Below are 202,705 nucleotides of genomic sequence, written 5' to 3'. Positions count from 1 at the left end.
TATGTCTAATTAATTAATTGTTAATTATGTCTAATTAATCCACATTACAACAACATAAAATACTAAGATCAGGAGCCCCTTCACCCCAAATATAATTTGCCTTCGGTCCACCATAGACCTACCTGTAGGTTATATTGAACAGGTATACAGATGAGTAAACAGGTTCAGAAAGGTGCAACTGCTTGCACAAGTGGAATAGCGTCAGATCTAGAATCAGAAACCAGAAATCTGAGTCCTGCTGGACAGGAGTACTGCATCCTGTATTCCTTTGCTAAATTCAAACTTGCCTGATCACCACACTTACCTGGAGCCTAGAATGTGTTTTTAAAAGTGCAGACTCCCAGGGTCCATTAGGAAACACTGAATCAGAATTTCCGGGGATCGGGCACCTGGGATTAGCTTATGTAACCAGCATGTCCATTCCTATCAGCAAGCAAGTTTGGGAGACTTTGTGAGTAGAGTTCGTGGACCTTACAACACTTTCCAAATTGTCTTCCATCAAATCTTTTTTTTTTGAGACAGAGTCTCACTCTGTCGCTCCGGCTGGTGTGCAGTGGCACAATCTCGGCTCACTGCAACCACTGCCTCCCAGGTTCAAGAGATTCTCCTGCCTCAGCCTCCCAAGTAGCTGGGACTACAGGCATGCACCACCATGCCTGGCTTTTTTTTTTTTTTTTTTTTAGTAGAGACAGGGTTTCACCATGTTGGCCAGGCTGGTCTCGAACTCCTAACCTCAGGTGCTCTGCCTGCCTCTACCTCCCAAAGTGCTGGGATTACAGGCATGAGCCCCCGCGCCCGGCTCCATCAAATCTTAACTATACGTTCTCGCAATAAGACCTTAAAGTGGATATTATTTCCCTTTTTACAGACAAAGAAGTAGATTCCATAAAAGTTAAATAATTTGCCTAAGGCTGCTTAGCTAGTAAGGGTGGAGAAAGTTCATAGTTGTGGACTTAGAAGTCAGTGTCCCTCAAATTTTAATGGAATCAGAATTCTCTGGGCTTACAAATGCATAGTTGGAAGTCCAGAGGTTAGGGGCTTTGGTGTAGTATGAAAAACAGCTCGAGGATAATACAAAGAATATCATTTACTTGTATATGCCCACTCTGCCATTCCTAATAATGTCTTCAACCTGAAACAGTCTTACCTCATACTTAAGACACTAGTGGTCCCAGAATGGGATGTGTGGATGGTTACATCCAACAGGGCAATCTCCATAGCCAAAAAAGAGGTTATCTTGTCGGGTCTTTTTTGCCCCTCCCCCATCTTGCTCTGTTGCACAATCTGAAGTGCAGTGGCACGGTCTCGGCTCACTGCAACCTCCACCTCCCGGATTCAAGCGATTCGCCTGCCTCAGCCTCCCAAGTAACTGGGACTACAGGCATGCGCCACCACACCCAGCTAATTTTTGTATTTTTAGTAGAGATGGGGTTTCACCATGTTAGTCAGGTTGGTCTTGAACCTGACCTCATGATCCGCCCGCCTCAGCCTCCCAAAGTGCTGGGATTATACGGGTGAGCCATGGTGCCCGGCCTGCTTTATTTTTTATTTTTTTAAGGCAAGGAAACTTATTCTAGAACCCCTCACAGCAGACTTTCTTTCACTCCTTTTGACCATACTTATATCACTTTCCCAGCATAAAAGGAAAGCGACTTCAAAGCTGGTGGAGGTGGGAGGAGGATGACCTACAACTCACCTGTAATATATGGCTGTTGGATGGAGGGTGGGTACTGAACAAAATAGGCATTCTCTCAGTGAGGAGGAAGCTGCAGGGAGGGTTGTTGGGTGGGCACACAATAGCATCTAGATTGCTGTGATGATGATGTGTCTGAAACAGCTTTGTAAACTGACACATGCAATGAAAATGTCAGGCATATGATAATTACTTAGCTCCAGGCCCCAAGCTCTATATTAAGGTAGATTTAATACTTGGAGGACACCCTTGCATTTCCCATTACTTCTTCCCCTCACTATTATAATTACCTATATCTGTAGGAAATATCAGTTTGACCACACTTGGCATGTAGCTGGAATGAATGGAAGCAATCAAACATTGGGGGCTTGCCAGGAAATGCAGAGAATCAAAGAGGGTGGGGTACCAGACATTGTTTGGACTTATTGGTTGAATTATTCTGAATTAAAGTGATCATAAAACTCTTCAGTTTTCCTGCCAAGAAAGTTGAGAACTGCAGGGAGCAGCTAGGTAGCAGGCAGGGACAGGAACATAGTTGAGAATTCCTGCCAAAAATGTCACCTGGGTAAGCAAAGTCCTGGGCTGTGACAGACACAGAATGTATAGATAATCAAGAAGTCAAGAAGCTGTAGTGAGCCAGGCATGATGGCTCATGCCTGTAATCTTAGCAATCTAGGAGGCCAAGGCAGGAGGATCACTTGAACCTCAGAGTTTGAGACCCTATCTCTATAAAAAATTTAAAAATTAGCCAGGCATGATGGTGGTGTGTGCCTGTAGTCCCAGCTACTCAGGAGGCTGGGGTGGGAGGATTGCTTAAACCCAAGAGATCAAGGCTGCAGTGAGCCATATTTGTGCTACTGCACTCCAGCCTGGGTGACAGAGACCCTGTCTCAAAAAAAATAAATAAAAAGAAAGGCTGGGCACGGTGGCTCATGCCTGTAATCCCAGCACTTTGGGAGGCTGAGGAGGGTGTATCACCTGAGATCGGGAGTTTGAGACCAGCCTGACCAACATGGAGAAACCCCGTCTCTACTAAAAATACAAAATTAGCCGGGCGTGGTGTCGCATGCCTGTAATCCCAGCTACTCAGGAGGCTGAGGCAGGAGAATTGCATGAACCCGGGACGGGGAGGTTGCAGTGAGCTGAGATTGTGCCATTGCACTCCAGCCTGGGCAACAAGATCGAAACTCTGTCTCAAAAAAAAAAAAGCTATAGTGGATTAATCAGGAAAGTTAAGACTGAGCGAGAAGAAGCAACAATTAAAATTTCTCTTGGGAAGATGAGTTGTGCTGACAATGCATTTAACAGATTCATGGAAGTAAATTATAGTGCTGCAAAAAGCATGAAAACTATGTTAATAGTTGACTAAATGAATAACGATATGTGGTCTATAACCAATCATAAGTAAAGCATGTCTGGGAGGTGATTTTTTTTTTTTTCTGAGACAGGGTCTCACTCTGTCACCCAGGCTGGCATGCAGTGGTACGCTGTCAGCTCACTGCAGCCTCAAGCTCCCTGGGCCCAGGAGATGCTCTCACCTCAGTGTCCCGAGTAACTGGGACTACAGGTGTGTGCCACCATTCACGGCTAATTTTTGTATTTTTTGTAGAGTCAGGGTTTTACCACATTGCTCAGGCTGGTCTCAAACTCGTGAACTCAGGCAATCCACCCACCTCAGCTTCCCAAAGTGCTGGGATCGCCCAGGCTGGAGTGCAAAGGCTTGATCTCAGCTCACTGCAACCTCCACCTCCCGGATTCAAGCCATTCTCCTGGCTCAGCCTCCCTAGTAGCTGGGATTATAGGCGCCTGCCACCACATCCGGCTAATTTTTTGTATTTTTAGTAGAGATGGGGTTTCACTATGTTGGCCAGGCTGGGCTCGAACTCCTGACCTCATGATCTGCCTGCCTCGGCCTCCCAAAGTGCTGGGATTACAGGCATGAGCCACCGCACCTGGCCAATTTTTATTCTCTTCTTAAATCTATTTCCCAAAGTTTCTACAGCAAATATTACTCATGCATATTTTTAATGTTATTTTAGAAGTTCAGATAATTTTGTACTTTTCTGTAGGATTGTACATGTTAATTTATTGAACATATTTAATAAGCATCTGCTATGTGCCAGACACTGTTTTAGGTGCAGGGGATGTCATATAAATAAGACAGTGGTCCAGGCAAAAACTTTGGACTAGGGAGATAACAGTGGAGGGAGAAGAGGTCAGATTTGATATACATTTTATGGGTAGAGTCAATAAAACTTGTTAAGGGATTAGATATCGGGGATTAAAAAACAAGGAGGAATCCAGATGACTCCTAGATTTTTTGATTCAAAACTGGTTAGGTGGTATTATATGCTAAGAATAGACAGACTGAAGGAGAAACAAGCTTTTGTGGGTAGGGGAAGGGTAGGAGAGGATGAAAATGAAGTAGTCTGTTTTTGACTTTAGTTTGAATAACCTGCTAGACATCCAAGTGGTTATGTCAGATAGGCAGTTTTATGTGCAGACCTGAAGCTTGGGTCAGATCTAGTGGTATAAATTTAGAATTCATTAGCGTATAGATGGTATTTAAAGCTATTGGACTGGGTGAGATCACCAAAGAAGAGTTGAGGTCAGTCCTGTCAAATAGAACTTTCTACAATGATGTAAGTGTTTTGTATCCATGTTGTATACTATCCACATGTACCTTCTAAGCAATTGAAATATGGCTAGTGTGATTGAGGAAATGAGTTTTATTTCATTTAAATTATTTTAAATTTATTTTAAATTTAAATAGACACATGTGGCTAGTGGCTACTGTATTGGACAGTGCAGGATAGAGAAGAGTCTGGAGTCACTGACATTCAGAGGTCTAGTAGAGGAAATTGAGCCAGCAAAGAAGATGGAAAAGAAAAGGGGTGATAAGAGGAAAATTAGCAAAGAATGGTGTCCCCAAAAACCAAGAAAGGAAAATAATTGAAGAATGAGAGTGCAGTCAGCTATGTCACATGCTGTTGATAGGTGGGATCAGACATCTTGGGAACAGGTTAGTCACTGGAGATCTAAATAAGGTAGTGAGGGAAGGCAGATGAAAATGAGAAGAAAGAATGGGACATGAAAAAGAAAAAAAAAAACAGTCTCCAGTTATTGCAAGTTTTTCTTGGAGGGGAATGGATAAATTGGATGGGAGATGGAGGAGCATTTGGAATTGAGGAACCTTGTTTTTTAAGATGGGAGTTAATTGACATATTGATGTTAAAAAGAGCCGGTAGAGGAAAATTGGTGCAGGAGGGAAAAAGAATGAGCACAGGAACAAGTATCTTTAAAAGATGGAATGGTTTGGAACCTGCAGCACAAGTGGGGAGGTTGGACCTTGATAGGAGGAACGACCCTCATTGCATCATAACAGAATGGAAAACAGGGATGAATGCAGATATAGGGATGTTTGTAGAATTTGTGGTGAGTCAATGAGAATGTGGAGAGTGTACAGTGTGGGAAGCTTGAAGAAAGACAAGGTATGAAATAATCATCTTAAAGAGTAATTGACACACTCACCAGGACCAGTGTAGGATTTCTGGGCAGATTATAATGCCCATTTGAGGCTTGTGATAGCAAATGTAATGAGAAACCAGTCAGCATAATTTTATGTATTTTCCCCCCAGTGGAAAAGGCAGATAGTTGGTGCTATGGTTTGACTGTGTCCTCCAAAAAGCATGTGTTTGAAATTTAACCTCCAGTGGAACTTTGTTGGGCGGTGGGGCCTAATGGGAGGTGTTTAGTTCACGAGGGCTCCACCCTTATGAATAGAATAGTGCCATTATGAAAGGGCTTGATGCTGCAATTTCCATCTCTTGCTCTCTTTGTGTTCTTTTGCCCTTCTGCCTTCTGCCATAGAATGATGCAGTAAAAAGGCCATCACCAGATGCCAGCCTTGGATTTTGTACTTCCCAGCCTCCAGAACCATGAGGAATAAATTTCTGTTCATTATAAATTACCCAGTCTCAGTTATTCTGTTATAGTAGCACAAAACATACCAAGACAGTTGACTAGAGTCGGAGCATTGATGGGTAAATACAAAGGAGAGAGAAGACGCTCTTCAAGGGAGTGAGGTCTGTGGAATTTCATGTAATCCTAGTGGAAAATGAAGACAAGAGGGTGGGGGTGGGGGAGTGGATGAATAGTAGCATGGTAGTAAGATCTGTGGATCGGAGGCCCCCAGAAGATTGAAAAATTGCAATGAAAGAACTAGAGTAAGTGAACTGTAGACATAAGAGATGGTGGTCAGAGAGTGGAATGTTTGAAGTGAATGTTGTGTTATTACCGGTAGCAGTATTTAGAGTATCATTGGGAATGGATGAAAAATATCACTGGATCCTGAAATCACTGAGGGGTAGAGAGGAAAATAATTAGCTAGGTGCTCATGTGTTCAAAGAGTAAAAAATTGGAGAGTGGTAGCAATTAAAAAGATCATTCGGTATGAGCTGGATATCTTCCATCTGTCTCTCCAGATTCATTCTCCATGCTTTCCCACTTCACTCAGTTCCATGTTAGCTGAGACTTAGGGACTGAATCAACAGGTTTCCTTGCCCTCTGATTCTTGTTGAGATTGGCCAGTGAGGACTTTCAGCAGAAGATCTGATGGAGGGAAGGCTGTGTCCCTGAACTGAAGGTCTCTGCTATTTTCGATATGGCCTTTTCTATACATATATTTTCTTCAGGGTCCCCGCATTTCCTTTCTTTGTTCCTTCAGATCTAGGGGGTGGTACCAGCTCCACTGTTACTAGCCCTAGGTTACTCCACCATCCCTTGTGCTTTCCCTACCACATTCACACCTTTGTAAATAACCCCTTTATAACTCATCCTCAGATTAACCTGATACAAGTGTGCCATCTGTATGCTATTGGGGATACAGATACTGACTGATTCAAGGTGATACAACTACATGGCAAGAACTTTAAAGGAACCGGAGTTTTGAAAGAAGGAGGAGAATGGTGTGGAAGCAACAATAGAGAGAAAGAGGGATGCCCTCCCCAACTCCTGTGGGAGTGAGAAACAAAAGGCTTCTATTTGAGAGACATACTGGGGAAGTGTGAGAGAGCAAGCCTTCAGCTTAAGAAGGGAAGTGAAGAAGACATTCAAAGAGAAGCTTAAGATAGAGGGAAAATTTGCAGGTTATATGTCAGGATGCCCAAAAGGTGCTGTGAAAGGCTTTGAAGGGTGGTGTGGAACAGAGGTTGGGTCAGATTGGGGGAACCATAGAGATAGGAATTAGAATGATAATGGATGATCTGAGAGGCTTCTGAGGATTTAAGTAAATAGGAATGTAGGCAGGCTTTCAATTCATTTTAGTTCAGTTCATATCTATTAAATGCTGCACACTAAGCTAGGCACTGGGTGTACAGTGGTAAGGTAATAACAGTTAACACCCAAGCAGTGACTTAACAATGAGCCTGACTGTATAAACTGCATGCCTCTTGACAGGGCCTCCTGGAGAAAAGTCATTCAACCAGTTCTTTTATGGGCTGCCTGGGAGTGTGGGCTGCTAGGGATCCTGGCAGCTAGGTCCCTTCCCACCAGAGTTCAACCATCGTCAATCTTAATAAGGGTAGAAAAGTATAGATAAAAAAGAATGAAGCTTTTATGCAACAACCAGGGACACCACTTTGGTCAGCATCATGCCTGTCCATGACAAGGTAGGATAAAGCTGGACGGGATTTCTTAGTCTGGGTCAGAGACAGAACTGGGAACATGTGACCACCAGGAGTGATGGTTATACACTTTACTGTTAAAGATCATCTAGAAGATTGGGCAGGATGGGTGATAAAAATTGTCCCAGTACAACCCAAATAATCTTAGTTATAGTCAAGATTTTTTTTTCCTTTTTAAATATACTAATATATATTTGAGTCACAACCTTTTCCTGGATGAAGCCACTACCTAGGACTCTTTGAATGCTAGCCCTTGAAGGCTAAGGCAACTATTTAATACTTACCATAATGGGCATTCATTGTGTATTTATTATATGCCAGGTACTCCAAACATGGATTAGCTAATTAGACACTTCTGATACCCATTTGACAAATGAGGACATTGAGGTACAGAGAGATCATATCATTTGCTCTGGGTTACAAAGCCAGGAATTGGTAGAGTCAGGGTTTAATCATAGTCAATCTGACTCTATAGCCCACACTTGTATCTTCTCCATTATCATTAAAACTATTTATTGCAGGCTGGGTGCACTGGCTCATGTCTATAATCCCAGCACTTTGTGAGGCCGAGGCGGGCATCACTTGAGGCCAGGAGTTCAAGACCAGCTGGCCAACATAGTGAAACCCTGTCTTTACTAAAAATACAAAAATTAGCTGGGCGTGGTACTGCATGCCTGTAGTCCCAGCTACTAGGGTGGCTGAAGCATGAGAATCACTTGAACCTGGGAGGCAGAGGTTGCAGTGATCAGAGATGGCACCACTGCCCTCCAGCCTGGGTGACAGAGTAAGACTCTGTCTTAAAAAACAAAACAAAACAAAACAAAAACAACAACAACAACAAAAACAAAAACAGCTGGGCGTGGTGGCTTACGGCTGTAATCCCAGCACTTTGGGAGGCCGAGGCGGGTGGATCACGAGGTCAGGAGATCAAGACTATCCTGGCTAACACGGTGAAACCCCGTCTCTACTAAAAATACAAAAAATTAGCTGGGCGTGGTGGCGGGTGCCTGCAGTCCCAGCTACTCAGGAGGCTGAGACAGGAGAGTGGCGTGAACCCAGGAGGCGGAGGTTGCAGTGAGCCGAGATTGCGCCACTGCACTCCATCCTGGGCCACAGAGTGAGACTCCGTCTCAAAAAAAAATAATAAAAGAATGAAAGAAAAAAAATTTTATATTTATACCGGCTACTGTGCTATATATTAAATAAAACAAGACAGAAATATTATTTACTATGTCTAATTTTTCATTTATACAATTAAATAGAAGGAAAATGATTTTTTAAGTGGTTTTTTTAACATTTCTGTCAAGGATTGCTTTTCCTTTTTCTTGCTTTTTCTCCAGGTACATTCAAAAAGGATTCTCTCTCGATAGACAGATAGATAGATAGATAGATAGATAGATAGATAGATAGATAGATAGATAGATAGACTCAAGCCTTGTTTAAGATGAATTTAGTGAAATTACTAAGACACCACAATTGTATTCTTTCTCTTTTTCACTTTGTTGATTTATCCCAGATACATCTTCAGACATGTTTATAAATCCCTTGCCCTAACTTTGTACACCCCAAATGCCCCATCAGTTCCAAATTTAACAAAACATGAAAATATTATTTAAAAGTACATTCCCAGACTATCATGGGAAGCATCATTCATACCACATTATAATGTTTATTAATGACACCCACAATAATAGCAGCTTCTTTAATTTTCAAAGTGACCGTTTTTTCTGTTTTTGACCTATAAGTAAAGTAAAGGCAATTATGTTTCTGCACTATAAACATTGCTTGTTTTTGAAATCTACTAAATTAATTTTCTCCTCAGCAAGTCCTCCCTCCCCACAAAGCCTGTGTCTGGCATCCTCATTACGTTTTTATTTTCTCCTTCATTGTGTACATTGCCCTTTTTTCTCAAATTATTTTGTGCTGCCACAGAGCTTTTTGTTTTTGATAGAAACACACAAATTGTGTCTCTTCAATTTTTATGTATTCATTATTCCTTAACTTTATATGAAGAAAAAGCATGGCAAACCTACTGTGAAAATCATATGGATAATAACACATGCTGCCTACCATTTAGTAAGCATGTATGTACTTTCTCAACCACCTCTCACAACCATCCTATGGTCTTAAGTACTATTATTATCCCCATTTTGTAGGTGAGGAAATGGAGGTTTTACCATGTTAAATGAACACTGCTGGTGATTTGACTTAACTTCCTGTGGGTGTACCGTGGCCATCTAGTGACTTCAGGAATATAGTGATGTTGCTTAAGGGAATGTATTTAACAACACATATTTTACAGTAAGAAGGAGGAGACAGCAAAATGAAAATTACGGATATGCTACTTAAAGGTTAATATTATTTTCTCTTGGAAGTTTTGTGCAAATAACCAATAACACTTTACAACAGTAGAGAGACAGCTCTAGCTATGCCTCTTAACCTGGTTTCTTTTCAGCATTTCCATGATTTATTTAATATCCTGTTCATCTTTCGTCAACATTAGGCTGATGAATCTTCATGAATACCTTCTCAATTTGTTAACAAAACAGGTTTGTTAATTTACTGACAGACTTTTTTGATATAAATCCCAAGTGACTTAGCTATTTCGCAAGCCTAAGATTCCCGTCTCCTCTAAACCATCACTCCAGTGGGCTCTTTACTGCTTATATTTGTTTGGGATAAGTTGAAATATAACCTAAATGAACCTGAGAAAGTCTTCACACTTTGTAATACTGGATTAATATTTGCATATGGAACTGTGGAATAACTGTGTCTTAACTTAGAAATGTAGAAGAATCTCTAATTTCCCTTTCTGAAAAGATGCTAATAATCGAAACAAACCCTTTTATGGTCAGTTTCCTACATCATTTATCCTTTCCTGAATCTTGAACCACTGACTCTGTCTCACTGGGTCTTTACCCTTAGCCTATAAAACTAGCTCAAGTCTTTCCCATTAAAAAATAAAAGCAAAAATCAATCAAACCCTTCCTCAATCAGTCTGGCTCAGCAAAACTCCTTTAAACTGCCAGACAGTCCAGCCACATTAAAATGGCACTCCAGTCTTTAAACCACACCTTTTATCTCTTTGCCAGAGTGCCTTTCCACTCCCATTCTATTTTTACGCAGTTGGACTATGTCTTGGAACTGAAGCCTTCTACTGAGCACAGAGCAAAGTTATATTTCAGATGTTGAGAGGTGATCATTCTGAACATGCAGTCAGGCAGCCTATTCTTGGTGAATTATATGGATGTTCCTGTCAGCATATGGAGGAAGCATGGCCCTCCCAATGACTCAGAAGTCATATATTGACACAGACTTGCCCTAGAATGACACTGTCCTGTGCATGCTGGGTACCTCTACAACATACTGACCCAAAGAGTGTCTGAGAGCTTGGTTGAAAACTAACAGGAACAGATCTTTTCTCTGATAAAGCTTGCAAATAAATGGGGCATATTAGGTTTGTCCTATCTTGGCCAACCTTCCCTGTCAGCTACCACTAGGTGGCTCTCCACTGATCTTTCTAAAAGGGTTGAGGAACCACTCAAGAGGGAGGATCTTCCAGACTTAGGCCTCACAAGGAGAACCATTCTCTTTACTCCCCTGATGCCTTCTCTCCTTGAATTTCTTTCTTCCAAACCTCATTCTGGTGGCCTTGTCTACCTCCTTCAGAAATATTCAAGCACTTCCCACCAAAAGATGTAGACATTTCATCTCGGTTTATTCTTCTATATCACAATGCCTAAGACTTCATCTGAGTGAGTACATCAGTAACTGGGGGTTTCAGAGGACTGTGAGCTCAAGCCCCATGAATAAGGTTGACGGTGAATCTGCCAATGGTGGTTGAATTCTCCTACCAATGTGAGAAGTGAGCTATGTCACTTAGAATGTAAGCACTCGCTGTATTCAATTTCCTCAGAGACAACAAAATCTAATCCTTTCTCTGTGAAATAATATTTTTTTCTTAAAGGAATTTTGGCTTTATTATATAAGAACAAGAGATTCCTGCTTTCTCTACCACTTTGAAGAATTAGAGCCAACTTTAGAATTTGTTGACTCTGAGTCTCTTCTTGCGGAAGTTTAGAATGGAAGGTGGGGGAGGGGGCGGTTGAATATTTGAGTTTAGTCTGCCAAACAAAGGTGCCTGAAGTTTATAAGATTTACTGTTGCTGATTCATATGCTTCTTCAGATGTATTCGTTTATTGACCCCTTCCACCTCAGTTGATGTTCTGAAAGGGTAGGGCTTTGCTCAAACTCCAGCTGTGGCTAAGGTGTTTTCTGGTCCTTCTTCATCTCTACACCCAATGTGGACCCCTGACTCTCCAGGGAACAAGCTGTCTATCTCATGCAACAGTGGCAGTTACTGACTGTGAGAGTGGAGATAGAGGGTACTATCTCTGGAGGCCCCAAGGTCTCATTATTCTAAGTTTTAACCAACACATTCAAGAGAAGTTCTGAACTTTGAGAACACTTTTCCAACCTAAGATACAGAGCACTCTGTTTTTCCAGCTGTTCAAGATGCACTTCTTTTCTTTTCTTTTCTTTTTTGAGACGGTTCTTCTTCTCTCTTACCCAGGTTGGAGAGCAGTAGCATGATTATAGCTTACTGCAGCCTTGAACTCCTGGGCTCAAGTGGTCCTCCCACCTCAGCCCTCTGAGTAGCTATGACTACATGTGCATGCCAACATGCTTTGCTAATATTTTATATTATTTTATTTTATTTTCTTGTAGAGACATGGTCTCACCATGTTGCCCAGCCTGGCTAATCTTTAAAAAAAATTTTTTTGTAGAGACGTGGTCTCACCATGTTGCCCAGCCTGGCTAATCTTTAAAAAAATTTTTTTTGTAGAGACAGGGTCTCACCATGTTGCCCAGGCTGGTCTCAAACTCCTGGCCTCAAGAGATCCTCCCACCTCAGCCTCCCAAAGGTCTGGATTACAGGCATGAGCCACTGTGCCCAGCCAAGATGTGCACTATATGTATGCTGGGCAGTAGAAGAACTGTGGACAACCCTGGGCAGTAGAAGAACTGTGGACAACCCTGGGCAGTAGAAGAACTGTGGACAACCCTAGTCTTTTGGACTCTGTTGGGGCTTAGAAAACAATTCCCTGGAATATGGTACTTTGGCATGCCTAGTACCTTGAATTAAAGAAAATTGAAAGGCTTCGGAAATAAGACTCAGAACCAAGGTCTCTCTCTGACCTTTCCCTGCCCTTTGTCTCTGGGATCCTCTTTCTTTCTGAAGCACAGGGAGGGACTCTGTCTCTGGAATTTCCTTATCTGACTAGTGAAGTTTCTTTACAAAAGAAATGCAATTATCTTAAGACCCCCTCCCTAGGAATTTTATCAAATAACCAGGAAAGAGGCTGGGCGCCGTGGCTCACGCCTGTAATCCCAGCACTTTGGGAGGCCGAGGCGGGTGGATCATCTGAGTTCGGGAGTTCTAGACCAGCCTGACCAACATGGAGAAACCCTGTGCCTACTAAAAATACAAAATTAGCCAGGCGTGGTGGTGCATGCCTGTATTCCCAGGTACTTGGGAGGTTGAGACAGGAGAATCGCTTGAACCCAGGAGGTGGAGGTGTTGGTGAGCCAAGATTGCACCAATGCACTCCAGCCTGGGCAACAAAGAGTGAAACTCCATCTCAAAAAAAAAAAAAAAAATTAAAAATTAAAAAATAACCGGGAAAGATTACCACTGGATAAAAAAAGAGACTGGGAATCTTTGCCATGCTCAGACAGACTTTTCATTTATTCTTCTGAGGGCAGCTCCAAGAGATTTTCTGGCAGAATTTATCTGTATAAGACAACCTTTGTTCACAGTGAAGTTCTGCCCCTTACCTTGTGGCCACCTCTTCCAGAGTTCAGAGGAACTTTATTCCAGGCCATTGTTTTTTGACCTCATTCATTTCCCCTACACGCCCGCTCCCCATCTCCTCTTCCCCTAGGAAGAAGAGTATATAAGCATCTGGACTTCATTGAGTTATTGGGTAACCACATTCCTGTGATTTCCCCCACCTCCAGCCCCCAGCTGGTTAAATAAACTGTATATGCCTTTTTCTCCTATTAATCTGCCTGTTGTCAGTTCAGTTTTCAGCAAACCTTCAGAGGGCAAAGAAGAATTCCCTCTTTGACCTTACAACCTACTACTGCTACCCCAGCTCAGCCCCCTGAGAGTGGTACTCATGCAAATGGAATTAGTCATTGCTAGTTGTCATCTTAACTGTCGGTTTCTTTCTGTGAAAGCCAGTGTTCTTAAAAAAGACCAGGCTACACTTGCTGTCTCATTTTTCCTTGTTCATTTTCATTTCCCAATTCACTGAAATGTAACTTCTACCATAATTATTCTCTAATAACATCTGTATTTTCAAGTCCAAAGAATATTGCCTTTTTAAAAAATATATTATTTTATTATTTTTTTCTTTCCACAATAAGACATCTGAAAGCAAGAATATTTCCTTTTCTTATCTTTCTTGTCTTCTCTTAGCCAACTGAAAAAAACCTTTTTTATGAAATTATTTTCTTCTGTTGACTTTTTTCTTTTAGACAAACATGTTGACATTGACATAATATACCGTTTTCTCTGATTCTCCTCATACCACTATTGTTCTATCTTTATATTCTTCTTAGGTCTTTCTTTTTCTATCTACTTTCCTAAAAATTACAAAAACAAAACAAAACTGTTGGCCGAGCACAGTAGCTCACACCTGTAATCCCAACACTTTGGGAGGCAGAGACAGGAGGATTGCTGAAGGCCAGGAGTTTGAGACCAGTCTGGGCAACATAGTGAGATCCCATCTCTACAATAAAATTTTCAAAAAATTATAGCTAGGCATGGTGGCACATCCCTGTAGTCCTAGCTACTCAAGAGGCTGAGGTGGGAGGATCACTTGAGCCCAAGAGTTCGAGGCTGCAGTGAGCTATGGTGGTTCCACTGTACTCTAGCCTGGGTGAGAGAGGCACACCCTGTCTCTTAAAAAAATAAATAAATAAAACTTTTATTTATAAAATATATTCAGAAAAGTACTTGAAATCATAAAATGGAAACTTGGATACCCACCAGCTAGATTTTGCCGTAGGTTTTTTTCAGGCTCTCACTTTCTTTTCCTCTAAGAAACTTATTTATCCCCTTTTGGTCTTTGGATTTCTAAGGATTCTTAGCTATGGGTATCTTTCCTTTTTACTTTTTGTGGCACATTAATAATTGTCCCCAGAAAACTGTTCTCCCCTTCTTGCTGGTCACGTGTTCACTCAGCTGGCAACTACATTTCTTATCCTCCTCTGCAGTGAGGAGTGGTTTTGTCAGTAAGTGCTTGCCAATTAAATATAACTAGGAGCAATGAATACAACTTTTGCCTTACTTTGTTAAAGGAAGATGGCTTGCCTTGGACTGCTTTCTTTCTCCTTCATGGACGTGTCTGTGACCAGCTGTGATGATGAAGATGGGGAAGACATCCTAGAAGAGGGTGGAACAACAAGATGGAAGGAACCCGGATCCTCTATGACCTGAATTTTGGAAAGGCAAACCTAGAACAGAGCTGCTCTTTTAGTCTAGGCCTGGCTGTTAGGTGAGAGGAAGAGAAGCATCTGTTTTCTTTATGTCACTGGATTCTGGGATCTCTTAGCCTTTACTCTAACTAATACAGAAATTGATACTTGGAAATGGAAAACCTCTAAAATCCGAAAACATAGTACTGCCTAACAGTCAGAAAATTGGCAGTGAGGAAACAGACCTCTCAGGCTGGGAAACTGTTGATCCTTGTTAGGATGTGATAAAAAATTTGGTAAAAACGTTACCTATTTAACTTGGAAGGCTGATCATGTTCCTTCTGTAGTTGAATTCTAGGGGAAGCATTTGGAAGGGACCAGAATATAGATGTATAATGGTTTCTCTTTGCTGCATTTAGCAAGGTTTTTCAAGAAAGCAATGAGCTCACATAAGAAATGATGGGTTTGCAAGCAGGATGGAAGAAAGTAAAGAATGTACACTCTATGGCCACACCACCCTGAATGCGCCTGATCTTGTCTGGTTGTGGAAGAATTTACAGAATATTGGGGCCTCCCAGTATTGGAAAGTTCAATTATTTCTATAGTCCAAATGGGATATTGGAATGTTGTTCAGAGACTTTCTCCAAGTCCTCCCATTAAGATTCTTCAGCCAAAGAAAGAGATCTAGCCTTGCAGCAAAGATCAGATTAAGGGAGTTGCCCTCACTTATTTTTTAAGATTATCTTAAAATAGCCACCATTAAAACAATGAAAAGATGAATGAGTAGATGATAGGAACTAGTGTATAAGCAAATTTAAGAGGTAGATTGAAAAAATAACTTGCATTGTAGTTCCTGGTGAAGCAGGAAATTTTCCCTGACTGCTTCATGAGTAGGACCTGGAGTGTGGGCACTGGGGCTAGCCAGCCACGTCTCCACTAGCACGGGTAAACTCCACTCACTTGAACCCATTATGCTCAGCCCCTCATGGGAGGGAGCATGCAGGTGAGCAGGTGTAGGAGCTGGGGTGAGTGCTTTTGGGTGCCAGCAGGAGCAAAACTCTGTGCAGTCCCCGTGGCAGTGTCTAATGGGGAGTACCTGTGACCCCTGAAACCCCAGAGGGTGTGTGTTACAGTACACTTTTAGCTGTGCTGTCCGTGGACAGCTTAAGTGTTAAACAGCTCAGTGGGCCCTCTGCCGTTTTGCATGAGGCAGTTGCTCTACACCAGCAAGGGCAGAGGGTCAGTGTGACAGACTTTGGAGTGATGCCTCTTGTTTGGCATTCAGGAAAAATCAGATTGCATGAACGAATTGAAGGGTGGTGAATGCAGAGAATTTTATTGCCAATGAAAGTGGCTCTCAGAGGGAAGGGGAGCTGGAAAAGGGATGGAATCGGAAGGTGATCTTCCCCTGGAGTCCAGCCATCCCCTGTCAGACTCCTCTCCAAAGCCACACCATCAAGCTGTCCCTTTGAAGTCAAGCTGCTTCTCTCTGACATCCAGCTGCTTCTCCTTTTCTCTTCTCTCTGCTGGTGGAGCCTGGGGTTTTTATGGGTACAGGATGGGGGTGGGGCAGGCCATGGGTAGTTTTTGAAAAGGCAACATTTGAGTGGGAAAACAGGAATGCATGTTCCCTCTTTGGGCCATGGTTCCAGGCTTGGAGGTGGGACCCTCACCAGGGACCTGCCCTCTTCTGCCCAGAATTTCCCTGCCTCCTGTCCCTATCACTGGCACATGTAACGGACAGGTGACAAACGGCATAGAAGCCTACAACTCCCCACACGGTTTCATTTTTCATGATTTCCAAAAATATTAAATGAAAAGTTACAGAAATAGACAATTCATAAGTTTTTAATTGTACACTCTTATAACTAGCATGATGAAATCTTATGCTATCCCAGCCATCCCTCCTGGAAGGTGAATCCTGCCTTTGTACAGCATGTCCATGCTGTATATGCTACCCAACTATTTGTCATTTAGTAGCCCTCCCAGTTATGATCCACTGTTGTGGTATGGCAGTGCTTGTGTTCAAGTAACCCTTATTTTACTTAATAATAGCCCCAAAGCACAAGATTAGTGATGCTGGCTATTCAGATATCACAGAGAAGCCATAAAGTGCTTCCTTTTAATAAAAAGGCAAAATTTCTCAATTTAATAAGGAAAGAAAAAAATTGTGTGCTGAGACTATTAAGAAAGATTACAGTAAGAACGAATCTTCTGTCCATGAGATTGTGAAGAAGGAAAAAAATTCATGTTAGTTTTGTTGTGGCACCTCAAATTGCAAAAGTTACAGCCACAGTGTGTGATTAGTGTCTTGTTATAATGAAAAAGGCACTAAATTTGTTGGTGGCAGACATCTAAACATGTTCTGATTGATGGCAATGGGGTTCAGTACCATTGCGGTTTCAGGCATCCACTGTCTTGAGACATATCCTCTGCCAATAAGGGGGGACTACTGTACTACATTTTTGTTTGTTTTTGAGATGGAGTCTTGCACTGTCTCCCAAGCTAGAGTGCAATGGCGCTACTGAGAGGTGACAGCGTGCTGGCAAGTCCTCACAGCCCTCGCTCGCTCTCGGCGCCTGGTCTGCCTGGGCTCCTACTTTGGCGGCACTTGAGGAGCCTTTCAGCCTACCACTGCACTGTGGGAGCCTTTTTCTGGGCTGGCCAAGGCCAGAGCCGGCTCTTTCAGCTTGCAGGGAGGTGTGGAGGGAGACGCGCGAGCGGGAACCGGGGCTGCGCGCGGCGCCTGCGGGCCAGCTGGAGTTCCGGGTGGGCGTAGGCTTGGCGGGCCCCGCACTCGGAGCAGCCGGCAGGCCCTGCCGGTCCGGGCAATGAAGGGCTTAGCACCTGGGCCAGCGGCTGCGGAGGGTGTACTGGGTCTCCTAGCAGTGCCAGCCCGCTGGCGCTGCGCTCGATTTCTCACCAGGCCTTAGCTGCCTTCCTGCGGGGCAGGGCTTGGGACCTGCAGCCTGCCATGCCTGAGCCTCCTACCTCCTCCGTGGGCTTCTGTGCGGCCTGTGCCTCCCGGATGAGCGCCGCCTCTTGCTCCAGGGCGCCTAGTCCTATCGACCACCTAAGGGCTGAGGAGTGCAGGTGCAGGGCGCGGGACTGGCAGGCAGCTCCACCTGCAGCCTGGGTGCAGGGTCTACTAGGTGAAGCCAGCTGGGCTCCTGAGTCTAGTGGAGACGTGGAGAACCTTTATGTCTAGCTCAGAGATTGTAAATACACCAATTAGCACCCTGTGTCTAGCTCAGGGTCTGTGAATACACCAATCGACACTCTGTATCTAGCTACTCTGGTGGGGCCTTGGAGAACATTTATGTCTAGCTCAGGGATTGTAAATACACCAGTCGTCACTCTGTATCTAGCTCAAGGTTTGTAAACACACCAGTCAGCCCCTTGTGTGTAGCTCAGGGTTTGTGAATGCACCAATCGACACTCTGTATCTGGCTACTCTGGTAAGGCCTTGGAGAGAACCTTTGTGTGGACACTCTGTATCTAGTTAATCTAGTGGAGACGTGGAGAACCTTTATGTCTAGCTCAGGGATTGTAAATACACCAGTCAGCACCCTGTGTCTAGCTCAAGGTTTGTGAATGCACCAATCAACACTTTGTATCTAGCTACTCTGGTGGGGACTTGGAGAACCTTTGTGTCCACACTCTGTATCTAGCTAATCTAGTAAGGACGGAAAGAACCTTTGTGTCTAGCTCAGGGATTGTAAACGCACCAATCAGCGCCTTGTCAAAACAGACCACTGGGCTCTACCAATCAGCAGGATGTGGGTGAGGCCAGATAAGAGAATAAAAGCAGGCTGCCCGAGCCAGCAGTGGCAACCCGCTCGGGTCCCCTTCCACACTGTGGAAGCTTTGTTCTTTCACTCTTTGCAATAAATCTTGCTACTGCTTGCTCTTTAGGTCCATATTGCTTTTATGAGCTGTAACACTCACCGCGAAGGTCTGCAGCTTCACTCCTGAAGCCAGCAGGACCACGAACCTACCAGAAGGAAGAAACGCTGAACACATCCGAACATCAGAAGGAACAAACTCCAGACGCGCCACCTTAAGAGCTGTAACACTCACCATGAAGGTCCACGGCTTCATTCTTGAAGTCAGTAAGACCAAGAACCCACCAATTCCAGACACAATACCTTGGCTCACTGCAACTTCTGTCTCCTGGGTTCAAGTGAGTCTTGTGCCTCAGCCTCCTGAGTAGCTGGGATTACAGATGAGTGCCACCATGCCCAGCTACTTTTTGTATTTTTAGTAGAGACAGGGTTTCCCCATGTTGGACAGGCTGGTCTTGAACTCCTGACCTCAGGTGATCTGCCCACCTCGGCCTCCCAGAGTGCTGGGATTACAGGTGTGAGTCATCACACCTGGCCTTGTACTAAGTTTTTGAAGAAATTCTATTGCTAAAGAAACCACAAATCTGACTTGGAAATGACAGTCATTGTTCATATCCTAAGGCAGTCTCTAGGAAAACATATTCTCCAACATCCACTTCAATTTTTAACCTGAAGAATAATGCACAAGGAAGAACCTCCCAGAGGGTGAACCCAGGGGCCCAGATGAGGTTAATCAAGGAATTTCTTTCATGGCCAGTGGAGAGATTTCTGCTTGGAAAGAAAACAAACAAACAAGAAATTAAGGACTACTGATTGTATCAGGTTTCCATTCTTTTATTTTTCAAATGGAAGTTTTTATTGTGGTTAATTCTGTTTCTGTTCTAACCTTGCATATTGGGTGGAAAGTGGGGATTGAGTATCTTTCTTTTATGTTATGGGTCATCGGACTGTAAGTAGTCATATCTGGATGTATCAGAGCAGGCTGTACTTCCCCCACAGGTACTGACCTTGAGCTGGCTGCAGAAAGTGGATAGGACCACAGGTAGAGAGGGAGATTGAGCTGTATGTGAAGAAGAGTCCACTCAGATGTTTGGGTGTCCCAAGGGATTGACTATATCTCTTTGTTATCCTTCACCTTCATGTAATGCAGTCTTTTTGGGAGTACTGATCTGTTTATTCAGAAACCTATTACCTGCATATTGACAATTCCGAAATTCATATGTCCAACCAGGATTCTCTTCCATGTTCTAGACACATATATGTTATCCAAATACTGGATTCCTTTGCATGAATTTACCACAGGAGAGACTTCAACTATAACATTTCCCAAACTGAAATTATTTCCTTTTACCTTAACTACATATCTCTTCTGTGGTAGATTGCAATAAATAGTCATAATCTTGTCCCATCCCTTTATATATGACCCTGTGCAATGTGACTTTCTGTTTTTCTCATTAAGAGGTGGACTCCAGACCTCTACTTCATTGTGTCCGGGTTGGCCTATGACTTGTTTTGACCAAAAAAATGGATCAAAAATAATGATATGGGAATTTTGAGCCTGGACCTTAAGAAACCTTGCTGTCAGTCTCTTGGAAAGTTCCTGTCATCATGTGAAGAAACTTGGGCTAAGCACCTCCCTTTTTTCTGATGCAAGGTCTTACTCTGTCACCCAGGTTGGAGTGCATTGGTGCTGTCATGGCTCACTGCAGCCTCAACCTCTGTGGCTCAAGCAGTCCTCCCACCTCAGCCTCCCAAGTAGCTGGGACTACAAGTGCATGCCCTCACATCTGGCTAATTACATTTTTTTTTTTTTTGGTAGAGATGGAGTCTCATTGTTTCCCAGGCTGGTCTTTAACTTCTGAGCTCAAGTGATCCTCCTACCTTGGCCTCCCAAGGTGTTGGGATTACACCATGCCTGGCTGGCTAGCCTCTTTGAGGATAAGAGTCTACATAGAGAAAGATGCCCAGCTGACATCCAGCACCAACTTGCGAGGCCCAGTGAGATCTCTTGTACCATAATTATTAATAATTTTTAAACGGCAACAACAGAGTGATAAACCCTTTTAAGTGAGTGCTGTATGCCACTGCACAGGTTAAACATCTGTGAACTGGTCTTGATCACCAGAGAGTTTATCTGGACCATGAAGACCCCACCAACCTTCCAGGTGACTGTCACCACATGAGTGAGCTCAGGTGAAACCAGCAGAAGAACCTCCCAGCTAAATCCAGCCCAAATACTGACCCACAGAATTGTTAACCGATAAATGATTGTTGTTTTAAGCCACTAAGTTTTGTGATCATATGTTAGGCAGCAATAAATAACTAAAACATACTTACTCCCTTATCGCCTATCCTGGATAATTAAAGCCTGAATAATTTAACTTCACCCGTCGTATGAGGCCTGAGGAATTCTTCAGGCTTTCTACTTACTTGTGCATCCATGAGTATGAGTTGCGGAGTCAGACTACACGAGTTTAAATTCTAGCTCCTCTTCTAATGTGACCTTGAACACATTATTTGTGCCTGTATTTCTTCATCTGTAAAATGAAGATAACCTTATCTTTCTTATTAGGATCTGTGAAGGTTAAATGACATAACAAATGAACAGCACTTAGCACGGTGGCTATGCTTAATAAATGTCATGATTGCCTTGGATCCAATCATACTGTATATAAGATTCAGAATGAAACTTGCAGGAGTACTACAGAAGACTGCTGGGGTCACACAGGAACAGTTTTCAAGGAGGTCAAAAACAGACATGGTCCTAGAGAAACTACAAATTAGTGTAAAGTGACAAACTTGTGCTCTGGAGTCAGACTTTCTACCTTTATATATCAGCTCTGCCACTTGTTCTGTTGCTTGGCACATTACTTAACCTCTTTAGGGTTTGTTTTTTTTGTTTTTTTTTGAGACAGAGTCGCTCTGTCACTGAGGCCGGAGTGCAGTGGCATGATCTCGGCTCACTGCAACTTCCACCTCCTGGGTTCAAGTGATTCTCCTGCCTCAGCCTCCCAAGTAGCTGGGATTACAGGTGCCTGCCACCAAGCCCAGCTAATCTTTTGTATTTTTAGTAGAGACAGGGTTTCACTGTGTTAGTCAGGATGGTTTCAATCTCCTGACCTCATGATCCGCCCGCCTCGGCCTCCCAAAGTGCTGGGATTACAGGCGTGAGCCACCGTGCCAGCACCTCTTTAGGTCTTAATTATGTATACTGTAAAATGAGAATAATAAAAAGAAATCCCTCATAGTATTATTGTGAGAATTAAGTAAGGACTAAATGATTAAGTCATATAGGCTTGCCACATGGAATATTCACACCACATGGTATTTGAAAAGTGAGTATTGGTCAGAAAGGCAAACCAAAATTGCTTTAAGAGAAAAATTACAACATATAAAAGTACACTGTATACAAGACTGCAAACAAGATATGAGGTAAGCGATCAGGAGCCAAAGGGAAGATAAACAAATTAAGTTTAGAGAGGAAGGCAGATGTGAAACCATTCAAGACTTTAGTCATTGCATCAGAAAGTATCGGAGTTGTGTTTCCTCAATCTCTCTGCAAGCTGCAGCAGCAAAGCAGAAGGTACACTAACAGCAGGCTTTGGATTGTAGGTAACAGTTCAAGCAATCCAAGGTTATTCTCTACCAATTAGCCATTCAAGTTTTAAGTACAGGAGTGACATTTTGAAAGAGTACCTTGACAACAACTGGAGAACAGAAAGAGCAGGACAGAAGGTCCACTGCCTGTTTTTGTAAATAAAGGTTTATTGGAACATAACCTTTGTATTGAACCATTTATGTATTGGCTATTGCTGTTTTCCGGCCTTAAGTGTAGAGTTGAGCAACTGTGACCATCTGGCCCACAAAGCCTGACCTATTTACTGTATGATTCTTTAAGAAGTTATTTGCTGATCCCAGGGAGACTGTTGCAGTAATCTGGGATAAGACAAGGGTGGATAGCTTTGGGGAAGGGATAGTAAGAACTTTGGAAAGGCAAACCTATAGATTGTGCCAAAATAGTCAATGTCTCTGAGGAAATCATGACCCAGATATCAGTTGGGATCATCCGTTTTGTTTTTAAACTAGATAATATTGACTCAAGCCCCTATTACACAACTCTTATATTATATAGTATTTCATGAAGTATCCTGCCAATTTTCCAGACATGTGATTTCAGCACTACCTCTGGCCCCCACTAATGGGTTCAGTTGATGGACTATTTCACTGGACTCTAGGTGTGCTTTCTGCTTTCTGCTCCTTTTTGATGTAGCAGTGCAACTTGGCCCCATCCTGTGGTTTCTTCATTTACCTCACCAGGACCTCCCCTCGCACCGTGTGTGCGTCTTGCAGAGGGATGGGAATTTAGGGGTAGTGGAAAGCCTACTGGAAATTTGGAAGAAATGAGGTGAGTTAAAGAAATACAAGTAACTTAGAATATTACACATTTTAAAAAAGTATTTTAGGCATACCATGAAGTTACTCTGCCATCCCTTTCTTTTCACTCTTTCTCATCTCTTCTGTCTTGTCCCCAACTCCTTCCACATCCCCAAGTTAATTTCTTTTTCTTCCCCTTAAAAATGTTTTTTTTCTTGATACATAATAGATGTATATATTTTCAGGGTACATGTGATAATTTAATACCTTTATATACTTTGTAAATATCAAATCAATGTAATTAGGATATCCATCACCTTAAATATTTGCCTTTATGCTAAAAATTCAAATTATTCTCTTACAGCTATTTTAGAATATACAATAGGTTATTGTAAACTCTAGTGACACTACTGATTCCAAATTAATTTCTGATATAGAACAGTCCCTCTTGTTATTCCTATCTCTTATTAACCCAAGTTCTCAAGGCACACCATCTATATATAATGACTCAAGATGTTTTCCTCTGAGAAGAATTCTACTGCCAGCTATGAGAGAAATGGATAAACTTCACTCTAGTAGCAAGGTTTCCTGGACCACAATGAGATGCTGGTTTGGATCAAAAAACGTGTAATCCAACTCATCCAGCTGGAGGAGCCAGGAAAGAAGGTAGTCAAAGATGGGAGTAATGAAGTAGGGAAACCCAGATCACTTCCACAGGAGTAGTGTAAGTACCTAAGAGGTGTGTGTGAGGTTGTAAATGAGAGAGGAGGCCAGGAATCAGGAACTCATTTACAGAGGAAATCAACCAAAGGAACTGTATTGTAGACTCTTGCCCCCTTTTGAAAGGAGATGGTGTCGTAACTTTTATATATGTTCCACTTAATAGAGTATTAGACACACCGTAGGGACACAAGAAATAGCTGATAAATGGAACTCTTAACTTCATGCCATTCCTGAAATCTAGTTCTCTTTGTGCTCCTGGGGCTTTGCTGTATTGATATAGATCAATTTACTGCTCCTGAACAAATCAAGCAGCATTAGTTTTATTTCTAAACAACCTAAGCAAAAGAGCATCAGTAAGTGTATTTCATATATTCTTCCTTCAAATAGATGGAAACTAGCTCTCAATATATTTGTATCATAACAACATTAATAACAAAAACAATGTTACCACCATCATTTATTGAATGCTGACTAGATCCGATATACAGTATCAGATCTATATAGCACAATGATCTGTGTACTCTCATTTAGGCCTCATAATAGCCCTTTATTATATTCGTTTTACAGATGAGAAGATTCTGGCTCAAAGAGGTTCTCTTTCCTAAGGTCATAATAACTGGTGGTTTTTCTGACTTCAATACTCTTGATCTCAATAACACTAGTCCTCGCTGCCTCATAACTGGTTGCCCTGCCCCATTTCTAAACCTTTGTTCTCCTTATTCTCTTGCTTAAAATCCTTCATTGTTTCCTCATCTCCTCCAGGGCAGTCTATGTAATTCGGTGTGGCATAGTTTATTTTTCGTCATCCTTGACCACTTTAGTGGCCTTAGCTTCTCCTGCTGTTTCCATAAATGCGTATTGAGTTCCAAACATCTGTGGTTCCTGGGGACATGCCCAGCTCCTCTGTGCTTCCGTGGTTTTGCATGTTCTCTCTCACTCTGTGGTATTCTTCCTCCCCATCTGCCTGGGCTTCAAAACCAGAGACCCAAGTTCTAATAAATCTCTTTTTCGAGATCTCCTAATCTCTCTGGATTTTGATTCTCCTGTTAGAAAAACTGAGATGATCTTTCCTCAGTCTGGAAACAGGTTATCTGTAATGAATTGTGGTCTTGCGTCTCAGTGGCTGTATCATCTTGGGAAAGTTGCTAGGCTTCTCTAAGCCTCAGGTTTTTTCTAGAACAGGATAGGCTGGGTGCGGTGGCTCACACCTGTAATCCCAGCACTTTGGGGGGCCGAGGCGGGTGGATCACCTGAGGTCGGGAGTTCGAGACCAGCCTGACCAACACGGAGAAACCCGGTCTCTCCAAATACAAATTAGCGGGGTGTGGTGGTGCATGCCTGTAATCCCAGCTGCTCGGGACGCTGAGGCAGGAGAATCACTTGAAGTGGAGGTTGTGGTGAGCCGAGATCGTGCCATTGCACTCCAGCCTGGGCAACAAGAGTAAAACTCTGTCTCAAAAAAAAAAAAAAAAAAAAAAAAGAACAGGGTAATGATGTTTCTTTAGAATAGTGCCTGACACATAGTAAGTATTATCTTATCATCACTATTTGGTCAGGCATGGTGGCTCACGCCTATAATTCCAGCACTTTGGGAGGGTGAGGGGGGCAAATCACTTGAGTCCAGAAGTTCAAGACCAGCCTGGGTGACATGGTGAAACCCCCTCTCTACTCAGTTAGAAATGAATCATTATTATACGGATCTTGCACAAACTAAATAAGAACAACATGATCTAGGATAATAGTTATTACCACATTGTGCTTCCTTAGTGATTACCTGCTCACCTTTTAAGATTCAGCTCAAATTCACATTTATAATGCCTTTCTGTATGCACTCTGTACACTCTACATATGGTTAGTCATTTTGTCAATTGTGCTAAAAAACTCTATTTTTATTTATTATATCATGTGTAGTTATTTGTTTAAGTCCTCATTTCCTCTGCTAGTCTGGACTCCTTGAGGACAGGAACTATTTTATTATTCATCCAAACCTAGCATAAGTAGGTATTCAATATACTTTGATTGATTGATTGCATATATATACATTCATTAATAAACAAGAATGATCCTCAAGGAACTTATAGTTACCACAACAACGATGATGATGACAACAATGATGTAATGTTTATTGAGTATAATTTGCTCTACACTGTCCTAAATTCTTGGTACTCATTAACTCATTCGATTCTCACCAACTCTATTAGGTATTATCCCCATGAAAGTTTTTTTTTTAATTATAAAATCTTATTATCACTGTTTGGTCAGGTACGGTGGCTCATGCCTATAATCCCAGCACTTTGGGAGGCTGAGGCAGGCAAATCACTTGAGTCCAGGAGTTCAAGACCAGCCTGGGTGACATGGTGAAACCCCCCTCTACAAAAACACAAAAAATACAAAAATTAGCTGGGCATGGTGGCGCCGGCCATGGTCCCCACTACTTGGGAGGCTGAGGTGGGAGGATCGCTTGAGCCTAGGAGGTAGAGACCTGGACAACAGAGTGAGACCCCATCTCAAAAAAACATGTATATGCATATATATACATATAGAATAAAGAAATTCACAAACATAAATCTTATTGTCACTATTTTACAGATAAAATAACAGGCTCAGAGAAGTTAACTAACACACTCAAAGTCATATAGCTAGGAAAAGGTGTACAAAAAATTTATGTTTCAATAGAAAATCCTGCATTGCTGGCTGGGTGCGGTGGCTCACACCTGTAATCCCAGCACTTTGGGAGGCTGAGGCGGGCAGATCACCTGAGGTCAGGAGTGCGAGACTAGCCTGGCCAACATGGTAAAACCTCGTCTCTACTAAAAATACAAAAATTAGCTGGGCATGATGGTGCATGCCTGTAATCCCAGCTACTCCAGAGGCTAAGCATGAGAATCACTTGAACCCAGGAGGCAGAGGTTGCAGTAAGCTGAGATTGCGCCACTGCACACCAGCCTGGGCAACAGAGTGAGACCCTGTCTCAAAAAATAATAATAATAATAAAAAAGAAAAAGAAAATTCTACATTGCTTAGAGGACACCTTCCAGATCATCTGATTCCTGCCTTTAATTGTCTTTGAGCCATTTTACAACTCAGTATAAATATGTCTTTTTCAGATTTGCTTAAAAACAGGTTGTAACATCTGCCTGGTTCCCTCACTGGATTAGTTAAATAAAATCTTTGACATTATTTCCTTTTCTATCTGTATCAGTCATGATTTTAGCTTTTTCTGAAAATTATCTTTTAAGAAGGATATAACTGGGAATGCAACCCCAATTCTGACTTCAAGGCCCATTTATGCAACTCAAAGGTCTCCAACTTTTTTGTTTGTTTGTTTTTGAGACAGAGTCTTGCTGTGCTGCCCAGGCTAGAGTGCAGTGGCACAACCTCGGCTCACTGCAACCTCTGCCTCCTGGGTTCAAGTGATTCTCCTGCCTCAGCCTCTCAAGTAGCTGGGATTACAGGCGCCCGCCACTGTGCCTGGCTAATTTTTGTATTTTTAGTAGAGATGGGGGTTTCACCATCTTGGCCAGGCTGGTCTTGAACTTCTGACCTCGTGATCCACCCGCCTGAGCCTCCCAAAGTGCTGAGATTATAGGCGTGAGCCACTGTGCCTGGCCTAGGTCTCCAACTTTACTGTGCACTTTACTGGGGAGCTTCTTTTTATTTTTGTTTTATTTATTTAGAGAAAGGGTCTTGCTCTGTTACCCACGCTAGAGTACAGTGGCGTGATCATAGCTCACTGCAGTCTGAAACTCACTGCAGTCTCAGTCTCCCAAGTATCTGGGACTACAGGTGCTTGTCATTGTGCCTGACTAATTAAAATGTGTGTGTGTGTGTGTGTGTGTATTTTGTAGAGATGGAGTCTTGCTATGTTACTCAGGCTGGTCTCAAACTCCTGACCTTAAGAGATCCTCCCACCTCGGCCTCCCAAGGTGTTGGGAGCCACAGTGCCCAGCCAGGAGCTTCTTTTTAAAGTGCAGAGCTCTGTGTTCTACCTCAATAAACTCTGATTTAGAAGGTTTTTTGTTTTGTTTTTGTCTTTTTAACATGACTCCAGTTATTCTGTTGCAGGTGGTCTGAAAAACACTGCTTTGAACAACTCTATGATACTGCTTTCCTGGTAGGAGAAATAAAGTACCTGTACAAAGCAAGCTATAAATTTGCTCAAACTCTCAAAGGACAAAAGAGGGAGAGAGAAATTCTCAGCCTTAACTAGGAAAGTTTTGATAAGAAAAGATGGGAGGAAAAGACACTGTGTGTGTTGGGGGCAACATGAGCAAAGGTAGAGATGCAGGAAAATGGAGAATGACTAGTAGTTGGATTTGGCGAGAATGAGTAAAGAGTGTGAACAGTAAAAATGGAAATGTAGGTTTGAGCTCAAATGGTGAACATTAACACATTTCGTTAATAGGCAATAAAGAGTAACAGAACGATTTTGATTTGAGGTGAAAAGAAGATAACCAACAGCAGGTCAGAAGAATTCTGAAGAGGCATGAAGTTGCGGAGAGAGAGAGACAACTTATGAATGACAAGAAAAGAAAAGATATGAGATCACAAGGATTTGAAGACTCTTCTATAACCAATGAATATTTATTGAGGGTCTATTTTGTGTGAAACATGTGGTACTGAGCAATGGGAGAAGAGGGAAAGCAAATTATTAACTTGGTATGTTGCCAGGGACACATAAGAGGAAAAGGGTGGTATACAGGTCTAAATTTGGTGAGTGAGAGTAAGGGTAGAGGAAGTAAGTAAATGAAAAATATGTAGGGAGTCCAACTGACAGAATTTGCTGTGTACTTGGATAGAGAGAGCTGAGCAAGAGGGAGGAGTCTAGGAAAACTGAAGTCTCTAGATTGGGTGATTAGAAGCATGATGACTTCATGAACTCAGAGAAAGAAGAGTATGGAAAGGAGGAGGGATCATGAGTTATATATTTTATTGCATTTGAAGAACCTGGGAAAACATAGTAGAATCTTGGGAATACAGGTCGGACGCTCAAGAATGAGTTTTAGATGGCATACGTGGAATTGATACCAGATACACCTTACTGGATTGGGGGAACGGGGAGGACAGGGTTAAGCCAAAGCTAAGATGGACTTCAAGGTAGGTAAGAACCCGGAGTGGGCAGAAGTGAACTGAGCAAAAGGTTAATTGCAAAATTTAGAGCTAAGAATCAAAGCAGAAAAGACCGTTATGTTCTCAGGTTCAAGGAATTATCAAAACTTTGAGATGAAAAGCTCAAGGGCTAGGGGAATGCAGCAAGAGCTAATTGAGAAATGAGAGCAAAAGCAGTGGATAAAGCACTATATATATATATTTGCAGAACTTCCCTTAGCAAGAGTAGTGTACTTGTTTGGAAGAACTACTTTAAAAAAAAATTTTTTTTTTTTGAGACTGAGTCTTGCTTCATTGCCCAGGCTGGAGTGCAGTGGCACGATCTTGGCTCACTGCAACCTCTGCCTCCCAGGTTCAAGTGATTCTCCTGCCTCAGCCTCCCGAGTAGCTGAGATTACAGGCATGCGTCACCATGCCTGTCTAATTTTTATATTTTTAGTAGAGACAGGGTTTCACCACGTTGGCCGGGCTGGTCTTGAGCTGCTGACCTCAGGTGATGCACCCGCCTCAGCCACCCAAAGTGCTGGGATTACAGACGTGAGCCACTGAACCTGGCCAGAAGAACTACTTTAGGTAGGCAGTGAAACTCCATTGGATTTAATCAACAGAAAATGTTTCTTCAACTCCTATGTAGGAAAGAAGAGAGATTGGAAGATAGAGCTGGTAGAAGTTCTACTCAACTTCTCAGGAACCCCCTACTCTTATGTTAAGTTGGGGAGAATCATGAAATGTTTAGAGATAATTTCCTGTAGAAACTAGAGGAAGGGCTGAATTCTGGTTCAGAGAGATGAAGGAATAAGAAGGATGTCAGTGAGTTATTTTTATATTGACATTCTTATAGAATGATTGGGCTTTACTGTTGTAATGGTACAAGCCAAAGAAGACTAAAATTATTAAAACCACATCTAAATTATTTAGGAGACATGATTTTGAACTTCAGCTCTGTTTGTTCATCCCATCCCCTACAAATCAATATCACAAGTGTTGAAATTCGACAGTGGTGTATTTAGCTATTGGTTATGGTTTTTTATTTCCCAAGAATGTCTTGTACGACTAGCAATCAGAATTTACACAATTGTTTTCAAAGTTTCCCATGATACCCTTACAATGTGCATTATTTGTTAAACGAATTAATAATTTGGATTAAGACAAAGTGAACTGAAATCAAGTTCATTTCACCTCTATGTTGATACATTAAGAGGATGACTTTCTCTTTCTGTACTAATAGAACACTGTGTGCCTAAAACGGTGTTAAAAAGCCAAATGCTGATAGATTTTAAAATATCTGGTAGGGGATTTTATCAACAAACCAGAGGGCTTTGTAGGAGCCATAAAAGGGGAGGCAAAGCAGCCCTTTACATCACTTGGCTGTATTTTATTAACTTTAGGTAATTGCTTAGGATAAAGAAGGAGGAGAAACACATCATTCTCTCTAGAATGTAGATTATCAGGTAAGGCTCTCCCTCAGCCACAGAACTTTGAGCTTCCTAAGCGAGTTCCTTGACAAGCTGAGAACAGTGGGAACACTTAGATAGCACCCACCTTGCAGGGTGCAATGTAAGTTGCAAAGGTGTACAGATGCTCCTTTACTTAGGATGGTGTTGTGTACTGATAAACCCATCATCAATGGAAAATACACTAAGTCAAAAATGCGTTTAACAGGCCAGGCGCGGTGGCTCATGCCTGTAATCCCAGCACTTTGGGAGGCCGAGGCGGGCGGATCACGAGGTCAGGAGATCGAGACCATTCTGGCTAACATGATGAAACCCCATCTCTACTAAAAATACAAAAAATTAGCCAGGTGAGGTGGCAGGCACCTGTAGTCCCAGTTACTCGGGAGGCTGAGGCAGGAGAATGGCATGAACCCCGGGGGGCGGAGCCTGCAGTGAGCTGAGATCGCGCCACTGTACTCCAGCCTGGGCGACAGCGAGACTCCATCTCAAAAAAAAAAAAAAGCGTTTAACATGCCTATTCTACTGAACATCATAGCTTAGCCCAGCCCACTTTAAATGTGCTCAGAACATTTTCAGCATGACTCACACCAGAAATCCCAGCTGGGAAGCTGAGGTGGGTGAATTGCTTGAGCCCAGAAGTTCGAGACCAGCCTGGCCAACATGGCGAAACCCCATCTCTACAAAAAATTAGCTGGGCATGGTGGGGTGCACCTGTAGTCCCAGCTACTTGGGAGGTTGAGGCAGGCGTGGATTGATTGATCCCAGATGGTCAAGGCTGCCGTGAGCTCTGATCACACCACTGCACTCCAGCCTGGGTGGCAGAGTGAGACTCTGACCCAATAACAATAAAAAAAAATAATACTTTCAGTACAGTATTCAATAAAGTATACAAGATATTCAATACTTTATTATAAAATAGGATTTGTGTTAGATGATTTCGCCCAGCATCAGGAGAGAGTATAATTGTACCACATATCACCAGCCTGGGAAAAGATCGACTTGACAATGCAGTGAAATGCATTCAGTAGAAGAATCTTGAAGGAATGCATTTCACTGCATTGTAAAGTCGAAAAATTGTTAAGCTGGACTATTGTAAGTCAGGGACTATCTGCATAAGACAGATTTATTGAAAATAAATTCCCTAAAATATCCTTTTCCCTAAAACTAGATTGTCTTCAGGTAATTGATAATCCAGGTGTATTTAGTGATTTCACTCTCAGAACAGTTGTGAGACTTAGAATTGTACTTTGGACTTTAATGTACCGTAATCTTGCCTCCTCCATGGGTGGTGGGTTTTGATAATTAGTCACTTGTCCAGAAAATCTGGATTTTGGGTGAATATATTACTTCATTTGTTTCTGAATTCAGAAAATATTTATTATTTTTTATTGGTGGCAGCAATAGAGACTAATTAGAAAGGACCAGTGCATGGCCGGGCGTGGTGGCTCACGCCTGTAATCCCAGCACTTTGGGAGGCCGAGGCGGGCGGATCACGAGGTCAGGAGATCGAGACCATCCTGGCTAACACAGTGAAACCCCGTCTCTACTGAAAATACAAAAAATTAGCCAGACGTGGTGGCGGGCGCCTGTAGTCCCAGCTACTCGCGAGGCTGAGACAGGAGAATGGCGTGAACCCATGAGGCGGAGCTTGCAGTGAGCCGAGATTGTGCCACTGCACTCCAGAGAGAGACTCCGTCGCAAAAAAAAAAAAAAAAAAGAAAGAAAGGACGAATGCAGAAAGAAGACTACTGCAAAGAGGACTAGTTTGGAGGCAGTTGTTCTAATGCAGACACTGAATGCTTCTGTGGGACGAGGAAGAAGTCAATGATGACTCCCAGGTCTTCCTGATGGCTTAGTGGATCTTGTAGCCATGTGGAGAGATAGAGAATCACTGTAGATAATATTCCATTTGAGAATTTGTTATTGAGAAAGGGTCAAATTCTGAAGACCTCAATTTCTATCTATAAATGTTAAGAGGTAAAGTGAGTTTCTTACCTGTAACAAAAGCAATTTCAATGCTAAAAAATCCTGACATTTACTTCAACTTCATTTCAATTAGATATGTTTGTGAAGTTATCTTGTATTTTCTACTTACCACAGAGAATTTTAAAATCTGAGACTTTAAACATAATTTTCCTTATTGAAAATAAATCCCCATAAAATATCCTTTCCCCTAATATTAGATTGTTTTCTTTTTAAAATCAAAAAAGGGCCAGGTGTGGTGGCTCGCACCTGTAATCCTACCACTTTGGGAAGCCAAGGCGGGTGGACTGCTTGAGCTCAGGAGTCCGAGACCAGCCTGGGCAACATGGTGAAATTCTGTCTCTACCAAAAATTGGCTGGGCGTAGTAGTGCATGCCTGTGGTCCAAGCTACTCGGGCGGCTGAGGTGGGAGGATTGCTTGAACGTGGGATGTGGAAGTTGCAGGGAGCCGAGATGGCACCGCTACGCGCCAACCTGAGTGACAGAGTGTGACCCATCTCAAAACAAACAAACAGACAAAACAACAACAACAAAACCAAATAAAAAATTCTTAATATATTGCAAAGTATAAAAAAATATTTTGAAAAGGGATGGCAATGGGTAAATTTTCAAAACCGTTACTTGCTGGAGGACAAAAAATGCTTTTTAATTAAAATGCACAGCATGCAGGTCAAGATTAAGTGGGAGATCTGAATGCAGCATATACATTTTCCATAAAAATAATAACTGTCATTTTCGATGCTTCTGACTTCTCATATAGAATGTGTAAAACAGGGACTTCAGTTAGTGATCCACATGATTCATATGTATGGGTTGAGCTGCTTATAGTAACACCATTGCAGGAATGATAGTTGTAATAACATTAGGTAAATTTTTTGGGAGATAAGAAATTTGTAAGGGAGATAATATGTTTGCATATTTAACAACAGTCATAAAAATTGCTCTTTTAGTCCGGGCGCGGTGGCTCACGCCTGTAATCCCAGCACTTTGGGAGGCCAAGGCGTGTGGATCATGAGGTCAGGAGATCGAGACCATTCTGGCTAACACAGTGAAACCCTGTCTCTACTAAAAATACAAAATATTAGGTGGGCGTGGTGGCACGCGCCCGTAGTCCCAGCTACTCCGGAGGCTGAGGCAGGAGAATGGCGTGAACCCAGGAGGCGGAGCTTACAGTGAGCTGAGATTGCGCCACTGCACTTCAGCCTGGGCGATAGAGCAAGACCTGTCTTAAACAAACAAACAAACAAAATTTGCTCTTTTAATTTTTAACTATTTTTAGGGTAGTTTTTTGTCTCTATGAAGTGGTTGGTTTATATCACTACAAAAATATGATTCTTTTGGAATTGAATATTTTAGCAGGGGATGGCAGTAGAGCAGGGGCTCTTTATACTAAGGAATATTTCTAAATTCTAAAGTTGTATTTAGCTATAAGGTCTATGAAAACTACTTATGAATAGTTTATCAACTTTATTTAAAAAAATCGTACATAGGAACAGGATAGGGAACATGTTAGTTCTGATTTTAATCATATTGATGTATGGGTTCTTCATGTTTCAAAACAGTAAGCAGGAATTTTTATATGCTGATAAACAGTGATACTCTAGTATTATCCAAGCAACATCTATTAACATGGCATTTTAGATCTAGAATTAAACAAAAAAAGATATAGCTTTGTAAATTTCCCTCTTTTTCAAAAATGATGGTGGGGAGACCAATCTGAAGAGGCTGTAGTGAGAGATGAATGCTCCAAAGTCAGAGAGTAGTGAGGAAGTAGAATAACAATATGTTTATGGGATGAGGTTGGTTTTAATTTGCATATAGTTTTACAAATGAAGACCATTTATAATGTGTAAAGGTCCTTTATTTTTCTTTTTCTGTGATATCTGTTCATGTTTTCTAATTTTCTCTCGAGTGTCTAGTCTTTTTCTTCTTTGATATATATGCTTCTTATATATTTATCTGTGATTTGAATATCAGATATTTTTTCCAGTTTGTAATTTGTGTCTCATCCTTGCTTATGCTATTATTGTTATTTTTGCCAGGTAGTAGTTTCTGATTTTTTAATTAGTTAGATTTATTAATCTTTTATGGCTTTTAGATTTTGAGTCACAGTTAGGCCTTCCCATTCCTTTTTACGAATTCCAAGGTAAGGAGAGAATTCATCCATATTTTCTTGGAATGCATTTTTTTGTTTTTGTTTCTGTTTTGCTCTGTCATCCACGTGGGAGTGCAGTGGTGCAATCATGGCTCACTCTGGTTTTGACCTTCTGGGCTCAGCCATCTTCCCACCTCATTTTTTGATTTTTTCTAGAGAGGAGGTCTCATTATGTTGCCCAGGCTGGTATCAAACTCCTGGGCTTAAGCAATCCTCCCGTCTTGGCCTCCCAAAATGCTGGCATTATAGGTGTGAGCCACCATCCCTGGCCTTTGTAATACATTTGTATATTCATATTCTGCATTTAAGTCTTTGGCCCATTTGGAATATTTACTAGCACACAGAATGAGACATAGATTTAACTTTATTTTTTCCAGGTGCTATCCATTTATTCAAGTGTCCATCTTACCCCACTGACTTGAGACGCTGCTTATTTGGGTGTATTTCTGGGCTTTCTATTTAATTCCATTAGCCTATCTATTCCAATGGAAATCCCAAAGTATTAATTATTGAGATTCTGTAGTATTTTTTAATATATAGAAGGTTATTCCTTTCTCACTGATCTTTTAAAAATTGTTCTTCTGGTAAACTTGTTTGTTTACTTTCCCATGTGGACTTTGGAATCATTTTGTCCTATTCCAGAAAATTGCCAATTAGTGTTTTCATTGATAGTGTAATATATTTAAAAATTAGGGGCACGTGCAGTGGCTCACACCTGTGATCCCAGGACTTTGAGAGGCTGAGGTGGGCAGATAGCTTGAGCTTAGGAGTTTGAGACCAGCCTGGGCAACAAGGCAAAAACCCCGTCTCTGCAAAAAATACAAAAATTAGCCAGACCTGGTGGGTGTGCCTACAGTCCCAGCTATCCAGGAGGCTGAGGTGGGAAGACTGTTTGGGCCCAGGAGGTTGATGCTACAGGGAGGGAGATCTCATTTGAGCCAAAATTGTGCCACTGCCCTCCAGCCTAGGCGACAGAGTGAAACCCTGCCTTTAAATAAATAAATAAATAAAATTAAAACTTAGAGAGCATTTACATACATTGACTTTTTCTCTCCAAAAACCTGGTCTGAGTTTCATTTGTTCAAATCTACTCTTGTGTCCTGCAGGAGTGTTTTAATGTTTTTCGCATGGAAGTTTTGCATTTTTTTTTTTTTTTGAGATGGAATCTCGCTCTGTCGCCCAGGCTGGAGTTCAGTGGTGTGATCTCTGCTTACTGCAACCTCCACCTCCTGGGTTCAAGGGATTCTCCCACCTCAGCCTCCCAAGTAGCTGGGACTACAGGCATGTGCAACCATACCTAGCTAATTTTTTGTATTTTTAGTAGAGATGGGGTTTCACCATGTTGGCCAGGCTGGTCTTGAACTCCTGACCTCAAGTAATTCACCTGCCTCAGCCTCCCAAAGTGCTGGTATTACAGGCGTGAGTCACCGTGCCCAGCCAGTTTTGCATATTTTTTATTAATTACCCCTACACACTTTTCGTTGCAATTATGTGGGTCTTTTTCTTTTTTTATTTTGTAAGAGTATTGTTTATCTGTGTGTTTGTACTACATACACATAATGTGTGTATGCATATATATATATATATACACAAACAATTTTGGTAAATTAATTTTTTTCCTGCTCCCACACTTAAATTTTTTATTATTTATATATTTTTTAGTTGATATTTTAGGTGTACATATACATGTGAGGATATACATATGTATACCAAAAAATCAACTGAAAAAAATGTATATTTAAAAAATATATATATTTCACTTGATTTATAGGTATATAATCATATAATATAGAAATGACAATTTTACACTTTTTTTTCAATAGTTATATCTTTACTTTCTGTCTTTCTTCTAGTTCCTTTGACTGATACTTTCAGCACCACATTAATTAGTAGGGGAAGAACGAGCAACCCTTTTGTCCTGTTGACCTGAGCAGGAATCCTCCAAATTTCCCTATTAAATTTGAAGCTGGGTTTGAATTTTAAAATTAATTTCTAGTACGACATTACTACTTTGCTTTATATGAGAAATGGAAAATTTCATCCAACAATAAAATCCCTAAATGTCCAACAATAAGGGATTGGTTAAATCATTATGTTAAATTCATTGAATGTAACAGAGCACTTACAAAATATATAGTTTTAATCTTTTTGTCATTGAAATAAAACCCAAAGTATATGCAAGTATGCATGGAAAAATATCGAGGAGGATATTCAATAAATGGATTTAGGCCAGGTGCGGTGGGTGGCTTACGCCTGTAATCCCAGCACTTTGGGAGGCCAAGATGGGCAGATTACTTGAGTCCAGGAGTTCAAGACCAACCTGCACAACATGGCAACACTCTGTCTCTACAAAAAATTTTAAAAAGTAGCCAGGTGTGATGGCGCATGCCTGTAGTGCATGCCTCCTACAGGTGGAGGTTGCAGTGAGCTGAGATTGCCCCATGCACTCTAGCCTGGGCAACACAGTAAGACTCTGTCTCAAAAGAAAAGTTAAAAAAAAAAAAAAAGGATCTAAAAGTTATAAGCATATAAACTGGTAATTGATAACATAAATTTCAACTAATTTATAAAATCTAAAAATATCCATAACATTTTAGCATAATTTAAAAATGTTAGAGATTTATGAAAAATTGGCCAGGTGTGGTGGCTCATTCCTGTAATCCCAGTGCTTTGGGAGGCCAAAGCAGGAGGATTGCTTGAGGCAAGGTGTTTGAGACCAGCCTAGGCAACAGAGCAAGACTCTATCTCCACATAAAATAAAAAAAAAATTATCTGGGTGTGGTAGTGTGCTACTCAGGAGGCTGAGGTGGGAGGACTGTTTGACCCTGCAGCTCAAGATTACGGTGAGCTATGCTCACACCACTGCACTCCAGCCTGGGAGACAGACAGATTGTGTCTCTTAAAACAAAACAAAACAAAACAAAAAAAAGAAAAGGAAAGAAAGGAAAGAAATTTACAAAATAAGAACTGTGTTCTTTGTTCTGGATCCCTTTCTGTTATCAATTTTTTTCATAATGAAAAAATAAGCCTCTCCTGTTTAATTATGGAATGACCAGAGGTGTTTATCATGTATTCTTTGCAAAATGACATGAAAATGATAGTGTAGAAAGATGTTTACAAGATATAAGCCACAAGGAAAAAGGGAATAGGAGAAAAGTCTACAACAGATAAGAGATTTCAATAAACTGTAAAAGCCAGAAATTGGACAGAGAAGTGATAACTGGCTTGGCAAAATGGAAGAGAGGCTAACCTCAGTGCTTGGAGGAAACTTAGCACTTGATGGTGCAGAGTACTGTGGAAGGCAGGGGCAGGGCACAGGCTGAAAAAGGAAGATTGCTGTATAATGGTTTACTAGGCTTTTGGACCCCTGGGTCCCTTCTCCACCTCATTCAGGCAGCCTGCACTCATGCCCTCCACCCTAACACTACCCCTATCAATGCAATCCCTCTATGAGGTTAGAAGTTTCTTCTCTGGAGAAAGGAGTTTATCCTTTGGTGAAGAGTTCTCATAAACAAAAAGTCTAACCAGAGAGTGGGAAAGAGCCCTTGGAAATAACAAATGTGTTTGAAATAGAAACTTTGGTGGAAGATAAGGTTAAGGAATTATTTTGGTCAAGGATGTCTCAATCTTGGCACAGTTGCCATCTGGTGCTGGAAATTCTTTGTGTGGAAGTTTGCTCTGTGTATTGTATGATGGTTAGCAGCATCCGTGGCTTCTACTTACTAAATGCCAGACTATCCCCCTCTTTCCTGTGGCGACAACCAAGAATATCTCCAGACCTTGCCACGTGTCTCCTGGGGCAGCGGAATCAACCTTCTCCTCCTTCTGCCCTGTTTGAGAACCTCTATCTCAGACAATAGGTAAGAAAGACACAGAGATGATCAATAGGATAAAAGGACAATACATTTAGAGAATAATATAGATGTTCCAATAACCTGCTAACAAGAATTCACAAAAAGAATAGAGAAAATGGAAGGGAGGAAAACAGCAAATAAATAAAAGAAAAAATTTGCAAATGAGATCAAAAAGACCACTTGGTATCCAGCACAACTACTGAAAAAAGACCTATTTGTAAGGTGCATCAATATGACATTTCAGACTACTAGGGAAAATGGAAGATTCTAGAAAGAAAAATAGGTCAGATACAGAGGAGTGGGAACTAGAAAGGCATTAGACATTTCAATGGCAACACTGGAAAAATGCTTTCAAAATACTGACAGAAAATGATTTTCAATCCATCTAAATTATCAGTCAGGAATAAGAGTAGAATGAAGACATTTTCAGACATGTAAGTACTCTAAAAATTTACCGTCTATGTACCTCTTCTGAGTAAGCTACTGGAGTCTGTGATCTGGCAAAATAAAAGAGTAAACTGAAAGTTGTGTGTTTGGGCATTGGAAGATATTATTGATGGGCATTTCATAGATATGTTGAAACATTTGTATCTAAAATTTAGGTTAGATACATTTTTATTTTATTTATTTATTTATTCTTGTAGAGACGTAGTCTTACTAGGTTGCCCTGGCTGGTCTTAAACTCCTGACCTCAAGCAATCCTCCTGCCTTGGCCTCCCAAAGTGTTGGAATTACAGTTGTGAGCCACTGCATCCAACCTTAGCTACATTTCTTTTTCTTTCTTTCTTTTTTTTTTTTTTTTGAGACGGAGTCTTGCTCTGTCGCCCAGGCTGGAGTGCAGTGGCACGATCTCAGCTCACTGCAACCTCTGCCTCCTGGGTTCAAGCGATTCTCCTGTCTCAGCCTCCCGAGTAGCTGGGATTACATGCGTGCGCCACTACGCCTGTCTACTTTTTGTATTTTTAGTAGATACGGGGTTTCGCCATGTTGGCCAGGCTGGTCTCAACCTCCTAACCTCAGGTGATCTGCCAGCCTAGGCCTCCCAAAGTGCTGGAATTACAGGCATGAACCACCGCACCTGGCCCCTAATTGTTGATTTGAGTGAACATTGTAATATGGTTATGTTGCAAGGAAGCATGAGGGCAAAGTTGTTGTGGTGGTGGGTAAAAGAGCTAAATCCTCCAATACCATAAGATGTCAATAAAGAATGTGTAAAACTGAAAATCAAGAAATTCTGTTACAAGGTTATCATTTAGGAGATGAAGAACATGGTAGGGTTGTGTGGAATGTAGGGTGAAGACAGGTGGGGAGAAGCAGGGCAGGGGGCTGATGGCACTCATTGATGTTTTTTGTTATAAGCCTTTAAGAATTATTTGATTTTTCACTTATGTGTGTTACTTTCACTAAAAATAAAAATGCAAACAAAACAATACACATACATTGTAGAAAAGATATCACATATAATAAAATGCGCAAAAAGAACATAAAAATTTGTCCAGAATCTCATCCATCCAGAAAACTGAGTGTGCCTGTAGTCTCAGCTATTTAAGAGGCTAAATGGGGAGGATTGTTTCTATATTTTACGGGCTGCCTGCATAGATGCCTGGGAGTTAGAGGCTGTCATGTGATGTGGTATCTGTGACTGGCCACTGTACTCCTGTACCCCAGCATGGGCAGCATAGCAGAAGGGTCTTAAAAAAAAAAAGTCTCACCCACCCAGAGATAACTACTGGTAATATCTTGAAATAGTTTCATCTGAAAACAAACGAAAGTACTTTTAAAAAAACCTTTTGGTTTGTTTGTTTGTTTAGAGACAGGGTCTCACTCTGTTACCCAGGCTGGAGTGCAGTGGTGCAATATCAGCTCACTGAAGCCTCCAACTCCTGGTCTCAAGCAATCCTCCTGCCTCAGTCTCCCAAAGCACTTGGGATTATAGACATAAGCCAGTGTGCCTGGTGAAAGTATTTTTAAACACTTATAAAACTTTACAAACACTCTTAATACACTGAAACTACCAACACATGAAAAAGGAGTGCTTGGGGTTATTCATTTTTTAGTAACTCAACCTTTCTGATCAAAATGTTTGGCGTCATTTAGTTTGTACCTTCACTAACAGAGCAGAGTGGAGAATTAAGGCAACTTCTCAAAATATTTTTGCTTTAACTATAATATTTAGAAAAAAACAGCTTTTGGTCTTAGTTTTTCAAACAATTGGTTCTATTCAGAAGATTAAGAATTGTGGAAAATAAATTCATCAGGAAAACTTACTTCATTTAAAACAGTTTTTGGCTGGGCATGGTAGCCTGTAATCCCAGCACTTTGGGAAGTCGAGGTGGGTGGATCACTTGAGGTCAGCAGTTCGGGACCAGCCTAGCCAACATGGTGAAACTGCATCTCTACTAGAAATACAAAAATTAGCCAAGCATGGTGGTGCGTGCCTGTAATCCCAGCTATTCGGGAGGCTGAAGCACGAGATCTGAAACTGGAAGGCGGAGGTTGCAGTGAGCCGAGATGGCACCACTGCACTCCAGCCTGGGCAACAGAGCAAGACCCTGTCTCAAAGAAAAAAAAAGAGTTTTTGTATTTGTTTCCCATTTCAAGTGTGGATAAATACTTTCATTTCTCTGATCTGTTTGCTTGAACTGTTTCAGTCAATAACAATATAAAAAGTGCAATTCAGTCTTTATACATCCCATTTAAAATGCAGAAAAACTTCATATGGTAAATACAGAATTCTAAGAAAGTATCCTTGGAAAGGGAATATTGGTGAAACAATTAATAATAAAGATTTAATGAACTGGAGATATATGTGTATGTATATATATATACACATATATATAAAATATGTTTGTTTTTGAGACAGAGTTTCGCTCTTGTTGCCCAGGATGGAGTGCTATGGTGCGATCTCAGCTCACCACAACCTCTGCCTCTCGGGTTCAAGCGATTTTCCTACCTCAGCCTCTCGAGTAGCTGAGATTATAGGCAAGCACCACCATGCCTGGCTAATTTTTTATATTTTTAGTAGAGACGGGGTTTCTCCATGTTGGTCAGGCTGGTCTCGAACTCCCCAACCTCAGGTGATCTGCCCGCCTCAGCCTCCCAAAGTGCTGGGATTACAGGCGTGAGCCACTGCACCCAGCCATGAACTGTATATTTTTAAAGAGATTAAGCTACTCTGAATTTTTCAGGAAAAAATACAGTTGATGTATTCTTCTACCTCCTAAGGTCACTGAGTTTTAATTAGCTTAAAACTTGCAACATTCAACTACTATTTACTGAATTCCTCTCATAGCTCAGGCCTTGTCCTTGATATCTTAACTTACATGTTCTGTACAATCTCAAAAACAATCTTACAGATTTCATGATGCATTTGTAGAGGCCTAATATGAAGGAATATAGTGGGACATAGAGTATAGCGGATTTCTGTGGGTTTACCTGGCCTTGGTTACTGCTGTTGGTGTTAGAGAATTATGCATATCAAAGATAATGATGATGCATTTATCAGGAAAGAACAGAGCTACTATCGGCCACCAGAGACTAGCATGGGAGAGTTTCTGTAGGAGGTAGTGTTGATACAGAGTCTTGAGAGGACACTGTGAAATTGGTATTTTCTGGGCTGACTTCACAGATGTTCACATATAACCATCCTGCCCACAGAGAGTTATGAAATAGCTATGTGAGTGCACAAGGTAGCTATTGCACAAACCAAAGTTGTCAGGTACTGCACATATTGTGAAGGAACTATGATGGGACACCGTGTGGTTCAAAGAGCACTGGTGCCCTGGTACGTCCTGAGAATCTTGGGGAGAAAAAGGGGAACACGCATTTGGGGGCCTGAAGGATCTTTCTCTCTGCTTGACTGCAGGGCAGGTTTCTGTCCCTCCCTGTTCCGTGGTATAGATTTTGTCTTTTCCACATCAGTCCAGGTCTTCAGAGTCACTATGAATTATTATTCCCATTTTATGGATGAAGAAATTGAGCCTTAGTGAGGTTCAGTTAGCTGAAGACACGCAACTCTAACAAACTGACAGAATTCCAGGTTCTGATTTAAATTCTATTGCCCTCTCTTGAAAATAAACATGGACAGCTTATATGAGCTTTTGTGTATATATTTTCTGGTCTAAATCTGCGGCAGATATGTGTGTCTTTCAGTGCATGTATATAGTAGATCAAATATGTTAGCTTTATTGACATTTCTTAGAAATAAATATCCTGTTATCAATGATAGTGTTTACAAATTATTTATTTAGAACTTACCTCTTTTCAAGAAAAGGCCTTGTGATTGCTTTCTGCGAATTATAATGCATGAATATACCTCTTTATTATTTTGTTTTGTTTCAGACAATTATCTCTGGTTGATTCAGATCACTTGGAGGCTTTTGAGGCTGTATATAACAGGTGAGAACATCTATTTAATGTCAAACTTTATCTACTAGGCAACTTGGAATTCTCAGCCAGCACCAAATATTCAAATCCAACTTCCACACCCCGACAACAGAGGGGTTCCGGGTGTAGGTGGAGTGCTGGTGCACCCATGAGGGTGTTTTTCAGGAATTCCGGAGGTGGTGCTGGAGAGAACACGCTTCTTCTTCACGCGCCCCCTACCAGTTTGGTATGCACCTGCAGCCCCAAAGAAGAACTGGCGGGACTCGAGTGTGGCCGTGTCAGACGTGGCAAGAAAAACCAGCAGTTGCCTTTTCATCTCTTTTCTGATGATCTAACCATGAAGTCCCCAGTATTTGAGCATTTAAGGCAGAATGTAAATTCATCATTTAAGAAGATTTTTTGTTATGTGGCTAGCCCAGGTACTGACCGCTGCGGGGGCGGGCTCACACAGTTCCCCCCGTGGCAAGTTTTGTGACTTGCTTTGGAAAACCCGGGAACTGCACCCTCTGCCCTTGGCAAGGTGTGAGCTTCCAGGATCTCTCCGCTGCGACTTCGGGTGTTAGGGTTTTTGGGCTCTTTCCGAGACCCAAGTTCCAGCACAAGAAGGTCTGCTCTGCGGCCGGCCTCGGGGCCCCGCCCACTTTGGCCAGGGTCGGAGCCGCCCGGAGCGGGAGCAGGAGCCCGAGCGGCCGCGGCCCCTTTAAGGAGCCGCTCTGCGGTAACCCGAGCCCGCAGTCCGGGCGGGCGCGACGGCCGCGGCGGTAGCTGGAGCCTCCGCGACTGCACCTCCAAGCGGCCCGGAACCCGCGGCTTCCCTGGCTCCCGCGAGCATCTCACCGGGCGGCACTGGCCAGCGCCAGCCCTCGGGCCGGCCCGGATGACCAAACGCCTGTAGACACCCGCCGCCCTCTCCCGGCTCGGCGCAGCCGCCGCCCGCGCGCGACTCGCCCCGGGACCCGGCACAGGTGACGCTGTTTGGAGGGGGGGTTGGGGAGGAAGGCGGGCTTGCCTCTCCCCGCGGCTCCCCCGCGCCGGCCGCCAAGCGCAGCCCGCGGAGAGGGGCGCCGCGGCTTCCCGCCCCTGGCCTAGCGCGGCCGAGGGCTCCTGCGCCTGGAGGCTGGGTGGGCGTCCGGCGCGCGGAAGGCGGCCCGGGGTTTCCGGGCGGGCTCCGGCAGGTGTGTGCGGCAGGCTCAGCATCGTCCCCGCCCGGCGGGCCACGGCGTCGCTCCGGGAGCAGATGGTGTCCCGGGGCTCGCGGCCCCCGCGCCGCCCGGGCACCACGCATTCCTCTCGCGTTTCTCGGGCTGCACGATTCGGGCTGCCCTGTCTGCCTGGCGGTGCCTTTCGGGTCTGAGCTTAAAGCGGGTGGGTGCAAACCTTTGGGCATCGAGGGAGAGCTTTCTTGTTAGAGCCCACACACAATCAGGCGCATCAAGTGGGTAAGTCCCCCTCCCCCGCCGCCACCTTCTGAAACAAGTAGCTCTTATTTACCCTTGCAGTTCTCAAGTGGGTCCCATTTTTAGCCACCGAGTGCTGAAAAGTCTAGTGGGAAGGGACCAGGCGGAGAGTCGGAGGGAGAAATTGGTTTCTATTTCCATCTCTACCACTGTAACCCCTAAGTGCCTCGGTTTACCCAGCCATGAAGTGGGATTCGTAATGCCAGCAGTTTCCTACCCCTCCAAGACGGCAGAAAAACCTCTGTGAAAACACTTTGAGTCTAAGTTCATTTAAGAGTCACTGTTGCTGGTCTGTATATTTTTAATTGTACACACATTTGAGTGTTAATGTGGTGCACACTTTTATATGAAATTATGAAATTTACTTTAAAGACTGATCTTGGATAATGTTTAATCCAAATACCAGTTTGGAGAAGATGGAAAAGTTTGTGTGGACGTTAGGAATTGATGTGTGAAATAGGAAAAAAGATTTAATAAAATCTTTACGCAGTCATAAATGGAGTTGAGAAAAATGGACCTTGGATTGTGGTGTTTTAAGTGAGTTACTCCCATGCCAGCACATGGTGTGGATTGAAATGTAGCTTCATCTTTGTGTAGCCGATTAAGGTAATAAGTTAGAGAATCCCAGCTCCCTTTTAAGTGTGCTATATATGAGGAATTTTTATCCTTGCTTATCTTTTCCTTAAATTGGGTGAAACGAAATTAGAAAAGTTTATTCCCGCCATGTTAGAAAATATGAAAGAATGGGTGAAGAACCATGGATTTTAGTTTATTTGCCACGCCCCTCCTGTGCCGTCTGATAATCCAGAGAATATTTTGAGGGTGCTTCTATTTTTTTCTACGCCTGCAACTCCTTTTGTCCCATTACCTCCCTCTGGAGTTTGAATCTTTACTGTCCTCATCCTTAAGATGAATTTTATCTGTTTAGGCTGGATGCCTCTGACCCAGCTGCCCAATCAGTCATTATTTATTTACAGTATTAGATTTCCATTTATATTCATTTCACTCTAAGCCTTCTTTACCCTGGTGGAAAGAATAATGGGTCTTTGCTGCTAATGCTTTATACTTGGAGGTGACTAAGAATGGCATGCTCAAGGTGCTGAGACTAATGCAAACCCTAGGGAAGCTAGGTCTTCACTGGAGTCTTCTGAATAGGTCCTGGAGTACAGATGCAAGAGTTGGCCTGTCTTTTCCTTGATTTTCTGAAATCTCCACTGGGTAAATTCATCTGATTGCCAAGGGAAGTCTTGTGAGCAGGGAGCTATCAGAAATCTGTGTTAGACTGATTAAGAGCCTTCCCTGCAAAAGAGTGGGGAGAAAGAAGTAGTGGCTTTGTAGGTGTTGGAGAGTCCTCCCTGTAACCAGATAACTAGTAAAGTAAAGGATCCCTAGATTCCCAATTGAGAAATGGGAAAGGATTGGGTTTCAAAAGGGAAGTGGCACAGCTTCTAGGCAGGTTTGGGAATGTACCTGAGGTTTGATGGGCCCTTCTCCCTCTTTCTCTTTGAGAGTGTTTCTGGCTCCTCAGAGTCAAGCACAGCTGTCTTAACAGTTTTCAGACCTGTTTACTCTCCTCCTTGGGAGGCCCAGCGTTCATGTTCCTCTCTCAAAGCTGGCCTTACATGTTTTAGAGGAAAACGGGCAGTTTAGTTTGTAAGAAACTCTTTAGACCTCGGTGTCTCTCCCCACCCTTCTTTCCAAATTAGTCCCACGTCCTACAGATGAAGGATTCGTTTAGGCTTCCATATCTCAAACTGGGATACTCAGTTTGGCTGAGAAGAGTAAACTGAACAGTCTACACTAAGATATGAAAAGCTAGCTTTTCTGTTGAGGAAGATAATGAATTAATTGTCTGGGTGAGAATTGTGGGCATTTGGACAAAGGAGGGCCAGACTGGGGGTGGAGTTGTGCTGGACAACTTGTGCCCTCGTCCTTGAGAGAGGAAAGGATACCACCAAACTAGTGCAGTCACCTTGTTGTGCTTTTTCTTCTTCCATTTGCCTTGAGAGAAGAAGAAGATAGCAGTATGGAGGTGGAGTCACCATCTGTTCTCAAGGATGGGAAACAGACTTTAACTGAACATTAGGAATGAGCTGTATTCACCTGGCATTGGTATCAGGCGCTGGATGGATTACACCAGAGAATACATTACATCAGGAAAGTAAGGCTAATTTTGTAAGAAAGTCTAGGTATTTCCAGAGTGACTTTGGTGGTATTTTTTCTTGTTGAGGATGAAAGGTTGCACACAAAGAAATGGAGGCCTACTGCTCTGAGGCTTGTTATTCCTGGTGAGACAGTTGGATGTGGTGCAAGCAGATCCCAGACCTGATCAGGCAGGATAAGGCAGGAATAGCAAAAGGTGTTTCTTTGTTCAGAACATTGGTCTGTTCACGGAGAAGGCAATCCTGTGGATATATAAGAAGGAGCTTCTGAACCGGTGTAAAAGGCCAAAGCTTTTGAAAACAGCCAACGAAGAAGACACGTGGAAGGCTGTTGAGAGCTTGAGCCAGCACGGGAGGAAGGGAATCCCGGACAATGGGACCAATATCATGGGTGGAGTTTGACTAGGTGGACAAAGGCTTCTCTAAAGCAGTGTTTCAAACATTTTCAGACTACAACAGTACAAAATGCATTTTTACACTGAGACCCAGGGCATAGCAAGTATATGTGTATGTGAAACTAGTTTCTATTTCTATTGTATTTCTGTTTCTAGTCTGTGTTCTTAAAAACTCATAACGTGTTAGTGGATCACAGTCCACTGTATGGAAACCACTTGTTCAATGGGTAGAAAAACAGGGTGCAGTGCAGCAGACTGGGCGGGGGGGTGGATTGGAGATACTGGAGGAGGTGTGGGGAGCATAGAATTGATTGAGCACTACCTGGACCCCTGTCGGTGGGAGAGAAGGAAGTGTAGAGACTCATCTTGTGTCTGATAGGTGCAGAACTCACATAGATGAAATGATGGAACAGATGCAGAAGAGGGGACTTTCCACTAGTTCTACTCACTTCAAAGCAAAATGATTGGCTTTAAGGAAGAGGAAATGTGCAAGGAGTGAACTTGGATATGTAAGCAGATTTCTTTAGAGCAGTAAGATTTTCCTCTGTAGGCTTAATGAGGAGGCAAAAGGACCCAGAACAAATTGGCTGATGAATTTAGGTCATGTCCACTTTCATGGCTGGATAGGGAGCAGAGGGGCTTGTAGTGCGGGGAGGGTGAGTAGGAGGCTCACACCTCCCCTTACAGTTTTGAGAAGTTTGAGCAGAAGCAGCGGATGGAATGTGTTTTGAAACCCCATTTGCTGATCAAACTCGTTAGGAAGTTGGCTGCTTGCCTCACAGAGAATTTGAAAAGTATTCTTTTTTTGTTTTTGAGACAGGGTCTCGCTTTGTCAATCAGGCTGGAGTGTAGTGGCACGGTCTTGGTTCACTGCAACTTCTGCCTCCCGGCTTCAAGTGATTCTCCTGCCTCACCCTCCCAAGTAGCTGGGATTACAGGCACCCGCCACCACCCCGGGCTAATTTTGTGTTTTTGGTGGAGACAGGGTTTCACCATGTTGGCCAGGCTGGTCTCAACTCCTGGCCTCAAGTGATCCGCCCAACTCAGCCTCCCAAAATGTTGGGATTACAGGCGTGAGCCACCGTGCTCAGCCTGAAAAGTATTCTTATCACATTTTATAAAAGGGCTAGACTGTCAGGACTTCCTTAGAAGTATAGATCTGTGATCAAATTCCAATCATCATTTATAGCCTTTGGGGGTCGGTCATCTAAACAGCTTCTTGGAGAAACTGATGAGGCAACCAGCAATTGTGAGTTAATTCCGGTATTTGCCCTGGAGTTAATCAAGGGCAGAGTCTATCTGTTGGCTTTTGATTTCCTTTTCATGACTATCAACATCTGGCTACAACACTGAACACTCCTAGCAGCAAGAAAAGCCTGGAGGAAAAGTACACAGGTGGCTGGCGCGGTGGCTGACGCCTATAATCCCAGCATGGAGGTGGGCAGATCACCTGAGGTGAAGAGTTTGAGACCAGTCTGGCCCACCCACATGGTGAAACCCCGTCTCTACTGAAAAAAATACAAAAATTAGCCAGACATGGTGGCATGTGCCTGTAGTCCCAGCTATTCGGGAGGCTGAGGCCAGAGAATCGCTTGAACCTGGGCGCAGAGGTTGTAGTGAGCCGAGATTGTGCCACTGCACTCCAACCTGGGCAATAGAGTGGGACTCTGTCTAAAACAAAACAAACAAAACAAAGGTACACAGGTATCAGAGTTCACCCCAGCAGCTGCTTAGTGACTGCTTGCTTTTATCATTGATATTCCGACCTAGTTGGAGCCTGCCCTTGACCTGACCTTGCCTTATCAGATTTTCTTACCTTAGTTGATGTTTTCAGTGTTTGACTTCACCCTTCCTCAGCTGTCTGGTATTTATCTAATGCTTTCAACTCTGGTTTCTCTGTTATCTCTGACAACTCTCCCCCCATCCCCCACCAACTGCCTTGTGGTGTCCACCTGACTCCATGGAGCTCAATTCTGGGTCCTGGCTTGTGCCATGTTACTATTCATTGAATTCTGCCATGGCAAACCGTAGGAAAAACTGCACATTGATGAGTTTATGCATTTATTAATTTAACTTTAAAATTTTGGGGACCTGGAGAAACTTTCTTGGTCAAATTAATGTTAATTAGTTTTCTCCAAATAGGCTTAAAAAATCTTTGAAAATTAAACTTCTCTCTATATTTGTATTTAGTGGAATGGGAGGAAGAAGGAATTTCCATTTGATGAAAAATTTTGAAAAATTTAAAAGTTCTTTTTATAAAGTGTTACTTTAGGGAAATGTTTTTTTTGTTTGTTTGTTTTTTTTTTAAAAAAAAAAAGAGAAATAGGGTCTCACTGTGTTTCCCCAGGCTGGTCTTGAACTCCCGGGCTTAAGTGATTCTCCTGCCTTGGTATCCCAAAGTGCTGGGATTACAGGCCTGAGCCACTGCGCCTAATCCGGGACATGATTCTTAAAACTAGTCTTGCTCAATTAACATGTTTTGCTCCATTACATGTAAAACTATTGAGACAGTTAGGAATTTAATTAAATGCTTTATAATTTGTTACGTGTAAGGACTTATAAAGACTACAGCTTTGTTTAGAATGAGGTTTCCTTCCCTTTTCATATTTTTTAAACCTGTGTGAGTGCTCCCAAACAGATCAATTTCTTACACACCCTATGGAAAAGTGGAGGAATCCAGGGCAACATGAGGATGAAAGGGTGAGGCCAAGAGGAAGGCTTGATCACCTGGAGCCAGAAGAAGGAACCAAACCTTTAAGACATATTTAGCATTTTGAAGATGTGAGAACACTTTATAGCCACAGGCCTCTAAATGTTTAGTGTTTTTTTTTTAATTGCAAAAGTAAAACTAGCTCATTACAAAAAAATTATAAACAATCAATATTTAAGAGAATGAAAATTCACCTCTGCTTCCTCTTCCAGCTCCCACCCTGGCTAGTGTCACTCCTAAACACACCTAGTTATCAGTTTTGGGGGTAAGGCCCTCCAGACGTTTTCTCTACAAATGGCAAAATGTGCCCAGAGTTATTTAGTTATGAAAAATTTATTATTTTGCAGCTTGCTTCTTTTATCACCTTTTTCATTTAAATGTCAATAACATGTGATAGTATACATATAACCATATTTCTATTGGTGGACCTTGAAATTACTTCTGATAATGTTTTGATAAACACTCTTGTAAATATTGTATATCTTTTCAAACTTGTGCGAATTTTTGTGGGTAAAAGACCAATTCATTGGTATACTGCTTATTTTATAATTCAGGTAACACAGTGTTATCAACATTTACATCTTCTGCTATGCAATTCCCCAAATATTCACTCAGCAGTGAAAGCGCAGCGGTAGATGTTATGGGGATTTCAAGGTGGGGCAATGCATCCTCCTTACCTACAAGAGTTCACTGTCTGATAGGGGGATTAGGCATGCACACTGACTATAGTATCTTTAGTTTTATTTATATTCCCCTTTGTTTCAAACAGGATTTGGAATTTTTTACAAAGATTCATATGATATGACAAGATAAAGTATATTTAGTATAAAGAAGGAAAAGAAGATGGAAGTATAAGTGAGGCTGGTTAGTGTATTTTGAAGTCCTATTCTTTCCTTACTAAAAGTTCTGGCTATAAGCTTTCCAGCAGCAAAGAGAAGAGGCAAATGATCTATAACAAGCTTCAGGGTGCCCAGAAGAAAAACCAAATTAGAGAAGCACACCTATTCGTGATTCCAGGAGGTGAGAAAAAATTTCTTCTTTGGGTTTTCATTAAGAAAACACTATATTTGCAATGGCCAGCATCCTGAACAACCTTCCCAGTATCTTACAGTAAAACCTAGTGACTTTGCCTTACGATGCCACCTCATATCATGTTGCTCAGTGCTAGCCAGGGGTATCATGCCATGGCACTGCTCAGTGAAAGATCAATAGGGTGAGGTGTAGGTTCATGGGTTTAATCCAGAAATAGCTTTAAGAAGACCTAAAGGGACACATGAGCAATGAAAAATAGCAATGTGATCTTGTTTCTGGATAATTTTTCCACAAAGTAGTATAGAATATACAATTTTAGTGGATTGCTATGAGTAAAACCTACAGAATACTAGGCCTGTAACTTTTGAAATCAGAAATGAGGAAGTTTTAGATGGCATTAACTTAATAGAACTATAGCAATGGCTGGGCAAAATATTTTTCTAAAAAAAACAAAACAACAAACACCACCACCCTGTACTTGGTCCACACAACAAGGATGGTACTTAATCAATCCCATAAATTAGAAAGGATTAGAGCCATCACGCTAAGAAGTCTTGATAGCATCTTCAAGATTAAACTTGTTAATAGGTTATACAGTGTGAGAATGTCACCAGGGTTTAGAGGTCTACCAGGTGGGTCAGCTTGACCCTGTTTCATAAAGCCAGGAAGAATTCACTTCCCATGAGTTATCTGGATCTGAACTTCCATGACCACATTCACCAAATTCTTGCCTTGGGAATGTTGCCCTAAAACAATTCTTCATTATCAAGTCTGTGGGCCAAACTTAGGTTTTTTTATGTCACTTAACTACACCTGAATTTAAACATGAGGTTGAGGCTACCTGAAGTTTGTGATGTGATGAAGGCACATCTGATTCGTTTTGCACATCACCTTACTAAGCTGTGAAGTAGTTCAAGGAAACATGTCACCATATCTAGATTTTTTGACTATCTGGCAGTATCGAACCTGAATCAGGTAGATAAGTATCATGTTTATTGGGAAACAGTGCAGTTGGGACCAGTTTTAGGCAATGGCAATCTTATGGGAAGAGCTTAGAAAAGAAACCACTGTCAAAGTAGCTCGAGTAGAATTTTTATTTTTTAAGACTAGTCAAGAGGAGGGAAAGAGTAGACTAAGGAGTTCCATTTGTAACTGTGAACAATCAATGGAGACAACTCACTACCTTCAGACTAGCCCTCGGGTAGAGTGGACCTTAGGTAACAAGATAAAAGGCCACCTAGAGAATTTAGAAACTCCTTGGCTGTCTTCTCATTTTGGCCACCAAATTATCCAGTCAGATCATAGGCATAAACAAGCTGCAGGGCCCTTAGGCCAAGGGTTAAATCAAGAGGGAAATGATCACATTCCTTCAAATATACAATATAATATTCCTGTATAATTTGGCATGATTGGAGAAATATTAAATAGGTGTAACATTTCTTGGTTAAGAAAGGGCTGGTATCCTGGCCATGGTGGCTCAGACCTGCAATCCCAGCACTTTGGGAGGCTGAGGCAGGAGGGTCACTTGAGTTCAGTAGTTTGAGAGCAGCCTGGACAACATAATGAGACCCAATCTCTATTAAAAAAAAAAAAAAAGGAAAAGAGGCCAGGTGCAGTGGCTCATGCCTCTAATCCTAGCACTTTGAGAGTCCGAGGCAGGAGGATCACTTGTGTTAAGTAGTTTGAGACCAGCCTGGACAACATAGCGAGACCCCATCACTATTTAAAAAAAAAAAAAAAAAGGCCAAGCGCAGTGGCTCATGCCTCTAATCCGAGCACTTTGGGAGGCCGAGGTGGGTGGATCACTTGAGGTCAGGAGTTCAAGACCAGCCTGGCCAACATGGCAAAACCCCATCTCCACCAAAAAATACAAAAATTAGCCAGGCATGGTGGTGCATGCCTGTAGTTCCAGCTGCTTGGGAGGCTGAGGCAGGAGAGTTGCTTGAACTCGGGAGGCAGAGGTTGCAGTGAGCCGAGATCGCTCCACTGCACTCTAGCCTAGGTGACAGAATGAGACTCTGTCTCAGAAAAAAAAAAAAAAAAAAAAAAAAAGACTGGTAATATCAAGAACTATTCTTTATTGAGTGGTCTTTTAATCTGTTGCCAAATAAACCATCCCTAGACCCTAGTAGCTTGAAACAGTGATTTATTATTTCCTGTGATTCTGGGGGTTGGCTAGGTAGTTACTGTGTTGGTTACAGGTTCACTCAAGTGGGTGCCTTCAACTAGAGGGTTAGCTGGGCTGAAGGATCCAAGATGGTTTGCCAGCATGGCTGGTAGTTGATACTAAGTGTTGGCTGTCAGCTGGGCAACCTCAGTTTTCTCATTGTGGCCTCTATCTACCATCCTCTGGTAGACTAGACAGGCTCCTGAGATGTGATGGTCTTAGGGCAATTTTCCGAGATAGTGTTTTTTAAGTCCTACCTAGGCTCTAGAACCCTCAAAGCCTCTCTTCTGTTGTATTCTCTTTGTCAGCAGTTGGCAAGGCCAGCCCAGGTTCACAGGGCAGAGACATAGACTCCACCTCAGGACTGGGGGACTGGAGTGGCAGTGTCATTGTTGCAAAGGAATTTATGGCCACTAAATGGTTTACCACAGGTGACTACATGTACCAGGAACTGTGCTTGGTGCATTTAACAGACTATCTCACTTAAGCCACATAACTGTCTTGCCATTAGACATTCTCATCCCCATTTTAAAGAACCTGCAGGTCACAGAGGTTGTGTTGTTCTTGCCTAAGTCTACTTGATAAGTATTGGAACTAGGCTTTGATTCTAGGTATCTCTCTAGCTGAGCGGAATTCATCTTAAGAACCCAACAAGTGGGAGAAATAAGCTAACTTGTTCTTCAGCCCCTCTAACTCATTTAATACCACTTCATTTCCTGTGGGGAACAGGCACAAGAAGAAAAAAAGAAGGCAGCAGGCAAAGCCCTACCTTAGCCACTTCCCTTATCCTAAGGACTTTCCAGGGTAATGAGATCCATGATTTGGAGGTGAGAAGAACTTCCCTGACTCCATGGGTTCTGACTTCCTAGGTAGCTTGGCGGGTGACTGAGTGATCCCTTTAAAAAAAGAACAAAATATATTTGGGGAAAATCATGCTTTGTCCAGGTTTTCCTTGAGTTCACAGAGTTGGCAAAAAGCCAAGAGATGTTCCAAGCCAAGAGCTCCTTTTGTGATCCCTCCAGGAAGGGAAGAGCAGTGATATGGAAATAAGTACATTAGATGCCAGGTGGAAAAGGCAGTCTGTAGAACCTCTCTCTTTTTTCCCAAGAGTCTCCACAGACAGTAGAGAGCCACCTGGTCTCTGCTTCAGCTTCAGGGACTCTTCCTAGCATAGACTTCTTCCAAGGCTGGAGTCCAGTGTTTTGTTTGAAATGTTGATTTCCTTGAAGGTGGGCTCTCAAGTTGTATAAACTTCAAAACCTTTACTTTTTATTTGTGCCAGCTACTATATTAATTTGACCTCCCAATTGCTATTGTCTCCTGGCTGAAGGCATTCTGATTTATCCAAAATCCAATGGCTGTAATTGTAACTCATAGGTTTAAAAACAAATACTTCTTTATAAAAGTTTTAAGTGAGCCTGTAGTCCCAGATACTAGGGAGGCTGAGGCAAGAGAATTGCTTGAACCTGGCAAATGGAGCTTGTAGTGAGCCGAGATGGTGCCACTTTCCTCTAGCCTGGGTGAAAGAGCAACACTGTATCTCCAAAAAAAAAGTTTTCAGTGGAGTGAGATGCTAGGGAGCAACACTTGTCACGTAAATCACATGTGTACTCTGAGGCATAAGGCCTAGAAAATGACCTGAATTTCCTAAGGGTAGAATTCTTCAATAAGTTCGGAGTTGAGAAGCAGAGGAGCTGAAGGGAGAGATGGAGAAGGCCTTTTTCTTTTTGGCTTCATTCTGCTTGTTAAGCATTGTAAAAACAAACCCCAAGTAAAGGAATAAATGTAAATGAAATAAAAAATTTAAAATAAGACAAAAGATAAAAAGTTGATGCAAAATAGATGAATTATATCAGATTTAATTTAAAGTTAAAAGCTAGAACATGTAAATGTAAGCTAGGAAAATAGGAATAAAAGTTTTGTTAAAATCCAGTTAAAATTACTGTACCTATAATGGAAGGGAGAACTAGTTAGGTGTTGTGGATACCAGTGGGAGAAATGATTTCTTGGAAGAGCAGGAATTTTCAGGGAGGGGTTAAAGAGGTGGGATAGCCTCCTACACTTGCTGTGTCAGAATATCTTGGTGTAGGGACTTTAGGTTGTGTGAAAAATCTATATCAACAGAACTCTTTTGCTTTCACAAAACAAACTGTAGAAAGACTACAAAGTCTCTACTTGTAGGAATAAGCAGAATTGTATGTGTGTGTGTGGTGGGGGTGGCAGGGGAGCCTGGGATATGAACATTTTAAAGGCACTTAATTGGATCAGAGAAAGATTCCTCGAAGGTATTTAGTATAGGATGTACAAGGAAAGATAGGATTATGACAGGTAAAGAAAAGTCTTAGATTAAAGAAATGTGTAGCAGAGTTGTGACTCAACTGTCAGAGCGGTTTTCTAAGCTTTGGTAGCAAGGTGGGGCCACCTCCAGCCTTTGAGTATGGATACTTAGTTTAGAGAACAGGGGTTAGCCTCCTTCCTAATCTAATGTACTGTGGTTGTAATTATTATATACAATTATGAGAAAAATAAAGGTGTATTAGAAATGTGTGAAAAGTTAAGCTTAAATATTTTGTCCTTTGTTATAATCAAAACAATCTGTAATCCAAAAAGATTGTTTCAAGGAGGTGTCAGTTGCCAGGGTCTGTAGCAGGCAGAATTGATCAGTTTCTCTTTAACTTGAACTCTGTTATGTACTCTTGGAGGAGTCAGGGCTGAAGAAATAGGAAATAGAGAATAAAAATATAAAGGATACCCTTTTTCAGAGTTCAGTATTTTAGTCGACAGAGAGGAACCATAGAGAAATCTCTTCTATAGTCATGAGCAATGCTTTGTTAAACCTTAAGTAATATCATTTGTCTTTGAAAGGAAGAGTAACAGGCCAGGCGCGGTGGCTCACGCCTGTAATTCCAGCACTTTGGGAGGCCAAGGCCAGTGGATCACCTGAGGTCAGGAGTTCGAGACCAACCTGACCAACATGGTGAAACCCTGCCTCTACTAAAAATACAAAAATCAGCCGGGTGTGATGGTGGGCGCCTGTAATCCCAGCTACTCAGGAGGCTGAGACACGAGAATAGCTTGAACCTGGGAGGCAGAGGTTGCAGTGAACCGAGATCGTGCCATTGCACTCCAGCCTGGGCAACAGAGTGAGATTCTGTCTCAAGAAAGGGAGTGTAACTTAATTATATGAACATAGGGCTTCTTCACCTTCCCTAGCTTGGTCTTCTTTTCCTCCCATTTGGTTCAATTTAAAAAGCAGTACCATGAGTATTAGAGAATTTATAGAAATTGGGTTGACTTTTATGCAAGCTGGCTTCCTGTAGACTTTTGCACTCATGATAATGGTTCTTCAACTTGATGCTCAGAAAAGAAAAAGAGGTGGAACATTTTCTTCATCTTATCCTCCTAAGTCTTTTTCCCTATATGTCTCTTCACATACAATTAAACAACAAAAAGCAAAAACTATAACTGCAGTTAGCTGAGAGCTTTATATACATTCTTGTAGATGCTTAACAATTTTTACATGATTGAAAAGTCAAAAGTGAGTAGTTGACATTCTTTTTCTTTATTTTATTTATTTAATTTATTTTTTTTTGAGACGGAATCTTGCTCTGTTGCCAGGCTGGAGTTCAGTGGTTCTATCTCGGCTCACTGCAACCTACGCCTCCTGGGTTCAAGCGATTCTCCTGTCTCAGCCTTCCGAGCAGCTGGGACTACAGGCACGTGCCTCCATACCCAGCTAATTTTTTGTATTTTTGGTAGAGACGGGGTTTTACCATATTGGCCAGGCTGGTTTCGAACTCCTGATGTTGTGATCCACCGGCCTCGGCCTCCCAAAGTGCTGAGATTACAGGCGTTAGCCACCGTGCCCGGCCCGACAGTTATTCTTTACTAAGATTTCAGTGTCTTTGGTCATTTTTTGACATTTTATCAATGTTGAGATACATAATTACAGTGTACCACCTATATGAAAATGCAAACAAAACTCAGAATGGGTGTAGGATGGTATGCCTTTTTTGGCCAGGGTTTTTTATTTGTTTCTTTGGCTTGGTAAATAGCTCATCTTCTGCAGTGATGTGCTTATTTACAAATGACTTAGAGTTTGCAGGTAGAGACTTTTACATCCTAGAGTGTTAGGACTACTGGTAGTGGTAAATAAGTCAACAAATAGTACTTCTGCAGTTGATAAGAATGTTAAAGTACAATTACATGTTATACATGAAACTTCTGAATGTATATCATGTTAAAAGGAGTTTACAGTAGATAAATATACTCCATTTATAACAGTACTTTTTGCTGTTGGACATATTTGGAGGTGAGAATACTTTTGAAGTCAGTATACTTTCATGCTGTAATACTATGGTTGTCAGTTCAGAAAATTCCTTTTCTAGTATTGTGATTACCGTGGTAAAACAGGAATCTATAACACTAGCAGAATGGAAAGCACATGTAAGAATATGTCTGTTATTATAACTGTTTTATTTAACATATTTAGTGAGCATAAATTACATGGAAGACATTGTGTTGTGCATGGAGATTTAATGTTGAGGGGAAAAATGCCGTATTTCCCACCCTTATGCGGCGTACATTCCACTGTGAGAAGGAAATGTCTGTTTAAGTCGCAGCTGTAAAGGAGAGGGACATGCAGCATGAGGGCAGGTAATGGGGGAATTAATCTGTTGACAGAGCTCAGAGAAGACAGCTGAAGAAGCATGGATGTGAACTTGGGAGTGGAGGGTTATGGATGGGAGTTAGGGAATAGGATGTGCACAGGCGTTGTGGAAGAAGGGAACATGGCATCTTTAAGGAAGAGAAAGAAGGCCATGTTAGCTGGAATGCAGTAAGTGAGGGCAGGTGCCAACTGAGGCTGGAGAAGGTGGAGTCCTTCTCATAAGAGCATTGAAAAACAAATTAAGGTTTTAAGATGAGGGTAGGTAAGGAAGTGACATGATCAGAGATGGCTTTTAGAAAAGATTCTCCTGGAGCCCTCCAGTTTGGAGACAGTCCAGAAATGTGATGATAGTAGCTTGAGAAGAAAATGCATCTTTTTGATAGTTATTTAAGAAGTATAATCTATTGGACTTGGGGGTAGATTGAATATGGTGGCAGAGTTGGAAGGTGCAGTAAGCAGGTTATCAAGGGTGACTCCTGGGTTTCTGGCTGTCAGATCTGAATGTATGGTGCAATAGGTTGACTATGGTTTGTCGCCATCAAAACTCATGTTGAAATTTGATCCACAGTGTATTGATGTTGGGAGGTGGGGCCTAGTGAGAGGTGTTAGAATCCTGGGGGCAGATCCCTCATGAGTGGCTTGGTGCCATTCTTATAGTAGTGAGTTCTCATTTTGGCAAGAGTGGATTGGTTCCTTTGAGAGTGGGTTATTATAAAGCCAGGATGCCACCCGGGTTTTGTCTCTTCACACATACCTGCTTCCCCCTTTGACCTTCTCCACTATATTATGACTTAGTACAAAAGTTTCTGCCAGAAGCCAGGGCCATGCCCTTGAACTTCTCAACTTGCAGAATTGTGAGCTAAATAAACCTATTTTTCCTTTATAAATTATACAGTCCCGGACGGGCGTGGTGGCTCACACCTGTAATCCCAGCACTTTGGGAGGCCAAGGTGGGTGGATCACTAGAGGCCAGGAGTTCGAGACCAGCCCGACCAACATAGTGAAACCCTGTCTCTACCAAAAATACAAAAAAATTAGCTGGGCGTGGTAGCACACTTCTGTAATCCCAGCTATCCTGGAGGCTGAGGCACGAGAATCGCTTGAACCCAGGTGGTGGAGGTTGCAGTGAGCCGAGATTGCACCATTGCACTCCAGCCTGGGTGACAGAGTGAGACTCCATCTCAAATAAAAAAAAAATATGCAGTCTCAGATGTTCTGTTACAGCAACACAAAACCGACTCAGATATTTGGTGATAACCATTCACTGAGATGAAGAACCTAGCTGAGGACCAAGTGTAGGGGTCAGGTTATGAGCTTGGTTTGAGAAGCCTTTGAGACACTGTGTAGTAATATCAAGTAGCAGTAGGCTATATACATTAGCTCAGAGGAGAGATCTAGGATGAATATTTAGACTTTAGATTTTTCTACATCTGAGTGGTAACTGAAGCCACAGGTGTAGGTGAAATCACATAGGAAACAAGTAGATAGAAGATGGTCTGGAGTCTTAAAGAACTCTGTTATTTAGTAGCTGGGCAGAGGAAGTGTGGTGTTATGGAAGTACAGGAAGAATGCATTTCAAGGAGAAAATGGTCAGCATCTGATGTTGCGGAGAGGTCAGATAACATGAAAGCTGCACATAGAGTCATTGTTAACCTTAGCAACAGCTATTCCAGGAGAGTGATGCGGATGGGGACAACAGTGGGGTGTGGTGAAGTGTCAGATGAGAAATGATGACAGAATACAGGCAAATATTTCTAGAACTTTGTCTGTAAAGGAGTGGAGAGAGAGAGAGCGCAAGTGTAAAAATTCAAGCAAGAGAGAGAAACTTTATGGAAAAAGAGGATTGAAGAAGAGGTTGTAAATCTGTTGATATTTGTTTTTGCTGAGAACGGGAGCCTGTTTAAGAGCCAATAGACCCCGGTGTGTGATGTTCCCCTTCCTGTATCCGTGTGGGGTTGGGGGAGGGGGGAGGGATAGCATTAGGAGATATACCTAATGTTAAATGACGAGTTAATGGGTGCAGCACACCAACATGGCACATGTATACATATGTAACAAACCCGCACATTGTGCACATGTACCCTAAAACTTAAAAGTATAATTAAAAAAAAAAAGCCAATAGAAAGAGCCATTTGAGAGGGAGAGAGTAAAGGATAATGTGGAGCAAAAGATTCCCAAGAAGGCCAGAAAGGATGGATCTAAAGTACACAAGTTAGAGAGGTTGACCTTAGATGGGAAGACAGATAGTTACAGATGGAGGTAGTTTGTATAGTCGGTAGTGTGGGATATTGAATGTTTTCATACGTTGGCTTCTACTTTTTTGTGAAGTAGGATGGGGGTCATCTGCTGAGAATGGGGTAGATGGATGGTATTTTGAAAAGAATAGGGACAATTTGGGAATTTTATTGTGGACTCTGAGAGGGTTGGTTGGAGTGGCAAATGGTTGGAGTGTAGGCCAGTGTTGAGGGCTGTCTGATCCCTCTGTAATTCTCACACACTGGCTTCAACCTTCTCATGTGTGACTTTCTGCAACAGAGCTCTGATTGTTCTGGACTCATTGCTGAGTAAATAGTTGGGCATATCCAGGATTAGGATTTTGTCAACCCTTGGCAACGGAAAGGGAATTTGGGTGTTAGAGTGCTGTGGAAATGATGGACTTTGGGATGTAAGCTGATTAAAGAGGGATGTAGAAGCAGAATAGGGCTTGCTGAGAGGTCAGTGGACTGATAATGTTGTAATACTGCACAGCTTGAAGGAAAGAAGGCCCTGGTCAACAAAGGGAATACTTGAAGTGTTATTTTCGAGGCAGAAAACGATGCATAGGGGACAATAAAGTTTCATGGATGGGTAAGGTGGCATGGAAGACATGCCATTCCAGGTGAAGATAATGGACTGGGTCGTCTAGGAGATGCGGAGCCAACAAATGGGCAGGAATATGGCAGGGCTTGACGACATCAGTGAGCCAGGGCTAATGTCTTTGAGTCAGCAGAAGTGATTGGGAGATTAGAATATAACAGTGAGGAAAGGAGGAGGGTGGTGTAACTGAATGGCAGGACCCTAAAAAGGATATGGGTGTCTGCAGTGGGCAGGGGAATGGAGAAATAAGGCCTGAAGGGGCAGAGGTGCCAAGGCCGTCTCCTGACTCCAGAGTGTGAGAGGCTGGGCAGCTGCTACTTGAGAGGGTTGCAGGAGAAGAGGGGTGTCTTCAGCATAGTCAGAGGAGAGGCCAAGGATATGACACTACTTTCTGGGTGTAGAGCAGCAGTTCCAAGGGACCTAGAGGAAGGTTGTGGGAGGTGGAGAGGGTGATGGGCTGGAAAGGAACTTTGAAGCAAAACAGCGGTACTCAAGTGGTAGAGGATAGATCTCTGCAGTGGACACTGCCTACATTTTAAGTGTTGCCTGATGAAAACAGGCATGAGTTAGGTGTCTAGACCTGGTGGCTGTAGGATGGTTTTATTTTCCTTGACTAGAGTGACAACAGGCCCAGAGATTGTATGTCCTGTGTGCTGCTGGAGGTGGATGGTGGTAGAAGCAGAGACTAGGTGCATACCATATGCTGAGTACTGTTCTAAGTGCCCAAGAAACATTATATCATTTATTTCCTATTACAACCATGCCAGGCTAGTACTGTTGATATTTCTGTCTTACAGATGAGGAAACTGAGGTTCTGTTAAGGCAAGTTTAGTAATTTTTCTAAGGCTCCGCAGCTAGCAAGTGGTAGAACTGAGACTCAAAATCAAGACTTTGTGCCTGTGTACTTCCCATGATGGTATATCTACTTAACGTTTCCTTCCCTGTGAAATTATTATTTTTAACATATCTGATAGAATGTTGAGAAGTTAATGTAATAGGAATTGTCTTTCTGAATACCAAAATTAAGTTCAATTTTAGACCCCAAATCTTGTATGCTGAGTCCTCTGAAAGTTAGACTAGGGCCCCTGCCTTCTGCAGACAACCCTCCCAGCTGTTCTTTTACCACTTCCTTGATAGACACTTGGACACTTCTAAAGGGCTAGAGGGTGGTTAAGTTAAACTGCCCACTTGTGTCATTTTGAGTAATGCAGAATAAGTTCCTGCTCTCATTTTTTTGTATACTTTTTTTTTTTTTTTTTGAGACAGAGTCTTCCTCTGTCGCCCAGGCTGGAGTGCAGTGGCATGATCTCGGCTTATTGCAACCTCTGTCTTTCAGGTTCAGGTGATTCTTGTGCCTTAGCCCCCCAAGTAGCTGGGACAACAGCCGCATACCACCATGCCCGGCTAATTTTTGTATTTTTAGTAGAGACGGGATTTCACCATGTTGGCTAGGCTGGTCTTGAACTCCTGACCTCAAGTGATCCACCCACCTTGGCCTCCGAAAGTGCTGAGATTACAGGTGTGAGCTACCATGCCCAGCCACAACACTTCTTTAAATGTTCAAGGAATGCTCTCAAGTTCATTTTGTTTTGTTTTTGAGACAGGGTCTCATTCTGTCACCCAGGCTGGAATGCAGTAATGTGATCTCCGCCTCCTGGGCTCAAGTGATTCTCCCACCTCAGCCTCCCGGTAGCTGGGATTACAGGCGTGCACCACCACACCTGGTTAATTTTTGTATTTTTTTTTTGTAGAGGTAGGGTTTCACCATGTTGCAAAAGGCTGGTCTTGAACTTTTGGTCTCAGGTGATCCACTGGCCTTGACCTCCCAAAGTGCTGGGATTACAGGCATGACCCACTGAGCCCGGCCTGCTCTCAAGTTTTGAAGTTTTTTTTTTTTTTTTTTTTTTTTTTAAGAAATCTTGTTCCCAAGCTAACATTACTCAGCCTCTTGGCTCTTTATGACATGATAAGATTACCATCTTTACACCACTCTAAAGGTACTTTGGTATGTAATTAATTGGGAGTATATGGGACTGGTGCTTGATCAAAAGATGCACTTCCACTCTTTCTGAGTATAAATGAGCCTGAAATTTGTTTTTTTTGTGTGTGTTTAGTATCGTCGTTATACTGTTGTCTTTCATTGATTTGTGTCACTTACAATGCTAAGGTCTTGTGTGTATGGCCATTATGCCAAGTCCTATACTTTGGTATTGCCTTTAAAAATTTTATTATATTTTGCCTTTATGATTGGGATTCATTATTTCGTCTAATCAAGATAATTTCAAGACCTGATTGTGTTTACTTAATGTATTAGCTGTCTTTCCCACCTCTGTGTTATATGCAGCTTAAGTAAACATACAAATATTTACAAAAAATATTTGCTAAAACAGGACCAAAAAAGAGAAAATCGTATAAAATATCAGGAGATATTTCTCAATTCTACTTTGGATCATTAATTTACATGCTGCTTCTAGTTTTCAGCTAGCTCTTGGGCTCACTAACTTTGTTAATCTAGCCACTTTTTTTGGTATTTTTCATAAGGCTATCATGAGAAACTTTCAGAACTTTGCTGGAATCAAGGTATCCTTCACTTGGTATTCTCCAATCTACCAGGATTTGTTGGTCAGTTATTTGTGGAGGTAAGGTATAGGAAGGAATCAAGGATGACTGAGCTGTTCCAGGTTGGAAGATGGGGCAGTGTTGTGGATGTCCATGTCATTCATTGAGGTATGGCACCACAGAGAAGCGCTGGTTGGGATTAAGTTCAACTTGGGCCAAGTAGAACCTGCGGGGCCTCTGGATGCACAAATGGAGCCCATCCAGAGGGTGGCTGACCATTCAGGGCTGGTGCATGGCGGGTGGTGAAATCTAGTTGCACACAGTATAAGCAGTGTTGAAGGTGCAGGGTGCATAGCCAGGCAGAACCTATAGTATGCAGAGAAGAGGTGCAGGTAGTGGGGGTTGGGGGGAGGTAGTAAACATTGCCAGGTTAAAGGTGTTTATGCCTGATCGCCTTCATTTTCTTGGCCAAATGGGAAGAAACCTCATCTATTTTAAGAGGGAGAACTAGAGATTTGAGAGCAGTGAATATTTGGAATCAATGTAGGAAATAGGAAAGGGAGCTTGCCAGGGATGGGAAAAGGAATGCTAAGCATAATTGGGGCATTCTTCCCAGCTTCCCCCTTCTTTGCTGCCCTTAAAGACAAACACACAGACCCATCCCCTTCTTTTTAGGGATTTTTACTGCAAAACACTCCAGCAGTGGTTCTCACTGGGGGATTATATCAGAAAATGAAGGAGAGGGGTTATGTATGTGCATGGAAGTGGCACTGGTATTTGATATATTCTCTAAGGAATCCCTGTATTTGCAAAGGAATCACAAATGGGGGAAATGAGTGCGTGATCGTGTTTTGGTGGGGAGGGGCTGGTAATCCTAACCTCACTTACTAGAACTGAGTCTGTTTTTTTCTAAAGTCAATTTCCTTTAAAATTGCCCCTTCTTCCCCTCATCCCCTCTTCCTTCTTCCTCTCTGTTCTTCGTTCCCTCCTCGTCTTCTTTTCTCTTTCCCTCCCTCCCTCCCTTTCTTCCTTCTCTTTCTTTCTGAAACAGGGTCTTGCATGGTCACCCAGGCTGGAGTGCCCTGGTACACAATCATAACTCACTGTAGCCTCCATCTCCTGGGCTCAAGTGATCCTCCCATCTCTGCCTCCTGAGTAGTGGGGACTACAGGAATGTGCTACCACACTCAGCTAATGTTTCTATTTTTTGTAGAGACGGGGTCTTGTTAATGTTGTCCAGGCTGGTCTTGAACTCCTGGCCTGAAGAAGTCCTCCTACCTGGGCCTCCCAAAGTGCTGGAATTACAGGCATGAGCCCGGCTGAGAACTGAGTCTTTTGGGCTCCAGCCTCAAAGCATCTTATTGAGATTTTAATAGAAGAGAAGATGTCCTCTTGGTTTACTTTTGGATACCTCCTCACTGTTCTGTGTTACCTCTCCTGGGTATTTATTCCTTGGAAAGCAGGGAGCATTCCCTTAGCACCCTACACTTACCACTTTGTGTGATGAGGATCAATTTCTTTGTATCCCTACTGGCTGTAAGCATGTCTCCCTATTTTGTATTCCAGCACAGTGCCTGGCTTATGGTGGACCAGAGACAGATGGATGGACTGTTTTTTGATGTGAAGACTGAATTAGCCCTGGCAGTGCTGTTTCCCAGGGCCCTGTCTCTGGGAGTCCTCCTGCTGGAAGGGAAGGGCTCTCATAGCTGATAGTTAAGACATGTACAGTCATGCATTGCTTAACAATGGGGATATATTCTAAGAAATGTGTCCTTAACACAATTTTATCATTGTGTGAACATCATAGAGTGCACTTAACACAAACCTAGATGGAATAGCCTACCACAACACCTAGGCTATATGACATAACCTGTTGCTCCTAGGCTACAAACCTGTACAGCATTTACTGTACTGAATACTGTAGACAGATGCTATACAATGCCAAGTATTTGTGTATCTAAACATAGAAAAGGTACAGTTAAAAACTGTAGTATAAAAGATTAAAAATTGGACTAGGCACAGTGGCTGATACCTGTAATCCCAGTGGTTTGGGAGGCTGAGGTGGGAGGATCACTTGAGGCCAGGACTTTGAGACCATCCTGGGCAACATAGTAAGACCCAGTCTCTACAAAAAAAAAAAAAAAAAAAAAAAAAGAGCTGGATGTGGTGGCTATGTGGGAGGCTGAGGCGGGAGGATCACTTGAGCCTAGAAGTTTGAGGTTATGGTGAGCTCTTATTGTGCCACTGCACTCCAGCCTGGATGACAGAGTGAGAACCTGTGTCAAAAAAAAAAAAAAAAAAAAAAAAAGATAAAAAATGTTACACCACCTCTGTGGAGCAATTACTGTGAATGGAGCTTGCAGGACTAGAAGTTGCTCTAGGTGAATCAGTGAGTGAGTGAATGTGGAGGGCTAAGACATTACTGAACACTACTGTAGGCTTTATAAACACTGTACACTTAGGCTACACTAAATTGATTTTAAAAATTTCTTTCTTCAATAAATTAACCTTAGCTTAGTTTCTTTTTTATTTTATAAACTTTTTGATTTAAACCTTTGATTTTTTTTTTTTTTTTTTTTTTTTTTGAGACAGTTTCACTCTTGTCACCTAGGCTGGAGTGCAGTGGCGTGATCTTGGCTTACTCCAGTCTCCGTCTCCCAGGTTCAAGTGATTCTCCTGCCTCAGCCTCCCGAGTTGTTGAGACTACAGGCGCGTGCCACCATGCCCGGCTAATTTTTTGTATATTTAGTAGAGACGGGGTTTCACCATGTTGACCAGGCTGGTCTTGATCACCTGACCTCAGGTGATCCACCAGCCTCGGCCTGCCAAAGTGCTGGGATTACAGGCGTGAGCCACTGCACCCAGCCTTTGATTCTTTTTAATAACACTTATCTGAAAACAAACCCATTGTATGGCTGTAGAAAAAGATTTTCTTTATATCCTTATTTTATAAGCTTTCTTCTGTTTTTACAATTATGTTATTATTATTTTATTACTTTTTTTGTTAAAAACTAAGACTCAGACACACACATTAGCCTAGGTCTGTCAGAACCATCAATATCACTGTCGTCCACCTCCACATCTTGTCCCACTGGAAGGTCTTCAGGGGTCATAACACACATGGAGCTGTCATCTCCTATGAGAACAATGCCTTCTTCTGGACTGCCTCCTGAAGGACTTTCCTGAGGCTGTTTTACAGTTAATTGTGTGTGTGTTTTTTTAATAAATAGAAGGAATACACTGTAAAATCATGATAAAAAGTATAGTGTAGTAAATGCATAAGCCAGTAACATAGTCATTTATTATCATTGTCAACTATTATGTACTGCACATAATTGTATGTGCTAAACTTTTATATGACCGTCAGTGCAGTAGGTTTATTTACACCAGCATCACCCCAAACACACGAGTAATGTGTTGCGCTGCGGTGTTATGATGGCTACAGCGTCTCTAGGTGATAGGAATTTTCAGCTCCATTATAATCTTATGAGACCATCATTGTATATGTGGTCTGTCATTGACTGAAAGATCGTTATGCAGTGCATGACTGTACTTCAGACCTTTTCATGTTTTTCCCTACCAAGAAATCAATGTCAATTAAAGTTTATGTAAACCATCTTGAATGAAAAGTATAAACATTATTTCATTCAACAGGTCTCTGGAAAAGTTTCTTTGATGTTCACAATTCCTGTGAATCAAGATGGACTAATTATATTGTAGAGTTCATGTCTAGACGCTCTTGTAAATTGCTACAGAAGTATTTCCCTTATCTGTTTCAGCTGCTCTTTGCTAGGCCAAATAGTATCCCAGCCTTCTGCCGGCTACTAGCTACCTGTAGAGGTATATGAAGTAGGTCTGCTTTTCCAGTTTTACTGTATATTCCTGTACTTAATAATCACCAAACTCTCACAGGCCCTTAATATGTGTTAGTAATGAGCATCCTTTGGTTTTATCATTTTTTACCATTTTTCTTGCCTGATTCATGCATTAAAGTGAATGAACGGGGTAGCTGCTTCCTACCAGAAGCCTTGGTTTTCTGGGGAAATTTGTGAAGATCTCTAGATTAGTTCTTGATTTGGCATGACTGATTAAGCAAGCAGCTGTTTACTAAGAGGCAAAGCTGAGAGTAGAACAATTTAATTGGCTTCTATCTGTTGAGCTTTTAATGGAAGTCACAGCTTGAATATATGGAGCTCTTTATTTAGTTTTAAATGAAACATTTTTCCAAAGGGAGACTCTCAACATATATCCCAAAGTCTTACCTGATAATAATTCTGTTCAAAATATAATATTCATCCAGTATAACAAAGACTTAAAAACTCGATTTTTGGGGGACGGTGGGATGATACATTTTTTAATCGTGAATTGTTTGAGTGCTTTTAAATACATTAGTTAAATGAACAATTCATAAAATGGATAAGGTATGATATGTTTTATGACACCTTTTAACATTCATGAAATAAATGCTTTGTATACATTGAATTTTAACAAACTAAAAGAGCAGCCCATGCCCACCTTCTGCTCTAGGATCAGCAGAGAGCATACGAAAGTCTTCAGGGGAAACCTCTTCACATTTAAGATTAGATTCTCCATTCTCTTCTGATTACTCATTATATTTTTTTTCCAATTTTGTGTCCATCTGGCCTCCAGATACCTATTTGCTTTAATCTTAGAAAAGCATTATTCTCCTTACATCCCACTTAGCAAATTATGGTGATACTTAATTTATGTACAAAACTTTTATGTATTGTTTGGTTAATATTAAACCTAGGCTAAAAAACCACAAATTAAAATTTTAATACCCAATAAACATATGTTGAATTAAAAAGTAAAAGAGCAGTAAAGTTAATGGAGTCTCATAGAGAAGAATTGTAATATCAATATTTTTACCAAGTACACACCCCCCCCCCCCCACACACACGCACACAAAGAATGAGGAAAGAATTCATTATAGACATATGAATTCTGACGGAAGGGGCCCTGTGGGAGACTGATTCTTATTACGATATCCTGGTCGGAAGGGAATGAAGTGGGGTTATTGCTAGTGCAGTCAATGACTTGGCTTTTCTGTGGTGAATTGACTTCAGTAGGTGACTTTCTTTCTTTGCATTAGGCAGCTGGAAATGTGTATTGATTTATTTCCTTTTCATTTGAGAATCAGCTTTATCAAAGATGGAGCCATAGAAATGCTGTATTTGCTGGATATGAGCAAATGCTTTAGTGCCTTTTTTTTGCTCTGAATGCTCCTAAGATTTTTAGGAGCCAAATAAAGTTCAGCTCAATGAGATAGAAAACACACTTTGAGTGTGCATATATGCATAGTACTATTCTTTCTGCTAACTCGATTGTTAAGACCTGAAGCTCTTTTATAAATATCTTCTTTTTTTTTTTTTTTTTTTTTAAGGGATAAAAAGCCCTGCAGGCCTTTCGCTCCAAGAATGTGTGTGATTGAAGAGCATGTTTTAAAAGTTAAATTCTCATTTGTGCAGTGACAGTGTTAGCGGTGGAGGGTGTTCAGGTTCTTGGCATTTTGAACAAAGAATTAGACAAAATGCACAAACAAAGCAAGGAAGGAATGAAGCAACAAAAGTAGCGATTTATTAAAAATGAAAGTACACTCCACAGGGTGGGAGTGGGTCCTACCATAGGTGCTCAAGAGCCCGGTTATAGAATTTTCTAGGGCCTAAATACCTGCTACAGGTTTCCCATTGGCCACTTGTTGTACACCCCATGCAAATGAAGTAATGGCCCACAGTCTAGGCCGGGTGTGGTGCCTCACGCCTGTAATCCCAACACTTTAGGAGGCTGAGGTGGGCGGATCACGAGGTCAGGAGTTCAAGACCAGTCTGGCCAACATGGTGAAACCCCGTCTCTACTAAAAATACAAAAATTAGCCGAGTGTAGTGGTGCGTGCTTGTAATCCCAGCCACTCGGGATGCTGAGGCAGCAGAATTGCTTGAACCCGGGAGGCGGAGGTTGCAGTGAGCTGAGATCTATCGCACCACTGCACTCTAGCCTGGGGGACACAGCAAGACTATCTGGAGGTGGGGTTGGGGGCGTGGCGGGGGGAGGGGAAGTTACACTTCTATGCAAAGGAAGACTTGGCTGGCAGTCAGTCAGATTGGTTGGGGAAAGCAACCAATCAGAGGCTGAAACGAAGTTATAAAGTTATACTCCTATGTAAACGTCTGATTGGTTGTGGAAAGCAACCAATCAGAGGTACTTTCAGTTTTCCATTTGCCACTCAGAAAAGTGAGGGAGGGGTTTTCAAAGGGAGTAACCTCCAGTTATTTTGTTACTTAGGTGTGTAAAGTTGGGCTTTTCTGTTTGATTTAGTTCTAGGAAGTCAGTATGAATCGACCTTAGGTTCCCTGCCTCCAGACCCTATTGTCTTGCCTCAACAGTGCAATGGCTCTTTTCTAAGACTGTGTTCTTAAGATTTTAATTTTGTTTTAAATGTTGTTTGTCCTGCTGCAAAATTAGTTTTTTAATTATGGATTTTTTTTTGTTTTGCTATTACAGGCAGTGTTAGTTCTATGATTTTTGGCTTGATTGTTCCTTAGAAATTATGCAACCAACTCTTTCATATCATAGATGAGAAATTGAGGGATAAAGAAATCAAGTGATTTGTCCTAAATTTAATTGAAATATTATTATTAGAATACTTTTTACTTATAGTACTTGAAATTCCCTGTTAATGTTAAGACTTAGATAATTTTGAATATCGTGATGTTAAAATTATAAATGACACCTCTAATATTGAGATCTTTAAGATAAAACAGACATAAGATACATGACAAATAGATGGTAAAGGTGAAGAAATATACAAAAGGTAAAAAATTCCTATAGTTTCTTTATATTCTCACATTTGTTCTAAATTTTAAAAATTACTAAAATTACAAGACATATTTCTTAAAATAAAAACATTACTCTAGGTTTATTATGAGATAACAATTTATAGCTGTCATTTATCTTAACAGGTTGAAGAAATATGGAGATCAACACAAAACTGTTCATCAGTGTTACCTGTACCAGCTTTTTCACCTTTCAGCTTCTTTTCTACTTTGTAAGTTACTGGTTTTCAGCAAAAGTTTCTCCAGGTTTCAATAGTCTCAGCTTCAAAAAGAAGATTGAATGGAACTCAAGGTAAAGCATATGAAAATGTAATTGATGAAAAGAAACTAGTTTATGAGATAAAATTATTTAAAATATTTCAAAAAAGTATTCCATTTAGGATCTAATGTAAGGCCAAATTTTTATTTGATCTTAGGAATAAAAGGAAAAACAAGTAGATGATCTCATGCAAAAAAAAGTTTAAGAATTCATATATTGAAAGATGTTAGGAGAAATTTACTTAAGTTTCTGAGGAAGTATGTGAAGATGAAGTAGACTCCAGCTGATTGTGGATGAATACTAGTACTTTCGTGTTCTTCTTTGAAATATTTATAACAAACATATTCTTTGGAAACGAAGATGGAAGAAAAAATTAGTTGTACTTTTGAGTAGCTTATACCATACAGCATTGGCCAACTTAGCCAGACCTGGGGCAGTTAAACTGTACACACCAGGGAACAAAGCGTACAGTCAGTGCATATGAATCTTTTAATGAACTTTGCATTATAATTTAGAGCCCTCCAGCATTTATTATTTTGTTATATAATTTTAAAATAAAAATTTCTTTTTAGTTTTTTTCTTTTAAACAGAAAAGTAAATGGAGAAAGAATTAGACATCTATTGATATAGAAATCTGCTGGAGTTTTATTTTTTATTTTTATTTTATTTGTTTATTTATTTTTTTGAGACAGAGTCTCGTTTTGTCGCCCAGGCTGGAGTGCAGTGGTGCAATCTTGGCTCGCTGCAACCTCTGCCTCCCGGGTTGCAGTGATTCTCCTGCCTCAGCTTCCTGAGTAGCTGGGATTACAGGCATGCGCCACCATGCCAAGCTAATTTTTGTGTTTTTAGTAGAGACGGGGTTTCACTATGTTGGCCAGGCTGGTCTCGAACTCCTGACCTCAGGTGATCCACCCACCTTGCCCTCCCAAAGTGCTGGGATTACAGGTGTGAGCCACTGCATCCTGCCAGAGTTTTAAAAAGTTGGTTGCAATTTTTTTGTGTGTGTACAACTTATTAATCTCTGAAGATTTCAAACACAAAATGGCTCTGATGACTTCTTCACGTGCTTTAGAGCATTTTATGTCCCCAAACATTGCTGTGCATTTGTAAACCTCAGTGAGTCAGAGCAGCCATGGCCATATTTTTTGTTGTTGCTATTTAGTTGAAGTTAATACTAACCATAAAATGGATTCAGCAAGTCTCTAAAGTTTGCTATAATTATCTTTCATTGAAATTTCCTTTTAAAATTGAAGAAATTCTATCAGTGTCTGAGTATTTATTTGAGAATGGTTATATTTGATTTGAAATTCCCTTACTTTGAACCAAATTGTTTTGCAGGGATCTACTTTTATGATTCAGACTGTGAATTTAATAAGACTCTAGTTGTTTTTTTTTTGCACTTTACAGTGATGTATCGGGTTCATACATGTCAAAGTTCTTTTCACCCAAAAAGCAAGAATTATTTCTCCACATATTTTCAAAAAATAAGCAGTATGATTATTTTGTCTGAAGACTAGCACAAAAATATTGTTCAAATGCGTTATACTAGAGATACCATTACTTTAAAAAATCTTTTCTAACATATGAAGATAGATGGAATGGTAGGAAAGAGAAGGGGGTACATACATTCTCTGATTAAATGTTGAACTATTTTCATTTCCTCTTTCCTGTAGTTAGGATAGGTAAAGGCATTTGAATGTTAGGTAGCTGCAAGTCAGAGAAATAGGGAAGGGTACAGAGAGATGGAAGCCAAGATGAAAATGAAATGAAATTGAAAAATATTTTGCATTATCTAGTCTTATCACTGCCATTCTATGACACAGGAAATACCATTTGGGAAACTGAGTTTCTATTTGAAAAAGTCTGGGATTATATACAATTCATTTAGGTATTCAGTGGTGTTTTCTCTTTCTCTCAAGTTTGCTCCTGCTTCTCACTCCAGCTTTTTTTACAAAGGACTTAAGCTGTGAGGTGGAGAGTGCAAAGTAGGAAAAGGAGGCTGTATTTTGAGTAAAATATGTATAAATGTCTTAAAATTCAGCCTCCAGTTTGAAACATACAGGTAAACACACATAATTCTTTCTTGTGATCAGGAAAGAGTCTCTAAACAATGAGTGGTCTGAGCCATCTAGTACAAAAAGAAATGGAGGAAAAAAAATAACTGGAAATGCCCACTTGAGAAACAGCAGTTTAATTAAAAGTGAGAAATTGTTGTACTGAATTGTTACTTTTTCTGAAAACGTATATACTTACAGGTGTTATATCTTATAATGTAAAAAAATTTTCTTAATTACTTATATTCACTTTCTTACCTATCACATCGAAAGTCTTATTGTGTTGAAATACTACTAATTTTTAAATGTTTCTCTAAAATTTAGCTCTTTTTGACTGAGCTATATAATTTCTGTTGGCAATATTTACACTACTTGTGATTAGTAACTTAAAATTGCTATTCTAAAATGGTCATTAATCATTTCCTTAGAGTGCTATCCCTTTATATGCACAAACATTTCTTTTCCACCCTCTTTGAAAAAAAATTGAAATTTTTTTTCAATATCTAGGGTAATATCTTGGAATTTCTTTTTAGATACTAAGGAATCTAAATTTTCCTTTGCTAGGAATCTGATTTTAAATAATAAAATGTAAAATTTTTATTAACAGAAGTTTCTGAAACTATAGTATAGACTTTTAATACAGAATAGTGTATGAGTGAGGGCAGGGTATTTGTTTTTCCTCTTCATTACAGAGGGAGATATTTGATTGGACCAAGTAATATTTAACTTTTCTGTACTGAATCATACACCATTTCCATCAGCTGAGGGCTTAGAATGCTTTCCATTTACCACATAACATCTCAAAAGAGAAGTGAATCTGAGGCCTGAGTGTCAGAAATAAAAAGTTAGGTTTTTCAAAAGGGAGCTTTCTGACTATGGTTACCAAACAGTAAAACAAGTTTGTAAGAGAGATTATATATTTTTTAATTTTATATAATTTTTGAATAGCAATAGAGAGTGGGCTGTATGACCATTTAGAGGGAGTATTTTATTTTATATCAAGGAATTTAATTTTTTTTTTTTTGAGACAGAGTCTTGCTCTGTTGCCCAGGCTGGAGTACAGTGGTGCAATCTCCGCTCACTGAAACCTTTGCCTCCCAGGTTCAAGTGATTCTTGTGCCTCAGCCTCCTGAGTAGCTGGGATTATAGGCATGTACCACCATACCCAGCTAATTTTTGTATTTTTGGTAGAGACGGAATTTCACCATGTTGACCAGGCTGGTCTCAAACTCCTGACCTCAGGTGACCCGCCCACCTTGGCCTCCCAAAGTGCTGGGATTACAGGTGTGAGCCACCATGCCTGGCCAAGGAATTTACATTTTTATCCTGTGCTCAAGGTGTTCTTGGCATGAAAATTATAGACTTGTAAACCAGATAAATTGGATTAATTATTCACATTTCAAAATGATTCTTAGGTATTATAAATGATACTTGGTCAATGCCTTTAAATTAGCGAGAATCTTTGCTTATTTAAAATATGGCCTGATTTAGCATGATACGTCTATTTTGTAACACACTATTAGGTCAAGTATATTGGTTTCTGAAGTTACAATGAAATTTTCTGATACCAAACCTAATATTAGTTGATATATTTTACTTTTAAAGATTTGGGATTATATTATAGAGAAAAATTTATTGCACACCAGTAATTTTTAGAGAGAAAATTTTGCTGTACCTCTCATTTTTTATCCTAATGAAAAGAAAGGAAGTTTCATTGCTTGTGAACTTCTCAATAAAGATGTGAGAAATCTGAAATTGTTGGGTAAAAAAACTTTATTGTATGGATAAATACACAGTATCCTAAGTATAGTTCTTTAAGTAACATAGAGGTTGGGAATTAGTCACATCATTAAATTTATTAACAAGGTATATTCATAGAAACTTATGGTTTTTATGTTAAACTTATTCCTTCTATAAAAGAAAACTTGACCTGGATCTTGAGAACATTGTGTTTTCACTTGGGTGTTTCTTTTAAAAACAAATTTTCCGTATAAATTTATGGTCCTCAATTTTTCTATTTAGAAATGTTTTCATAATAATGATAAAGAGGGACTAATAATAGCTACCCTTGCTTTCTTACAAATTTGTTACAAGAATCAAGTGCAATAGTGCATGTCAACGTACTTTAAAAACTGAAGCCTCCCAATAATAAATCTTCATATCATGATACATTCGAATTGTTTTAAGGATATGGAGTTTGTTAAAGCCAGTAGATCTGGAAGTCATTTCCAGCTGATTGGAGCAGGAAACTTATCCTGCATTGATGCTGTTGGGGCTGGAGCTTGGAGCCAAGGGTAGTGGCCTTGCCAGTTGCCATCTGTCTGCACAAAAGTCTGTCAGCTGCATCATCATGTATGCATCTATCTGTCTTAGAACTTTTAACCAATACGTGATTCACCAGTTCTCTAGCAGGAAATTGTAGGCCTTGGTATCTTCCTCCTTCTTTATTCCAAAGTAAAGCTGTGGCCTTTGGATTTCTAAATGGCAAGAAATGGCAATTTTGCATTATACTCTCCATTATACTCCACCCCTGTATATAAATGCTTCCAGGTATAACTTGTTCAGAATGTTCTGTGTCTTGTCAGAATTAAATTTTATTGCAAAGAATCTAAAATCTTTGTGTGTATTTTGTTTAATTTCAGGGTAGTATCCACATGCCATTCTTTGGTGGTTGGTATTTTTGGCCTGTACATTTTCTTATTCGATGAGGCTACTAAAGCTGATCCACTTTGGTAAGCTGTTTCTTTTTCTAAGATTGCCAATTTCATTTATGTTTTGATATTAATTATTTATAAGAACATCACTTACTTTGAAACAGAAAACGTATTGATGGTATATGCCTTATTAAAATGCTTGTGCTCAGACATTCCAGCAAAGTGCATTTAAATGATTTATTTTAGATTTGAACACAAATGAAGGCCATTTTGCCTTAGTGTAGCAATTGTTATCCCAAACGAGGAGAATATGATGATAATTTAAACATTTTTACTGTGTTAATGAGTAAAGCCAAGTTATTGTAGTCACAGTTCTGAAGAAAAATAAATCATTATTGAGATAGGGTGGTCAACTTGGATAATATCTAATTAAGACTTTTTTGTCTCCAATTTATGTTTGACTCATTTGATATCAAAGAGATGAGAGTTACAGATGGCCATGTGATGGGAATTTAGTATCACAGGATTTGAAGCACTAATGCACTAATAATAACTGTGTTCAGCAGTAATAGGATAACATGTAAGATGGTCCTTTTAGAAAAATTTAAATGTCATTCCAATGGCAGAAATTTTGCAAACTGTTTCCTGGTGTTAATATGAGAAGGCTTAGTTCAGCTTAGTTTGAGAGAGCAGACATGTTTGAAGAAGCACTGCACTGAGATGAGGTAGTTGTGGGCTCCGGGGGATGTAGGGCAATTTAGCCTCTTCTTTTGACCACCACCATTTGACTGCAAGGACGTTTTTCTATTCATAAATATAAAATTATTCCCATAAGAATAATATCAGTATTGATACATTTTCATTGGGATGCTGTTTTTCAAAGAGAATTAATTTAGTGAATTTAATTCCATGACTAGGTTTTTAAATAGTCTACCTACAAAATTTCTAGCTTTTAAAAAATTTTCATTTTCATTTTACTAACATGACCATCAGCAAAATAAAACCAGTTCTTTTGGGAAGTAAATTTCATAACAAACATTTGATTCATTGTTCAAGTTTTGCCTTATCAAACTTTAGCATAATTTTTGATAGTTTTGTATTTTATGTCATGATTTACTCCAGGTCAAATTTTCCTGGTTATATTTACAGATCAAAATTTGTAAAGAAGGCACAACTTGTGCTAAATCTTTCTATTAAATATTTGTAGTTCACCTATTTTAGATAGTGTTACTTTCACTAGTAGTTCACTTTGTAACTATCTTACTATGTAAGATAACAGCAGTAGTTATCTTACTGCTAACACCAGTACCACATAATGTGTCACAGTTGGGCTAAACTGTCATTGCGTGTTTGCAATTTTATTTGAAGATGGCAGCTTACCAGTTGAGAATCTATAGAAAGCAATTTCATTATATTTAAATCTCTATAGAAAAAAGAAGTAGCGGTTATCTATAATCTATATACTTTAAAAAGGAACCTTTTTTTTTTTTCAGGGGTGGTCCATCACTTGCAAACGTGAATATTGCTATTGCTTCAGGCTACCTCATTTCTGGTATGTGAGATGTTGTTTTATTGTCTAATTCTTTGTAAACTACTCACGGATTTATACAAAGAATACAGAGTCTATGCTTTTGGTTTATTTGAGAGATAGCATTTAGGAAGCATACAGAGGAAAAAAATACCTCCCATGATGTTAGAACATGAAATGTCTTTTCATGAAATGGTTTTCTGTTTCTCACTGAAGATCAGAGTTACAGAGTGATGCCTCAAACAACTGAGGCCTGGACATTTTTTATCAGCAAGGGTATGGTCCCTCTTTGTCCTAATGAGGCTCTTAAGTGTAATGACTGTGAAACTAACGAAGTTTAACTTTCAGGGTCCCTCACTTGCAAGAGTTCTTGAAATGTGTTCCAGTAGTCATGGTTTTGTGTTGTTTTTGTAAAATTTGCAGAAGTAAGCTTTTTTCTTTGTTTTTCTTTTTAATAGTTATAGTTTTTGGTGGCTTCACTATTTTGAATTAGTATTTAATTGCATTCCTTTTTATTTTTAAAATATTTTTTGTACAATTTGTTTTATAAATGGGTTGGTCATTTTGTACCTTCCCTATGACCATCTTATCTCTGTTTGAATTATTGTAGTGACAAAAATCAGTCACTTAAGCTTATTTAAAATTATTTCTATTCAATAATATTTTTTGTTTATTTTAACTCTGGAAACAAGTTATTCATTTATGCTTTCAACAAATATTATATTACATATGATTAGGTTGGTACAAAAGTAATTGCAGTTTTTGTGATTAAAAATAATGGCAAAAATCGCAGTTACTTTTGCACCAACCTATATGCCAGGCCTTGTGCTAGATTCTGAGGGTATAAAGATGCTCACAACCTGGCCCTTGTCTTAGAGGAGCCACAGGAGACTGGATGAGACAGGCATATAGGAGCAGAGATTTTATGGTAAAGTAGATAATCAGACTAACTGAGGGATGAACAAAGTGCTGTGGGCTCAGAGTGGACAGTGATGAGTTGGCAGGAGAAAGAGTTCAATACATTTGAAAAACAGTGCAACTTTCTTCTTATGTAATACCTTACTCACTTTTCTTTCTTACAGATTTGTCCATTATAATTTTGTATTGGAAAGTAATTGGTGACAAATTTTTTATAATGCATCATTGTGCGTCCCTGTATGCATACTACCTTGTACTGGTGAGTTCCAGGATTTTCTGTAGCCTAACTAGCAGACAAGATCGGGAATAGTGATGTAAAGGTGAACATAAATCTAAACATACAATTCTTAGTTTTTAAAGACCATCTCCAGATGGATTCAGGGATTGCTTTTGTGATATGCTATCTTGTGTATTAACTAAAATAATACCTTTATGTGTGTCTGTGTTAGTGTGTCTGTTTGTATTCATAGATTTTGGGACAGGCAAATGACCCTAATTCTTTGAATTTCCATTTAAAATCTTCAGGATTGTGTAGCTATATATATTTGTCTGTATTTCTAGATGCATTTATGATTTAACAGCAAAGAGTATGAGCCAGCGAAAATATTTCTTTTCTGTTTAATTCCATGTGCAATTACATATACATAATTACATTTAAGTAGGTTGGAGCAGTGGAGAAATCTTGCTCAGACTTTATCAGAATTCGAAGACCAAGGTTAATAGAGGATTCTTCCAACAGATCTCAGGCAGTAAAGCATATTAAATTATATATCTAAAATTTCTACATATACATATGTAAACTAGCAACTTTATATTCCTTGTATGTTTGTTAGGTTTCTCTAGAATCAATTGTTTTTCAACATAAATATACCAACAAGCTCAAGGTAGATATTGCAACTGCAATTTTTTTTCCTAAAGATGGTTGCTTTTTTGATATGTCTATGTTCTATTGTTATAGTTTAAAATTTGTTTTTTAAAGTGAATCTATTCATAGGGAAACAAAATAGGAAAAATTAGATGAAATGATGAATGTTAACAGATGCTATAATGATCCTATGTTATTTACCAATCTTATAGTAGTTACTCATTGACTATAAGAAGATTTTTTTCTATGCAGTGAATTCCCAGATCATTTTGTGCATTTTGTTATTCCAAGTAAAGCTAACAAAAATAATAATAATTATAATTTTGGGGGGGTAAATGATCATGAAATTCTTATCACTTATGCAATAATGAGAACTTGTGTTTGGAAAGCACTTTGACGTAATACGTATGTAACCATTTAAGCTATTTGCAGTAAGCTTTTTTTTCTTAAATGATTTTGTTATTAGAACAAAGTAAAACTTAAAGTGACGAATAGAAGCAAGTTCCCTATAGGTTTAAAATGTATCTACTGAAGAAATAGTTGAAAAGTAAGATTCTTTGGAATTTAAGGTATTATAGGTTATATAATGTCTTGATTGCTATTTTTGTATCTTTCTATTATATTTACTGACATTTTAAAATTCTCTGGCAGAGTAATTTAGAGCTTAATGAATCCTCTTCTGTCTATATAGAGAGGTACAAATCCTACAGCCTTTTTTCCTGATACTCATCTTTCACCCCTGGAGCAGGATACTAATTATCAAGGAAAACCTGACAAGCTGATCTCTTATTCTAAGAGAAATGAACACATTTATGCTTTAATCCCCAATTTTTAAGGACAAACTACCATCCTTTGTACACCCTTTCTGACTACTTTGATAGCCTTCATTTTTTTGTGTATGTGTTCCTTGTGAATCACCTTCTATCTCCAATTAAACCATGCCTTTAGATAATGAGTTAGAATATATTTGGAAAACATTTAAACTTGAAAATCATTCAATATGCATCAATTTCCAAGCCCACCGTATTATTATTATTATTAGTAGTAGTAGTAGTAGTAGTAGTAGTATTTCTTTTCTTTTTTTTTTGAGATGGAGTCTTGCTCTGTTGCCAGGCTGGAGTGCAGTGGTGTGATCCTGGCTGGGCAGAAGGGATAATGGGGAATTACTGTTAATGGTACAGAGTTTCCATCTGGGAATATGGAAAGTTCTGGAGATGGATGGTGGTGATGTTGTATAACAAAATGAATGTACTTAATGCCACTGAATTGTACACTTAAAAGTTGTCAGAAGGGTAAATTTTATGTCATATATATTTTACCATAATAAAAAAGTTAAAGCAAGCTTATGAGATAACTGAAACAAAGTTAGGAAGGAGAACTAATAACATATTGGACAATGTTATTACATTTTTAGAAAGGCTTCATCCTGGAACTATAAACTGAAAACAAATGGGTAGAACTTAATAGATAAATGTTAAGTTTTGCATTTAGGTTCAACAATGCATAAGGATAAAGAATGACCTGGAGGTGGTAGATGACTGCATCTCAGTTATGCCAGTTTATCTGCTAAAACAGAAAGCTTTTTCAAATTTAGGTTCTATTAGAGGAGGCATGGTATCCAATTCACGCGTAGTTTGCCTGGTCAGACCACATCCAAGACCATCATCATCTGAAGTCCCTAAACTTGCATGTATCTGGAAGAGAGCTGCTAGTTAACTGTAGAGAGGAGATATTAGATTAGGTAGCTATTGTCTTATAACAAACAATTGAAGGACCTGGAGATGTCAGCCTAGAAAAGCTAAGAACTAGAAGGACATGATGGCCTTGAAATGTCCCTGGAAATGTCCCTGGAAAGGACTACTAAGTGGAAGGGGGAGTAGACTTATTCTGGATTGATTCTGATGTTGGGACTAGGACCAATGGGGTGGTAAAGAGAGGTAGGGGAGATTTCTATTTTATAGAAGAAAGACATCCTCAGTGATTGGAAGATTATCACAATGGAAAGGCCTTTTAAAGTGGCTATTCTACCATAAGATAGCTTTAATCAGATAGATATAAAAGTAGATACAATCAGCAGAAGCTTTAGGTAGGAGCTTGCACTAAATAATCTTTAAGGTTCTATTCTAATTCTGAGATTCTGTGATGCACCTGTTTTGTTGAAATGATTTGATTTAGTTCTAATGCAAGAGAACTAGACAATGGGGGAATTAACAATAAGCTAAGTTATGTCACCAAGTTCTTAAGTAACCCTAGGAGGAAGAGGTGAAAGCAGCTGGCCTGCCAATCCATTCACTTCCTTGGGGGACAGGAGGGGAGAAAAAGAAGGCACATGGCCCAGTCTAATCTCCTTGTCAACAGGACTTAGGATAAATAGAGTACTGATGTTTGTTAGGAAGAAGAAACATTAACTCTGAAATGCCCTTAGCAGGGTGTCCCTGGGTAAGGATTACCTATAGTAAAGAGAACCCAGTATCTATAAGGCACAGCTCATTGGAGAAGGTCATGTAGACACACAGCAAGGAAAGAAAGAACTGGGTTGCCAGTGGCCCTTGATGTCCCAGACCTCTCTCTGCTTCATTTGAATTATTTGATGGTCTCTATCTTTGTAACATTTAGTAGAGCTTAATGCTAGGTAGGAACACTGTTTCACATGAGTCTGATTTGTCAGTCCAATCCTGTGTGTTAGCTCAAACCTTCATCTCTGTCTTATAAGCAAATAATCAAAAACCTTGAATGATTACAATTAAGCAAATAGTTATTAAACATAGTAATAGATTTTGTTTCCAAACCTCAATTCTAGGTTGATGGTACCCTGAAACGGTTTCCATTAATAGGTAATAGACTGACCCAGAGTCTCAAGCACAATTGAAATGTGCTTGAGACTCTGGGTCAGTCTATTACCTGTTAAAAAATGCCCCATCATTGCCACTATAGAACACAGTCACGTTTTTACACTGGATTCCAATTTGGGATGCCCAGAACTTATTTCCTACCAACATATAGTCGTAGTGTAGTGTAGTGTAGTGCAGTGCAGTGCAGTGCAGTGCAGTGTAGTGTAGTGTAGTATAGTAGGGAAAGGGTGCCCATTTCTGTCCAGGCCTTTGGTGATAGAACAGTCAGTATTTAGTGCCATACTAGCAGTAGTAGGTGCATAATTTAGTTCTCTTCCCCCCCTACCTTCTAAACCTCTGGTCTTAGCCACTCTTAGCTGGTAGAAAAATTTCCCATAGTAAGAAAATCCAGACTTCCATAATCACTTGCTAAAAGGAGAATTTTCTTTTAAGCTGTGGAAGGGATCAGAAAAATCCTGTTTTGTTTCCCCTCACAGTCATGCAGAGGCCATGGCAAATGTAGATTTTACTCTATGCAAAGCTCCTTAAAGGTAGATGACAGAGTGGAGACACCACACTAACCATAAATAACTTGTGAGTTTTGCCATAATTTACCAACAATAAAGTGTCAGAATTTGTAATTATTTAAAAATATTATAGAAAGATTTAATCCTATCCCTTTAATAGCATCTATCTCATTTGTATTTTAGTAGGTTTTCTTGAATAGGAGAGGAAAGGATAAAGTAACAAGGAATTATGCATAATCTGAATCTTATCTAATGGCCACCTATGCTGATGGATGTATGTGTCACATGTGATGCTACCTGTCATGGGTGTATTGGATTAAATGGGCCCAGAGTCATTGCTATATTGACGGGTACAGGATCAGAAAATATAGACTCAAGATTACTGAAGCATAGTTCTACACCCCAGTGTGACTCACAGAGGTTTTTTTTTTTTTTTTTTTTTAAGATTTTTTTATTTTTCTTTTTTTCCTACTGGCAGGATCAACCAGGTATTACAGAGATTTTGAGCTAAGGAGGGTGGGGGATAGGGGATAACAATAGGATAGAATGAGTGGTTTCAATTAGGGATGTAAGATTTAAATATAAGATACTGTTTAAAAATTAAAATGTCATCCAGGGATCAATCAGTAATACCATAGTAATTTAAGGAATGGAAAGATCATTGTGTTAATTTCTGTTAATTTTTTTTCTGAATATAGATGTTTGTAAAAAAAATTGAGTTTGTAGAAATATTGGGCTTAGTAAGTATAATGTTTTCTAGGTCTGATTCTCCAGAGATAACTACTGATAGTACTTGATGTATATTCTTGCAGTTTATGTAAGTTTTACATAAATGTTCATATGTATATTTATGCCTTTCTGAATTTTCTAAGAGAGCTTTTGAGATAGATGGGATTTAAACCCAGCCTTCAAAAATATGCATATTTAGGTTGGAAAAAAAAGTAGGGAAGGCTTCCTAGGTCGGAAAACATTTTGAGGAAGGTCGCTGAGGAGATGTCAGATCTTCATGGGTGATATTGAGGACTTGGGGTGTCAGGGTATGGGATTTGTGTAGACATGGGTGATGGTTGTACATATGGATGAGTAAGATAGGGCCAGCTGATAGGTGGAGTGAAAATTCAGACTCACCAGCCCTGCATTTTTGCTTTTCACAGAATAGCTGTAGGATCTTTAGCCAGAAAATAACTTGATACAATTGGCATGTTAGAAAAATAAAGCTGATGATGATATGCAGAAAAAAATCTGACTGGGGGAGAGGATATCTTTTAGGAGGTGCTTGAAGTAATATAGGTGACAGATTACAAAGAAGCTAATTTTGATGGTTATAGCGGTGGTTTTATTAATGAGGAAGAAACAAATCTGAGTCATTTTGCAGTGAGTAGAGCACAGTATCTAATTTGGATTTCAGAGAAGGAAGGGAAAGAAAAGACCAAAATGATCCAGAGCACTAGAGGAAGATGACACCATGGAAGGAAATGGGAGAAGCAGTTTGGAGAGATACTTTGAGATGTTAAGAGGTTTTTGGAGATGCATGGCTATCCCAGGGGAAGGTGGCCCATATGCCAGTAGAAATGAAGGCTTGTGTAAAGGGCAGTGCAGTCAGGGTCAGGGACCAGAAGAAGGAAGATCAGGCAAAGGATAACTCAGAAGGTAGAAAGAGAACCATAAAAGAATGCATTTGGAAATCAGTGGTTTCCAAAAGCAGTATTGGAAGCAATATTCCCTAAAAGCAATATTGTAAATAAAAAACTGAGATAAATAATGTTTTAGCAGAGGCCATTTAAAAAAGCTATTTTAGGTAACTCATTTTTATTTGAGGATTAGGAAACACTGACAAGCAAAAAGAAAAAATGATGCCCCAATCTCACAACCTATATAACTATATTATTTACTTACTTAACATTTACATTTAGGAATGTACTTTTTTCCTATATGCATATGTGTACATGCATATGTCAAAAACAGAATTTCTTATATAAATATATAATATATATATTATAAAAATGTGATCAAAACTAAAATTTGAATTTTCATTTTACATATTGAAGTGGTTCTGGCAATCTTGGGTCAGAAAGCAAGGAACCTATCAAAGACTAATGGGACTGTGTCAGAAGGACACAAGATCCAATATGAAGACTCTTCTGTTGGCTTAAAATGTGACATTTTCATCATCAATTAGAATAATGACTGTGGTTGATTGAAATCCATTGACTCGTGAGTTCTTAATTATATTTTTAAAAAATGAAAGGAGAAAGCAAGCCAGTTGGGCAGTCTTGCTTGACGTCTCATGTGGGTGCTGTTAAATGGCAGTTGAGGCTGGAATTATCTAAAGGCTCATTGGTAGGAGTTCAGTGGGAGAGTATCTATATGTGGTCCTTCTGTGTAGCTTGGGCTTCTCACAGCCCATAATTGTGTTCTGAAGAATATTTCAAGAATAATTGTTCCAAGAGACCCAAGGAGGAAGCCGCAAGCCTTCTTAGGACCTGGCTTCAGAAGACTTACTACATAGGTAATTCCAGTATATTCTATTTATCAAGTGAGTTGCTAAGGGCAGTTCAGATTTAAGAGGTGGGAAATAAGACCATCTCTTGATATGAGGAACATTTTGCACATACAGGGAGGGAAGGAATTGATGTGGCCCTGTTCAGACACTATCCATATCTTGATTTGTCAATGTTGGGTAATAATGTTAGATAGTATTTTCTTGCTGTGATGGACAAGAATTTAATGTTCATACCTCTATTTGCCTTCCCTTCTTCCTCCCAATGTAGTTAGGGAATGCTAGTTGTCACTCAGTTTCTTTTAAAACTTTAAGTATTCTTATTTCTGGTCCTATAGCACCCCTTGGTACTTAATTTTTTCTTTTTTTTTTTTTTGAGACAGAGTCTCATTCTGTTGCCCAGGCTGGAGTGCAGTGGCACTGTCAGGGCTCACTGCAGCCTTGATCTCCCAGGGCCAAGCGATCTGCCTGCCTCAGCCTCCTGAGTAGCTGAGACATTCGCCACTATATCTGGATAATTTTTAAAAATTTTCTATAGAGATGGGGTCAGCCTGTGTTGCCCAGGCTGGTCTCAAACTGCTGGGCTCAAGTGATCCTCCTGCCTCAGCCTCCCAAAGTGCTAGGATTACAGGCATGGTTCACCACCATCCCTGGCCTCTTGATACTTTATTTATTTATTTATTTATTTATTATACTTTAAGTTCTAGGGTACATGTGCACAACATGCAGGTTTGTTACATATGTATACATGGGTCATGTTATTGTGCTGCACCCATTAACTCGTCATTTACATTAGGTATATCTCCTAATGCTATCCATCCCCCCTCCCCCCACCCCATGACAGGCCCCGGTGTGTGCTGTTCCCCATCCTGTGTCCAAGTGTTCTTATTGGTCACTTCCCACCTATGAGTGAGAACATGCGGTGTTTGGTTCTCTGTCCTTGTGATAGTTTGCTCAGAATGATGGTTTCCAGCTTCATCCATGTCCCTACAAAAGACATGAACTCATTCTTTTTTGTGGCTGCATAGTATTCCATGGTGTATATGTGCCACATTTTCTTAATCCGGTCTATCATTGATGGACATTTGGGTTGGTTCCAAGTCTTTGCTATTGTGAATAATGCCACAGTAAACATACGTGTGCATGTGTCTTTATAGCAGCATGAATTATAATCCTTTGGGTTTTGACCCAGTAATGGGATGGCTGGGTCAAGTGGTATTTCTACTTCTAGATCCTTGAGGAATTGCCACACTGTCTTCCACAATGGTTGAACTAGTTTACACTCCCACCAACAGTGTAAAAGTGTTTCTATTTCTCCATATCCTCTCCAGCACCTGTTGTTTCCTAACTTTTTAATGATCAGCATTCTAACTGGTGTGAGATGGTATCTCTTTGTGATTTTGATTTGCATTTCTCTGATGGCCAGTGATGATGAGCATTTTTTCACGTGTCTGTTGGCTGCATAGATGTCTTCTTTTCAGAGGTGTCTGTTCATATCCTTTGCCCACTTTTTGATTGGGTTGTTTGATTTTTTCTTGTAAATTTGTTTAAGTTCTTTGTAGATTCTGGATATTAGCCCTTTGTCAGATGGGTAGATTGCAAAAATTTTCTCCCGTTCTGTAGGTTGCATGTTCACTCTGATGGAGTTTCTTTTGCTGTGCAGAAGCTCTTGAGTTTAATTAGATCCCATTTGTCACTTTTGGCTTTTGTTGCCATTGTTTTTGGTGTTTTTATCATGAAGTCTTTGCCCATGCCTGTGTCCTGAATGGTATTGCCTAGGTTTTCTTCTAGGGTTTTTATGGTTTTAGGTCTAACATTTAAGTCTTTAATCCATCTTGAATTAATTTTTGTTTAAGGTGTAAGGAAGGGATCCAGTTTCGGCTTTCTACATGTGGCTAGCCAGTTTTCCCAGCACCATTTATTAAATAGGGAATCCTTTCCCCATTTCTTGTTTTTGTCAGGTTTGTCAAAGATCAGGTGGTTGTAGATGTGTGGTGTTATTTCTGAGGCCTCTGTTCTGTTCCATTGGTCTACATCTCTGTTTTGGTACCAGTACCATGCTGTTTTGGTACAGTAGCCTTGTAGTATAGTTTGAAGTCAGGTAGCGTGATGCCTCCAGCTTTGTTCTTTTGGCTTAGGATTGTCTTGGCAATGGGGGCTCTTTTTTGGTTCCATATGAACTTTAAAGTAGTTTTTTCCAATTCTGTGAAGAAAGTCATTGGTAGCTTGATGGGGATGGCATTGAATCTATAAATTACCTTGGGCAGTATGGCCATTTTCACGATACTGATTCTTCCTATCCATGAGCATGGAATGTTCTTCCATTTGTTTGTGTCCTCTTTTATTTCCTTGAGCAGTGGTTTGTAGTTCTCCTTGAAGAGGTCCTTCACATCCCTTGTAAGTTGGATTCCTAGGTATTTTATTCTCTTTGAAGCAATAGTGAATGGGAGTTCACTCATGATTTGGCTCTCTGTTTGTCTGTCATTGGTGTATAGGGATACTTGTGATTTTTGCACATTGATTTTATATCCTGAGACTTTGCTGAAGTTGCTTATCAGCTTAAGGAGATTTTGGGCTGAGACAAGGGGGTTTTCTAGATATACAATCATGTCATCTGCAAATAGGGACAATTTGACTTCCTCTTTTCCTAATTGAATATGCTTTATTTCTTTCTCTTGACTGATTGCCCTGGCCAGAACTTCCAATACTATGTTGAATAGGAGTGGTGAGAGAAGGCATCCCTGTCTTGTGCCAGTTTTCAAAGGGAATGCTTCCAGTTTTTGCCCATTCGGTATGATATTGGCTGTGGGTTTGTCACAGTTTTTATTATTTTGAGATACATCCCATCAATACCTAGTTTATTGAGAGTTTTTTGCGTGAAGGCTGTTGAATTTTGTCGAAGGCCTTTTCTGCGTCTATTGAGATAATCATGTGGTTTTCATCTTTGGTTCTGTTTATATGATGGATTATATTTATTGATTTATGTATGTTGAACCAGCCTTGCATCCCACTGATGAAGCCAACTTGATCATGGTGGATGAGCTTCTCGATGTGCTGCTGGATTTGGTTTGCCAGTATTTTATTGAGGATTTTTGCATCAATGTTCATGAAGGATAGTGGTCTAAATTTCTCTTTTTTTGTTGTGTGTCTGCCAGGCTTTGGTATCAGGATGATGCTGGCCTCATAAAATGAGTTAGAGAGGCTTCCCTCTTTTTCTATTGATTGGAATAGTTTCAGAAGGAATGGTACTAGCTCCTCTTTGTACCTCTGGTAGAATTCAGCTGTGGATCCGTCTGGTCCTGGACTTTTTTTGGTTGGCAGGCTATTAATTATTGCCTCAATTTCAGAGCCTGTTATTGGTCTATTCAGGGATTCATCTTCTTCCTGGTTTAGTCTTGGGAGGGTGTATGTGTCCAGGAATTTATCCATTTCTTCTAGATTTTCTAGTTTATTTGTGTAGAGGTGTTTCTAGTATTCTCTGATGGTAGTTTGTATTTCTGTGGGATCAGTAGTGATATCCCCTTTATCATTTTTTATTGCATCTATTGGATTCTTCTCTCTTTTCTTCTTTATTAGTCTTGCTAGCAGTCTATCAATTTTCTTGGTCTTTTCAAAAAACCAGCTCTTGGATTCATTGATTTTTTGAAGGGTTTTTGTATCTCTATCTCCTTCAGTTCTGCTCTGATCTTAGTTATTTCTTGCCTTCTGCTAGCTTTTGAATGTGTTTGCTCTTGCTTCTCTAGTTCTTTTAATTGTGATGTTAGGGTGTCAATTTTAGATCTTTCCTGCTTTCTCTTGTGGGCATTTAGTGCTATAAATTTCCCTCTATACCCTGCTTTAAATGTGTCCCAGAGATTCTGGTATGTTGTGTCTTTGTTCTCATTGGTTTCAAAGAACATCTTTATTTCTGCCTTCATTTCATTATGTACCCAGTAGTCATTCAGGAGCAGGTTGTTCGGTTTGTATGTAGTTGAGCGGTTTTGAGTGAGTTTCTTAATCCTGAGTTCTAGTTTGATTGCACTGTGGTCTGAGAGACAGTTTGTTATCATTTCTGTTCTTTTACATTTGCTGAGGAGTGCTTTACTTCCAACTGTGTGGTCAATTTTGGAATAGTGCGATGTGGTGCTGAGAAGAATGTATATTCTGTTGATTTGGGGTGGAGAGTTCTGTAGATGTCTATTAGGTCTGCTTGGTGCAGAGCTGAGTTCAATTCCTGGATATCCTTGTTAACTTTCTGTCTCGTTGATCTGTCTAATGTTGACAGTGGGGTGTTAAAAGTCTCCCATTATTATTGTGTGGGAGTCTAAGTCTCTTTGTAGGTCTCTAAGGCCTTGCTTTATGAATCTGGGTGCTCCTGTATTGGGTGCATATATATTTAGGATAGTTAGTTCTTCTTGTTGAATTGATTCCTTTACCATTATGTAATGTCCTTCTTTGTCTCTTTTGATCTTTGTTGGTTTAAAATCTGTTTTATCAGAGACTAGGATTGCAACCCCTGCTTTTTTTTTGCTTTCCATTTGCTTGGTAGATCTTCCTCCATTTCTTTATTTTGAGTGTATGTGTGTCTTTGCATGTGAGATGGATTTCCTGAATACAGCACACTGATGGGACTTGACTCTTTATCCAGTTTGCCAGTCTGTGTCTTTTAATTGGGTCATTTAGCACATGTACATTTAAGGTTAATATTGTTATGTGTGAATTTGATCCTGCCATTATGATGTTAGCTGGTTATTTTGCCTGCTAATTAATACAGTTTCTTCATAGCATCAATGGTCTTTACAATTTGGCATGTTTTTGCAGTGGTTTGTACTGGTTGTTCCTTTCCATGTTTAGTGCTTCCTTCAGGAGCTCTTGTAAGGCAGGCCTGGTGGTGACAGAATCTCTCAGCATTTGCTTGTCTGTAAAGGATTTTATTTCTCCTTCACTTATGAAGCTTAGTTTGGCTGGATATGAAATTCTGGGTTGAAAGTTCTTTACTTTAAGAATGTTGAATATTGGCCCCCACTCTCTTCTGGCTTGTAGAGTTTCTGCCGAGAGATCCGCTGTTAGTCTGATGGGCTTCCCTTTGAGGGTAACCCGACCTTTCTCTCTGGCTGCCCTTAACATTTTTTCCTTCATTTCAACTTTGATGAATCTGAAAATTATGTGTCTTGGAGTTGCTCTTCTCGAGGAGTATCTTTGTGGTGTTCTCTGTATTTCCTGAATTTGAATGTTGGCCTGCCTTGCTAGATTGGGGAAGTTCTCCTGGATAATATCCTGCAGAGTGTTTTCCAGCTTGGTTCCATTCTCCCTGTCACTTTCAGGTACACCAGTCAAATGTAGATTTGGTCTTTTCACATAATCTCATATTTCTTAGAGGCTTTGTTCATTTCTTTTTACTCTTTTTTCTCTAAACTCTTCTCACTTCATTTCATTCATTTGATCTACAATCACTGATACCCTTTCTTCCACTTGATCAAATCGGCTACTGAAGCTTCTTATGCATGTGTCATATACTTCTCGTGCCATCGTTTTCAGCTGCATTGGGTCACTTGAGGTCTTCTCTATGCTGTTTATTCTAGTTAGCCATTCGTCTAATCTTTTTTGAATGCTTTTAGCTTTTTTTGCGATGGGTTCGAACATCCTCCTTTAGCTCGGAGAAGTTTGTTATTACTGATTGTTTGAAGCCTTCTTCTCTCAACTTGTCAAAGTCATTCTCTGTCCAGCTTTGTTCTGTTGCTGGCGAGGAGCTGCGTTACTCTGGAGGAGAATAGGCGCTCTGATTTTTAGAATTTTCAGCTTTTCTGCTCTAGTTTCTCCCTATCTTTATTGTTTTATCTACCTTTGGTCTTTGATGATGGTGACATACAGATGGGGTTTTGGTGTGGATGTCCTTTCTGTTTGTTAGTTTTCCTTCTAACAGTCAGGACCCTCAACTGCAGGTCTGTTGGAGTTTGGAGGTCCACTCCAGACCTTGTTTGCCTGAGTATCACCAGTGGAGGCCGCAGAACAGCAAATATTGCAGAATGGCCAATGTTGCTGCCTGATCCTTCCTCTGGAAGCTTCGTCTCAGAGGGACACCCAGCCATATGAGGTGTCAGTCGGCCCCTACTGGGAGGTGCCTCCCAGTTAGGCTACTCAGGGGTCAGGGGTCCACTTGAGGAGGTAGTCTGTCTGTTCTCAGATCTCAAACTCTGTGCTGGGAGAACCACTACTGTCTTCAAAGCTGTCAGACAGGGATGTTTAATTCTGCAGAAGTTTCTGCTGCCTTTTGTTCAGCTATGCCCTGCCCCCAGAGGTGGAGTCTACAGAGGCAGGCAGGCCTCCTTGAGCTGTGGTGGGCTCCACCCAGTTCAAGCTTCCAGGCCGCTTTGTTTACCTACTCAAGCCTCAGCAATGGCGGACGCCCCTCCCCAGCCTTGCTGCCGCCTTGCAGTTTGATCTCAGAGTGCTGTGCTAGCAATGAGCAAGGCTCCATGGGCATGGGACCCTCCGAGCCAGGCGCGGGATATAATCTCCTGGTGTGCTGTTTGTTAAGGCTGTCGGAAAAGTGCAATATTAGGGTGGGAGTGTCCCAATTTTCCAGGTACCATCTGCCACGGCTTCCCTTGGCTAGGAAAGGGAATTCCTGACCCCTTGTGCTTCCTGGGTGAGGCGATGCCTCGCCCTGCTTCGGCTCATGCTCCGTGGGCTGCACCCAGCGTCTGACAAGCCCCAGTGAGATAAATGTGGTACCTCAGTTGGAAATGCAGAAGTCACCCGTCTTCTGCGTCGCTCACGCCGGGAGCTATAGACTGGAGCTGTTCCTTTTCGGCCATCTTGGAACCCCCGCCACCTCTTGATACTTTTAAAAATGAAGGTATTAGTGCCCCAATTTTTTCTTCTACTTCTCTAACTCCTACTTTGCTTCTCAGTTTTTATCACTTGTACTTTTGTATTGCTGAGAATTAAAAATATCTACTTTGTATTCTGTAATCATAGTAAGTTTTTCTTTGTAGTCAGTTGATCTACACACAGAAAATCGGTAAAATATTTATTATGATTGTATTAAAATAGTTGATTGCAGAACCCAGATTACATTTCCTGTGTAATTTTTTTGGAATTTCTAATTGCCTTCCTTTTTTCCCCCATCATTTGCCTTTACTACATATTTGAGTAGCTTCATATCCTCAAGGATACTACTCCATCTCTGCAACCATCTTTTCCCAGCTCTCACATACCTGCTCCAGGAGTTTGCTGTTCTGCTGCAGTCTGAACAGATTGCTGTCTGTGCTGCTGCCCAGTGGCCTGGGGCTCCCTGTCATTCCAATCTTGGGCTGAAGTCACTGTTTCCTCAATCCCATGTCTTTGACTTTCTTGTTTATTCACTCATTTTGCTGCAGCATATCCTCAAATGATACCTAAGAAAGCGAAGGAGGTAAACTCTGAGTCTGTTGCAAGTTCTGAAGATGTTTTTATTCTCAGACTATCTGGTGGTATCATTATCTCTATTGGTGGCATATGGATATGTAATAACATTTAACCAATGACCTATTGTTATGTGTTTCAGTGTCATAGGTAACTTTGAGTGAATATCCATATATCTTCCCATTTGTGCACATGAATAATTATTTTCAAAGAATAATTTTGTTGAGTGGAATTCTTGGGCAAATAGTATGTGTGTGTGTTTTTTTTTTTTTTTTCAGACAAAGTCTCGCTCTTGTCCCCCAGGGTGGAGTGCAATGGCTTGATCTTGGCTCACTGCAACCTCCACTTTCCGGGTTCAAGCGATTCTCCTGTCTCAGCCTCCCAAGTAGCTGGGATTACAGGCACCTGCCACCATGCCCGGCTAATTTTTGTATTTTTTAGTAGAGACGGGGTTTCACCATGTTGGCAGGCTGGTCTCGAACTCCTGACCTCAGGTGATCCACCCGCCTCCGCCTCCCAGAGTGCTAGGATTACAGGCATGAGCCACTGCGCCTGGCCTAGTATATGTATGTTTTAAGGATATTGATTCATTCTGCCAAAATTCTCTTCAGAGAACCATTGTGTAACTAGTTCTTTTCATCAAGAGGCTGCTTGGTTTCTGTTGTTTGTTTTATTTTTGTTTTGTGAAGACTGCAGTTAATAGGGATCAGGAACTCTGAAAAGGGTTGGCTAGAAGAGTCTTTACCTGAGCAATGTGGAAATGATACTGGGAAAGAAAATAAACATACACTGTCTGTAAATATCAGAAGGTTTATATGAAAAGGAGATTGGATTCAGTTAAGTTTTTTGGGTTGTGAGGATCAGAAGTAGGACAGGCAGGTGGAAATCTGAGATAGCAGTATAGTTTTGGGACTTTTGAATAGCAGTCCCAAGTTGCAGTGAGCTGCTTACACTCCTCACCATGGGGTAGTCCACCCTAAGCTGAGGGCAAACTGGAAGGGCTTTTGTGGGTGGGATTTAAAAATCTGTGGGTAATAGAAAGTAGGTAATTTTCAGAGGCCATTTCAACCATGCCACACTGCGGTATGATGAACATAAAGTCATCATGAACACAGTTAAGTTTGGGTTGGATGAAATATATTATAGTTGTGCAAAGTGAGATGAAAAGCTGACAAAAACCATAGGATCAATAAAACAGTTTAGTTTACCCTTAGAAGTATTAATTTTCCTTTTCATCCTGGATGCTTTTCTACAACAAGTAGAAAGTAACAACTACTTTTGGAGGGTGATTTGTTCATGTAAGGTTATCTTTTATAGTAAAATAGCAGTGTTCATTAGTAGTGCATCCAGTCCTTCCTGACTATAATGATCTGTCTAATCATCCATTCCTCCCCATCATCCAGGCCTGAACCTTAGACCTGTGTGGTCACCTTTGCATCAGTAACAAGGTGTGAATGATTGCACCTAGGCAGGAAGGAATAGGCCCTTTTAAGCCTTGTCTTTATAATAAGAAAATTTACCTTGTTCAGTTGTTTTTTTAGAGACAAAGTCTCACTCTGTCACCCACGCTGGAGTACAGTGGTGCAGTCATAGCTTGCTACGGCCTTAACTCCTGAGCTCAAGTGATCCTCCTGCCTCAGCCTCCTTAGTAGCTGGGACTATAGGCGCACGCCACCATGCCTGGCTAATTAAAAAAAAATTTTTTTTTGTAGACGTGGGGTCTTACTATGTTGACCAGGCTGGCCCAGAACTCCTGATCTCAAGCGATCCTCCTGCCTCAACCTCCTAAAGTGTTGGGATTATATGCGTGAGCCACTGTACCTAGTCCTTTTTCCTCTTTTGAGTGCCTTCTCTTTTGAGCGCCGCATACTGATGGCGATCAGTATTTTTCCTGATGGCCATCAGTATGCGTCTCATTTTATTCTCATGTCAGTCTTGCTATAAAGATGACATTGTGCCCATTTTACAAATGGAGAAACCGAAATTTAGATTAGCTTTGCCCAAAGTTGCCGCCAGAGCTAGGATTCAAATCCTGCCCTCCATACCACCGGCATATTGTCATTAACTGTCTCTGCCTCCCAAAACTTAATTGCTTTTAACTATCCCTGCCTCCCAAAATGTAATTGCTTAATTATAATAATGATTTGCTCAAATAGAGTAAGTTTTAAAAAGTTTGCCAGTAAATATTTCTGGAAATTCTGTCAGCATTGGGATACAGTGGTGGTATCTGTTGGGAAAAGCTGAGTGTTGGGAGAGAAGCTGAGGCAGGGCTTGCATGTCTGACATAATGTAAGAGAGTCTTGGAACATGTGCGGGGTCCAGGGTCTAAAACCCCTCGTGGTCTTTGGAACACCAAGCTCTGTGCCAAAGGGTGGAAGGCTACCCTGACGCACCATAATCTAAGCCCAGGACATAAAACCGCTCGTGGCTTGGATAGAATCCAGGGCTCGTGGCTCTGGAATGTGTCTAGACTTGCTGGCTCCTTGCTCCTTGCTCTCCCAGGATCGATTGTATCTTGAGTTAAAAGAACCTGCTCTCCATTATCTCAAGTAGCAGAGCATATGCTAAACCGTCACAGCTGTAAATCATGTGCTTAATGCAACGCTCCCTTTCGACCCCCACATTCTTACCACCCGTTTCTTTGTTTGATCACCAATAAATAGTCTGGGCTTCCAGAGTTCGGGGCCTTCGCAGCCTCCATACTTAGTGTTGGCCCACTGGACCCACTTTCTCTCGTAAATGGTCTTTTTTCATTTCTTTGCCTCCGCCATACTTCATCACCCTCACGACCTGGTGTTGGGTCCATCATGCCAGCAGTATCAAATGGCATTCTTAGACACTTCCATCTACCGTTAATTTTAAATCTCTCGTTTTATGTTTTGTAAAGTGATGAGGACAATGATGGTGGTAATGGCAGCCATACAGTCTTAACAACAGCCCTGTTTAAAAGTATTAACCCTTCGTTATAGATTTCTTGGAATAGGATCAGAGGAGTTTAGTAATAGGCAGAAGGTCACACGGCTAGTAAGGTCAGAGCTATAACCCTGGTTTGTCTTTCCTTTAGACTACATCCTATTGCTCCTTAGTTTGCTATTGTGCTCACTAACTGTCTGCTTGTAAATGTTTTCCTTCTGTTACAATGGCCCCACATTCCCCTACCTCTTCTACTTGCTTACCCACTTTTACCAGCCTTGCTTCACTAACTCTAAATGTATCAGTGTTTGGAGATTCAGACATTTTTATTTTCTCATAACAAATTTGATAACTTCTAATTCTGTTCCGCTGATATCTTTATGAGATTAAAATCTGGATGGTTTTCTCCTTTTCTTTTGGAATGAAATGTGAGTGTTTTTTTTTTTTTTTTTTTTTTTTTAAGAGACAGGGTCTCACTAATGTTGCCCTGGCTGGGCTCAAATGATCCTCCTGCCTCTGCTGGCATTATAGGCATGAGCCACCACGTCCAGCCAAAGGCTAATATTCTGATAATCCTCTCTCCCACTCAGAAATAGGCCTGAAGGACTCTTGGGATTTTGACTTTAGAGGTGACGTGCTTGTTTAACAGCACTGAGAAGGCATGGTTCAACTCAGGAAACATGGGCCAGGCACTGTGTAAGGCTTTATGGATATAATAGTGAATAAGGAACAGGAAATGTAGATATTTGCAAGGAGCTAAGTACTCTCACAGATAAGCAGAGAGATCTGCGGAGGCAATTGACTGGGAGTTCTCCCACCTAAGAGTTAAGGGGTCAGGAAAAACTTTTCTAGAGGAATGTAGCAGGTCCACCTTAAGAGCTGTGCAGTCTGGGGTGGGTGTTTGTAAACCTTTGCTCAGCATAGTTTCTGAGAAGTAGGGAGCTAGCTCCTTGGGGCTTATAGATCGCTGGCTATTTCTAGACTAGGAAAGCACTTCTCTCACTTTAATGTACCTTGGACTCACCTGGAGGGCCCGCAAAACACAGCTGCTGGTCCCACCGCTCATGGTTTCCCATTCAGTATGTCTTGGATGGGGCCCTGGAATATGCATATCTAGCAAGTTCCCAGGTCATGCTGATGCTGCTTATCTGGGAACTACACGAGAACCATTGGGCTAGAAATACTAGAACTAACCATTCTCTTTGGGAAGAGGAGAGAGGAATGAGGAGCCAAGATGTTATGCCCAACTCTTTTCAAATTCAAGAGACAGTTTCCTCAAAGCGTGGAAAATTTGCACTTTGGCCAAAGTTGTTTAGATGAACATAACATCAAATTTACCATTTTTACACTGATTCTTTTAATACTTAATGAAAATCATGAAGTCAGGTTTTATCTGATATTAATTTGGTATTTTGGTTAATACTTTTAATTCTTTACCAGTATGAAAGGAGTTGGAAAAAGTCATCTTTTAAACTCTCAAAAAAGGTCTTAAATATAGTATATTTCATGATTTTTTTATTTTTAAAGTTAATATTAACTAGAGAGAAATTTTTAGAATTTTTTTAAATTTTAAGAAACGGTTTCACTGTGTCACCTAGGCTGGTATGCAGTAGTGTGATCACAGCTCACAGCCACAACCTCAAACTTCTGGGTTCAGGTGATCTTCCTGCCTTAGCCTTCGGAGTAGCTGAGTCAGACTACAGGTGTGCACCATCGCGCCCAGCCTAAAATGGTTTTTAAAGTTTAATTAAGGCTCAGGCTGTTGCTGCTATAGTATTTTGATATTTTACGTGACTTTGGGGAGTCTGCTTTAAAATACTTCATAAGTTGTATAAAAATAAATTTTGGTATTTGATCTTATCTTTGGAAAAACTATTTATTTGAAGGATACAGTAAGAAATTTAGCAAGAATTTTGGCTGACCTTAGGAACACATTAACTCAACATTTTGCAGCAGTCTGGTCTGTCATGTTCTCTAAACATTGAACGTAGTTATGTAGAATGCCATAGACTTAGAACAACTAACGAGAATTGTTAGGAAAAATAGATCAGAAGAAAAATCACCTTTGACGGAAGAAAGTCAGTGTTGTGAATGAGAGAAATTATCCTTAAGGAATAAAAAGTTCACCTATAATTTTTTTAATGCTTCATGTTTATTACATACATGAATCTATCTTAGTGAGGGGTTATAATAATACAAATCATTCTTTTTTTTTTTTTTTTTTTGAGACAAGAGTCTCGCTCTGTCCCCCAGGCTGGAGTGCAGTGGCGCGATTTCGGCTCACTGCAAACTCCGCCTCCCAGGTTCACGCCATTCTCCTGCCTCAGCCTTCAGAGTAGCTGGGACTATAGGCGCCCGCCACCATGCCTGGCTAATTTTTTGTATTTTTAGTAGAGACAGTTTCACTGTATTAGCCAGGATGGTCTCGATCTCCTGACCTCGTGATCCGTCCGCTTTGGCCTCCCAAAGTACTGGGATTACAGGCGTGAGCCACCACGCCCAGCCATAATACAAATCTTTCCAAGATGTTTATGTCTGGTGTCTGGCTCAAGTAAGAATCTCATTAAAATAACTTTTTCCTTTCATTTTTTGTCCCCTCAAGAGTCATATTTTAGTTGTGTACTATTTTCAAAGTTGTCCTTTGCCCTAATTTGCTACAGAATTTAACTATAGAGGTAGCAAAAAAACAGAACATTTAGTTTCTCTTATTTTACTTTACTTATTATTTTAACTTCTTCTTAAATATTCCAAGCAATTCTTTTGAGAAAACTCACCTAAACTTTGAACAAGCCACCAAATTTTTTCATTAAAAAAGCACACAAAATACCTAAGGAGTTTGAAATGCAAATGGCAATTTGTTCCTTATTATCTTTAAAGTGGTTCTTTATGCTGAATAAATTAGAGGGCTCAGACATTTGTGCTTTTCTCATCCCTTTTTTTTAGCCGCAAATGTGATTTCAAATATGTATTAAAATGAATTATTTATTTGTTATTTTAAATTTTTGTATAGAGATGGTGTTTTGCTATGTTTGCCCAAGCTGGTCTCGAACCTCTTGCCTCGGCCTCCCAGTGTGCTGGGATTACTTTTGTGAGCCACCATGCCCAGCCCAAATGCATTTATAATAAAACAAAGATGAGAGTGGCCTGTTCAGAGATATCCTAGTCGTACCATTTTACCACTGAAAATCCTGCAGCCCGGGAAACCCCTTCCTGTGATACAAAAAAAAAAATCACGGCAGCTATGATTTGCAGTTCACAATAATGGATCATCCACTGATGCAACTTAAGTGTGTTGTAATTGTGAGCAGTAACAGTCTATCATTGACATTGCCCATTGGATTAACTGTTTTGATTTGTATTGACATAGTGTTAGTTTAACCTACCACACTGTGAATACTGTGACTGTATTTTCTGAGAGTTCAGATAATGAAAATGAGAACAGTTATGATATCAACACCGGAGTGTCCCAGACATCACTGAGAAGGAAAGTTATTATTGTATATGGAAATCTGTGTTATTTTATATATATTAGTATATAATGATATGTTATAGACAGAGGGAAAGACAAAATTTAATTAGGGAGATAAAACAGAACATATTGCACAATAGGCAGGAAAGAATTTGGGGTTGGGCGTTGTTACGGTTTGAATTGTGTGCCCTCCAAAATTCACAGGTTGAAGTCATAACTCCCAGTACCTTAGAATGTAACCTCATTTGGAAATAGGGTCATTGTAGATGTAGTTAGTTAAGATGAGTTTGTATTAAAATATGGTGGGCCCCTAATCCACTATGACTGATCTCCTTGTGAAGCGGGGAAATTTGGACAGACATGCACACAGGGATAATGCCACGTGGAGACTGGAGTTAGGCTGCCACAAGCCAAGGAACTGCAGGAAGCTGGCAGAGAGTCCTAGAACAGATTCTTCCCTAGTGCCTGCAGAGAGCTCATGACCCTGTTAACCCCTTGATCTTGGACTTCTAGCCTCTGTAACTGTGAGACAATACATTTCTGTTGCTTAAACCACCCAGTTTTTGGTACGTTGTTATGACAGCGCTAACAAACTAATTAATACAGGCTTGGTGAAGGAGATGTGCAAGCACCTAAGGAGACTGTGTCTCTCAAGTCTGGGATAAGACAGGCAAGCACATCTAAATTAATCTGCACTTCTTCCATCTTGTTTAAATAAAAGCATTTAGTATAACAGAAAACTAGTATAGAATAATAATTTCAAATAAATACCTATTCTTCCTATTTGTGTGTTAAAGTAATAAAACCTGTGCATAATTCTTTCTCCTACATTGTTATGTCTCTGGACTGATATGGCTGTGCCCTGGTTGACTCTCTGAAAAGTTGGTCACCCCCTGTGCATTCAGTGCTCCTCTTGCCTGCTGTTTCTGTGTCTTTGGCCATCCCTCCTTCCTTCTTCCTCATCACACATTCCAGTATTGCTAAGGATAATGAATTTGTGATTATAAAAAGTTTTAGATTAACCTTGTTAAAGGTAGTTCTTATAATCTAGCTTAGAATTTTGAATCCCTAAAGTAATTTTCATGAATAAATACTAAAAATCATCAAATAAAAAGTCCACCTATTTTTTTTTAATGCTTCATATTGTTCTCATTTGGAAGGCAGCATGGTATAGCCAGTAGAAAAATAGTTTCCAAACTTTTGTTTACATCTAATGTATTAGGGTGGGGAGGACTGTTTTCTTTGGCATGTAATCATAATTCTGGTTTAATTGGAAGTGCTGGAGTGACTCCATTTACTTAGTAGCAATTTTTAAAGTATATTAAGTAAAATTTTTAGAATGTATACTTTTGGTTTTCCTTCCAATGTTTACTAACTCTGCTAAACTTTTCATATTATTTAATTGGTAGAATGTACTAGGTATTATGTTTAAATTTAGAAAGGTCTCAAAGATCCTAAATTTAGCTCCAGGATCTTCTGATTCACAAATATATTTTTCAGAACAAACATGGTGGCATACGTTGTCATACTGGGCAAATACACCTGTACTCACAGGCTTGTGTATTGTTATTGAGGATAAGTGCTTTTTTTGAGATTTTTAAGGTGCTTCCACTTAGTAATGGATATAAAGTGAGTTACTATCAGGTGTTAAATTGTTATAAAACTCCTCATCTTATGAAATTCACAGTACTTTGTGATCATTCTTTTTTTTTTGAGACGAAGTCTCGCTCTGTCGCCCAGGCTGGAGTGCAGTGGTGCGATCTCGGCTCACTGCAAGCTCCGCCTCCCGGGTTCACGCCATTCTCCTGCCTCAGCCTTCCGAGTAGCTGGGGCTACAGGAGCGTGCCACGTGATCATTCTTTTCTACAGTAATTTGAAAATGCCATTACTAATGGTTATTTACAGAGTTCTCTTGTTTAACGTGACACAACTGCTTGAAGCCTATTTTCATTAAGTGGGCACTGTATACTTAAGTAAACATAAGTGTATAATTTACTGTTTTTTAAAAATACTGTAGAATTCCAAGGATCTTTCTATATTCTCATGAAGAAAATCAGTTTAACAGTAAAAGGTAGAAAACTTCTTGATCTGTTTTGGTATTGATTGTTATATTATGCTGAGAAGCTATTGGATATTTCTACGGTATTTGGGGATTTTTTTAAGAATGTTATCCTTGACATTGTGTTTTATGTTTATCATTCAGAAAAATGGAGTGCTGGCATACATTGGGAATTTTCGCCTGCTTGCAGAGCTTTCCAGCCCGTTTGTGAATCAGCGGTATGTTACTGATATCATTGATTATTTTAAAGTCGTGCTGTTTATTTTTAGTTTGGGCAAATCCTTTTCCCATGATCCTAAAGTTACTATATAAAAGATACGGATCTGTGATATGAATTGTCATCACCATCATACAAATGAGGAAAGTGAGCCTTGGAAAGGTTAGAGTAACTTACCCAAGTTTCCCTAGCTAGCAGGTGGTGGTGCTAGCTTTTAAACCCTGCTCTTTGCAGTACGATGGTGCTTTATGATGCCTGCTTCCAGCTCATTCTTCCACCCTCCATGTTGTACACTGCAAGACGAATGGTATTCACTGAATCTTAGAATTGAGGGGGGCTCTTTATGGAAAAGGACAAATATCACTGTGGCTCATTTTGAGTCTAGCTCATATTCCTGACACTAACTTCCTCCTGTCCCCAAATTCTTATATTGACATTATCTTAGTGCCTCATTGAAATACATAATCTTTTTATTTTTTAAATTTAAAAGGCTACTTTTGGCTGGGCTCAGGGGCTCACGTCTATAAATCCCAGCATTTTGGGATGTTGAGGCAGGAGGATTGCTTGAGGCCAGGAGTTTGAGACCAGCCTGGGTAACATTGTGAGATCCCATCCCTACAAAAAAAAAGAAAAGAAAATTAGCTGGGCACGATGGTGCTTGCCCATAGTTCTAGCTGTTTGGGAGGCTAAGGTGGAAGGATCGCATGAGTCCAAGAGTTTAAGCAGTGAGTCCAGTGAGCTGAGATCCAGCCTGGGCAAAACAGAGAAACCTTGTCTGTAAAAAATTTATTTTTTTTAAAAGACTACTTTTATTTTAAATACATACAATGTAAATAACTAAACTAACAATTTGTAATATTGATAGTCATCACTAGTGAATTATTATTATTTTTGAGATGGAGTCTCGCTTTGTTGCCCAGGCTAGAGTGCAATGGCACCATCTCTGCTCACTGCAGCCTCCACCTCCCAGGTTCAGGTGATTCTCCTGCCTCAGCCTCCCAAGTAGCAGAGATTACAGGTGCCCACCACCATGCCTGGCTAATTTTTGTATTTTTAGTAGAAACGAGATTTCGCCATGTTGGCCAGGCTGGTCTCAAACTCCTGACCTCAAGTGATCCACCCGCTTCGGCCTCCTGAAGTGCTGGGGTTACAGGCATGAGCCACTGTGCCTGGCCCATCTCAACCATTTTTAAGAATACAGTTCAGTTGTGTTAAGTATATTCACATTATTGTGCAACAGACCTTTAGAACTTTTTCATTTTGCAAAATTGAAACTCTACGCCCGTTAAACACTAATTCCCTCTCCTGCAAGCCCTAGACAACCACCTTTCTACTTTCTGTTTCTATGATTTTGACTAAATAATTCATATGAATGGAATCATACAGTGTTTATCCTTTTGTGCCTGGCTTATTTTGCTTACTATAATGTCCTTGAAATGTATCATGTTGTAGCATATGACAGGATTTTCTTCTTTTTAAAGGCTGCATAATATTCCTGTTGTATGTGTAACACATTTTCCTTATGCATTCATCCGTCCATGGACATTGAGTTTACTTGCACCCCTGGCTATTGTGAATAATGCTGAAATGGACATGGGGATACAAATATATTTTTGAGACCCTGTTTCAAATCCTTTTGGATATATTTCTAGAAGTGGGATTGCTGGATCATATGATGGTCCTTTTAATTTTTTGATGAACCTTCAGACAGTTTTCCATAATGCATACATCTTTTTACATTCCCACTAACAGTGCACAAGGGTTCTGATTTCTTCACATCCTCATCAACACTTGCTGTTTTCTGTTCTTCTGATAGTAGCCATTCTAATGGGTGGAGGTGGTATGTCATGTGTTTTTCTTTTTCTTTTTCTTTTCTTTTCTTTTCTTTTTTTTTTTTTTTTGATACAGGGTCTCACTCTGGTTCCCAGGCTGGAGTGCAGTGGCATGATCTTGGCTCACTGCAGTCTTGACCTCTCAGGCTCAAAGGATCCTCTCACCTCAGCTTTCTAAGTAACTGGGGCTATAGGCATGTGCCACCACACCTGGCTAATTTTTGTATTTTTTGTAGAGAAGGAGTTTCACCATGTTGCCCAGGCTGGTCTCCAACTCCTGGGCTCAAGCGATCCTCTGACTTTGGCCTCCCAAAATTCTGGGATTACAGGTTTGAGCCACCATGCCTGGCTGGTCATGCGGTTTTGATTTACATTTTACTTTGATTCATGGTGTGGAGCATCTTTTCACGCATTTGTTGGCCATTTGTATATCTTTAAAGAATTGCCTATTCAAGTTCTTTGCCAATTTTTTCCTTTTTTTTTTTTTATGCAGTTTTGCTCCGTCACCCAGTCTGGAGTGCAGTGGCGTGATCTTGGCTCACTGCAACCTCCACCTCCTGGGTTCCAGTGATTCTTGTGCCTCAGTCTCCTGAGTAGCTAGAATTACAGGCATACACCACCATGCCCAGCTAATTTTGTATTTTTAGTAGAAATGGGGTTTTGCCATGTTGGCTAGGCTGGTCTCGAACTCTTGACCCCAAGTAATCCTCCCACCTTGGCCTCCCAAAGTACTGGGATTACAGGCATGAGCCACTGAGCCCAGCCCTTTGCCCGTTTTTAAATTGGGTTATTTATTTTGTTGTAGTAGTTCCTTCTATATTCTGAATATTGATACTTTATCAAATACATGATTTGGAAATATTTTCATCTATTCCATAGGTTGCTTTTTCACTCTGCTGATTGTTTCCTTTGATGTGCAGAAGATTTTAGAGTTGATGAGGTCCCATTTGTCTGTTTTTTTGTTGCCTGTGCTTTTTGTATCATATCCAAAAAATCATTGCCAAGTCTAATATCCTGAAGCCTTCCCCCTATATTTCTTTCTAGGAGTTTTATAGTTTGGGCTTATGTGTAGGTCTTTAATTCATTTTGAATTAATTTTTATATATGGTATAGGGGTCCAACTTCATTCTTAGAATGTGGATATGTAGTTTTTCCAGCACATTTGTTCAAGAGACTATCTTTTCCGCATTGTGTAGTCTTGGTACCCTTGTCAAGTCATTTGGCCATACATGCAAGGGTTTAATTTCTACAGTAGCTTCTAACTGACTTCCTAATTCCAGATACACCCTCTCTCAGTCCTTTCCTCACAGTGTTACCAGAATCATCTTTCTTACATTCCACTTTCACTACCTTATTTTTTCACTAAAAGCTGCATCCTGTTTACACATCTCTCTCTGACTTCTGAAGTTCTCTGTGATGTGCTCCATATGCCTTCAGCCTCTTTTTTTAAATTATTCATTAGAATCAGTTTTGTATCCTTACCGTCTTATGTTCCTTTGGATTTTTCTCATATTTCTTCCTTTATTCATATCCTCCATTTTCTCCCCATCTTTGAAAAATTTACTTATCCTTCAAGTCTTAGTCAAAATCTAAAACCTGGGGAAGGCTTCTATGATTATATGTTGTCTTTTGTTATTTAGTACAGGGATAACACAGAAAGTTGGGAGTATTCCACATCAGAGACACATAAGTTAGAGTGCTTACCCTGAATGAAGCCTCATGAATAATTTCGAAGATACTGGCCATTGGAGGCACAAGCAAAGCAGGAAGACGTTCAGGATGATTGACAGGGCTCCCTAGGTCTGTGTGCCTAGGGTAGACTCTGGAACAAGATTACTCGTGAGGTCTCTTTTTAAAAATAATTTTATTTTTTATTAAAATTTTTGTTTAACCACCAGACCACCTGGGAACCTGTGAGGTCTCTAGGTGATGTGTGCAGTTCATATCATTTACATAGAAGGAGCTCTCTTGGTGATAAAACACCTCCAGTTAATCTTGAGTTACATAGCTTATGTGACATTCTCAAGGGGGTCAGATCTCATAAGTCCATTAATTCCTGGGTCATTTACCATAAGCAATCCTAGACTAAGTATGTTCTTCTAAAAGCATCCCATAGATGAAGGCTCTCTTGCTACAAATTTTATTAGTCTCAGTCTCTTTATCAAGAGGTTTGACATTAGTGTGTTTACCAGGTGATTAGTCTGGATCAACTGTCTTTTTTTCTTTTCTTCTTCTTTTTTTTTTTTTTTTGTTTTTTGGAGACAGAGTCTCACTCTGTCGTCCAGGCTAGAGTGCAGTGGCGTGATCTTGGCTCACTGCAACCTACACCTCCCGGGTTCAAGCAGTTCTCCTGCCTTGGCTTCCCGAGTAGCTGGGACTTCAGGCGCATGCCGCCACACCTGGCTAACTTTTTGTATTTTAGTACAGATGGAGTTTCACAGTGTTGCCCAGGCTGGTCTCGAACTCCTGAGCTCAGGCAATCTGCCCACCTCGGCCTCCCAAAGTGCTAGGATTACAGGTGTGAGCCACTGCACCCGGCCGCTTTTTAATTTTTATTATTTATTTGTTTTTGAGATGGAGTCTTACTCTGTCACCCCGGCTGGAGTACAGTGGTGTGATCTTGGCTCACTGCAACCCCAACCTCCCAGGTTCAAACGGTTCTCCTGCCTCAGCCTCCTGAGTAGCTGGGATTACAGGCATCCGCTGCCACCTCACCTGGCTAATTTTTGTATTTTTAGTAGAGATGGGGTTTGGCCATGTTGGCCAGGCTGGTCTCGAACTCCTGACCTCAGGTGATCCACCCACCTCGGCCTCCCAAAATGCTGGGATTACAGGCGTGAGCCACCATGCCCAGCCTTTTTTTTTTTTTTTTTTTTTTTGAGACATTCTCACTAATATTCTCCCTGCTTCTCTCTGGGTGAGTTATTTCCTCCCAAGGTGTCAGCTCTTAACTATTTACTCATCTTGGTGTAAGGGACTGTGCCTTAGTTTTGGAATCAGATAAACTCAAGTTGCAATGACCTTGGACAAGTTACTTAATATTCCTGTATTATAGTCATTTTATCTATGAAAAGAACATATTTAATATTACCTATTTCTTTGTATTATAGTCAAGTGTTTTATTCTCTTAGGTGGCACGTTGAATCAACATGTGTAAAGTAACACAACATATTTCCCTCTATACTCAGTGCACGGCCCAGCTGTCCACTTGGTTACTGCTGCTCAACATGGGTGAAGTGTTTTTGACTATTTCTCCCTCACTATATTTGGTCCAGCATTAGGTTCTACCATATCACCTCCTAATATTTGTCACCTTTACCACCTCTTCTCTGTCTCTACGTTCAGTGCCCTAGTTCACCATCTCTTGCTGGCTACCTTACCAGTTTCTAACTCTGTACTGTTTGGTAGAGTAACCACAAGCCATGTATGAATATTTACATTTAAATCATTTAAAGGAAATAAAATTAAAAATTCAATTCCTTAGTCTAACTTCTGGTATTTCTAGTGCTTTATGGCTCCATGTGGCCATACACGGAACCTACAGGTATGTGTGAGCAACACACCTTTTGTAGAACATTTTCATTATTGTGGAAAGTTCTTTTGGTCAGTGGGGCTCTAGGCCATGCTGGCAAACCATGCATGGCTCATGGGCCAGACCCGCTGCCTGTTTTTGTAAACAAAGTTATACTGGAGCACAGCCATGTTCACTTTTCTGCCATGATTGCTTTAATTCTACCATGGCAGAATTGCGTAGTTCTGACAGAGAACAGATGGCCTCCAACAGCTACTGCTTTAATGTTCACTGTCTGGCTCTTTATGGAAATAGTTTTCCAGCCCTTGTCACAGACCATCTCCTGTCTCCTATCCTGTTCCCCTTTCATCTCTCTTCTATATTATTATCTTTCACAATAAAGAAATATATGGCTTTGTAGGAGCATACGACATAGCTTAAGAAGAAAAAAATATGCAGCTTCCTTGGTTAAAACTTCTCAGTGGCTCTGGCTGCTTATAGGATAAAATATGAGCTCTCAGTGTGACACAGAAAGCTCTGCAAGAAGAGCTGTCTTATCTCCTTCTGACACATGGCCCCTCAAACTCTCATCTCACACCAGCTTGTCCATCTACTGGCAATGCCTCCTGTCCTCTTGTTATTTAGAACTCAACCCAGGGATAATTTCCATCACTAAAACCCATCTCTTTCCAGGCTGAGTTGGGTGCCTCTTACATATCCTTTCATAATAGCAACGTATGTGTATATTACTATACTTAATGTATTTTATTGCAAAGTTCTGTCTTTTTTATGTTTCCTATTTGTCTTTACATCTCATTAGATCAAGGGCCAAATTTTGTTAAACTTTGCATGGTCCAGTGTCCACACATTATCTGGCATGTAGTAGCCATTTGATTGCTTTTTGAATGATTGACTCCCAAGAGGTGATAAGTTAAGCTTTAGCTAATTCTATCTCTTGAATATGATTCTGATTATGAGATTTTGAAGCAGGATAAAGCTACCTTTGACACTAATAGGCACCTCCATTTGTTTTTGTTTGAAACTCTTTTAGAAAAATTATAAAATTAGAGATAGTCTAATTTTATAATTTTATAATAAAAAATTATACTGTACCTTTATCTAAAAGCTTTGAATCCTTCCTGTTAAGAAAATGAGAACTGGTGTTAGAATATGAATAAGAAATGGTATCATTGGGCAGTAAGGAGATTGTAACAAATTGAGCACAGCTTCTGTCAGAGTTTCCATAGTTTAGTTGTTTTCTTTTTTAATTTGAAGTATTTTTATTTTCTCTCCATTTTAGAGCTTTGTATATAAGAAGGCACATGGCATACATGTGCTGGGGTATAGAGTGAAAAAATACTGAAGTAGTTTAGACACCTGGGCTTCAGTGAAATTTCTGCTGCTGAGTTATGCCCACACGCAGGTTTCTTTTATATAAAGTAATTTAATGGTGCTAACTTCTTTCTTGCCTAAATGCTCTTAATTGTTTTTGAGGACATATTTTATGAATTGATATTGAAATTGAATACCTTGTAAAAGCTTTGCACCTGTGTTTCTTAATATGTTCATTCAATATTTATTAAATACCTCTTCAGTACCTAAATGTCCCATTCTGTGACTTCAAGGAGCTTTAGATATAGTGTCTGGCTTCATGTCTGTGTTTGAGAAAATAGTACCTAAAAATATAAAATACAATTTTTTCTTTTTTCTACTAAAAATACAAAAATTAGCTGGGCGTGGTGGCGCATGCCTGTAGTCCCAACTACTCGGGACGCTGAGGCAGTAGAATTACTTGGACCCGGTTGGTGGAGGTTGCAGTGAGCCGAGATCATGCTACTGTACTCCATCCTGGGTGATAGAGTGAGACTTTGTCTCAGAAAAAAACAAAAAATTATTACCTCATTGAATATTAACAGTAATATTCCATGTTAACACAATATTTGTGTGTGTATGAAAAATAACTGCATTGCCAAAACAAACAAAAAAAACAGTATGAACAGTGTCATTGTTTTACATTTTTGCAAATCTCTTTAATATCTGGAATGATAGAATTCAGCTGGATTCTCAGATTGGCTTCTGTTTTCAGTCTGTTGTGATATGTAGTGTTTGAAGCATATGAAAAATATCTGGCCTCTCAGAGTTAATTACGCAATAGAAAAAAAGTATTTTAGTGGCCTTTTCAAATACTAATAATTGTGGATATTCCTTAATACGTCATCAAAATATACCAAGAGGTAGTTTCTTAAAGGGTAAGTAAATGTGAAATCTGAAACCATATCAATGAACTTTTCATACTCTGCTATATTAAAATTCATTGGCCTTTCTTGGGCTTTAAAGTTTTTTAAAATTTGTTTGTTTATTTATTTATTTATTTATTTATGTATTTATTTGAGATGGAGTCTCGCATTGTCACCTGGGCTGGAGTGCAGTGGTGCGATCTTGGCTCACTGCAACCTCCGCCTCCCAGGTTCAAGCAATTCTCCTGCCTCAGCCTCCCTGAATAGCTGGGATTACAGGCACCTGCCACCACGCCCGGCTAATTTTTTGTATGTTTAGTAGAGATGGGGTTTCACTATGTTGGCCAGGCTGGTCTTGAACTCCTGACCTTGTGATCCACCCGCCTCGGCATCCCAAAGTGCTGGGATTACAGGCGTGAGCCACCGCACCTGGCAGGCCTTCAATCTTTTACATATGCATAATTTTGATTCATCATGTCTTGGTCATTGGGAAAATACTGGCTCATTGAGTTATGTAGGTCTTCTAAATGTTGAACATTTATTAGATGACATTTAAAATATCACTGCAGATCTCATTAGAAAAGTCTTTAAGTATTGAGAGGCTGTCAAGCTCACAGTTGCAGATACAAATTTTCCAATATTCTGATTTTCATTTGAAAGTTCAAATTTTGTTGTTGGCATCAAAACTGTCAGTTGCTTTTCTTTATGTGACAAGCCCACTTTTTTTTTATTTTTGAGAGAGTGCCTGCCAGATGGCTCAAGCAATCGTAGTTTATTGTGTTTTTTTTTCAAGTAAAAATGGCATTCTGTGGAAGAACCTGGTAGTTTAGCTTACAATTTAAACCACCACTTGAGGGTTTTTCCTCAAGAAAACCATTTTACTTTGTAGCAGAAATGCCTTATGTGTACTTCCCATTTTATCATACAGAATATTAAAAAGACACATACTCAGAAGTCATTTAATAAAAATAATAAATAATTCTTACTGCTTCATTAAGGGCATTTCTAACTGAAACTTTTTTCTGGTTTTGTTTTTAACTGCAAACAAGTGTGTGGTGGGAAAGGATACAGTGGCTACTAATACCATTTCTTTATTTGTGCTAAGATGCCAACAGTTTTATTTACTAGCACTTTACACTATCAGTATAGAAGTCAGCACAATGAAAAAGGCAAATAATGTTTTAATACTATTATTAAAATAATTGTATCTTGAAGACCTCCCATAAACCACATTTTAAGACCTATCATTGATTGATATTTGTCATGTAAGGCTTCACGGAGAACGTGGCATACACTTTTGAAATGTTTTAGGACTTTTTTTTTAAAGAAGTGGATAGAGAGGGAAGGGCCGTCATTCAAGAAGAAAAGAATCAGCATAGGATTTTGAAAAGTGAAATAAACATGCTATGGGAAAGAGAAAGTGTAGGATCAAAGAGTATGTCTTAGGAGTAGGGTGGATAGATGTAGAGGATGTTGAGTGTCTGGGAGAGCTGATTGAACTTGACCCAGTAGACAGTGAGATTATAGTGGAGAAAGACTTTCTGGAAAGAGCACTGAGTGGTTATAACTTTTGATATTTGTAGGATAGACTGTAACACTGGAGACAAAAGTTTGGGTTAGGTTACCCAGTTCTTAGTTGTGTGAATGGACAGTATAATTTTATTAGTTCAGAAAGTAAATAGGAGTCCATATTAAGCTGTGGGACTAGAGAGATGACAAAATAGAGATTTTGAAGAAATGAAATGAAATTGGCAATGAATGGATAAAAAATTAGAGAATATGGACAAGTTTAAGACAAATCCTATATTGGACCGAGAGAAATGTGCCCATCAAAAGTGACAGGGAATTAGGAAGACTCGGAGGGAAGGTGACAAATTTAGTGCAGAGATATTGGATAAGAGGACAAACAGAGCATCTGAGTGGAAATTTAGTGAGAGCTCGAGAGAGGAATGTTGGGATGATCAGAATAAGGTGATATTTTAACCTGTGAGAAAAGATATATTTAGAAGATTAGAGTTAAATGTTTAAGACTGGAAAATCAGCCAGGCGTGGTGGCTCACGCCTGTAATCCCAGCACTTTGGGAGGCCAAGGCGAGTGGATCACAAGGTCAGGAGGAGATCGAGACCATCCTGGCCAACATAGTGAAACCCCGTCTCTACTAAAAGTACAAAAAAAAATTAGCTGGGTGTGGTGGCGCATAGTCCCAGCTACTCAGGAGGCTGAGGCAGGAGAATCGCTTGAACCCTGGAGGCGGAGATTGCAGTGAGCCGAGATGGCACCACTGCACTCCAGCCTGGCGACAGAGCAAGACTCCGTCTCAAAAAACAACAACATAAAAAACAAAAACAAAAAAACAAAAAAACAAGATTGGAGAATCAGAGAAAGAAGAGTAGATATAATGAGGGAATAATTTAGGAGTAGTAGCGGAACCAAAATAATATGGAGCTGGAGGCAAACTTGTCTAAAATTCAGTTCTTAAATTCCTAACCTTCCAGGGTTAATATTTATTAAATACAAATGTTTACATGCCTGAAGAAATTACATTTGCAACTAAGATGTAAGTAGAGTCAGCTTACAGCCCAGTCCCTTCACAGAGTTCCAGAAACAGTACAGCATCCAAATCCTTATTGGAGTTTTTCCAGGGATGTCAACAAAGATCCAGTTTGTTACTCACAACAGCACTTCTTAAAATTCTCTTCATTCCTCTTGGACTCACAATATCTTGACCCCACAGCTTTCCTAAGGCTCTCTCAAACTTCTGACTCTCAACTCCTCTAAAACTCAACAAACCAGTGCCATTAAGGATCAATTATTTGTCCCTGTCCTCTTTTCTCACTTTTTTTTTCTGTGCCTGCAAATAGCCCTCCATCCTTTTTCCAAATGTGAATTAGAGCAAATAATTCCTAGTTTTTACACTTTTTCTAGTTTTTACACAATTTTTAGTGAGTACGATACCTCTACACAATTAACTCCCAGTAAACTTAATGGGAAGGTTCAAGTTCCTTTGGAAGGGTAGGAGGAGGAATAATTGCTAAATGACCAAAATTAGGATTTTCTCTCTGGAGTCAAGGGAGGATTGTATTAATAAATACATACAATTTGCTGTCTTTTATGCTTGTCTTAGTAATAACAGTAAATGGTGGGTAAAAGAAAGTGTTCTTCTTCTTCTTTCCTTCCTTCCCACATGCATGTTTTCCTCCCTTCCCCTCTTTCCTCTCAGATTCAGTACATACCTTCACAAACTGTTCGCCTTTATTTGCTAGAATGAAAGAATGTTCTAATTAGGTAAGAAGAGGTGGATTCCAACAAAGTAAGTGATCTTTCTGCTATGGAAGAGGGAGGTAAGGAGGACAGTTATGTAAATATTATTTCACCTTGAATTAATATTTGGGTTCTTTCCTTTGAAAGAAACTGGTTTAAAGACCAGGCACTGGTTAGATGGAAAAATTGGCAGAAGCTAACACTATGGTTATGAGGAAGCTATGGGTGACCAATTTCTTTTTTTTCTTTTTTTTTTTTTAATTATACTTTAAGTTTTAGGGTACATGTGCACATATTTAACTGACCAATTTCTTTTGTAGAGTTGCAGTCATATCGTCTTGGGTTTGGGAGTGTAGTAAGAATGTCTGTGAATATGTCTGACTCTCCTTTCAAAAAATTGGCAGAGAAGAGAACCAGTGGAGGGGAGGTTTTTGGATTAGCAGGAATTGAGCATGTTGGTAAAAGAAGAATCAATTTATAGAAGGGGAACTTGATAGAACAAGGGAAGGCAGGGTAGTTTATTGAATAAATCCTAGAAGGTGAGGATTCTTCTCTGAGTTGAAAGGTAAAGGTGCCTGAGAAGAAGTTTTGAGATCTTGGGGTCAGAGTGGAAGGAATTCATGGTTGATGGACTCTAATGCAGTTGACTCCTGAGCAACATGGGTTTGAACTGTATGAGTCCACTGACACATTGATTTTTTTCTTTTTTTTTTTTTTTTTTTTTTAACGAGCTCTAGAATTTATTTATTATTTTTGTTTGGATCCAGGAGACATTCAACCTCCTTTGCTTTTTGATTTCTTTATAAAAACAACACCAGGCAGACATATATCTTACAATGAGCTCATAGCACTATCTTCTTGTGTAAAAAACAGCATGCTCATGTTGCTTGTTTTTCTCAATCATTGTGACAATAAGTGGCATCTACTTTTCTGTTATATCACATATAGTCATCAGTATTTCATTTACAAAGGAAAATACTTCATTAATTCTTATGTTACCATTATTCAACCAGGATATGCCCTCAATATGATGCACAGATGGTTTCAGATGTCTGGATAATAAATTATCTCAGGTATTTTCTCTGAGAATTGTAGCAATGCTGGAGTCCCTAGCCATAAGGGTTTATTGCTGTTGCTGTTTCTGATTACCTTGTTTTTTGATTCTGATAAGCTGCATGCAGCTTTCACTTGCTTTCCCCATCACATCTCATTCAGTAGCCTATTGTATTAGACCCTCATAATCCCATTCTGGCCTGCCTCTCTTTCTTTTCTTCCTTTCTCCCTCCCTCCCTCCCTCCTTCGCTCCCTTCTTCCCTTCCTTCCTTCCTTCTTCCTTCCGTCTCTCTTTTATCTTTCTCTCTCTTTCTTCTCTTTCTCTCTCTTTGGTTCTCTCTCTTTCTTTCTTTCTCTCTCTGTCTTTCTTCTTTTGTTTTTCTTTCTTCTCTCTTCCTTCCTCATCTCCCTCTTTCTTCTCTTTCTCCTTCCTTCCTTTTTTCCCTCCCGCTCTTTCTTTCTTGTCATTCTCTCTCTGTTCTCTCTCTCTCTCTCTCTGCCTCTCTCTCTCTCTCTCCTCTGTTCAACCATTCTCCTCTGCTAAGCAACTGTAAGCAAACTTCCTAAAGCAAAACTAGAATTTTCTTCTGAGACATCAATTTGTCCTTTGCAAAAACTTTCTTCTCTGCCATACACAGAGTGATTTCTTGCAATGGATACAGTCCTCTGCAGCTTGACAAGGTCTTTCCTCAAGAGCCTTCACTTTCATGAAGTTCTTCCATTCTGCTTGAAAATCTTCTTGACTTTTGCCTTCTTGATATATAGAAGACAAATTTCTGACTTGGTAATCAAAAGTTCTTAAGGCAAATATGGTGGTAAAATTCTTTCTGTGGTAGACAATTCTATGTATTCATCTAATCCTTTGTCTGAGTACCACCTACCAACAATAGGGTAGGATTCAGCTATTTTTGTATGACGTGATCCCACCCTTAGTTGACCACTGATGATTGGACCAGGCACCAACACAAGATGGAGTAATCTGTTTAGAAGTTAGGTCTGGGCAGTGCGACTCAAGAAACTGATCATTAAGTACAGAGAGATTCAAGAGAACTAAATTAGTAGTATATTTCTGAGTTCCAGCATTAATTTCTATGTTAAGTAACATAGTGTTTTATCTTTCTTAAACATCAATGTTCTTGTCTATAAAATGAGGCTGAACTAGATGTTGCCAAAGGTCTCTTGCTTGAGTTTATATGAATCCATTTTTTGTTGTATTTTTTTGTTTTAGGTTATCTTTTCCAGAAATTATTTATTGAACCATTCTAGACACTCCTTCTCTCTGCTGCCATGGTACCTTGTACAAAGCTCTAGTATTGTAATTTTCTGTTTACAAGTGGAATGCCACCATTAACCTATGAGTTTACTGAGACTGAGGACTTTGGAGGTAGCACACAAAGGAATAGTATTTTTAAGTAAACAATTAATCACTTAATGGTTACATACACAGAAATATTGGGCTCTTAAACATAATTTATATCAAAATTACAGATAATTCTGCTTTGACCAGAGTTCTCTCTCTTCTCTGAAATATCTGCAACGTACAAGACTACAAGAACTTTACCAAAAGCAGATGTTGTAAAGTAAGATGAAGCCATCATTTGGACATGTGGAATGTCCAAAATTCTCTGTCACTTTTTGGCAGCTGGGACCATATATCTGCTTTGAGGTCTCGATTCAGAGACATGGACTCTTGTCAGCAGGAATGTATTATAAATAGTTTATTTAAATCTCAAGATCACAGAGAATATTCAAACTTGTATTTAGAGTTTAACATGGATAACTACCAGTTCTGTTATTCTATTTTTAACTCTGATAAGATTGGCAAATAGTGTGTATTAGATCATATTAAGCTTTATTTAATATTATGAAAACTATTTTATATGTTTCATGTGGATATCATATATTTTTGGATGGTAAACTATGTTAAATTTTGGTACATTATTATTAGTGTTTTCAAGTCATATTTGAAGCCATACTTTCAAATTCTAGCTGTGGCCAAAATAAACTAATAAAAGGCACAATATGATTTTACTAATTAAAAAATTTTTGCTTAAGTAGTTAAAACCGTGACTAAATGGTTGCCATGAATATAACTGTTTAAGCAAGATACCGTCAATTAATTCTTTACAATTACACTTGAAAAAATACCAGAATTCTGTAGATTATTTCCAGTTTTGCCTAGATACACACCAAAATTAATTTTTCACCATATAAATATTCTATTACAACCACTTCTAGAAAGCAAATAGAGTAATACTTCTAAGGATGCAGAAAATCCTGAAAATTACCATTAAATTCCTGTTTAAGTGATAAGTGGAAAATCCATCCAGTTAGATGAAGTTTCATCCCTCCTGGAGATATCCTATAATTGCACAATAGAGATATGGATGTTGAGAGGTTTGACAAATGATAAAACCTGGGAACAGACCCACGGACACACCTCAGTGAAAAAAAGGATTATCAAGACATTTTATGAGCTACGGGAAGACTTGAAGACATTTCAAAGTATTAGAGAGAGACAAGTTATTGAGAAAATAATCATTAATTTTCCCCCTTTTACCTTTTCTGTGTAACCCTGTTTCTTCTACTTCCCTGTCTTTCTTTTTTCCCTGTTTTCCCTTTCTACTTCTTAAACCATGCCCATTTTCATCACAGGAATGCTCGAGTTTAGAGGACTAAGGTGATCTTCTAAGCTCTGGGATTCCAAATTCCTCAAAATTAAAGTCCTTTTTTATACGACAATAAGTGGTGTCTATGCTGAACATTTGAAACAACTATCACATGTGATTCATTTGTCCTTCAGCTAAAATTCGTCTTATATGTGTCTAAAACAATGTATCCTAAAATGGAATGTTGCAAAGAAGACAATCCGTTTCCTGAATTGTTTCAGTCTTCAAATGTCTGCTTCAACTAAAGATGTTCAATGACATTGATTAGAAACATACAGAAGACTTTAGATAACATTATAAATCTAGATAAATATAAATAAGTGGCACAAAATACTTTTGATTTCTAACATAAATGTTTTGATTTATTGCATTTCATCATAGAATTTTGACTTAAACCTTAGAATCTGTGGGATCTTTGCAAAAGTACTTCATTTCTGAGCTACAAACTTGAAATCTAATGTTCCTTACTACCAAAAGAATCAATGTAGATGGGCTTCTCCAAATATATCTCTCTTGTCATTTCTATTCTACATTAGTACTCTTCATTGGGCTTCACCATTATGAAGATAAATTTCGAACTCTTTGTGTGACCTACCATGCCTTCTCTATTGTAGGACCTGGGAGCTTTTCTTTTTTATTTATTTATTTATTTATTTATTTTATTTTATTTTTTATTTTTTATTATTATTACTATTATTATTATTATACTTTAGGCTCTATGGTACATGTGCGCAACGTGCAGGTAAGTTACATATGTATACATGTGCCATGCTGGTGCGCTGCACCCACCAACTCGTCATCTAGCATTAGGTATATCTCCCAATGCTATCCCTCCCCCCTCCCCCCACCCCACAACAGTCCCTGAAGTCTGATGTTCCCCTTCCTGTGTCCATGTGTTTTCATTGTTCAGTTCCCACCTATGAGTGAGAATATGTGGTGTTTGGTTTTTTGTTCTTGCGATAGTTTACTGAGAATGATGATTTCCAATTTCATCCATGTCCCTACAAAGGACACGAACTCATCATTTTTTATGGCTGCATAGTATTCCATGGTGTATATGTGCCACATTTTCTTAATCCACTCTATCATTGTTGGACATTTGGGTTGGTTCCAAGTCTTTGCTATTGTGAATAATGCTGCAATAAACATACGTGTGCATGTGTCTTTATAGCAGCATGATTTATCGTCCTTTGGGTATATACCCAGTAATGGGATGGCTGGGTCAAATGGAATTTCTAGTTCTAGATCCCTGAGGAATCGTCACACTGACTTCCACAAGGGTTGAACTAGTTTACAGTCCCACCAACAGTGTAAAAGTGTTCCTATTTCTCCACATCCTGATTTTTTTCAATAAAATTTGCAGTAAGTGTGCCTGCCTTTCCTTCCAACTTCGTCACCTCTTCCACCTCTGCCACCCTTGTGACAGCAAGTCCAACTCCTCCTCTTACTCAAGGCTAGTTAACGTGAAGGCGACAAGAATGAAGACCTTTACAAAATCCACTTTCACTTAATAGTACATATATTTTCTTTTCTTTATAATTTTCTTTTCTCTAGAAAATAACATTTTTCTCTCGCTTACTTTATTGTAAGAATATAGTATATAATGCAAATAACATTATATAGTAATGTTTCTGTAACTATAGAAGATAGTTATAGAAGGTAAGGCTTCTGGTCAACAATCAGGTGTTTGGGCAAGTCAAAATTCAAGCAATTTTCAACTGTGTGGGGAGTCAGCACCCCTAACCCTGGCGTTGCTCAAGAATTAACTATATCTCAGTAAGAAACCAGATGCTCTGATGGGACTGAGAGACAAAAGTGAATGAGGAAGGGAATTGACTTGAATGGCAGGACAGGTTTGGAAGCAATTATATGGGAACTATGGAGTTAAATGAAAGGACCGTCGAGCCAGTTTGAGAATTCTGCTGAAGTTCAAATCTTTTAAAATTATATTTGTGCCATTTATCTTAACAAAGATTGGTGGGTAATGATATTTATTGAATTTACAGTATGGGGGAGTTGTTACTCTGTGTCATGGCAGCTTCATAGCACAAAAGAGGTACTATCATTTATCCCCATTTATAGAGATAGAACAAACATAGAGGTCAATAGCAGAGAGAGCTAAGACCACACAGTTGCTCCATGGCAGAACCAGGCTTTCAACCCAGGCGGCCTGACTGCAGAGCACCCTACCTACTCTTCACGTCATTCTGTATTGCCTAAGGAAAGCTGGCTTGATGAAACACTGGAGATCAGCAGAGTGGGTGAGATAGATGAAGTGGCGAGAGAACGGAGGGTGCTGATGTGTGTTCTGAAGTTAACTTGGAGTTTGGATTAAGTAGGAAAGGAAGTGAAAGCATAGAGGCTGATAGAGAGGGATTTGAGGATTTGAAGGTCAAAGAAGTAGTTTAGGTGAGATTGGGTAAAGAGAAATATGGAAGGCTTATGATTAGAGAGAATGGGTTCACTGAGGTATAATATTTCTTGAGTAATTCCAAGGCTGCCATGTAGTCAAAGAAATGAATGGCTGAAGGAGAAGGGAAGTCTCTGGAGAAGAGAAGGCTTGAGGATCAGAGACCTGGATTAGAATGTGGATGTCATTGCTTTAGTGATGTTTTTCCTATTTGCAGTATTATTTCATTAATTTAGCCATTGCTATCTAAATAGTCTTTCTTAATTGTCTTAGATAATTTAGCCCTTTTATCCTACATAAACTTATAAAATGTAATACATCTCTCATCCTATATAAATTATTTGATATTTTAATCACTCAATAAAATGTTTTCGAGCTTTTTAACTATTAATTTTTAGTTTCTTATGTTGAACAATTTTAGCTTAATCATGACTAATTCAGTTAAATTGAATATTAAGATACACAGATATGTTTTACTGCCTTTGCAATTTGATCTCTAAAATGATGTAAAATTAGGCAAGGCAGTTTTTTTAAGGAAGAAAAAGTGGAATAGAGCGAACGTTCACTGACTTTTTAAAAACCTTTTTATCTTTAGAATAGTTTTACATTTACAGAAAAATCAGAAGGCTGATACAGAGGGTCCCCGTGTACCCCACACCCAGCTTCCCCTATTGTTAGCATCATAGATCAGTGGGTGCAGTTGTTACAATTAGCGAGCCAGTGTTAATATGTTATTGTTAACTAAAGTCCATACTTTGTGTGGATTTCTTTCGTTTTTGCCCAGTGCCCCTTTTCTGTCCCAGGATCCCTTCCAGAATGCCACACTACATTTAGTTTCATGTCTGCTTAGGCTACTATTGGCTGTGATCGTCTCTCAGATGTCCCCTGTCTCTGGTGACCTTGACAGTTTTGAGGAGTACTGATCAGGTGTTTTGTAGACTGTCCCTCAATTTGGGTTTGTCTGATGTTTTTCTCATGATTACACTGGGGCTATGGGGTTTGGGGAGGAAGACCACCGGGGGACAGTACCGTTCTCATCACACATATTAGGACTGCACGCTGTGAATATGACTTAATCATTGTTGATGTTAAGCTTGTTCACCTGAGGTACTGTTTGTCCGGTTTCTCCATTTTAAAGTTATTCCTCACACCTGCCTTCCCCCTGCCCCTTCTACACTGTACACTTTGGAAAGAAGTCACTGTGTGTATTAGTTTGTTGGGGCTGCCATAAAAAATGCCACAGTCTGGGTGGCTTAAATAACAGAAATGTGTTTTTGCACAGTGCTGGAAGCTGGAAGTCCAAGATCAAGGTGCCCGCAGGGTTGGTTTCTGGTGAGGCGCCTCTCCTATTCTTGCAGAAGGCAGCTTCTCTCTGTGTCCTCACATGGCCTCTTCTCTGTGTGTGCTTGGAGGAAGAGAGGGAGAACTTTGGTCTCTCCCTTCTTTTAAGGGCACTGGTCCTAGTGGATTGGGGCCTGACCCTTGTTACTTTATTTAACCTTAATTGCCTTCTTAAAGGACCTATCTTGAAATATAGTCACTTTGGGGCTTTAGGGCTTCAACATAAGAATTTAGCTGGGCGCAGTGGCTCACGCCTGTAATCCCAGCACTTTGGGAGGCTGAGGCGGGTGGATCACAAGGTCAGGAGATCAAGACCATCCTGGCTAACACGGTGAAACCCCGTCTCTACTAAAAAATACAAAAAATTAGCCGGGTGTGGTGGCGGGCGCCTGTAGTCCCAGCTACTGGGGAGGCTGAGGCAGGAGAATGGCGTGATCCCGGGAGGCGGAGCTTGCAGTGAGCCGAGATCGCGCCACTGCACTCCAGCCTGGGCGACAGAGCGAGACTCTGTCTCAGGAAAAAAAAAAAGAAAAAGAATTTAGTGGGAAACAGTTCAATACATTACACTATACACAGCCCACACTTAAGGAGTAGGGGTTTATGCTTTACCTTATTGAAGGTATGATTTCTACATAAATTATTTGCAGTTATTCGGAACAGATTTGTTTCTTCTCCCCTATTCATTCATTCATTTATATCAATATTGATTTCTGGATGTTTATTTTATACTTTAGGTTATAATCCAATACAACATTATTTATTTTGTTGCTCAATTTGTGAGTTTTGGACCTGGAGAGCTCATTTGGTTGGTTTCTGTGTTCCTTTGACATAAAGAAACATCATTTTGTTTTTTGAGCACTTTCTTGCTCTCTGGCCCTAAATGATACTCTAACAGGTTCATATTGTATATTGTGTATTCTCTGTTCCCAGCCCTCAAATCAGGTATTTCTCAAGGAACCCTAGTTTCTTTCATTGGAGAGTGGTATTAGAAGCCAACATGTGGATGCCATGTATGCTCATTGTTACTGAGGCATCATTGTTTCTATGGGCTCCCAGCTGACAGAACCTGGAAATATGCTGACCTGTGTGTATACACCTATCTATAATTATTTCTGTATGTATGCATTTATAACTATATCAAGCTAAAATAGTTCACTGTTTCCAAATCTAATCCAGTATCTCATGGAAAAAATCTAGCCTCTTCTTGCTTGTCTGAAACCTTTCACTCCAACAATGAGAAACCTGGTTCCCACTATTTTTCATCAAACAAATCTATTTATTTGTTCAGTCCTGATATACATGTATAATGGTTTCAGAATTGTTAATCGTTTTTGCCGTGAACTAGAGTACATTGCCTGTATACAGTTTCTTTTGTCTTTGTCTTATAGTCTCCATCTTTGAAGTTACTTAGGTCAGCACCTCTTTCTACCTTACTCCTTTCAGGGATGTTATATCATGCATTTGTAACAGTTAAGATTCTTTTGTCACTGTTTGCATTGCATCCTGGCATCCCCCAACCTCCTAATTGATTGTTTAAAATTTTGCATACATCAGGTTCACTTTTTTGTGCACTTCTGTGGGTTTTGATAAGTGCATAATGTCATGTATCCACCACTATAGTATTATGCAGAACAGTTTCACCACCCTAAAATATCCCTTGTTTTGCCTACTCAATCCCCTTCCACTCTTTCCAAAACTCTGGTAACCACTGCTCTGTTTTCTGTCTTGATACTTTTGCTTTTTCTAGAATGTCTATAAATGGAATCATACAGTGTATAGGATTTTCAGACTGATTTCATTTACTTAGCACTTTAGATTCATTCTTGCTGTTACATTGATTGATAGTTTATTTTTATTGCTAAGTAGTATTTCACTGTATGGATGTACTACAATGTTTGTCCCTCTTGATGGCTTGTAGTTGTTGGCAGTTATGAATAAAGCTGGTGTAAACATGTATGCAGCTTTTGTGTGGACATACATTTTTTTAATCAGTTGGAAAAATACCTAGGAATGTGATTGCTGGTTTGTGTGCTATGAATATGTTTAGTTTTATGCCTGCTAAAGTGGTTGTACCATTTTGCATTCCTAGCAGCAATGAATGTGTGTTCCTCTTGTTCTACACCCTTGCCAGCAATTGTTATTGTCCATTTTTTGGGATTTTAGATATTTTAATAGGTGTGTATAGTATCTTGTTGCTAAAATTTGCACTTTCTTTTTTTTTTCTTTTTTTTGAGACGGGAGTCTCACTCTTGTTGCCTAGGCTGGAGTGCAATGGCACGATTTCGGCTCACTGCAACCTCTGCCTCCCAGGTTCAAGAGATTCTCCTGCCTCAGCCTCCCAAGTAGCTGGGATTACAAGAATGCTCCACCACACCCAGCTAATTTTGTATTTTTAGTAGATATGGGGTTTCGCCATTTTGGCCACATTGGTTTCTTTTCTTTTCTTTTCTTTTTTGAGATGGAGTCTCGCTCTGTCGCCCAGGCTGGAGTGCGGTGGTGTGATCTCGGCTCATTGCAACCTCCGCCTCCTGGGTTCAAGCAGTTCTCTGCCTCAGCCTCTGAGTAGCTGGGATTATAGGTGCCCGCCACCATGCCTGGCTAATTTTTGTATTTTTAGTAGAGACGGGGTTTCACTATCTTGGCCAGGCTGGTCTTGAACTCCTGACCTGATGATCCACGCTCCTCAGCCTCCCAAAGTGCTGGGATTACAGGGGTGAGCCACTGCACCCAGCTGGCCAGGCTGGTTTCAAACCCCTGACCTCAGGTGATCCACCCGCCTCAGCCTCCCAAAGTGCTGGGATTACAGGCGTGAGCCACTGCAATTTGCACTTTCTAATGACAGTAGTGAACATCTTTTTATATGCTTAGTTTTCATCTATATATAGTTTCTGATGAGGTGTTTGTTATGCTCTTTTACCAGTGTTTTAATTGGGTTGTTTTCTTATTGTTGACTTTTAAGAATTCTTTGTGTACTTTGTAAACATGTACTTTATCATACATGTATATTTTAAATATTTTTTCCTAGTGTGTGGTTGTCTTTAACAGTGTCTTTCACAGAGCAAGTTTTAATTTTAATGAAGTCCAACTTAACCAACTTTTTCTTCCATGGATGATGCTTTTGGTGTTGTATCTAAAATACCACCACCAAATGCAAGATCATGCAGGTTTTTTTCCTTTTTTCTTATGGAAGTTTTATAGTTTGGCATTTTACATTTAGGTCTGTGATCCATTTTGAGTTAATTTTTGTGTAAGGTGTGACATCTCTGCTTAATTTCATTTTTCTCGATGTTGATGTACAATTTTGCACACCTTGTTGAAAAGACTTTTTTTCTCCACTGAATTACCTTTATGCTTTTGTCAAAAATCAGTTGAGTATATTTGTGTGGGTCTGTTTCTGTGCTCTCTTTTCTCTTCCATTGGTTTATTGATTCTTTCACCAACACCATGCTGACTTGATTATCGTCGCTTTATAGTAAGTCTTAGAAATGGGTAGTGTGAGTCCTCCAACTTTGTTCTTTTTCAGCACTGCGTATGCTATTCTAGGCCCTTTGCTCCTCCTTCACTGAATTTTAAAATTTAAAAACTAAAATAAAAATGGTTAATCTCCAGAGATGCACTATAAATGTGATGTTTCTTTAATTCGTTTTTCAGGTGGTTCTTTGAAGCTCTGAAGTATCCCAAGTTTTCTAAAGCTATCGTTATCAATGGAATACTCATGACAGTAGTATTCTTCATCGTGCGGATTGCCTCAATGCTTCCTCATTATGGCTTCATGTATTCCGTGTATGGAACAGAACCCTACATAAGGCTTGGAGTTTTAATCCAGTTATCCTGGGTCATTAGTTGTGTTGTTTTGGATGTGATGAATGTCATGTGGATGATCAAAATTTCAAAAGGTTGCATCAAAGTCATCTCTCACATCAGACAAGAGAAAGCCAAAAATAGTCTTCAGAATGGAAAACTTGATTAAAGGAGTGCTACCGATAAGCAAACTTCATTACTACCCAGCATTATATCTGCTGATAGGATGAATTCTTGGCATGTTCTTGTGTATCTTTATTAATTATAATTGTTATTCAGGATTTCAGTGTCATTTTTTTTAACCTTAGAAAAGAGAAGGCCGGGTGTGGTGGCTCATGCCTGTAATCCCAGTACTTTGGGAGGCCAAGGTGGATGGGTCACTGAGGTCAGGAGTTCGAGACTAGCTTGGCCAACATGGTGAAACCCCATCTCTACTAAAAATACAAAAAAAGTAGCTGGGCGTGGTGGTTGGCGCCTGTAATCCCAGCTACTCGGGAGGCTGAGGCAGGAGAATCGCTTGAACCCGAGAGACAGAGGTTGCAGTGAGCCGATATTGTGCCACTGCACTCCAGCCTGGGCGACAGAGCCAGACTCTGTCTCAAAAAAAAAAAAAAAAAAAAGAAAAGAGAAACTAAAATTAAAATTTAGTTTTCATCCCAAGATGTCTTTTCTGCCTTTCTTTTGCCTTATTTACAAGCATGGATAAAAATCTTAAAGGTTTAAATAAAAATGATCAATATAATGGTGAATCTTTTGAGAAATCTCTTAACTGCATTGGTATTTTTTCTCTGTGAAAGATGACTATGATAATCTGGTACAAATGGTTTTATGTCACCAATTTTGCTGAAAGAATGGGAACTGCTTTTAAATCTGTAAATAGCTCTTAACATTTGTTGTATGCACTCTTTTCTTACTATGGCTGTCAACACTTGTGTAGGGTTTAATTTCTAAATTGTTGGCATGTTCTTTTTCTCAGGCTATTCAGAAGTAACATTTTTCATTTCAGACATGCAATCACCTATTAATGATGAAATATTTTACCACTTTGGGAATTTAATTAGTTTAGTCATGGAGAATACTTCCCACATTTTAAGATTTTTCAAATATCACTGTCTTATTTCTATTTTAGCATTTTATCAAATTATTGCTTTTTTATTTTATAGTAAGGCTTAAGACAGATTATAGACCTCCTTAAGAGATGAATTTCTTCTTCTAAAAATGCATGTTGATAGAGGACTATTTAGGCTAATCGGAGGAATCATTAAGAAAAAAAGTTTTAACACTATTTATCCCTATCTGCTTTCCTTGCACTTTTTTCTGTGAAAAATATTTTCTGTTTGCAAAATCTTCCCTGAGTTCTGAACCCAGCACCATCAGTACCAAAGTCTTATTCAATATGTATTTATTATGCTCCTGAAATAGGCCTCTTCTTGATGAGACCCAAACTATTACAAAAATATCAGTATTCATATTTTACTCACAATTCATACCCGTGCTTACTTAGTCGGCATTTTAGTGCTTTGAATTTCTATCTTAAAGCACAGAAAAAAAAAGGTAATTTAATCCAAGTATTCTGTCATCAAAATTATTGTCTGATTATATGAAGATAAATGACTGGCGACTCTGGTTGTGTGTGTATGTGTTTTGCTTTTACTTTAATTCTTGCAATCCAAATATAGAATTATATATTTATCTATTATTGCCTTTATTTATTCTTTAAGCACTTGAGTTTAATGATTATTCTTACCTGAGAAAGGAAGAAATTTAATTCTACCAGTGATGAATACTTGAAATTAATTGAACTCATACCAAAAGATGTAATCCAGTTTCTCAGTTTGAAGGAGAATGTTTGACTCACTTTCATTGTTCATGCTAGCTGAATATAATCAAGGCTTGATTTGATTTGCTTTTATTATTCAATGCAGATAGAGCCTGATAAGTTTTAGAACATTCAAAGAAGATTGAAATCTCAGTCAGTAACTAAATGATAAAATGAGATTGATTGGCTTACACTAGGTACGTTTATTTTTGAAAGAATTAATGTAAAATAATAGTTATTTTTAAAGCAGCTAATATTACACTGATAATTTGTTACTAAATTTAGTGCTGTCCACATCATAGGTGCTTAAATATGTACTGGTTAACTAGAGGGGGGTAGGAAAGCAAGCGATTTTATCTTGTTCTTACCTTTTTGCAGGAAAAGTGGCTTTAAAAAAATTTATATAATAAAACTATTTTGGAAATTCATTCTTTTAGAAAGAGACCTTGAGATAAGTATTTTTTGACTCTGGATATTTCTGTAGCTCTGAACACAGATTTTAAACCCACTATCAAAATGAAAACAATATAAAGCTATAATATTAGTGAGTCTCCATGTAGCAGTTTGTGTTTATAGTTACTGTTTCATGCTTAAAACTTCATTCTTACTTTCATTAATGTTACCCTTCGCTGGTATAGCCACTCACTAAATAAGTATATTTAAAACATCAAAATTTTGAACTAAAGTTTGTGATTCCCTTATTCAGCAATCCTTATCTTATGCTGGCTGCATGAGTTAATTCAACATCCAGATTAAATATCCTAAAGTAGGTTCTATATATTTCCTCATACAACAGACATGGAATGGAAATGCCACTAGAAACTGCCCTGCTACTTTAAGTCTGACCTTTGCAGGAGGTACACTTTGCTGTTCTATGATTGTATTCACCTACCTAAAATACAAATGAAGACAGAACATATCATTTACTGCACGATAAATTTTTCATTTATTAAATGAAAAACGTTTGCTAGACATTTTAAATATTAAGTATTTTGACTACACGGATTAATTTAAATGATTCAGGCATTCTGATATTTAACAACTCTATTAAAATATTTATAGAAAAATAAAAGCAAATTGATATAAATTTTTGAGCAATTCTATTTTTGTAGAAAAAAATGACAACCTGTAATTATAAAGATGTTTTTTGAATGTGTAGTATCCTAGAAAATAAAAGTTCTTGTGAAACTTAAAAAACGAATGAAAACCAACTAATAGCATGCAAGATCATAGATCCTGCATTAAATTTTTATTTGTGAAAATTGGAAAATTATGAGCTTTAACTTATAAAGTTTGCCTTCTTATGTCTAAAGTCTTTTAAAGGATTATTTGCATTTATGTAAAACTCGAAATGAAGTTATATATGAGTGCAAAGAAATTGACTTCTGCTCAAATATGTGTTGATACCCTACAGTAAGTTGAATTAAATTTTTATCCCAACTGTTTGATTTTGTTATTTCATGGACTAGCCTTATGTTAAGTGAAATAATATTTATGTTGTTACCACCCCTAAGAGTGACTCTGATATATTATGGATGACCCAGGACGGTCTTAAAGTTCTAGTTTTAAAAACTGCCTAGTTTGTAAGTATTTGAATCCAGTTCTTTTCTAAATTTTAATAATTGGACTCAAAATTTTTGCTACAGGGTCAACTTTTAAATTGTATATTTCCTCTGAGGCACACTGGGCATTTGGAGAATGGTTCTTCACTGGTGTAGAGAGCCAGGTTTACTGTTGGTTGCACCATCTGTTATCAGGCATGCAGAAACATTTTTCTTCTGGAGAAACAGAGGGGAAAGTGTTGTTACAGTGTACATGTTTCCTGTGTGTCGTTTTTAAGGGAAATAAACATGTTCCAAAAGATGCTGTTAAAATAAATATTTGAACACCTTTTTTGTTTCTAGGTTGCTCTTAATTCCAAACATTTAAATAAATGTGTATTTGAATGGCTTTAAGTGGTTTAGTCTATTAGCTGAAATGGAAAAGTTCATGTGTGGACATCATCAATAATATTTCATAAAGGTTTATGTATTTTTATGTGTTTGGATTCCATAAGAAGTTGAACTTAGATAATTTTATCAAGAGTAGCACAGTGTTTCTCAGGTGCGAGCCAGCATACAGCGAGACTCTTCATGTGTCTCTGGATGCACATATATCTTCCCAACCTTAAACACAGCTCATTGAAATACATTAAAGCTACTGAAAGTGAGTTCTGATGCAAAACACATGTGAGGTGTGTAGGAACAATGAAAAGCTAGAGGATCTGGAGTTAGAGGAGGCATTGAGAGTGCTTTTCCCTTAAACGCCGTGATAGTCGTCCCTCGATCTAGAAGTATTCTCTTTGAATCCTTCCATCTCTTTCTCCTGGTACGCCAGATGACTTCATCAGCATCTCCCTCTTTTATGTTAACACCTTTTGCTGTCAACTTTTGAGACCTCCCCATGTATCTATAAGCTTCCCAGTCTCTTATGGCAAATTTAAAAGTTTACAAATAGGTTCTCTCATTGAAAAAAAGCATTGTAGTAAAGTTTAAAGTGGAGCTCAGACAAATCATGACTTATTAAGAGACTACAGGAAGCCATTCAGCATTTAATAATACCTGTTTACAACATGAGGCAAAGCTAATAATGTTATGGTTTTATTAAGAGACATCTGTCATCTCTGTTTTTCTTAAACTGGTTTAACAGTCAGAGCTTTGTAATGTGTTTCAGCTCAAGATTTATTATAGGCTTGTAAATTATCTAAATGTTCTTTTTAGACCCCATGACAGGAGCACAGAGGAACTGAGATGACTCTGTGTTATGAGAGGGTGGGTGCTGGCTTGTGGCAAAATTATTTTAGAGTCCTGCTCTTTAGGGAAAACTTTGCTATGGTAATGTTTCTTTGAAAACAAATTTATCAGCAACTGCGTTACTTGGTGTTTTCCAAAGTACAACATCCAAGGACTTGAACCTTACCCCTTTCTAGGCCAGACTAGTCCAGCCTCTAGTTTTGATAATAATTCATACCTTTATTGGAATATATTTTGGATAGCAGCGAAGAATTGAAAGCAGCTCCTAAAAGATTGGTTTGTTTCCTTTGAAAATGTTTACACTTATTCACTCTAAGCAGTGGACCGTTTGGATATCAGGCCCTGTACATATAAGACCAAAACCAGAAATATTTCTAAATCTCAAAGATTTATAAGTACAGTACCTCTGGCTGAAAACTCGTTAAACATCCTCTGTATATTTTTTCTTTGTATCTTTATGTAATTCTTTCTGTAATTAAGTGTACATTAGGGTTATTTGCTACTTAACAAGCCTAAAGGTATAGCTGTATATAGAATGTGCTCTGTGTTTTTCTGTTTCCTGCTTGGTTTGTTTCTGGTATGACTATGTCTACTTTTTATTGAAGGAATTTTGTGTAGATAATACTCTCACTAACTTGTAAATAGGATAAGTTATGAGATTTTTTGGTATTAGAATTTGTAATAATAATGACTTTTAGATTTTATTTGAAAAAGCTACTTGGAAAGCAGTAAATAGAACTATAGTGATATATATAGATACATAGATATATACTTTTTTCTGAGAATGTATAATATATAATTGTCAAAGATTTTTGGAAGTCTTTCAAAATATACTTAATAACATTTTGAGAACATACCTTCTAATTTATTTCCATAAGGCTGACGAACTTTTATTTACAAAATGTAAGACTAGATAATGTATGAATCAGTGTTACTAGGACTTATCAGTACTTAAAATAGCAACTTAGCATTCTTTATTTTGTTTCCTGGTTGTTTTATTTGGAGGGATAATAAATGTCTAAGTTATTTCCATTAAAATTTTGAAATGTTTGTATATTTTATGTGTGCCATTTTAAAGTATATGCAAGTTCTAAGCAATAATCTGCATGTTATACAAGGTTGACATTTTGTCATGAAATTTTTAGTTAACATTTCAAGAATGATAAAATGAACACCCTGTAAATCACCCTTCTCCCCCTCCCCTCCATGAAAACCTTGGGATTTTCTTGTGCTAGAACACTACCACAATGTGGTGCAAAGCTTTGTATTTTGTGGAAAAAAACAATAAAATCACAATTATTTAGTGCAAAAGTTTGTCTGCAAGGTGTATACTTTAATAGTAATTAATGAATAGATTAATGATAAAATTATGTTCTGCAAATCAAATAATCTCTTCTAGCACCTTAATCCTAAAGGTAAATTTTTATTCCTCAGGATGCTTGTAGAGCTTGCTTATTTCCTAACCTCCCTTTCTCCCCACTGAGGTCACAGCTTGGTAGCAAACCAGCAGGAGTTGGCAACCATTTTAGTCATGCTCGTTAATGAAAGGAATGGTGCTGTCTAATCGATATGGTCTTTTAGATTACGTAAAACTTTGGCAGTTGTGTTTTTAATCTCCTTACCTTTGTCCCTAGGCCTCTCATGTGCTCTCTAGTGCTTTTTGCCGAATGTCTTGGCTGGAATTCCTACCTTCTCAAATTGCCCGTGGTCTTAAATCCTGCATCTTGGTCTGAGAATATCCAGTTGGTCAGGAAGCAGAGTACTAATTGAATAGAATACTGAAGAGGTTTGCCTATGGAGAGTACCATGAGTCATGCTTCAGAACATGCCTAAAATATTGTGTCCAGACTGGCAAAGGACACAGAATGAAAATAGCAGTCACAGCTGTCAGTGGAGATAGGCCACAGGTGATATTACAAGTATTCAGAGCTACTTGAAGCAAGTGTAAATGGGGTCTCTGCCACACCTCAGGCTGTTTCAGATACGATCCATGTTGTGTTCTTCTATCTAGTCTTTTTCTAAAAGTCTGCTTACTGCTTTCCCTCCCTTTTGATGGTCCTTCAGCATGCACAAAATAAGTGATTTGACAAATTTGTAACTGTTCCCTATGCTAGTAACTGGTCTTCTGACAGATGTTCCTAGATGCCCCCCCCAAAAATTGGACTCTTCATCTAAGGGTGGTGCACACCACCCTCTGCTTGAGTAGCTGTGCCCATTGTCATTTTTGGCACAGTGCTCCTAGATCCTCCCTGCCATTGCTGCATAGTCCCTTTCTCTTTTCATCTACCTCCAGCTAAATTCAAGTACCATATCTAGTCTTGTCATCTTACCAGATCATGGATTATATCAGCAGAAATTACCTGTGGAGAACTTTCAAAAGGGACTTGTACAGAAAAGGAAAGGCAATAGGGATGATAGGCTGGATGACTGGCTGTATTTCTGTTGAGGATAAAAGATGGAAAGGTGGATATTTGGAAAGAATGACACCAAGGAAAGAGGAAGGGACTTCAGAGAACAGAAAAAATAAGAAAATGTTATGTATATATATATATATATTGCATTTTGGGTGACAGGAACCTATCAGGGAAAAAATGAACATAGTAAAATTCCTATACATGGTATCAAGAGTATAAGAAGTTACAACTTTTCTCAGAGCCAGGCATGGTAGCACGTGCCTGTAGTCCCTGTTACTTGGGGAGGCTGAGGTGGGAGGACCACTTGAGCCCAGGAGTTTCAGTTCAGCCTGAGCTACATAGCAAGACCCTGTCTCTAAGGAAAAAAAGTTTTGTGACTTTTCTTTGTTGAATACGGACATATTCATTATATATGCTTCTCTATATGTATGTAGGTGGGTGTATATACATGTATAAAGTACACTGTTGTGGACAGAAAGGATGTATGAATGGATGAGGCACAAGAGGGTAGAATTTTGTTTGAATTGTCAATTAGAAAAGAGCAATTTGGAAAGAGTGAGGTGCCTAAAAGCCTACAGTAACCATGAAGAAGCATCCTAATCTGAGTCTTAGTTTTGTTATCTGTAAAATAATCTCTGATGTTCCTTCCAACTCTCCCATCCTATTAGTAAGAGCTTTAGTTTGAAACGAGGCAATCAGGAAGGAACAAGTGTAGCTTTGAAGGCTTAGTAATATGATTTAAATGACATTCAAGGAAGATTCTCATTGTCAAATTAGATGAATGAGAGTACAGAAGAGGTTTAGTGATGGAGAAACTGGCCAAGGACCTGCAATATAGTTAAGCCTGATGGCTGGCCTGGGACAAGGAAGATAAATAAAGGGGCTGACCTGATAAATATCAGAGAGAGAGGTGAAGGGATATAGAAAAACAACCTAACTCAGGAAACTCAGGAATAAGGCTGTGGAATGGAGAGGGGACAGATGCCACTGGGTTGTGATGTCAGAATGTGGGGAGCTGCAGTCATTTGCCATGAATGATAAAAGAGAAGGCATAGTAATTGGAAGAGTAATTGGTGGAGCCTGTGACAGACTTTTAACATAATGCCAGTGTTGTGCAGAGTTTCTCCCAGAGAGCATCTGGAAGAAAGAAAAAGCTCTGTCCAAGTACCACACTGTTGTGGTTTTCATGACTTTTCGGATTTCTGATGCAATGTCTTGCCTTGACCCCTTGTATCTGGATATTTCAGGTTCCTGACTGGTCACTGACTCATGGTTTCCTCACCACCCTTTCAGGTTGTTGACCTGAAACAATGACCCCATGATTCATTGTTCCCCATAGGGTCAGCTCAGCCCTGTCAAGTCAAGGAGCTTGAGAAAGGGTCTAGAGATGATAGTAAGAGGCCTAAAGAATAAGGCCCTTCTCTGAAGTCCACTAGCTAGAGGCTACTGTGGAGTGGGGAGACCCCAGCCTTGCAGTGGGATTGGTTCCCTGTGTGAGGTGGTCTTCGGATGGTGCAAGAAAGGGCAGAAGCTCAAAGAGTGGAGCAGAAGCAGCTGTGGATCCTGGAGCAGGGGTGGAGGCTGCAGGGACTGTTAGGCTCCCAGTTTCAGTTTATGAATTCAGAGGGGAAATGGAGAGGTACTTTGAAACATTCTCTCTTGGACAACCATGCCATTTTTTTTTTGTTTTTGTTTTTTGAGTCAGGGTCTCACTCCGTCTCCCAGGCTGGAGTGCACTGGCGCAGTCTCGGCTCACTGCAATCTCTGCTTCCTGGGTTCATGCGATTCTCCTGCCTCAGCCAACAAGTAGCTGGAACTACAGGTGCGTGCCACCACACCTGGCTAATTTTTGTTATTTTTAGTAGAGACGGGGCTTTGCCATGTTGGCCAGTCTGGTCTCGAACTCCTGCCCTCAAGTGATCTGCTGGCCTCGGCCTCCCAAAATGCTGGGATTACAGGCATGAGCCACTGCGCCTGGCCCCATGCAGTCTTTTAATTGGTCTTCAACTCCACACTCTCCCCTCCATCATACATGCTACCGATGGAGTCATCATTTAGAATACATCTGAAATTGTTGTCACAGTCCTGTTCAAAACTTCCAGTACTCCACTCCCAAGTCTAAAATCCTTAAGCCAGATCTAAGGTTCTCGATGATAGCTATAGCCCTACCCTATCTATTCAACCTCACGGTACCCCTGAAAATTCTCCCAGAAGGGTGCCACTGTTGCCCCCATGCTCATCCAGCTCCAGGCACTTGCGTTGGCTGTGATGTGGCCTAGAGGCCCTTTCTTTCTGATCTGCATTCTATTCATCCTTAAGACCATATAGTAAGGGAATTGGTTCTTATTTTTTTTCACTAAAAATGAAACAAAAATGTTCAGATAGAGTTGAGAGAAAAAAGCCTCATTACAACCTACAAAATGGGAGAAAATTTTCGCAACCTACTCATCTGACAAAGGGCTAATATCCAGAATCTACAATGAACTCCAACAAATTTACAAGAAAAAAACAAACAACCCCATCAAAAAGTGGGCGAAGGATATGAACAGACACTTCTCAAAAGAAGACATTTATGCAGCCAAAAAACACATGAAAAAATGCTCACCATCACTGGCCATCAGAGAAATGCAAATCAAAACCACAATGAGATACCATCTCACACCAGTTAGAATGGCAGTCATTAAAAAGTCAGGAAACAACAGGTGCTGGAGAGGATGTGGAGAAATAGGAACACTTTTACACTGTTGGTGGGACTGTAAACTAGTTCAACCCTTGTGGAAGTCAGTGTGGTGATTCCTCAGGGATCTAGAACTAGAAATTCCATTTGACCCAGCCATCCCATTACTGGGTATATACCCAAAGGACTATAAATCATGCTGCTATAAAGACACATGCACACATATGTTTATTGCAGCATTATTCACAATAGCAAAGACTTGGAACCAACCCAAATGTCCATCAATGATAGACTGGATTAAGAAAATGTGGCACATATACACCATGGAATACTACGCAGCCATAAAAAATGATGAGTTCATGTCCTTTGTAGGGACATGGATGAAACTGGAAATCATCATTCTCAGTAAACTATCGCAAGAACAAAAAACCAAACACCGTATATTCTCACTCATAGGTGGGAATTGAACAATGAGAACACATGGACACAGGAAGGGGAACATCACACTTTGGGGACTGTTGTGGGGTGGGGGGAGGGGGGAGGGATAGCATTGGGAGATATACCTAATGCTAGATGACTAGTTAATGGGTGCAGCGCACCAGCATGGCACATGTATACATATGTAACTTACCTGCACATTGCTCACATGTAACATAAAACCTAAAGTATAATAATAATAATAATAATAATAAAAAATAAATAAAGAAAGAAAAAAAAAGAAAAAAGCCTCATTAAATTATTTTAACATTTATCAAGTACTTGTTAAATTGTCACATGAATTCCTGGAACAACCAGGATAAATAAACTCATTCTTGATTGGCAACCTGGATCTCAGAACCTCCTGTCCTGTATAAGCGGGGCCACGGCCAAGCTGCTGTGTTTTCTCTTAACTGAGAGGTCAAAGAAATTAGTTCCTTCCACCCCCATTGAATGGGGCAACTAGTGGGTGCAGAGCCCACTACAGGCTTTAGAACAGACTTTGATATTTTGAATAACACCATAGAAAGTCTTTTCATCTGGGACTCTAGAAACCTGGATTCCAGTTCTGGCCCTATTACCTTCTAGTAAGCATTTTAGGCAAGTGCTTTCACCTTACTGGCTTTTGTTTTTTGATCTGGAAAGTGAGGAGTTGAACTGGTTGAATTAAAGGCCACTTTTCTTTCAAATTCCATCATTCAGTAATTATGGGCCAGGCACGGTGGCTCATGCCTGTAATCCCAGCACTTTGGGAGGCCGAGGTGGGCACATTGCCTGAGCTCAGGAGTTTGCGACCAGCCTGGGCAACAAGGTGAAACCCTGTCTCTACTAAAACACAAGAAATTAGCTGGGTGTGGCGGTGTGTACCTGTAATCCCAGCTACTCAGGAGGCTGAGGCAGGAGAATTGCTTGAACCCAGGAGGCAGAGGTTGCAGTGAGCCGAGATCACGCCACTTCATTCCAGCCTGGGCAACAGAGTGAGACTCCGTTTCAAACAACAACAACAAAGAAAACACGGTAATTAGAATCAAGTTTAGGGACGTGTAGCCCAGGGTATGGTAGAGTATGAGCAAATTCCTATCAGACAGCAATTCCAGAATACTAGTTTCAAGTGTGTAAGTTTTTGGAGGTGGTCTAAATTCCAATTTTGATTGTGACTGTATGCCCTTGAATGAGGCCACTTGTTTATGGCTCCATCTGCCTCACTTGTAAGAGGAGACAGTATCAGTTGCAATCAATGAACCTAGCCAAAAAGGCTAACTATAAATATTTGCTGAATGCTTCAACATTCTTAGGGGAAAAAGATAAAGTTTTAATGATGTACTTTCCCACTGTACTTGCAGCCAAGTTGAATTTTGTCATATTCTTCCTAGTGTTAACATTTAAAAGATGTAAATATTTTCATCATAGTATCCAAATATAGAACTCATTTTCTTTGTTTCCCACAATTAAATATAATCATCAGAAAGGAAAATAGATGATTAACAGAAATGTAAATGGTAGGTTATTTAGTCCCCTCTCACTAAAACCAATCTGAATCCTCTATCTTGAGAAGCCAGTCCATCACTAATGGGTCAGTTACCTTGATTGACTCAGTGTTAGGACTTGCTGTGAGATCAGGACTTGCTGTAAGATTTCTGTGTTCTTTGTGACTCTATATGTACACTGCTGGGATTATTTGGTGGGCTTTGTGGAGAGTCAAGGCCAGGATGAAATCAGATGGGGACATTATTATGACAATGTTTATTGTCTGTGACTTTGCTGGCATACTTGTTTCCTGCAACATTATTGGTCTTTAGCTGATTGGTGATAATTATCTATAGTAGATCCATTCCTGATTTTTACAGTTGACTCTCTGAGGTGGCAGTTCCCAACCTTTTTGGCACCAGGGACCAATTTCGTGGAAGACAATTTTTCCATGTGACAGGGTAGTAGGGAGGACAGTTTCAGGATGAAACTGTTCCACCTCAGATCATCAGGCATTAGTTAGATTCTCACAAGAAGCATGCAGCCTAGATCCCTCACATGCGCAGTTCACAGTAGGGTTTGCGCTCCCATGAGAATCTAATGCCCTGCTGATCTGACAGGAGGCGGAGCTCAAGTGGTAATGCTCATTAGCCCACTGCTCATCTCCTGTTGTGTGGTCCAGTTCCTAACAGGCCACAAACTTGGCCTGGTGTTTGGGAACCCGTTCTAAGGTACCATATCATGAAGGAAAGTAAGACGTCTGCATGCTGTAGGGAAATATATAGATGATTCCTTAGCTTTGTAATAAGCAAAACTAAATACTAATTAGGATTTATATTCTAAAGAATGGAGTGAGAAAATAGATGTAACAGTACTGTAATTTTTTTCTTTAAAAATTACTACTCTAAATGAAAACATATGACTTTGAACCATTATTTTTCTTTTTGTTCTTTTTTTTTTTTTTTTAAACGGAGTCTTACTCTGTCGCCCAGGCTGGAGTACAGTGGCGTGATCTTGGCTCCCTGAAACCTCCACCTCCCAGTTTCAAGTGATTCTCCTGCCTCAGCTTCCCGAGTAGCTGGGATTACAGGCGTCCACCACCGTGCTCGACTAATTTTTGTATTTTTGGTAGAGACGGGGTTTCACCATGTTGGCCAGGCTGGTGTTGAACTCCTGACCTCAGGTGATCCACCTGCGTTGGCCTCCCAAAGTGCTGGGATTACAGGCACGAGCAACCACACCTGGCCTGAACCATTATTTTTTTAAAAAGGAATCTAAGCTGTTTATTTAAAAAGTGAAGCCAGAAGTCTACATTCCATTGTCTACCCCTTTCATGACTTTCTAGCCATTAGCTTCAACTCCTAAATATCCTTACCCTAGATCAAACCAAATGTTTACATTTTCTATGCTTAACCTAGGTAACAGAGACCTGCTGGAACATTATTCAACTCTGTGTATTGGGGCCACCACAAATTCAAGATCTCGTTCACTTAAAAAAAAAAAAAATTAACACTCTAGGCACCATGCAAGGGAAACGGTATAAACGATGAACAAAACCGTCAGGGTCTTTGCCCACAGGGAGCTTACAGTCTGGAAGGGAATAGAAGTTGCAATTAACTGAATGTTTGTATCCCCCCCAAATTCATATATTGAAATTCTAACCTTCAAGGTAATGATATTAAGAGGCAGGGCTTTGGGGAGGTGATTAGGTCAGGAGGATGGAGTGTTCATGAATGGGATTAGTGCCCTTAGAAAAGAGACCTTAGAGATATCCCTCACCCCTCTGCCCTCTGAGGTTACAGTGAGAAGACAGCTGTCTGTGAACCAGGAAGTGAGTCCTCAGACAGCAGATTGGCTGGAGGTTTGATGTTGGACTTGTCAACCTCCAGAACTGCAAGAAATTTCTGTTACTTATTTCTATTATTTATGAGCACCCACTTGATGACAGTTTGTGATAGCAGCCCAAACGGACTAAGAAAGAGATAAGGAACAAGGGAAAGCAAATCAAGTGATGCTGTGTAGAGTGTGTCTTTCATCTTCAACTCCTAAGTCTGGCGTAGTGTTTCACATTTAGTAAGTCACCAGTCAGGAAGTCAATAAAAAAAATTGATTCAATAATAAAAAGTAAAAAGTAAATATTTATTCAGTATGCATTATGTACCAGGCTTTATTTTAGGCTCTGAATATTTATCAGTGAAGGAGGCAGACAAGGAAGACTTAGCTCTCTTAGAACTTAAATATTCTAGCAAAGAGAGATGGGCAGTAAAGAAGTCTGAAAAAAGAAACATAATACAATTCCAGATAATAATACGTAACATGAAATAAATAGAAGAAAATGGAAATTGGGGACATTTTAAACAGGTGACTTTGTGGAGATGGCACTTGTACTAAGATCAGGCAGGAGGCATCTGCAAGTATTGTGAAGGACAATCTGTGCAGAGGAAATAGCAAGTACAGAGTCCTGGAGGTGGGGAGAGTGGTGAGTTCAGTGAAAAGGAGGCAGTGTGACTGGAGCATGAAGGAGGAGGATGAGAGATGAAGATGTGGTCGGAGAGGAAGGAGGCATAAGATTATGCTGGGTCGTTAGGCCATTGTAAAGTGTTTGGCTTCTTACTGTGCCAAGAATAAGCATTCCAGGTTTTAAGCAGCCCAAGTGAGAAATGATGTGGGCCTAAATCTAGGGTTTCAAACATTTTGTTCCACAATCCACAGGAGGAAACATATTTTGTGTGGTGACTCCACACATAAACACATATACATAAGCAAAAATTAATGAGACAATACCCTTACCGTGAATGACGCCCTCTGAATTTTTCTGTTCTCTTTCACTGTAAAAGAAGAAATGCTGGTTGTCACCCACAAAACTGATTTGATAACTCAGCAATGAGTGGCAATTTACAGTTTGTAAAACCTTGGTTCAAACTGAAGTGGTGACAGTGGAGATGAAGAGAAATGGATGGATTCAGGATGTATTTTACAGGTAGAGTTGACAGTAGTTGTTGATGGACTGCTTACAGGAAAGTGAGGGAAAAGGCTCGATAAGTGATGATTTTGTATGATTTTGGCTTGAACAAATGGGAGAATGGTGGTCCTAAGATAGGGAAAACTAAGGAAGAAGCAGGTTTGAAGGGAGAGATGGAGGAGAAATCAAGAAATCTTTTCTAAACACTTTTTAAAAATATGATTATATATGTTATTCGTACAGATTTGTAATATTAATTGCTCAAATTACAAGCCAACTATAAAAAATCTTTTTATATAGACTCTAAATACATCTTAAATATTATTTTTATTTTCATCAAAGAGATACAACTTGCCTACTGAAATAAAAGAGAAAGAAATGTGATCCGTGGTCTTGCCACACAAATGTGACAGTGCTTAGTTGTTTAATGTCTTCTTAATGTAACTTTTTCTATGCATAATTCTTTAATCACTACCTAAGCATTTATAAAGGTAATTCATTAGGACTGGGATCATATAAACACTGTCCTATCCTAGTCTGTTTGTTTGGACTTCTATAACAAAATACCTTCTACTGAGTAGTTTATAAACCACAGAAATTTACTTATCCAGTTCTGGAGGTTGGGAAGTCCAAGATTAGGGCCTGGCAGATTCACTATCTGGTGAAGACCTGCTTCCAGGTTTCACATCCTGGTTTATTGAAGATGTCCTCTTATTGCATCCTCATATGGCAGAAGGGTTGAATGAGCCTCCTTGGGCCCATTTTATAAGAGCAGTAATCTTATTCATGAAGTCTTCTCTCTCATCACTTCCCAAAGGCCCTATTTCTTAATCCCATCCTACCAACCTTGTGGGGTAGGATTTCAACATATGAATTTTTATTGGGGACACTGACATTCAGACCATAGCAAGCAGTTTAGAGATGATCAGTGGATCTGGAGACAGTAACATTCATAATCATTGATGCTTAATAGGTAGCTTAATTTTTTAAATAATAAAGTGGTTTTAATGGGGAACCAAATAATTTAATCAAATGTTTTTCAAACTTTAAAAATCCATGCAAATTATAACATCAAAATTTTCAGCCAGTTTTGGATATGTGCCCATACTTGTACATATGAACACCATACACACTCCTTCAACATCCATCCTTATCCCCACTGAGAATCATGAATACATTTTTTTTTCATTTTTCAAATATATAAAAAATGATGAAATATGCCTGTCCAAACTACATGTCCCCTTTCTGGTCCCTTTCACGCCTCTTCTGATTCATCTTTTTACGACTTACTCCATGATCTCATTCCTTGATGACCAGTGATTTCATCAAGCCCAGTTGGCCTTTACCTTTACATACAGCGAAGCTTATTTCACAGTTCTGAGAAGAGTGTTAGAGACTGTGTCTGTACTAATCTGAAATCCACATAAACAGTTTCTTTTTATATTTCAATGCTTATTGGGCACTTTGTATGAAGTATTGTTGTAGGTTCTGTGTAAACAAATATGAGGGAGAACATGAGGCCTGCACTCAAGGAGTTTATAATCTAGACTTGTTGCCAAGCAACTTTAAAAAGATAACCTTTTTATTTTAGAGCAGTTTTAAAGTTACAGAAAAATTGTGAAGCTAGTACAGAGTGCCAGTATACTCCATATACCCTCAGTTTCTCCTTTGGTTAACATCTTAGGTTTGTTTGGTGTATAACATTATAGTCAGTTTAAATCATACAACTTACAGAATTTTGAATTCTGACCTTTTCACTTTACAATGTATCATAAGCATTGTTTCTATTTAAAATGAATATTAATGCTGGCCAGATACTCTAGATATTACCTTTGCCAGCCACCTCATTTTTCAGATGAGGAAACTGAGGCACAGAGAGCTCTTAAGTGTTTTGGTTAAAATCAGAATATGGAATAAAACTGTACTTGCAGGCAGCTGTCCCAGGTCCCTGAATGTCACATGCTGCTGCTTCTCATTTACCAGGGAGAAGATGTGAGGGTGTAGGGACTGCTACCTCTCCACTCAACCAACCAACATTTACTGGGTACACACTGAGGATCCGCGATTGTGCTGGTGGTGGGGAAACAGCACGGAGCCTGGCCAGTCCCTCTCCTCAAGGAGCTGGGGAAACAGCACGGAGCCTGGCCAGTCCCTCTCCTCAAGGAGCTGGGGAAACAGCACGGAGCCTGGCCAGTCCCTCTCCTCAAGGAGCTGGGGAAACAGCACGGAGCCTGGCCAGTCCCTTTCCTCAAGGAGCTGGGGAAACAGCATGGAGCCTGGCCAGTCCCTCTCCTCAAGGAGCTTACATTGTAAATGTCTGGGAGTTGAAATCACAGAATAAAAGGACATTGAGTTACCGTTTTACTTTGGTGAGGTGTCAAGGACAGAGTGTACTGGGGAATGGGAGCGGAATAACTTCAGAGGGTTGGAGTGGTGGGCTGAATAATGGCCCAAAGATGTCCATGTCCTAATCCCTGGAATCCGTGGATATGTTACTTTGCATGGCAAAAAGGACCTTGAAGATGTGATTAAGGATCTTCTTGATCTTGGACCATCAAGGCTGGCCCAGTGTAATCACAAGAGTCCTTATAAGGGAAAGAGGGAGGCAGGAGAGTCAGAAGAGATGTGACTGGAGATGCAGCTGGCAGTGTGATGGGATTGTTGGCTGGAGGCCAGGCCAGGGAACAAGAAATGTGCAGCCTCTACAACCTGGGAAAGGCAAGACACATATTCTCTGCGAGAGCTTCGAGAAGGAATGCAGCCCTGCCAATGCTTTGATTTTGGTCTGTAAGACCTGTTCTGGACCTCAGACCTCCAGAACGATGAGAGAACAAATTTGTGTTGTTTGAAGCCACTAAATTTGTGGTAATTTGTTACAGCAGAAATAGGAAACTAGTGAGCTGGCTCTGTAGAGACTACTTTTTATGAAAAGAAAGACATGCTATTTAGATATTGTAGTACAGAATGTTAGATTTAAAGGTTCATCTCTGCTCTAATCCAATAGCTTCATTTTTTTTAGTTGAAATTAATGATGAAAAAAGTATCTGCCAAACCTTTTCTTATTTAAACTGATTAGATTACTTTTGTTTTGAAACTATATATGTAGCAGCATGATTCATGATAGCCCCAAACTGGAAACAGCCCAAATGTCATCAATAATAGAGTAGAAAAAGAAATTGTTATATATTTCTTCAATATTACACAGAAAGGAGAATGTATGAACTACAGTTACATGCAGTAATGTTGATGAATTGCTTGAACTCATGTCATTGTTGCTGAAAAGAAGCTGGATACAAAAGAGTTAATACCCTATGATTCCATTTACATAAAGTTCAAAAATAGGCAAAACTAATCTACGATGTTAAAAGTTACCTTGGACAGGGGTGGGGGCTGAGTAAGGACTGGGAGAGGGCAGAACGGAGACCTTTGGGACACTGGCAATGTTGTATTTCTTGGTCTGTGCTGGATATATAGGTGAGTTCACTTTGTGAAAATTCATATTAATTGTACAAACTTGTGCATGTTATATGGTAATAAAAAAGGTGACTTAAAATAAAACTGTATGAATGTGTTTGATCCGAATGGTGGTTCTAACAATAGCTTGACCTAAAGAATATGAACTTTTAGAAGGAAAGCAATGAGCAAAATCCCCTGCTGGGTCCTTCCTGGATCCATTGCCCAAAAGGGGAGCCAACAATCCTCCGTGACTTTAGAATATTGAATATACAATTTTGGCCGAAAATCCATTTGAAACACTTGCTTTATGTGTCGACTTATTAACCTCTCTGCCTCTGGGACACATTATTTTTCAAGCTGGTGTTTAAAAATATTATTTAATTGTGGGTAAGTAATCTAGGTTGGAAAGGAAGTCTTTCCAAGTTAAGGATAAATAACAGTTGCCTAGTGATGATTCTGTGGAAGAACAAGGCTTTCTGGTGTGTTTGGAATTGTCTCTACTAAGGGCACTCTTTATTTTAAGCAGGCTTCAAGTGGAAAGCTAAGCCCAAAGCCTAACTAATGAGATCCTTCACACCAACTCTTATGGCAGGATAATTTGTACAAGGCAGATGAATTCATTTATAGAATGCTGAACAATTTATATATTAAAAAGTGCCTAGATTAAGTGATTTATATAATATGTATTTAAATAAAAATATTCAACAGTTTCAATGAAAAATAGAATTTTCTGTGACAAATATGTTTTATAAGCTGTGCAGTCCTCACATCATTTTTGATTTCCTGAAAGTAAAAATGTATAGATAATAGTTGAATAACTTGGAGAAATTCTTGCTCTTCAGCAAACATTAAGGAGAACTTCAATTAAATTTAAGTAAGTTCTCTACCCTTCCAGGCTTGTGCTCTTTGTTTACTGTGTTTTTGAGGCCACAGGCATGTGAGCACTACAAACATTAACTTATCTTTGCTAAGAAGGATAAGGGCCAACACAGTACTTAGAATTCCCAAAGTACTTATATCGACCAGATTATTTCCTCACAAGGTTCATTATCACATATAATTCTGACCTCTAGTTTTTCTTTAAGCTTACCTAAGGCTGAAAAAGTTTTGAAGGATTCTTAAAAATTTTTTTTACAACTTTAAGGGAGCTCAAATTATGAAGTTGGATATTAACTTGACACAGTTTGATTTTTGACAACTTATTTCCTACCAAACAAAATGGATTAAAGTTAGCGCTCAGCTCTGGTAGAGAATATTAAAAACAGCAACAGTGATAACAAACAACAGAAACCACCCTGAAAACATAAATAAAAGGAAAATAATATATAAACACTGCAGTGCTATCTGAGTAGCTAGTCAAGAGAAAATATGAATGCTCTTATCTTTAGGTCAAAGCTGACAGGATTTTTATATCAACTTAATTAAAGTAATAAAAAAGAATAATTTTATATGCTACTTTATCCATACTAGTACTTAGGTTACAAAATTGGTTGGGAGAAATTTTGGGACAATGATATATTAAAGAACAAATGAACAGAAAAGGAACATATCATGTACTACATAAAAATTTTAAAATTTAATTTTAAAATATTTTCTTGTTTATGAAGTCTTAGACTATTTATTAAAATCAGTACTTATTTACTAAAATAATAATACTTAAAATACTTATTTACAACTGTAATGTAAGAGTTTTTAAAATAAGATTGCCTCCTTTCTTCGCTCCTTACTTGTCCTTTCTCTCCATCAGTGATTAAGGTGCAGTGACAGACTTGCAGTGCTTCTCAGTGTGCATTGAGGATTTTATTCGATGTAGGTTCTCATTCAGTAGGTCTGTGGTTGATCCTGGAAATCTGTGTTTCTAATACACTGCCAGGGGATGCCAGTGCTGTTGGACCTTGGACTAGGATTTGAATAGCAAGGATTGGAAAGAAGATGTATTAGTCCATTCTCAAACTGCTATAAAGAACTACCTGAGACCAAGTAATTTATGAAGAAAAGAGGTTTGATTGACTCACAGTTCCACAGGCTGTACAGGAAGCATGGCTAGGAGGCCTCAGGTGACTTACAATCATGGCGGAAGGCAAAGGGGAAGCTGGCACATCTTACCATGGAGGATCAGGAGAGAGAGAGAGTGAGGGGCGAACTGCCACACACTTTTTTTTTTAAATTATACTTTAAGTTCTGGGGTACATGTGCACAATGTGCAGGTTTGTTACATAGGTATACATGTGCCATGTTGCTTTGCTGCACCCATCAACTCGTCATTTACATTAGGTATTTATCCCAATGCTATCCCTCTGCCAGCCCCCAACCCCTGGCAGGCCCCAGTGTGTGATGTTCCCCTCCCTGTGTCCATGTGTTCTCATTGTTCAACTCCCTCTTATGAGTGAGAACATGTGGTGTTTAGTTTTCTGTCCTGTGATAATTTGCTGAGAATGATGGTTTCCAGCTTCATCCATGTCCCTGCAAAGGACATGAACTCATCCTTTTTTTTAGGCTGCATAGTATTCCATGGTGTATATGTGCCACATTTTCTTAATCCAGTCTATTATTGATGGACATTTGTGTTGGTTCCAAGTCTTTGCTATTGTGAATAGTGCCACAGTAAACATACGTGTGCATGAGTCTTTATAGCAGCATGATTTATAATCCTTTGGGTATATACCCAGTAATGGGATTGCTGGGCCAAATGGCATTTCTAGTTCTAGATCCTTGAGGAATGACCACACTGTCTTCCACAATGGTTGAACTAATTTGCACTCCCAACAACGTGTAAAAGTGTTCCTATTTCTCCACATCCTCGCCAGCACCTGTTGTTTCCTGACTTTTAATGATCTCCATTCTAACTGGCATGAGATGATATCTCATGGTGGTTTGCATTTCTCTAATGACCAGTGATGATGAGCATTTTTTCATATGTCTGTTGGCTGCATAAATGTCTTCTTTTGAGAAGTGTCTGTTCCTATCTTTTGCCCACTTCTTGATGGGGTTGTTTGATCTTTTCTTGTAAATTTGTTTAAGTTCTTTGTAGATTCTGGATATTAGCCCTTTGTCAGATGGGTAGATTGCAAAAATTTTCTCCCATTCTGTAGGTTGTCTGTTCACTCTGCTGATAGTTTCTTTTGCTGTGCAAAAGCTCTTTAGTTTAATTAGATCCCATTTGTCTATTTTGGCTTTTGTTGCCATTGCTTTTAGTGTTTTAGTCATGAAGTCTTTGTCCATGCCTATGTCCTGAATGGTATTGCCTAGGTTTTCTTCTAGGGTTTTTATAATTTTGGGTCTTACATTTAAGTCTTTAATCCATCTTGAATTAATTTTTGTATAAGGTGTAAGGAAGGGATCCACTTTTCGCTTTCTACATGTGGCTAGCCAGTTTTCCCAGCACCATTTATTAAATAGAGAATCCTTTCCCCATTTCTTGTTTTTGTCAGGTTTGTCAAAGATCAGATGATTTTAGATGTGTGGTGTTATTTCTGAGGCCTTTGTTCTGTTCCATTGGTCTATATCTCTGTTTTGGTACCAGTACCATGCTGTTTTGGTTACTGTAGACTTGTAGTATAGTTTGATGTCAGGTAGCATGATGCCTCCAGCTTTGTTCTTTTGTTTTAGGATTGTCTTGGCTATGTGGGCTCTTTTTTGATTCCATATAAACTTTAAAGTAGTTTTTTCCAATTCTGTGAAGAAAGTCAGTGGTAGCTTGATGGGGATAGCTTTGAATCTATAAACTACTTTGGGTAGTATGGCATTATACTGTGACAATCACAATATTGATTCTTCCTATCCGTGAGCATGGAATGTTCTTCCATTTGTTTGTGTCCTCTTTTATTTCATTGAGTAGTGGTTTGTAGTTCTCCTTGAAGAGGTCCTTCACATCGCTTGTAAGTTGGATTCCTAGGTATTTTATTCTCTTTGTAGCAATTGTGAATGGAGTTCACTCATGATTTGGCTCTCTGTCTGTTATTGGTGTATAGGGATGCTTGTAATTTTTGCACATTGATTTGTATCCTGAGACTTTGCTGAAGTTGCTTATCAGCTTACGGAGATTTTGGGCTGGGACGATGGGGTTTTCTAAATATACAATCATGTCATCTGCAAATAGGGACAATTTGACTTCCTCTTTTCCTAATTGAATACCCTTTATTTCTTTCTCTTGCCTGATTGCCCTGGCCAGAACTTCCAATACTATGTTGAATAGGAGTGGTGAGAGAGGGCACCCTTGTCTTGTGCCAGTTTTCAAAGGGAATGCTTCCAGTTTTTGCCCATTCAGTATGACATTGGCTGTGGGTTTGTCATAAATAGCTCTTATTATTTTGAGATACATTCCATCAATACTTAGTTTATTGAGAGTTTTTAGCATGAAGCACTGCTGAATTTTGTCGAAGGTCTTTTCTGCATCTATTGAGATAATCATGTGGTTTTTGTCATTGGTTCTGTTTATGTGATGGATTACGTTTATTGATTTGCATATGTTGAACCAGGCTTGCATCCCAGGGATGAAGCCGATTTGATTGTGGTGGATAAGCTTTTTGATGTGCTGCTGGATTCAGTTTGCCAGTATTTTATTGAGGATTTTCACATCGATGTTCATCAGGGATATTGGCCTAAAATTCTCTTTTTTTGTTGTGTCTCTGCCAGGATTTGGTATCAGGATGATGCTGGCCTCATAAAATGAGTTAGAGAGGATTCCCTCTTTTTCTGTTGATTGGAATAGTTTCAGAAGGAATGGTACCAGCTACTCTTTGTACCTCTGGTAGAATTCGGCTGTGAATCTTTCTGGTCCTGGACTTTTTTTGGTTGGTAGGTTATTAATTATTGCCTTAATTTCAGAACCTGTTATTGGTGTATTCGGAGATTCGACTTCTTCCTGGTTTAGTCTTGGGAGGGTGTATGTGTCCAGGAATTTATCCATTTCTTCTAGATTTTCTAGTTTATTTGCATAGAGGTGTTTCTAGTATTCTCTGATGGTAGTTTGTATTTCTGTGGGATCAGTAGTGATATCCCCTTTATCATTTTTTATTGCATCTATTGGATTCTTCTCTCTTTTCTTCTTTATTAGTCTTGCTAGCAGTCTATCAATTTTGTTGATCTTTTCAGAAAACCAGCTCCTGGATTCATTGATTTTTTGAAGGTTTTTTTGTGTCTCTACTTCAGTTCTGCTCTGATCTTAGTTATTTCTTGCCTTCTGCTAGCTTTTGAAAGTGTTTGCTCTTGCTTCTCTAGTTCTTTTAATTGTGATGTTAGGGTGTCAATTTTAGATCTTTCCTGCTTTCTCTTGTGGGCATTTAGTGCTATAAATTTCCCTCTATACCCTGCTTTAAATGTGTCCCAGAGATTGTGGTATGTTGTGTCTTTGTTCTCATTGGTTTCAAAGAACATCTTTATTTCTGCCTTCATTTCATTATGTACCCAGTAGTCATTCAGGAGCAGGTTGTTCAGTTTGTATGTAGTTGAGCGGTTTTGAGTGAGTTTCTTAATCCTGAGTTCTAGTTTGATTGCACTGTGGTCTGAGAGACAGTTTGTTATCATTTCTGTTCTTTTACATTTGCTGAGGAGTGCTTTACTTCCAACTGTGTGGTCAATTTTGGAATAGTGCGATGTGGTGCTGAGAAGAATGTATATTCTGTTGATTTGGGGTGGAGAGTTCTGTAGATGTCTATTAGGTCTGCTTGGTGCAGAGCTGAGTTCAATTCCTGGATATCCTTGTTAACTTTCTGTCTCGTTGATCTGTCTAATGTTGACAGTGGGGTGTTAAAAGTCTCCCATTATTATTGTGTGGGAGTCTTAAGTCTCTTTGTAGGTCTCTAAGGACTTGCTTTATGAATCTGGGTGCTCCTGTATTGGGTGCATATATATTTAGGATAGTTAGTTCTTCGTGTTGAATTGATTCCTTTACCATTATGTAATGTCCTTCTTTGTCTCTTTTGATCTTTGTTGGTTTAAAGTCTGTTTTATCAGAGACTAGGATTGCAACCCCTGCTTTTTTTTGCTTTCCATTTGCTTGGTAGATCTTCCTCCATTTCTTTATTTTGAGTGTATGTGTGTCTTTGCATGTGAGATGGGTTTCCTGAATACAGCACACTGATGGGACTTGACTCTTTATCCAATTTGCCTGTCTGTCTTTTAATTTGGTCATTTAGCACATGTACATTTAAGGTTAATATTGTTATGTGTGAATTTGATCCTGCCATTATGATGTTAGCTGGTTATTTTGCCTGCTAATTAATACAGTTTCTTCATAGCATCAATGGTCTTTACAATTTGGCATGTTTTTGCAGTGGTTAGTACTGGTTGTTCCTTTCCATGTTTAGTGCTTCCTTCAGGAGCTCTTGTAAGGCAGGCCTGGTGGTGACAGAATCTCTCAGCATTTGCTTGTCTGTAAAGGATTTTATTTCTCCTTCACTTATGAAGCTTAGTTTGGCTGGATATGAAATTCTGGGTTGAATATTCTTTTCTTTAAGAATATTGAATATTGACCCCCACTCTGTTCTGGCTTGTAGGGTTTCTGCTGAGAAATCTGCTGTTAGTCTGATGGGCTTCCCTTTGTGGGTAACCCGACCTTTCTCTCTGGCTGCCCTTAACATTTTTTCCTTCATTTCCACCTCGGTGAATCTGATGATCCTGTGTCTTGGGGTTGCTCTTCTCAAGGAATATCTTTGTGGTGTTCTCTGTATTTCCTGAATTTGAATGTTGGCCTGCCTTGCTAGATTGGGGAAGTTCTCCTGGATAATATCCCAAAGAGTGTTTTCTAACTTGGTTCCATTCTCCCCATCACTTTCAGGTATACCAGTCAAACATAGACTTGTCTTTTCACACAGTCCCATATTTCTTGGAGACTTTGTTCGTTTATTTTCACTCTTTTTTCTCTAGTCTTGTCTTCTTGCTTTATTTCATTAATTTGATCTTCAATCACTGATATCCTTTCTTCCGCTTGATCAAATCGGCTATTGAAGCTTGTGTATGCTTCATGAACTTCTCGTGTTGTGTTTTTCAGCTCCATCAGGTCATTTATGTTCTTCTCTACACTGGTTATTCTAGTTAGCCATTCCTGTAATCTTTTTTCAAGGTTTTTATCTTCCTTGCGATGGCTTAGAACATGCTCCTTTAGCTCGGAGAAGTTTGTTATTACCGACCTTCTGAAGCTTACTTCTGTCAACTCATCAAACTCATTCTCCCTCCAGTTTTGTTCCCTTGCTGGCGAGGAGTTGTGATTCTTTGGAGGAGAACAGGCATTGTGGTTTTTGGAATTTTCAGCCTTTCTGCTCTGGTTTCTCCCCATGTTTGTGGTTTTATCTACCTTTGGTCTTTGATGTTGGTGACCTACGGATGGGGTTTTGGTGTGGATGTCCTTTTTGTTGATGCTGATGCTTCTTCTGTTTGTTAGTTTTCCTTCTAACAGTCAGGCCCGTCAGCTGCAGGTCTATTGGAGTTTGCTGGAGGTCCACTCCAGACCCTGTTTGCCTGGGTATCACCAGCGGAGGCTGCAGAACCACAAATATTGCAGAATGGCAAATGTTGCTGCCTGATCCTTCCTCTGGAAGCTTCATCTCAGAGGGGCACCCGCCAGATGCCAGCCAGAGCTCTACTGTATGAGGTGTCTGTCGGCCCCTACTGAGAGGTGTCTCCTAGTAAGGCTACCGGGGATCAGAGACCCACTTGAGGAGGCAGTCTATCTGTTATCAGAGCTTGAACACCATGCTGGGAGAACCACTGCTGTCTTCAGAGCTGTCAGTAAGGGACGTTTAAGTCTGGAGAAGCTGTGCCCACCACTGCCCCTTCCCCCAGGTGCTCTGTCCCAGGGGGATGGGGGTTTTATCTATAAGTCCCTGAGTGAGGCAGCTGCCTTTTTTTCAGATATGCCCTGCCCACAGAGGTGGAACCTAGAGAGGCAGTCTGCCTTGCTGAACTGCGGTGGGCTCCACCCAGTTCAAGCTTCCTGGCAGCTTTGTTTACACTGTGAGCATAAAAACTGCCTACTCACAACTCAGCAATGGCAGATGCCCCTCCCCCTGCCAAGTTCCAGCATCCCAGGTCGATCTCAGACTGCTGCACTAGCAGTGAGAATTTCAAGCCAATGAATCTTTGCTTGCTGGGCTCTGTGGGCATGGGGCCCACTGAGCCAGGCACTGGAGGGAATCTCCTGGTCTGCTGGTTGTGAAGACTGTGGGAAAAGTGCTGTATTTGGGCAGGAGTGTAGTGTTCCTCCCAGTACAGTCTCTCTCACGGCTTCCCTTGGCTAGGAAAGGGAAATCCCCTGACCCCTTGCACTTTGCAGGTGAGGTGACTCCCCGCCCTGCTTTGGCTTGCCCTCCGTGGGTTGCACCCACTGTCCAACCAGTCTCAATGAGATGAACCAGGTACCTCAGTTGGAAATGCAGAAATCACCCATCTTCTGTGTCAGTCTCACTGGGAGCTGCAGACCAGAGCTGTTCCTGTTTGGCTATCTTGGAAGAGTCCTCCTACCACAGAATTTTAAACATCAGATATTGTGAGAACTCACTATCATGAGAACGGCATGACGGAAATCTGCCCCCATGATCCAATTACCTCCCACCAGGTGCCTCCCCTGACACATGGGGATTATAATTCCAAATGAGATTTGGGTGGGGACATAGAGCCAAACCGTATCAGAAGAGTTCCTCCTCAAAGAGTTCATAGTCTACTTGCAGCCATTTCCACTCTCCACTTGAATTCAAAAAGTTTCAGTTATTTTTCAGATGACATGTGCAACCCAGATGCCAAGCTGGAGTTTCTCCCTTCTTTTAAGATCTAGACAGAATTGGATAGAAACACAACCCTAGTTTGATAGCCTATAAAAATCCAGACTTTCCCACAGTTTATTGAAAGAACCCAGAGGTAAAACTTGGTCTTTCTCTAATTTTCACAGAAAACCACCTGCACAGAGATGCTGTCTATATCTATTTGTAGACTTACTGTTGTAGGCGAAGATAAAGGAAGAGATGATGTAAACAGGGCAAACCCCTCTGAAAGGAACTGTGGGCTCTTGCTTCCACAGATTAGCTCAGGATCTTGATCTTCTCCCTGTCTGAAGTGTTGTATCCATCCTGCAGTACACACTGTAATTGCCATCCATAAGCTCGGGCTTCCCAAATGTGTGCAAGAGAGCAGCACCTGAGCTACATCTAATCAGATCCCTATTTGAACTCTCTTTGAAAACAAGTAAGGCAAAATCTTCCATCTGGAGAAATCTCTTGTTTAGTGTAAATGTTTAATGGGTAATCATATAAGTAACATTAAAAAACATGCTGAAATGATTAGACAGGATAATAGACAACATAAAGCAATGTTTAATTACTTGGTAAGTACTGGCTGTGTGCCAATGTACAGATCAACTATCAGGTGTGTGTGTGTGACTTCCTCCCATTCTTGACATTACTTAAAGTCACTTAATCACATAAGCAATAATATAAATGTGTTTAGTATTTTACTTATATATAGGACAAAAATTGCCAATGCTGTCTAGCCAAAGACCACCAGGAATATACTTGTTATTGAACAAGTTGGATCTATTACTCTGCCAGTAAGGAAGAAGGCATTCCATGGGGAACATCCTCTTATGCTGGCTGCCACTCACCCTACATTTGCATAACTTAGAAGTTTATTCATATAACCCTTCTGAACAAGAAGCTCAAGTTCTATCACCTTTTAAAAGGCAAAAATAAAAAATGGTGAAAGGTGAGTATCTTGCTATATTAGTAAACGAGAAGAAGAGATAAAAGGAGAACCAAGGAGACTGTGGTAAGGAAACTGGAAGTTTTAAAGTAGTGAGTGATCAGTACTTTCAGTCTTCTTCAGGTTAAGTAAGATGAAGACTGAGGAGAATCCACTGGATTTGGACTTTGAGTCACTGTTGGGTAGACACATGACTGCAATGGTTTGAAGAGTGAGTGAGAGGTGAAGTAGAGGCTGCACTTGGCCCTCAGTATCCATACACTATGCATCCATGTATTCAACCAACCTCAGATGGAAAATATTTAAAAAATTGTGCCTATATTGAACATGTATAGCTTTTTTTTCTTTCATCATACCCTAACCAATGCAGTATAACAACTATTTACAGAGCATTTACATTGTATTAGGCATTATAAGTAATCTAGAATGATTTAAAGTATATTGGAGGATGTGCATGGGTTATATGCAAATACTATGCCATTTTATATCAGGAATTTGAGCACCCTTGGAGTTTGGTATCACAGGAAGGTCTTGGAACCAGTCTTCCAGGGATAGGGAGGGACAGCTGTCCTTGTCTTGCAGGAACCTTGGCCGTGAAAGGATACTGTGAGGGGATACTGTGTGTGTGTGTGTGTGTGTTGGGGAGGTTTGAGGGAGGGTGGAGGGTGGGGAGTGACAATGTTGCAGGTAGGCTTCCTCAGAAGAAAGTGTGGCTTTGAGGATTTCCAGCCTCACTTTTATTATCTGTCTCTTTAGGAATTTTAAGTTAACCAAGGGACTGGTATATCATGATCAACCATTGAAATGCCAAAATGCTAAGTGAATTATTTTAAAAATAAACCCTTCATATCTCAAAACAATTTTAGATTTACAGAAAAGTTGCAGTCAGTACAGACAATTCTAATACACCTTGCACCCAACTTCTCCTCCTATTAACATTAATATGATACATTTGTTATAATGAATCAATATTTATACATTATTATTAACTAAAATCTATACTGTATTCAGATTTTCTTAGTTTTTACCTAATATCCTTTCCTTATTACAGGATCCCATCCAGGATACATAACATTTAGTTATGTTTAAAAAAAAAAAGTAACTGGGAAGCCATTAGGCTGAGAGGGATCTGTGTTCTGGGTTTCTATGTAAGCAAACCTTGAAACCCAACTCAGAGTAACTTTACTCATCAGAAACTGCCAACTAGAGACTTTAAGGATACTGTCTCACTTTAACCAGTCAAACATTTTCTTTGTTTTGCTTCTGTGAATACTTCATAAAAGCGTTCCCCTCATATCCCCTCTGTGGAGCCCAAACCACATGTGGTTTGGTGCTGCCTGATTCATGAATTGCTGACTGCTCAGATAAACTCTAAAAGTTTCATTTGCCAAAGTTTATCTTTTCATAGTCTCATCTTGACTGTGACAGTTTCTCTGATTTTTCGTTTTTGATGACCTTGATAGCTTGGAGGAGTACTGGTCAGGTACTTTGTAGAATGTACCTCAACTGGAATTTGTCTGACGGTTTTCTCACTATTAAACTGGGGTTGTGGGTTTAGGCGAGGAAGACCACAGAAGTAAAGTATCACTTTAATCCCCTCACATCAAGGGTACATACTGCCGACATTACTTATTGCTGTTGATGTTGACCTTGATCACATGGCCAACATAGTGTTTGTCAGGTTTCTCCACTGTGAAGTTACTCTCCCTTCCCCACTCTCCTTTTGTACCGTCCTCATGGATGGAAGTCACCATGTGAAGCCTGTACTCAAGGAGTGGGCAATTGTACTCCACCTCCTTGAGGGTGAGATTCTACATAAATTATTTGGAATTTTTATGCATCAGAGTTTTGTCTCGTCTCCCCAGGATAAATGGACTTTTAATCTTTAAAAAGACTGAATGACGGCCGGGTATGGTGGCTCACATCTGTAACCCCAGCACTTTGGGAGGCCGAGGTGGGTGGATCATGAGGTCAGGAGATTGAGACCATCCTGGCGAACACAGTGAAACCCCCTCTCTACTAACAATACAAAATGTTAGCTGGGCATGGTGGCACACACCTGTAGTCCCAGCTACTTGGGAGGCTGAGGCAGGAGAATCGCTTGAGCCTGGGAGGCGGAGGTTGCAGTGAGCCAAGATCATACCACTGCACTCCAGCCTGGGTGACAGAGCGAGACTCTATCTCAAAAAAAAAAAAAAAAAAGACTGAATGACTTCATGCCTTGCTTACTAAGATTAAACTCATAGGATAAATTTTATCCAGGAAGCTAGCTATTTGGTTCATTTTTTTCAATACAGATTAACATGCTGACGGTAGCAGAAGTTGAGAGCAGTGAAGAAGAGCCTCACGAAGATAATATTCAATGTGTCTTATTCACATATTTCTTTGCACAGTCATTAACATTTCCACAGGCGAAGTAAAAAGTCATATAGTGGAAACTACTTGTAACTGAGTGATTTGAATAACACAACGCTGAAGTACTGGATCAACATTTTTATTTTTTTATTTTTTTAATTTTTATTTTTTGAAACAGGGTCTTGCTCTGTCAGCCAAGCTGGAGTGCAGTGGTATGATTACAGTTCACTGTAGTCTCGACTTTCGGGGCTCAAGTCATTCTTGCACCTCAGCCTCTTGAATAGCTGAGACCACAGGTATATGTGTATTTTTAATTTTTTTTTTTTTTGTAGAGACAAGGTCTTGCTATGTTGCTTAGGCTGGTCTTGAACTCCTGGGGTCAAGTGATCCTCCTGTATCAGCCTCCCAAAATGCTGGAATTATAGGCATGAGCCACTGCACCTGACCTAATTGTCACTTTTATTTTCTGACTTCTGAGTAGGTAGTATAGCGTAAAAAATTAGAGAGTTTCTTGTCTGTATAATTAGCATTGGGAATGGAAGAGAAACCGCAGAAGAAAGCAAACTGGTTGTGCTGGTCAGCCATAGTTCACCTAAGTTCTACCACTTACTAGTTGTGTGACCTAGGGAAAATTACTTGACCTCTGTAAGCCTCAATTTTCTCACCCATAAATTGAGAAAAGTAATAATACCTATATAACATAATTTTGGGGGACTAAATGAGATAATATACTTTTAAGTGTATTTGTAAACTCTAAAGTTGCACTGGTTGCTCGAGCTGACACTCAATTGCTGGGGCTGACACTCAGCCAGCGTGCACTGCACTAGCCAGCAGAGATGTTTATACCTACTGTTTGTTAGACTGGCCAGGCCTCAAGCTGCATTCGCTGTTAAATATTGTGAATATCACCACTGCTAGCGACTGGGGAGCCATACTGAGTCAGCTTCCTCCTGGCAGTCACAGCCATTTATGTACTGTTGGAACTAGCACCATAGCTGGGCCTCACTACATGTGGATGATTAAGATTCCCTGATGTCTGGGGATACGAGTGTGGGCAGCCAAAGATTTACCTTGATGGATTTTGAAACAAACTTTCCTCTTGCAGAAGGCGTACTGGCTATCCTTGGGTCAGCATGTAATGTTGGTGTATTCCTTCACAGAGTATGCACAGACAGGCAGACAGACATTCCTGTATTCATTCTGTGGACGCCCATCTGCTGGTGCAAACAATTAAAACAGTGGACATAATTAGTATTTAGTAAATATAGTTTTGTTCCTTTCCTTGCTTTCCCTTTCTTAAAATGTTACCCAAAGTAATGAACACATGACGGAAATCATACCCCTGAATAATTGCTTAAGTATAAGTAGGTTAGGCATCAATACAAAGCTATCAAAAATTCCAAGCCATATTTATTACTGACTTTGGAGATGGTTTTTTCAGTGAATCATATGACACCATTAAATATAAAAATATATTGAGTCGCATCCCCTCAAATACATTATAACTTTAATGCTCTTTATTGAATCAATTCTACTTTTGTTGGAAAAAAATGATTTGTGCTTTTGAGAGAAATAATAATATAATAATTTCCAAATTGCATCCTATGCTTTGTTTTTCCAAGTCAATATTTTGGCTAAGGAGTTTAGTTTTTGATTTGTAAAATTGTATCAACTGGCTAAGATTGAGTACACAAACTTTTTTTGTAATTGCAAGTTACTTATTAAGGTGGGCTTTTAAAAGGTCATTATTTTGGTGACAAAAGCAATCACCCATTTGATTTTGGTAATAAAAGTTAAAATCAAGCTAGGTGCCATGGCTCACACCTGTAATCCCAGCACTTTGGGAGGCTGAGGCAGGTGGATCACTTGAGGCCAGGAATACGAGGCCAGCCTGGCCAACATGGCGAAACCCTGTCTCTACAAAAAACACAAAAATTAGTTGGGCATCTTGGTGTACTCCTGTAATCCCAGCTACTCAGGTGGCTGAGAGATGAGACTCGCTTGAACCCGGAAGTCTAAGGTTGCAGTGAGCCTAGATTGTGCCACTGCACTCCAGCCTGGGCAACAGAACAAGACTCTGTCTCAAAAAAGAAAAAAATAAACAAAATCAATAGTCCATAAGGAAAAACAAGAACATTTCCGTTTCCTTCTCATTGTCTAGCTTTGAAGACCTGACTTCAACTGCAGGGAGAATGGAACTCTCTGTACCATTTCAGAACTTAGTGATTTTTCCTTTCCCCAGTCACAAGTCTTATAGTATAAAAACTACCATGAGGTAGTTCCTGGAGATAAGGTTTATAATATCACTTTATTCTTTTATTTCACCCATAGGTATTTCATAGTTCTTAGAAATTCTCACTACTGAGCAAGATGATATTGTCTTCACTTAACTTTGTTAAGCGTATCACTTGATAATACTGAATCTGAATTCTATTAAGAAGAAAATACATATGATCAAAGAAGCTGGGAGTGAAATGGGCCATGAAATCCACTGGATATACTCACATGTAACCCATGCAATGTCTGGATGACTTTAATCTGTGCAAGAGGAAAGAATTTTAAAAACCAGAAAGGTTCTCAGAAATCATCATGTAATTTGCATCTTTTTACAGTGGAGGAAACTGAGTTTCATCAAAGTTAAGCAACTTGCACTAAAACAGAGCTGCTCAGGAAAACTGAGCTGACTCATGGTCTAAGTTCTTTGTGCTTATTTTACTGCTTCTTACCCAGTGCTGATCAGGGCATAGTTTAATCCTACAGAGAATCAGATGCTTCCAGAGCCACAGTCTTGTAACTGAAACAGCCAGCTTCATTCATTGCACTTTTAAAGAAGTGAGACAGCAGGGCTCAAATCTGGCTGTTAGAGGTGTGTGAAAAGTAATATTTTATTATTACTAGTAAAATGTATAAATGTATTAAAACTGTGAATGATTACAATGGTATGCTTTTGGTTGCAAGGAATAAAATCCCAAATAGAACTAGCTAAGGCAAAAAAAGAGGATGCTTTGATATTAGGATTCTAATAAAGAGCATAATTGAAGAAAGAGCTGCACCACCAAATCAAGGATAAAGCTGGCTTTGAGAACAACCTAAACAGTGACTGAATGTTGCTGGGATTCTCATTCTCTCTGTCTCTTTCTAGCTCTCAGCACCTTCTTTAAGCTTTTACTTTGAATTCCTAGGGATGTTGGGAGTGGGGTGAGGGTAGTTACTGTACAGAAATTGAGAGCTTTTGGCGGGGGGGTCACTCAAAACTAGGTTCAAATTCTGCTTTGCAATTTTACCTTGGACATGTTATTTGATGTCTCTGAAGGAATAAAAGTTCAATAATAACTGCCTTTCAGGGTTTTTGGGAAGAATAACATGCAATAATGTACATAATACAATTAGCATAACTGTTGGCCTATAGTAGCTACTCAATAAATGGTAGTTATTGTTATACATTTAAGATATTATTTGATTATAGGTCTTTCGTCCCTACTTTTCCACCATAACCCTGGCTGAAAAGCCAACAGACACAAAGCCAACTGACAAAGATCAGTTTTCATAGAACCTAAGATGCCATCAATTGTGAGATGGACCACTATTTTATGTAGTTCTACAAAAGAAAATAGCTGCCAATTATACTCTGGGTTATTTACCATTTGAAATTTTTATTTTATACTTCTTGAAAAAGCTCTTTTAGATTTAATTAGATGTATATGATCAAATATCACTATTATTCATACATAGAAAGGAACATATCAGTCAAAACTTGGCTAAAGTATTCCCAAAACTTGTTAACATTCTATGTCTGTGAACCACATTTCAACTCTGAGGCATTGGTGTCTGTATTCTTCCATATGTATTATCCTTTGTTTCTTTGACAGCATTGGTGAAACTGCATTTCTTAAGAAACAAACAAACAAACAAACAATCCCCCCCAAAACTCCACCATACCTCCAGGACTTCTCTCCAAGATGTTAATAGTCACTCTGCCATTCTATAAGATTTCATGATCTCAGAAATCAAGTCATCAAGGAAATGACAAAATAATGCATGTACAAGCCATCTTATCTGCTGCCTGGCTAATGCCAAGGCGAGATGCCATTGATGGTATGGAGCTTCTTGATTTCAGAGATGTTAAAATATATATAAAAAATGCATCTAAAAAGTGATATACAGTCTGGGCATGGTGGCTAACACCTGTAATCCCAGCACTTTGGGATGCTGAGGCAGAAGGATCATTTGAGGCCAGGAGTTTGAGAACAGCCTGGACACCACAGCAAGACCCTGTTTCTACAAATAATAATAATAAAATCAAAAGTGATATATAAAGAATACTAGACTGCCCATATCACTACAGGTACCTCACTTTGTCAAAAATAAATATAATTATAAAATTATTTGAAATAGTGAGTTTGTTTAATGCATTAAAAATTATTTGAATAATGGCTGGCTGCAGTGGCTCATGTCTCTAATCCCAGCACTTTGGAAGGCTGATGTGAGTGGATCACTTGAGGTCAGGAGTTCAAGACCAGCCTGGGCAACATGGTGAAACCCTGTCTCTACTAAAAATACAAAAAATTAGCCAGGCGTGGTGGCTCATGCCTGTAGTCCCAGCTACTCAGGAGGCTAAGGCAAGAGAATCGCTTGAACCCAGGAGGTGGAGGTTGCAGTGAGCTGAGATCGCGCCACTGCACTCCAGCCTTGTGACAGCAAGACTTGGTATAAAAAAAAAAAAAAAAAAAAAAAATTTGAGTAACTACTCAGTCTGTGTAAAATGAGGTATATTTGAATCAATCATTTTTTTTCCTTTTGGTTAGTATTAACAGACAATTGTAGGCAGAGCTTTTAGGCTAAAAACAATTTTCCCTAAGTGAAGATTTGGTTTTCTTCAGTTCCATTAGCATTTCATTCACAGAGACAGATTGGTGCCATTTGAAGACACTTGAAACCTGTATTTTTTCTTGCCAAGATTTGTTGTTATAACATAAAAATCAAGCAGTAGCAAAGCTTACATATTTTTTTTTTTTTTTTTTTTTTTTTTTTTGAGACGGAGTCTCGCTCTGTCGCCCAGGCTGGAGTGCAGTGGCACAATCTCGGCTCACTGCAAGCCCTGCCTCCTGGGTTCAGGCCATTCTCCTGCCTCAGCCTCCCGAGTAGCTGGGACTACAGGCGCCCGCCACCACGCCCGGCTAATTTTTTGTATTTTTAGTAGAGACGGGGTTTCACTGTGTTAGCCAGGATGGTCTCGATCTCCTGACCTCGTGATCCACCCGCCTCTGCCTCCCAAAGTGCTGGGATTACAGGCGTGAGCCACCGCGCCTGGCTGCTTACATATTTTTTAAAAGAATAAATTCCCTTCAATTTTTAAGCTGAGAGCATATTCAGCTCAAATTCAGAAAAAAACAGGAATCTTATGAAAATATTATGAACTTGCTTACCTTTCTATTTTCCCCCAATACTTCTAAAAATTGAGATTTACATAAAATAAAATGCACAGCTCTTAAAGATACAGTTAAATGGCTTAAACTCATGTAACTACTACCCCAATTAAGAAACAGAGCATTTTAATCAACAATAAAAAGTTCCCTTGGGTCCCTTTCCAGTGAATCCCCTGCCCCCTTCAACATAATCTGGTCTGTTATTTTAAGCCATGGTCAACAACATATTGAAGCATCAGAAAAATAAAAGGAGAAGCATCAGAAAAATAAAAAAAGAAAAAGAAACTTCTTAAGACATCATGACTTACAGACTAAGATATCTAACTGCCTCTTCTTAATTTTAATTACTGTGGTTATATTGTTATACATCACTTGCCTTGAGTGACTTAGTTATTTTAAAAATAATTAGTAGTAACTTGTATAGTAACAGAACATTATACCCTACTCACTTATTCAGGTGGAAATAGGATAGATTTCTAGCTAGCCTGGATCAGGTACCATGGGGTATCTCATTACAGTTTGGGACATAAACACTATATAGATTTAGCTACCACATGACTTCCAGACTCAACCCAGTAATGTCAAAACTTTATATTGCATAGTAGCTTTAAATTACTTTAAAAGCCATTTTTATTTGCGCATAATACAATCAAGTGAGGTGGTAACTGTGAGCAACTATTAGTCAAATGTGAAAAGTTACTGTAAAGGTGATATGCACTCCTCTTTTCAGCTCCCTATATGAAGCTGTGGGGCTTCGTTAGGATTAATCCATTGTTGTATTGGCCCATTTGTATTTTCTTCACTACTCTCAATGTGAATCAAGTAAAGACATCAGTATTAATCTGCCTGCTTAACACTGATGTGTGTCAACATGTTCAAGGTATGATAAAATCTGGTAGAAATAAGAGTGGAGGTAATAAGAAAAGTGAACCATAACCTATTTACTTATACGCTATAACCATGCATTAATTCATTCTTGACTCATTCCACAAATATTGAATGCCTTTTATATGCCAGGCCCTGTGCTAAGAGTTGGAGATACAACCAAAGATGACATAGAAATGCACCCTCATCTCATGAAAATCTAATCTACTGGGATTATAGACATATAAGCAAATACAGTTCCCTATGATAAGTGATGGGGAAGTATAGGATGAGTGGGATTCAGACCTGAAGAAGGAATAAGAGTTCACCAGGGGGAGAAGTAAGGAATTATCTTAGGAAAAAGGGGAAAGAGGCAATGACAAAGTATGTGGTAATATGATCCCAAGAGTAGAAGCTCTGGCTGTGTTTCATCTGGAAGTATAATGTTCATTTTGAAACTAATGAAGCTATCAGTGAAAAAATTTCTGGCTAATGTTTTGAACAGCAATGAGAATCACGTAAATATACAAGGATTTTACCTAAAACAACAAATGACAAAGTATTATAGCCTAGCCTTTTATTCTTAGATAGCTTTTATATCACTAAGGCAGAGAGACAGAAACACACACACAGAGACAGAGAGAGAGAGAGAAAGAGAGGCAGTCAGACAGAAACAAAAGCCAGTGTGGTATTAGCAGGTGGCAATTGTGCTACAAGGGAGATTTTTTCTATTGACTTTTTTTCCCCACTAAAAACAGAAGGAAATAATGTTAAAAAGTGAAAAACAACAGGGAAATGCAGAAACATTCCCACAAAGGGGTTATTGTTTTGATCCAGATTGTGTTAGAAACACGAGCAAAAGAGTACTTCTTTGTTTCATTGCCAGGAAGTACATCACCGTCATTGTGAAATTCTTGAGATTCAGACCGGCAATCATCTACTCCCCTGATTTCAACAGGCTGCAGATGACCACATGTATTATTTTTTTATTTTTTTTTGAGACGGAGTCTCGCTCTGCCGCCCCAGGCTGGAGTGCAGTGTCGCGATCTCGGCTCACTGCAAGCTCCGCCTCCTGGGTTCACGCCATTCTCCTGCCTCAGCCTCCCAAGTAGCTGGGACTACAGGCGCCCACCACCACGCCTGGCTAATTTTTTTGTGTTTTTTTAGTAGAGACGGGGTTTCCCCGTGTTAGCCAGGATGGTCTTGGTCTCCTGACCTCGTGATCCTCCCATCTCGGCCTCCCAAAGTGCTGGGATTACAGGCGTGAGCCATTGCGCCCGGCCATGTATGATCTTTTAAGACCTGTCTCTCCCACTATACTACAACTTCTAAGAGATTCCTGTTGCAAACCAGTTTCCCTGGGACCTGGTGCAATACTTACTATATTGGCACATAGTAAGGTGCTCAATAAATGCTCGTTGAAGAATAAAGGCAGAGATCTACCTTTCCAGCCACATTTCCTTAGGCTTTCTTCCTCGCCCGCTTACCCTATGATAGGGAACCTCTATCACAATGACCAAACCAGGCATCCTAGGCCTTCTCCAATGGTTTTTTACTTCTTTGGCAGGACCTTCATCACTTCATCCCAGGAAATGCTGGTGCCCCTCTGGGATTAGATTCCAAGTGCCTGGAGGGCAGTGACTATGTCTCATTCACTCACAAAAACGCCTGAAATTTTACAAAATGACTAGCATATAGTAGGTGCTTGATAAGTCTAAGTTATTTTATCAAGAATTTATGAACTTTATGATGAGTTTATTTGTATCAATAAATATGTATTGAATTCCTAATTTGCCAGGCACTGTTTTAGGTGTGGAAGATACAGAGGTGAACAAGCATGATAAGGCCCCTGGAAGCTTACTGGAAGTTTAAATTCTAGTGGAGACAAACTAGATCCCTATCTTTCACCATATACAAAAATCAATTCAAAATAGATTAAAGACTTAAATTTAAGACCAGAAACTATGAAACTACTAGAAGCAAATATACGGGAAATGCATCAGGACATTGGTCTAGGCAAAGATTTTTTGGGTAAGACCTCAAAAGCAGAGGCAACATAAACAATAGACAAATGGGATTACATCAAACTAAAAAGCTTCTGCACAGCAAAGGAAGCAATCAAGAGAGTGAAGAGGCAACCTACAGAATGGGAAAAGAAATATTTGCAAGCTATCCATCTGACCCAAACTCATCTTAATGAGTACAGGGCCTCTCAGATTAAAACCAACATTTTCAAGCTCCCTTTTAACTGGCAGCAGTCATGGGGACTGAGTCCTAGCCAATGAAATTGGACTGAATCCCATTCTTCTGACTGGTGGCTGGAGCTCCAAAAGCCACCCTGAACCACAGCATGATCATAGGAATCAAGTCTGTGCAGAGCAGAGCCACAAAATAGATGGAACTTGTATCCTGACATTGGGGAGCACCAAAGCTCTGTCTACCTCCAGACTTGAACGTTTAAGAGAAAACCAGTTGTATCTTGTTAAAGCCACTGCACTGTTAGGCTTTGTGCTTTTTTTCACCTGAACTAATCCTAAATCATACATCTGTTAAACACATCACTTTAGAACCTGTCATCTTCTGTCTCTTAATATCATCCACCAACTCTATTCACTCTATTTGGCCCCAGTTTTCCTTTTTCTTCCCTATTTTCCTGCTTTATTTTTGTCCTTTTTCCCTTAATTGAGCATTATGCAAAACTCAAATATCCTGATGTATTGTCTACTGAACACATTTTAAAAATTAACATTTATTAAAAAGAATATGAAATACACAAATGTAGAGGGAAAGAAATACTGAATCTTCATGTACCCATCACTCCACCCCACCAATCATTAACCTATGATCAGCTTCCGCCCCACTCACACTATAGCCTCTTCCCCACTCCTGTATTATTTTGAATCAAATTTCAGACCTCATATTGTTATTGAATCAAGTTTCAGACTTCTTTATTTAAGAAGCAGGCAAGTCAATCTTTTTTACTTTTTCCTGACATAAAGACAAATTCCTAACTCATGACTTCTTTTGCCTCATAAAAATCAGCCTTTTCTTTCCCTATTTCTCCTCCTTTTCCCCCTTCCCCTCTTCCTCCTACCTCTTTTTTTTTCTCTTTCTCTTTCCTTTCCTACCTTCTTCTCCCCTTCCACTGTAATTTTTAAAAAGGAAATCCAGGTCTAATTTTCCCAGTTTTACCTGTGGTTCCTTGATATACATCTATCTTTCCATTTTCAATCATTTTTGCTAAAATGGCAGAGTTTACTCATGGATAGTCCCTTTATGAGTTTGGAGAAAAGGATATTTAAGTCACACAATCCTCAACCCTCTTTTAGATAATAAAAACTGGCTACACTAGTAATACAGTGGGAAAATATAATGAATAAGAAGAATCCATTTATAGTAGTCACCAAAATTAAATATTGGATACTATTTTAACTAGAAAAACTCAAAAGCCCCAATGATACCAGTGACTTGTTTTTATAACATTGAGAAGGCATTGAGCTTTTATATTGGTGGATTTGGGCCATATGGATGGGTTCCCATAAAGCAAGCTGGAACTGTCTTGATACCATTCATGCACAGAAATCAAGCATGGCAGAGTGCAGCCAATATTTTGGAGGGAGTGCAGATTACTTGGACATGATGGAGGCAGATCTTTCCACACAAGGGTATAATCACAGAGCCAGTGGCAAATTCTCATAGATTTTATTTGCTTTTATCATTATGAAAAATAAATTTAAGATCTGTATACTGTAACAAAACAAAACAACTATGACTGGTTAACATCCCAGATTTTGTGTACTTTTGGAGAGCTGTGTTCCTGAGCATTTCCAAATTATTTCTCCCCTGGGAAATTGTGGGAGGTATATGCTACTCCTACTCTGTTACTTTAACCTACATCATAATATTGAACTTTATACCACTAAGGAAATGTGATAATTCTTGTATGCTCAGCTTGGTGAAAGAATTTGTAATTGTTTCATATTGTGTTTACTTGTCTAGACCAAAGGCTGTAGTCACTGGAAACATGGACTTGTTTTCATCTCTAACTCTCCACCTCTCCACACTCAGCCTGCAGAGCCCGGCCAACAATCAGTGAGTGTCTAAGAACATTTTGTGAAATGAGTATGCGAATGCAGAAACTCTTTAGACAGAACCAGTAGCACAGTTTCTTGGAGTTCAGATTTATTTAGGAAGTTGGCATTTAAGTCCTCTTTTGGTTGTTTTGGTGGTTCATGAAAGTACTTTTACCTTTCTCAGTTTTGATTTGATATTTTTTCTTATCACACTCCACTCCAGTATTAGAATCCTTACCTTTTTTCGACATAACACTTAACTCTCCTAATACTCTTGAAATTGTGCATTCTCATTTCTATGCTCATGTGAGTTTTGACTTAATATTTCAAACTTAAGAGTTGAGTAAGTCTACATACTACTCATGAGAAAGTGAGTAGAACTGTTTCCCCCCAAAATGAAAAGAACTATCTTCTGGGTTATTGGTTTTAACTGAAGGTGAAAGGTTTTAAACCTTTTCCCCTTATGGTCTTGGGGAAGCAACTATTTAGAAAATTTGCTTGTAAAAATAATACTTGTAAAAATAATAATTGTTCTAGCAAATTATACACCTTTGTGTATGCAAGGGTGAGAAGGGAGAGATAGAGATGGAGGTAGACAATGCTCTAACTGTAGACATTCATCCTACATTTAAATATTTTGAATTTTCAGTAGTCTGTGAATACGAGGAAACTTATTACATTAAGGTAGACTTTAGAGATCTGACATGTAGCTGATATTTTCACAGTGCGAGAAATATCAAGCTGACATTATGCAGTCTCTGAGATGATTATTTCCAAATGTCAGAGTGCAGAAACTTATTCATGGGACTTCAGTGCCTTAGGATAGTGTCAATTTAAAAGACATTCACATTGACTTCTTTTTTATTTAAACATGCTAAATGAGGTATGAAAAGCAGGTTAAGAAGTCAACTGAGAAAGGAAGAGCAAAGAAGAAACCTATTGACAAGAAAATTTTAAATAATAGATTGATGTACTCTTTAATCAATTTTCACGGACCTCTTGCTGACAGTGGGCTTCAGCAACTGCCTCCTAATCCTTCCTACAGCTGTAATTTTGCTCTTCATGTTATTTCACTCATCTCACTTATAGTGAATTTGGAAAATTAAAAATAAGTAAAAACTATTTGAATATTTTATAGATTTTTTTTTTTTTTGCTCTTGAGACAGAGTCTCACTTGGTCGCCTAGGCTGGAGTGGTGCAAAGGCGCGATCTCGGCTCACTGCAACCTCTGCCTCCCTGGTTCAAGTGATTCTCCTGCCTCAGCCTCCTGAGTAGCTGGGATGATAGGTGCTTGCCACCACGCCTAGCTAAATTTTGTATTTTTAGTAGAGACAGCGTTTCACCATGTTGGTCAGACTGGTCCCGAACTCCTGACCTCAGGTGATCCACCAGCCTCGTCCTCCCAAAGTGCTGGGATTACAGGCATGAGCCACTGAGCCCAGCCTATTTTATAGATTATTTTCAATAAATAAGTCAAAAACCAAATTGTTTGACTTTTATTAGTAACACTGGATTTCGAATTAAAATAACTTAGTAATATTTTAAATTAAAAATGTATTCTTTTGTTCAATCTCTTTAGCAGTTAATTATGAACCTACTGAACTGCTGGAACGTCTGTTATTTTGGAAACAAAGGAGTTTTTTTTTTTTCTTTAAGCCAATTGGCCATATCAGAGATAACTGAGTTTAAATAAGCCTTCATCTTCCCAATTATGTGCTCCTAATTACTCGGGGTCACTGAAATCCCATGGCATCTTCTGAAAAGCATTTTCCCTGCAGTCCATGTTGTTAGGTTTCCTTTCTGTTCCGGGAAGCCAGTATGTTTTCCTTTATCAGATTCCTGTTTTACCAACAGCAGGAATGGTAATGGTGAATGGATGCAGGGTTTTAAAATCAGCCAATTTTGTTCTGACTTCTGTAGGTCAGTGACTGGAGTCACTGCGTAACAAGCTAAATTCCCAGATTTATCTCATGAAATATGATTTCTCATACAAACAAAAGTTGTGAGAACTCCATGAGCAAGACCAGCTGCTTTTGGGGGCTGCCAAATTTTAAACTGTTATTTGAAAAGCAAAAAGACCAGGCAAACATCCGAGAGACAGACCTAACTGCAGATAAGTATTGTAATCTTGTTCACTATAATCAAAACAGAATGGATTGCTTATTCTGTTACCCTATTGGTATTGCTCACATTTTAAAATTTAGGTGCTGGGCTCAAGAATGATAATTTTATTATTAAGCTTCAAGAGTCACATTGTATTGTATGCATCGAATATCACGTAATCGAAAACACTGAAAAGCTAGCGTTTACACTCTTGGATCATACCCGCAACGGCCAAGGATTCCCACTGGCCGCTAGCAGCAGGGCTGTCTCCTGTGAAGGCAGGAGACAAACGAGGAGCGTTATGACACTTTGCTCCCAGGACTTTGGCGCACAGTTCCCATGAGTCCAGGTCCGTCCAGTCAACATCCTGAAGCCAGGACTGGCAGGTCCTGACCCTCCCTTTTTGCACCCGTAAGGGGAAGGGCCCGGGAATCTGGACCTTGTCTAGAGTCCCGGCGCCAGTACCAGTTCGGAGGGTATCCTGGAGGTTGTTACTAACCCGGGCCTCCCAGGGTTGCTAACAGCTCCACGGGGGCGAAGAATTTTATTTTGTTAACTGTGGTTATCTCCAACACTCAGTTCAAACCTAAGCCGGGCAAAGTCTCACCTTGTCTCCCGGTCACTTCCCTGCTTGTTTGTTTCTTCCTAACTCCCAAGTGTCTTTCGCCCAGTTCATCCCCACCTCAGCAGCCCAAGGCTCGGCGGGGACGGTCGGGGTTCGAAGCCTGCAGCTAAACTTAGAGGGTTTCAGGCTTTGCTGGGAGGCCTCCCTGTGCTCAGAAGAGCCGGGGGTAAGCTGGGCGGTCGCCTTGGGTGCAGACAGAGGCGCGGGGCCTCGGCCTCCAAGAAAATCCCCAAACCGAGAGGCTGAGCTTCGCGTCTGTAGTTACTGAGCAGGAGCTTCTGGGCGGAACTTCTAAGGGCCCCGCCCGCCCAGTCTACCCTGGCCGTCGCCCCGACTCGCCTCGCCCACATCCCGTTTCGTTCCGCCCCAGCTCCGTCTCGTCCCGCCCCCGTCCCGCCCGGCTGCGGAGGCGCGGGGCGCCCCCGGGTGGCCGCGGGCAGTGCTGCTCCTGGCCGGTGGAGGCGGCGGCGGCAGCGGAAGGGGAAGCGCTGAGGCGGCGGGGCCCACAGCCATGGCGGAGCCCGTGCAAGAGGAGCTCTCGGCCCTGGCCGCGATTTTCTGCGGGCCCCACGAGTGGGAGGTGCTGAGCCGCTCAGGTGACTACCCCCGCGCGGGAGGGACAGGGCGCCCTCAGGGGCCACCCGCGTTCGCTTTGCGTCTTCTCCCCACCGCGGAGCCTGGGCACCCCGCCTGGGCCCACGTATGGGGACCGGGTTAGTTGAATGATGGAATGACACGCCCCGGAGGCCGGAGTGGTGTCGCAGCGGGCGGGAGTGTGAGGCGACCCCAGAAACACTAAGAGAGCGGCGCGGCCCACTGGGGCCTCTGCCGCCCGTCCCGCTACTGGAGCCAGGGGCCCCTGCGTGCGCGTCCCCAGGCCCTCCCCTAGCCTTCCACCCCTCAGATCTCACCCTATAAAGAAGCCTGTGCTGACGCCCCCTCGTTGTTCTGTGTCCTTCCTAAGCACTATGCCCTGGGCACCCCGAGAGCACTCCCCGGTTTTAACTCTACACGGGTATTTGTACGTCTGAAGTTGCAGGAGGGCAGGGTCTGTTTGGTAATAACTCCAGGCACCTGGAACAGTGCCGGCCAGGCACATGGTAGGTAGTTGGTAAATGTTTGTTAACTGAACTTTTTAATTTATCCAGTGCTCAGCCTCAACTTTATTTGCATTCTATTTCCAAGTTGATTGCTTTTCTGATACTTTTTTTTTTTTTTAGGTGGAGTCTCGCTCTGTTGCCCTGGCTGGAGTGCAGTGGATCCATCTCGACTCACTACAGCCTGCGCCTCCCGAGTAGCTGGGATCACAGGCGCGTGCCACCATGCCTGGCTGATTTTTATTCATTTTATTTTATTTATTTTTAATTTTTTTAAGACGGAGTCTCACTTCGTCGCCTAGGCTGGAGTGCAGTGGCGCGATCTCGGCTCACTGCAACCTCCGCCTCTGGGGTTCACGCCATTCTCCTGCCTCAGCCTCCCGAGTAGCTGGGACTACAGGCGCCCGCCACCACGCCTGGCTAATTTTTTATATATTTTTTTTAGTAGAGACCGGGTTTCACCTTGTTAGCCAGGATGGTCTCGATCTCCTGACCTCGTGGTCCGCCCGCCTCGGCCTCCGAAAGTGTTGGGATTACAGGCGTGAGCCACTGCGCCCGGCCTATTTTTTTTTTTTTTTTTTTGAGACAGAGTCTCGTTCTGTCCCCCAGGCTGGAGTGCAGTGTCGCGATTTCGGCTCACTGCAAGCTCCGCCTCCTGGGTTCACACCATTCTCCTGCCTCAGCCTCTCGAGTAGCTGGCACTACAGGCGCCTGCCACCATGACTGGCTAATTTTTTGTATTTTTAGTAGAGACGGGGTTTCACCATGTTGGCCAGGCTGGTCTCAATGTCCTGACCTCGTGATCCGCGCGTCTCGGCCTCCCAAGGTGCTGGGATTACAGGCGTGAGCCAAGGTGCCTGGCCTTCTGATACTTTTTTTTAAACAAGCTCTTGAGGGCTTTATTAGTCATTTAGCCCACATTTATTGAATCCCTGCTGCCTGCAGACTTTGTCAGGGTTTCAGAGACACCGCTACCCATGGCCTCTAGGAGCTTACAGTGTAGAGAGGTTCTTTTGACTATTTTTTGATGGTAGGTGAAACTTACTGTCCCTGTATGTGGCTTCTATTGAGTTAAAAAAACAAAAAACAAAACACTGCCATGTATGAGAAAGTGATTCAGTTTTCACTTAGCTTTCAGATACATTATGTACATGTTTGGGGCATGAGATTTATCGTTCTAATGTTATATTGTAGCTACCATTAAAATTGGCTTTCTGACCATAAATTGGTTAACCTTTAAGAAGGTAGTCTAGGCCTGGCGCAGTGGCTCACGCCTGTAATCCCAGCACTTTGGGAGGCCGAGGCGGGTGGATCACCTGAGGTCAAGAGTTCGAGACCAGCTTGGCCAACATGGCGAAACCCCATCTCTACTAAAAATACAAAAATTAGCTGGGCATGGTGGCACGTGCCTGTAATCCTTGCTACTTGGGAGGCTGAGGCAGGAGAATCACTTGAACCTGGGAGGCGGAGGTTGCAGTGAGCCAAGATCTCACCATTGCACTGCAGCCTGGGTGACAAGAATGAAACTCTGTCTCAGAAAAAAAAAAAAAAAGTCTAAAAATGGGCTGGATGTTGTGAGAAAACCATTTAAGATTAAGATCCTTCATGATATCCATCGGGTGTGTTATTCACTGAAGGACAGGGACTGACTTCCATTTATTCCTTCTTGCATTCATCCACTCATTGGGCACTGTTATGTTCCAGGCACTATGCACCTATTAGTGTAATGGAGTTGCTTTCTTTTTAGTGCCCAGCCTGACTTGTATCTTTTGAAACAATTGTTTAAAATCCATATGAAGGGATTTACTCACTTTTAGTGTTTTCTTATCATCCCTCTTCTGATTGGATAATTCTTCACCATCTCCCTCTCTGTCTTCACTGTTCTCTTTATTGATAATTACTTCTGCCTGAGGCAGCTATTTGAATAGATCATCAGATTTCCTAAATTCCTTTATTATGGCTCAGTTGGGAATATCCTGGAAAAATGAACCTGCAGTTTCCCATCACACCTTAAAGAACTGGTAATGGTCTGGGTCATTAGTACACAGCTGAGCATAAAACACTGCTGAAGGGTCAGAGAAAACCCAAAAATGTAAGCATAGAAAGAAAACAGTTTCTTAATCTTGAGAACACTGTGGACCCTTTATCTGCTGTTAAATTGAGCATGACTTTCAAGCCATGCCTCCTAATTAATTTAATTCAGTGTTCTGGCATCAATAAGTAATTGAATTATAAAAGAATTCAGTGTAGCAACTTAGGACATTTTGTTGCTGAGAGGTAGAATAATTCAGTGATTGAAATGGGGATGTTTGATGTTCACAACTGGGAATTAAGGGTAAGGTAAGGCCTTTTTTTTTTTTTTTCCCCATGATTTTTGTAACATCTTTTTACAAAGTAAGGACTTCTTTAACAGACAACAGTAAACATGCAGCAGACTGCTGGCTACCACTCACCGTCACTGTCAGTTTGGGTTGGAGGATACACACTTGATACCAGAACACACTAAACACCAGTTCTTTTCTGGCCTCCCCCAAATAAGGTTCTCCCTTTTGCCGCTGGAATCAGGAGAATGTTGCAGAGGAATTGCATTCCTGGTAACAAGATAACCCAGCAAGACTCAGACTGCTAACCCAAGGATCAACTATTAAGGCCGTAAGATTGAAGAAGCTAAATAATTGGATTCCATTTAGCTGGATTAATTTTATGCTGAGAATTTCAGGGGATTTTATCTGCCTTTTGATCTCTTTACAATGGTTATAGTAAGCTTCTAGTAAGAGGCATAACCATCTTAGGGGTGCAAATTAAGTAAGTCCCTACACTCCCATCTACAAGGGAGGGCTGTGGATAGACCACATTAGGGATATTCTGTTTTTTGTATGCATTGTAGTCAGTCCAGGTGCCAGATTTGATGGGGTGACCTGCCATGTACGTGATACTTTAAATGCATCTTACTTGATGAGGGGTACTATTGGTCTTACTTCACAGAGAAGATAACTGATACTCAGACTGGTTAAATAACCACCAGGCTCCAGGTGTATGGGCCTTTGCACTGCATCATGCTCCTTAATAGAGAGATGGGGCTGTTGCACCAGGAAAATAGTTCTTGGAAAGCAAGGAAATACTTGTCCAGAGAGAGCGATAATAAGCACCCAGAGAAAAGACATGAGTGTGAGCCAACTTATGTTCAGAACAATCCCAAAGGGGAGTGTTTGTGCATGTATGTGTGGATCTATGAGAGGCGTGAGACTGGTATTGCATCACCATTTTCCTGATGAGGAAATTGAGTGACACAGATTATGTGGCCATAGTCAATGTTCATTATATGTGGGAGTTGTGCTTCTGGAAAGAATCTTACAGATAAAAAAGTTGTAAGATGGGAGAACCCAATATCATGTAATAGGTTTTCACGGAAGCTGCAGAGTGAATTTTTGTATTTTATCAACACTAATGTTCAAATTAGTTTGGGCCCTCTTATAAAATGAATCATGACTGTCACACATTGACTCCTCTAAATCTGCTCAGCTCTGTTTTCTGCTGATTGTCAGTATTGAGCTGACTTCTATAAAACCGATGAGATTGTTACTTTTAGCTTCATTTTTTTTAGTTTTTTTTTCTTCTGAAGCTACATTGAAACTTGTGTAAAAATCCAACTGAAGCATAAAACAAGCACTGGTGTATGCTTGCCTGGGAGCTGCCTGGGAGCAAGAGGAGACAGTCTTGTCTTACCAAGTATGAGAGGGTGCTGGAGGTTTCTTTGTGGTTTTCTTCAAAGTTGTATGTTGAGGATATATAACAATTGCAAAGAAAAAAAAAATACAAGTGTAGGGAAGGTCAGATGTATATGGTATGTAAATAATTTCTTAATGGGCTCTTAGTGAATCCTGAAGAACCCATTCTCTTAAATTTTACCTTTTTTTAAAAGTGTCTTCTGTTATTTGACTGCATTTATAGAGTTTCTGTTGTGTGTTGTATTTTATTAAGTAGAATGAAACCTTAAAAATAGCATTAGTGTGAATTTGGAGTTCTAAAAGTTTAGTTTCTCTAGTTTGAATTTCTGTTTGGAATGTGGTTAGGAGCTTACTTTCGGATGTTTGTAAGGAAGCATAAGGTTTGAAACCTATTTCAGTTTGTGTTTTAGGTATGAAAATGATACACTTACTATAAGACAGAATGATTTGGTTAGAAACAACAAGTAGTCAATTTGTATCAACTTTAACCAGAGGGCAAGACCTACCTCTTTTGGTAGGGTCTTTAGAATACATGAAAACAGCCTTGGACTTATGGAGATTTTAGTTTTCTGGGGCAAGCCTTAAGTTTTCTAGGGCATAGATGTTTGTTGAGAATGATCAGTTTGTGAATTAAGCTTATTAACTAAGGTTTTGGGGGGCTAAGGAGGGGCAGAGATTAGTATTAGATTTAGAGCATAATTATTTTTCTGCTAATCACTGTTTGTAAGCTGTTAATAACCTTAAAGCAGATAGGAGCAACTTTGTTTTCTTTTTTATTATGGCAAAAAAAGAAAACAAAAAATCAGACTTACAGTGCATGTGTTAGATGAAAAATTCTGAGGCAGAAAGGAGCCAGTTTAATTGCTTGTACAATGTCAAGCAGATGAGAAATGGAAGAGTACAATACATACTTCTAGAGTTTTTGGGAGAAAATGAGTTTTTAAAAGTATGTGATTTTATTGCCACATTAAATACCAGAAGAATGGAGTATGTTATTGGGCTTTTCAGTTTCTTGTAGAGATGACAGTATCATTTTGTATAATCTTATTTTGCAGCTACAGTGTATGTGTGGGTGGGCAGGGGGATTTACCAAGACCAATTAGGAAGAATGCTGATCTTTTCCAATTCTTAAAAGAACTAAGGCAGTTTTCTTCCGAACATGTAACTAGTATGAGGGTCACAGTTTTCTAAGGTGAAAGTCAGGAGTTTCACCCATTGCTATTCTGTTTGCTGACTAGGACCAGAAAATAACACAGAGAAAAATGAAAACTGGTAAGGACTGACATGGCTGGCTCAATAGCTTTTCAAGACTTTTCCCCTGGACTACCAACATGTTTCTTTCATGTGGTTCCCTGCACTAGAGAGGACCCGGTAGGTGTTTATATGGCACAGGTTGGAGAACACTGTGGGTCTCAGGGTTTTGATCAGAAGGGGATTCTTCAAAGTTTGCAGCATAGCATCTTGCTTTCAGTGTGGATACATTGCCTTCTTTTGTAATAAAATCTGCCTCCTCCTCATAAGGACCCTTGTGATTACATTCAGGGCTCACCTGGGTAATCCAGGATAGTACCCCCCTCTCGAAATCCTTAACTTAATCATGTCTGCAGAGGCGCTCTTGTCATGTGAGGGAGCGTATTCACAGCTTCTGGGGAACAGAATGTACACATCTTTGGGCCCATTATTTACCACAGGTACTGGGGGTTTCTGCACCTGTGAGATCCATGATTACAAGCTACTAGCACAATTCCAAGAGCTGTATGACTGTAAAATTGAAAAGTTTTTTGTATTCCCCCATTTTGGTTGTTGTTTAAAAAGAAAATCAAGATATTTCAGTGCTGGAAAAAATGTTAATTTAGTTTAACCACAATAATTCTGGGCATGAAAATACCATAAAATAAGTTTGAAATACCATGGAAGTCATTAGGTGGGACTTAGGGAGGAACTGTGGAACTGGACAAAATTTTAGTAGACAGAAAGTTAAGGGCCTTCTTGGAGATAATGGGAGCAAGAGGCAGAGATGGGACACCCAAGACTGAGGACATGATATAAAATGGGTAGTTGAAGCAAAGAGTGAGGAGAGAGGAAGTCAGAGTGGTAGGCTGGCCCTAGGCGTTGCATGGAGGAATTTGTAATTCATTTCAGTCTGGGAGAGTGGTATTGGGATAATTTGGTGTGGGGAGAGGCAGGTGGCGAGGAGACCACTATTGGAGAAGCCAGAGAAAGGCCTGAATTAGGAGGGTGGAAGGGAGAGAAATATTGGAGGACTTGTGGGATTTGGCAGTTGAATGCTAAGTATGAAAGAAGGAGGGGAAAAAAAGAGTTGAAGGCAGCTTTAAGATTTTATGCCTAGGCTAGGTGTGGTGGCTTACACCTGTAATCCCAGCACTTTGGGAGGCCGAGGCAGGTGGATCACCTGAGGTCAAGAGTTTGAGACCAGCCTGGCCAACATGGTAAAACCCCGTCTCTACTAAAAACACAAAAATGAGCCAGGTGTGGTGGCAGGCGCCTGTAATCCCAGCTACTCGGGAGGCTGAGGCAGGCGAATTGCATGAACCCAGGAGGCAGAGGTTGCAGTGAGCCGAGATCACACCACTGCACTCCAGCCTGGGTAACAGAGCGAGACTCTGTCTCAAAAAGAAAAAAAATGCCTAGGTAACTGGAGGAAGAAAGTTTGTGGAATTATGCTTTACAGAATGCCTGCCATTTAGGGGTTTAGGAAAAGTAGAAAAAACAGTGCAGCGATGAGCAGGGATATAGGAAAAGAACCAGGACACTGTGGTGTCTGGGAGGTAAGGGAAGAGAGAATTTTGAGATTGGTTCGGCAGGTTCAGATGCTATAGAAGGGTAGGACTGGATAAAGGCCACAGAATGTGGCTATGTCAGGGGTGCCCAAAGCACCCTCACACTCAGTGATTTGCCAGAAGCACTTAGAGGACCCAGAAAAACTTATATTCATGGGTGTAGTTTATTGCAGCGTAAGAATACAGACTAAAATCAGCAAAGAAAAGAGTTGCATGGAATGAAGTCCAGGAGAAATTGGGAGCAAGTATCCAGGTGTCTCCTCCAGTAGAGTCACACAGACATGCTTAATTTTCTTAGCAATCATGTGTGACAACATGTGACATGTGTTCCCAACCAGGACACCTCATTTGAACCTCCTTGTCAGAATTTTAATTGGGAGTCAATCTTGTCAGCATGTAATACCTGTGTGAGTCATTTCAGCTACTCAGACTCCAGTCTCTAGAGCAAGAAGATTCACCATAAATCACATTGTTAGCCTAAATCATTTAATCAGACACTGTGTGGTCCAACACTTCAGGCATACAAAAATTAAAAAAATAAATAAAAAATAAAACCCACACTCTTTTTTTTTTTGAGATGGAGTCTCACTCTGTCACCCAGGCTGGAGTGCAGTGATGGCGATCTCAGCTCACTGCAAGCTCCACCTCCTGATAAAACCCACACTCTTAACAGGCAGAATGTTACTAGGACTCTTAGTTCAGCTCTCAGGAGCCAGCCATGGGCCAGTCCTGAAGACAGGCTGTTCGTGGAAATGTGCAGAATTTGAGCACCCCACTCCTCCTGAGTTTTCTCTTTCTTGCACAGTGGCAATTAGGTCATTGGTAATGTTTGAGAAAGGAGCTTCAGAGAGAAGGTATGTCGGAAGCCACAGTACAAGTAGTTGTGGAGAGAGTGGCTTGTGGGAAAATGGATGAGAGAATTATATTTTAAGAAGACTGCAGATGAAAGGATAGAGAATGATAGGTCAGTAGCTTAAGGGAATTAGTAGCATTGAATTTTTTTTTTAAGCAAGGAGAAGATAAATATTTTCTTAGTGGAGGAGAGGAATAATTAGAGGGAGGGATAGAAAATGCAAGCACTGCCCAGGTGTGGTGGCACACCACCTGTAATCCGAGCACTTTGGGAGGCCAATACGGGAGGATTGCTTGAGGCCAGGAGTTCAATACCAGCCTGGGCAACATAGCAAGGCCCCCATCTCTACAAAAAATAATAATAATAATTAGCTAGGCATGATGGTACATGCCTGTAATCTCAGCTACTCAGGAGGCTGAGGTGGGAGGACTGTTTGAGCCCAGGAGGTCAACACTGCAGGGAGCCATGATCATCCTACTGCACTCTAGCATGGGTGACAGAGTGAGACTCAATCTCAAAAAGCAAACAAAAACAAAAAGCAAGCACAAGACCAGTGATAGGGTTTCCTGTGGAAGGGAGGAAGACACTTCTTTCTCAGATAAAACAGTGAAAAAGAGCAAGATGATTAAAAAAAAAAGTATAATCAAGTGGCCCAGCAGTTCCTAGGCAGCAATGACAACTGCAGTTCCTTGGTCACTAACACACTTCCATGGATTCAGCCAGTAAGGAGACAGTGAACCCAGATGGATTTGGACAGTTACTGCTTAATGCACAGCAGGCAGCATTAGCTTCATGTTCACATTGATTCTCCTTGTCCCCCAAGTTCAGTGGGGGTGATGTGGAGGTAGGCTGAGGTGCATACTATGCACTCAGTGGGTCTCTGTTATAGCTGAGGGGCAGTGAGCTTAGGAACCCTCCGGTCTTATGAGGGGGCTGCTAGTGATCCTGCTCAATCTTTGTCCTGAAGGAATATGTTACCTTATATTGCATAGGAAACAAATCTGCCCTCTGACCTGGAGGGAGAAACTCTAGCTTCCAAGGCTGTCAGTTATGCAAATGTCCTTGAACAAAGATATTGATGCCCTTTGCTCAGAAGGCATTCAGAAATGCCAGATTGTGGGCATCTGACCCGCAGACACTGACCTAGTGATGGATGAGAGACGTACACTGACATAGACATTTTGCTTGTCAGTGCGGCTAAGGGGGTTCTGCTCCTGAATCTGCAGTGTAGGCCACAATAAGCTGGCGAAGTTCACATTTATTTAGTACAGATTAAATGACAAAGGTCATGAGTAAACACCACTAGAAGGTAATTAACATTGCCACCCCCCCTACCCCCCGCCAGGGGAGAGCAGTCGTGCACCCACAGATAATCAAAGGTTGGTCTTAGGACCACATGAGTAAACAAGCTATTTAGGTAAGCTCTCCCACATTCCCTTGTTATTTGCTCTTTTGCTATCAACTCAAGGTAAAGAGGATTAGGCTGCTTTCAGCCAAATCTTTTACTGAAGCTATGCACCACCACCCCGCAGCCTTCCAAGAAGGTTTGTGACTATTTCCTATAACTATCTTTACAATTTTTCCTCTACAGTTTTTCCCACCACCCTGACTGAACTCCCACACCAGATCCCTGGATAATTATCTACCAACACAGACATTTATGTTTATATAAATTGTATGTACATGTATATGTACGCATATTTATGAATAAAGAAATGTTTAGGTGTAGAAGAGAAGTCAAGGAAGATCACTTGGGATATATCCCTGCTCTCGTGTTCTGAAACACTGGATTGAGTCAATATGATGGGATCTGTGTCTTACCTGTCATTTTCCCTCAGAGACTAGTACAGTGCCTTGAACTTAGTAGGTGTTCAGTGAATGCTTGTTGAATGATGAATGATTGAAGATCTTTAAAAGTTCTCCTCCTCCTTGAAGAGAGAATGTCAACTCCCTAGATGATTATTAGAAAGTTTATTCAGCCTAAATGGTCGTTTGTTGTCTGCAGTTCTATTTGTAATGTCTGTTTTACATATTGAAATGTACTGTTTTAACATAGGCAGCCTACTTTAACAATCAAGTATTTTTTTTAAAAGGGTAAGTAGTTAGTCCGGGTGCGGTGGCTCATGTCTGTAATCCCAGCACTTTGGGAGGCCAAGGCGGGCGGTTCACCCGAGGTCAGGAGTTTGAGACCAGCCTGGCTAACATGGAGAAACTCTGTCTCTACTAAAAATACAAAAATAGCTGGGCATGGTGGCATATGACTGTAATCCCAGCTACTCGGGAGGCTGAGGCAGGAGAATTGCTTGAACCCAGGAGGTGGAGGTTGCAGTGAGCCGAGATCATGCCACTGCACTCCAGCCTGGGCGACAGAGTGAGATTGTGTCTCAAAAAAAAAAAAGAATAAGTAACTAGATAGAGGAAGAAGTGTTTTGAGAAACATGATGAGTTTTGGAGGAATGTACAAAGTTAGATTTGGAAAATTTTTCTTATGAAATACACATATAAATTGTATCATTTTAATATGGTCTTTGTAATGGTTAACTGTCTGTGTTTCCAGATGATGTCCTAAAATAGTCGTTCCTTGCAGCTGGTACTGAAGAGTGTATGAAAGAAAAACTCTGTAACAGATGTGTCTGGTCCTGTATGAATCAATGTCTGTAGAAATGGCTTTTATATATGTGGAATCAGAAGGCTGGGAAACAATTTTAATGTTCTGTTAGGTTCTTTAAAATGGGGATACATTCAGGTCTCAGTTGTTGAGGCTGTTGAGCAGCAATCCAGGTATGAAAATGGGAAAGATTTGACTGCTTCTCTCATGCAGAGGAATAAAGCAAAGGCACGTGCAGAGGGAAGTAGGAGTGGAGAGAGGCAAGTTAGCTTCAGAGAGATTTATTTGCACCCAGTTCTGTTCTACTCACCCTGACGTTTTATCATCTTTTTGAAAAGTGGCATGAAGTGGTATGGAACACATCAGAGGGTGAAGCCGAGCAAATCTGAAAGAGAGCAGAGGATTTCATATGATATCCTATGTGTGCTTTCCCCTTCCTTCTTAGGAGCTGGAAGAGGCAGAATTGATGTCCACTCAATTTCAGTTCATCTTGCCACCTTCGTATTACACTGATACTAATATATTTGAAATAAGAAGAGAACATTCCAGGCAGTTACTGTGTCACATGCAGTCATCAGTTTCTCTGCGACCCTACAACCACAGGGGATTCCATTGTTTGCTTTGACTTGGACTTCTCATAAAATGACTTTCGTTGGATTGAGTGTATAATTTTTAAATTAATTACTGATTTTGTATATATGTGGTATTGTATCTTTGAAAGCTCATATGAGTTTATTAGGGATTTTCAGAATTATCAACTAAGTCTGGCTAGAAAAAAAATTATCTGATGAAAAACCTTTCTGGTAACTTAATAAAAATGGGGTGATAGCAAGTGTAAATGCCAGTTAAGTCCTGGGTGCTGGTGTGTGTGAATACATGAATACATGTGTATGGTTGAAGGAAATAATTTGTAAATCATAGCTTTCCTAGTATTACGTGTCCCTTCATAAAATAGCTCAGAGTTTTCTCATGAAAAATAAATTGACATTTGAGACAAAAGTTTGAACTTGCTAGTGTTCCATTCAAATTGAGTAATGTACAGCTAATGATTATTTTTGGATGCCTTCCAGAGACAGATGGGACCGTGTTCAGAATTCACACAAAAGCTGAAGGATTTATGGATGCGGATATACCTCTGGAATTGGTGTTCCATTTGCCAGTCAATTATCCTTCATGTCTACCTGGTATCTCGATTAACTCTGAACAGTTGACCAGGGCCCAGTGTGTGACCGTGAAAGAGAAGTTACTTGAGCAAGCAGAGAGCCTTTTGTCGGAGCCTATGGTTCATGAGCTGGTTCTCTGGATTCAGCAGAATCTCAGGCATATCCTCAACCAACCAGAAACTGGCAGTGGCTATGAAAAGTGTACTTTTTCAACAAGCACGACTGTGGATGATGGATTGTGGATAACTCTTTTGCATTTAGATCACATGAGAGCAAAGACTAAATATGTCAAAACTGTGGAGAAGTGGGCTTCAGATTTAAGGCTGACAGGAAGACTGATGTTCATGGGTAAAATAATACTGATTTTACTACAGGGAGACAGAAACAACCTCAAGGTGCCAAAAAGTTAAATGTTGAGTATGAATCTGGCTATTTTCTGCTTAAAATGGTGTGTCTTTAAGTGTGTTTTATAACAATGGGATAGATTAATTATTAAGATGTTTCTGCTTTCATTATTACCATCTTAATGGATCTTCCTTTTCTTTTTAAAGAATGTCTGACTGCTAATTACAAGTACAAACTTGCAAAGCTTGAAGAATAAGATTACATTTTAAAAATCATGTCACTTAATAAAGTGACAGGTTATTTTAAAAGCTCTGTGGCACATGAGTGTTTGTTTCTGTAATTAGCTATGAGCTTGAATTTTATAAATGTGCACTAAAAGTTTGTGCATATTAATATTTCTTCCTATAGTTAGGCACAGCAAGGTGTGTATTTGTGGATAGTCTGCAAGATTTGTAACTTTCTGGCTGTTAAAAATACATTCTGACACTTTAATTTGGTATCTATAATACCTGGAAAGAGGAGCTTGTCTGTTATAACCGAGATTTCATGTTAGTAGAAGTAGAATCATTAGGGCTGTCAACTTGTCACCTCCTACCTAACTTGCTTTCCACCTGACTTGTCTCAGCAGTTGCTTTCAAAATCATCATCCTCTTCAGATTTTTCAAGTTCTTATTCTAAACTCATCTGACCTGTTTTAGGTGGGACAAGATGAGGAAAACTGTTTTTTATATTTTAAATATTAGAAGAGCTACAAATCACTTAATAGGTTTTATACTTTCAGATAGGTTAGGTCACGAATAATTACATTTGAATTTATTTAGGACAAATTTAGTGTGAACAGCCTATAATCTTAAAGATTTGTAGAATAATGACTTAGTTTTTTCATGATGGGCTCTTACCACAAAACTGCTTTGGCATTTGGTTAACCAGACTCGTGCTGGGTTAAAGTATATAGATATAACAGTAATTCAGATTTAATGCATATCTTGGATTGGGACTGACTGAGGAACCTCTTGTTTTAAAGTGATTTGTAGTATATCTATAACGTTTGATCCTTTTGGGTAAAATAGTAGCTGACAAAAAATAAATATAAATTAATTTTCATGCTCATCTTTACCTAAAAGGCTGAGATTTCTCTTTAAGCCAGCTCAGGAATATTAGGCTAAACACAGCTGTTTTGCAGATGTTCTTACTCAGATTGAAACATCAATTAATTAACAAGTATTTATTCATATTTCCTAGAACCCTGCTAATGTAGAGAAATAATACTTTTTTAGGAGATCTTTTATCAGCTCTCTCTAAAATGTCATTTTATATAAATTTTTCTCATATTTTTATAAGATTGTATACTAGGATTGAGGATGTATAGGTACATATTTATAGATGCTATCAATTTGGAATGGTAAGTGCTGTGTGCCTGGTAATGTCATTTAGCTGCTGAATTTGTAATAGTAAGAACAGTGGCTTGTGCTCTTAAGTGTGCCATGGCGCTATATCCAGGTACTCCTCTAGTGCTTTGCATGTATTATCTCATTTAATCAGTACAACTTCCCTATGAGGTAGATCCTGCTATTAATTCCATTTTTGGAGAAGGCAACTGAGCCACAGAGGATTTAAGTAACCAGCCCAGAGTAAGAACTAGTAGTCAGTTCAATCCAGATTTAAACTTGAGGAGTTGGATTATATTGTTCTTTACTCCTGTATCCACCACTACATTATTCTGCCAAGTATGTTAAAACAAGTATATAAAAATTCTTACTGCTTGATTTAAAAAGGGGGTATTTAAGCATGAAAATAAGCCTACAGGTTTATGGCTCCTTTAAAACTGGGACTTTGAGATTCAGAGTAAGATATGTATTTAATGTACTGATTTATTATTTAGGAGTACTTGATTCTTCAGAAAACCTCCAAAGTAGATGTGGACTCAAGTGGAAAGAAATGCAAAGAGAAAATGATTAGTGTACTGTTTGAAACAAAAGTACAGACAGAACACAAAAGGTATAATTTAGTACTATTGCAGATGGAAAAGCAACTGAATCGATAATTATACTCTGACAAATCTAGGCATATTCATGAGTTTCTCTTGTATAATGCAGGTTTCTGGCATTTGAAGTCAAAGAGTATTCAGCGTTGGATGAATTACAAAAGGAATTTGAAACTGCAGGACTTAAGAAGCTTTTCTCCGAATTTGTACTTGCTCTGGTAAAATGAAATGGAAGACAGGAATCTTTTAGTAAAATAGCAGTGTTTTTTGTTGTTTTTGCATTGGATTTGGGGAGTGGTTAACTGAAATAGTCACCAGGGAGCAATTTTAAAGTTTCTCTGAAGCAAAATGATAGGCATCATTCTAACTTCAGGAACAAAAGCCAGTTCTGTTTTATGAAATATTAAACATGAAGAAAACTTGTATATTCTAATGTTTGCCAGGAAAGTCTAGGTTCAGTAGATGAGACATTATTTAAAAGATAAATTTAAAAAGATGGTAAATGAACACTTGTTTTTATAGGCAATATTTGTTTGGAACTATGTAATTTTCTGGCTAATTTTCTTGTAATTAAATGATTTTTTTAAAAAAAGATTTGTTTTCATGTTTACTTTTCTTATATTTATATTTTTAGCATTTGATCGCCATTTTCCCCCATCCAGCTTATGTCTAATGTTTTAATAAATGTTAAGGAAAATATAACACTGATTTTTTTTAATGGAATTGCATAAATTGTTTAAATGCAAAGTTCTGTAGAACAAGATTTATAGTTGCTTTTTGAGGGTGTTCTAGAATAGCATGATACTTGCTAGCCTTAGGACTAGAGATTTGATTCCAATTAAAATTCTTATTTGAAAAATTGAACTTCTTGTTTTATAAGAGGAGAAATGTTCATACAGAATGAACCTGGCTTGCAAGATGGAGGAAATTATATAAAAATACTATTTTTTATTTCTTATGAAATCTGTCAAAACATGGTGAAACGTATTTATCATGACCTAATGAGAGAAGAAGCTGTAAGATAAAACTTGTATTAAAATCTGTAATAAAAATGTAAGTAGACATTTGTATCTCAGAAAGGATATTTGTACACATGAAGCCACTTGGGCTGCTAAAATAAGGGGCTGATTCATGGAAGAAAGGCCAAGTGAATCCCTTTGGCTGCCACCTATGAAGTATAGTGATATCATTATATAATTATAACTGATGGGGGAGGGAAGTGAGGAGAATGTGGCATGCTGAGCAGTGTTTCCTGACAGTAATGCTCTGTGATGATGTCAGTTCAATCTGATTGTCTTATTTTCAGGTACCTTTGTAATTTAATTATACCTATCTGTTGATTATTTTATGGGGTTTCTTTAATGAGGAGATGTTCAGTTTACTCTCATTCTAGTGTGTTGATTTTTTTTTTTTTGTTTTTTGGAGAACTGGTAAATGTAGTTAGATTGTTCTATGGCAAGAGCACGTATAGCAAGGAGAAGCTACCCTTCTGGTATGCAGAACTGAGAAAATAGGCTTGAAAATTTGGGACTGCTCATTATTACCCCTTCATTTGATTTACTGTAGTTTCAGTGAAAATTAAAATAATGAAAAAGAATAGAGTTGAGAATATTGGCCATATGGTTGAGATGGATTGAGGGGATCATGATATAATAATATTTTACCTTGACTCTTCTCTGCAAAAATATATTCCTGCTTATGCTTTCTGGTGCCCTTTTAGCCTTTCATCTTCAAATCTGACTCTTTACAGAAGAGCTTGAATCAGATCAACTTGAATGTTTGCTGTAATGACTTTTTCCAACGTAATGATATTTTTATCTGCTAAAATTATTTTTAAAACATATTGGTTATTATTACTTTCTTAGATGTTTACATCTAAGTCTTTCACAGATACATACACATCAGAATAGAAAACTAAACCTTGACAGAGTTAGCGATTTATGTAAATGTAATTTGACCTCTGGATAAAATAAAATTTTAAATTATATACCAAAAAGCTATGAGTCTCTTTCGTATTTCTTTAGTATTAGAGGAAGAGACTCTTAATTATTTGCATTTATATTTTTGCCTCAAACTCTGCTGCTTTCTTTTCAACTTGAGATACTTATGAAAAGATAATTAAGACTTCTGCTTCAGTGATGGTGGACCAGCTTTTCACTGAAGAAAACTAAAAATATAAAACACATCCTCTTAAAAGAATCAAAGTAAATAAGACAGTGAAAATTGCTGGGCTAAATCTTGGAGGGGAGAGGAATCCAGAGAAGTAAACCCAGCACTTAGGGCTATTTTTTCCTATGGGTACATTTGCCACCCTGCAATAGTTAGCTGAAGGGCCGAGTTCATTTTTGTCAGCTTGAAGATGTAGGGAGTAAATTTGGGGTCTGGAGGATAAAGTAGGTGGGGCCAAGAGCTAGGACCCCCAAAGGACTACACTGTGTTAATAAAGGTGAACTGTACATAAACCAATTGTCCTAGACTATAGGTAAGGTTTGAGAATTCTGGTGGGTCCAGAAAATCTTAAATCTTCAACTTGGATGATTCTAATACTCTCAAAGCCTCCAAATCTTCTTTGAAGAAAGCTAACATCCTCCTAAGGCCTCAAATTATATCTATGAATAATTTTAAAATTCAATATCTCACAAATGATCAGAGGTAACTGGATGCATGAAGAGACAAGATAGAAACAGCAGAAAAAACGCGATAGAAATCGGCTGGTTGTGGTGGTTCACATCTGTAATCCCAGGAACTTGGGAGGCTGAGGTGTGTAGATTGCTTGAGCTCAGGAGTTCGAAACCAGCTTGCATAATGTGATGAAACACGTCTCTACAAAAAATGCATAAACTATTAGCTGGGTGTGGTGGCATGCACCTGTAATCCCAGCTACTCGGGAGGCTGAGGTGGGAGGATTGCTTGAGCTGGGGAGGTTGAGGTTGCAGTGAGCTGAGCTGAGATCGTGCCACTGCACTCCAGCCTGGGTGACAGAGTGAGACTCTATCTCAAAAAAAGAAAAATTCTGGAACTGAAAAATGTAAGAGTTCAAGGGATGGTTAATCAGTTAAGGTCCAGTTAGGAAATCAGAAACTAGGCATTTCAAACGGTAAATTTAAAACAGACTGATTACAAATTAAAAAGGCTGTAAGAGTTAAAAGGAGAGGGAGTGGGGCTGGATAAAAGAGAAGAAAAGGAGGAGGGTGAGACGCTCAGAGTTTAGAAACTGCTAAGAGCCTACATCTGCTATTGCACTATTGGAGACATTGTAATAGCCTATATCTGCTATTGCGCTATTGGAGTCTGCTCAAATGCTGCCTAGACCAGAGCTAAAATTGCTAATAGGCACTGTCTCTGGTCCATTCGAATCTGGAATCACTCCACCCCTGTTGCCGCTATACCAACTGCCAACAAGGATCACAGTGCTATCTGTGCTACCTTCTGATCTCCCAGAAGTGCCTTCTGTTGACAAGCCTAACAGGAACCAAGCTGGCACGGAAGTCTGGGGAAAGTAGATCACAGAATTTCAGCCTCAGGAGAACAGAGCTGACTATAGAAGGATGACTGTGTGTGAAATGGTGAGAGGGCTGAGTGCCCACAGAAAATAACCAACCAGTACGCTTACTTTCAGCTATTAAGCATCCACACACACATCCTTTTACCCATATTTAAACTTCTATGCAGCAATAACAGTTTTATGCTTCTATCTATGTAAATTTAACTCTGTTGTTTACGAAAACTCACCATTCCCTCAGAAAGGGGAGAAACAGCCCCACCAGTTACTACTGTTCTTATTGGTGTTAATTCTTCTAGTTTAGTCACAATCCCACCTAGATATTCTGTAGCTTGAAGATTAAACTGTAAAGTTCACTATCACTAGTATTAGTGGCATTCCTTGTACTCCTACGGCTTGAGGGGGGGAGAAAAAAATAGTTACTATATACAAAGATATTTAGAACAAGCAATGAAGCACATTTACACAACTACTTTGGTACTTGTTTCTGACTGGTCATGAAGCTGTAGTTGATATTTGTAACTTCCTCCTCTACTTAATTTTTCATTGCTCCTGGCCAACACTTCAGCTGGCAAGTGTTCTTTACCTAGTAGGGTAGCTGAATCTTCATTCTGGATGGGTCTGAGTCTTTAGTAGTTGGGGTGCTTATTAATTTTCACTATTAAATAAGTCTTAAGAGGCAATCCAGAGATTCCCCTGGGGTCCTTGACCTCATTGTGTAGCAGCAACCCAATATCCGTAATAATAATCTAGATCAGTCATCCCAGCCAATGCAGGGATCTCTTTGTTTTTTAGTTTAGTGTCATAAGAAACCTAATATATCTAGGCATCAGTCTCAATTTTCAATTCATTTCAACCATTTTATGTGCCTTGGTAGAAGCATTCTTTCCTTGTGAACTAAGACCTGTAAACTAGCATAGTCCGAGTTTACAGGGATGAGAATTAGAAATTCTGTGAGAGGGTTATTAAGTATACTACTGAGAGGAATCAGTCCTGTTTTTATCCCTTGATTCCTGGACCCATGTATTCTGGCAATGGGAGAAATATAATTGTATGCTGATCACTGGTTCAAACTATATGCTACATTTTGTATAATAGCACTGAAGTCTCTCAGGGGCTTGTCTCCCACCAGGACTAATAACTGAGTTTTTTTTTTTTAAGACAGTCTCACTCTGCCACCCAGGCTGGAGTGCAGTGGTGCGATCTCAGCTCACTGCAACCTCCGCCTCCTGGGTTCGAGTGATTGTCATGCCTCAGCCTCCTGAGTAGCTAGGATTACAGGTGCATGTCACCATACCCAGCTATTTTTTTGTATTTTTAGTAGAGATGGGGTTTCACTATGTTGGTCAGGCTGGTCTCGAACTCCTGACCTCAAGTGATCTGCCTGCCTCAGCCTCCCAAAGTGCTGGGATTATAGATGTGAGCCACCACACCCAGCATAACTGAGTCTTAACAGGTCATTATATTCTACCAAGCCAGCCACTTCTGGATGATTAGGTACATGGAAAGGCCTATGAATTTCATCCATTGCTACATTTGTTTTGTTGTGAAATGAGTTTCTGATTCAGAAGTTATATTGTGAGGGATATCATGTCTATAGGATCATAGTTGGTTGTATTATAGGAAGGAACTTCAGATTCATATCCAGAAGTATCAGTTTAGTAAGGACAATTAGCTGGCCCTTCCATTAGGGAAGGGGTCCAATGTAATTAATCAGCCACCAGATAGCTGGTGTTTTTTAGGAGGGGAGGCCTTTTTGGTGGCTTACTATGGGTTTTTGTTTTTAGCAGGTTAGGTACTCAGCAGGTTAGCAAGATCACCCTTGGTGAGGGGAATTTCATGTTGTCAAATCCATGAATAACCTCTGTCCCTGCTGCCGTATTTACTTTGTACCTGAGCCCACTAAGCAAGCACTGGGGTGCTAGGGAAAGAGGCTGACTAACATCCACTGGAGGATTCAACTCATCTATTTGATTAATGGAGGCCTTCTCTGCGGTGGTTGCCCTTTGATAAACGTCACATGAGACACAAATATCCTCACATTTTGTGCTCAGCCTGAGAACTCCATTCATATACCTCTGTCCCAGATCTCCTTTTCATTCGTCCTTTTATTTTGTTCTTCAAAGTCTGTGACCTCCTGGTCAACCTGTTAGCTGCTGCTCATGAAATACTGTAAATCTATACCTCAGGGCATCTCTTTACCTAGAGAAGGTACACAACCAGAATTACTACTCAAATTTCTACCCACTGAGTAAATTTCTCTTGACTTCTGTCTTTCAGAGACACTCCAGATTGGAGTCGAAATTGCTAAAGTGAAGAATATTGTGAAGAACCACCCATAAATCAGGCCTGAAATATTTCTTCCTTGGTTATCAAGTTATCGGAACTCCCCATAAGATCCTCAGTGTGGACTGAGAAAGAGGAAGCCGTGCAGAAGGAGTAGCTACTATAGATAACTGAGCCACTTGATCATGCAGCTTATTTGTACCTTTGGGACCCACTTGTGCCTGATCTCATATATATTACTTCATCTGCACATGCCCAACTTTACAATTTCATGAATAAAGTAATTCCCAGTTTGTGATATGTAGCTCCATGTTCAATTGATGTCTCATGGTCAATTGTTCAATTTTATCTAAGACCCAGTACCAAGCTAGGAGCTCTTTTTTGAAAGAAGGGGCCGGGCGCTGTGGCTCACACCTGTAATCCCAGCACTTTGGGAGGCCGAGGCGGGTGGATCACGAGGTCAGGAGATCGAGACCATCCTGGCTAACACGGTGAAACCCCGTCTCTACTAAAAATACAAAAAATTAGGAGTGGTGGTGGGTGCCTGTAGTCCCAGCTACTCGGGAGGCTGAGGCAGGAGAATGGCGTGAACCCAGGAGGCGGAGCTTGCAGTGAGCCGAGATCGCACCACTGTACTCCAGCCTGGGCAACAGAGGGAGACTCTGTCTCAAAAAAAAAAAAAAAAAAGGATAATTATTTGCAGAAGAGGGCATGGCTTTGATTAAAATCTTAAGGCTCTGTTGGGCTTGTGAGTTCTCTAATATAGCATAATTATAGGCCATAACTATATAGAGCACCATTGGATCTTAAGGGTCTTAAAGCCCAAGTAGCAGGGCAGTTTCATCACAGTCTGGATGTGTAGCCTATTATTTTGCTCTGGGCCCCACTCAAAACAGGCAACTCCAAGAATTAATCAGTAAATAGGTCAGAGTATACATTCAAATATGGGATATATTGCCACCAAAATCCAAAGATACCTAGGAAATTTCATACCTTAATGGTAGGAGTACAAGGTACGGTAAGTAACCTTTCACATTGGAATATTCTGAGATATACCTTAAAACACTAAACCCCTAAAAACTTCACTTAGGTAATTGGCTTCTAAATTTTCTTGGGGTTTATCTCCCTCCCTCTGATAAGTGTCTTCTAAGGCATTTAGGGTGTTTGCTACATTCTTTTCACTAGGTTCAATCAGCATGTTTGGTGAGACGCTAAAATGAATGAAGTCCTTGAATACTGGTTTATGACACAGATTCAGAAAGTTCATAGAGTCCTAAAGTAAGATATAGTCCTAAAGTGGAAGTTTGTGGCTGTGGTTGCTTCTCGTGGCCTTTGCAAATTAATATAGAGTAAAAAGCATTTGCCAAATCAAGAGCTAGATATCAAGTACGCAGAGGTATGTTGATTTGCTTCAGTATAAGACTACATTTGGAAGAACAGCTGTAATTAGAGCCACCAGCTATTTAAATTTGATAATCTGCACTTATCCTCTAAGACCAACTTGATTCTGGACAAGCCCAAAAGGTGAGTTAAATGGCGATGTTATAGGAATCACACTTGGCAAGAACAGTCTTCAACACATGGTCCTGGCACAATTAAATTTTGCCCCTATCTCATATACTCTAGGTTAATTTCAGATAGATTACAAGCCTGTGTGAATATAGAATATTTTCTTGACTTTTGGATCCTAGTCTTAAACAGGACACAAAACAATAATCCTTACAGAAAAGACTGATAGATTGTATTACATCAAAACTAGGAACAACTGCTCATCAAAAGATATCATTAAAGATAATAGAAAAACAGGCCAGGCACGGTGGCTCATGCCTGCAATCCCAGAACTTTGGGAGGCCGAGGCGGGTGGATCACGAGGTCAGGAGATCAAGACCATCCTGGCTAACACGATGAAACCCCATCTGTACTAAAAATACAAAAAGTTAGCCGAGCGCGGTGGCGGGTGCCTGTAGTCTCAGCTACTCGGGAGGCTGAGGCAGGAGAATGGCGTGAACCCGAGAGGCGGAGCTTGCAATAAGCCGAGATGGCGCCACTGCACTCTAGCCTGGGCGACAGAGCAAAACTGTCTCCAAAAAAAAAAAATAATAATAGAAAAACAAAACTCAGAATGGGAGAAGCTATTTGAACACATTTAATTGCTATTGTTCAAATATTTAGAACATTAATAAGAAATAGACAATCTAATAGAAAAATGGGCACAAGAATTTTGAACAAGTATTTCACAACTGAGAATATCCAAATAGCCAAAAAACATATGTAAAGGTGCTCAACTTCATTAGTAATCAGGGGAAATACAGAGATAAAACTATAGTAAGATACCACTAGTCACCCAGAAGAACAATTAAAATTTAAAAGATGAATATTTGCATCCACTGAAGTACAGAAATAAAAATTAAAAAAATATATATTTTTAAAAAGATGGATAATAGCAAGAGTTGGCAAAGAAGTGGAGCAATGCCAATGCTGATATACTATTGGTGGGAGTATATATTGACCCAACTGCTTTGAACAAACAGTTGGGTATTATCCATAAAAACTCAAGATTCTATACCCAAAACCCAGCAATTCTACTTCCAGGTACATACCTTACAAAAATGTGTACATATGTGTAGGAAGTTACATGTACAAACATGTTCATGGCATCATTTTTAATAGCCCAAGTGAAGCAACCCAAGCATTTATCAGCATAAAATGGACAAGTAAATTGTGGTATATTCATACAATGGAATACTATATAGTAAACTAAATGAGCAAATTACAGCCTCATAGGGCAACATGGATCCGTCTTTAAAAAATCAACATTGAATCAAGTGAAGTAAACACAAAAGAATATATACTATCTGATTCCAAACATTCAAAAGTAGGCAAAACGATGCTTAATTATAATGAAGGACACATACTTAAGTGCTGAAACTAAAAGACGAGCAAGGAAGTTGTTATAATAAAAGTCAGGATGGCAGTTAATGAATCAGGGCATGGAAGGGGTTATGACTGGAGAGAGGCATGCAAGGATATTTTTTGGGAGATGGCTACGTCCTGTTTCCTGACCAGGGTGCTGGTTTATCAGACATTTTGGTTATGATAATTCATTAAGCTATACTATTACTTTAAGATATAGTTCTGTATGTCTTCCCCAATAAAAGTAAGCTTGGCTTAAAAGTGCCAATTATTACAATATTTTTAGTAAATAAAAATATTAAAGATAATTCTTAAATCTTTGCAATTAATAATAATATTTCAATCCTAAAATTTGGCTTAGCCACAGACAGAATTGTAAGGTAGATGCTGAAGGGTAGGCTATTATAAGTAGAGTGGTTAGAGAAATCTCCAAGGAGGAGGAGCCAAGATGGCCGAATAGGAACAGCTCCGGTCTACAGCTCCCAGCGCGAGCGACGCAGAAGACGGGTGATTTCTGCATTTCCATCTGAGGTACCGTGTTCATCTCACTAGGGAGTGCCAGACAGTGGGCGCAGGTCAGTGGGTGAGTGCACTGTGCGCCAGCTGAAGCAGGGGCGAGGCATTGCCTCACTCGGGAAGCACAAGGGGTCAGGGAGTTCCCTTTCCAGGGGTGACAGACGGCACCTGGAAAATCGGGCCACTCCCACCCGAATACTGTGCTTTTCTGACAGGCTTAGGAAACGGTGCCCCAGGAGAGTATAGCCCGCACCTGGCTCAGAGGGTCCTACGCCCACGGAGTCTCGCTGATTGCTAGCACAGCAGTCTGAGATCAAACAGCAAGTCGGCAGTGAGGCTGGGGGAGGGGCGCCCGCCATTGCCCATGCTCGCTTAGGTAAACAAAGCAGCCGGGAAGCTTGAACTGGGTGGAGCCCACCACAGCTCAAGGAGGCCTGCCTGCCTCTGTAGGCTCCACCTCTGGGGGCAGGGCACAGACAAACAAAAAGACAGCAGTAACCTCTGCAGACTTAAATGTCCCTGTCTGACAGCTTTGAGGAGAGCAGTGGTTCTCCCAGCACGCAACTGGAGATCTGAGAATGGGCTGACTGCTTCCTCAAGTGGGTCCCTGACCCCTGACCCCCGAGCAGCCTAACTGGGAGGCACCCCCCAGCAGGGGCAGACTGACACCTCACACGGCCGGCCAGGTACTCCAACAGACCTGCAGCTGAGGGTCCTGTCTGTTAGAAGGAAAACTAACAGAAAGGACATCCACACCAAAAACCCATCTGTACATCACCATCATCAAAGACCAAAAGTAGATAAAACCACAAAGATGGGGAAAAAACAGAGCAGAAAAACTGGAAACTCTAAAAAGCAGAGTACCTCTCCTCCTCCAAAGGAACGCAGTTCCTCACCAGCAATGGAACAAAGCTGGACGGAGAATGACTTTGACGAGCTGAGAGAAGAAGGCTTCAGACGATCAAATTACTCTGAGCTACGGGAGGATATTCAAACCAAAGGCAAAGAAGTTGAAAACTTTGAAAAAAATTTAGAAGAACATATAACTAGAATAACCAATACAGAGAAGTGCTTAAAGGAGCTGATGGAGCTGAAAACCAAGGCTCGAGAACTACGTGAAGAATGCAGAAGCCTCAGGAGCCGATGCAATCAAATGGAAGAAAGGGTATCAGCCCTGGAAGATGAAATGAATGAAATGAAGCGAGAAGGGAAGTTTAGAGAAAAAAGAATAAAAAGAAACGAGCAAAGCCTCCAAGAAATGTGGGACTATGTGAAAAGACCAAATCTACGTCTGATTGGTGTACCTGAAAGTGACGGGGAGAATGGAACCAAGTTGGAAAACACTCTGCAGGATATTATCCAGGAGAACTTCCCCAATCTAGCAAGGCAGGCCAACATTCAGATTCAGGAAATACAGAGAACACCACAAAGATACTCCTCCAGAAGAGCAACTCCAAGACATAATTGTCAGATTCACCAAAGTTGAAATGAAGGAAAAAATGTTAAGGGCAGCCAGAGAGAAAGGTCAGGTTACCATCAAAGGGAAGCCCATCAGACTAACAGCGGATCTCTCGGCAGAAACCCTACAAGCCAGAAGAGAGTGGGGGCCAATATTCAACATTCTTAAAGAAAAGAATTTTCAACCTAGAATTTCATATCCTGCCAAACTAAGCTTCATAAATGAAGGAGAAATAAAATACTTTACAGACAAGCAAATGCTGAGAAATTTTGTCACCACCAGGCCTGCCCTAAAAGAGCTCCTGAAGGAAGTGCTAAACATGGAAAGGCACAACCGGTACCAGCCACTGCAAAATCATACCGAAATGTAAAGACCATTGAGACTAGGAAGAGACTGCATCAACTAATGAGCAAAATAACCAGCTAACATCATAATGACAGGATCAGATTCACACATAACAATATTAACTTTAAATGTAAATGGACTAAATGCTCCAATTAAAAGACACAGACTGGCAAATTGGATAAAGACTCAAGACCCATCAGTGTGCTGTATTCAGGAAACCCATCTCACGTGCGGAGACACACATAGGCTCAAAATAAAAGGATGGAGGAAGATCTACCAAGCAAATGGAAAACAAAAAAAGGCAGGGGTTGCAATCCTAGTCTCTGATAAAACAGACTTTAAACCAACAAAGATCAAAAGAGACAAAGAAGGCCATTACATAATGGTAAAGGGATTAATTCAACAAGAAGAGCTAACTATCCTAAATATATATGCACCCAATACAGGAGCACCCAGATTCATAAAGCAAGTCCTGAGTGACCTACAAAGAGACTTAGACTCCCACACATTAATAATGGGAGACTTTAACACCCCACTGTCAACATTAGACAGATCAACAAAACAGAAAATCAACAAGGATACCCAGGAATTGAACTCAGCTCTGCACCAAGCAGACCTAATAGACATCTACAGAACTCTCCACCCCAAATCAACAGAATATACATTTTTTTCAGCACCACACCACACCTATTCCAAAATTGACCATATACTTGGAAGTACAGCTCTCCTCAATAAATGTAAAAGAACAGAAATTATAACAAACTATCTCTCAGATCACAGTGCAATCAAGCTAGAACTCAGGATTAAGAATCTCACTCAAAACCGCTCAACTATGTGGAAACTGAACAACCTGCTCCTGAATGACTACTGGGTACATAACGAAATGAAGGCAGAAATAAAGATGTTCTTTGAAACCAACGAGAACCAAGACACAACATACCAGAATCTCTGGGATGCATTCAAAGCAGTGTGTAGAGGGAAATTTATAGCACTAAATGCCCACAAGAGAAAGCAGGAAAGATCCAAAATTGACACCCTAACATCACAATTAAAAGAACTAGAAAAGCAAGAGCAAACACATTCAAAAGCTAGCAGAAGGCAAGAAATAACTAAAATCAGAGCAGAACTGAAGGAAATACAGACACAAAAAACCCTTCAAAAAATCAATGAATCCAGGAGCTGGTTTTTTGAAAGGATCAACAAAATTGATAGACCGCTAGCAAGATTAATAAAGAAAAAAAGAGAGAAGAATCAAATAGATGCAATAAAAAATGATAAAGGGGATATCACCACCGATCCCATAGAAATACAAACTACCATCAGAGAATATTACAAACACCTCTACGCAAATAAACTAGAAAATCTAGAAGAAATGGATAAATTCCTCAACACATACACCCTCCCAAGACTAAACCAGGAAGAAGTTGAATCTCTGAATAGACCAATAACAGGAGCTGAAATTGTGGCAATAATCAATAGCTTACCAACCAAAAAGAGTCCAGGACCAGATGGGTTCACAGCCGAATTCTACCAGAGGTACAAGGAGGAGCTGGTACCATTCCTTCTGAAACTATTCCAATCAATAGAAAAAGAGGGAATCCTCCCTAACTCATTTTATGAGGCCAGCATCATCCTGATACCAAAGCCTGGCAGAGACACAACAAAAAAAGAGAATTTTAGACCAATATCCTTGATGAACATTGATGCAAAAATCCTCAATAAAATACTGGCAAACAGAATCCAGCAGCACATCAAAAAGCTTATCCACCATGATCAAGTGGGCTTCATCCCTGGGATGCAAGGCTGGTTCAATATACGCAAATCAATAAATGTAATCCAGCATATAAACAGAACGAAAGACAAAAACCACATGATTATCTCAATAGATGCAGAAAAGGCCTTTGACAAAATTCAACAACCCTTCATGCTAAAAACTCTCAATAAATTAGGTATTGATGGGTCGTATCTCAAAATAATAAGAGCTATTTATGACAAACCCACAGCCAATATCATACTGAATGGGCAAAAACTGGAAGCATTCCCTTTGAAAACTGGCACAAGACAGGGATGCCCTCTCTCACCACTTCTATTCAACATAGTGTTGGAGGTTCTGGCCAGGGCAATTAGGCAAGAGAAGGAAATCAAGGGTATTCAATTAGGAAAAGAGGAAGTCAAATTGTCCCTGTTTGTAGATGACATGATAGTATATCTAGAAAACCCCATTGTCTCAGCCCAAAATCTCCTTAAGCTGATAAGCAACTTCAGCAAAGTCTCAGGATACAAAATCAATGTACAAAAATCACAAGCATTCTTATACATCAATAACAGACAAACAGAGAGCCAAATCATGAGTGAACTCCCATTCACAATTGCTTCAAAGAGAATAAAATACCTAGGAATCCAATTTACAAGGGATGTGAAGGACCTCTTCAAGGAGAACTACAAACCACTGCTCAAGGAAATAAAAGAGGATACAAACAAATGGAAGAACATTCCATACTCATGGGTAGGAAGAATCAATATCATGAAAATGGCCATCCTTCCCAAGGTAATTTACAGATTCAATGCCATCCCCATCAAGTTACCAATGACTTTCTTCACAGAATTGGAAAAAACTACTTTAAAGTTCATATGGAACCAAAAAAGAGCCCGCATCGCCAAGTCAATCCTAAGCCAAAAGAACAAAGGTGGAGGCATCACGCTACCTGACTTCAAACTATACTACAAGGCTACAGTAACCAAAACAGCATGGTACTGGTACCAAAACAGAGATATAGATCAATGGAACAGAACAGAGCCATCAGAAATAATGCCACATATCTACAACTATCTGATCTTTGACAAACCTGACAAAAACAAGAAATGGGGAAAGGATTCCCTATTTAATAAATGATGCTGGGAAAACTGGCTAGCCATATGTAGAAAGCTGAAACTGGATCCCTTTCTTACACCTTATACAAAAATCAATTCAAGATGGATTAAAGACTTAAATGTTAGACCTAAAACCATAAAAACCCTAGAAGAAAACCTAGGCAATACCATTCAGGACATAGGCATGGGCAAGGACTTCATGTCTAAAACACCAAAAGCAATGGCAACAAAAGCCAAAATTGACAAATGGGATCTAATTAAACTAAAGAGCTTTTGCACAGCAAAGGAAACTACCATCAGAGTGAACAGGCAACCTACAAAATGGGAGAAAATATTCGCAACCTACTCATCTGACAAAGGGCTAATATCCAGAATCTACAATGAACTCCAACAAATTTACAAGAAAAAGACAAACAACCCCATCAAAAAGTGGGCGAAGGACATGAACAGACACTTCTCAAAAGAAGACATTTATGCAGCCAAAAAACACATGAAAAAATGCTCACCCATCACTGGCCATCAGAGAAATGCAAATCAAAACCTCAATGAGATACCATCTCACACCAGTTAGAATGGCAATCATTAAAAAGTCAGGAAACAACAGGTGCTAGAGAGGATGTGGAGAAATAGGAACACTTTTACACTGTTGGTGGGACTGTAAACTAGTTCAACCCTTGTGGAAGTCAGTGTGGTGATTCCTCAGGGATCTAGAACTAGAAATTCCATTCGACCCAGCCATCCCATTACTGGGTATATACCCAAAGGACTATAAATCATGCTGCTATAAAGACACATGCACACGTATGTTTATTGCGGCATTATTCACAATAGCAAAGACTTGGAACCAACCCAAATGTCCAACAATGATAGACTGGATTAAGAAAATGTGGCACATATACACCATGGAATACTATGCAGCCATAAAAAATGATGAGTTCGTGTCCTTTGTAGGGACATGGATGAAATTGGAAATCATCATTCTCAGTAAACTATTGCAAGAACAAAAAACCAAACACTGCATATTCTCACTCATAGGTGGGAATTGAACAATGAGAACACATGGACACAGGAAGGGGAACATCACACTTCGGGGACTGTTGTGGGGTGGGGGGAGGGGGGAGGGATAGCATTGGGAGATATACCTAATGCTAGATGACGAGTTGGTGGGTGCAGTGCACCAGCATGGCACATGTATACATATGTAACTTACCTGCACGTTGCGCACATGTACCATAGAGCCTAAAGTATAATAATAATAATAATAATAATAATAATAATAATAATAAAAAGAAAAAAAAACAACAACAACAACAAAAAGAAATCTCCAAGGAGATGGCATTTGAACCAATAACCTGAATGAAAAGGGACCAACCACAGGAAGATGAGCAAAGTTGAAGACAATTTGGTTTAAAATCAACTGGTAGAATTGAGGAGTATCAGTCACTGTTACCTACTGGTAATTTTGGCGAATCATGGACTAACTAATTTTGCAATGTTTGCACTTTTGAGTCTCCTGTAACCTTGCTACTCAAGCTGTGGCTCATGGACCAGCATCATCTATTGTTAGAAATACAGAATCCCATGCACTATCCCAGACCCACGAAATTTGAATCTACAATTTAATAAGATTCCCAGGTGGTTTGTGTGCATATTAAAGTTTGAGAAGCATTATCCTGTAATTATATGTTTGTAAGCAGATATGAGGAGACTGAATGTGAAAAGCTGAACAATAGACATACATATTGTAAAGGGCATTCCAGTCCCAGAAAGCAAAAAGTATATAAAATTCATAATTACCATTTGTCTATCAATCAAACAATATTTGATCATATTGCTTTAGCATTCTTACATATTTTGAATTTTGTTCTTTGTCTCATGATTGAACACTTAAGTGAGTAAAGATTAATGATTGATAAAAGTTGTACATCCACCTTTCTTAGCATGACAATTGATCTCCGTCTTATCTTAATTATGCTAACTTTATGAGAACTTTTCTTGTTAGCACTATTTTTGACCCTTCAATTTGTTGTTTTTCACTTATTTTTATACAAAAGGGAACACATACCGTTCAAATAATAGTACAAATACAGCTATGTAAGATGGAGATGCTGTTGAAATTCTGGAACCTTCACACAGTAGCTTAATTTGTTTGTCAGTTGATGCACAAAAGTCTAACTATGAGCAATAAAAAAAGTTTTAAAGTATTCACTATTATAAAATGCATAGGGCAAGAAAATGAATTTGAAATTAAAAGATTCAAAGTAGGAGCAATCTCCATACTATGAAAAACAGACAGAAATACCTAAAGTTTGCAAAACTGCCAGTGATGCATAAAAATTACCAATAAGTGAAAAAGTTGGGGAATGGAATCTTCATTTTTTGTAAGTTAATTATTTCAACTAATTTAATATCTCAATCAGTTTGCTTTCCACCATTTTGTTTTTGAGAAGATTGCTTTTTTCTAAGTAACCTGGATCACACGTTTCAATTTCTTCAGATCAGCTGGTTATGTTGCTTTATTCCTTCCATCCCTTTTGTATTAGTCAGGGTTCTCCAGAGAAACAGAACCAATGTGTGTGTGTGTGTTTGTGTGTGTGTGTGTGTGTGACAGAGAGAGAGAGACAGATTTATTTCAAAGAATTGGCTCATGCATTTGTGGAGGCTGGCAAGTCCAAAATCTACAGAGTGAGCTGATAGGCTGCAGACTCAGAAAGAGCCCGTGTTGCAGTTCAAGTTTGAAGACTCTGAAGATGGATACCCAGGGAAGAGCTAATGTTGCAGTTGATGTCTGAAGATAGTCTGCTGGTAGAATTCCCTTTTGCTTCGGGGTGGAGTTGGAGGGTTGGGTCAGCCTTTTATTTGATTCAGGCTTTCCACTGATTGGAAGAGGCCTGATCACATTATAGAGGTCAATCTGTTTTACACAGAGGCCACAAATTTAAATGTAAATCTCATCCAAAATACCCTCACAGAAACAACCAGAATAATGTTTGACCAAGAACCAGGCCCATTCAAGTTGCCACATAAAGTTAACTATCACACCTCTCAAGAAATATCCTGTCAGTTGCTTTGCTTTTAGAGGTGAGGAATGTGGCTTTCAGTTCATATCTGCTTAACTTATTGCCATCTCTTTCCTACCATGTTTTCATTGCTATAAAACATTAAATACTGATATGAGTTTGTAGTAGCATTGGTAAGACAGATACCTTTTACAAAATAAGTTAACAACTTGACAAACTGTAGTTTCTTTTGGCTTGAGTGACTCCTCTTGAGTCACAACTAACCACAATAACAGATTCCACAAAAAGCTACATTTCTGCTAGCCTAGGAGTCTAACAAATGTTGACTGAAGGACATATATTGATTTTTTGAAAAAGTGAGCTCATCTGCTTTGGGATATCTCTCCAAAGCTGTAAACTTGTGTTTGCTCAGTTCACTGTTGGCAAGACACCCTGAAGTAGTTATTAGGAAGGAATTCAGGAATTGCACTTTTATCTGTGTGATCCTTCACCTGGTGCATTTCTGGTGCTTCTGATAATGCTGTTCCTTCATCACTAAGGCATGGTTAGCCTCTGTTAATCTTTAGCAATAGACCTTTCACGCAACCAAGAGAGCTATGCTGTAAAGTGCTAGTGATTTACCAAAATTCCATGCATGAATCTCTTGATTCTTTGAGAATTCCATGCATTTTCATAGCTTTCATTATTTCTCTCTATGTAGTTGAGTCTCAAATTTACACCTCAGGTCCTGACCTCTCACCTGACCTCTAAACACTCATTTCTAACTCTCTGCCTCACATTACAACCTAGATGTCCTGCCAACATCTTAAATCCATTATGATTAAAGTAAACCCGTTAATGATCTCATTTTGCTTTGTTGACTGTTGAAATTACTATTAGGCTTCCAGGATTAATCTTGGATTTTCCTTTGATGTCTTTCTTACTCTCTTACATCTAGTTAGCTTCCAAGTATAGTTTCCAGTGATTCTTATATTCACCCATCTTTCCCATTCTCATGGCCACCACTGTATGTAAGTGGCCAGGACTATTGGAGGTCACCAACTGGCCTTCTCACCTCTGTTCTTCCACTTATCCCATTCTATACATTGTTACAGTTGATAATCCCTCATCTAAAACTGTTGGGATTAAATCTGTTTTTAGAATGAAGATTTTTCTTTTTAATTTTTGCATTTTTAGAAATGTAATATGGTTGTACCACATATTTTAAAATCTACCCAATGGGGCTGGGGCAACATTCTGTAATCAAACACAGTTATTTTTTCGGTGAAACACATGAATATTCACATTAAGATAAATAAAGAGTATAAATGTTCTCACTTTGATTCAGGTTAAACTTGGCTGCTAAATGAATTCAGATTAGATTGGCTTTTTAAGGTTTCAGAAAAAAACCTTAATATTTTTGGTTTTTTAAGAACTTTTTGGATTTTGGAATTGTGAATTAGGGATGGCAGACCTGGACTAGATAAATCTTCCTCAAGTAGTAGTATCACTCCTGTTTCCTACTGAATTAGTTGTAAACTCTTCACTCTGGTATCTTCAAATGCCTTCTCAATTTGACCCCACATCATTATTTTCTGGGTTTATTTTCCACTCATTCTCTATGTAGCCTTTTTGCCTCAGCCAAACTGTATAAATATTGCTTATTTTTCTTTCCTCTGCATATAGTCAAATTTGTCCTTCTTCTTGAAATGTTATTTTTTTCTTGTCCATTCTACAAACTGTCTGTTGACATCTTTTCTATATTTCCAGAGCTGTTTCCTGTATAAAATGCTTGATCCCTATTTTGGGATCAATAATTATTCTCTGTCTGAATTCTTGTAGCAAGCTTCAGTTTTGACATATGCACAATCAATCAGAATAATACCCCTTTCTTACCTCTTAGACTTGTCGTTACATTAAATAATGTACAAATGCCTCTAGCACGGTGGCTGACACGTAGTAGGAACTCAATTGACATTGATTATTCCCTTTTCCTCTCTTCCTCCTTCCTTTCATTTTCTTAGTATATGCTGTACTTTATGTTATCGTTTTAAATGTACTTTGTTCTTCCCATTACTAGATTGGAAGTTTTCGAGGGTAGGACCTTACTTACTGGAGGCACAGCAAATATTGAGTTATGTGAAATGAATACAAATGGTGTTACTAGAGAAAGTTAAATTCCTCTTCTGGATTCTGGAAAGACATTGGTTTGTGTATATATGAATGTACATTGAAACTTCAAACAAAACAAAACCTATGATCACAAATATAAGTCTTCAAAATATCCATCAATAACATTCTAACTGCCAGAGATCACCCAATATGACCTTCCATATACTTCCTCTGGTTCAAATATTCTTTGTATTATTATTTCCTTCTCCTTCCTAATCTGGAGACAGAATGGTTGTCTTTTTTAAGGCAAGACCACTTGCCTATACATACTTGATTCCATCCTCTGTCTTCTATGAGATTTCATAACATTAATTCTCTCTGGCATTTTTAATCTTCAATAATAAAAATGCTCAAATATTTCCTCTTATAAATAGCATCCTCTCTTTGATTCCCACTTTGTTTTGTTCATTGAACTGATATCTATTATGTTATTATGTCATTGCCTCCCATGCCTCTTTAAAAAGTTGTTTGTGTTGTGAAATATAACAGTCATACACAAATGAATAAGATATAATTGTACAGCTAAACAAATTATTATGAAGTAAAATCTGTATAAATACCACCTGTTCAAGAAATAGAACTTTGCTAGCATCTTTACACTTCCCAGTCTCAATTCCCTGAATTGACCACTATTTGGATGTTTATGGCAATCATTTCCTTGTTCTTTTTTTAATTTTACTACCTAAGTAAGCTAACAGTATAATTTAGTTTTTTAAACTTGTTTTTAAACTCTTTATAATAAAGTCTGATCTTTTCTGCTCAGTCTTATATTTGTGAGATTCATCTATTTTATTGTTTATAGCTATAAGGCATTCATTTTCATTGTTGTATGAAATATTTATATAGCCCAATTTATTTATCGAGTCTACTATAGATTGTTATTTATCTAAATATTTAAATTTTTTGCTATCACAAATGGTGGTGCAATAAATATTGTTGTAGATATCTCCTGGTACATGTAAATATGCATTATTGTTGAGTATATACTAGCAGTGTGATTACAAGGTTTTAGTGTTTGCATATCTTCAACTTTACTGGATGATGCTAAACTATGTTCCTAAGTGGTTGGGGCAATTTACACTCCTGCCAATACTTGATACTGACAGTCTTTTTAATTTTAGTCATTAGAGTGTGTGTCTAGTTGTGCTGGATATTAATAATATTGAGCACATTCTAATATATGTTAGCCATTTGGACATCCTCTTTTGTGAATTGTATCTTCAAATCCTTCATTCATTATTCTACTGGGCAGTCTGTTGTTTTCTTATTGGGTGCAGAATTCATTATGCATTCTGGATATGAGTCCTTTGTTGGATATATGTATTGCAAGTAGCTTCTCTCACTCTGTGGTTTGCTTTTTGTTGTGTCTTTTGATGAACGGAAGTTCTTTTTTTTTTTTAATAATATGACTGTAAAAATAAAATTCATTTTAAGGTTACAATTTGATGTTACAATTTTGACTCAAGTACACATCTGTAATCATCAACCACTACTCCAATTGTTGGGTCCCCCAACATCCTCTCTGCTTTCTTCTTGCATCCCGACCAAGGAAAACAGAGTGCCTTGACCACTCTGTGACCTGGCCAGCTACATGTTTTTCCTGCATCCTTGAATCCAAGCTAGGACGTTGAACATTCCCCACTACTGATAAAGCTGTTTAGGTTGTTGCTGGAAACACAGAGATTGATTATATTACTATACATGTAGAAGGCGGCCACCTTTAGAAAACTTCTTTAAGCTCTCACATAAATGCCATAACCTGACCCCTCATTGCGGACATACCCAGGAAGAACATCTCCCCCTCACTGTCGCTCAGGCAGACCTGCTGCAGCCTCCTCCTGTGTAACTTGTAAGTTCCCCTAATAAATGCTTCAGATTGGTCACCCTGGAGTTTAGTGCTTCCTTCTCTGAAACCCAAGCCGGCCCAATCTCAGGAAGGTTTGGGACAGTCCCTTGAAGGAGTTCCCCTGCCACCATTCTTGGGGTGACTCCAGCTGCTGGGTTTGGCCAGAGAGAAAACCAATCTAAATGTACAACCTTTCCACCTTTCCGCCTCCCCAAAATCTTTCCACCTTTCTGGAAATTTCCCTCAGCCCCACTGCAGTCAGTCTCCTCCCCTCCTCTTCTTAGGTAATCACTGTTCTGATTTCTATCACTGTAGATTAGCTTTGCCTGTTCTAGAATAAAGGTGTTATTGAATAATGTGTACTCTTCTGTGTCCAGCTTCTTTCACACTGTCTGTGATTTCATCTACATTATGTTGTGTATTGTGGTTTGTTCCCTTTTATTGGTGGCCTGTAGTCCACCATATACATTTATTTAGCCATTCACCTTTGAAGGACATTATGAATAAAACTGCATAAATATTTAGGTATAAGCCTTTTTATAGATACAGATTTTCACATCTTTTGGTAAATATCTAGGAATGGAATTTCTATGTCTGTTTAACTTTATATAAGAAATAGCCAAATTGTTTCCAAAGTGGTTGCACCATTTTATGCTTCCATTGGCAATGTATTAGGTTGGTGCAAAAGTAACTGTGGTTTTAGTCATTACTTCCAATGCAAAAACTGCAATTCCTTTTTTTTTTCTTTGAGACGGAATTTCGCTCTTGTCACCCAGGCTGGAGTGCAATGGCGCGGTCTCAGCTCACTGCAACCTCTGCAACCTCGGTTTCAAGCAATTCTCCTGTCTCAGCTTCCCGGGTAGCTGGGATTATAGGCGCCCGCCCCCAGGCATGGCTAATTTTTGTATTTTTAGTAGAGACAGGGTTTCGCCATGTTGGCCAGGCTGGTCTCGAGCTCCTGACCTCAGGTGATCTGCCTGTCTCGGCCTCCCAAAGTGCTGAGATTACGGACATGAGCCACTGCACCCAGCCAAAAACCACAATTACTTTTGCACCAACCTACCTATGTTCCAGGCGCTTCATTCCTTCACCAAAAATTGGTATTGCTATTCTTTTTCATTTTAATCACTCTAGTGGGTGGGATATTACACCAAGGTTTATGTTTAGTTATCTGTAGGTTTTCTTAAATAGTCTGAAACAAGTAATTAGCTCAGAATAAAATATTTTAGCAACCAGTGCTGGCAGGATTACATCTATAAAGAGGATATTGTTCACCAGTTTTGGTTCTGAGCAATCTTGAGCTAGTCCTGCGCTGGTGTGAAGTGTGCTAGTGCTTTTTTATACAATCAGGATGCATCTTGATGGTTGCTGTCATAATTTCTGTTTCAGTGGTCTTCTGATTGTCCAGAGCCACTGTAAGGTGGATTGCCTATGCAGGCCATGCCAAGTCTCAGAGCATAGCAGAACATATTATAATACTTCTGGTGCACTAACAGGCCACTGTGCTTTTGGGGGTCCCTTTCCGGAAACTAGCGGTCAGGATGATTGACGAAGGCCTTCTGCACAGTGAGATAAGGTGCTCACTTGAATGGAACCTGGGTAGTGGCAGGGCACTGACTCTGTTCCCAGATCATTCCCTGGGGCTCACTCTAGGTGGTCTATGAATACCACCTCGCTTTTGTCCACCTGGTCCTTTCAGATTGGTTCCCCTTATCTTCAGACTCTACTGTCTCACCCTCTCAAAACAATTCCTCTGAAGGCTCTTAACCCACAACCCATAGAAAATTATGTTCTCTGGTGGGAGAAAAGCTAGTGGTGGTAGAGATCACTAGGTGTTTACATAGTTTCCATTTTATCCTTCCTTTATAGTAATGAGCCCCAATTTCTACCTAGGCACAGTGCCATTTAGAATAAAATCCATATTTTTTAGATTTCCTTGAAACTAGGCAGGGCCATAAGACCAAATTCTGGGTCTTGAATATGACTTCCAGGAAGGCTTCTTGAAGGTGCTGGCTCACCGGGCACTGTCTCTTTTGCCCTGCCCCTTCCCCCGCCCCGGCATGTGGACACCATCCCAGACATTCCAAAGGCATCTGGGATGATGAGGTGAGCTT

At 39.9% G+C, this 202,705-nt stretch overlaps 2 protein-coding genes and 1 long non-coding RNA gene across 24 annotated transcripts; 2 read left to right on the top strand and 1 right to left on the bottom strand.

The window, feature by feature from the left end:
- The first annotated feature begins 7,134 nt into the window (after window positions 1-7,134).
- TLCD4 (TLC domain containing 4) lies at window positions 7,135-122,528 on the top strand. Of its 16 annotated transcripts, XM_054530981.1 has the most exons (11): window positions 7,160-7,362; window positions 23,026-23,113; window positions 23,560-23,806; window positions 42,702-42,758; window positions 50,388-50,490; window positions 69,734-69,899; window positions 74,563-74,652; window positions 76,068-76,126; window positions 77,185-77,279; window positions 99,715-99,788; window positions 121,754-122,528. In XM_054530981.1, exons 6-11 carry the CDS (start codon window positions 69,745-69,747, stop codon window positions 122,070-122,072), a joined length of 792 nt encoding a protein of 263 aa, XP_054386956.1. In that variant the 5' UTR covers window positions 7,160-7,362; window positions 23,026-23,113; window positions 23,560-23,806; window positions 42,702-42,758; window positions 50,388-50,490; window positions 69,734-69,744; the 3' UTR covers window positions 122,073-122,528. The 16 variants fall into 16 exon arrangements, with proteins under 16 accessions (XP_054386965.1, XP_054386966.1, XP_054386956.1 ...); XM_054530991.1 differs by lacking the exon at window positions 23,026-23,113 and having other exon boundaries at window positions 7,152-7,362; XM_054530985.1 differs by lacking the exon at window positions 23,560-23,806.
- Window positions 88,899-165,390, bottom strand: LOC103892008 (uncharacterized). Its single transcript, XR_656250.2, has 4 exons — window positions 165,086-165,390; window positions 153,083-153,226; window positions 136,340-136,377; window positions 88,899-91,122 (listed from the first exon to the last, which is right to left on the bottom strand). It is a non-coding gene; the product is annotated as an uncharacterized LOC103892008 (long non-coding RNA).
- Window positions 165,391-165,537: 147 nt separating this feature from the next.
- RWDD3 (RWD domain containing 3) lies at window positions 165,538-181,678 on the top strand. Of its 7 annotated transcripts, none has more exon segments than NM_001131624.2 (4): window positions 165,583-165,699; window positions 177,261-177,748; window positions 179,581-179,696; window positions 179,795-181,678. In NM_001131624.2, coding segments are annotated over 4 exon segments (804 nt in total). In that variant the 5' UTR covers window positions 165,583-165,614; the 3' UTR covers window positions 179,910-181,678.
- Window positions 181,679-202,705: the final 21,027 nt, after the last annotated feature.

The sequence above is a fragment of the Pongo abelii genome, chromosome 1, assembly GCF_028885655.2.
Source record: "Pongo abelii isolate AG06213 chromosome 1, NHGRI_mPonAbe1-v2.0_pri, whole genome shotgun sequence".
Taxonomy (NCBI): domain Eukaryota; kingdom Metazoa; phylum Chordata; class Mammalia; order Primates; family Hominidae; genus Pongo; species Pongo abelii.
Note: the sequence above shows the minus strand (reverse complement) of the source record. Positions and strands in the feature narration are given on the sequence as shown.

What these genes read in the sequence shown, in the direction of transcription:
- TLCD4 (XM_054530990.1), top strand. Translation starts at nt 69,745, where the DNA reads ATGGAGATCAACACAAAACTGTTCATCAGTGTTACCTGTACCAGCTTT. An exon ending in ACTAAAGCTGATCCACTTTG is followed by an intron (nt 74,653 to 76,067) that starts GTAAGCTGTTTC and finishes TTTTTTTTTCAG; the next exon opens with GGGTGGTCCATCACTTGCAA. An exon ending in TTCAGGCTACCTCATTTCTG is followed by an intron (nt 76,127 to 77,184) that starts GTATGTGAGATG and finishes TCTTTCTTACAG; the next exon opens with ATTTGTCCATTATAATTTTG.
- RWDD3 (XM_063723810.1), top strand. Translation starts at nt 177,236, where the DNA reads ATGATTATTTTTGGATGCCTTCCAGAGACAGATGGGACCGTGTTCAGA. An exon ending in GAGACAGAAACAACCTCAAG is followed by an intron (nt 177,749 to 179,580) that starts GTGCCAAAAAGT and finishes TTTATTATTTAG; the next exon opens with GAGTACTTGATTCTTCAGAA. An exon ending in GTACAGACAGAACACAAAAG is followed by an intron (nt 179,697 to 179,794) that starts GTATAATTTAGT and finishes TGTATAATGCAG; the next exon opens with GTTTCTGGCATTTGAAGTCA.